The following is a 288,358-nucleotide window of genomic DNA, read 5'->3' as shown; positions in this document are numbered from 1 at the left end:
TATGTTGTTTGGTCACCTGTTTGGATGAGAAGTTAGGAACTACAGAAGAACCTCAGACAAATTTGCACAAAATGATCAGCTGGCATTTTACTGTACTTCCCAATGAGGCCTGATCTAGTAGGTAAGGTTTAAGCTAAACTATTGTAACAAAGGGATCCAAAAAAACAGCAGTGGATCCAGCAAGACAGAAATTCACTGCTTTCACACGACCGCCCAGAGGCAAATGGATGATCCAAGATGAACAGGTGACTCTTCAATGACATCCCCCAAGCAGGTAGTTCTTGTTCACATGCTCAACACCGGCTCCCGCCACATCTGCAACCTGGCCCCAAGAAAGGAAAAGAAAGAAAGAGGAGGCAAGTGTTTTCTTTCAAAAAAGTGATGCAGATGTGTTGCACATGTCTTCTTTGTTGTTCATATTCCAGTGGTAAGGAAATCACATGGCCACATCTAGCTCCAAGGAAAACTAGATTTGTCTGAATTTCTACAGGGGGATTCTTATTACAAAAAGGAGGAAAGAATGAGCAGACATTGGAAGACAATTAGCAGTCTCTGCCATCCTTGAAAAAGAAAAGTTTAGTACTGTCATTCTTATCTCGGGATTTAAATAAAACACATACAAAGAGGAAGCTTAAAGCTAAACCTCAAAGAAAGCGTTGTATCATGGCCAACATTTTTATCAAAGAATGCAGAGAAAGCACTCTCAGTGTGGTTATCATTTGTCACATAGTTTATAATCCATAGGAAAGCAATGAAATGTGCCCCAAAATGGAGCTAAGACTTGCCAGCTACACCTTCACTTTTCTAGTGTTTTCTCTAAAATTACCTCTCTACCCCATTTCCTATGCCTTAAGGAGGAGGGAGTTTTACTGAGTACTTCCCCATAATTGGCATCTCATTCCGCCTACTCAGAGACCAGAGACCCTTAGTCAACATCAAGTGAAGCCTCAGCACTTGTGTAAATCAGGATCACTATACAATGGCAAAACGGAAACCTCTGGAGTTCAGGCAGAGAACAGAACAGCAAGCTAAGAGTTGGACAATTTCATTTTCCTTCCTGGTTCTATTACTAAGAAATGTTCTCCATGGACTGACAGTATTAAAATAAGATCAAGAATAATAAAACACTTTTAATTTCCCATATTCTGGGAGCAACCCATCAGTGGCCAAAGATACATTCAGAGGTAACAAATGCCAAGGTCAACAGAGATTTCATAAAAATCTGTTTTGTTCCTGTAGCAAGTTTTGGGAAAGAGTTGATATCTTGGGCTAATTATTCTTGGTTCCCCATCACCTAATTCAGTCTTTGCCCTTTCCATGCTCTAAGGGGCTGTAAGGCCAGTAGCTGCGACAACCATCAGAGCTGCCTGACCCATGCAGGTTCGCATTTGATTCGGACAGAGGGTAATGAAACAATGGAGCCAAGAACTGGTGGCCCATTAGCTTTACTTACCTTACACCCAGCGGGCAAGAAATACACACAGTGGGAAAACACTTCCCTTTCTATTCAGGGCTCCCAAAGCCACTGATTTATCCAAGTTTCCTAGAATCAAAGGTTTCTACCTCACCAGCCTTATTCACTTCTGTTCCCCATCTCCTTCTCTCTGCACAAACTCTGCACAAACTGGCTTCTCCTTCAGCACTCTGCCATCTTGGCTGCTTCTCCTCTCCTCCACGTGGCCTTTCTCTGCTCTCCTCCAGCATGGGCTCCTCTGCCCCATTTTATAGTGTAAAAATCAAAACCTTTAATCCAATGTACAAACAAGGAAGTTTCTGACACAAAGTCACTTATCTGAGGCACAATGGGATTCTTCATGAGCGTGCACCACCGCACATCATGCAGCAGTCAAGGGTGTGAGGAGAAGCTTAGTCTTAAAACTAAGCCTTAGGGCCCTAGCCGGTTGGCTCAGTGGTAGAGCGTCGGCCTGGCGTGCAAGGGGTCCCGGGTTCGATTCCCAGCCAGGGCACACAGGAGAAGCGCTCATCTGCTTCTCCACCCCTCCCCTCTCCTTCCTCTCTGTCTCTCTCTTCCCCTCCTGCAGCCGAGGCTCCATTGGAGCAAAGATGGCCCGGGCGCTGGAGATGGCTCCTTGGCCTCTGCCCCAGGCGCTAGAGTGGCTCTGGTGGCAATAGAGCGACGCCCCGGAGGGGCAGAGCATCGCCCCCTGGTGGGCAGAGCGTCGCCCCCTGGTGGGCGTGCGGGGTGGATCCTGGTCGGGCGCATGCGGGAGTCTGTCTGACTGTCTCTCCCCGTTTCCAGCTTCGGAAAAATACAAAAAGAAGAAAAAAAACAAAAGCTAAGCCTTAGGCTATAACGACCCTGCCTGCTTACAGCCTGTCCCCCACACTCATTGTAAACTATAAGCGAGCAAATATATATATCATATTTACAAACTTATTTGACCAACAGGGGCTGATCTCTACTAACTGCATCAACCATCCCCTCTTGACCTCTGAGTCCAGTTGGATTTGATCAATGAGAGGCATGGTCAAGAGATCAAAATGCAGAAGAGAGAGAAGTTGAGACATTTCTTCCCCCTGGCTTCTTGGCCCCTCAGCCCCATGATTCTGGCAAGAGCTGAGCTCGCCTCCACAGGTCCTACCGAGTCTCTCTTTCACAACTAGCTTTCTCCAGGCTCTGCTCGAACCATTTCCTCTTGCCCTGTTCAGGTCTAAGTGCGGTAATGAGAAATTCCTTCAGCATGGTCTTGGGACCTCTTCTGTTGTAGCTCTGTGCTCTCTCTTCTCTGTGATGCCACCCTGTCCCATAAGGCTAAGTATTGCACAGACACTGGGAGAATCCCACAGTTGTGTCTGCGGTCTCCAGCCCTGCGCTCACCTGCTCCGGGACATGCTCGCTGTCTCACAGGCCCCTGGGCCTGACCTGGACTCATTCTTTCTCCTGCCCTCACATCTGCTCCTCTTCTGGTGTTTCCTGTCTTGGGAAATGGCATCGCCACCCCCACCCCCAGTGGCTCAAACCTGAAAGTTGGGAGTTAGCCACGTTTCCCTCCCTCTTCCTCATTTCTCACATCTAATCAATCACTGAATTTGGGGAGTTACCCAGGTTTCCCCTTTGCATTCTTCCGTGACAATCCAATCAATTGCCAAGTTTTATCAGTTTTGCTTCCAAAATACCTCTCTAGTTTTCTCTTCTCAGTGTCTGTATACACCCCCAGGCCAGGCTAATGTCATCCCTGACCTGTTGTATTGCAAAAGCCTCGTAACTGGCCTCTTGGCCTGTGATTGCTTGTTTGAAGCCGGTCTTATCACAGCACTGTTTAGTTCAGGACAGCAAAGATAAGAGCTGTCTTAGTCACCACTTTATTTATAATTTCTATTAGGCTGCTTGGCATAGCTTATATCCAATAAGTCTTCTATAAAAGTAATGAATATAACACTCCTGAATTCTGATCAATTACTATATCACTTCAAGCAAACACATCTTTTACTCATCCAAAATTCTGAAAGGAAAAATAAAAAAACCTTTCCAGTAGTGATCAAAATAGATGTCACAGATTTAAGTAGCCTGCTCTTCAGCAGTCATAGGAAGGTGTCTTCAGGACAGAGGAGGGGATGGGAAACCATGTGCCTCATCCCCATCACACAGCTGGTTGTTCAAAGAGTAATAACTAGTACTCCGAGCTCCTGGCTCCCATTCAGGTCCCTCTTTCCCACATTGCCACAGACAGGGCCTATTAGTGTAGCATTAGACATAAAATAATCTCATCCTAACAAGTTTATTTACCTATCCCCTGGAAACACTGGGATTCTTTGCAGGCTATAACCACAGTTCACGAGGAGAGCAGATGATGAAAAAGGAGTGGAAGCTAGCACACTGAGAAATAAATATGGCAGAGCCAGCAAACATGTTCACAAACATCCTGGGACAAATAATATCCAATACCTTCCTAATTCATTAAGCAAATGTATTTGGAGCTCCTATGAAATGCCAGGCATTGCTGAAGGTGCTGGAGATACAGTCGTGAATAAAACAGCCAAGTCCCTGCCCTCAAGAAGATGATGCTAGTCAGGGGAAACAGACAACACATGTGCAAACAAATCAATAACACTGGGTAGAAATAAATGTTTTAAATAAATACAAAGTAAGGGAATGGTGCTAGTGGAGCAATTTGAGAAATAATGGCTAGAGAAGGCTCTCTCTGAAGAGGTGACATGTAAACAAGTGAGCAAGCAAACCATGCAAAGATCTGGAGGGAGAGCACGCTGGGCAGAAGAGAGAGCAAGGAGTGTGCTTACTGAATTTAAGAAACAGCCAAGGCCTCACCTGCGGTGGCGCAGTGGATAAAAGCATCGACCTGGAACACTGAGGTCGCCGGTTCCAAACCCTGCACTTGTCTGGTCAAGGCACATATGGGAGTTGGGAGTTGATGCTTCTTGCTCCTCCTCCCCCCTTTCTTTCTCTCTCTCTCTCTCCTCTCTAAAATGAATAATAAAAGAGAGAGAGAGAGAGAGAGAGAACTGTTAAAAAAAGAAAAGAAAAGAACAGCCAAGAAGCCAGTGTGGCTGGAGAGGAGAGAGAGCTGAGGGAAGAGGCAGCCGAATGCTGCCGGGGCAGGATCCCTGGGCCAGGTGAGGACTTTAGATGCTCTTCTCTGCTCTAGGAAGCCACTGGAAGGCTGTGCACAGGGCAAGATATAATCAGGTTCTATTTTGAAAGGCTCACTCTACTGCTGATGGAGTCTAGATCATCACAAGGTGACAGATGTTGAGATCTTGGACTAGAGTGGTACCAGTTGAAGGTGTTGAGAAAGGGTTGGGTTTTGTATATATTTTGAAAGTGGAGTCAAGAGGATCTGTTCATGAACGAGATGTGGAATATGAGTGAAAGAGAGGAACCAAGGCTGACTCGAGAGCTTTGACTTGAGAAACAGAATAAAAGGAAGTGCCATTTATTGACATCTAGAATTCCTGGTAAGAATTAGGTGTGTGAAGGGAGGAAAATCACAAGTTCTGTTTGGAGTATTGATTTCTGTATGCCTAATAGATACTCCAATAGAGATGTCGAGTAGGTTGTTTGGAATTCAGGACTGAACGTATAATATGGGAGTTATAACAACAGTTAGGATATTTTTATGGCTTTAGCCACAGGACTGGGTGAAATGATCTAGAAAAAATGTGTGCATTCCAATATTTAGCCTTTGGAAAGAGGAGGAAGATTCAACAAAGGACAGAGAAAAGGAGAAGCCAGTAAAGTAAGAGGGAAGCCAGGTGAGTGCAGAGTCTTAGAACTCACATGAGGAAGTGTTTTGAGGGAGAGAGAGTGATAAATTGTGTTAAATGCTGCTGATGGGTCAAGTAAAATGAGAACGTGGCTTTAGCTACAGTGTGTAGCTTCAGAATATAAACTTAGAATTGATCTCAGAAGTGAAAGATTTCAGTTCTTGACAGACCTTAGAAATCAACCCTTATAATGTGAGACTCAGATGAGTGATTTGTCCAGGTTTACAGAGTTAGTTATAAGTATATCTCCTGAGCCTGTGCTTCTCTAATGTACCACTTCTCTACCTTCTATCAGGGGTCTCCAAACTTTTTACACAGGGGGCCAGTTCACTGTCCCTCAGACCATTGAAGGGCTGCCAAATACAGTGGTCCTCTCACTGACCACCAATGAAAGAGGTGCCGCTTCCAGAAGTGCAGTAGGGGCTGGATAAATGGCCTCAGGGGGCCGCATTGCGGCCCGCGGGGCCATAGTTTGGGGACGCAGACGCCTGTTAGATATTCAAAATGATTACCCTGAGTCATCCAGGTCAAAGCCAACACAGGTTTGGTTATATTCTGTCTACTCAGCTTAATGAGTCAGAAAATGTAATGACTTTCCTCCATAAGTTTTTTTTTTTTTTTAATTGTTTTGGTTCTTGCTTGCAAAATTTATTTAGGTGGAGCAGCTCATTTTCTGGCAATGCCTGATAAATTATAAATTATAATTTAAAGAAAAAAGTTGCAGATTTGATAAACACATTTAAAGAGTTCTGCCTCTTCCTCTATGTTCCAACTCTGTTTATTTCCATGAAAGTTATGTTTACTACCATAGAATCAGCTTTAAGAATGTTATTACTAAGGCCAAGAATAATTTCCAAACACTAGAGGGCTGTGGAAGATGAAATGATTGCATGTAATTTAAATGTTGAAATCCAAATCAAATCTGTCTTTCAAGATAAAATCAAAGGCCTATGATTTCCTGTGATTTTTGACGATGACTCTGTAACAAATTTTCTAGCTATTATCTAGTGGCTTTTATAAATCATAAGATTGATTGTTGATTTATATTGCAGGTTATCAAAGGTCTTTGGTTTAGATAATAAGATTTATTTTACTTTGCCCCTTTTATATTCAGCATAATATAAAGTCATCATTTCTTGCTGGGACTCAAGTTGGCTTTCCTGAGTATTCAGATAAACTTATGTTAGCAAGAATTAAAATAGAACTGTATTGAAGTCATTATATACCTACAAACTGGGCGACCTCCATTTTATTTGCTGTACTTTGTCATTCTGTTTGAAAGGTGTAGTTGCATCAAGTCTTACAAGAGATGTTCAGATACTTTTGCAATGCCATAAATACTTTACATTAGAGAAACATATTGTTCTTTTTTTTTGACATTTTTAAAATTTAATTAATTGTGTTTACATAGATTTTAGGGTCACCTGAATGCCTCCCCCCTCCCCCCTATTCCCCTCAACATCTTCCTTGTCCCCTCCCTACACCGCCCTCCCCCTTCCCTTCAGGTTTATCCCATCCTCTCATCTCCTTTCCCTCTGTCCACTTTCCCTCTGGTCCCTTTGATCCCTCCTCTGTCTCAATTCTGTTCCTCAGTTCTCATTATTCCTTCGATTCCTCAAATGAGTGAGGTCTTATATTTTTCTTTCTCTGCCTGGCTTATTTCACTCAACATAATAGTTTCCAGGTCCCTCCATATTGTTGCAAAAGGTAATATTTCCTTCTTTTTCATAGCCCTATAGTATTCCATTGTATATATGTACCACTGCTTTTTAATCCACTGGTCCATTGATGGACACTTGGGCTGTTTCCAGATCTTCGCTATTGTGAACAATGCTGCCATAAACATGGGGGTGCATTTCTTTTTTTCAGTCGGTGATATGGTGTCCTTGGGATCTATTCCTATAAGTGGGATGGCTGGATCAAAGGGCAGTTCCATTTCTAATTTTCTGAGGAATCTCCATACTGTTTTCCACAGTGGCGGCACCAGTCTGCATTCCCACCAGCAGTGCAGGAGGGTTCCCTTTCTCCACATCCTCGCCAGCACCTATCATATGTTGTTTTGTCAAAGAGTGCCATTCTGACTGGTGTGAGGTACTATCTCATTGTGGTTTTAATTTGCATTTCTCTAATGATTAGTGATGTTGAACATTTTTTTCATTTGTCTATTGGCCATCTGTATGTCCTCTTTGGAGAAGTGTCTATTCATTTCTTGTGCCCATTTTTTGATTGGATTGTTTGTCTTTCTGTTGTTGAGTTTTACAAGTTCTTTCTAAATTTTGGTTACTAATCCCTTATCAGATTTATTGTCGAATATGTTCTCGCATTGTGTGCTTTGTCTTTTTATTCTGTTCATATTGTCTTTAGCTGTGCAAAAGCTTTTTAGTTTGATATAGTTTCATTTGTTTATCCTGTCTTTTATTTCATTGCCTGTGGAGATAATTCAGCAAAGATATTGCTGCGATAGATGTCGGTGAGCTTACTGCCTATGTTTTCTTCTAGGATACTTATGGTATCACGATTTATATTTAAGTCCTTTATCCATTTTGAGTTTATTTTTGTGCATGGTGTAAGTTGGTGGTCTAGTTTCATTTTTTTGCAGGTAGCTGTCCAGTTTTCCCAACACCATTTGTTAAAGAGACTATCTTTACTCCACTGTATGCTCTTATCTCCTTTGTCAAATATCAGTTGTCCATAAAGATGTGGGTTTATTTCTGTGTTCTCTGTTCTGTTCCATTGATCTATATGTCTGTTTGTATGCCAGTACCAAGCTGTTTTGAGTACATTATTAGCCTTGTAGTATAACTTGATATCAGGAAGTGTGATACCTCCCACTTTATTCTTCCTTTTTAAGATTGCTGAGACTATTCGTGTTCTTTTTTGGTTCCATATAAATATTTAGAATATGTGTTCTATATCTTTGAAGTATGTCATTGGTATTTTAATTGGTATTGCATTGAATTTATAAATTGCTTTGGGTAATATAGACATTTTAATGATGTTTATTCTTCCTAACCATGAGCACAGTATATGCTTCCACTTGTTTGTGTCTTCCTTGATTTCTTTTATCAATGTTTTATAATTTTCCGAGTACAAGTCTTTAACCTCCTTGGTTAAATTTACTCCTAGGTACTTTATTTTTTTGGTTGCAATAGTGAAGGGGATTGCTTCCTTAATTTCTCTTTCTGACGGTTCATTGTACGTGCATAAAAATGCCTCTGATTTCTGTGTATTAATTTTATATCCTGCCACCTTGCTGAATTTGTTTTTTAGGTCCAGTAGTTTTTTGACTAAGACTTTAGGGTTTTCTATATACAGTATCATATCATCTGCAAATAATGATAGTTTTACTCCTTCTTTTCCAATTTGGATGCCTTTTATTTCTTCTTCTTGTCTGATTGCTGTAGTTAGGATTTCCAGAACTATGTTAAATAAGAGTGGTAAAAGGGGGCACCCTTGCCTTGTTCCTGATTTTAGGGGAATTACTTTTTATTTTTGTCCATTAATTATAATGTTGGCTGTGGGTTTGTCATAGATGGCCTTTATCATGTTGAGGTATGTTCCCTGAATTCCCACTTTGCTAAGAGTTTTGATCATAAATGGGTGCTGGATTTTATCAAATGCTTTTTCTGTATCTATGGAAATTCTCATGTGGTTTTTCTCCTTCCTTTGTTTATGTGGTGAATCACATTAATTGATTTATGAATGTTGTACCATCCTTGACTCCCCAGAATAAATCCCACTTGATCATGATGTATGATTTCTTTCATGTATTGCTGGATCTGGTTTGCTAATATTTTGTTGAGGATTTTAGCATCTAAATTCATCAGGGATATTGGCCTATAATTTTCTTTCTTTGTGTTGTCTGTGCCTGATTTTGGAATCAGAATTATGCTCGCCTCATAAAAGGAACTTGGAAGTGTTCCTTCCTCCTGAATTTTTTGAAATAGCTTGAGAAGGATAAGAGTTAGTTCTTCTTTGAATGTTTGGTAGAATTCACCAGTGAAGCTGTCGGGCCCGGGAGTTTTGTTTTTTGGGAGCTTTTTGATGACTGTTTCAATCTCTTTTGTTGTAATCGGTCTGTTTAGGCTTTCTGTTTCTTCCAGATTGATTTTTGGAAAATGGTATGTTTCAAGAAATTTATCCATTTCACCTAGGTTGTTTAATTTTTTGGCGTACAGTTCTTCATAGTATTCTCTTACAATATTTTGTATTTCTGTTGTGTCGGTTATTATTTCTCCAATCTTATTTCTAATTTTATTTATTTGAATTCTCTCTTTTCTTTTCTTGGTGAGTCTTGTTAAAGGTTCATCAATCTTGTTTACCCTTTCAAAGAACCAGCTCTTGGTTTCATTGATCCTCCATATTGTTTCCTTAGCTCAGCGGTTCTCACCCTGTGGGCCGCGACCCATGCGGGAGTCAAACAACCAAAACACAGGTGTTGCCTAAAGGGGTCGGAAATACATATTTTATTTTAAAATGTATTGTATAATAAATATGTATTTTCCAATGGCTTTAGGCGACCCCTGTGTTTTGGTTGTTCGACCCCCACTGGGTTCGCGACCCACAGGTTGAGAACCGCTGCTTTAGCTTCTATGTCATTTATTTACACTAAGATCTTTATTATTTCCTTCCTTCTACTACCTCTGGGCCTTACTTGCTGTTCTTTTTCTAGTTCTTTTAGATGAAGGGTTAGGTTGTTTTTTTGAGCTTTTTCAAGCTTCTTAAGGAATGCCTGTAGTGCTATGAACTTCCCTCTCAGAATTGCTTTTGTTGTGTCCCATAAATTTTGAGTTGTTGTTTGCTCATTATCATTTGTTTCTAGGAATTTTTTTATTTCTTCTTTGATTTCATTGTTCACCCATTCGTTATTTAATAACATGCTATTTAGTTTCCATGTGTTTGAATATTTTTCAGTTTTGGTTGATTTCTAGTTTCATGCCATTGTGATCAGAGAAAGTGCTCGATATGATTTCAATCTTCTTAAATTTGTTGAGATTGCCTTTGTGTCCTAACATGTGGTCTATCTTAGAGAATGTACCATAAGCAATTGAAAAGAATGTATATTCTGCTGCTTTAGGGTGAAAGGTTATAAAGATATTTATTAAATCAAGTTGATCATGTGTGTCCTTTAAGTCTGCTGTTTCTTTGTTAATTTTTTTTTTGAGGATCTATCTAGTGATGTTAGTGGGGTATTGAAATCTCCTACTATTATAGTATTGCTGTTGATCTTGCCCTTTATATCCAACAAAGTCTGCTTTATATATTTACATGCTCCTATATTAGGTGCGTAGATATTTATAACGGTTATATCTTTCTGTTGGATTTCTCCCTTTATCGTTATGTAGTGACCTTCTTTATCTCTTATGATAGTCTTTGTTTTAAAGTCCATTTTGTCTGATATAGGGTTTACTACCCCAGCTTTTTTTTCATTTCTATTTGCGTGAAATATTTTTTTTCATCCTTTTACCTTCAGTCTATGTGCATCTTTTGTTTTAAGGTGTGTCTCTTGAAGACAGCATATGTATGGGTCCTGTTTTCTTATCCAAGCTGCTACCCTATGTCTTTTGATTGGATCATTTAATCCATTTACATTTAAGGTTATTATTGATATGTAGTTGTTTCTTGCCATTTTATTCTTTAAAGCTGTATTCCTCTTTTGGTATATTTTTTTCCCACTTTGATCTGTTTACAACAGGCCCCTTAACATTTCCTGCAGCATTAGTTTGGTTGTAATAAATTCCTTGAGTTTTTTTTTTTTTTTGTCTGGATACGTTTTTATTTCTCCTTTAATTTTAAATGATAGCCTTGCTGGATAAAGTAGTCTTGGTTGTAGGTTCTTTTTCTGCATTACTCTGAATATTTCTTGCCATTCCTTTCTGGCCTCAAGTGTGCCTGTTGAGAAGTCAGATATCATCCTTATGTGGGCTCCTTTGTAGGTGATAGCCTTCTTTTCTCTAGCAGCTTTTAATATTTTCTCTTTATCACTTAGCTTTGGTATTTTAATTATGATGTGTCTTGGTGTAGGTCTTTTTGGGTTTTTCTTTAATGAAGTTCTCTGTGCTTCTTGAAATTGTGAGATCCTTCCTTGCATCAATTTAGGGAAGTTTTCAGCTATGATTTGATTGAATAAAGTCTCTATCCCTTGTTCTTTCTCTTCTTCTTCAGGAACCCAAATGATGCAGATGTTATTTCTCTTCATGTTGTCACAGAGCTCTCTAAGAGTTTCCTAAGACTTTTTGAGTCTCTTTTCTTTTTTCTGCTCTGCTTTTGTGCCTTTGTTCATCTTGTCATCCAACTTGCTGATTTGGTCCTCAGCTTCATCCATCTTGCTTTTAATTCCTTCCATTGTGGTCTTCATTTCTGATATTGTATTTGTCATCTCTGACTGATTCTTTTTTAATATTTCAATGTCCTTTTTTATACTTGCTATTTCTTTATTTAGGTGTTCATAATGACCATCCATTGTTGTTCTAAGATCACTAAGCATCCTAACAATCATTATTCTAAACTCTGCATCCGGCAGTTTGGTTATTTCCATATCACTCAGTTCCTTTTCTGGAGATTTCTCTTGTGGTTCATTTGGATTGCACTTCTCTGTCTTCTCATTATGTCTGTGTGTTTGGCTGTGTTGTTTGTACAGCTGGTTGAGTCTTGGTTTGGTGTTGTCTGCCTCCAATTTTCAGTTGTGTTATTTCTAGGTCTTCTTGGGTTGGCATCAGCTGTTATTTGTAATCCACTTTTGGATTTGGGCTGCTTTGAAGTCTTGATTTGTTTGTTTTCTTCTCACTTGTAGTCTTGTTTAATGATCTCAGCAGGGGGCTTATTTGAAACTATATCCAAGAATGCGATGGGTGTAACCTGAGACTCTGAAGGCCTTATCAGCCAGTTACTCTCTCTGGGCGCAAGGTGACTTCTCAGCTTCAGCAGGGGGAGGTGTATCTCAGATCTCCATGGAGACCTGAGTTACTGCTCCTCCTCCCCACTTCTCGTTTTCAGCTGTATCTTGTTGCACTGATTGGAGCTGGAGAGATGTCAGGCTCAGTGTGGCTTCTTCTTTGCTCCTTGGTTTTTGAGAGCTGGTCTTGTGGTCCAGAGTTGGTTTTTCATGCTGATTGTTCCTAAATTATTTTGTAATCCAGTTTGGTGGTGTGAGCTGGGAGTCTGTGCATCTGCCTACTCCACTAACATCTTCAGGTCGCTCTGAAACATATTGTTCCTTTAAAAAATGTTCTTTATCATAAATAAATGTCCTCTACCACCTCTCTTTGCATCAGAGAAAGTTACCCTATCATGTTCACTTCATTAATCATGAAGAAGAGGCTGGTAATTAGGTCAGCACATTGGTGGTTGAAGAGCACATGAATTGCTACCTTAGGTTGAGCAACTACTATGTGCTTGCTACTCACTGAAGCAAGTACTTTATACTCATGCTTCTCATTGCCCCTTATATTTCTGCAGACAGCTGTTTTTATCTCCATTGTATAAACAAAAGCAATTTGCTCAAGCACACAATGGTAAGAAGTGGCAGAGCTGGGATTTAAATCCAGGTGTCTGTGCCCTGAAGTCCATTATATTTCTATTGTTTAGCATGCTTCTCTTAAGAACTACTCTGCTTATATTAATATTGGGAAAGAATGTTTAAATGAAACTGAAAGAAACTTTTCAAGTAAATGGAATATATCTACCTTTGAAATGAAGGAAAATTCAATTCTCTGGTTCTCTTTATTGATCCTGAATGTACCGCATCTTTCCTTCAGGTGACCCGATTCCGAGCTCTGCTCAGCCTTTCTCTTCTGTCTCCACATGTGGGATCAGTTCCACTTTCTGTCTCGGCAGAGTTCTAGTTGGTTTTCTGTCACAAAGTTAATCTGAGAGGGGCATCTTAAGGCATTCTGTATTACCATGGGGACATAAAACATGCATATGTGTCCATGGCCCTTATACAAAGGGGGCAGAAATCCTAGACCACTGAAGTCTGGAGAATAAATGGTAGTGACTGGAGATATTTAAAAGAAGAAGTTAGATATTGCATCTTTTCTGTGGAATTTTAAAAATATTGACTCAATTAGACAACTCATACAATTTGTGGGGACATTACAAGGTTATTACTGACATATTTGTGCTGGCCTGTGCCACTCACTTAATTCTATTCAGGATCATCCAGCCAGTCTGGCATCAGCCTGTCCTAACTGGGTTGCTCCCCTCTCTCCATTCTTAGCATTACCAAATAGTCATTTCTTGGGAAACTGTATCTCCTCCAGTTCTTTCCAGGATATAATGTTACACTTACAAGGAGAGAGGTAACTGGTTCAGCCGGGCCATAATGAAAGTCTAGGAAAAGCAAGATGAAAAAGAAAGAGAAAACATCCCAGCAGAGAGATGCTAGTAAAAACAAAAAAACAGTTTTCATCACTGGCCAATAATTTAATTTGGGAGAAATTTTGCCACAAGTATTTGCTAACTACTGAATTTAATTAAAATAACCTTGGTGACCAAAACTACACTCCAGTAATAAAAATTTGTGTGTAAAATACTGGAAAGAAGAGCAATATTTTGTAATAATGTGACAAGCTTTTTTTTTTTTTTTTTTTTTTTTTTTTTTTTACAGAGACAGAGAAAGAGTCAGAGAGAGAGAGAGAGAGACAAATAGGGACAGACAGACAGGAAGGGACAGAGATGAGAAGCATCTATTCTTCTTTGCAGCACCTTCATTGTTCATTGATAGCTATCTCATATGTGCCTTGACCAGAGGGCTACAACAGAGTGAGTGATCCCTTGTTCAAGCCAGTGACGTTGGGCTTCAAGCAAGCGACCTTGGACTCAAGCCAGCAACCTTAGGCTTCAAACCAGTGACCTTTAGGCTCAAGCTAGCAACCATGGGGGTCAAGTCTATGATCCTACACTTAAGCCAGCCACCCAGCGCTCAAACCAGTGATACCGCGCTCAAGCCAGATGAGCCTGTGCTCAAGTCAGCAACCTTGAGGCTTTAAACCTGGGTCCTCCATGTCCTAGTTTGATGCTTTTCCATTGTGCCACCACCTGGTCAGGCATGACAAGCTTTTTAAAGAAAAAAAATTATAACTGTGTTCATGGGAAAAGGGTGGCTGCCGCCATCTTTGCCAGAGTGAGGTTCATCAACTTTCTCTGCCAAAGCAATTTACTTCTTCAATTAGAACTGAAAACTTCATTTGGTCTTCTACCAATGCAACTACATGTTAACCATTCAAAGATATTACTATTTACCTCTTACACTAGATTCTGGGTAGTTAAGACACGTACACAAATAATTATAGTGCAGGATAAAGTGTGATTAAGTGCCCCCAGAACAATGTAAACTTTCCTCAATACCAAAGAATTCACAAGGATCTCAGTGGAGAAGAGCCCCCATTGGCTGGCTGCCAGATGGACACCATGCCATGGGGCAGGGGGTGGGAGCAAGGCTAATGGCATAGCTCAGGGCACAGACTGGAGAACCAAGCACCAACCTGTCTTCTCCATTAGTCAGCTGCATTACCTGGGACAGGTTTCTTGTTTTCTCAAAGAAACAATTTCTTCATGCATAAAAGGGAGGGAAAATACTACTTACTTGAGAGGGTGATCATGAAGATTAACTAAAATAATCCAGGTGGAGAGTCTTGCACAGTACCTGATCCATAGCAAGTGCTGAAGAAATGTTTCTACTAGTATTATTGTGCTTGATGTATCTTGTTAGGATTATCAGGTTTAAATAGTAAAGGCTGACTTTGGCTAATATAAGCAAGTAAATAAAAAGGGACATATTGATAATTTAAGGAGATAGATTATAGACTCAAAAAACAAGAAGAGTTAAAGCATTAAGTCACAGAAGGGGCAGGTTTCTAATTCAAGATTGAATCAGGGATCTGCATAACAGATAAGAATGAAGAGTCTTTTTAGGAGACTCAAGGCAGCATTTTTCAATCCTGTTATCACTTGGCTCAGATCTATAGTCCAGGGAGAAAGTGTAAGAGTGGTTTTAAAAAAAAAAAGAGCATTTTATATCTTGGGCACATGATGGCCACACCTACCTCTTGGACAGAGGAAGGAACCAGCAAAGAATAAGAGAAGTTATCTTTGAAGCTGTGGTGTTTTTTGGTCAAGAAGAAGGGATAATCACAGTGAGAAGTCTAAGGCTGAGAAAGCAAAACTGAAGAGGCAGCATCACTGCTAGTAGGAGGGCGAGAGCTGCCTGGTAATCTGGTCAGGGAGAATGAGGATTGTGGTGAAGGGGTAGGTAGGGCCAGATTTCCCCCGGGTACCTAGACAGCCAACAAGAGGAGTTCAGAGTTAGTGTAATAGGCGCAGAAGCCACTGTAGGAATTGGAGGAATATTAAACAGAGACAAATATACATTTCACATATAGAGTCTGGCAAGGCTGGGCAGTGTGATTTGAAAAAGGGAGCAATAAAAGTTTAGACTCCAGAATTCTGCATGAGGTGATAAAGTGCCAGACGAGGGTGGTGACATTGGGAAAGAACAAAAAGGTCTAGGTAAGGGACATGTTGACTTTTTTTAGAGAAAAATAATTTTTTAAATATTTTTTAATAGATTTTAAATTTTATTAATTTTTAAAGAAAGAGAGAGAAGGGGGAGGAGTGGAAAGCATCAAATGTAGTTGTTTCTCCCATGTGCCTTGACAGAGCAGGCTGGGGGCCTTGAACCGGCGACCTCAGCATTCCAGGTCAACGCTTTATCCACTGCACCACTACAGGTCAGGCCTTTTTTTTTTTTTTTTTTTTTTAATGTTTATTGTATTGATTTCAGAAAGAGAGGAAAGGACAAGGAGAGAGAAACAGGAACATCAATCTGTTCCTGCATGTGCCCTGATTGGGGGTTGAACTGGCAACCTCTGTGCTCCAGGACGATGCTTCAACTAACTGGGCTATCTGGCCAGGGTGAGAAAGACTTTTTAAAAAGTCAACAGGATAGCTGGAACAAAAATGTCAGACAATAACAAGTGCTGGTAAAGATGTAGAAAAAATGGAACCCTCATACACTGCTGGTGGGAATAGAAAATGGTATATCTGCTTTGGAAAACAGTCCTGCAGTTGCTGAGATGATTAAACATATAGTTACTATGTCACCCAGCAATGTGCCTAAGAAAAATGAAAATGTATGTCCACACAAACACTTGCATCTGAATGTTTATAATGGCATTATTCATGAGAGCCAAAAAGGAGAAACAACCCAAATGTCCATCAACTAATGAGTGGATAAACAAAATGTGGTATACTATTTGGCCACGGAAAGGAATGAAGTACTGACCCATACTACAACATGAGTGAACCTTGAAAACATTAAGTTAATTGAAAGAAGCCAGACACAAAAACCACACGTTGCATTATTTTATTCACTTGAAAGTCCAGAATAAGCAACTCTGAGACACAGAGCTGAGTAGCGTTTGTTAAGGAATGGAGGGTAGGTGGGGTGAGGGGGTGGGTGGATGGGAGAGTACCGGGGTAATAGCTAGAAAGGAACCTTCTTTTTTAAGGTGATGAAAATGTTCTAAAATTGGCTGTTGGTGATGGTTGCACATATCTGTGGTAATCCTAAAAACCATTGAGTTGTACCCTTAAATAGGCAAACTGCATGATATGGGACTTATATCTCAATATCTCTGTGTTTTGTTTTTAAGTTAACAGGATGTGGCAATTTAATATAATGGGGAACAAAGTGGAGAAATGAGTCCAAAATTGTGCTAAACAACCTACTTGGGTCAGAAGAGAAGGTAGCATGATGACAAAAGAGAAAGAAGACAGGAGGAGGAACCTGGTTGGGCAGCAGAAGGAAATACTCCATTGCCTGCTCTGTGTGTCAAGCCTGCAGTGACTGTGAAAGAGCCATGTAGGTAAAGGAACCAAAAACCAAAGGATGTGAGAATGCTCTTGGGCCAACTAAGGTCCTTCACTTGGTCTTGTTTTAGAATGATAGAGGAGGTCTTGGCCAGTTTTCACAGTGGATAGAGCATTGGTCTGGTGTGCAGACATCCTGGGTTCGATTCCTGGTCAGGGCACACATAAAAAGCGGCCATCTGCTTCTGACCCTTTCTCTCTCTTTCCGTCTTGCAACCAGTGGCTCGATTGGTTTGAGTGTTGGCCCCAGGCACTGAAGATAGCTTGATTGATTCTAGCATTGGCCCCAGACAGGTGTTGCCAGGTGAATCCCAGTCAGTGTGAATGCAGGAGTCTGTTTCTCGATCTCCCCTCCTCTCACTTAAAAAAAAAACAAAAAACTCCCAACTCATACAAGTTTAGAAGTAGAGGGAAAACTTTCATTTTCCTTACAAGGCTAGAAGGCAAGTTATCCATATTATAATGTTGCTTTTATTACAAGACTTCCTTGAATTCTGTCTATTGATTGCAGGTCCTGGCTGGCTCATCTCAATGTCTGCATTCCCCACCCTAGCTAGCTCACTGTCCTGCACTTGAGGGCTGCTCAACAATTCTTATAATAATATCAAATTTAGATTTTAACTTTTACTAGTCTTCCAAATGTTTGAAATACAAAGACAGTCCATACCACCAGACCCCCCCCCACTAGCTCCATCTGTGTCCCCCTACAACTCTGCCCAGATATCTCAGTTGCCTTTTTGTGTTTTTTTTTTTCATCCTCTATATTATTGTTCTTGTTATTCTGAGATATTTGTATTTGTGAAACAACATCACATGTTTTGGATGACTTTATCCCCTGTGTTTGTGGCATTTTTGGCCTCCTTATTTCTGGTTTGTCTTTTTTGTGACAAAAATCCAAAGGAAACCTATAATTGATGATAATTTAAGAGAAAGGTGGTAAGCCCAACCTGATAATCTGAAGATGTTTGTTACACCAGATTACTGTACCAATCTCTACACACTGTGTAAAACTTGGAAGCATACACCTATGTCAGATTGGCTCTGACACAGGAAATGCTATGTTCATTTTTCTTGTTACAGTGACAAAAATTCACTTTTTCCTCTTTTGAGAAACAAATAAATCTGCAGAGTAATGAATGTTTCAAGGTCTGAATCTGGCTATTTATGTACATTCTCTTATTTAATGCTCATACTGAGGAGGACATGGGCCCAGAATGGCAAAGGTGTTTGCTCAAGATTACTTAGCTAGGATTTGAAAACAGACTTTTTTTTTGTCTGTTTACAAAGATTGGATTGGTATCTGATAGATTATAATGGCTTCAAGTCTTTATCTTTCATTAGTGTTATGCCCTGTGCTTATGAACCACATATTTAGGAGTATAAAATGCATCTGAGTGATGAGCTATCACTAAATAACGCCTTTGGACAGTGACAGTCTTCTAACCTGTGCCAGTAGTTGCATCACATCTGGGGAGAGGCCTCAAAAGAACTGTGACAGCAGATCCTTGCTACTCAAGGATGGAAAATCCTGAAAATAGTCCTGGTTCTCTGCCTTACCTTTCAGATTCTTTAATTCTGACCACCTCTAAACTGGATATTGCCAACTAATTCATTTACTCCCTTCATTTTGAAGACCATGTTCATTTAAAGGGAAATGTAACCCATGTTTCTGGTTCCTTTACAATTAAATCACCAACAATCCATTCTTTTGCAATAGCTACTAGATATCCAAATGTCTCCAGGACATTTTTTTCCCATGAGGGCAGGAAGCTGCATTTGGACAAGAAGATTTAGGTTCACAACTTGAAAACTCAATCCCATAAGGTTTAAATTGTCAACTTTCCCACTCCTTATTCTAAAAGGTCCCCAAAGAACAATAATAACAAGGATCTGGCAAGTAGTAGTAATACATGAACAGCTGGAAAAGGGGGGTGGGGTAGAATGAGAGAAGACAATGACCAGTGTGGATGCCATCAGGAAGACAGGCCAGGGCAGGGTCCCTTGATAAATCCAGGAGACACAGTGTCCTTGGAATCCTGATGTTCTTGTTGTGAAGTTAGCAATGGCAGTCGCAGCCAGAAGAACACACCAGAAACCATGAAGGAATTCATGGTTGTAAACAGAGCCAGGATTAGATCCATATTTTATATAAAACTAAAAATCCATGGCTGGTCCCAGAGGTTCCTGTTTGTTCAAACATCATATGAAAATGTCTCTACTTCTGCTGGGCAGTGGCAGAATCTCAGAGAGTATAGAAAGTTGACTTTTCTTATCTTGGATTAATCTCTTGATGAGACAGTCATTTTCTTGATGAGACTTACATTAGGTAGTATTTTATTACATGTTTATTTTTATCTTGATTTAGAGAGGACTAAGGATTTTCTCAGTTGGAAATAAACATCAAAAAATAAAATTTAATATCTTGAGAAAACGAGAAATTTATTCTTAAACTTATTGAAACATAAATATTTTCTATAATTAATTAGAAAACAGTATTGCAGTAAATCTGACTAGGTGGGCATTCTCTTGGAGAAAAATTAAATTACATGATTTCTAGTTAAAGGACTAATTGTGAAGGTAACAATTAAAAAAAGACAGAATGTGGTTCCCCTGTGACATTATAGGCCTCACAGAGACACAAACAACATAGAACGTGAAATTATTGTCTCATAGACAAATTCTATATACATTGGTTGGTATGTCTCTGAGTCTCATATTATTCACACATATATCTCTATCAACTGCTCCTGCTAGCGTTTTTACCTAGGAAAAATGTAAGGAATGGAGGCAGGAGGGAGGGAGACCAGAAAGCCCAAGGAGACTAAGAACCAAGGAACACAGGAAGAAAAAAGATGTCTGTTGTGGCTTGAGTGGTGTTTATCCATTTTGTTACTTCACCATTTGGAAGCTGTGGTCTTCAAGGTCTTCACGTTCACTGGAGTAGAAGGAAGAGATTATGGTGGAGGTCTATCAGCTCTTAACTATCTCAACCCAGAAGTGCCATATATACCTTCTGCCTATAGTCTATTGGGCAGAACTAGTCATATGACCTGACTTGTCTGCAAGGAAAACTAGGAAATGTAGAGAAGTACATGGGAAGTTGGTGAACTCCAATGGTTTCTGTCATAAGCACCTAACTTATCTGTGCCTGTAATTTGACTTTGATTTGCTTTATGTATCTTTGGCCTAGTTTCTTGTTAATTCACTCAGTTAAGTTGGCAATCTCCCAACAATTTCCATCTTCAAAAAGTGAATCAATAGTTAGGGCCAGGCCTGACCAAGTGGTAGTTCAGTGGATAAAGCATCGGACTGGGATGTGGAGGACCCAGCTTCAAAACTTGTGGTCACTGCCTTGAGCACAGGCTCACTAGTGAGCGTGGGGTTGCTGGCTTGAGCATGGGATCATAGATGTGACCTCATGGTCGCTGGCTTGAGCCCAAGGTCACTGGCTTGAGCATGGGGTTACTCACTCTGCTGTAGCCACCTGGTCAAGGCACATATGAGAAAGCCATCAATGAACAACTAAGCTGCTGGAATGAAGAATTGATGCTTCTCATCTCTCTCCCTTCTTCTCTGTCCCTCTCTCTCTCTCTCTCTCTCTCTCTCTCTCTGTCACAAAACAAAACAGGGATGAACATGGAAGGAAATTCTGATACTGGGAATAGATACCTCAATACCTCACATCAACTATAATATGAATCAAACAGGGAGCTTCCTGTCAGTGTCTCTGCATCATTTACACTATGTCTGAATTGAGTAACATGGAAATTGTGAAGAGATGGTTCTCACATATGCCCAACTGTCAACTACCTTTTCCATTTTTTTAAATCTTATTTTTTATTAATTTTAATGCAGTGGCATTGATAAATCAGGGTACATATGTTCTGAGAAAACATCTCCAGATTATTTTGACCTTTGATTATGCTGCATACCCCTCACTCAAAGTCAAATCGTCCTCCGTCACCTTCTATCTGGTTTTCTTTGTGTCCCTCCCCTCCCCCCACACCCTCTCTCTCCTTCCTCACCCCCTCCCCACCCCTCCACCCCACTTCCTGTTACCATCACATTCTTGTCCATGTCTCTGAGTCTCATTTTTATGTCCCATCTATGCATGGGTTCATATAGAATATATTACTATTAAAATATTATTATATAGTATATTATATTATTATCTTAATACATTACAATTATAATATTGAGAGAGAAGACTGACATAGAAACTTCCAGTACACATTGATGGAAGGGAGGATAACCTTCCCAAGTAGGGTGTGAGGGAGTGAATGGGTGCAAGAGCACATAAGCATGTCCTACATGTTCTGTGTGAGTTTTGTTCATGAAGGAGGTAGACTGTGATGCTGCACAAATCTGCCCCTAGGTGCCGCCCAACAGTGTCTAATATGAGCAAACAGAACAATGGATCATAGGGACAAACATTCTATTACTGCCTATCACCTCCATCTCCACCACAAAAGCTCCCCACTACTCCTTCTGCCACTGTAATGCTAAATGGGGCCACCCTGAAAGAGCAGAGAGGGGACAGAAAAGGATATGGGGCTCTCTACCTCTTACTTGATCTGATAAATATGGGAATGAGGACAGTGGTAAACAACCTAGAGAGGAAAAATGAGTGTATGGTAATGCCTCAAAGACACTGTTTTGTGTATTCCATAGCAAAAATTTCTGTCCAGGAGTCCTCTGGCCCCACATATCTTCATGTGGTAGTACCAGTGTGAGTCAGAAATGTACATCTGTCACTGACACCACTGCTCCTGGAATAGATTCAGGACTAGTTCCCTTGAGGCTAGTGAGGGCCAGGGGTTGGATGTAGAAGCCAAGTTGTAGATTCTTGAATGGCTAACTTTTCAACTCATTATATAAATCTGACACATTCTGGGCATGAAATACTGTTAGCTGATTGTGGCATGGTGGGTTCTCCAGAAGCAGATGCTGAGATAAAGTTTGGGGCACAAGATGTTTATTAAAAATCAACACCTGTGATGGAAAGAAGGGGTGAAGGAGGATTGGCAGAGAGAGAAGTCAAACTGCAACAGAGGCCTACCCAGTGGGGAGCTCTGGGGTAAACAGCGCCCTTCAGAGCTGTCCCAAAACAGCCGTCCGGGACTTCATCTCCCTGAAATAAATCGCCAGCCCATGTTCAGTCACTAGATGTAGATGTCCCCGAGACGGGCATGGCTTTGGGCAAAGAGACTGCAGCTGCAGCAGAACCTAAAGGAGCTGACAGCTGGAGGCAGGCCATCTACTGATTGCACTTCCTACAGCTGGTCAGCAAATCTCTCGTCGACGAGGGACCTCTGTGGTGCATATCCGTGTCGACTGCATTGGTGGGTTAGGCCAACCCAGGGAGGAGGAAAAAGAGATGAGAAGATAAAAAGATGTGAATGGGCAAGGAGTGAACAAGCTGGAGCCACCTAGAGTTGAGGTCAAATCCCACTCTCAGTCTTGGGCCTGGGAGGACACTGAAGTCAGCAGTCCCTTCCAGCCTCTACTACTATGGCCAACTCCATGGAGTCCCCAACTACTTGACAGGCCTCACCTCTTTCAATGTGACTCCTCTTGGCCTGGTCCTCAACTTCTTCAATGTTGATGGGGCATGGGGCCACTCAGTGTCTACATCTACACTTGTATAATCCAGAATGTGGAGGCTAATGGGGTGGGCAGTTAATGTCTTATTTGATGACCCATTGACCAAAGAACATACATTTTGCCTTTCTCTTAGAAGACAGTCCTGTGAGACTGAGCAATCAGTTGTGTTCGGCACCGGCTGTGGAGCAGGTGATGCACTGTCATGTTGGCTCCCCTTCCTCCCCATCGCAGCCCTTTCCCCAACTCTCCCTGGGCTCACTCTCCCTAATGAAGCTGTAGCACATACACTTCCGCCTCAGGCTCTGCTCTGAAGAACCCAGGCCAACTTGGTTTGTTTCTTAGGTTAGGGCAAAATGTTTCAGGATCACAATTTCCCACTCAGCAAAACAGCCAGTCATGTGCAGATGGGTGAGTGGTTCAGGACTGTACGACTGTTGCTGTGTGGAAAGAAACTCCCAACCAACACCCCAACCATCAAAGGGAAAATCTAGATTCTGTTCTTTCCCCTCCCCCTCTTGCACTTGTAATCAGAGCTTTAATGCATGCCAACTGCCCCAATCCCTTGCCTTTCACTATGACCAACAAATTAAAAATTCAGTACTTAATGTCATTTTTTTCTCCCAATTCAGAATGCTGGAACTATTAAGTGTGCTTGGGTTTCTTCTTTTATAAGATGGGGAACTGAAGAACATAGCATAAAATGTTTCCACATCATGAACCTTCATCTGGTATCTGGTATTCAACATAGAAACATTGCTTCCATTGTTCAGTCAAATGTCCGGCCTCTGACACACCTACAAGAGCGCTTTCAGATGTTCCTTTATGAAGAATTCCTTGGGGCCGTGGTGGAACTGGCCCAAATGAAAACTGAAGTCTATTATATCATGCAGTATGTCTTACAGTTCCAAATAGATTATTCCCAGACCAATGTGATGCACCAAATGGAGCCTCCTGGCAATGGGGTCTATCTGCAAGTGTCACTCATTGTTCAGCAGTTGAGTTTCACATAAATGTACCATAACATAGCTGAATCACCTGCTAAAGATGAAGTGTATATTTTTTTCCCTCTTTAGAACACTGAAAGCCATTCCATCTGAAGGGAAAGTGTTTGGATGGCTACCCTTGGAATAGGGCTGGAGTCCCACTGAGGGAAAAGAGAGCAGGATCAGCCTTTTAGTGTCCAAGGTTGTTTGTTATACTCCCACAACACCTCAGACCACCTCAGGATAACATGAGCCCTTGAGGCACATGGACATCTTGGTATTGTTTAGAACCTGATGTTACTCTCAGGCAAAAAGTGGGATAAGCTGGGACCCAGGAGATTGAGGGCAGGACTGACCAGGACAGCCTAAAATTATCAAAGCCTTACACTGTTACCTCCTCATCTCCTGCTCCTTTCCCCCCAGTCTCCAACATTAGAGAAACAGATGCTTCCCCACATAATTCAGCATGTGGTTCAGAGGAAATAGTAAGAGATCAAGAGAGTTTGTCAAAGCTTCACACTGTCATTGCACTGAGGCAGAGGCCTGAGACAGCTGTCCAGATGTTTGCACTTAGATGTCTCCTCACTTTAGGCTCCATGGGCCCTCTCCTTCTGTCGGCACAGCTCCTTTTAGTAGTATGGGAACAAGGATCTTTCCAAATGGATGGGAGAAATAAAACAAGAGCATCAGAGCCATTTGAATTCATTGTGAGGGGCCGGAGGTAAAGACACAGAGCTGTGGAAGTGAGAGCATTGCTTTGAGAGGGATCCAGTCGCTGCGTGAACCCATCACAGCTCCTAAAGGGGCACATCTGTGAGATCCTCCGCAAGGCCCCAGCCTTTCAGGGCAGCAGCGTTCTTGTCGCCAAGGAGGAGGTGTTAGCCTGTATCAGAGATTTTCAAACTTCTTCTGAAGAATAACAATAGTCAAAACAGAGTATTTAAAAAAACCTGATCATGTTAAACTTAGAACAATTGAAAACATCGGCAAAGGATTGGAGTCCCCGGCTGAAAAAGCCCTCTCTTATGCGCTGCACCCTCCGGCGAAACAGATGATGCCTTGTCCTTCAGATACATGCCCCACAGATCCAACCCTACTGAATGTTAACGTTGCAAACCGATATTCAAATATCAAAGCTGTTATTCTTTTCTGGCAGGAAAGGAGAAAGATAAAAAAAATTATTTGTACCACCCTGGGTGACAGTTAATTACAAATGTAGCCACAATAGGAATAATCCTTGAGAAAGAGCAGAAAATGTATTGAGAAATTTTGTCCTTGTTGGTACATCTTGAATTTGCACAGGGGGAAACAGGAACCTTATATAAGGCTCTATAATTGAGAGCCTTAGTTTGCTGAAGGTTTAGAGGGTTACAAAGGTCTCCTACTCTGTAATATAAGTTCCCTGGTCCCTTGCAGGTCTTCTTTCTACTATTAAAAGACACATCCATTCCACCATCCCAACAGAGCAAGAATTCAGAGACTCCCATGGATGGATGTCTAAAGTCCCTGGCCTTTAGCAGGCTGCCATTAGCTTCTGGATTTCCTCAGACACTTGTGAGGAGGGGGGTTAGGCAGATCATTTGGTGAAATATAAAGGTGAAATTGTAAGCAGGTGGCTGGCTCAGAGCCTCTATTATACTAACCTGGAGTATTCCTAGTGTTGTCCAAGTGTGGAACAAAAAGGTTATACTTCTTGTGAAATCAGTGTATCAGCACTGAAAGAACTTCTCGGAAACAAGGTATTAGTCAAAATATTTACCAAGTACTATATCATGTGAATGCACAAATGAGAATGGATGAGGAACTGGAGTGAATTCTAGAGATATGTTGTGCCAAGTGTTGACTTTTAGTTGACAGATGAAGTTATAGGTTGAATTGTGTCTACCCCACCCCACCCCCACCCTTAAATTTATCTATTCAAGTCCTAACTCCCAGTATCTTAGAATGTCACTTGATTTGTAAATAGGTCTCTGCAGATATAATTAGTTAAGAGATCATTCTGGAGTAGGGTGGACCCCTAATCCAATATAATTGGTATGCTTATAAAAAGGGGAAATTTGGACACAGACACGCAGACAGAGAGAGCACCACGTTAACATAACAGCAGAGATCAGAGTGATGATGCCTACAAGTCAAGGAACACCAGAGATTGCCAGCAAAACACCAGGAGCTGGAGATAGGCCTTAGATCCTTCGCTAAGTACCTCAAGGGGAGCACAATGCTGTTAGCACCCTGATCGCAGACTTCTAGCTTTCAGAACTGTAAGACAATACATTTCTGAGGTATAAGCCCCCCAGTTTGTGCTACTTAGCTATAACAGGTATGAAAACATTTCTGTATTTTACCAGTCACTTTGGCCATCCCATTGCATACAAGCTGACTATCAGGCCTGATTGGAAGATCTTGGGGTACTCAGAGTTACTCATTCCCAGGAAAGTATAAGAAGTGGGGAGAGAAATATCTTTTCTGGAGACTTAAAGAATACACTGGATTCAACTGGGGATTGGAGAAGAATATTTTTATTTAGGGCTATTTCAGTTCTGTGACTAACTGTATTTTTCACTGACTACTAGTTGGTTAAGTGGCTTCAGACAGCACTGACAGAGGAGACAGGAGTCTAAGACTCAATCTCTGATCTCCAACAACTTAACAGTCTAATTGGAAAGACAAGATCATGTCACTTGAAAGAGAAGCTTAGATAAAGCAAAAAAACTTAAGCACAATATGCTTCATATAAATTGCCGTTGTTATTATTTTAAGAACCAGCTCAGATGACTGAACTTAAACTAAAGATTCCTACCAGCCGAGAAGCTCTTCTGTGAGATGAATGGCCGGGAAACACTCAGGCTGGACATTCACATCTCCTCCTGCCCCCGCCCTCCAGCGTGCAAGTTGCTCAGAACATTTGGATTGAGTGTCTCTCTCAGATTGTGGGCTCTTTCTAAAGAATTGGAACAGATCCCTTTCCACATATGATGTCAATGTTCTTGCAATTTTTTTTTAAGTCTCGAGCTTGACATTTTAATTCATTTTACATTTGGTTTCTGTAAGTCCCTTCCTGGTTGTGAAATGTTAGGGTGGTTAGTTTGTGTTTCATTATCTTCCCCTCAAGCCTGTCAAGATTTCTAGTTTCCTTAGAGTATGTGGATGGGGGCCAGACCCATAAATGTTGGCTGTGCACTGGTCCCTTCTAGCAAAAGCCAAGGGGCAGTTCTCTGCACGGTGAGGAAAGCGGGTCTGAATGACAGGAAGAGGGAGGCACGGGCAAGGCGGACACAGAAGCGGCAACAGGTCTTCCCAGAAGTGGCTGAATTTGCCAAGGGACATACTGGGACATGGCCTGCCAGGAACACGGTGCAATTTTTAGCCCTGTTTACAAGAGAAGACAACAGCCTCACCATTATCACTTCTGAATGAGAATGTTCATAAATTTGAAAGGACATGGACAAATTTCGATCTCTCAGAGAATTACATTGGGGACTCTAAGGGATAGAAGTCTGGCCACACAATCCCGGAAGAAGCTCCAACATCTGTTCCTGCTGTCTCTGGGCTCGGCCCGGGATCCCATGAAGCCAACTGGCAAATGTGCTATTTCCTCTCGTCAGAAACAGAGCATTTTGAGAAATCTAAATTCACCTTAACTTTACCCCCTTTCATAAGTTGTTTTGTTATTGGGCTTTGTTTTCCTTCTCCTCAGATTTTCTTCATAATTACTTCAGACCTTAACCTTGAACCACACACTCAGAAAGGAGAGCATGCCACTGCAGGTTCTGTGAGCCTAGAGGACAGGCGCTTCGGAAAGAGAACTGGAAACAAGTTCTGAACATCAATTATTTAGAAATGGATCTTGGTGTTTTATATACGTTTGAATTTAATCTCTATGAACCTCCGTTGGATCTGTCTGGATCCTTTGGTTACCATAATTGCTTCAGGGGTAACTCTGGTATGTGATCAGTGACACTTCACTTTTATCCTTTCTACCCCAATTATCAACCTTCTACAAATAATTGTGACTTCCACACAACTGCTTTACTGATATAAATAAAGGACTATATTATGTTTCCTTTTCATTTTATTCCTAGTCCTAGAGTAGAGCTATTGGTTTTACAAATTCTCCAAGAACTCTGACCTCCTGTAATTGTCTATAACCAAATACCTCCAGGGTGGAGCCTTTGGAAGAGTGTGCTGATGATACTTAGGCTTTAACATCCCCCTTGCTAGTAAAATCTTAACATACTCCTTCTAAGAAGATGAAAGTGTCTGATTTCCTAAAACCTATCAAGCTAGTAATATGGTGAATTAAAGCATTAAAACACATACTCACCATAAAACAGAAATCCAAAATGAAGGTCAATTGAAAAGTAAAAGATTTAGAAGAATTTTAATATATTCTTCTTTCTAGTTCATTTCCGTTTTTGGTTGGCTCGTTTTCTTGGAAATCTACATATGTGAACACTTGACTTGTTTTATTCAGATGTTTTTGGGCTTTTGGCCTGGTACACAGAATAGCAATGATGGGAAGACAAATGGGAAGGAAGATGAAGGTACCAGGAAGTGGGAATGACACTCAGACCATAGTTTTTGTTGCTTGTCACTGGACTCTGATAATTTCTGAAAACTGTTACAGCCTGTTTTATATGTTTATAGAGGAATGTCAGTTCCCAGGATAAATGAAATTTTCTTTAAGGTCACATGTTACTTCACAGCAGAGCTGAGGTCCATTTCTACTTGCACACAGAAGACATTCCAAGAATGTGTAGTTGCTAAATTTAGATGAATTCCTAAAGGTTGTGTGTGACTTTCTTCTTATAAGTTGAATTATACTTTAAAAACATATGGAGAGCACATTTAAAGGAATAGTGCATTGAGTCATTTTGTGAAATTAATACCCATCTCCCAATATATCTGTTTTATAAGCAGAATTGGGTTCACCAGGTTTTCTTAAAACTGAGCACATAGATCCTCTGTTCTTAATCTGTAACATGAGGGGAATGGACTTGGTGATTTTGCATACTTCTTTTTTTCTTTAAGTGAGAGGAGGTGAGATAGAGAGACAGACTTCCACATGTGTCCCGACCGGGATCCACCTAGCAACCCCCCCGTCTGGGGCCGATGCTCTAATCAACCGAGCTATCTTCAGCGCCTGAGGCCTATGTTTGGACCAATCGAACTATCCTTGGCGCCCAGGGCCAATGCTTAAACCAACTGAGCCACTGGCTGCAGCAGGGGAAGAGGGGGAGAAGGGGGAGAGGGTAGGGGAGAGAAACAGATGGTTGCTTCTCTTGTGTGCCCTGACCAGAATTAAAGCCTGGATGTCCATGCACTGGGCCAATCCTCTATCTATTCACTGAACCAACTGGCCAGAGTCTGGATATTTTTTCTAATATTAAAATTATAAGGTTTTAGCCCTGGCCGGTTGGCTCAGCGGTAGAGCGTCGGCCTGGCGTGCGGGGGACCTGGGTTCGATTCCCGGCCAGGGCACATAGGAGAAGCGCCCATTTGCTTCTCCACCCCCCCTCCTTCCTCTCTGTCTCTCTCTTCCCCTCCCGCAGCCAAGGCTCCATTGGAGCAAAGATGGCCCGGGCTGTGGGGATGGCTCCTTGGCCTCTGCCCCAGGCGCTAGAGTGGCTCTGGTCGCTCGCGGCAGAGCATCGCCCTCTGGTGGGCAGAGCATCGCCCCTGGTGGGCGTGCCGGGTGGATCCCGGTCGGGCGCATGCGGGAGTCTGTCTGATTGTCTCTCCCCGTTTCCAGCTCAGCTTTAGAAAGAAAAAAAAAATACAAAAAAAAAAAAATTATAAGGTTTTATTCTTTTTTTTATTTTATTTATAGCAGTGATTTTCAACTTTGTTTCTTATGCATTCATAAACTAATTACTAAAGAAAAAGGGGCCCTGATCTCTTCTTCCTTAGTAACTAATTCATGCCATGAGATGAAAACGGTTGTATTTAGTCAGGGGCACTGACCTTAGTAATTAGTGTGTGTTTGTGCCATGAAAAAAAAGGTTGAAAAATCACTGCTTTACAGAGACAGAGCCAGAAAGAGGGATAGACAGGGACAGACAGACAGGAACGGAGAGATGAGAAGCATCAGTCATTAGTTTTTCGTTGTGCGTTGCAACACCTTAGTTGTTCATTGATTGCTTTCTCATATGTGCCTTGACCACGGGCCTTCAGCAGACCGAGTAACTCCTTGCTTGAGCTAGTGACCTTGGGCTCAAGCTAGTGAGCTTTTTTGCTCAAACCAGATGAGCCTGCACTCAAGCTGGCGACCTCAGGGTCTCGAACCTGGGTCTTCCGCATCCCAGTCCAATGCTCTATCCACTGCGCCACAGCCTGGTCAGGCTAAAATGATAAGGTTTTAGAAGCAACCTCCAACTAATACTGAATTTTAGAAATTGAGAGATTTGTTTACCTTTTCTGCTTTGAGGGATAGGGAGAAAAAGAATAGTCAGTCTTCTTTTATTCTGTCTTTTTTTCTTTTACTCATAACTCACCCCTTATTGCAATTATATTCACCTGAAATAATAATTATTCGATTTAAGCCAGAGCCCTGTCTCACATTAGGCAGAGCTCTACTGTGGATTAACTGCATCGTTTGCTTTTAGATATGCTCCACTTCTTGGCTAGAACAGAGCTCTGCTGAGCTGGGCAGGAACACTTGAGCATTTCTCCTCCCTGCAGTGGCTAACTATAAAAGATGTGTGCATCTTAGCAGCAAAATCACACAGCCAAGGTCCTTTTCTCTCTTTTTTTCTTCTTTTTTTTGTGGGAGTGCCCGTAGGAAAAAGTTAAGAACAGCTTTTTGTTTGTTTGTTTTGGTTATCTAATTAATTGTATTTAAATGTACTGATGGATTGACCAGTGGTGGCGCAGTGGGTAAAAGCATCTACCCAGAATGCTAAGGTTGCCGGTTCGAAACCCTGGGCTTGCCTGGTCCAGTCACATAATAGAAGCAACAACTTTGAGTTGATGCTTCTCACTACTCCCCCCACTTTCTCTCTCTCCTCTCTCTAAACTCAATAAATAAATCTTTTTTAAAAATTCAGATTTATAAAAAAATAAATGTACTGATGGATTATGGTAATTTCACAAACACTCTCTTGGACCAAACTATTCCAGAAATTCTTACAAAATGAAACAGTATGTTGGCTCCTATCATAACTAGAATATTATCAAGATAAAAAGCTGTTGACAGCACCTTTCTCTCCAAATTTAAGTAAAAATCATAGTGACTTTAACACTTTGATAGAAAAAACATTATTAAAAATAATGCAAGCAGTTTAGAAAATCGTAACAAATTCCACTAGTCCAGCGGTGGTTCTCAACCTGTGGGTCGCGACCCACAGGTTGAGAACCGCTGCACTAGTCAAATACAGTAGTCTTTAAAATGTGGTGAACAGCATTATAGGCATCTTTCTATGCCTATATAGAGAGAATTGATGGGAGAACAGATGGATGGATGGATGGATGGATGGATGGATGGATGGATGGAAAGAAAGGAAGGAAGGAAGGAAGGAAGGAAGGAAGGAAGGAAGGAAGGAAGGAAGGAAGGAAGAAAGAAAGAAAGAAAAGAAAGAAAGAAAGAAAGAAAGAAAGAAAGAAAGAAAGAAAGAAAGAAAGAAAGAAAGAAAGGTAGGATGAAAGGAGAGAAGGAAAGAAATAAAATCATATATGCTTTTGGATTTTTAAAATGTGCTTTAGAATATTTTTAAATTTTAGAATAAATTTATATTTACAGAAAAATTGCAAGAGTAGTACAGGGGCTTCCCTGACACCCACTGCCCAGTTGTCCCCACTGTTAATCTTACATCAGTATGCTAAATTGTGAAAACAAAAGAACCAATACATTATTATTAACTAAAGTCCATACTTTATTTGACTTTCCTTAATGTTGTTCTGCTGTCCTTTTTCTTCCCAGGATCTCACCCAAGATACCACATTACATTGTCATCATTTCTCCTTAGGTTCATCTGGACTCGGACAGTTTCTCAGATTTTTCTCACTTTTGATGACTGGCAGTTTTGAGCACATGTCAGGAAACTTTGTAGACTGGCCCTCAATTTGGGTTTATCTGGGGTTTTTTTTCTTCTCATGATTGGGGTTATGGTTCTTGGGAGAAAAATCACAAAGGTGCTGTGCCATTCTAACCACAGCACATCCAGGGTTCATGCTATTGCCCTGACTTATCCCTGATGTTAAGCTTGATTACACAGCTGAGGCAGTGTTTGTCACATTTCTTCTCTCTTGTCCTTCTTTTCACACAGTACTGTTTGGATGCAAGTGGCCACACACAGAGATACTTAAAGGATAGAGTGTTATGCTCTATCAGTGTGAGAATATAGTAGCTACATAAATTATCTGAAATTCTTTTGTACAGATATGGCTATAATTTATTTATTTACCCACTCATTAATTTGTATCAGTATGGAGTCAAAGATATATACTTCATACTTTGGGTTATAATCCAATACTATGTTACTTATTTTGTTGCTCAAATTATTTTAGCTGTGGCCATTGAGAGCTCTTTCAGTTGGCTCTTGGGTCTTTAGGACATATACCCATTGTCTTGTTTTTTGAGTACTTCCTTTCTTCCTGGCACCAAAAGTGCTCCAGGCTCATCTAGTATGTGATAGGGTTGCAGGTGAGGGCATGACCCCCTCCTCCCTTAAGTGGATGAAGGGACATTGATAAACTAGATGTTCCAGATCACCTTCCCCCAGGCATCCGGGTCCCCTAGCTTAGTTACAGTTACTCCTACATAAATCGCTGAAAGATACATTTTTCCTTAAGACCACCAGCCCCCACCCTCAAATCCCCTATTTAACCCTACCTGTTAGAGAACTGGGGACTGCTCTCCCTTACGAGACAGCCCGGCAGGTTTCCTTTCATTAAAGCCTGTTACCCTGGGCTTTCAGACTCCGATTGATTCTATCAGTATGTTCCCTGCCCTCTCCCTAGAATCAGATGTTTCTCCTGTTTCCCTTTACTGTAGAATGGTATTCAGGATCCAGTATCTGGGTGCCGAGTGTGCTCATTGCCCCTACGGTGTGGCACTTCTTTCCTTTTTGCTTCTAGACCCTCTGGTGAAAGAGTAAAGAAATATGAGTGTATGCTAACCACCATGTATATATATATTTATAAATATTTCTATATGCATACATTAGCATCTATATAAAGCTAAATATGACTTCATAGAAATGTCTCCAATTCTAATGCGTTACCACACATTTTGTAGATATTACAACTGTGAAGATGTATAAGTCAACCTGATTTTCCCTTCATCTATATAACTCACTTTTCCTAGCCATTTTGCTTATCTTTGAAATTCAGTAACTTCACCAGGCATATATTGGAGTTAATAATTGGACCCTGACTCAATGAGAGGAACAGAAGTGTTCATTCAGAAAGACAAGACTAGGAAGCTACCTTCTCCACAATTCCCAGGCTAAGGCCAATGGTGGTGGCCCAATTTTGGGACACAAAGTTCCCTTCTGCCTCTCCTATTGTCTGGATGGAGGGGGAAATGCATCAGGGCAAGGAACTCCAAGTAAGATTTTTATAATTTTATTAAAATCACTTAATTTTTAAATTCATGTTTAAATTTACACGGAGTAAAAGTCACTGTCTAGGATGTACAGTTCCATGTCTTTTGACAAATGGATGGAGACGCATGTCTTACTTAGTTTACTTACTCCCCCCACCTTCCCTCCTGTGCCCTTGGTAGTCAACCCCTCCCCTAACTCTAATCTTGACTAGGAAAAGTGGCTAGGAAAAGTGACCTCTAATCCACTGACCTATTCCTCATCCCTATAGTTTGGCCTTCTCCAAAATGTCATATAAATGAAATCAAATGATAAGTAGCCTTTTGGGTCTAGCTTATTTCACTTAGCAAAAATGCATTTGAGATTCTTCCACATTATTGCATAAAATCACTCAATTTTAATATTAACATCACTATACTAAATCAGCATAGTTTAGATTTTTTCCTCTAGTCATTCCCGTGAATGCCTGTATTAGTTTTCTATTGTAGCATAACAAATTACCATAATCTTAAGAATTTAAAACAGCACTCACTTATTACCTCACAGTTTCCAGGGTCTGGAGTCCAGGCTCCACTTGGCTGAGACCTCTGTTCTGGATCTCACGAGGCTTCAGTCAACATGTCAACCTGGACTGTGTTCTCATCTGAGATTCATGATCCTCTTCTAAGTCACTATTGTTGTTGGCAGAAATCAGTTTCTTGCAGCTATAGGACTGAGGTCCTTGTCCTACCAACACTTTGACTTTTGTACAGTGAAACAGATTTTGGATTCTTTACCTCCAGAACTGTAAGAGAATAAACTGGCATGCTTTCAGTTTAAAGCTACTGAGTTTGTGGTAATTTGTTACAGCAGCGATGAGAAACTAATACATTGCACATAAGGAGAGAAGTGTATATCCAGGGGATATGTTAAAATACAACAGGGATTTTCAAACCCTTTTAATTGCCAACTCTTGGTAAGTAACACATTAAATCCAAGATGAACAAGCATGCACAGTTATACACACACATAGTCAAAAGTTTCTCAAGTCCATATTTATTTTACAAAGTATACTGATATTTTCTGTACTTTATCTTTTTTTTAACTTAATTATTTCATTTTTTAGAAAGTGCTGGTTAGGATCCACTAAACTGATTTTATTATCTCCCAAGTACCTTGAAAAACAATGATTTGAGGAAAGAAACTAGGTTCTAAGAAAGATGGATTGAAATCAACTGAGATAAACTTTAAATGTCAACTTCTTGACAGCATATGATAAATGCTTCTTAGTAGCTCATAGATGGTGTCACTGCCATCAGGGGCCTAAACAAAATACTGTATAGACAATGAAAAGTTTTTCCCTAGAACTCTGAATTCTCTATTTCTATGGTTCTCAGCTGGGGGTAATTTTGCAGCCCAGGGGTCATTGGCCAATGCCTAGAAACATTTTTGTGATATAACTGGGAGAAAGGCCACTACTGGCAGCAAGTGTGTAGATTGCCAACAATTCTACAAAGCACAGGATAGCCTCTAACAATGAGTTATCCAGCCCCAGATGTCAGCAGGGCCACGGTTGAGAAACCTAGCTCTAGCTACCTTTTCTCTTGGTCTGCTGTGTTCAGGCTGACTATGTTAATCTCTTTTCAAGTCCGTCTCCAGGCTTGTCCTCCTTTATGATGTCATATGGTCCAAAATGCTGCCTTTCCTACCCAGCATAAAATAGTCACACTGAATTAGGTCCATTTGGGCTGCTATTACAAATATACAGACTGGGTAGCTTATAAACAACAAAAATAGATTTCTTACAGTTCTGAAGGCTAGAACTGCAAATCAGGGTACCAGCATGGTTGGGAGCGGGCCTTCTTCCAGGTTGCAGACTTCTTGTTGTATCCTCACGTGGTGGAAGAGAAGAGCAGCCTCTGGGGAGCCTCTTTAATACAGGCCCTGGATCCAGGCTTGAGGGCTCCACCCTCATGACCAAATCACCTCTTAAAGGTCCCAACTCTTAATAACATTACCTTGGCAGTTAGATTTTTAATTCATGAATTTTGGAGGGACACAAACATTCAGACCATAGAAGCTTGTGATAAGTGACAACTGCATTAAAAAAATGTTTATAGTAAATCTAAAAGCAGTAACTGGTGAAATGTGCAAGAGATCTCCCCGGCACATAGTGGCTTAGTTTAGGCTGCTATTCTCAGTGAACTGAACCATCACATCTGCAAATTGTTTCAGACTTCCAGACTACAACTTATGTAGCTCATCTACTCATCTAAAATCGGCTGCTTTAGGTCGTCAGATTTTACTACTGGGAGAGTTAAAGTACATTTGAAAATCATTTGGGTGGGACACAAGTAGCACTGGCCCGTTGAAAACTGAAAAAATAATGACTTCCACATTGTAAAGCTATTTAGAAGGTTTTTTTTTCACTCCAAACTTAATTTTACCAATCCCTAATTCTACACATTCCATTGCAAGGCACTAGAAAACAGTTTAAGGATAGAAGGAATAGTTAGTAATCAGCTTTTGTTGTTTCTACAAATAACATACAAAATATACCATATGTTTAGGAAATGACATCTCATTAAAGCAAACATGGAACAACTCTCTAAGGAAGCCCAGGCCACAGTCACAGGGCCAGCTCACTGGGGTAGGGGTGGGCGGTGGTTCACAAGTGAGTGGTGGTACTTAGTGACATGGTGGATTGTGAAAATAATCTATTTTATCTTTCATTTGGGGGGGCATCTTTTGAAAAAAATATCACATGTACTGTTAATTCCAGAATGAATGGTTTTGTGGTTTGGGTATTATTGTCTCTTCTAGTTTCACAGGCACATGAAAGCACCCATAAAAATAAACTCCAGGAAGTGAAAGCTACATTACAAAGAAGGTTTTAAACATAATAATTAGAATTCCTGCCTTCTGAAACTAAGATGGCTTTGCTGTGGGAAATACTCTGATCTTAATTTCTGTGTTGCAATATGTGCCCACAACCCCTGGAGAGGTAGAGTCCTGGTGAGGAGAGGTCTTAGGAAACCAAATTTCAGGAGCTTGAATAGTTAAGGAAGGTGTCTGAAAAAGAAGTTTCCAGAAGGGCATTGTTCCAAGAAGTACAAACCCTTGCAAGTGAAAACTATTCTTTTTTTTTTATTATTGATTTTAATTTATTGTGTTTACATAGATTCTAGTGTTGCTCCGAATGCATCCCCCCTCCCCCATATTCCCCTCAACATCTCTCTTGCCCCTCTCCCCATAACGCCCTCCTCTCTTCCCTTCAGGATTATTCCATCCTATCATGCCCTTTGCCTCTGTACTCTTTTCCTCTGGTTTCTTTGATCTCTCCTCTGTCTCATTTCCGTTCCCCAGTTCACATTGTTCATTGGATTCCTCAAATGAGTGAGGTTATGTGATATTTTTCTTTTTCTGCCTGGCTTATTTCACTTAACATAATAGTATGCAGGTCCATGTTGTTGCAAAAGGTAAGATTTCCTTCTTTTTCATGGCCCCATAGTATTCCATTGTGTATATGTACAACTGCTTTTATTTACTTATTTATTTATTTATTTATTTATTTGTATTTTTCTGAAGCTGGAAATGGGGATAGACAGTCAGACAGACTCCTGCATGCGCCCGACCGGGATCCACCTGGCACGCCCACCAGGGGCGACGCTCTGCCCACCAGGGGGCAATGCTCTGCCCCTCCGGGGCGTCGCTCTGCCGTGACCAGAGCCACTCTAGCGCCTGGGGCAGAGGCCAAGGAGCCATCCCCAGCGCCTGGGGCAGAGGCCAAGGAGCCATCCCCAGCGCCTGCGCCATCTTTGCTCCAATGGAGCCTTGGCTGCAGGAGGGGAAGAGAGAGACAGAGAGGAAGGAGGGGGTGGGGGTGGAGAAGCAAATGGGCGCTTCTCCTATGTGCCCTGGCTGGGAATTGAACCCGGGTCCCCCGCACACCAGGCCGACGCTCTACCGCTGAGCCAACCGGCCAGGGCTGTACCACTGCTTCTTAATCCACTTGTCCACTGACGGACACTTGAGCTGTTTCCAGATCTTCACTATTGTGAACAATGCTGCCATAAACATGGGGGTGCATTTCTCCTTTTGAAACAGTATTATGGTGTTCTTGGGGTGTATTCCTAAAAGTGGGATAGCTGGGTCAAAAGGCAGTTCAATTTTTAATTATTTGAGGAATCTCCATACTGTTTTCCACAGTGGCTGCACCAGTCTGCATTCCCACCAGCAGTGCAGGAGGGTTCCCTTTTCTCAACATCCTCGCCAGCACTTGTTCTGTGTTGTTTTGTTGATGAGCGCCATTCTGACTGGTGTGAGGTGATATCTCATTGTGGTTTTAATTTGCATTTCTCTAATGATTAGTGATGTTGAGCATTTTTTCATATGCCTATTGGCCATCTGTATGTCCTCTTTGGAGAAGTGTCTATTCATTTCTTTTGCCCATTTTTTAAAATAAATTTTTATTCATTTTAATGGGGTGACATTAATAAATTCTTCTGCCCATTTTTGATTGAATTGTTTATCTTCCTAGTGTTGAGTTTTACAAGTTCTTTATAAATTTTGGTTATTAACCCTTTATCAGACATATTGTCGAATATGTTCTCCCATTGTGTAGTTTGTCTTTTTATTCTGTTCTTATTGTCTATAGCTGTGCCAAAGCTTTTTAGTTTGATATAGTCCTATTTGTTTATCCTGTCTTTTATTTCACTTGCTCGTGGAGATAAATCGGCAAATATATCGCTGCAAGATATGTCGGAGAGCTTACTGCCTATGTTTTCTTCTAAGATGCTATGGTTTCATGGCTTACATTTAAGTCTTTTATCCATTTTGAGTTCACTTTTGTGAATGGTGTACATTGGTGGTCTAGTTTCAGTTTTTTGCAGGTAGCTGTCCAATTTTCCCAACACCATTTGTTGAAGAATCTGTCTTTACTCCATTGTATGCTCTTACCTCCTTTGTCAAATATCAGTTGTCCATAAAGGTGTGGGTTTATTTCTGGGTTCTCTGTTATGTTCTATTGATCTGTATGCTTGTTCTTATGCCAGTACCAAGCTGTTTTGAGTACAATGGCCTTGTAGTATAACTTGATATCAGGAAGTGTGATGCCTCCCACTTTATTCTTCCTTTTCAAGATAGCTGAGGCATTTCGTGTTCTTTTTCGGTTCCATATAAATTTTTGGAATATGTGTTCTATATCTTTGAAGTATGTCATTGGTATTTTAATTGCTATTGCATTGGGTTTATAAATTGCTTTGGGTAATATAGACATTTTAATGATGTTTATTCTCCCTAACTATGAGTACAATATATGCTTCCACTTGTTTGTATCTTCCTTGATTTCATATCAATGTTTTATACTTTTCCAAGTACAAGTCTTTAACCTCCTTGGTTAAATGTACTCCTAGGTACTTTATTTTTATTGTTGCAATAGTGAAAGGGGTTGTTTACTTAATTTCTCTTTCTGAAAGTTTATTGTTGATGTATAAAAATGCCTCTGATTTCTGAGTATTACTTTTATATCCTGCCACCTTGCTGAATTCATTTATCAGGTTCAGTAGTTTTTTTATTTTTATTTTTGACTGAGACTTTAGGCTTTTCTATATTATCTGAAAATAATGATAGTTTTACTTCTTCTTTTCCAATCTGGATGCCTTTTATTTCTTCTTCTTGTCTGATTGCTGTGATTAGGACTTCCAGAACTATGTTGAATAAGAGTGGTGAAAGGGGGCACCCCTGCCTTGTTCCTGATCTTGTGAGGATTCCTTTTAATTTTTGCCCATTCAGTATGATGTTGGCTGTAGGTCTTTCATATATGGCCTTTATCATGTTGAGATATGATCCCTCTATTCCCACTTTGCTGAGAGTTTTTATCAGAAATGGGTGCTGGATTTTGTCAAATGCTTTTTCTGCATCTATTGAAATTATTATGTGGTTTTTATCTTTCATTTTGTTTATGTGATGATTGATTTGCGAATATTGTACCAGCCTTGCCTCCCCAGAATAAATCCCACTTGATCATGTTTTATGATTTTTTCATATATTGCTGAATCCAGTTTGCTAATATTTTGTTGAGGATTTTAGCATCTAAATTCATCAGGGATATTGGCCTATAGCTTTCTTTCTTTGTGTTGTCTTTGCCTGGTTTTAGAATCAGAAGTATGCTCGCCTCATAAAAGGAGCTTGGAAGTCTTCCTTCCTCTTGAATTTTTTGAAATAGCTTGAGAAAGATAGGAGTTAGTTCTTCTTTGAATATTTGGAAAAATTCACTTGTGAAGCCATTGGGTCCCAGGCTTTTATTTGTTGGGAGTTTTTTTGATAACTGTTTTGATCTCATTTGTTGTAATTGGTCTGCTTAGGTCAGGGGTCCCCAAACTTTTTACACAGTGGGCCAGTTCACTGTCCCTCAGACCGTTGGAGGGCCAGACTATAAAAATAACTATGAACAGACTTCTCCCGGGAGTGGTGGCCACCATGGGTGACTGGGAATAGATGCGCTGCCCCAATGTGAAGAGGAACTCAGACACGCTGCTGCACACAGGCCTCAGAGCCCCTCAGACTGCTTTCATGGGTCACCGTCGGCAGGTCACCAGACACCCGGTGGAGGACACAGAGGACTTGGATGAAGAATGGACTCCTAGACAGCAAGGTAAGATGAGGGGAGATAGTGACGCTGACTCCCATATGCACCCTCACCAGGATCTATCCGGCAACCCCAATTCTCAAGTACTGAACTGCTTTTTAGCACCTCAGGATGATGTGCTCTGGCTAACCAAGCCATCCTCAGCACCCAGGGCCAATGTTTGAACCAACTGAGCAACTTGCTGCAGGAAAGGAAGAGGGAGAGAAGAGGAAGAGGGAGGGGTGGAAAAGGAAATGATCGCTTCTTTTATGTACAATGACCAAAATCAAACCCAGGACATACACTGGGGCAATGCTCTATCCACTGAGCCACTGGCTATGGCTTAAATTCAATGTAAAGGAACGAACACATACAAGTTGTTCAATAAATACATCTCTGATAATAGAAAAAAAAAAAAAGAAAAGAAAAAATCCCTATGCACACTGCACATATCTTATTTTAAAGTAAAAAAAAAAAAAAAAAAAACCAGGAACAAATACAATATTTAAAATAAAAAACAAGTAAATTTAAATCAACAAACTGACCAGTATTTCAATGGGAACTATGTTCCTCTCACTGACCACCAATGAAAGAGGTGCTCTTTCCGGAAGTGCGGCAGGGGCCGGATAAATAGCCTCAGGGTGCTGTAGTTTGGGGACCCCTGGTTTAGGTTTTCTGATTCTTCCTGATTTTTTTTTCTTTTTTTCTTTTCTGTATTGTTCTGAAGCTGGAAACAGGGAGAGACAGTCAGACAGACTTCCGCATGTGCCAGACCGGGATCCACCTGGCACGCCCACCAGGGGGCGACGCTCTGCCCCTCCAGGGGGTCGCTCTGCCATGACCAGAGCCACTCTAGTGCCTGGGGCAGAGGACAAGGAGCCATCCCCAGCGCCCGGGCCATCTTTGCTCCAATGGAGCCTTGGCTGCAGGAGGGGAAGAGAGAGAGAGGAAGGGGAGGGATGGAGAAGCAAATGGGCGCTTCTCCTATGTGCCCTGGCCGGGAATCGAACCCGGGTCCCCCGCACGCCAGGCCGACGCTCTACCGCTGAGCCAACCGGCCAGGGCTGATTCTTCCTGATTTTTAAAAGAGTATATGTTGCAAGAAATTTTTCCATTTCATCTAGGTTGTCTAATATTTTGGCGTACAGCTCTTTATAGTATTTTCTTACAATCCTTTGTATTTCTGTTGTGTCAGTTGTTATTTCTTCATTCTCGTTTCTAATTTTATTTATTTGAGTCCTCTCTCTTTTTTTCTTGGTGAGTCTGGCTAAAGGTTCATTGATCTTATTTAGCTTTTCAAAGAACTAGTTCTTGGTTTCATTGATCCTCTGTATTGTTTCTTTAGCTTCTATGTCATTTATTTCCCCTCTGATCTTTATTATTTCCTTCCTTCTACTACCTCTGGGCTTTACTTGCTGTTCTTTTTCTAGTTCTTTTAGATGGAGGATTGTTTATTTGAGCTTTTTCAAGCTTCTTAAGGTATGCCTGTAATGCTATGAACTTCCCTCCCAGTACTGCTTTTTCTGTGTCCCAAAAATTTTGAGTTGTTGTATGCTCATTATCATTCGTTTCTAGAAAATTTTAAATTCCTTCTTTGATCTCATTGTTAATGCATTTGTTATTTAAAAACATGCTATTTAATTTTCAAGTGTTTGAGTATTTTTCAGTTTTTCTGTTGTGGTTGTTTTCGTGCCATTGTGATCAGAGAAAATGCTTCATATGATTTCAATCTTCTTCAATTTGTTGAGACTGTTTTTGTGCCCTAACATGTGGTCTATCCTAGAGAATGTACCATGGGCACTTGAAAAGAATGTATATTCTGCTGCTTTAGGGTGAAAGGTTCTGAAGATAATCTATTGAATCCAGTTGATCTATTGTGTCCTTTAAGTCTGCTGTTTCTTTGTTAATTTTCTTTCTTGAGGATCCATCTAGTGATGTTATGGGGTATTGAAATATCCTACTATTATTATATTGCTGTTGATCTTGCCCTTTATATCCAACAAAGTCTGCTTTATATATTTAGGTGCTCCTATATTAGGTGCACAGATATTTATTTATTTATTATTATTTTTTTAATAATTTTATTTTTTAATGGGGTGACATCAATAAATCAGGATACATATATTCAAAGATAACATGTCCAGGTTATCTTGTCATTCAATTATGTTGCATACCCATCACCCAAAGTCAGATTGTCCTCTGTCACCTTCTATATAGTATTCTTTGTGCCCCTCCCCATCCCCCTTTCCCTCTCCCTCTCCCCCCTCCCTGCGTAACCACCACACTCTTATCAATGTCTCTTAGTTTCACTTTTATGTCCCACCTATGTATGGAATAATGCAGTTCCTGTTTTTTTCTGATTTACTTATTTCACTTCGTATAATGTTATCAAGATCCCACCATTTTGCTGTAAATGATCTGATGTCATCATTTCTTATGGCTGAGTAGTATTCCATAGTGTATATATGCCACATCTTCTTTATCCAGTCTTCTATTGATGGGCTTTTTGGTTGTTTCCATGTCCTGGCCACTGTGAACAATGCTGCAATAAACATGGGGCTGCATGTGTCTTTATGTATCAATATTTCTGAGTTTTGGGGGTATATAACCAGTAGAGGGATTGCTGGGTCATAAGGTAATTCTATTTTCAGTTTTTTGAGGGACCACCTCAAAAAATACTTTCTTCCATAATGGTTGTACTACTTTACATTCCCACCAACAGTGTATGAGGGTTCCTCTTTCTCCACAGCCTCTCCAACATTTGCTATTACCTGTCTTGTTAATAATAGCTAATCTAACAGGTGTGAGGTGGTATCTCATTGCCGTTTTGATTTGCATTTCTCTAATAACTAACGAAGATGAGCATCTTTTCATATATCTGTTGGTCATTTGTATTTCTTCCTGGGAGAAGTGTCTGTTCATGTCCTCTTCCCATTTTTTTATTGGATTGTTTGTTTGTTTGTTGTTGAGTTTTATGAGTTCTTTGTATATTTTGGATATTAGGCCCTTATCTGAGCTGTTGTTTGAAAATATCATTTCCCATTTAGTTGGCTTTCTGTTTATTTTGTTATCAGTTTCTCTTGTTGAGCAAAAACTTCTTAGTCTGATGTAGTCCCATTCATTAATTTTTGCCTTCACTTCTCTTGCCTTTGGAGTCAAATTCATAAAATGCTCTTTAAAACCCAGGTCCATGAGTTGAGTACCTATGTCTTTTTCTATGTACTTAATTGTTTCAGGTCTTATGTTTAGATCTTTGATCCATTTTGAGTTAATTTTAGTACAGGGGGACAAATTATAGTCTAGTTTCATTCTTTTGCATGTGGCTTTCCAGTTTTCCCAGCACCATTTATTGAAGAGGCTTTCTTTTCTCCATTGTGTGTTGTTGGCCCCTTTATCAAAAATTATTTGACTATATATATGTGGTTTTATTTCTGGGTTTTCTATTCTGTTCCATTGGTCTGAGTGTCTATTTTTCTGCCAATACCATGCTGTTTTGATTGTCGTGGCCCTATAATATAGTTTAAAGTCAGGTATTGTAATGCCCCCAGGTTCATTCTTTTTCTTTAGGATTGCTTCAGCTATTCAGAGTTTTTTATAATTCCATATAAATCTGATAATTTTTTGCTCCATTTCTTTAAAAAATGTCATTGGAATTTTGATGGGAATTGCATTAAATTTGTATATTGCTTTGGGTAATATGGCCATCTTGATTATATTTATTCTTCCTAACCAAGAACAAGGAATATTCTTCATCTCATTATATCTTTTTCGATTTCCCTTAACAATGATTTATAGTTTTCATTATATAAGTCCTTTACATTCTTTGTTATGTTTATTCCTAGGTATTTTTTGTTGTTGTTGTTGCAATCGTGAAGGGGATTATTCTTTTGAGTTCGTCTCAAATGTTTCATTGTTGGCATATAGAAAGGCTATTGCCTTCTGTATGTTAATTTTGTAACCTGCGACCTTACTGTATTGGCTTATTGTTTCTAGTAGTCTTTTTGTGGATTCTTTGGGGTTTTTGATGTATAGTGATACCTTTACTTCTTCTTTTCCGATATGAATGCCTTTTATTTCTTTGTCTTGTCTGATTGCTCTGGCTAGAACCTCTAGTACCACATTAAATAAGAGTGGAGAGAGTGGACAACCCTGTCTTGTTCCTGATTTAAGGGGGAAAGCCTTCAGTTTAGTGCCATTTAATATGATGTTAGCTGATGGTTTATCATATATGGCCTTTATCATGTTGAGATATTTTCCTTCTATACCCATTTTGTTGAGAGTCTTAAACATAAAATTGTGTTGTATTTTATCGAAAGCCCTTTCTGCATCTATTGATAAGATCATGTGGTTTTTGTTCTTTGTTTCATTGATATGGTGTATTACGTTAACCGTTTTACGTATGTTGAACCATCCTTGAGATTCTGGGATGAATCCCACTTGATCATGATGTATTATTTTTTTAATATGTTGTTGTATTCGATTTGCTAGTATTTTGTTTATTATTTTAGCATCTGTATTCATTAGAGATATTGGTCTGTAGTTTTCTTTTTTTGTGCCATCCTTGCCTGGTTTTGGTATGAGGGTTATGTTGGTCTCATAAAATTTGTTTGGTAGTAATGCTTCTTCTTCAATTTTTTGGAAGACTTTGAGTAGAATAGGAACCAAGTCTTCTTTAAATGTTTGATAAAATTCGCTGGTATAGCCATCTGGGCCTGGACTTTTATTTTTGGGGAGGTTTTTAATGGTTTTTTCTATTTCTTCTCTACTAATAGGTCTGTTTAGGCTTTCTGCTGCTTCTTGACTCAGTCTAGGAAGGTTGTATTGTTCTAAGAATTTATCCATTTCTTCTAGGTTGTTGAATTTAGTGGCATAAAGTTTTTCATAGTATTCTACAATAATTCTTTGTATATTATGTCCGTGGTGATTTCTCCTCTTTCATTTTGGATTTTGTTTATATGAGTTCTTTCTCTTTTTTCCTTGGTAAGTCTTGCCAAGGGTTTGTCAATTTTGTTGATCTTTTCAAAGAACTAGCTCCTTGTTCTATTAATTTTTTCTATAGTTTTTCTGTTGTCTATTTCATTTATTTCTGCTCTGATTTTTATTATCTCCTTTCTTTGGCTGGTTTTGGGTTGTCTTTGTTCTTCTTTTTCTAGTTCCTTAAGGTGGGAAGTTAAGTGGTTCACTTGGGCTCTCTCTTGTTTGTTCATATATGCCTGAAGTGATATGAACTTCCCTCTTATCACTGCTTTTGCTGCATCCCATAGATTCTGATATGTCGTATTGTCATTTTCATTTGTCTGTATATATCTTTTGATCTCTGCACTTATTTCTTCTTTGACCCATTCATTTTTTAAAAATATGTTGTTTAGTTTCCACATTTTTGTAGGATTTATTTTTGAATTCTAGTTTCAAGGCTTTATGATCAGAAAATATGCTTGGGACAACTTCGATTTTTCTGAATTTGCTGATGTTGTTTTTGTGGCCCAACATATGGTCAATTCTTGAGAATGATCCATGTACACTGGAGAAAAATGTATACTCAGTCACTTTAGGATGAAAGGTCCTGTAGATGTCTATCATATCCAGGTGCTCTAGTGTTTTGTTTAAGGCCACTATATCTTTGTTGATTCTCTGTTTGGATGACCGATCTAGAGCCATCAGCGGTGTATTGAGGTCTCCAAGTATGATTGTATTTTTGTCAGTTTTTGTTTTAAGGTCAATAAGTAGCTGTCTTATATATTTTGGTGCTCCTTGGTTTGGTGCATATATATTAAGAATTGTTATGTCTTCTTGATTCAGTGTCCCCTTAGCCATTATGAAATGGCCATTTTTGTCTCTGAGTACTTTTGCTGTCTTGTAATCAGCATTTTCAGATATGAGTATTGCTACGCCTGCTTTTTTTTGGATGTTATTTGCTTGGAGTATTGTTTTCCAGCCTTTCACTTTGAATTTGTTTTTATCCTTGTTACTTAGATGAGTTTCTTGTAGGCAGCATACAGTTGGATTTTCTTTTTTAATCTATTCTGCTACTCTGTGCCTTTTTATTGTTGAATTTAATCTGTTTACATTTAGTGTAATTATTTACACTTGTGAGTTCCCTTTTGCCATTTTGTAGATTGCTTTCTGTTAGTTTTGTGTCTTATTTGATCCTTCTCTTTCATCTTTCTCTCTTTTGTTTTTATTTGGTTGTATTCCATACATCTTTCCTCTGTTGCTATCGCAGAGATATTTATAATGGTAATATCTTCCTGTTGGATTGCTCCCTTTATCATTATGTAGTGACCTTCTTTATCTCTTACTATAGCCTTTGTTTTAAAGTCCATTTTGTCTGATATAAGTATTGTTACCCCAGCTTTTTTTCATTTCCATTTGCATAAAATATTTTTTTTCCATCCTTTTACCTTCAGTCTATATGCGTCTTTTGTTTTGAGGTGTGTCTCTTGTAGACAGCATATGTATGGGTCCTGTTTTCTTATCCACACAGCTACTCTATGTCTTTTGATTGGATAATTTAATCCATTTACATTTAAGGTTATTACTGATATGTAATTGTTTCTTGCCATTTTATTCTTTAAGACTATATTCCTTTTTTTTTACTATATTCTTTTCCCACTTTGATCTGTTTACAACAGGCCCTTTAACATTTCTTGCACCACTGGTTTGGTTGTAATAAATTCCTTGAGTATTTTTTTTTGTCTGGATACCTTTTTATTTCTCCTTCAATTTTAAACAATAGCCTTGCTGGATAAAGTAGTCTTGGTTGTAGGCTCTAGTTCTGCATTACTTTGAATATTTCTTGCCATTCCCTTCTGGCCTCAATTGTTTCTGTTGAGAAGTCAGATGCCATCCTTATGGGGATTCCTTTGTAGGTAATAGTCTTTTTTTTTCTCTAGCAGCTTTTAATATTTTCTCTTAGCTTTGGTATTTTAATTATGATGTGTCTTGGTGTAGATTTCTTTGGGTTACTCTTTAATGGAATTTTCTGTGCTTCTTGAACTTGTGTGACTTTTTCCTGTATTGATTTAGGGAAGTTTTCAGCTACGATTTGATTGAACAATGTCTCTAGCCCTTGTTCTTTCTCTTCTTCTTCAGGAACTCCTATGATGTAGATGTTATTTCTCTTTATGTTGTCACAGAGCTCTTTTAGAGTTTCCTCAGACTTTTTGAGTCTCTTTTCTTTTTGCTGCTCGCTTCTGTGCTTTCGTTTATCTTGTCCTCTAACTCACTGATTCAATCTTCAGCTTCATCAATCCTGCTGTTAATTTCTTCCAGTGTGGTCTTCATTTCTGATATTGTATTTGTCATTTCTGACTGATTCTTTTTTAGTATTTCAATGTCATTTTTTATACTTGCTGTCTCTTTATTTAGTTGTTCATTATGATCATCTATTGTTGTTCTAAGATCTCTGAGCATCCTAACAATCATTATTTTAAACTCTGCATCCAGTAATTTGGTTATATCTAACTCATTCAATTCCTTTTCTGGTGATTTCTCTTGATTCAATTGGGTTGTATTTCTCTGCCTTCCCATTTTGTCTGTGTATAAGAAGGGTGTGGCCACTGTAGTCCAATGGATGTGGCCTCTGTGTTTCCTAGGTGTGGTCTGTCTGCAGGCCCACCACCCCCTCTGCCACTGCCTCCAGCGTTCAGGTGTTTGGGTATGACCGTTGCTGACTGGCTGTGGATGTTGCTGTGGTTTCTGCCTCTCCTCCATGGGAGGGGCTGTGTTCATGTACCCGGGTCTACAAGACTTGGCTTTCACCATGCCAAGGTGGGTGGGACTGCACACTGTGCCCAGGGCCGCAAGCCTCTGCACCACGGGCAGGGGTGAGCACCTTTGCTCAGCCACGGGTCTCAGCTTATTCCCAGGTTTTCGCCCGCCCCCATAGGCGGAGCTGCATTTGCAAGTTGGGCTGAAAGTCCCAGGCTCTGTGGGTCAGGTGGGGCTGCATGCCTATGCTCAGCCCCAGTTCTCTGTCTGTTCCTGGGCTTTTACCCCACTCCCACAGGTAGAGTTGTTTTTGCACATAGGGATGCAAGCCCCGGCTCCACAGGCCAGGTGTGGCTGCACACCTGCACTCAGCTCCTGGCCTCCACCTGTTCTCTGGCTTTCACCCCACCTCCACAGGCAGAGTTGTGCTCATGCATTGGGCTGCAAGCCCTGGTTCTGCGGGTCGGGTGAGGCTGCTGGCTTGCGCTCTGTCGTGGGTTTCTGTAGATCTTAGGTTTTTGCCTTTCCGCTGTGGGCGGGAATGCAGGCGAGCCTGCAGCTCGCAGGACTTTTGTGTGGCCCTTCTGCCCCCACTGGGCAAGACTGAGCTCATGCAAAGCCTCAGTCAAGGCCCGCTTCCGCCCCCACCGACTGGACTGTGCTTTCATGTCCTGCCGCCACCCGCCCTCCAGCTAGCCCTCAGCAGTGTGGTTGGGGGTACTGTACCTCAGACCCTAGCACTCAATACTGTATTCCTTAAGGCTCCCTCCTTCTAAGTGACTCTGCTCTGAGTGCCGTTGAAGAGCTTGTTTAGCTGGTGTCCTGCTTCCCTTTGCTGGTATTGCTGGTTCCAGGAGAAATATTCTCTTCAGATTTGGGGAGTGACTCAGCCCCTCAAACTGTTTCTACCTGTGCCTCCTAGATTACACTATCTTCCTGCTACTCAGTTCCTCTCCACTCTCCCAGTCTCCCAGAGTCCCGGGTCAATGCTTGTGAAAGAGGTTTTCTGAGTGGTCCCTTTAAGAAGAATCCTGGATTTGAGAAATCTGTCCCTTTCTCACAAACCGTATCCTGACTTGTTTCAGAGCTAAATACTGTCCATACGCTTCTTCTAGGCTCTGGGACTGCCGGCTGGGGCTTTGTTTCTGGGGCCCATGGCCCTCTGCTCTCCGCTAAATTCATTTCCTGCCATGTGAGTGTCTTTGGGATGCTGTTTGCTCCCAGGAGTTGGGCGGCCCTCTCCGTGTTTCTTTCTTTTTTTTTTTTTTAATGTATCTGATATAAAATAATTTTCTTCACTGAATTCCTGAAAATGTTTTCTTGGCTTATATTAATTTTATTTAGTCTATAATCACAATTTTAATAAAAATTAAAATTTCAAACAGTTTATTGCAACAGTCAGTAATCAAAATAATTGTACTTTCACCAGTAATTGAATTGTAAAATAAAACCCTCTCTTTTCTATCCCCTCTACTTATTAAGTTCAACTGCACATACAGATTTTCTTAAATTAATTTTAATGCAGTGACATTGATAAATCAGGGTACATATGTTGCAAGAAAACTTTTCCAGATTATTTTGACAAACTTCTCCAGATTATTATTTGACATTTGGGTATATCCCTCACCCAAAGTCAAATTGTCTTCCATCACCTTCTATCTGGTTTTCTTTGTGCCCCTCCCCTCCCCCCCCCCCCTCTCTCTCCTTCTGCACCCCCTCCCCATCTCCCCATTACCATCACATTCTTGTCCATGTCTCTGAGTCTCATTTTTTTTTTTTTTTTTGTATTTTTCTGAAGCTGGAAACGGGGAGAGACAGTCAGACAGACTCCCGCATGCGCCCGATCGGGATCCAGCCAGCATGCCCACCAGGGGGCGATGCTTTGCCCCTCTGGGGCGTCGCTCTGTCGTGACCAGAGCCATTCTAGCGCCTGGGGCAGAGGCCAAGGAGCCATCTCCAGCGCCTGGGCCATCTTTGCTCCGATGGAGCCTCGCTGTGGGAGGGGAAGAGAGAGACAGAGAGGAAGGAGAGGGTGAGGGGTGGAGAAGCAGATGGGCGCTTCTCCTGTGTGCCCTGGCCGGGAATCGAACCTGGGACTTCTGCAAGCCAGGCTGACGCTCTACCACTGAGCCAACCGGCCAGGGCCTCTGAGTCTCATTTTTATGTCCCATCTATGTATAGGTTCATATAGTTTTTAGTTTTATCTGATTTACTTATTTCGCTCTGTATAATGTTATCAAGGTCCATCCATGTTATTGTAAATGATCCGATGTCATCATTTCTTATGGCTGACTAGTATTCCATAGTATATATGTACCAAAGCTATTTAATCCACTCGTCCTCTGACAGACACTTGGGCTGTTTCCAGATCTTCGCTATTGTGAACAATGCTGCCATAAACATGGGGGTGCATTTCTCCTTCTGAAACAGTTCTATGGTGTTCTTGGGGTATATTCCTAAAAGTGGGATAGCTGGGTCAAAAGGCAGTTCAATTTTCAATTTTTTGAGGAATCTCCATACTGTTTTCCACAGAGGCTGCACCAGTCTGCATTCCCACCAGTAGTGCGGGAAGGGCCCCTTTTCTCCACATCCTCACCAGCACTTGCTCTGTGTTGTTTTGTTGATGAGCGCCATTCTGACTGGTGTGAGGTGATATCTCATTGTGGTTTTAATTTGCATATCTCTAATGATTAGTGATGTTGAGCATTTTTTATATGCCTATTGGCCATCTGTATGTCCTCTTTGGAGATGTGTCTATTCATTTCTTTTGCCCATTTTTGATTGGAATGTTTGTCTTTCTGGTTTTCAGATTTACAAGTTCTTTATAAATTATAAATTTTGGATATTAACCCTTTATCAGACGTACAGTCAAATATGTTCTTCCATTGTGTAGTTTTTCTTTTTATTCTGTTCTTATTGTCTTTAGGTTTTCTGATTCTTCCAGATTGATTTTTGGAAGATTGTATGTTGCAAGGAATTTGTCCATTTCATCTAGGTTGTCTAGTTTTTTGGCAAACAGTTCTTTATAGTATTTTCTTAAAATATTTTGTATTTCTGTTGTGTCAGTTGTTCTTTCTCCACTCTCATTTCTAATTTTATTTACTTGAGTCCTCTCTCTTTTTTCTTGGTGAGTCTAGTAAAAGGTTATCGATCTGGTTTACCTTTTCAAAGAACTGATTCCTAGTTTTATTGATCCTCTGTATTGTTTCTTTAGCCTCTATGTCATTTATTTCTGCTCTGATCTTTATTATTTCCTTCCTTCTACTACCTCTGGGCTTTACTTGCTGTTCTTTTTCTAGTACTTTTAGATACAGGCTTGTTTACTGAGCTTTTTCTAGCTTCTTAAAGTGTGCCTTTAGGGCTATGAACTTCCCTCTCAGTACTGATTTCACTGTGTCCCATAAATTTTGAGTTGTATGCTCATTATCATTCATTTCTAGGAATTTTTTTTATTTCTTCTTTGATCTCATTCTTAATCCATTCGTTATTTAACAACCTGCTATTTAGGTTCCATGTGTTTGAGAATTTTTGAGCTTTTCTGTTGTTGTTGATTTCTAGTTTCATGCCATTGTGATCAGAGAAAGTGCTTGTTATGATTTGAATCTTAAATTTGTTGAGACTGCTTTTGTGCCTTAACATGTGGTCTATCCTAGAGAATGTACCATGAGCATCTGAAAAGGATGTATATTCTGGTGCTTTAGGGTGAAAGGCTCTGAAGATATCTATTAAATCCAGTTTATCTAGTGTGTCCATTAAGTCTGCTGTTGTTTTTTTTTGTTGTTGTTAATTTTCTTTCTTGAGGCTCTATCTAGTGATGTTAGTGGGGTAATTAAAATCCCCTACTATTATAGTGTTGCTGTTGATCTCACCCTTTATATCCATCAAAGTCTGCTTTATATATTTAAGTGCTCCTATATTAGGTGTGTAGATAGTTATAATAGTTATATCTTCCTGTTGGATTGCTCCCTTTATCATTATGTAGTGGCCTTCTTTATCTCTTATTATATTCTTTGTTTTAAAGTCTATTTTGTCTGATATAAGTATTGCTACCCCAGCTTTTTTTTTTCATTTCCATTTGCATGAAATGGTTTTTTACATCCTTTTACCTTCAGTCTATGTGCATCTTTTGTTTTAAGGTGTGTCTCTTGTAGACAGCATATGTATGGGTCCTGTTTTATTATCCACACAGCTACCCTATGTCTTTTGATTGGATCATTTAATCCATTTACATTTAAGGTTATTACTAATATGTACTTGTTTATTGCCATTTTATTGTTTAAAGCTGTATTCCTCTTTTGCTCTATTCTTTTCCCACTTTGATCTGTTTACACCACGCCCCTTAACATTTCCTGCAGCATTAGTTTGGTTGTAATAAATTCCTTGAGTTCTTTTTTTTGTCTGGGAAGCTTTTTATTTCTTCAATTTTAAATGACAGTCTTGCTGGATAACGTAGTCTTGGTTGTAGGTTCTTGTTCTGTATTACTTTGAATATTTCTTGCCATTCCCTTCTGGCCTCAATTGTTTCTGTTGAGAAGTCTGATGTCATCCTTATGGGGGCTCCTTTGTAGGTAATAGCTTTTTTTTCTCTATCAACTTTTAATATTTTCTCTTTATCACTTAGCTTTGGTATTTTAATTATGATATGTCTTTGTGTAGGTTTCTTTGGGTTTTCTTTAATGGCGTTCTCCGTGCTTCTTGAACTTGTGAGAGTTTCTCCTACATTAATTTAGGGAAGGTTTCAGCTATGATATGATTGAACAAAGTCTCTATCCCTTGTTCTTTCTCTTCTTCTTCAGGTACCCCTATGATGCGGATGTTATTTCTCTTTATGTTGTCACAGAGCTCTCTAAGAGTTTCCTCAGACTTTTTGAGTCTCTTTTCTTTTTTCTTCTCTGCTTTCATGCCTTCATTCCAGTTGTCCTCCAACTCGCTGATTCGATCCTCAGCTCCATCCATCCTGTTTTTAACTCCTTCCATTGTGGTCTTCATTTCTGATATTGTATTTGTCATCTCCGACTGATTCTTTTTTAATATTTCAATATCCTCTTTTATACTTGCTATTTCTTTATTTAGGTGTTCGTAATGACCATCCATTGTTGTTCTAAGATCCCTAAGCATCTTTACAATTATTATTTTGAACTCCGCATCTGGAAGGTTGGTTTTTTCCATATCACTCAGTTCATTTCCTGGATGTTTCTCTTGTGGTTTCATTTAGATTGCACTTCTCTGTCTTCTCATTATATCTGTGTGTTAGGGTGTTTTGTTTGTAGAGCTGATTGAATCTAGGCTTGGTGTTGTCTGCCTCCAGTGTTCAATGGTGTTATTTCTAGGTCTTCTTGAGTTAGCATCAGCTAATATTTCTGATCTACTTTCGGATTTGGGCCGCTTTGAAGTCTTGATTTGTTTGTTTTCTTAACAGGTGATTGTCTTGTTTGCTGATCTCAGCATGGGGCTTATTTGAAACTATCCAGGAATGCGGTGGGTGTAACCTGAGACTCTGAAGTCCTCTTCTGCCAATTAATCTCTCTGGGGGCAAGTTGCTTTCTCAGCTTTAGTAGGGGGAGGTGTATCTCAGATCTCTATGGATACCTGAGTTAACTGCCCCTCTTCCCCACTTCTTGTTTTCAGCTATGTCTTGTTGCGCTGATTGGATCTGGAGAGATGTCTGGAGATTGGTGACCTGTAAGCACTTTGACTTTTGTTTTGTGGAAGGATCAGCTCCTCCCTCAGCAATGGCTGCCTCTAGCACTGGATGAGTCAGCTTTTTAGGTCATCCCCTGCATTCCTCTGCCCCTCACTGTCTGTTTCTTTCTCTCTCCCCTTTCTTTTTGGAAGACAAGCTGGTCCTTTCAACACACCTCATTCCCTGGTCGCCAGGCAAGTGGCTGTGAGCAGTATTTACTGCTCTTTTCTTTGGAGTGAGATCCCTTCTGGGCTCTCAGCCTCATCCCCACTCTGTTCCTGTAATAGGGGAGATTCAGGCGCTCCCTACCAGGTTTGTTGTGGTTTCTTCTTTGCTCCTTGGTTTTTTCAGAGCTGTTCTTGTAGTCCAGATTTGGTTTTTCACACCAATTGTTCATAAATTAGTTTGTAATCCAGTTCGGTGGTGTGAGCTGGGAGTCTGTGCGTCTGCCTACTCTGCTGCCATCTTCAGATTCGTCCCTCTCCACATTTCTGCTTTTCCTACCAGTCTCTGTGTGGCTTATTTGGTGTTCCTTCATTCAAAAGTTCTATTAGTTTAGTCCCAAGTTGGTTTTTCCAGATGATGGTTCTTAAAATTAAGTTGTAATCCACTTTGGTTCTGGGAGGTGGAAGTTGGTACGTCTGCCTACTCCATCGCTGTCTTGTCGCCACCTATGTGATCTTCATTACTGACTGACTCTTTTTTATTATTTCAATATCCTTTTTTATACTTGTTATCTCTTTATTTAGGTGTTCGTTATGTCCCTCTATTGTTGTTCTAAGATCTTTGAGCATCCTATCAATCAGTATTTTAAACTCTGCATCTGGTAATTTGGTTATATCTGACTCGTTCAAGTCCTTTTCTGGATATTTCTCTTGATTCACTTGGGTTGCATTTCTCTGGCTTCCCATTCTGTCTGTGTATAAGAAATTTGTGGCTACTGGAGTCCAATGGGTGTGGCCTCTGTATTCCCTAGGTGTCGTCTGTCTGCAGGTCTGCTGTCCCCTCTGCCACTGCCTTGATTGTTCGGGTATGGGCATTGCTGGCAATGGCCTGCTGCAGCAGTTGCTGTGGTTTCCACTTCTACTCCACAGGGAGGAGCTGTGTTCACATGCCCAGTCTACAAGCCGTGGCCAGCCTTGGCCTTCCCCCACCCCTGCTGGGGTTGCAAGCCTCCACACTGCAGGAAGGCCTGTGCACCTATGCTCAGCTGTGGGTCTCTGCCTGTTCCCCGGCTTTTGCCCCACCACTGCGGGCAGAGCTGCGCTCCCACGCAGGCCGCAAGCCTCAGCTGGGGGTCTCTGCAGTTCCCCGGTTTTCACCTTTCTGCTGCGGGTGGGATTGCAGGCAGGACTACTCTTGCTCAACCAATCCACAGCCATGTTGGACCGCTTTCATGCACCCCTTCCACTCTTGCCAGGTGAGACTGAGCTCACACCAGGCCTCAGTTGTGGCCGGCCTTCCTTCTGCCCCCACTGACTGGACCACGCTTCCGCATCCCACCGCCGTCTGCCCTCCGGCAAGCCCGTAGCAGTGTGGGTGGGGCACTGCTGCTCAATCCTCAGCACTCAACACTGTATTCCTTAAGTCTCCCTCTTTCTAAGCGACTCTGCTCCAAGTGCTACAGAGAGCTTGTTTGGCTGATGTCCTGCTTCCCTTTGCTGGTATTGCTGGTACCAGGGGAAATATTTCACTTTAGGTTGGGGGGGGGGGTTAATCAGCCCAGGGGTTAGGGTGGCTGTCCTTCAAAGTGTTTCTGCCTGTGCCTCCTAAAATACACTGTCTTCTTGCTACTCGGGTCCTCTCAACTCTCCCAGTCTCCCAGAGTCCCGGGTTAGTGGTTGTGAAAGAAGTTTTCTGAGAGGTCCCTTTAAGAACAATTCTGGGTCTGAGAAATTTGTCTTTCTCAGAAATCATATCCTGACTTGTTTTGTAGCTAAACACTGTTCATACGCTTTTTCTAGGCTCTGGGGCTGCAGGCTGGAGCTTTGTTCCTGGCGCACAGGGCCCTCCCCTCTCCGCTAAACTTGCTTCCAGCCACGAAAGTCCCTCAGGCTGCTGTTCGCTACTGGGAGCTAGGCAGCCCTCTCCACGTTTCTGCTTTTCCTACCAGTCTCAGTGTGGCTTCTTTGGTGTTCCTTGTTTAAAGAGTCCTCTTGGTTTAGTCCAAAGTTGGTTTTTCCAGATGATGGTTCTTAAAATTAAGTTGTAATCCACTCTGGTTCTGGGAGGTGGAAGTTGGTATGTCTGCCTACTCCATCACCATCTTGCTGCTTCCTGAAAACTATTCTTTACTAAGCAGTCAGGATCCTTCTGTATTTGTATGTACATATTTCCTTCTGCAGCAAAAGCATACACACTTTTTTTAAGTGACCATTTTATTAAATACTGACCTTGTGTTTGGCACTATGCTAGGTACATTATATAGATTAGTTCATGTAATCATCACAGTAATTTTATGAGGTAAGTACGATTTATATTCCCACTTACATATTAGATAACTGAGCCTTAGAGGAATTGAGTATTTGGCTTAACAAGGGACTAAGCTAGGATTAGAAATCAGGCAAATTGCCTCTACAGGTCATTAAATAATCACCATGGAATGTTCAGTGCATGGGATTCTTTCAAGCCCTGTCATAGATTTATTTTGTCATGGATTCAAAGTGAAGTGAGTTGTGAGTTGTTAAGGTATAGATGTTTGAAATAGGAGAGGTCTGTGAGTTTCTTTTTCCATTTTTCAGTCGTATCAATTCCCCTTATTGAAATATATTTGATATATGACATTTTGTAAGTTTAAGGTGTACAACATGTTAATTTGACACATTTATATATTGCAATATGATTGTCATTATAGCTAGCACCTCTATCAGAACATAGTTCTCATTTCATTTTTTGTGGTGGGGATAATTAAGATCCAGTTTTTTAGCAAGTTTGATGTTTATAATACCATATTGTTGTCTACAATTATACCTTGCATTAGATTTCCAGGACTTATTTATCTACTAGTTGCAAATTTGTACATTTAAACAACATTTCTCCTATTCCCCCACTCTTCAGCCACTAGTAACCACTGTTTCACTATCTTTTTTTATGAATTTGGCTTTTTTTAAAGATCCCATATGTAAGTAATATCACACAGTATTTGTCTTCCTCTGTCTGACTTATCACACTTAAAATAATGTCCTCAAAATCCATCCGTGTTGTCACAAATTGCAGGATTTCCTTCTTTCCCATGGCTGGATAATATTTCATTGTGTGTGTGTGTGTGTGTGTGTGTGTGTGTGTGTGTGTGTGTACCACATTTTATTGATTCATTTCTTGATGAACTCTTAGGTTTTTCCCGTATTTTTGCTACTGTGACTAATGCTACAATGACTATGAGTGCATATATCTATTCAACATTATATAGTATTTTTATTTCTTTGGGTATATACCTGAATATGGAATTGATGGATCATATGATAATTCAGCTACCCAGTCAGGGCAGCCACTGAAATTTTGATAGAAATGGTGTTAAATCTATAGATGGCTTTTTGAGGAATCTCTATATTATTTTTCACAGTGGCCAAACCAATTCATACTCCTACCAACAGTTTATAAGTGTTCCCTTTTCTCCACATCCTTGCCAATACATGTTACCTCTTGTCTTCTTGATGACAACCATTCTAACAGGTTTGAGGTGATGTCTCATTATGGTTTTGATTTGCATTTCCCCGATGATTAGTAATATTGAACATTTTTTATGTATCTATTGGGCATTTGGATGTCTTTTTTGGAAAAAATGTCTATTTAGTTGTACTGCCCATTTTTAAATTGGATTGCTTGTTTTTAATTGTTGTCGTTACTGGGTTGTATGAGTTCTTTATATACTTTGGATATGTATTCTCTATACAATATATGGTTTGCAAATCTTTTCTCTCACTCTGTAGACTGTGTTTTCATTTTGCTGTAGAAAAGCTTTTAAGTTTACTGTAGTTCCACTTGTTTTAGTTTTTACTTTTGTTGTTTGTTCTTTAAGTGTTAAATCCAAAAATCTACTGCTAAGACAAATATTGAGGAGCTTCTTCCCAGTGTTTTCTTCTAGGAGTTTTATGCTATCAGGTCTTATGTTTAAGTCTTTGAGCCTTTTTGAGTTAAGTTTTGTGAATGGTGCAATATAGGGGTCCAGTTTCAGTTTTCTGCATGTGTTTATCCAGTTTTCCCAACATCATTTGTTAAAAAGACTATCCTTTCCCCATTAGGTGCCCTTAGCTCCTTTGTCAAATATTAGTTGACTATATCATGTGAGGGGTTAATTCTGGCCTTTTATTCTGTTCCACTGATCAATATGTCTATTTTCAGGCCAGTAGCATACTGTTTTAATTACTATAGCTTTGTAATATAGTTTGAAGTCTGCAAGTGTGATGCCTCTGGCTTTGTTCTTTCTCATGATTGCTTTGGTTATTCAAGGTCATTTTGCATTCCATACAAATTTTAGAATTCTTTTTCTGTAAAAATGCCACTGGAATTTTTCTTGTATGTGCCCTGAGCAGGAATAGAACCCATGACTTTGGCATATTGGGATGATGCTCGAACTAATTCAGCTACCCAGTCAGGGCAGCCACTGAAATTTTGATAAGAAATGGTGTTAAATCTATAGATGGCTTGCAGGGTGGGAGGGGGGTGAGTGATGTCAACACAGAAATTCTGGAGCTGAAAAATTCAATAAATCCATGAAGAATCAGCTTAGGAAATAAAGCAGATGAGATTTAAAAAAGAATTTGTGACCTGGAGATTAGGAATTTAGAAATGATACAGAAGATAACTTAAGATTTTAAAATGCGAAAAAAAAAAACCAGTAAGTGCTATCAGATATGATGAGAAAAGCAAGTATAATAATAATTGGGCCCTGGCCTTGTAGCTCAGTTGGTTAGAGCACTGTCCTGATATACCAAGGTTGCAGGTTTAATCCCCAGTCAGGGCACATACAAGAAACAACTAATGAATGCATAAATAAGTAGAACAACAAATTGATGTTTCTCTCCTTTCCTTTTTCTCTAAAATCAATCAATAATTCTTTTTTAAAAAAAGAATAATTGGTGTACAAGAAGGATAAGAGAAGGAAAAGAAAGCAGAGAGTCTATTTAGAGAAATAATAGCTGAGAACTTCCCAATCTTGGGGAAAAATTTGACATACAAATCCAAGAAGATAATAAGACTATATTATCTCAATGAAAAAAGACCTTGTACAAGACATTATAATGAAACAGTAAAAAATCAGTGATAAAGAAAAAAATTTAAAAACAGCCAGGGAGAAAAGGAAACTAAAAAGAACCCCAATTAGGCTATCAGTGGATTTCTAACCAGCAATGCAACAGGCCATGAAATAATGAGTGGAATGACACATTCAAAATGTTGAAAGATAAAAAGTACCAGGCAAGAACACTGTATCTGGAAAAGTTATCCTTTAGGCATCAGCAGAAATGAGGGCTTTCCCAAACAAAAACTGAGGGTATTCACTACCACTATGCCTAAAATTTCATTCAGATTTTTTGTGCCTTCATTGATTTCTTTCAACAATGTCTTGTAGTTTCATTACATATTTCTTTCACTTCCTTGGTTAAATAATATTCCTAGGTAGTCAGGATCCAAAATGGTGGTGGAGTACGTAGAAATAACACTCACCTCCTTCCAGGACCAAAATGGAATTACAACTAAAATATAGAAAAATCAACCCCAAAAGACAACTGAACAGAAAAGTCTCAAAACAGATTTGCAGAGGAAGCTGCATCAAAACTAGTAGGAAGGGTAGAGACGCAATAAGGGCTGACCTGCTCCCACAGGCTGCAGCTGAGATTCTGGAGGGATATCCCAGCTGCAAAGGTCCCCCCCTAAAGAATGAGGGATCTTAACCCCACACCAGGCTCCACAGCCCACAGCACCAGAGCCAAAAAGAGGTACCCATATAACATCTGGCTGTGAAAACTGGTGGGAATGCTGTCCAGCAGGGAGAGATAAAAGTCTGCTAGAGACCTAGGTGCTTTCTTAAAGGGCAAATGCACAAAATTTTGTTTGCAGCCATTCATCCTGGGCTTCGGCAGAGAGAGGAAAGAGCAGACTTTCCTCTGTGATAAAAGACTGAGGTTGTGGCCCTGGGAAAGGAGTTGAAGGGACAGCCACCAGGATCCCTATGCTGAGTCCCTGTCCTACAGCACAGAGACCATCTTTCTTGAGTGAAGCACTCCAATCCATACAGCATCAGCCTGGGAAAACACAATAGCCCCACCCTGCTGAGCTTGGACAATTCAGGAGGTCAGGGTAGAATCCAGGACAGACAGAGTTGTGTGGCTTTAGGCAAGGGGCCATAACCTCCACCTTCCTGCAGTGCCTACCCCCCACAGAAGATTCACTAGCCCCACCCTTTCAATTACTCATGGCACTGCCCTGCTGAGCTTGAGTCCTCCAGAAAGTCAAGGCAGAATCTGGGACAGACTGAGGTGTGAGGCCATTTTCCCCATACCCACATGGCTGGTGGAGAGCCCTTCCTTCATTTGGTCAAATCTTGTTCTATTTGAGCCTGATAAACACTGCTGGCCTCATTCTAAAGACTCCCTGAGACTCCGCCTTAAAACAAAGGTGTGTGAGCACCCAGCAGGTGGCAACAAGACTTGGTGTACCTTTTGCTGAGTAGCCTCAAACCCAGCACTGACATTGAGTTTGAATGTGTATCAATCTGGTGAACACTGTGGTGCCACAGTAGCTAAAGCGTTGACGTGGAATGCTGAGGTTGCCAGTTCAAAACCCCAAGTTTGCTCAATCAAGGCACATATGAAAAGCAAATACTACAAGTTAATGCTTATTTTTCATTCCCTACTTCTCTATCTCTCTCTTCAGTCAATAAATAAAATCTTAAAAAAAAAAAAGACTAAAAAAAGTCTGATGAACATCATTCACCCCGACCTGGTCACTCACTGAGAACCTACCTCTTGGAACTCAAGTACCACCAAAGCTATTTCAGTAACTGAGCCTAACAGGCAAGCAGCAGATGGAGGGAAGCATGTGGAGATGAATCTCAGGGTACCTTGGGCCTTTTGCTGACCTGCCCCCAGGGCTTGGTGCTGGTGGAAGCCAGTCTTGTTGAGTAGTGTGGTCCTTCCTATGCATACCTAGGCCCAGCAGAGGACACCACAAACTGTGGATTACTTTGAGACTTCAAACAGGTTGCCCAAGGCCAGTTACAGGAGGCATCTACATTGACCTGGAGAATGATCCAAGGGGCCCAGAACCAACATGCCATGTGGCCAACTTCAAACAATGTCAGAACAAGATTCAATTAGCTTCACAAGTGGCATTTCCAAAGGGAGATCTTGGCAGGCACCAGACCCTGCTATGGTGAATTCCACTTTATGTGGTCACACCTGCACAGCAGCTCATATACTGTGGTCAGGGTTGATCCTCACAATCAGCCTGAGAGTTGACCCCATGCACACATGGGCCAATAGCTATCAAGGCTCAGTTACAACAAGAGGGCTCACATGATACACACAGGACATTCCCGGAGCACCCAGCTCAAGTGATCAAGGAGACTGCACCACTGGATCCACAGGACACCTAATACATGAGGGCCACACTATCAAGACTAGAAGACAGCAGATCTACCTAATACACAGAAACAAACAGAAAGAAACAGCTAAGATGGGAATAGAAAAAATATGCCCACTATGAAAGGATAAGAGAATACTCCAGAAAAAGAGCTAAATGAAATAAAGGTAAGCAATCTATGAGATAGAGCAGTGGTCCCCAACCCCTGCGCCGTGGACCGGTACTAGTCTGTGGGCCATTTGGTACTGGTCCGCAGAGAAAGAATAAATAACTTACATTATTTCCATTTTACTTAAATTTAAGTCTGAACGATGTTTTATTTTTAAAAAATGACCAGACTCCCTCTGTTACATCCATCAAAGACTCACTCTTGACGCTTGTCTCGGTCACGTGATACATTTATCCGTCCCACCCTAAAGGCTGGTCTATGAAAATATAAATATTTTCTGACATTAAACCAGTCTGTGGCCCAAAAAAAGTTGGGGACTACTGAGATACAGAGTTAGAAAAATGGTTATAAGGATGCTCAAGGAACTCAGCAAGCACTTCAACAGTATAAAAAAGGATATAGAAACCATACAAATGAATCAATCAGAAATGAAGAATACAATATCTGAAATGAAGAATACACTAGAAGAAATAAATCATGGGTTAGATCAGGGGTAGTCAACCTTTTTATACCTAATGCCCACTTTTGTATCTTTGTTAGTAGTAAAATTTTCTAACCGTCCACCGATTCCACAGTAATGGTGATTTATAAAGTAGGGAAGTAACTTTATTTTATAAAATTTATAAAGCAGAGTTACAGCAAGTTAAAGCATATAATAATAATTACTTACCAAGTACTCTATGTCAGATTTTCGCTAAGTTTGGCAGAATAAATCTTTATAAAACAACTTACTATACTTAAATCTATCTTTTTATTTATACTTTGGTTGCTCCGCTACTGCCCACCATGAAAGCTGGAACGCCCACTAGTGGGTGGTAGGGACCAGGTTGACCACCACTGGGTTAGATGAAACAGAGGACTGAATCAGTAATTTGAAGGACAAGGTAGCAGAAAACAACCAATCAGAGCAGCAATAAGGAAATAATTTTTTTAAATGAGGACATTTCTAGGACCTTTGAGACAACATGAAGTGTAGCAACATGTGCATCATAAGGGTAGCAGAAGGAGAATAGAGTGAGAACAAGAGATTGAGAACCTATTTGAAGAAATAATGACTGAAAACTTCACTAACTTGGTGAAGGAAAAAGAAACACACATCCAGGAAATGCAGATAGTACCAAGGAAAATGAACCCAAAGAGTCCCACACCAAGAGACATCATAATTAAAGTAACAGAGAATCTTAAAAGCAGCAAGAGACCTGGCCCAGTAGCTCAGATGGCTAGAGCATTGTCCCCACATGCCAAGGCTGTGGGTTCAATCCTCAGGGCACATACAAGAACCAATGAATGAATACATAAATAGCTGTAACAAGTCAATGTTTCTCTCTCTCTATTTCTCTTCCTTTCTCTCTAAAAAAGTTAATTTAAAAAAAGTATCAGGAGAAAGACAGTTACTATAAGAGAGCTCCCATAAGACTGTCAGCCAATTTTTCAAAAGAAACATTTCAGAAGAGATATTATCATGAAACATTCAAAGTGATGAAAAGTAAGGACCTACAAGCAAGCTACTCTAGCAAGGCTATCCTATAAAATTGAAAAAGAAATAAAGAGATTCCCACATAAGCTAAAGGAATTCATTATCACCACACTAGTATTACAAGAAATGTTACAGGGTCTTTATAAGAAGAAAGAAAAGAGAAACATAGTTATAAAGGATAAAATAGCAATAAGTAGCCTGACCAGGCAGTTATGCAGTGGATAGAGCATTGGACTGGGATGCCCAGGACCCAGGTTCGAGATCCCAAGGTTGCCAGCCTGAGTGCGGGCTCATCTGGTTTGAGCAAAAGCTCACCAGCTTTGACCCAAGGTCTCTGGCTTGAGCCAGGGGTTACTTGGTCTGCTGAAGGCCCGCGGTCAAGGCACATATGAGAAAGCAATCAATGAACAACTAAGGTGCCGCAATGCACAATGAAAAACTAATGATTGATGCTTCTCATCTCTCCGTTCCTGTCTGTCTGTCCCTATCTATCCCTTTCTCTCTCTCTCTGTAAAAAAAAACATAAAAACAAACAAAAAAACAACCCCCCCCCAAAAAAAACAATAAATACATACCTATCAATAATCACTTTAAATGTAATGGTTTAAATGCACCAATCAAAGACATAGGGTAGCTGAAAGATAAGAAAACAAGACCCATATATATGCTGTCTACAAAACACTCACCTCATAAAGAAAGATACAGACAGACTAAAAGTAAAGGGATGGAAAATGATATTTCATGGAAATGAAAAAACAGCTGAGGTAGCAATATTTATATCAGACAAAATAAAATTTAAAACAAAGGTGGTATCAAAGACAAAGAAGGACACTACATAATGATAAAAGAATTGATCCAATAACAGGATATAAACTTTGTAAACATTTATGTCCTGAATATAGAAGCATCTAAATATATAAAGCAAATCTTAGTGGACATAAATGGAGAGATTGACATAATACAGTCAAAGTAGGGGACAAATCGATGGATAAATCTCCAGACAGAAAATCAACAAGGAAATGGCAGCCTTAAATGATGAACAAGTTCAGATGGATTTAATTATTATCTTCAGAGCATTTCACCCCAAAGCAGCAGAATATACATTCTTTTCAAGTGCACAGGGAACATTTTCTAGGATAGTCTACATGTTAGGACACAAAACAATTTAATAAACTTAAGAAGTTTAAAATCATATCAAGTATCTTCTCTGACCATAATTTATCAAATTACAAATCTATCATAAGAAGAAAACTGAAAACACAACCACATGGAGGTGAAATAACATGTTACTAAAAATGAACAGGTTAACAATGGGATCAAGAAAGAAATCAAGAGATACCTTGAAACAAATGAAAATGATAACACCACAACCCAAAATCTGTGGGACACAGAGAAAGCAGTCCTAGAGGGAAGTTCATAGCATTAAAGGCCTACCTCAAAAAACAAGAAAAATCTCAAACAATCTAACCTTACACCTAAAAAAACTGGGGAAAAAAACAACAAACAAGGCCATAAGTGAGTAGAAGAAAGGAAATAATAAAGATCCGTGCAAATTTACTGAAACAGAGTCTAAAAAATATGTACTAACGCTCAATAAAACTAAGACTTGGTTCTTTGAAAAGATAAACAAGATTGATAAATCTTTAACCAGACTCATCAGGACAAAAAAAAAACAAATAAAAAAATCAGAAATAAAAGAGGTGAAGTTACAACTGACACCACAGAAATAAAAAAGATTATAAGAAAAACTACAAACAACCATACACCAACAAATGGGACAATCTGCAAGAAATGGATAGATTCCTAGAACAGTACAATCTCCCAAAATTGAATCAGGAAAGAACAGCAAAGCAAAACAGACAGATTACAACTAATAAAAGTGAAGCAGTAATCAACATACTTTGAATAAACAAAAGTCCTGGACTGGATGGCTTCACAGGTGAATTTTACCAAATATTCAAGGAAGGACAAACACCTATCCTTCTCAAAATATTTCAAAAAATTGAAGAGGCGGGAAGATTCCCAAAGTCATTTTACAAGGCCAGCATTAACCTAATTTAATTCCAAAACCAGATAAAGAAATTACAAAGAAAGAAGATTATAGGCCAATATCCCTGATGAACATAGTTGCTAAAATCCTTAACAGAATATTAGTAAACTGGATGCAAAATTACGTTAAAAAGATCATACACCATAATCAAATGGGAATTATTCCATGGATGCAAGGTTGGTACAACATCAACAAATCAATTAATTTGATACACCACATAAACAAAATGAAGGATAAAAATAATATAATCATATCAACAGATGCAGGAAAAGCATATGAAAGAATGTCCAACACCCATTTATGATAAAAACTCAGCAAAGTAGGAGTAGAAGGAACATACTTCTTCTCCATAATAAAGGGCATATATGACAAACCCACAGCCAACATCATACTCAATGAGCAAAAACAAAGCATTTCCTCTAAGATCAGGAACAAGACAGGGCCATCCACTTTCAGCACTCTTATTCAACATAGTACTAGAAGTCTTAGCCACAGCAATCAGACAAGAAGAAATAAAGGCATCCAAATTAAAAAAGAAGTAAAACTGTCATTTGCAGATGACATGCTTTTATGTAGACAATCCTAAAGATTCCACCAAAAAACTACTGAAACTGATAAATAAATTCAGTAAAGCAGCAGGATACAAAATTAATATCCAGAAATCAATTGTGTTTTATACACCAATATTGAACTATCAGAAAGGGAAACTAGGAAAACAATCCTATTTACAATTGCATTAAAAAAAAGAATCCTAGGAATAAATTTAACCAAGAGATAAAAGATCTGCACTTGGAAAATTATAACACAGCAAAGAAAGAAGCTGAAAAAGATATAAGTAAATGGAAGCATATATCATGCTCATGGACAGAAAGAATTAACATTGTTAAAATGCCCATACTAACCAAAGAAATCTATAGATTCTATGCAATTCCTATCAAAATACCTACTTACTTCAGAGAATGAGAAGAATTATTCCAAAAAGTAATATGGAACCTAAAAAACCCAGAATAGCCACAGCAATCTTGAGAAAGAACAAACTTGGAGGAATCACACTACTAGATATCAAACTATTCCATAAGGCCATAGTGATCAAAACAGTATACTGTTTTGCATAAAAACAGACATAAGTCAATGGAAAAAAATTGAGAGACCAGAAATCAACCCTTAATTAATATTTGACAAATTCTTCAAAACAGCTAAATTCTTTATCAGCTAGATCACAGTATTCTGTAGCTCTGAGCTGGTTGTTGAATTACATCTTTAGGAGGTGAAATATTTTGATTCACACGTTCCTTATATTTTTACATTACTGTTGTCCCATCTGAAGTAACACACATCTCCTTAAAATCTTTATCCATTGTCTCCTGATAGGGTAAAGATTACTGGCGTTATATCTGAGGCTTCCTCAGCTTTTGAATGGATAAACCTGCTTCACTCTCTTGCTCCCTCTTGTGGTAGACTTCTAAACTTTTACATCTTTTCTAATTCTTAGAATTTACTAGGCTGCCTGCTGGAAACCTTTTTTTTGTTTCCCAGAAGGTGGCGCTATAGCTCTAGTTTGTGATTTCTCCCCTGCTCACCATAGACCCTAGAATCCATTTTTGAGGTTACTAGAACTGCTCTCACTGCTGTAGTTGGGAGCATTCACAAGAATCCTCCAAAAATTTGGGGAAGGTGTGGATTTAGCAACCCCTGGTGACGGGGGAGCCCACAGACCCAGTGGCTTTTGGGTAGATTTCCTGCTTAAATCCTGAAGCAGTATAGCAGGAACTACTTCTTTAATACCCTTTGATATTCTTATCTGCTTCTTTCCCTTTCTTCTCCCTCCCCCAAGTTATGGAGGTTCTAACTCAGTACTCTGGGTGCTGTTGGAGAGAAACAAGTTTCTCTAGCCACAACCCACAAAATTGGGGTAGACATTCACTGACAGCTTTCAACACCACTTCACAGCTTAGCACCAGGCACTGTTACTCCCCTCGGGGTAGGGGTGGTGGTGCTGTGGGGTTTCCCTCTCCACTGTGTACAAACTTCTCTTTTTCACTCCAATAGTATGCTGACATCTTCCCTCAGGTAGGCTGGACTTTTACAAATTCTCTCTTGCATGTATCTAACAATCCCTCTACAGATTTTTCCCCTACTGGGATTTGCATGGATGGGGCAGGTTCACTGACTCTCTTTGATCCTCAGCCCTTACAAGGTCTATTTGTCTGTTTTTGAAAGCACAGGTGGGTGAGTCCTCTCAGGGAGCTGTTGGGTCCCACATCTCCCACTGAGGCACTTTGGTTTGTGGATGGATGTCTAATTACTCATTAAAAAGTGGAAGAGAAAGGAGAAACATCTCACATCGCCATGCTGCTGACATCACTCCCTACCAACTCTTAGGGAGAAATCTATTACAGAAGGTAATTAATTCCACCATAGAAATTATATTCTCCAAATAGTAGTCTAATAGGTATCCTCACCTCTTCACCTGCAATAGGTTATTCTTCAATTCTTCAATTTGACACCTCCCCCCCTCCACATACACAAAATATGGTATTTAAACATCTGGTTTTGAAGTTTGAGTGAGTTAAGGCAGCATCTGGAACCTCAGCAGCAGTGTCCTAATGAAACCTATCTCCAAAATAGCTGACATGATAGCTATTACTTTTGGTGCTCTGAAAGATACTTTTTGGGTCAGACTTCAGTGAACTGTGGAGGAATGAAAGCTGCAGACTTTTCTTTACCAACTGTTTTTTTTTTTTGTTGTTGTTGTTGTTGTTTTTGCTATGAGCTTGAAATGACCAGAGGTAATATGATTAGTGTTGTGACCCTGAAGGAAGCATTTCCTTTCTGAGAACCAAGACCTCTACACCTATAGATTCGAGAGTTGTGAGGACAGGAAGCACAAAATCCCTTAGATGGGTCACTGGAAGTGGTGCAAGTGGAGCTACTCCTACTTCTACCCCTGGGTGCCTAGACCCAGGACTCTACCTGTTGGAAGCAAAGCACAATATAATGGTTGTCAATTTAAAGTATATGCTACAGCCTGGAGAATGTTGCCCCATCTTTCCATAGTAACTATCATCGTCAAGCTGCTGCCTCAGGTGTGACTTTTCAAAAGGCCATTCTGTTGTTCTATCAGTCCAGCAGTTTCTGAGTTTGGCAGCAAATGACAAGATCAGTTGTTATCACTATATGAATTCACTGCTGCACCTTTTTTTGCTAAAGTGTATACATTGGTCCTTTGTGAAGCCATGTAGGATCCCAGGTAGGTCAATCAAACCCTTTATAAGTCCTTGGACAATGATGTTGGCTGTGGCTCTGCAGCCAGGAAAGAAAAGCTCATACCCAAACTGTGTCTAGTCAGAATTATTTCATTACCCTTTTCAAGATGGAAGGGGTCCAATGTTATATGCCACCAAGTGGCTGCCTGGTTTTCTCAAGGGAAGGTACTGTATCAGCAGCTCAAGATTGGTCTCTGTAACTGGTAGGCAGGATACAGGGTAGGGCAAAATAGGTTTATAGTTGTATGTGCAAGTTTATTCTTGTATCATTTATTAATTATTATATTATTTTCCATAGACACAACTGCAAACCTACTTTTGCCCTCCCCCCGTATTTGACACTAAATCATTCTTGGGGAGTAGAAGCCCACGCTGTTGGCCCACGGGTAGCCTCTATCCCTGGCTGCTTCATTCAAGCTCCCATGGTGCCAAACACTGCAGCAGCCAATAAGAAAGGCACACTGACACTCTGTTGAGTCATTCTGTCTTTGCTGATGAGTTAATATATAAAAGTGATTCAAAAACCTTCATATTTTCATGTTTAGGCCTATAAGTCTACCCACACACTTGTTCCCTTAACTTTCTTGTCCCTGATCTTCTAATATTTCTCCTTCTAGGCCTTTGGCTAACCAGCCAAGCCATTAGCTACTGCCTATGAGTCATGCATACCTATTGCCTATGAGTCCTTGGGCTTTTATTTTCACACAAAGTGGATGCCCTGTATATAATTCAAAGCTCTGCCCATTGAAAGACTTTCTCCTCACTATTCTTTCCTTGGAGCTGAAGGAGAGGCACTAGTCAACAGTGGAAAATGATACTAGGGCCAGGACTTGTGCAGCTTATTTGTGCTGTCTGGCTCATTCTCTCCCTTGCACCACTTGCATCTTACCACAGAATGCTGCTGGCTCTACTTACCCTTATGATTTTGTGAGTTTTACATATACCAGTTCAGTTCTGGAGATACAACCATTTCCACGATTAGATGCTTGTCTCAACCATGGCCCAGAAGTACCCATGGAGCTACTTTTCAAATGGTGTATAATTTTCCAATACAGGTCGCATGTTGTGACTGCAGATCCATAGCAGGGTCTAGGCTTTAATTCTCCAAACTGTAGTATGCCATAACTACCACAGGGCACTTCCCCCATCACTGACAGCTCTACTACTGGGTCTGTCAGACTGTGCAGTCCAGGAGGAAAGGTCACTTGCAGTGCAGGCCAACCTGTTGCAGCCTCACTCGAGGTTGCTCAGAACTTCCGCTGTGCACCTCAATCAAAGCTGGAAGCTATTTGTATAAATAGGCTGAAGTAGTTTCCCAGTATGAAATATGCTCCCTCTAGAATCTGAAGAGGACTACCAACCATTGATGCTTGGCTCTGAGTGGGGAAGTTGTGAAATACAGTACTTTGTTCTTTTACTTTGAAAGGGATATCCTGGCTTATACTAAATTATCGAATCCCTAAAAACTTCACTGATATGGCAGGTCCCTGAACCACCCATAGAGAACTTGTTCATCCAGTTCAAGTAATACAGTGTTATCAATATGTGGACCAATGGCCTGACCAGGTGGTGGCGCAGTGGATAGAGCGTCGGACTGGGATGTGGAAGGACCCAGGTTCGAGACCCCGGGGTTGCCAGCTTGAGTGCGGGCTCATCTGGCTTGAGCAAAAAGCTCACTAGCATGGACCCAAGGTCACTGGCTCGAGCAGGGGGTTGCTCAGTCTGCTGAAGGCCCGCAGTCATGGCACATATGAGAAAGCAATCAATGAACAAGTACGGTGTTGCAACGAAAAACTGATGATTGATGCTTCTCATCTCTCTCCGTTCCTGTCTGTCTCTCCCTATCTATCCCTCTATCTGACTCTCTCTCTGTCCCTGTAAATAAAAAAAAAAAAAAATAAAAAAAAATTCTTAAAAAAAAAATATGTGGACCAATGTGGTATATTCTGATGACCTAGATACCTTCTGACTATAGTATGACTGAGGGCAGGAGAGTTAACTGTAATGTATCCAGAACATGAACTTTCTGGTCCTTCCCCTAGTAGGGATGGAAAAGAAGGCATTTCCCAGGTCAATGGCCACATAACCATCAACCTTGCTGATTTCTTTGTTAGAACAAAGATTTGATTTCTTTGTTCTAACAAGGATACCAAGTCTAGCACAGAAGTTAGAGTCAGAGCTACAATTGGGTCAAGTGCAGTAGTCTACCATCATCTTCCAGGATCTATCTGTAGGGAACAGACTGGTCAATTAAATGGATATGTGATAGAGATCTGTTGTTAGATGTTTAAGTATGGCACTAATATCTCTCTACTTCCCAAGATGCCACGTTGCTATTCACCTATTACTGTGGCTGACAGTGTGGGGCCATTTCAAAGCTTCTATTTAGTCTTCCTCTATAAAAACCACTCCAGAATTTTTCCCAAACACTGTGTCTTATATCCATTCAGGGATGAGGACAAGGACTAGCAGGTGGACCTGTGGACCCAGTGGACTTATTATGAGCTAGACGTGGACCAAGACTCAATTTATTACCCAGCTCCCTTATGATCCCCACTGTGATAGGGGTAAACGGGCATGATGATGTTTGGTCCTTAGTTATCAGTGTCAACTTGGAAACTGTGCCCAATAATCCTCAAAATAGTGGGTATTTCCCACTTCCCAGTATACGGTTATCCAAATAAGCCTCTCTGGGGAAGCAGTGGGAAAATTACTGACATGCACTGGCTGTGGTGTGCAGGGTCCTTCCGATTTCTGTCAATCAGTGAGTTCTGGGGCTGAGAACTGGCTCAGAAACAGAAACTGAACAAGAGTTCATAACTTCTTATTGCGGTGGCTACTCTCAGCCTCCTGATCATCCTTTTCTTTTTCCTTTTTGACTGTAAGCCTGGGCAATGCCCTTACTAGCAGATCATCTGTCTTGTACCTACCAGTTCCGTTAACCATCTCTACAGCTCTGCAGATCAGGAACTGGGGCTGCCACCTTGATCCTGCAGTTAGCTCATTAAGATAATTGACCCACTTTGCTCCTGCCAGTTAAGTACCACAACATGGCATCTATTATTTCAGGCTCTCATTCCCATTGTTATCATGGTACCCAGTCTATAACTCCATTTCCTACCATAAATCCTGGTTTTCAGAAGAGAGCCACTACCGAGCTTGTGAAATGCCCAGTGGAGGCTTCAAGCTGGATGAGCCCGCACTCAAGCCGGTGACCTCAAGGTTTGGAACCTGGGTCCTCAGCGTCCCAGGTCGACATTCTATGTACTGTGCCATCGCCAGTCAGGCTTGATCTTTTCTTATCTTCCTAAGTGCCTTAGCCAGGTTTCCCTGAAAGCAGAGCCTGTGCTTATACACAGACACTTCTGAGGGGAATATAGTCATAGAAAGGAGTACAGGATGGGGACTAAATGGAGGAGGGAAAGTTAAATAAAAAAGATGCAGGCAACTGGCTATCTCATGTGACTTTCTGAGAAATCTTTCTGAAATATTCTCAGAACTCTGTCTAAAGTACAAAAAAAGGAGAAGTGCCTATTCCACTCACAGGTCTTAGAGGTGTTAATTTTCCCTCACCTTCCAATTTTGCATACAGGAGCGTCAAGAGGGTTCCTGCAACATTCCAATGGGGGTGGCAGAGAAGTCAACGGCAGGGAGGTTCTAGCTACAGCCAAAAACATGGCAAGGTCCAATTGTAGCTGAGTGAAGCCTGTCTGAATGTCCCTATCTGTCCCTCTGTCACACACACACACACACACACACACACACACACACACACACACACACACACACGACTGAAGAATTAAGTCACTTTGGCAGTGGCTGGACTAAGAATTCTGAAGTACACAAGGGGTGTCTAATATGCTAGGACTAGTAATGACAACTTTTAGTTTTTTAAAGTCTTTCCTACTGAATATTAGTTTTTGTTTGTGCAGGTCTCTACCTTTCACAGTAGCAGTTCTCCTCAAGTATTTGATGACCCGTTGCTGTCCCCTCAAGCAGGCTCTAAAAACCTGACTGAAAGCTGTGTGCAAGGGAGAGGCTTTTCAACAGAAGGGTTTAGTGGAGAATGAGATGGATAGCCCATATCAATGGGGAAATTTAAAACATCATTAACTGTAGGTCTTTTCTCTTGGGACAATCCCCTCTAGAAGAACAGGCTAGAATCTCCTGCTGAGGTCAGGTGAAGCAGGATACAAGCCTAGCCAACAGTCCGGGAGCTCTAGGGAAAAGAGAGCTAAGGTAGCACCCACGAGCATGAATCTTTAGGGTAATCTGGCTCCCTAAACTATGTAGGAACATAGTTCAGTGCCCTAACTGTGCTTGTACTGTAGTCTCCTGCAGGGAAGAATGAGAGACAATGGCAATTGCTAACGTTTGTCATATGGTGAACGAGGTAGACCTCCAAGCAGTTCTATTTTTATCCTCCAATTAGTACCACCAATTCCTAAAATCTCTTGGGGTTCTGCAGTGCAAAGCCACGTGCTTCCATGGCTATTCTACTGCCCATTTAAATTTCAGCTTTCTTGGTTTGCTCAGTTATATACCACTTAGTCATAAGTTTTCCAGCTTCCAAAATTTTATAGTTGTTATCATCTCTCTGATTTTGTCCTTTTGGGTCCATGCCATTTAAAAAAAATTCTTTACTGCTACTTTTGTGTAGTCTGAGAGAACACAAATATAAATGTGTTTAATAATCTATGTTTATCTGGAAGTTTCTGCCTTGGTACTTCCCAAAATAATAAAAAATTTTAAGTTATTTAATATCCCTTATTGTATACCATCCATGAATAAACACTGTAAGTAATATAATAAGGGCCATTAAATAACTCAGTCTCCCTTTTGCCTGTCCTGCTGCTGACTCCTTGCTGGTTTTCAAGCTTAGCAAGCATGCCCTTACATCTCTGGGCCTTGCCACTTGCTACATCCTCTGTCTGGACTACTCTTGCCCTACAAGTCCCCACAGCCTCCTCATTTCTTCCAGGTTTCACTCAGACGTCACTTCCTCAGAGCTGCCTTTCCCTACCCCCTCTCTACAGAACAGCGACGGCCCCACGCACCTCTCCCCTGCTACTCCCTATTCTTTCTCTGAACTTTATGTATCTCCACAGTCCTTATCATCACCTGATATATTATAAATTCATTTGTTGTGGCCATTTAAATGTATGCTTTCATATAAACTATTTGTTTCCTGCTATATCCCAGTACCTAGAACAAGCCTGGCACATAGCTGATGCTCAGTCAGTATTTACTGAAGAAAAAGGAAGGGGAAGGAATGGGTGAGGAGGGCCAGGGAAAAGGAAGGAAAGGATGAACAGTGATTGGTTGTCTGGGCATAACTGTGTTTCACAGAATATAATGGAAACGAAATCTTTTGACTGTTTCTTTAGGTTTAAGTATAATCTGGCGCAGATGATTCCCTAATTTTGACACATCCTAATAAACAAACAAAATAATCTTCCCATAATCCCCCCACCCCAAATAAACAAAGAAAAAAGAGAAAGGAGGGAAATATTTCTAGACACTGTGTGTGGTATTATATATAGCTCCATGAGAACAGGGACTTACTCATCTGGCGCAGTAGGCACTTAAACATTTGTCAAATGACTGAAGACCAGGGATCTTCCTAAATGTTCTGCTTTGTGTAACCTTCTTCTAAGACTTTTACACATCTGTGAAGTGATGGAAATCCCAATAATCACAGACAGAATTTCCTGTTGCCTCAACAGGACGAGGCTGAATCAGATTAATTTTATTTAGAAAAAGTTTTTTCTTATAAAACTTACATCCCAGAGCTCTTGGAGTAAAATTCATACATGCCACAAAATCTAAATAAATATTTCAAAGAGAACATTTGAGGAGGGAAGACTAGAACTGTAAGGAAAACCTCAGTCTAACTAGAAGAGGAACCCCACTCACGGTTCACAAGATCAGACCAAATAAGAAACTGTGAGCCAGGTGAGGAGAAACCAGAAGATGAGTGTTAGGACTTACGAAAACAGTATAGCTTTGATTTTGGAATGGGATACTCAAGTAGAGCCCCAAAGGGTTTTGTATTCAAAAGCAACTAAGCATCCGCTGAAAAAAAAATTAAATATCTGAACAAGAAGGGATCAGATGCAAGGTTTAAACATAAATACATAAAATAGATTCTGCAATTTTTCAAAAAAGATTTGTCATCTCCCACTCTAGAACTCATCCTACACAATGTTATAAGATACACTACACTCTTGATTGTGAAATAACTGAGCTTTAGAATAATTCACTGAGTTTCTGAATATTAAAAACAGAGGTATAAATTAAATAAATCATTAACAGCTGCTTAACACTGATAAAATATACTTTTATTTACTTTGTTGAGTCAGAGGGTCATAAAAAAATTATTGCTAAAGTAGATATCATCAGGCAAACAGAAAGGTGCTTCGAAGTCCAGTTACCTTGGAGTTTATTTAAACTAAGAAGAAAAGGTCATAATGTTTTCATGCAATACATACTTGGTTCTTTAAATAACAATTGTGACAAATAACAGAAAGAATTAAGGAATGCTGCACTTGTGATCCATACAAAACACCAAAATTTTGGGTTGTACATAATTTAAAATGTTTCAAATACTTTTTGAAATACTGTTGTAGCCAATGCTTCGAGGCATGCCTTAGGTGGGCATAGGAATGCAGTTTAGAAAAGAAAGAAAAAAATTACACTGGAACTACTCAATTTCTTCAAAATCACTGAGCAAGAAAAACAACATTGAACCATCATACTGATTTCACACAACTTCTATACAGTACCTTGACTTAAATCCAAGAGCAAAAGTTAAGACTCTCCTCCTCTATTTTTGGTAAACAACTGCATGGTAAACTTAGATGACTTTTCCCCCTGGATTTTTACCTGGGAGTGTCCTTTAAAATTATTTTATTTAAAAGAGGGCAGGTTTGGCACTTTTATACTGATGTCACCAATGTTAATATTTCTTGGGATCTCAGGAAGATTCATATTCTTTACAGCTGATACAGCACGGGCTGGAGCTCCCGCTAAGCCAGCCTGTATATAGAGGCAAATAAAAGAAAAAGAAAACATACAACTCAGGTGCAGCTCATCAAAAACACTAAAAATGGAGGACAATAATAAACAATTTTCATATAACAAGTTTCGAAACCAGATGGTAAGTTTGAATTGATATGGGATGAGTACTTTGAAATACTAATCAATAAAGAGAAAAGTTGACACATTAAAAAATACAGTGAATACATGCAATGATAATAATGTAAAGATTTACATACAAATTAAATTGTACTTAGATATTCATACAACGTTCAAATGACAAAAGCTAGATTTTCACCTATATCTTGATGTAACTGACATGATATAAGCATGAAGTATATTTTACATTAGTTTCCTTATTAAACACCTCTTACAATAATTATGATATATTTTGGGTTTTTGCTTTTAAAATGCCATTTATTATCAAAATATGCTGTGAAGTAAAAACTAAAAGTAATAGATCATGTTTGTTTAATTTCTTTACTCAGGGCTAATGTCTTAAAGCATTTCAAAACAATAAATTATTTTTAAACTTTTTTTTAAAATTATGGAGGCTATTCTAAAATTTTAAAGGAAGTTCTAGAGCATTAAAAAAACAACAATAGGCTTTTAAACTAAAGCCTCAATCCAAAGAGGACAGTTCTGTCTAAAAATGAAACTGCAATAAGAGGATCATTCCAACCTTCGATACATTAGTAAAGATGTAACGATTAAAAATGTTGTCATACCAAGTAGATCCAACAATATATGTGTAGTTTACAAAATACAAATTTAAAGAAGAGCATAATTGCAAAAGATAGATTATATGCATATATAAATAAAGTATATATAAAATATGCAGTACCATTAGGGTACAATGTTTGGCTTTTATCTTAATAGAAAAATTTATTATTTTGTGAAGTAATTTTGAAAAAAAATATGCTTAAAAATAAAAAAAATGAATATACATCACTATTCTCAAATAGCTACAACAGTCTTTATACTTTTAAGGTTTAAGTTAAATACTAATTATATGTCATCAATTTTTATTCAGACTATGTAATAAAGCCAAACACATCTCAATTCAATAGCACATATTGTCTTGCACAAAAGCAGACAATTAGTAACAAAAATAAAAGTCTTCCACTTTGATTAGATAACATGAATATATACAGCAGAGGGCAAACGTAGGTTGATAGTTATTCATATGGAAAATAATACAATAATTAATAAATAATACAAGAATTAAGTCTCTTTCACTTATACCATAAATCTACTTTCATCCTATCCTGTATAAGAAACAGTGGTCATGTAATAGAGACACTAGTTTTAAAGTCCCTTTTTGTAATTTTAGGTTTTATTCTCCTGCCTCTTTTGTTAATTAATAATAGTAATAATAAAGCTGTTACCTGAGAAAAATCTTGACTGATACAAAATAGGCCAGTGTAAACTATTTGATGAATAAAGGATACAAACATTGTTAAGCAATGAAATAAAAGCCATAGATTATCAAGTCAGAATTGGGAGTAATAGAAAAATTAGTAAAGTAGTATTATTATAAAGGCAATGAGAAGGGTAATTTGGATGAAACACTCCACACCCAATTAAAGACTTAATAGGGCTGGGGCTTCAATTTTGTAATTTAATAGGGGTCAGTTGATTTTAATATATAATAACTAAAAATCTAATTGACCTCTATATGTATACCTACCTGAAGTAATGCAGTTTTTGTTATACTTCACTTGCCTCCTACTGCCCCCGAAGGTAAAGATACATATGAATATTACTTAGGGTAGTGTAAATCATATTAAAAGGGATCTTTAAGTAGATCATTTCAAGTTCAATGTCTAGCTACCAAAATTTAAATTGTTAAGGATCAAAGAAGAATTCAATTCAAATAGCTTTACCATCTTGTAGGTTCCTTTTATCAGGAAATATGCTGTCTGCCAAGGGAACAAAATTTATATTACAAAATTACAGATATCCTGGAACTAATATCATTTTTCCAGGTAGAAGAATTTTATGGTTTTTGTAAATAACAAGCCAATTTGCCACTATTTTTACTCTGAAATTTCTATTCAGGGTACAAATGCTAAGGCTATTGAAAAGTACTGATAAGATATGTGAGTATCAATATTTCAAAAGGCATAAATTATTAGAAAATTTTATGAAAGAGAGAGAAAAGATAGATATGTGTGTGTTTTACTGGGTGTTATGATACATATTTATAAATAGTTAAAATGATTGTTTTCAGTATTAAACTAAATGTAACTTTCAAGAAGCCTTCTTTTCCTTAATATCCTATACCATGAACAACAAACTGAACTTAAGCAAAGGAAATGAGAATAAAATGCATCCTGTTATATTTCATTAGATTAAATCACTTCTTTGTGACCAAAGATGGTATTGACTGTTGACTACTAATGAGAATACATAAAGTCAATAGAGCAATTGATTTCAATAGCATTATCTATGCTAAATTCTTATTATGTAAAACCAAAAGAAGTTTCTAAATACAGCAAATTACAATTCTTCTAAACATAAGCAACAAGCCATAGACATGCAAAGAATGGTAATGTAAACTATTCAGAACAGTCAAATGAATGGAGAGAATCAAATTATTTCTCAAGCATGTTCAATACTTTTGTGTAGAACGTCATGAATTTAAATTGTACAAAAATTTTAAATTGCAATGTGTGTGTCAATTTTTAATTAAACATTTTAAGAAATCAGATTCTACAGAATATAAAATGTAGGAAATACAAGGACTATTGATGAGTAAGTAGATGTTTAAATGAGCTACCAATGCTTACATATATAAAAACTCAGTGTTTAAAAGAAAAATTTCATGTTACCAGGCAATTAACACCCAAAATGCTATAAAATCAATTTGACTTTCAGACTTCCAGGAAAGTGAAGTCTGAAACATTTTATTACTGAAATGTAAAAAAGGTGATTTGTCATTAGAAAATCAATTTGCCAACGCAGTTGTAATTTTCCAGATATATTCAAAACAAGATAACTTGTACTAACACTCATATTTATAGAAATTAAGTTTACCTTACCTGTTAGTTTATACAACTTAAAATGTAAAAAAAAAGAAAAAAGATATCTCTGACCGTACAATGTAATTCTTAAAGATTTAAGATTACACTATTGACACAAGCAGAAATAAAATCAAACTCTACTGGAGAAATAACTTGTTTCCATCTATGTTATTTTACTCGAGCACCACCATGGCAGTAAACTGCAGCAACTCCACTAACAAAAACAAATGTATGAATCTAAAGCTGTCAAGAGTATGAATTAGATGAAAGAATGAAGTACAGTATATAAAAGAATGGTCACGTTTTCTCTCCCATGAGATTAAATAAATTAACATAATTAAGAGAAAGAAAACAAAATGAAGTCTGCAAGTATACCAAAATGAGGCCAAACAGATAGAAGACTTATACAGACATACTCTGGGAAATTTCAAGCACTGGAATCACAAAGATAGTAATGGATGGACATGATTTTTTTGATTTTGTTTTTAAATTGCCAGACCCAAAAATAAACAAAATATGTGCAAGCAAAACTGAAAAAGCAGCATTACTAAAATGTATTTCAAAAAATCTGAAAGCTCCCTTTTCCTCATGCAATAGCAATTAACTTTCTCGAAGGGAAAAGGAAAGAATCCAAATAGTTATTTCATCTAAGACATAAAATACCAACCTACCATCTTAAAACATTTTCTCAAGATTGAGATATAGCATAAGATGGCAGTTGGAATAATTTGTACATACTAAAACCTTTACCCACCATTCTTGCTGGAAGTTGGTATATGCACATTCAAAATTTTGACCTAACAGCAAACTGAAAGTACATCAACATTAATAAACAGAGTATAAATGGTTTCAGACTCAAAATCATTAACAAAATAATGGCAGATTTTGAAAGATGTTTTGAATGAAATAGAAAATGTCAATATTTTAATTTCTGACTGTAAGGTAGAAGAACTTTTAATCTGGGACCTTATAATAGGCTTGCTCTTTGCTTTAAAGGCAGTGCTTTAATACTACAATTCTAAACAGATTATAAATACTGATGACAGTCCTCTAGTGAGCAAGAACATAACAGCATTTCATAAAATTTTTTTTATCAACATTAGAATAACAATTTTAAAACCTTTCAAATTGATAATCATTTTATATAATCTTCATTTATAGTTTAATTTCTAGCATAGGATTTGCCTGTGTGAAATAAACACAGCAGACTAATGTCATAAATGGATTTAATATAACTAGTTTTGACCATTACAAGTGACCTCAGGGGCCCTCACCATAATTGTGTAGAACAGAATAACTGTGCATGTCAACAAGGGGGGGGCAGAACCAACTCACAAACTGACTTTCCAACATCTGTCAATTAGGCCCACTTTTCCTATTCTATACTCTTTAAAAACAGATACTTGATTTTAAAAAATAAAGAAAGAAAACTAAGTACTAATTTAATTCTAGGTATAGAAGTTAAAGAGACCCAAGTGTTTTATGGTTCTTGCTAGAAAATAGCAATTTAACATAAATTAAAGACTAAAACATAGAAATTGGCAGTGATCTGGATCCAAGGAGTGAATAAGATCATTATTTATTTTCTTTTGCAGGGATAAAGTGCCGGTAATATGGATCCGGTGACCAAATGTGGTGCCAGCAGCCTCATGCTATGTAGCCCATGATCTTGGAATAAAAAATTACAAAGCCTCCTGTCTATTGCTGCTTCTCAAACACATCCAGAAGGTAGTAACTGAGTGGCTATACACTACGCCAAATCTCATGACATTTTCCTAATTAGTAAAGTAGGTAATCTAACTTATTAAGTTTATAGACTTTTTTTTCCACAGGACTCAATAAAGTATTTTCATTTGAAAATTTTTAAAAGGAGCCCTATACATATTTTCATTTTTTCTGAAACAGCTTTGTACAAAAAAGTTGATCTAGATGGAAATGTTTAAATAGTAATTCACACAGTTAACTTATGGTATAAAAAAATGTACAGAAAATACTAGAGGAAAAATAAGTTTTGTAAAGCTAGGAGCCTATTAAAAATATTTCTAATATTGGCCAATATGTTTTGCAAAAATATTCAGAGTTTATAATATTTTATTAAGTCTTATGACATGTTGGACATCAGAAGATTACTAAGTGGAAATCCATTTTATTGTGGTAAATATATTTAATTCCATTTTCTTGGAGTTTTTAATTCAAAGCTAAAAGATTTCTGATCTTGCTTTTTATTGGCCACTTTTAATATACATCTGTTAGTCAAAACTAGTAAAAGCAATTCTGTTAAGACTTTGGGACTGAAAACCATTGTGGGGGGGAGGGATACTATTCAACAGTTGCTGTTGTTCTAAGCCTTCACTGCTTCCCACGTTGTATACAAAATTTTGAAGGTTCAGCTTTTGGTTTTTAATTTCACAGCTTCCAAAACCTAGCAGTCAATTTTCTGTTAGCATTCTAATTTAGAAAGATGGGAAAAAAAATCTGTGAGAGCTAAAGTGATATTGGTTCTGCCATATGATGCTCAAAATAAACTCTAAAGTTAATATACAAAGTAAATTGTCATTTCCACAAAATATAATTGTTAGTTAAATGACAATGTTTAAAAAAAAAAAAAAAAATTTAAACTTTCCTTTTACAATGCAGGCAGACAAAACAGAACAAATATGACATCAATGATATACCAGTAAAATACACTAAGTTCAATAAAAGATGGAAAAACTACAAGGAGAAACTAGAATGAAAAATAGGTTACAGGGACTATATGGGTTCATTAACACAAAGGATTTTTGAGTCTGGCCTAAATAATTAATTGCCATTGACATCATTTTGCTTTCCCTTTTGTTAAAGTACATTTTTCTCAAAGTCAGCAATACCTTGTCTACCTGTCCTGTCTGGGAGATTGAAAGATAAAGGTCTGTAAGAGAGAAGAATGGAAAGAGCTAGAAAGATCAGGATGTTCGGGGAAAAAAAAGAAGACTGACTTTTAAAAAGTAACGACTAAATTCAGAGCCATTTATTCATCTTAAAAATAACACGAGATACATAAAAACTAACAAGTCTCCCAACCCCACCCATCTACCGCCACCCCCAGGAAGTCCTTTCATTCCTAGGCAGTTTCCTGGGTGCCTCTTAGACTTCCCCAAATCCCACCAACTTCCCAGCTTAAATCCTTCTTTCCCAAGATCCTAATGTTAGAGCAAACCATTTTATCAATACTATCAAAGCAGGACAGATAAAAATACATTGAGAGCATATCTTTACTTCTTTTCTTTTTAAAGATCTGGATGATCTTTGCTCCTACCTGTCTACGTATTGGGAATTAAACTGGCTCACTCCGACTGTCACTGAAAATATACTATCATTAACTCAACATAATAAATCTTCTGTATTTATCAAAGTAAAAAAACCTAGATAGAACCATATTCGATTTTAAAAGCTGTATCTTAACTAAACCTAGGATGATTTTTATAAGATAAATGCTATTCCAAATATTACTTAATTTAAAAAATATGATAACCAGATCTTGTCATCAATCATGATACTCTGGATTTTAATTAAGTCTTTCCTGGTAAGTTTTTATTTATATAACAAATTTTAACTAAAATTTAGTAAGAGTCAGATTAGTAAAAGCTTATTGTTTGCTGTCAAGTAATTTTGGATTATTCAGGAGTCATATGTTTTGTGGATAGCCAGTTTAAGTAACATGGAAATGGAACCAACATGAACATTTCAGTGTGCCTGGAATAAAGCTGGTAGTCTTCAAAACATACTTGAAATATATGAAAATTACTGAAAAATTATATAAAGTCAACATTATTTTTCAACACAATTTCTCAAAATATTATCAGGACTAAATGGCCTCAATTGACTCAAAATCCTAATTTTATGACGAAATAGTGGTATATATCACATGTAGAGAAACACTTAATAAACAAATGTTGTGGTTTATCCTCAATCAGATTTAAAATATGCTTTCTTATAAAGGAGAAAGAGAAAAACTAATCTGGTAGTAGAAAACTGACTATATGTTAAAAAAGGATCAGTGGATGAAAAATGGGGGAGTATTCACTAATATTCAAAACCATTTTAAATAACATTGCTTCTATAAATGGATTTTTAAGTTATAATATTCTTATAACTATTTCCATCAAAAATGTAAATTCTGTGTTTACTGCTCTTTATAGATTAAAAACTGCTCACTAACCAGATAGTCAAAAAAGCAAATATGCATTATGCAATTATTATAGGCCCTTTATGACTTTTGTCAATATTATATACATCACACTAAGGAGAAAAAGAAAAAAGGACACCACCAATGGGAAGGAGTTAACTACCTGGAAATATAAAAATTTCAGACAAGAAGTCAATATATTATAATAAATGATTACACAGAATTTACAAATTACCACATCCATTCATTTTAGTGATTATTAATGGATTGTATCACTGTTTCTTAGAATTTAAAATCTGTATCCACACAGCTTTGTAATGCAGAGTTTAACACATTACATAAATTTCAAATGACCATTTTAAGACTTTAAAAACTACACTTAGAATCTATAGTAAATCTTTTACTATATATTGCAAACTAATCACACTAAATAATATTGAGTCATTTTCCTTGTCCTATTCTAATCCAGTTTATTTTTCCCCTTTCAAAAACCAGTATTTTAAAAATTGACTATAGAAAACACAAAATACGTACAGGTACTTAAGAGTCATAACTTTATGCTCTTCACTATTATAAGCCTCTTTTGAAAAATCAAAAGGGAAAGTAAATGAGTTAAGAAGAAATGCAGGATTATTTTAATTTTAAGTAAAACATTGGAACATTTATACAAAGCTACAACTGTTTCTAACCCTCAGATTTCAGGTTTATCCATCATCCGTGTTTTATTCAATTCCAGTGAGCATAGTATGGTATTAAACTAATCTTTTAACTGTCAACAGTATAATAATTCTTCAGAACTCACCTGTTATAAATTAATACTAGCATATGTTTAATACCTTGCTGCTTTCATAGTAGTAGTTACTTCATATCAACCAAACACCTGAACTTGTATTAATAATTTTTTTGTTTTTTTGGACTAATAATTATAAATATACATTCCTAATCTGAGTTATGACTATAAATACCAAAGGTAAGAGTATCCTCAAACAAATATAGCACTGTATGAGAAATCACTATTATCTCTCTAAACTTCTGCTATAGTAACAATAAAACCAAAATAATGTGAACTTGAGTGGCTTTGCTACTAATAACATTCAGCCTATCTAGTATATGAGGGAAGAGTCATTAAAATTCTAAAGTAGGGTTTATACCAGTGGTCCCCAACCTTTTTTGGGCCACAGACCGGTTTAATATCGGAAAATATTTTCACAGACCGGCCTTTAGGATGGGACGAGACAAGCGTCAAGAGTGAGTCTTAGACAGATGTAACAAGGAATCTGGTCATTTTTTAAAAATAAAATTGTTCAGACTTAAATATAAATAAAACGAAAATAATATAAGTTATTTATTCCTTCTTTGCGGACCTGTATCGGTCCGCGGCCCAGGGGTTGGAGACCACTGGTTTATACCATGCTAAAATGCTGGTTGGGCCTCATTCACCCAATCTAACAGCACAAAGTCAGCATGCATAACTAAACAAATCTTTCTCTTATAGAATGTCATAAAAGGCACAAATACATGTATTAATGAATAAAATATATGACTTAGCAAACTGGTCAGTGACCTCTGAGAAGGATCCAGAATTAAAAGGTTAAGGCATTGAATTTCCTTTTTCAATATGTACTCAGGCTTGCTAAGCACCTATTAAAACTTATTACTTCCTCGTGAGAATTCCATTGTCTTTTCTTTCTTCTTCCAGAAATAGCTTTGTAATGCTAAATTTATATAACTTTAAAGTACAAATTCTAAGATTTCCTTGATAATTACTGACTAAATTTGTTTTGTAAAGTAAATATTTATTCCATTTTCAAATAAATATTTTTTAAGCAAAAAAGAACTTGGAAGTGTGTTAATTACCCAAAGCAGGTATGACCTTGGCTAAAAGAATGATGCATAAAACTATTTGGCGAATAGTAATAACAGAACATTCGGCATATTAAAATTTGTATATTCCATTTTTAAAACAGAATAAGCGTATCAGCTGTACCTAAAGGGTGACACTGAAGGACAAGCAGTGAAAACGACAAGTCACGCACAATTCATGATCATGCGTACTACCTTCACTAACTAGAGCACTTTCCATTCTTACCTCAGATTTCTCCAGTTTATTTTGTGCGTCAATTTGGGTAACAATCTCATTCATGTTGGTCTCTAACACCATTCCCCCCATCACCATTTCTGCAAGAATATTGTGAACCTAAAAGAAAAAAAAAAACCCATAAAAAAACCTCATTACAAAAACATTTCGTATTCCAGTAGTTTTGGTTTACATACTGCTGTGTCTACAAATCTGAGCTGTAAAATAATTTAATTTGGAGTGAAGGCTCATAATCCACATCACTACTGTGAGATTTAGGCAATTATGTAATCTTTTTAAGTCTTAGTTTAATGGGCTATAAAACAGAGACAATAACACTACCTCCTTCAGATTGTTGAAAAGATTAAATGAGATCATCCATGGAAACACCCAAAACAAAGGACCAGTAAACATAAGCTACCATTTTTATCCTATCATGTTTAATGCTAAAAAAATCATTCACAAGGAACTTTTATAGATTCTTAGTTACTAGTTACTAAATTGTTTTATGCTCAAGGTACTTAATGAAGCTATGTGGCATTACTATAAGCTCTACATTGAAAACAATAAAATTTTCTCCTTTCTGTAGGCACTTGAACAATGTTCTAACCCAGGGGTCGGGAACCTATGGCTTGTGAGCCAGATGTGGCTCTTTTGATGGATGCATCTGGCTCGCAGACAAATCTTTAATAAAAAAAAAAAATGTTAAAAATATAAAACATTCTCATGTATTACAATCCATTCATTTCCTACTGCTCATGTTCATGGTTGTGGGTGGCTGGAACCAATCACAGCTGTCCTCTGGGGCAACACCAAATTTTTATTGGATAATGCTTAATGTATATGGGTCGTTGTATGGCTCTCACGGAATTACATTTTAAAATATGTAGTGTTCATGGCTCTCTCAGCCAAAAAGGTTCCCAACCCCTGTTCTAACCCCAAAGCCCTCTCTATATGAAACAATGAAATGTTTTAATCAAATACATCTTAAGACTAAAAATGCTGTTTACCAAGCCCTGTCCTGGTAGCTTAGTTGGTTAAAGTGTAATCCTGGCACACCAAGGTTATGGGTTCAATCCCCAGTCAGGGCACATACAAGAATCAATCAAGAAATGCATAAATATGGGACAACAAATTGATGTTTCTCTCTTTCTCTCTCTCTTCCTTCCTCTCTATCTTTAAAAATAAACAATACAATTTTTAAAATATTGAAAATAAATAAAAACAGTATCTTCCATTGGGGAGAAAAAATTTAGCCTATGCATTTTTCCATAGGGTATTGGATCAAAAAATCCCCAATTCAAAGCTGAATTAAGTTTCACTGAATAGTCTACTCTGTCTGCTATAATTTTAAAAATAATAATGTGGCATTAAGAATGAAGCCTCTCTGCCTGACCTGTGGTAGCACAGTGGGTAAAGCATCAACTTGGAATACTGAGGTCTCTGGTTTGAAACCCTGTGCTTGCCTGGTCAAGGCATATAGGAGAAGCAGCTACTACAAGTTGATGCTTCCTGCTTCTCCCCCTTCTCTCTCTCTCTCCCCCCCCCTCGCTCTACTCTCTCTAAATCAATAAAAAATCTAAAATAATGAAGACACTGAAATTAAAAACAAATTAGATACAAACACTGACTCTACCATTTACATGCCCTTCAGCAGTAATGTGACCTCTCTGAATCTGTTACTTTATCTATAAATTAGAGATAAAAATAGGATAGGCATCTCACAGGATTATCATAAGAATAATTCATGTAAAATGCTTAGCAGAGTATGAATAGGTATTATAGGACAATCTATCTATCTCTATCTCTACTCTTATCTCTATCTAATCTTATCTATCTATCTATCTATCTATCTATCTATCTATCTATCTATCTATCTATCTATCTATCTATCTCTATGTAGTGAGAGGAAGGGTGGCAGAGACAGACTCCCATATGCAATCCACCGGCACACCCACCAGGAAGTGATGCTCTGCCCATCTGGGGCCTTTGCTCTGCTGCAACCAGAGCCATTCTAGTGCCTGAGGTGGAGGCCCTAGAGCCGTCCTCAGTGCCCTGGGCCAACTCACTCAAAATGAGCCATGGCTGCAGAAGAGAGAGAGAGAGAAGAGAGAGAGAGAAGGGAGAGGAGGAGGGGTGGAGAAGCAGATGGGCATTTCTCCTGTGTGCCCTGACCAAGAATCGAGGTAATTTCTTTTTTAAACAAAAACTCTTTTTTGGTTAAATATGTAACTATTATTTCATTTTCATTCCTTTATAAGAGTTTATGCAAATGTATTCATCATTTTAAAAACACTGCCATTATTTACTAATTTTTCATTATGACTAGATCTACAATCTCTGGTATAAATTTTGAAGAAAGAATTATAAAAATTACTTTTCCTAGCAAACAACACAAAAACGAGAAGCCACAAATGTCTTTAAAAATTAGTACCAAGTATCATCATTTCTACTACTATCCTTTCTGCTACTAGATACCTTTTGATGCTGTACATATAGTATCTGATTTAACTCTCATATTAACCTTTGTTAAAGCTGAGAGAATAGACCAGCTTACTCAAGACACATAAACTAATATGTGGCAAACTAAACAATTCAAACCTAAATCTGGGTGAGCCTAATCCAACTCCTTGCTTTCTTCTGTTAACAACAAATGAAACTGATACAGTTAATTAACTTTTAGACATAATCTATGAAAATTGAATTAAAGGCCAAGAAGTGATGATGTGGTAAAATAAAATTATCTTGTTATAGCTAATAGGTACAACATGCAGGAAAAATTGATCAGGAAGAAAGGCCATGACCAGCCAACAGAGACTGATTCATCAACACTTTTGTTTTAGCAGTAGCACTTCCTCTCTCCATTTTAAAACAAATTCTTATCAGAAAGCACAATTTGTTATGTTGACAAAAGTGTAGTAACTTTACAACACCCACTTTGGTCAGGCTTTCTTGTGGGTTCATTATATATACATTGTACTACTGGCTTTCCAGAAACATATGAGAACACAAGCACTAGAGTAGTGGATACTAAAATTTCCGTATTATAGGAACATCTTCCAAGTTTAGAGGTTTCAAAATATAAGTAGTCTGCAAATATGGGTCATACCTAAGAAATTCTAAGAATGTTATGTCAATTTACTAGACAATAACTAGGATGTACACTTGCCTTCAAAGTATAGGAAAATTCCTATAAAAGCAAATTCAGAAATCCAGGAGTAGAAAATAGGTATGAAGTGTGTGCTAAAATCCTTAAAGAAATATAATCTCATTTATTATAAAAATAATAAATGCTTAAAAATTATATTCTTGATGAGGAGTACTTACACATTATGTAGAAATTTAAAAAGATAAACAGTTTGGGAATAAAAATTATTCATTGGAAGGCTACTCCAACAGATCAAAGTTATGGTGTCCAAGGTCAGATATGTCACATGAGATAGGGAAATTTAGACAATGAACATAACATGTCCAGTGACTAAAAATTCATGTTCCAAGAAAGAATTTTTGGTAGATTTAATATGAGAAAGAGGATGATAAAAAGCTCTAAAAATCTAACTCATATGGTTAACAAATTTCCATTATTTTGTTTTATAAATTTTATTTAAAACAGATTTTTATGGAAATAAACTAAAGGGTGACAATATGCTTTTAATACAGTTCAACTGCTAAATTCTTTGATGTTCACTTAAAATAAGAGGTCAATGAATTTTTACCCTCCTTTTTGAATTTTTATAGGCATTTAAGTGTTTTTTAAAAAAGTAAATACCAAAGAAAAAAGAACAACAACAACAAAAAAGAAAAAGTAGCAAATACCACATTAACGATGTACTTTTGCATTTAAAAAATCACATAGTGCCCTGGCCAGTTGGCTCAGTGGTGGTGCGTCCGTCTGGCGTGTGGAAGTCCAGGGTTTGATTCCCGGCCAGGGCACACAGGAGAAGTGCCCATTTGCTTCTCCACCCTTCCTCCCCTCCTTCCTTCCTATCTCTCTCTTCCCCTCCTGCAGCCAAGGCTCCATTGGAGCAAAGTTGGCCTGGGCGCTGAGGATGGCTCCATGGCCTCCGCCTCAGGCACTAGATTGGCTCTGATTGCAACAGAGCAATGCCCCAGAGGGCAGAGCATTGCCTCCTGGTGGGCATGCCGGGTGGATCCCAGCTGGGTGCATGCAGTAGTCTGTCTGTCTGCCCTCCCTTCTCACTTAGAAAAAATACAAAAAATAAAAAAAATCACATAGCTTTTTCTGAACATAAACCAGAACTTCTGAATTTCATTTTTTAAATATCACAATATAGGCAAATAATTAAAAGTTCAAGCCATACACAAACTTATGTATGAAGAATAAGTGTCCACACCTCTGCTTTAGTTATAACTTCTATCCAAAGACAGCCAGATAATTGTATCTTAAATACGTTTTCAGAAAACTTGTTATGCACACACTTATGTGTATATATGTATGTCTAATTTACACAAATGAGATCACATGTATGTATTTAATAATTTTGCAAGAAAATAAAAATATTAAAAGTTAGAGGCAGAAGAGAATGAGGATGTAAAATAATAAAAAATACTGGTGCCTGACCAGTGGCACATTGGGTAGAGCACTGGACTAGACCCAGAGGATCCAGGTTCAAAACCCTGAGGTTTCCAGCTTGAGCCCAAGGTTGCTGGCTTGAGCAAAGGGTCACTCGCTCTGCTGTAGCTCCCAGGCCAAGGCGCATATGAGAAAGCAATCAATGAACAACTAAGGCGCCACAACAAAGAATTGATGCTTCTCATCTCTCTCCCTTCTTGCCTGTATGTGTCCCTTCCTCAGTCTCTCTCACTAAAAAAAAAAAAAAAAAAAAAAAAAAAATACTGGTGCCAGATATATGTACAAGGATAATCAATGACAGTGTTAGTTAAAAGACACAAAAATACAAAACTGTAAAATAATGTATCTTCACTATTACTTATCACACACCTAAATATGAGAAGTCTATAGATTGCTTAGAAATACAGATAGGTTACTAAATGATAAAACGAGTAGGACAGAACATAATATGATCCTATTGAAGTTTACAAAGAAAATTACAAACATCCACATACATACTTGGATATACCCAGAAAATTTCTTAAAAAGCATGCAAATACTTAAAAAAAAATGACTTTAAGAGCAATTTTAGGTTCCAGTTAAATGGAAAGGAAGGTACAGAGACTTCTCATACCCCATCCATACAGCACCTGTCCCGATATGCATACCCTCCCCATTATCAACATCCCATGAGAGTACATTTGTTACAACTGATGAACCTGACACATCATCATCACCAAAAGTCCATAGTTTACATTAGTGTTCTCTTGGTATTGTACAATTTCTATGGGTTTGGATAAATGTATAATGATACAAATACCTCTTTATAGTATCATACTATTTTCACTGCCCTGAAAATCCTCCATGCTTTACCTACTTAATCCCCACCCCACGCCAACCACTCATCTTTATACCGTTTTCATAGTTTTTTGCTTTTTCCAGAATGTCATACAGTCAGAATAACACAGTATGTTGCCTTTTAGATTGTTTTCCTTCAATTAGTGATATGTATTTTAAGGTTCCTCAATGTCTTTTCATGGCTCATTTTTCTCTTCTTTCCTTTTCTTTCCTTCTTTATTTCTAGCACTGAATAATTTTCCATTGTCTGGATGCCACACAATTTGATTACCCATTTACCTACTGAAGGATATCTTGGTTGCTTCCAAGTGTTGACAATTTTGAAAAAAGCTGCTATAAACATCCACGTACAGGTTTTTGTATAGATATGCTTCAACTCCTTTAGGAAAATACCAAGGAGCATGACGGCTGGATTGAGTGATAAAAGTATGTTTAGTTTTGTAAGAAACTGCCTAACCTTCCAAAGTGGCTGAACCATTTTGTATTCCCACCAGCAATGTGTATGCCTGTTGCTCCACATCCTTACTGCATTTGGTGTTGTTACTGTTCTGGACTTGGCCTATTTAAATAGGTATCTTATTACTGATTTAACTTGCGGCAAACGTTTGGTTTTTTTATAGTTTTATTTTGACAATTAATTTTAACAAGGTGACATTGGTCAATTAGAGCAAACATATCCAGATCATTTGACATTCGATTATGTTGTATACCCATCACCCAAAGTCACATCGTCCTCTGTCATCTTCTATCTGGTTTTCTTCATGCCCCTACTCTCCCCCCACTCCTTCCTCTCCCCCTAGTAACCACTGCACTCTTATTTATGTCCATGGGTCTCAATTTTGTGTCCCATCTATGTATGGAATCATACAGTTCTTAGTTTTTTCTGATTTACTTATTTCACTCAGTATTATGTTATCAAGGTCCATCCATGTTGTCATAAAAGATCTGATGTCATCATTTCTTATGGCTGAGTAGTATTCCATAGTATATATGTACCACATCTTCATTATTCAGTCATCTATTGAAGGGCTTTTTGGTTGTTTCCATGTCTTGGCCACCGTAAACAATGCTGCGATGAACATGGGGCTGCATGTGTCTTTACGTACCAATGATTTTGAGTTTTGTGGGTATATACCCAGTAGAGCGATTGATGGGTCATAAGGTAGTTCTATTTTTAATTTTTTGAGGAACCACCACACTCCTTTCCATAATGGTTTTACTACTTTACATTTCCACCAACAGTGAATGAGGGTTCCTTTTTCTCCACAGCCTCTCCAACACTTGTTATTACCTGTCTTGTTGATAATAGCTAATCTAAGAGGTGTGAGGTGATATCTCATTGTAGTTGATTTGCATTTCTGTAATAGCTAGTGAAGCTGGGCATCTTTTCATATATCTGTTGGCCATTTGTATTTCTTCCTGGAAGAAGTGTCTGTTCATGTTCTCTTCCCATTTTTTTATTGGATTGTTTGCTTGTTTGTTGTTGAGTTTTGTGAGTTCTTTATATATTTTAGATATTAGCCCCTTACCTGAGCTGTTGTTCAAAAATAACATCTCCCATTTAGTTGGCTGTCTGTTTATTTTGTTGTCAGTTTCCTTTGCTGTGCAAAAGCTTCTTAGTCTGATGTAGTCTCATTCATTTATCTGTGGCAAACATTTCTTAATAGGTAGTAGTTGCCCAAAGAATGAGACTGGCACACTGAGAAAGAATGGAAATTTACCTTACATTTTATGGTATTTTTATTTTAAAAACCTTTAGCATGTGCATATTTTACTTCATTAAAAAGCTTGCTAAAAATAAAAGGAAGAACAAGCATAATTCAGAGGAATAATATTAAAGGCAATGGCCATGTACATATATAAGTATTTTAACAGGTAGCACAAAGTTGTTGAATATTTATGGTAAGAAAACATAAGCATGCCATTTTTTACATACGTTGAAATGGTAAGAATTCTATCTTATATCTCTCTCAATGCAGAACCTGGAGACTTTTACTTAAAACTACTCTAACATATTTAAGAGTAAACAGTCTCTTTTATTTTTTATAAAATAGTATAATGTATACTGTTGGTATCTAATAAGTAATAAATATGCTTTTTTTCTTTAAAATCATTTATCTCAATTATCTTACAATTCAAAAGTTAAAGAGCAAGGCATTTATTTGTATTGAACAAATTGTCACTGCTCAATCAATACACCTTTATATTTAATGTTTACTGAAAATTAGAGCTTATAGACAGCAGCATCCTGGTTTGAGTAAAGCCTAAATCATCACTGGAGAGTACAGTGACATATTCCACTTTTTTTTTTATGATAGAGACAGAGAAAGACAGAGAGAGGGACAGATAGACAAGAAGGGAGAAAGACAAGAAGCATTAATCCATTGCGGCACCTTAGTTGTTCACATGATTGCTTTCTCATGTGCCTTGACCAGGGGGCTACAGCAGACCAACTGACCCCTTGCTCAAGCCAGCAACCTTGGGCTCAGGCTGGTGACCTTGGGGTTTCGAACCTGGGTCCTATACATCCCAGTCCAAGCTCTATCCACTGCGCCACTACCTGGTCAGGCACATTTCACTTCTTAAGAGTTAAAACACTTCTACTACGCTGAACCAATCATCTAAAAAAAAGGATAAAAAGAAAGAAAAGATGGACAAATTATGTACTTTTTTCCTATGGATTGGCACTTGTTTTCAAAGCATAAAAGCTTCATTGCTATAATTTAGAAATGCTAGAAATGAGGCCATTGCACCAAGCATTTTAAAACTTGAACATATTAATATCTGACTATAGGGGTGGTCAAGCAAAATATGGCATATCATTCTGTTCAATACTTCACTTAAGAATAAAACGAGTGACCAGGTGGTGGCGCAGTGGATAGAGCGTTGGCCTGGGACACTGAGGACTCAGGCTCAAACCCCAAGGTCACTGGCTTGAGCACAGGGTTGCTGGCCTGAGCATGAGATCACAGACCAGATCCCAAGGTTGCTAAGATGCCACAACTATGAGTTGATGCTTCTCATGTCTCTCCTTTCTGTACCTCTTGCTCTCTCTTGCTTAAAAAAAAATAAAAAATAAAAATACATGTAATATATATCGATATAAAAGGATCTAAAGATAGATGAAATCAATAAAGCAAAACAGAGAACATTGTGTGAAATAAAAATACTTACTGAACCAACAGAACTATGCACCTCTTGGAAAATTTGTAGGAAAAAAAAGTTTGAAGCTTATCTAGCCAATCTATTAAGAGAAATTACTTTAGGGACGCAGCATGGAATACAGATGAGTGGGTGGAATAGAGATGAGTGGGTGGAATAGAGATGAGAGGGTATAAGGAAGGGAACAAGGTAAGAGTTCATATGTTTGAAGTGTTAAACAATTTAAAACTTTCACTTGATAATGTTGTTTCCTAAGAAAATAATCAGTTCTACAATAATCTGGTTCATATTATTTTGAGATTGGTTCAGTTGAGCCGACTTTATTGCTAAAGAGTACTATCTCCACACAAACTACTGTTTTTGTTAATATTATATATTGTACTATGAAAGAAAATTTGAAAGTATGACAACTTTGAAAGTGTTGCAATGAATTATGATTTCAAGATAAAAATAGAAAAGTAAAGTATGTAAGTAATATATTAATAATAATGAAGACATTTGCCAATTGCTGACTAATGGAAAGCAACAGGAGTACACTAATTAAAAGTAAATGATAAGAGTAATTCTATTTTGGTATACAATACACTTTATAATTACACTGAATATGCATGTCTCAAAGTCCAAAAATTCAAAACATTCAAGTCTGACTGAAAAGTAGAAAGTCATTCTAATTTCTATTGTGTATCTGGGCTGATCATATAAAAATCTTTTTTAAAAGCTTCTAATTCTAAAAGTCAGAGCTGCTCAGTAAAAAACAGAATATTTCAACTCTGCTTTACACTTCTTGTATCCTCACCCACAAATTTACAACTTTCTTAGCTCTTCTTTCTTCACCGCATTCCTTCTTATAGCTCAGATTTCCTTCTTTGTAGAGGACCCTCTTTAGAATTTCCTTTAGTGAAAGCTTGGTGGTGGCAAATTCTCTCATTATTTATTTGTTTCTCTGACAAGGTCTTTATTTCACCCATACTCTTATTATTATTATTTTTAGATTAAAAAAAAAATTCATTTTAGAGAGGTAAGGAGAGAGAGGGGAGGGGGAGGAGCAGGAAGCATCAACTGCCATAAGTGCCTTGACCAGAAAAGCCCAGGGTCTCTCAGCATTCCAGGTTGATGCTTTCTCCACTGCACCATTATAGGTCAGGCAATCGCGCATATTTTTGAAAGATATTTTTGCTGATTTTAGAATTACAGTTTGACATTTTCTCTCAACACATTGTCTTGTAACTTCCGTGGTTGCTGTTGAGAAATCCGTTTCCAATCTAACTTCCAATTGCTTCTGTGAGGGTACTGTGTCTTATTTCTGAAGGATTTAAGAGCTTTTTCTGCTATTCAATTTTATCATTAATCTAGATGTAGATTTCTTTTTATTTATTCTGTTGTGATTCTTTTATCTGTGTATTTGTATTTTACATGAATTCTGGAATATTCTCAACCATTAGATACCCAGATATTCAATGTGCCAAAATTCTCTATTTTTCTTCTTAAACTAAGAATAAATGTTCATTTGATCTTACTCTACCCTCTCCCAACCTGTAAATGAGCTTTCCTATTTGCAATCTTTGTCTTTTTATGCTTCATTATAGACAATATGTTCTATCTTTTCATTACTCAGATATGTCTAATCTACTTTTAAGCCCACCCACTGAAAATTTTAATTGACATTTTTTCTCTTCTAGAAATTCCATTAAATTCTTTTTCAAATTATACAGGTTTTTTGGAGGGTTGTCTGTTTTTGAGAGAGAAAGGCAGGGAGAATGAGAGAGAGCTGTTCCTTTATGTGCGCCGGCCAGGGATCAAACAGGCAACCTCTGCATTTCTAGGTGATACTCCAACCAACTGAGCTACCTAGCCAGGGCTCATACAGGTTTTTAAAAATAGTTTCCTCACTGTAGCTTTTATCAGGGTTGACTTAACAACTTGCTGAGTAGATACAGTAAGGACTTCTGGGGCCAAGCTTTTGACTAGTGCTGGCAGGGAAGGGTGGCAATTGGCATGTCTGGGGATTAGGATCTGAATGACTTAGCCAGGAGTATGGTTATAAAAAGAAAATATTGAACAAACAAGTAAATGCATCTACTAGAACAATGGGAATGATAGGAATGAAAACAACTGAAATAATCTCTTGTGGTCAGAGAAGCAAATTACAAATATGAAAAAGGAAAAGGCTAGAATAACTTCTATAGCAGTGGTCCCCAACCCCCAGGCCATGGACCAGTACTGGTCCGTGGGCCATTTGGTACCGGTCCGCAGAGAAAGAATAACTTACATTATTTCCGTTTTATTTATATTTAAGTCTGAACGATGTTTTATTTTTAAAAAATGACCAGATTCCCTCTGTTACATCCATCTAAGACTCACTCTTGACGCTTGTCTTGATCACATGATGCATTTATCCGTCCCACCCTAAAGGCCGGTCCGTGAAAATATTTTCTGAGATTAAACCGGTCTGTGGCGCAAAAAAGGTTGGGGACCACTGTTCTATAGTGTTACACTAGACTCTGAGGTATTAGGAGAACTCAATGATTTTTAAAATATAGATAGATATAGAAATAGGTGTGTGTGTGTGTGTGTGTGTGTGTGTGTGTACACAGAGACATCTATTTCCTGGCTTGGTTCATAGAGAACCAGGACTAATATCACAACCCTTCAACAATAAGCATAATGTGGTACTTAAGACTGTATTTCTACACATCGTTGTGCACTGAAAAGAACCAGGGTTACTTGGAGAAAGAGCTGACTCAAGGACTGAGGCAGAATATATAATATGTATAAGATGCACTTTCTATAGAAAAGACCTAGAAACAGTGACCAGTCTCAGAATTCTAAGCACTTCCATAATTCTAAACAGAAACAAAATGGTTTCTGTTTACCATTTTCCACTGAAAGGAATCAGGGCTCCTAGAATGGCTGATAACATGTGTAGGAAATGAGCAAAATACTATGGAGCATCTCGTTGTACCAGAGCACAAAGCAGCTATCAAAGTTCACAAACGGTACAGCCGTATCAAAAGGACTCAGATCACAACCTGAATGGGTTCCCACTGGCCAAAGATGAGGCAATATGAGCATCAAAAAAGAATAATATCTGGAGTGGATAAAAACAAATCGATTTTTTAAAAATTTATTGATTTCAGAGAGAGAAAGACAGGAACATTGATCTGTTCCTGTCCTACCTGGGGATCCAACCGGAAACCTCTGTGCTCAAGCTGGTACTCTAACTGAGCTATCCCGCCAGGGCTAAAACAAATTGATTGGTAAAATTCATAAGTCATTAAGGATATTAAAAAAAATTCAATAATCATTTTTGGTGGGTATTAGGAAATTGTGAAAACTGGTAAATAAAGAAAAATACTCTTGAATTCAATGGACCTTTCCTATATAAACTGTGCCTTTTAAACCCCTCACCTGTCTTTTAATAAATTATTTCATTTAATTCACACCTAGTGTTTTGAATAATATATCTATCTTAAATTGTTATACCCCCCAGTGTTGGATTATTTGCTCAAATTTTATTTATATTATTTTCCCCTCTTTTAAATTAGATTCTGCTTATAATTTTGATCAATAATTACTATCTCTTTCCTTGCTCTTTTAATCAAACAAATATGACTTTATTATTATTTGTAAACTAAGTATCAAGTCTTTCTACTATTGGGATGCCTTGTTTTCCTACTAAATGTTCAAATTATCCCCTATTCCTCAATTATCCTCTTTCCCCTCAAATGAATAAGACAATCAAAATACTTCAATAGTGTCTTATCTTTTCTCTGTTTTCTATCTTTTAAGCTTTCAGCCCTGAGTTTTGAGAGTATTTCCTACACTTATTTTCTACCTATAATTCAACCCTCAACAGTGACCACCCTCCTCTTTTGAATGCTATAGTTTGAAAAACATGTTTTTAAACTCTAGGAAGACTTTTCCAAATTGCATCTCTGTAAGTACTTTCTATTATTCTTAAATTTCAAGTGTTCTTCTATCTCCTCTAGTAGTTCCTTTTATGGAGCATATGCTCTGATCGTTGAAATGATTCCTTTTATATCTTGTTGAGATGGCATTCTTTTTCTCTGTTGGCTTAATGGCACTTAAGTCTGGTTGCTGAGATATTCTTTAAGGCTAGGTTTCTTTAATTGGTGAAAGGAAAAGGAATCTCTTATTCTGTATGCACTGTAGTTTAAGGATAGGCTGTCAAACTTCTGAAGAGGGACTGGGCTAGAGGAAACCACTCTGCTCTTATTCTCCAAGCCTGAAGGATAGGAAAGACACTTAGGCTTCCAATCAAATCTCCCTTACCATGATCAGCTGGGAAAGAGGGACTGTGCAGGGAGGGGTAGACAGAGGTACCACAGTTGTGAATGTCAAAGTCATACATTCTCCAAAACAAGCTCTTCATTCATCTTCAGCTCTTTCACCTTTGCCAAGACGGGATGCTGTATTAGAGCAGTGGCAATCTGGGGCTGCACAATTAAAGCCACAGTGTTTGGGAAATGGGCAGGTAACCCAGTTGAACAAATATTCAGACCTTTCCAGCAAACCCCAAAAGCACATGTAGTATAAGTAAGAAATAAGCCAAGTTACTAGTACTGCATGGGTTATTACCATAGCATAAAGAGTCTGACTTCATTTTTGATGTTTGGCTGTTGACAGTTTTCAATCCCCACCATTCCCCCTCTTCCTCTTCTGTCCCATATCTGGGCAAGCTGATATGAAAGTCCAGGTGCTCCATCCTCTGCAGTGGTGGGAAGTTCAAACCCATCGAGTGAGAGTGTGCAAACAAAACCCATCTCAGCCCCACTCCCTAACCACAGAGAAATCTAAGCTTACTGCTGTTCCTTGTTCTCCCCAGAAAACCTTATTTATGTGAGTAATAAACCTTTTCAGATGAGATCCTTCTGGTTTATGAGTGGCATGCATCTTCAGTCTTTACATTCAAACCACTGCTTCAGGGGGACTACAATATAAGCCTATGTGACAGATACAGAAGTCAGTGTTTAATGATTTGTAATAAAAAATTGGAAAAGATACCACCCTAGGGGTTGGCCAGGAAGCCACATGGAAACTTTCATAGAATGGCTGAAAATAAGGCTAGCATTGTGTTAGAGAATGTAGCGACAGGAAATGTTTATTTGACTGGTCTCTGACTCTTGGTATCCTGACTCTTTTGTCTTATTACATTAAAAAACAAATTAAAACAAGAGCTTAGCTCAGAAAGAGACATAGCTAACTTTGGCATGTTCTAAAGGTGACACACTGATGTGTGAAATGAATAGGCTATGGCTATATACACTACATATTGTATGACCCCATTTTTTAAAGACATATTTCTGTACTTATTTGTACAAAAAAATCTAGAAATATACATACTCGAAAGTGTTAATGCTAGTGTTAATTAAACAACGAGGCCCTTAGACTGAGGTGGTTATAATACCTCAGCAGCCTATGTAAGTCAACCAAAACCTAAGTTTGTAAGTGCCTAAGTTTAAGAAATCGAAACCAAAGGACAACAATCACAAACAGCCAATTCAGCTTTCTCAAATAATACAACTGCTTAAACTACAGGCAATCAGATCATTTCCTTGCTTTGCTTCCGCCTCTTCTCTATAAAAGTCTCCCCGGGCCCTTGTCAGTAGAGTGCTCCTAACTACACTTCTGATTTGATACTATCCAATTTGAATCAATTTTTGTTCAAATAAATTCTTAAAATTTTTAAGATGTCTGTTTCTTTTAACACTAGGCGATCTCTGAAACTGCGGTGGCTTCTATTTTCCTCTCTGTACTTTCTAATTTTTCTAAAATGAATATATATTTATAAAATACAAGTTTAAAAAACACGGTGTGTCACGAATGGAAATAGTATATGAGTAGAGCTTAATCTCCCCATTGAGGTAAACTTTTATCGTATAGTTCAATCGTGAGAACTTGACTCACAGCAACATTTTACCACAGAATTGTCGATTTTTTAAAGAAATTGCTAAATGTATTATATAAGGTAATGATATTTGAGCAGTCATTTTAAAAATAGAGTTTTTAAAGCATTTTAATCATGTACTAAAACATAATTGTGAATATTATGAATCCTATGCCTAAAAATAACGTCTTTATGAATATGAAAAGTATAAGCTGTTTAATTAGAAAACAGCAGCAGAAAACTAAAAATAGTCTTAAATATATAAAGTTTAAGTTCTCTGCCTCAAATGAGTTAATACATGCAATCAAATCACTTAATAAATGAGAACTATGATCTAGAAAATTGGCAAATGATAAATGAATTCTTTTGATGTTCCCAAATAATAAAGTGCATTTCTCGTATTACATCTTGACTATGGTAGTGATTACATAACTATACACACATATGCCAGAACTCAGTTAACTATATGCATATAAATTATACCTCAATAAAGCTGATTTTTATAAATCACGCTTTTTGCGAAATTTTTTGGCATCTTGTTTTAATCAGATTATTTTATTCAATGGCTTAATCATTCAAAACAATCTGTACATTACAAAAATTTAATATAGAAAAAGACCTGTATATAATAAAAGTGGAATGTCTCTCTTCTAAATTCCATTATCAGCAATAACCCAGTAACACTGATTGGAGAACTCAAGTCATTCTTCCTTTCTCTCACCTACAGCTTTCAGTAGGCTATCCGGTCCTGTCAATTCAAATTCTTTCATCCCTACTACGCTGCCTAGTTCATTTCTTTCTGGATACTGCAACAGATTCCTAAACTGATTTTCCTGTCTTTAACTGCCTACCTACCAACTTCCATAAAGTAGAAAAAAATCATCTTGCCCAAAAAATGGTACATAAAAAGCAACAATAATGCAAACAAAAGCTTATTTAAAAAGTAAAAAGGTTAAATTGCTTCAGATTGAAGTTTAAAATCCATGGCACTAAATGTACTTCAAAATTAGGCCTCTTGATCAATAATAATCCTCCTCACAAGAAGCCTGCTTTTTATAACTCTGCCTAGAGAACCATCTCTCCTTTTCTGTCTGTGAAAATATCTACCAGTCCTTAAAAATCCAGTTTAAACGTAATTCCTCCATTCATACAATCCTGGGCAGAGGTATGTAGGTTAGCTGTGTTCCCATTAACACTCAGCATACTGTTACTTGTTAATGCCACTATATGTTCCTCTAGATATGAATGACATAGGACAGGTTCTGAACCTTCTATACTAGGCACAGGGCCTAGCTATGCCAAAAATAATTTAAAATTGATTAACAAAGAAAGAAATAAAAATAGTATTACTCACTAAATCCATTTTTACTTTGGCAAATAAAAATTAACATTTTTCTTAGCTAAAAGCTCAGAAGATTTGACAATATAGAAGTAGTACCTTGTCTACATGGAAAATTAAATCCAATTCACAGACATTTTCAAAACACTTGTCTAATGTTTCCACAAATACCTAAAGAAAAAGAAAAGAGAAAAATGTTAAAAGCTTCTGAGAACTGTGTAAGTCCATTCAAATCTCTTATCTACATGGCAGACAATTCCTAATTGTGAACTAAAACTTTTATAAATCTATTATAACATCTCTTGTTTAATTAAAAATTATATTAAGTGAAAAAGGAGTAATTATAGACTATTCTTCATGCAAAGTACTTTTAATACATTAATATATAAAACAAACTTTGTTGAAAATAACTAAGAACTAGATATTCTCAGCACCATTACTTACAAAAGCACTGAAAATATTCAAATCAAGCTCCCTATCCTCAACTTATTACAAGTATAATATCAGGAGAGCTGGGTATAGTACAAGTCTCTACCACATCTATGTAGCCAATAATTTCTAATTAGCAAATCAATATAAAAGATCACTAAAAATTACTTATGGACAGAACACTGCCTTTGGAATCAGACTTACTGGGTTCAGACTCTGGCTTGACTACTTTGTATGACCTTGTACAGGAAAGTATTAACTCAGCAGACCTGGGTAGCTCAAACCCTACACACTCTCCAAAATGGCCTGTTTTCAGACTAGCCCTTGGCTAGTGCCTAGGAACTGAGCCCTTGGACAGTTCTATCTGATAAGTATGTTTTATATGACTGAGGCCTAGGGCCACAATGTACCAGTATGAGCAGACAATTTATGATACCAATGTGATTATAGTAAACAAATTTTTTTCTGAGGGTCTGGAACTTAAGTAATCAAGGTTAGTCACATAGGTGCTACATACCTATGGATGGACCTCCAATAAAAATTCTGGACACCCAGGCTAGGATGAGCTTCCCTGGTTGGGAAAACTTTGCACAAGTCATAATATATCATTTCTGGGGGAATTAAGCACATTTATGTGACTCCAGGGGTAAGGGACACCTGGAAGCTTGTACTTGGTTTCCTCTAGACTTCCCCTCATGTGCCTTTGAGGATTTTGCTCTATCCTTTCACTATAAACCCTCACGATGAGCACAACAATTTCTGAGTCCTGTGAATCCTAGCACATCATTCAGATGGTCTAGGGGACCTCTGATACAAATGATCAAAACTTAACCTCTAAAATTTCACATTGCATATTTGTCAATATCTATCCTATTTGTATTTCTATTCTCACTACCCTTCTCAATGGTAGCTTTCACAGAGTAGCCATTCAATTTATCATCCAAACTGGGGCGGGGTGGGGTATTAAGTGTAGAAGAGAGCAGCTTATAATAATAAAAGCAATTTTGTCATAATAAAACAATAGCCTGGAACAACAAATGGAAACCAGGACTGTTCCAAGCAAACTGAAATGTATGGTCACCCTATTCATAGGTAATATAATGGGACAAAGAGTAAACTCTAAACAGCAGGTTTCTTGCTATCAGTGCTCTGACCTCAGGCCAATTTACACAGATCTACAATCCAAGGTTCCTTCCTGGCATCAATGAAGATGGATAAGACAGGTGAAACAATATAGATAAGTAACTAGATGGCTATAATCAACATTGTCTTAGACCAGAAGTAGGAAAACTACTCTGCAAAGTGCAGGTGAGGAAATTAGGCTTTATGGGCCATATAGGAAGCACAAAAGCAGTCATGGCTCTGTTCCAACAAAACTTTATTTGCAAAATAAGGTGGCAGGCTGGATTTGATTGCAGGCTGTAGTTGTTGACCCTGGACTTGGAACAAAGTCACTAAGAGAAATAAGAGGTCTGTAATAACCAAGAATATATAGTTTTACTCATAATTTCATTTGTGAGAAAAAGACAGTTATTAGAATGACCAAGTAAAGGGCATACACAGGGCAGCCTCAAATGAGTTTCTAGTTTATTTCAATTTTTTGTGGTAGGTAGAAAATAAATATTGCATATCTATCCAAACTCTCAATTTTATTAATTTCTCCTCAAGGCCTCGGTCACATGGCCCCTGAAATGACTTCACTCTGTTTCCAACTAATTCAGATTCATTTTCCTTTTTGTTATAACAGATTCTTGTTATAAGGACTAAATGAGATAATGCTGCTTGAACACAGAAAAAGCACTTACAAATATTAACTTCTTAGAGAAAGTAAGAATGGGAGCAAACAAGAAAATGTTTCCTATTGATAAAGAGGAAAATATTTACTTTTCAAACAGGGTTTTTAACTTGGAAACAACTGAGTAACAATTTATCATACCATAGTTAAATAAGTTATGGGAAATAAAACCATTTAACTTCCATTCCCCTCAGTAAATGTTTACTGAGGTATAATATACAAACAGAAAAATACACAAATTGTCATAATGTATAACCTGATGAAATTTCACAAAGTAAACATACTTGTGTAACCAACACCCATATCAAGTATTTGACTATTACTCGCCCTTGTAGAAGCCCTCTTATATTCCATCAGTCGCTACTACCATTCAAGCTACCGGTACCTGCTTTCTACCACTATAATGTCTTGCCTGTTTCTGAACTATATTTAAATGGTATGTAATCCTCTGTGATTGGCTTCTTTATCATTATTTTGTGAGATTCATTTAAGTCAAGGGTCGGGAAGCTTTTTGGCTGAGAGAGCCATGAATGCCACATATTTTAAAATGTAATTCCATGAGAGCCATACAATGACCCGTGTACGTTACGCATTATCCAATAAAAATCTAAGTATTGTCCCGGAAGACAGCTGTGATTGGCTCCAGCCACCCGCAACCATGAACATGAGTGATAGGAAATAAATGGATTGTAATACATGAGGATGTTTTATATTTTTAATGTTACTTATTTTTATTAAAGATTTGTCTGCGAACCAGATGCAGCCATCAAAAGAGCTATATCTGGCTCACAAGCCATAGGTTCCTGACTCCTGATTTATGTTATTACATAATACAATAGCTCATTCATTCATGTCCCATTAAGTATACCACTGCAATAATTTACCACAATGTATTTATCCACTCCACTACTGCCAGAAATTTGAGTTGTTTCCAGTATGGGGCCAGTATAATTTAGTATTGCTGAGAACATTCTTGTACATGTCGTTTAGTGAATGTATGTACATATATATACTCAATGTATACCTAGAGTAGAATTGCTGGGTCACAGAGTAGCACATATTCAGCTTTGTAGACAGCCAATAGATTTTCAACACAATTATAATTACATTCCACATAGCAATACATGAGAATTCACACAGTTCCATATCCTTGTCAGAATTTTGTATTGTCAATCTTTTAATTTTAGCCATTCTTATGGGTATGTGGTAGTATGTCTTTATGATATTAATTTGTATTTCCCTGATAGCTAATGAGATTGAGAACAATTTCCTATTAATCAGCCATTTAGATATCCTAGTTCATAACGTCTGTTTAAGACCTGCTTATTTTCTATTGGTATTTTTTTATTGACATATAAACATTTTTTACATTTTCTAGATACAGACCTGTCATACTTACATATTAGAGATATTTTCTCCCACTCTGTTGCTGCCTTTTCATTCTCCTAATAGTGTTCTTAGAACAGAAGTTTTAAATTTCAATAAAGTCCAATTTATCAGCTTTTTTCATTTATAATAAATCTCTGTTATGTCCAGTTTAAGAAGCCTTTGCCTATAGCAAAGTCAAGACATTCTCCCAGAACAAAACAAAAGCATTACTGTTTTATTTTTCATGTTTAGGCTGACCAAACTGATTTTTTGAATGGTGTGGGTGGTCCTCCTAAATTTAAAATCATTATTAGACTTAATCAGAATAAAGTTTCTGATATACGTTTACTTTTTCATGCTTAGTTTTTTCATTTCCAGTGGTTTGACTGCCCATATATCATAGCCATCCGTTTTTAACCATCAGAAGATGCCTATCTTTGTGAAAACGCTGTATAGTTTCCTTTCATTTACTTTTATCTTAAAGATTTAGTTCAATGATTTAGATACAGTACTCAGCACAGTGCCCAAAACACATCTATTAAATAGAAGCCAGTATTATTCATCTGGATGTTCAAAACATGCGATTACAAAGGTAAAAATAGAGAATTCTAATTCTGCTGACAAATACTGATATAAAACCAAGGTAACTACATCTGAGGCTGTCAAGACTTTGTGATCTTAACTTAGAAAGAATAAACGTTGTCAATATTTAAACCTGAATACAACGTATAAAAAATGTAAATACATTAAAATAAAGTACCCTAAAGCAAAATGTCACAATTTCATGTCTTAATTTAGGAAAAGAATCCCTAAGATTTGATATACTCAAATGTAAATTTGGTTAAACAAAAACCAAAACCCTCTTCAAAAAATTTGCTATTACTTTTCTTTAGCTTTAGCAAAATTACTTAATATAATTAGAAATCTAGTGCCCCCAAGATATATGCACACTGTTGATCTGTTACATGAACAAGGCCAACACAAAACTAATAATCTATAAAATGATGTAAAAAATTAGAAAAGACAAATTAATGGACCTTCGGGTTTTAGCCAAACAACGTAAAATAATAAAGTTACTACTGTACTATATTTCAGAGAGAACAAGATTTTTAAAAAGCATAAAACAAGTTAGTAAATAGTAAATAGCACCCTCTTGTGTTTTATTTTTAAAACAATATAAAGTTTAAAGTCAAGTTCAATATAACAGCTATTAAATAGCTATTCATTAATCTTTGACCTCAAAGAATTCAAAGGCCAGTAGGAGAAAAATTGTATTTTAAATTTTCCTTCATTTTAATAATACCTGGTTTTCCAAAATAAATAGCTATTTAACTCTAAGTCTCATTTTCTTCATTTGGGCATAATCACAGCACCTACACCACAGAGTCCTTTTAGTGATTAAATAAGTTATAAAGAGATTAGAACAGTGTTTCACCAAAAAAAGTACTCCATATATATATACTAGCCAGTACTATAATACTATACACATATAGAGAAATAAAAATGTGTGTTAAGTAAAATAAAAGTAGATGCCACAAAACATCCCTAAGCAACATCATTTAGAAGATTCTACATACAACAATTTATTTCTGGGTTTGAGGACTTCTATTAAAGGAAAGGTACAAATTTAAGAACTAATAATATGACAAGTGACCTAAAAAATTTTTTTTCTTAGTCAGCAGCAAGATGTTCTAGAGAGATACATGATTGGTTTCACTCAAACCAAGAATCAAAAACTACCATAGAAAAAGTACCAATAAAGCTAAGGAAGACAGACTGAACTTAAATCAGATACCTCTGAAGAAAATTATGAATGTAGCCTAGGCACACTCTCCAATATACACCACTGAATGATATCACTGAATATAATATTCAGAATCTTTATTTTTTTTTATTTTTATTTTTTGTATTTTTCTGAAGCTGGAAACGGGGAGAGACAGTCAGACAGACTCCCGCATGCGCCTGACCGGGATCCACCCGGCACGCCCACCAGGGGCGACGCTCTGTCCACCAGGGGGAGATGCTCTGCCCCTCCGGGGCGTCACTCTGCCGCGACCAGAGCCACTCTAGCGCCTGGGGCAGAGGCCAAGGAGCCATCCCCAGCGCCCGGGCCATCCCTGCTCCAATGGAGCCTTGGCTTGCTGGAGGGGAAGAGAGAGACAGAGAGGAAGGGGGGGTGGAGAAGCAAATGGGCGCTTCTCCTATGTGCCCTGGCCAGGAATCGAACCCAGATCCCCCGCACGCCAGGCCGATGCTCTACCACTGAGCCAACCGGCCAGGGCCCAGAATCTTTAAAGTATGGTGTTTAAAGTGTGTATATAGCACTCAGCTCACCATATGACTGGAGTCTGGACTGGATTTGCACTAACTTGACCTGGACACTAACGTGCCAATGATTATAATCTTTGTAAAAATAGAGACATTTATTGTGCATTTACTACAAGCACTTTACAGATATTAGACTTTCAATTTCAATGTTATAATTAAGACTTGCCTGGCCAGGCGATGGCACATTGGATAGAGCGTCGACCTGAGATGCTGAGGACCCAGGTTCAAACCCTGAGGTCGCCAGCTTGAGAGTGGGCTCATTCAGTTTGAGTGTGGGATCACAGACATGACCCCATGGATTTTGGCTTGAGCCTGAAAGTCACTGGCTCAGTTGCAGTCCCCCCACCTCCCATCAAGGCACATATGAAAAAGCAATTAATGAACAACTAAAATGTTACAACAACGATTTGATGCTTTTCATCTCTCTCCCTTCCTGTCTGTCACTCTCTCTGGCTAAAAAAAAAATAAAAGAAAAAGAAAAGAAATTAAAGTTGAAGAAAGGACTACCTGTCTTCTTTATTCATGTTAATGACTCTGAAAGAGATCACATCAATGATTCTTTTTGTGATTTATACCTCTTTAAAAAGATTAATGATGATAATAAAGCATTTATTAAATATATACTATTATAGCATTGTATTGTTCCAAATGCTTTAAACCAGGGGTCCCAAAACTACAGCCCGCAGACTGCATGCAGCCCCCTAAGGCCATTTATCTGGCCCCTGCCGCACTTCTGGAAGGGGCACCTCATTCATTGGTGGTCAAGGAGAGGAGCATAGTTCCCATTGAAATACTGGTCAGTTTGTTGATTTAAATTTACTTGTTCTTGACTGACCAGGCGGTGGCAAAGTGGATAGAGTATTGGACTGGGATGCAGAAGAGCCACGTGCGAGACCCCGAGGTCGTCAGCTTGAGCGGAGGCTCGTCTGGTTTGAGCAAAGCTCATCAGCTTGGACCCAAGGACGCTGGCATAAGCAAGGGGTTACTCGGTTTGCTGAAGGCCCGTGGTCAAGGCACATATGAGAAAGCAATCAATGAACAACTAAGGAGTCTCAACGAAAAACTGATGATTGATGCTTCTCAACTCTCTTCATTCCTGCCTGTCTGTCCCTATCTATCCTTCTCTCTGACTCTGTCTCTGTAAAAAAATAAATGAATAAATAAATTAAAATTATAAATTTACCTGTTCTTTATTTTAAATATTGTATTTATTCCCGTTTTGTTTTTTAACTTTAAGATAAGATATGTGCAGTGCGCATAGGGATTTTTTTAATTTATTTTTTTATTAATTTTAATGGGGTGACATTGATAAATCAGGGTACATATGTTCAGAGAAAACATCTCTAGGTTATTTTAACATTTGATTATGCTGCATTCCCATCACTCAAAGTCCAATTATTTTCCGTCACCTTCTAACTGGTTTTCTTTGTGCCCCTCCCCTCCCCCAACTCCCTTCCTCTCCTCTTCCCCACCCTGTAACACCCAAACTCTTGCCCATGTCTCTGAGTCTCATTTTTATGCCCACCTATGTATGGAATCATACAGTCCTTAGTTTTTTCTGATTTACGTATTCTGCTCAGTATAATATTATCAAGATCCATCCATGTTGTTGTAAATAATCTGATGTCATCATTTCTTATGGCTGAGTAGTATTCCATAGTATATATGTACAAAAGCTTTTTAATCCACATATCCACTGACAGACACTTGGGCTGTTTCCAGATCTTCGCTATTGTGAACAATGCTGCCATAAACAGTGGTGCATTCTTCTTTTCAAACAGTGCTAAGGTGTTCTTGAGGTATATTCCTAAAAGTGGGATAATTGGGTCAAAAGGTAGTTCGAATTTTAATTTCTTGAGGAATCTCCATACTGTTTTCCACAGTGGCTGCACTAGTCTGCATTCCCACCAGCAGTGCAGGAGGGTTCCCTTTTCTCCACATCCTCGCCAGCACTTATTCTGTGTTGTTTTGTTGATGAGCACCATTCTGACTGGTGTGAGGTGATATCTCATTGTGGTTTTAATTTGCATTTCTCTAATGAGTAGTGATGTTGAGCATTTTTTATATGCCTATTGGCCATCTGTATGTCCTCTCTGGAGAAGTGTCTATTCATTTGTTTTGCCCATTTTTGGATTGGATTGTTTGTCTTCCTGGAATTGAGTTTTACAAGTTCTTTATAAATTTTGGTTATTAACCCCTTATCAGACGTATTGTCAAATATATTCTCCCATTGTGTAGTTTGCCTTTTATTCTGTTCTTATTGTCTATAGCTGTAAAGAAGCTTTTTAGTTTGATATAGTCCATATGTTAATCCTGTCTTTTATTTCACTTGCTCGTGGAGATAAATCGGCAAATATATTGCTTCGAGAGATGTCAGAGAGCTTACTGCCTATACTTTCTTCTAAGATGCTTATGGTTTTATGACTTACATTTAAGTCTTTTATCTATTTTGAGTTTATTTTTGTGAATGGTGTAAGTTGGTGGTCTAGTTTCATTTTTTTGCAGGTAGCTGTCCAATTTTCCTAACACCATTTGTTGAAGAGGCTGTCTTTACTCCATTGTATGCTCTTACCTCCTTTGTCAAATATCAGTTGACCATAGAGCTGTGGGTTTATTTCTGGGTTCTCCGTTATGTTCCAATGATCTATATGCCTGTTCTTATGCCAGTACCAGGCTGTTTTGAGTACAATGGCCTTATAGTATAACTCAATATCTGGAAGTGTGATACCTCCCACTTTATTCTTCCTTTTCAAGATTTCTGAGGCTATTCGTGTTCTCTTATGGTTCCATATAAATTTTTGGAATATGTATTCTATATCTTTGAAATAAGTCATTGGTATTTTAATTGGTATTGCATTAAATTTATAAATTGCTTGGGGTAATATAGACATTTTAATGATGTTTATTCTTCCTAACCATGAGCACAGTATATGCTTCCACTTGTTTGTATCTTCCCTGATTTCTTTTATCAATGTTTTATAATTTTCTGAGTACAAGTCTTTAATCTCCCTGGCTAAATTTATTCCTAGGTACTTTATTTTTTTGGTTGCAATGGTAAAGAGGATTGCTTCCTTAATTTCTCTTTCTGACAGTTCACTGTTAGTGTATTAAAATGCCTCTGATTTCTGAGTATTAATATTATATCCTGCCACCTTGCTGAATTCATTTATTAAGTCTAGTAGTTTTTTGACTGAGACTTTAGGGTTTTCTATATACAATATCATATCATCTTCAAATAATGATAGTTTTACTTCTTTTCCAATTTGGATGCCTTTTATTTCTTTTTCTTATCTGATTGCTGTGGTTAAGACTTCCAGAACTATGTTGAATGAGAGTGGTGAAAGGGGGCACCCCTCCCCTGTTCCTGATCTTAAGGAGATTGCTTTTCATTTTTTCCCATTGAGTATGATGTTGTCTGTGGGTTTGTCATAGATGGCCTTTATCATGTTGAGGTATATTCCCTGTATTCCCACATTGCTGAGAGTTTTGATCATGAATGGGTGCTGGATTTTATCAAATTCTTTTTCTGCATCTATTGAAATTATCATGTGGTTTTTCTCCTTCCTTTTGTTTATCTGGTGAATCACATTGATTGATTTACGAATATTGTACCAGCCTTGCCTCCCAAGAATAAATCCCACTTGATCATGGTGTATGATTTTTTTTCATATATTGCTGGATCTGGTTTGCTATTATTTTGTTGAGGATTTTAGCATCTAAATTCATCAGGGATATTGGCCTATAGTTTTCTTTCTTTGTGTTCTCTTTGCCTGGTTTTGGAATCAGAATTATACTCGCCTCATAAAAGGAGCTTGGAAGTCTTCCTTCCTCTTGAATTTTTTGAAATAGCTTGAGAAGGATAGGACTTAGTTCTTCTTTGAATATTTGGTAGAATTCACTTCTGAAGCCATCAGGCCCAGGACTTTTCTTTGTTGGGAGTTTTCTGATAACTGTTTCAATCTAATTTGTTGTAATTGGTCTGTTTAGGTTTTTTGATTCTTCCAGATAATTTTTGAAAGATTATATGTTTCAAGAAATTTGTCCATTTCATCTAGGTTGTCTAGTTTTTTGGCATACAGTTCTTAATAGTATTTTCTTCTAATATTTTGTATTTCTGTTATGTCAGTTGTTATTTCTCCACTCTCATTTCTAATTTTATTTATTTGAGTCCTCTCTCTTTTTTTCTTGGTGAGCCTGGTTAAAGGTTCATCGATCTTGTTTACCTTTTCAAAGAACCGGCTCCTGGTTTCATTGATCCTCTGTATTGTTTCTTTAGCCTCTATGTCATTTATTTCTGCTCTGACTTTATTATTTCCTTCCTTCTACTAGCTCTGGGCTTTACTTGCTGTTCTTTTTCTAGTTCTTTAGATGCAGGGTCAAGTTGTTTATTTGAGCTTTTTCTAGCTTCTTGAGGTATGCCTATAATGCTATGAACTTCTCTCTCAGGACTGCTTTTGCTGTGTCCCATAAATTTTGAGGTGATGTATGCTCGTTATCGTTCATTTCTAGGAATTTTTTAAATTTTTTCTTTGATCTCATTGTTAACGCATTTGTTATTTAAGAACATACTGTTTAGTTTCCAAGTGTTTGAGTATTTTTCAGTATTTCTGTTGTGTTTGATTTCTAGTTTCATGCCATTGTGATCAGAGAAAGTGCTCAATATGATTTCAATCTTCTTAAATTTGCTGAGACTGCTTTTGTGCCCTCACATGTGGTCTATCCTAGAGAATGTACCATGAGCACTTGAAAAGAATGTATATTCTGGTGCTTTAGGGTGAAAGGTTCTGAAGATATCTATTAAATTCAGTTGATCTAGTGTGTCCTTTTAAGTCTGCTGTTTCTTTGTTAATTTTCTTTCTTTTTTTTTTTTTAATTTTCTTTATTCATTTTAGAGAGGAGGGGGGGAGAGAGAAAGAAGAGGGAGGAGCAGGAAGCATCAACTCCCATATGTGCCTTGACCAGGCAAGCCAGGGTTTTGAACTGGCAACCTCAGTGTTTCCAGGTTGACGCTTTATCCATTGCACCGCCACAGGTCAGGCCGTTAATTTTCTTTCTTGAGGATCTATCTAGTGATGTTAGTGGGGTATTGAAACCCCCTACTATTATACTATTGCTGTTGATCTCTCCCTTTAAATCCATCAAAGTCTGCTTTATATATTTAGGTGCTCCTATATTAGGTGCGTAGATATATTTATAACAGTTATATCTTCCTGTTGGATTGCTCCCTTTATCATTATGTAGTGACCTTCTTTATCTCTTACTATAGTCTTTGTTTTAAAATCCATTTTGTCTGATATGTTTTGCTACCCCAGCTTTTTTTTCATTTCCATTTGCGTTACATATTTTTTCCATCCTTTTATCTTCAGTCTATGTTCATCTTTTGTTTTCAGGTGTGTCTCTTGTAGGCAGCATATGTATGGGTCCTGTATTTTTATCCACGCAGCTACCCTATGTCTTTTGATCGGATCATTTAATCCATTTACATTTAAGGTTATTATTGACATGTAACTGTTTATTGCCATTTTATTCTTTAAAACTGTATTCCCCTTTTGCTATATTCTTTTTCTCCTTTGATCTGTTTACAACAGGCCCCTTAGCATTTCTTACAGCCTTGGTTTGGTTATAGTGAATTCCTTGAGTTGTTTTTTTTTTTGTCTAGAAAGCTTTTTATTTCTCCTTCAATTTTTAAGGATAGCCTTGCTGGATAAAGTAGTCTTGGTTGTAGGCTCTTGTCCTGCATTACTTTAAATATTTCTTGCCATTTTCTTCTGGCCTCAAGTGTTTCTGTTGAGAAGTTGAAAGTTATCCTTATGGAGGCTCCTTGTAGGTGATAGCCTTTTTTTGTCTAGCAACTTTTAATATTTTCTCTTTAACAATTAGCTTTGGTATTTTAATTATGATGTGTTGTGGTGCAGATTTCTTTAGGTTTCTCTTTAATGGAGTTCTCTGTGCTTCTTGAACTTGTGAGATGTTTTCTTGCCTTGAGGGAAGTTTTCAGCTATAATATGTTTAAACAAAGTCTCTAACCCTTGTTCTTTCTCTTCTTCTTCAGGAACCCCTATGATGAGGATGTTATTTCTCTTCATGTTGTCACAGAGTTCTCTTAGAGTTTCCTCAGACTTTTTAAGTCTCTTTTCTTTTTTCTGCTCTGCTTCCATGCCTTTATCTATCTTGTCCTCTAACTTGCTGATTCGATTCTCAGCTTCATCCATCCTACTTTTAATTCCTTCCATTGTGTTCTTCATTTCTGATATTTTATTTGTCATTTCTGACTGATTCTTTTTTATTATTTCAATGTCCTTTTTTATATTTGCTATCTCTTTATTTAGGTGTTTGTAATGACCATCTATTGTTGTTCTAGTATCTTTGAGCATCCTAACAATTGTTATTTTAAACTCTGCATCTGGTAATTTGGTTATATCTGACTCATTCAGGTCCTTTTCTGGGGATTTCTTGATTCTTTCAGTTGCATTTCTCTGCCTTCTCATTTTGTCTTTGTAAAAGAAGGTTTTGGCCACTGGAGTCCACTGGGTGTGGCTTGTGTTCCCTAGGTGTGGTCTGTCTGAAGACCCTCCACGCCCTTTGCTATTGCTGCCTAGGGCGTTCAGATATGGGCGTTGCCGGTGCCTGCCCACTGGGGCTGTTGCTGTGGTTTCCACCTCTCCTTCACGGGAGTGGCTCAGGTGTACAAGCCTTGGTGGCCTTGGCCTTTGCCCCGCCCCCATGGGTGGCGTTATGCTCAGCCCTGAGGGCAGGGGTGAGCACCTTTGTGGGTCTGCCTGATTCCAGGCTTTCGCCTCGCCCTTGCAGGAGGAGCCCGCTCGTGGAATGGCTGCAAGCCTTGGCTTCACAGGCTGGGCAGGACTGCGTGCCCATGCTCAGTAGCAGGACTCCGCCTGTTCTGGGCTTTTGGCTCTACCCCCACGGGAGAAGCCGGCTCCCAAGTCAGGCCACAAGCCTCGGTTCCGCGGGCGGGGCAAGGCTGTGTTCCTGTACCCTTGCTCAAGGGCAGTTCTCCAACCCTTCCAGGGTTTCTGCCCTTCCCCCTCAGGCTGGATTGCAGGTTGTCCGCAGCTGGGCCTGAATACTTTTGCGTGTCCCCTCCTCCCCAGTCGGACAAGACTGAGCTCACACCTGGACCACAGTGGTGGACAGCCAGGTTCCGCCCTTGCCGACAGAACCGCGCTTCCGCGTCCCACCACCGCCTGCCCTCTGGCGAGCCCTCAGCCGTGTGGGTGGGTGCGCTGCAGCTCAGACCCTAACACTCACTACTGTAGTCCCAAAAGCTCCCTCCTTCTAAATGACTCTGCTCTGAGTGCTGCAGGAGAGCTTGTTTGGCTGGTGTCCTGCTTCCCTTTGCTGGTATTGCTGTTTCCAGGGGAAATATTCACTTCAGATTTGGGGAATGACTCGTCCCAGAGGTTAGGGTGGCTGTCTCTCAAAATGTTTCTCCCTGTGCATCCTAGATTACACTCTTTTCCTGCTACTCTGGACCTCTCCTATCTCCCCATCCCCCGGAGCCCTGGGTGAGTGGTTGTGAGAGAGGTTTTATGCGCGGTTCATTTAAGAAGAATCCTGGATCTGAGAAATCAGTCTCTTTCTCACAAACAGTATCCTATCTTGTTTCCAGCTAAATACTGTCCATACGCCTCTTCTAGGCTCTGGGGCTTCAGTCTGGGGCTTTGTTCCTGGGACTCAGGACCCTCCTCTCTCTATTAAACTCACTTCCCACCATGCGAGCCTCTCCCGGCTGCCATTTGCTCCAGGGAGCTAGGCAGCCCTCTCCTTGTTTCAGCTTTTCCTACCAGTTTCAGTGTGCCTTCTTCAGTGTTCCTTGGTTGAAGAGTCCTATTAGTTTAGTCCAAAGTTGGTTTTTCCAGATGATGGTTCTTAAAATTAGTTTGTAATCCACTTTGGTTCTTGGAGGTGGAAATTGGTATATCCGCCTACTCCACTGCCATCTTGTCTTCCGTGCATAGGGATTTGTTCATAGTTTTTTTTATATAGTCCTGCCCTCCAACGGTGTGAGGAACAGTGAACTGGCCCCCTGTGTAAAAAGTTTGGGGACCCCTGCTTTAAACAGATTATTTTAACCCTTCACAGTAATCCTGTAAGGCCAGTATTTTTAGTAGCAACCATTCACAGGAGTAATCTAAAGCAAAAAGTTAACTATGAATACAATTTTGTAGTCAAGTCCTTATTAAGTTCCAGAAAGTCTCACTGCAGAACCCACAATCTTATTTACTAGATCCTTCCAACAAAAAATATTTTTAAACTGGTAAGAACAGATACTACACTTGATCTTAGCCAAAAGACCGAGAAGTGATGGTACTTTAATGTAGTAAAAAGAATTTAGAAAATTTGGAAAATACAGAAAAGCATAGAGCAAATTTTTAACTTTCCGTACTTCTACCACCCACATTAACACAGTGTTGTGCAAAACAAAATTGCTTATACTATAGGAAATTTAATTACATTGCAGCCCCTCCATTAAAGTGATTTAATATAACTTGTGTGTTGGATTTAGAAATTTAAGGAAGAATAAGGGCTTTGAGTTTATAAGGCTAAGATATAAAATATTAATTTTAGAAATGAAAGTAACCTCTGATTATGTCTTTCTCTACACAGAAGCTAATCGTGAGAACATCTTAAAAACATACTGACAAATTGTTAGAAGTACTATATATATGTTTAAACTTCTTAGCAAAAGTTGACTTTAAAAATGACATTTGGCCTGACTGAGCGGTGGCGCAGTGGATAGAGTGTTGGAATGGGATGTGGAAGACCCAGGTTCGAGACCCTGAGGTCGCCAGCTTGAGTGAGGGCTCATCTGGTTTGAGCAAAAGCTCACCAGCTTGAGCCCAAGGTCGCTGGCTTGAGTAAAGGGTTACTCAGTCTGCTGAAGGCCCACAGTCAAGGCACATGTGAGAAAGCAATCAATAAACAATTAAGATGTTGCAACAAAAAACTAATGATTGATGCTTTTCGTCTCTCTTTTCCTGTCTGTCCCTGTCTATCCCTCTCTCTCTGTAAAAAAATAATAAATAAATAAATAAATAAATAAATAAATAAATAAAATAAAAATGGTATTTGGCCTTGAAAGATACTCTAGCTAAAATTAAACATGGTACACTTGATGTTTTGAGCACTGATTTAAAAAAAAATAAAGTAAATAAAAATCTTAGGAAGTTTTCTCTTACAAAATTTCAACTAATAAATACAGAAGGCATAATGGAAAAATCACACTTGGCAAATACCATAATAACAATTCTTTCAGGCAAGAATGATCAAATAAGTTAAAATTAATGACCAAAAACAGAATTAGAAAAAGGATATTAATATAGTCTCATAATTATTCCTTATAAAATACTTTTAAACACGAAGTATAAATGGAAGTTTACAGTAAACCTGAGAGGCACCATCTAACCAAGGAAATCAGAATAACTCACAAATAATAAGACAAATGACATCATGTACCTCTTAATATGACGCATTAAAATGGAAGTAACTGCTTCTATGGTATTCTTGCCCAAAATGCATAACCTGATTTATTTATTTAAAAAAACCAAACAAATCCAAACTGAGGAATATTCTATAAAATAACTGGCCAGTACTATTCAAAGAATCAAGGTATGAAAGATATGAATAAAAGACAAAAATGAGGAAATACTGCAGTCAAGATGTGGGAGACATAAAAACAATGCAATATATAACCTGAATTGAAATCTGAATGAAAAAAAAAATGACATTAATGGGACAATTGGCAAATTTTGTAGGGTCTGCAGATTAGACAATAGTATTGTATCAATGTTAATTTCCTGATTTTAAACATTATATTGTGGCTATATGGCAGACGTTAAACTTGGGGAATCTGGGTGAAGATAAAATAGGGAAGGATTATTTGTATTGTATACTTGCTGCCATTCTTCTGTAAATCTGAAATAATTTCAACATGAAAAGTTGTTTCTTTTAATTTTAAAGAACCAAAAAAATTTGAATAACCAAGCTCAAAGGGTACTGGAGAGTGCCCAGTAGATCCAATCCCTTTCTGAAAAGCTACCATTCTACATTGGAAAATGAAGAATTCACCTTAAAGAGAAATACCATAAGCTGAGTTGTTTCCTCTCTATCAAACCTACTTTGAAGGGGGAAATTAAATTTTAAGTTGTTTCTAGCTCCAAGTACCTGAGTTCCAAAAGACTTTCTTCAAGTAAATAATAAAAATGTCTAATATATTCTAGGCTCTATGCTGACAGCTTTACATACATTAGTTCTAATTCCTACAACAATACTAGCAAGGTAGGTATAAATATCAGCACCTACAGACAAGTAAATTGAGGATAGATAAGGCTTAGTAATTTGCTCAGTTATATAACTGTTAGATGACAAAGCCAACAGTCATACCATTACCATCTGACTCCAAACACCAATTTGACACTATGATGCCCCCTAAGAGGACTGTTGATGTGTCTACAAAATATGTAAATTATAGTATCACCAAATTTAATACCAGGATTTATCATGAAGAAGTAGCAATATAAATAACTGAAAAGTAAAATTTATATTTCTAATTACTGGAAATTAGAAATCGTAACAAGAAAATAGGGAGAAAATCTTAGGAATGCTGAATGGTTTAGCATTGCCTAATTCAATTATTTACAGAAATATTCTTTGGTTTCCTACAATTATTTACGAAACAAATCTTACTGAAAACAAAGTTTTAATACTTTGGTAATATAGCATAGTGCAGCAAGCAGAATTGTCCTAATCTGATCTTGGGCACTCACTCTGGATTACCTGAAAAATAAGCCAACTGACCAGGGCTGCCAAGAGGAACTGGCCCCAAAACTCATCTTCCCATGGAATCAGGGGTTTATTCTCCTTGCCTCAACCTCCTAATAAGGGAGCTGAAACCTCCCACAGTCCTTAAGTGCTAGTCAGTAAATTCCCCAGATTTTTAAAAACTGGTGGCACCTAAACCTATACAGCCTAAAGCATAAGTAGTGTGGATGTCACCACATTGACAAGGAAGCTTTCAAGCCTAGTTAAAATAAGAGAACAATGATGTGGGGTGAGATGTGATGAGGCCTCCATAGGCACACCATACTATGTTAGGTAGCACCTACCACAGTATAATTTCTTTTTGGTATTTTTCTGAAGTGAGAAGCGGGGAGGCAGAAAGGGTCCCACATGTGCCGGACTGAGATCCACCCGGTATGCCCACCAGAGGGTGATCTGCTCTGCCTGTCTGAGGCATTGCTCTGTTGCAACCAGAGCCATTCTAGCGCCTGAGGCGGAGGCCATGGAGCCATCCTCAGCCCCTGGATAACTTTGCTCCAATAGAGCCTTGGCTGCGGGAGGGGAAGAGAGATAGAGAGAAAGGAGAGGGGGAAGGGTGGAGAAGCAGATGGGCGCTTCTCTGGTGTTCCCTGGCTGGGAATCGAACCCAGGACTTCCACACACCGGGTCAATGCTCCACCACTGAGCAAGCCGGCCAGGGCCCCGTAGCATAATTTCTTATACAATACTGGGAAGATTAGAGGATCTTTCTTCACCTAAGTATTTTTGGCTTACAAGTATCCCCAATTAAGTCTACTTTTTTTTTCTTTTTGCGACAAAGACAGACAGAGAGGGACAGATAGGGACAGCAGACAGACAGGAAGGGAGAGAGATGAGAAACATCAATTCTTCATTGTGGCTCCTTAGTCTCCTTAGTTGTTTACTAATTGCTTTCTCATATGTGCCTTGAGAGAGAGGCTACAGCAGAACAAGTGACTCCTTGCTCAAGCAAGCAACCACCTCCACATCCCAGTCTGACACTCTATCCACTGCATCATCCCGTGGTCAGGCTAAATCTTTTTGATATCACATAAGTCTATCACCACGTAGAATGCGTGCATCCTAAGCCATCACACATACAAAGAATTAAAAAGAGTAACAAATTCTTATAAAAGTGAAAAGGTTAAAAGACTTCTTTATCCAATTCAGTTTGTATACTAATAAATAATATCTTATATCCCTTCCTTATAAATATGTGCTTGCCTGGCCTGTAGTGGTGCAGTGAATAGAACTTCAACCTGGAATGCTGAGGTTGCTGGTTCAAAACCCTGGGCTTGCCTAGTCAAGGCACATATGAGAAGCAACTACTACAAGCTGATGCTTCCCGCTCCTCCTCCCTTTTGCTCTCTTTCTCCTCTCTCTAAAATCAATCAATAAATTTAAAAATTAATATATGCTTTAATGATGTTAGCTAAAAACCACTGACTAGTATATGTCATTTAGCCACAAGTTTTATGTACGGTGGTAGTACCTTGAGATACGAGTTTAATTTGTTCTGTAACCAAGCTCGTAAGTCAGTCAACCTGTATATTAAACAAATTTCTCCCATTTAAAATAACTGAAATAGATTTAATCTGTTCCAGCCCTGTGAAACATCCTCAAACCAGCCTAAAGTATGAAAAGACATGTTTTTAATTAAGAAACACACATGTATACTTTACTAATGCATAACAAAATATATGAAATAAAAGAAAAAAGTTATTTAGTACTGTATTCTTACCTTGGAGACAGACGAGTGTGGCTAATGGAGGTGAACGGCGGAGGAGAGAGGGAGGGAGGGAGGAAGGGATGCAGGTACTGTAGACACGTAAACTTAACTGCACTTTCTTAACACTAAATGTAAACTAAAACTGTATTTTCTTTAAACAAAACTAAAACTGCACTTTCTTTACTTAAAATGAAACCAACAAAAACTTAATTGTAAAACAATGCACTTTCTTAACTTTAAACTTAACCTAAGCTTAACATTATGTATTTTTCATTTAATCATCACCTGTTTTGTCTTTTTGTCTGCACTTTCGACACTTTCACTTGCAGGACTTTTGAATAAAAATCTATCCCAAGAGGTTTGCTTTTGCCTGCCTTTTAAAATATTACAGAAATGTAACAAACAAGTGTCATTAAAAAGTGCTGAAGCAGGCCCTGGCCAGTTGGTTCAGTGGTAGACCATTGGCCTGGCGTGCAGGAGTCCTGGGTTTGATTCCCGGCCAGCGCACACAGGAGACGTGACCATCTGCGTCTCTACCCTCCCCCTCTCCTTCCTCTCTGTCTCTCTCTTCCCCTCCCACAGCCACGGCTCCATTGGAGCAAGGTTGGCCCAGCACTGAGGATGGCTCTATGGCCTCTTCCTCAGGTGCTAGAATGGCTCTGGTTGCAGCAGAGCGATGCCCCAGATGGGCGGAGCATCGCTCCCTGGTGGGCATGCCAGGCGGATCCAGGTCGGGCGCATGCGGGAGTCTGTCTGACTGCCTCCCCATTTCCAACTTCAGAAAAATACAAAAAAAAAAAAAAAGTGCTGAAGCACAACCAGTTGAAACTTTTTCTGGGTGTTTCTTTTCAATGAAACTTGAAAGCTTCTCCCACATTGCCAGCATGTCTTTAATTTCACTTGTAGAAATCACTTCCTCCTCACTACTAATCTCTTGCAGAAGCTCTGTATATTGTAGCATCTGTAGCTCTTTCAACTCCTCAGTTGAGAGTTCCTCCTCATGTTCCTCGACGAGCTCGTTTATGTCACCCTCATCTACCTTCAGACCCATCAACTTTCCGAGGGACACAATCTCCTCCAACGCTTCTTACCTCGGTCTTGGTCTCTGGTTCGAATCCTTCGAAGTCTCTGTCTACAACAACATCAGGCCATAACTTTTTCCATGCCAAGTTCAACGTTCTTCTTGTAACCTCTTGCCATGCCAAGTCAATAATGTGTAAACATATCACGATGTTGTAGTGATCTTTCCAAAACTCTTGAAGGGTTAGATTTGTATTCTCAGTTACCTCAAAGCAGCAGCAGAAAAAGTGCTTTGTATAAAGCTTTTTAAAGTTGGAAATGACCCGCTGATCCATAGGTTGCAAGATTGAAGTCATGTTGGGCGGGAGGAAGAGAACTTTCATGAATTTGAACTCATCAAGAATGTCATCTTCAAGACCAGGTGGGAGGGCTGGAGCATTTTCAAGGATTAGTAATGCTTTCATCGGAAGTTTTTTTTTCTTGAAGATATTTCTTCACTGCAGGACCAAAGACAAGATTGACCCATTCAATAAAAACCTGCTGCGTAACCCATGCCCTAGCATTGGCGCGCCACATAACCTGCAGTTTCTCTTTAAGAATTTTGTGAGTCTTAAAGGCTTAAGGATTTTCCGAACAATACACTAGCAGTGGCTTTACTTTACAGTCACCGCTAGCATTTGCACACAATGCAAGGGTCAGACGGTCCTTCATCCTTCACGGATTTACGGCCTGGCAGCTTCTTCTCCTCTGAAGTGATGAAAAGTCCTCCGGGGCATTTTTTCCAAAACAATCCTGTTTTGTCACATTGAACAATTGTTGGGGGATGTAGCCTTCCTTTGCGATAAGTGCAGCAAAACGTGCGATGTAGCCCTCAGCTGCCTTAACGTCAGCACTCACAGCTTCACCATGCCTCACCACCGAGTGGATGCCAGATCTCTTCTTGAAATTTTCAGACCAGCGGTGACTTGCCTTAAATGTATCTTCTGCTGCCTCTTTTTTGAGGTTGATGGGTCTTTTCTTCTACAAGTCGCTGTAAATAATACGTGCCTTTTTGCATATTACAGTCTCTATCACTGTATCTCCTGTCAGCTCTTTCTCTTTCACCCACACCAGCAGAAGCTTCTCCATTTCTTCATGGATATTTGTACTTAATTGGGACAGAATTGTAGTTCCTTTAGCTGGATTTGCACTTTTGATGGCATCCTTTTGTTTATGGATGGTATAAATTATAGATGTATTGCGGTCGTACAGCCTTGCAGTTCAATCACTCGTACACTACGCTCATGTTTTTCTATTATTTCCTGCTTTACTTCTATCGACATCATTTTCTTCTTCTTCTCACCACTGTCCTTTACACTCACTTTCTTCGGCTCCATGATAGCACACAAAAAAAGTTAGTAAAAAATAAAAAAATAATGCAAAAACGAGTACAGCGCATGAGATTCAACTTGATTCTGTGGGTAACACGTGAGAAAGAACGAGATGCTAGTGTTGTGCTGCCGATACTGGACCCATGCACCAATGTGCCAACTAGCACAGCTTCCCAAATCATGACTAGTATCTTGGAATTTTGCTCAAATCTCAAACAAAAATATGAACCAAGTCACAGCTTGTATCTTAAAAAAAATTGTATGTTGGTCTGCTCGTATCTCAAGGTACCACTGTACAATATCTTTTTTAATAACCACTCCTATCTTAAGAGTGGGTATTATTATTACCCCTATTTTACAGATGAAAAAATTAGAGTCAAAGAGGTTTTAAATAACTTGTCCAAAGTTATACAGCCAATATAAACGGGAGCCTGAATGATTTTAACTGCTATTAGCTTGCTTTTATTCACTGATCTTTCAAACAAGCTCATGAGGGTAGGCAGCATATTGAAACAGGCATACTTTTCAGGTGAAAAACGAAGTTTATAAAGATTAAATGATATACTCAATCTCAAACTAATTTAGCATTAGTAGTCATTAATACAATAATTTCACAAAAGTTAGTCTAATACTCAGTACCATTGTTGTAAGGTACAAAAGGCTACGGAATTAGTATTATTTTAGGAAGCTTAAAGAACATTTTATTAATTTGGGCTAGGCATACAGAGAGATTTTGTAAATGATCTCTGTACTTGTATGATTAGCATAAAACAAAGATGGTCTATGACATTGTGTTGTAAATGCAGAAGAGGAAGGAGACTTGGATTCTCTGACCTTTCCCCATACCTATGGGGGAATGGGTGAATAGCTAGCCAGGTGTAGGGAGAGAAAAGACTACATTAAACCTTTTCTTATACTAATGGACCATTTACAGGCATTTGTCCCCATGGAAACTACCTCTCCCCTCCTGAAAGCATGTAGTTAATGTATGTATCTCTAGACAAAGAAATAGCAAATGAACACTAGAAAATTATAGGAATTGTCTTTTAGTATGTAAAGTGACATTTTTACCATTATGTTGCCTTGTAAGTTTTAATGTAGAAGCATTTTTTATGAATCCTATAAACAATTGTTATAAACTTGCTAATGAAATTGTGTCCCATCCCCCTCCCTTCATCCTTTCCCCAAACCTGTATAGGAGAAAACAAAAGGTATAGGCTTACACTGTAATGTCAGGTTATTTCCCCACCCATGTATAATTAACGGTATATAACCATCCCCTAGAATATTAATGAGACACACGATTTGGGACTGACCCCATGTAAGCTATATGCGGCTGGCATATTTAATAAATTTCCTCCTTTAATAAAACTTTTCAAAAACTTATTTGGACTACGTGCCTCTAGAAAACCTGCGGAATTGTGGATTGGGTACTTTACAATACCATAGTTATGACAAATGCTATATATGGAACTCTAGTTTATATGTATATTCTAACAACATGGCCAAAATATATTTCTATATCAAAAGAAACATTTAGCTGTTAATTATCAATTATTACTAAACTACAAGTGAAAAAGACTAATGGTGATGTAATTGCTACATGTGGTACAGAAAACAATATCAGAATTTGGAATTATCTGGTGAACTTTTATGCCTCCGTTATCAGTTTGGCATAAATTAATTGAGGACACAATGACTGCTTATAAATAACTCAAACAACCAACATGAACATTTAATGAACTTCTATTCTCACTTTGTAAATATTTTAACATTCCCAATGAAGATATCCTACAACAGAAAGGACTCTAAAATAAACTAGCTATCAACTCTGAAATTTGCTTATATGGCAGTCATTATCACACTAAAATAGTACACATCAGAAACAAAAAGGATCAACTTTTTTCCAACTTATAGAGAAAAAAAAGGAAAAAATAAACCAGAAGCTGATTATTCAATTTGGTAACAAAAAATTTACTAACAATGCTTTATCTCAAATTATATACAAGATAGTCAAATCTGGGACAATATGCATATCTTAGAAACATGAAATCGGTGCATAAATATATGCTTCCATGAGGATTTAGTCATTTTTAATATTCAAGATACCAAAAATTAAGCATATATTTAGTAATTATATGTTGAAGTTTGTTACATTTTCTTGATCCATTCTTTAAAGAATATGCAAAACCTAGAGGTTTTGATCTAAACTCTTGGTTTATAATCTTCCACATTTATGTTTTAAACTTGCCTTCCTAAAAACTAGAGGCTAGACAAAGCAAGAAAATCAATTCTAAATAAGCTCTGAAGCTTCCAGAGTCTCGTTTTGACACTGGGTCTTAACGGCATGGGGACAGTGGTGGGAATGAGGCAGAAACAGTAGCTTGAGGCTGTGGTGAGGAAACTTCAAGATAAACGCCAGGGCCAGACCCACTATCTCCTATGCTTCAAGTGTTTTGGAAGAAACATATCCATACTGTTTTCACTTGTTCTGTACAATTCTTGAGTGCATCTCAAACCCAAGCTCAAACTGACACTAAAAATATAGAAACTTCTTAGATGAGAAGAAATTATACACTCCATTTTAAAGAAGCAAAAAATGTGGAAAAGTACAAAGATTCAGAAAGTGTATTGTTGATTACTTGTAAAATAAGAAACAAAACAGTTAAATATCATGGTAAAAGTAGAAGCTATCAACATTGAAGAGCAATCCTACCATCCTGTGAATAAACTTAGTATGAAGATACCAGAAAGACTCTAAGTTCTGTAAACCTAAATAAAAGTATGTCTGGCTCCAAAGACATGTGCCCAGCACTGATTTTCAGAACACCTACATCTGGACAATCAATAGTCATTATTCCTCAAAAAATATACACAGCCTGACCAGGCAATGGCGCAATGGATAGAGTGTCAGACTGGGACGCATAGGACCCAGGTTCGAAACCCTGAGGTCACCAGCTTGAGCGTGGGCCCCTCTGGTTTGAGCAAGGCTCACCAGCTTGAACCCAAGGTAGCTGGCTTGAGCAAGGGGTCACTCGGTCTGCTGTAGCCCCAGGTCAAGACACATATGAGAAAGAAATCAATGAACAACTAAGGAGCCTCAATGAAGAATTGATGCTTCTCATCTCTCTCCCTTCCTGTCTGTCCCTATCTGTCACAATAAGTAAATAAATAAATAAGTAACAAAACAAACACTTCTCTCAACTAAAAATATTGCTTAGAGTGAATCCCAAAAAAATTCAAAAGTGGGCTTCAGAAATTTCCCTTCTTTTTTGTAAAGGATGGACTATAAAAATAAGAAATGTTTAACGCGACTTCTGAAACTAAAGTTAGTCAAAAAAACATTTTTTAAAAAACTTTTATTTATTATTTAAATATATAAAAACTAGGGTCCAAAAGCAAACTTTTCTTGGCATTCTTCAGTGTTTATGAAGAAAATATCTCATTAGAATGAATAACTAAAACCTGCCTACTTCACAGAGTGGTTCTGAGAATCAAAAATATATGAAAGAGGCCCTGGCCGGTTGGCTCAGCGGTAGAGTGTCGGCCTGGCGTGCGGGGGACCCGGGTTCGATTCCCAGCCAGGGCACATAGGAGAAGCGCCCATTTGCTTCTCCACCCCCCCTCCTTCCTCTCTGTCTCTCCCCCCCCCCCCCCCCCCGCAGCCAAGGCTCCATTGGAGCAAAGATGGCCCGGGCGCTGGGGATGGCTCCTTGGCCTCTGCCCTAGGCGCTAGAATGGCTCTGATCGCGGCAGAGCGATGCCCCCTGGTGGGTAGAGCATCGCCCCTGGTGGGCGTGCCGGGTGGATCCCGGTCGGGCGCATGCGGGAGTCTGTCTGAATGTCTCTCCCCGTTTCCAGCTTTTAAAAAAAAAAAAAAAAAAAAAAAAAAAAAAAATATATATATATATATATATATATATATATATATATATGAAAGATTCTTGTAAGTAGTAAAGACATTTATGGACATTGAGTGTTTTCTCCCTTAATTGGCAGCTTTCATTATTTATTATTTTCTTTCATAAGACCTCAATGAGAGGATCCACTCTTTTCTAGGTGTCTATAATGCTAATTTGGAAAAACAATCAACTATGTGTGTCCTTGTTTTCCCACAATCATCTGCATGATTGTATATTAGCAAAATTTAAACATTATTTCTATTTTGCATGCAAAAGTAAATATTCTTCTAGAATGCTGAGGTCGCTGGTTTGAAACCCTAGGCTTACCTGGTCAAGGCACATACAAGAAGCAACTACTATGAATCGGTGCTTCCTGCTCCTGCCCACCCCCTTTCTCTCTCCCTCTAAAATCAATAAATAAAATCTTTAAAAAGTTTTTTTAAAAAGTGAGTATTCTTGGCCCTGGCCAGTTGGCTCAGTGGTAAAGTGTTGGCCTGATGTGTGGATGACTTGGGTTCGATTCCTGGTCAAGGCACATAGGAGAAGCACCTGTCTACTTCTCCACCCCTCCCCTTCTCGCTTCTCTCTCTCTCTTTCTTCCCCTCCTGCAGCCATGGAGCAAGTTGGCCCCAGATATTGACGGTAGCTCTATGGCAGGGGTCGGGAACCTATGGCTCACGAGCCAGATGTGACTCTTTTGATGGCTGCATCTGGCTTGCAGTCAAATCTTTAATAAAAAAAATAATAATGTTAAAAATATAAAACATTCTCGGCCCTGGCCAGTTGGCTCAGCGGTAGAGCGTCGGCCTGGCATGCGGGGGACCCGGGTTCGATTCCCGGCCAGGGCACATAGGAGAAGCGCCCATTTGCTTCTCCACCCCCCCCTCCTTCCTCTCTGTCTCTCTCTTCCCCTCCCGCAGCCGGGGCTCCATTGGAGCAAAGATGGCCCGGGCGCTGGGGATGGCTCCTTGGCCTCTGCCCCAGGCGCTACAGTGGCTCTGGTCGAGGCGGAGAGAGGCCCTGGAGGGGCAGAGCATCGTCCCCTGGTGGGCAGAGCGTTGCCCCTGGTGGGCATGCCGGGTGGATCCCGGTCGGGCGCATGCAGGAGTCTGACTGTCTCTTCCCGTTTCCAGCTTCAGAAAAATACAAAAAAAAAAAAAAACAAAAAAAAAAAAAAAAAAAAAAAAAAAAAAATATATATATATATATATATATATATATATATATATATATATATATATAAAACATTCTCATGTATTACAATCCATTCATTTCCTACTGCTCATGTTCATGGTTGCGGGTGACTGGAGTCAATCACAGCTGTCCTCTGGGACAACACCAAATTTTAATTGGATAATGCGTAATGTACACGGGTCATTGTATGGCTCTCAAGGAATTACATTTTAAAATATGTGGCGTTCATGGCTCTCTCATCCAAAAAGGTTCCCGACCCCTGCTCTATGGTCTACACCAGTGGTCCCCAACCTTTTTTGGGCCACAGACTGGTTTAATATCAGAAAATATTTTCATGGACCAGCCTTTAGGGTAGGATGGATAAATGTATCACGTGACTGAGACAAGTGTCAAGACTGAGTCTTAGACGGATGTAACAGAGGGAATCTGGTCATTTTTTAAAAATAAAACATCATTCAGACTTAAATATAAATAAAATGGAAATAATGTAAGTTATTTATTCTTTCTCTGCGGACCGGTACCAAATGGCCCACGAACTAGTATCGGTCCGCGGCCCAGGGGTTGGGGACCACTGGTCTACACCTCAGACGCTAAAGAGCTCCTTTGCTGAGCAATGGAGCAATGCCTCAGATGGGCAGAGCATTGCTGCCTAGGGGGCTTGCTGGGTAGATCCCAGTCCAGGCGCATGCAGGAGCCTGTCTCTCTGCCTCCCCTCGTCTCACTGAATTAAAAAAAATAAAAGGAAATATTCTTGACTACTTGTAGATGTTCAGTTAGATACCAAATTTTTCATTTTTACAGCTTTCTGTTACTCCTATGGTAATATTCACTGTAAGTGGCCTTTCATTTGCTCTGGTGAAATCTTAAATTTTTTATTATTTCCAGGTCTAAAATTTACACTAGAACATATAACATAGTGACAACTGAGCTGTGATAAATTTTCTATGGAACACAGACACACATTTTTTAAATAATAGGCTAGTATTACATTCAATATGTTTTTCAAACACTTTTTAATAAGTTAGATACTTTAAACTATAAAAATAAATAAATAAGCTAGAACAGTTTATTTTTATGTTTTATGAAAGAAACAGAAACAAGAAGCTACTTCTTTTCATCTTTGTTCACTTAATGTTTTTAAAGTGACTGACTCATGCCTGAGCATTCCTGCATGATAATCTTAACACAATACAATTACTTGTAGCAACTACATTTTTCACTGTGTCAGAGTTCATTTTTAAATTTTAATGGAGTATCACAAACAAAAAGTACAAAAAATTATGTGTATACAGAGCTTAATAATTTTCACCAAATTAAACACATCAATGTAACCAGCATTAAGATTTTTAAAAAATGTTATTATTACATAGCAACCAGTATATTTTATTTCTCTAGCTAACTCAACCTCTGGGTTTTGCTGTCACTTATTTTACAAAGAATGCTAAATACCTGGCATTAAATTCATTCATTCAACAATTATCTTTTGATGACCTACTATGTGCCTGAATCTTTGTACAGACTGGGGATAAATAAGTGAACAAAATAAAGAAAAATCCTGACCCTCATAGAGTTTATATCCTTGTAATGCTAAATGACAATAAATAAGATAAAATCAGTCAAATATATGGTATACTAAATGGTGACAGGTACTAAAAGTAATAATAATAAAAGTACGTAAGGGGTTAGAAAATATCAAAGAGAAGGGCCAGGGAATATTGTATAAGAAGATGACATCTGGGTCAAGACCTGAAAGAATAATGGAACTAGCCATGAAAACATCAACTGGAAGAGCAGTCTAGGTAGAAAGACCAGAAAGTACAAAGGCTCTGAGGTAGAAGCATGCCTACCTAGTAGTATGTTTGAGGAACAGCAAGGACACCAGATCTCAAACGGCTGATAGAACATTTCTTTTGGGCAGTCAATTTAAATAAGATTGGCTTGGTTAAATGAATATGGTCAGGTTTTTGAATTTTGATGGTAATTTTGGTTCTGCAAGTGCTATCACTGTTTTCCCCCTCTAAAAATATAATTAAACTTTATTCATAATGTTCAACTTTTCAGAGTTGGTGAACATCTCAAAACCTGTAGGAGATTGGTTTATATTTAGATTTATATAACTGCTTGCATTAATGTGTTTAAATACTGAAGAAATCCCTTCACTGTCTTTTAGAACAGCAAAACTCACTTGTGTTTGAAGTTGTGCTCATTGGCCTGTTAAAAGGCAAGGGCTAGCAGTGTCCATTTTATCTCTTTGGTCCTAACTATACTAATTTAATTAAAATTTCCTGTATCTAAACTGTTGCTTTTTACTTACGAAAGGCATTTTAGTGTGCTTTATGTATAATATCAAATAAAAATAATTACTACTTCTCACATTTTATAGGTGATTTATAGGGTCAGATGCTTTTAAAATTCAGTGACAAAATATAGAAGCAAACTTTGCTTCTGAATTCTTTAAGTCAGACTAAGCTATAATTCAGGATTGTCATGAAAAGCTATTTAAGAACTATAGAATTACTGTATATATGTGTGATTGGTAATGGTGCTTTTGCCAGCTCACAGAAAGAGTAAAGTAGAGGAGAAAAGATGATCAACACAAACTTGTACATTATCTGGTCACAAGGCTTAAGATAATTAAAAACAAAATTAAGATAAAAAATAAAGAAAAAATAACAGAAGAAAGAGAATTGCTACTGCAATGAGGAGAAAACTCATTGTACATAAGTGGGTGAACTGGCCTTAGCTAGGGGTACAGTGAGTTGATTTCTCATTGGAAAGAGAGAAGAGTCTGTAGAAGTTCTCTAATTTCTTTAGTTTTCTCAGTGAATTAGGAATCAAGATGCTACAAATGCCAGAGGTTTAAGTAGAGAGGAGAATGTATCAGTAGTTGTATAGTGTATGGAACAGTGAATGGACCAGGGAACGGGGTTAGGGATCATTAATGTAAAGTGAAGCCAGTAATTATGATTATGGTGTTTTTCCTCTAATTATATTCATATATATAGATACAGGGAAGGAGTTGAATATGTACAAGGCTATGATTTTTATGACTATCCACAGAATTTAAGCTGGGTAAGGAAAGTAAGATATCAGGAGGATCAAGGATGGTGGAGAAAAATAAAAAGATAGATTTAAGAGAGTTAAGATCCCAATAGGATCAAGGAATTACTGGAGTAACATAAATCATGATACGAAAGATATGAGGTGGCAGAGAGTGCAAACTGTGAAAATGAAATAATGGAGGTACTGAAGTTTCAATAAAGACAAGATTTAAAAATACCATAAGTAGTAGCATAAAGGGTTAGACAGTAGACATATTCCCGATACATGAATCTTACACTCTGTATTGTAGGACTGTTTTTCTTTTTTTTCCCTCTAGGCATAGGGATGCCAGCAAGACTGCTTCCCTAGCTCAGATGTCAGACCTTGAAAACCAGACCAGATGCAGGAGTCCACAGCCCTGACCACAAGAGCATCTGGACCCAATCCAGCTCCTTGAGGAAAGTAACAAAGCTGTAATCCTTATATCCAAGGATGATGAGCATGCCAATGCCTAATGAAGAACAGGATCTGGACCTGAGAAAGGACACATAGCTATATTCCTTTCCCACTCCTAACTAGCCCTGTTCACCCTATAAAAGAGGCCTATAAACTGAAGATGTTAAGGTAGGCTTTGGAGGCACAGTTGTTCCTTGTCTTTTCAGTTGACCAACCATCTGAATAAAGCGCATCATAAGATTCAACTGTTGTCTCTACCTATTGGCTGGTGTGATAGACAACATAAACACGGCTTGTTCTGATTACAATGAGGTGGGGTAGAGGGCAAAATTCATTGGTGAAAAGGAATTCCATGTTTGAAAAAAACAGTATACTGGAAGAATTATTCACATGAACACTGAAATCGCAAGCAGTATTGAAGTGAATGCAGTGAGTAATTCTCCATGAGTCTCCTGTTCCTATATAAAACGTGAGCAGAGTTACTGACTGCCTTTATTTGTGAACTATCTTTTCAAACAAGCTTGTCTAGCAAACAGCTTTGGAAAATAGAGTGTCATGTTCCAAATTAAAGGTTTCCAAGGTTTGCCGTTAGAAAATGTTCTCTTCCTCCATTTCAAGGGCAGACATTCTTAGTGTCTATTACAAAAGATTCCAGCTTCCTAAGCTTGGGGTTCCTCTACTATAATTCAATTGACTGAGTATGTAAGTATCATATGGCCTTTTTTCAAGTCACACTTTGAAAATTGGGACCCAGTGTAAACAAATGCTGTTACTTTGGCTACTGCTTTTGCTGTTAGTAACAGACCTTTGTTTCTGGCCCAGGAATCTCTTGTCTTTTGCCAGCATCCATGAAACTGTGGTAGTTAACTTGTTAGCTTGCAAGTATGATAAAATCTTACATTCTTGAAAGTTTTTCACAGAATCTGAATTGAAGGCAGGAATGAAAAACTACTGCAACAGATGGGTAAAGGTGATATAATTTGATAACATGAGATAAAGTTTGAAGGTATTTTAGAAGAGACAATGGTCTGGAAAAAGCAATGGTAGAAGCAAGGAGAACACCTGCAAGCTCAATGGTATAAAGAAAAAGAAAGCATGAAAGAAAACTGCTACCACTGGAATGCACTGCAGGTAATCTCATCAGGGAAACCAGATTTAATTTAGAGCAATAAGGTGAAGGTAATATTAACAGCAGAGGTTGTAGATAAAGAGGAATTTGCTGATGACTGACCTTGAGCTCCAGCGATAGTATGAAAGATTTTCAGGAGACAGAGAAGAATGGGTTTTGGGGTCAGATCTGGATACACATGGTAAGGAGAACCATGAGTCTTGGGCTTCATGTGGTGACTTACATGAACAAGAAAAAAGGAGTGTGATGGAATTAGTTGTGATTAGTCTTAATCAGATTAAGTTAGTCTATGTGTTTTTACATCCCTCTTCCCTTTTACCCACCCAATATTTACTATGGAACACTTCATTTCTTACCAAACAAAACGTCATTGGAGAAAATTTATAACATACAAGTTTTTAAAAATGTAAATGCCAAAATTGTTATTTAAGATAGAGGCGAATATTAACTTACTTGAATTAGATCTAAAATGCCAAGTTCACTTTCTGAAGAATCCACACAGAAGACAAAATATAACGTTGCATAATGTCTATAAATCAGTTTGTTGTCAGATCCGCCAATTAATCTAAATGGCAAAACAAAACAATAGGAACATTATAAGAATAAAATAAAAAACATTTTCATTAGCTCAAGCAAACTGGTAATTTGCTTAGAAACCTTTTATAAAATGAAAGGTAACATTTAATGTTATAGCCTTCAAGTGAACTTGTATCAGAGACTAAGTAAATTAAAATGGCTGTTTTTTTAAAAAAATGTTGAGTAAGTAATGCTGGTGCTTAATTTTAATTCATTCACTAAACTATCTACTGAGTACCTATTATGTGTCAGACACTGACAGCGGATAAGGAGCAACAAATAAGAAAAAATGATCAGAATGGAAAGCACTACAAAGACAATCAAAATAGGATGATATGATATTGAGGAATTCGTTACTTAAGATTACATGTTAAGAGTGATATTAAATGAGATATAATGATAATGAGCCAGGCATGACAAAATTTAGAGGAGTATTTCAGGTAGAGGTAACAACTAATAATAACATCATTTCACCAAGAACAAAATATGAATGTTTAGGGAAGAAAAAGATGACCTGCAGCAAAGATTAGGAAACAATGAAGTCAGATGGGGGATAGAAATCAGATCATAGGGCATTTGTAAGTGCTTCCTAAATTTAATTCCATAGGTCACAGTAAGTTACACAGACTATAACTGATTAGCAACTAGAAAAACAAAATGACATTTCTTCTTAAGTTTGGACAGATTTCCCAACAAGATCTCCAAAAATATATTTGTTTTTGAAGTGTAAATGCAAAAACAAACAATAAAACAAAACAAAAAAACACCTAAGCCAAGAGATACTCAATTCTTTCATCAAATGTTTTTAATAGATTGAAATTTACAGCATTTAAAAAATAATCTTTCCAAACATCTTATATTTTTCTAAATACAGTTTAGCTATTTCATAGTTAAGTTTATAATAATTAGTTCATTTACCTTCTCAAAAGACCCTCTAAACGTAAGATAAAAATCAAGACTAAATGTAATCAAAGTTCATTGAACACTCAAACAAGACATGGAAAAATGGCATCTATTACTTAGTAAAAGTAACAGTGAATTTACAAATCAAATTCTATAAAAACAATTTCTCTAAGAATACACTATCTTTATGTTCTCTGACAGCAAAATGAAAAATAATCTTTTTTTTCTTTTTTTTTTTTTTTTTTTTTTTTTTCATTTTTCTGAAGCTGGAAACAGGGAGAGACAGTCAGACAGACTCCCGCATGCGCCCTACCGGGATCCACCCGGCACACCCACCAGGGGCGGTGCTCTGCCCCCCAGGGGGCGATGCTCTGCCCATCCTGGGCGTCGCCATATTGCGACCAGAGCCACTCTAGCGCCTGAGGCAGAGGCCACAGAGCCATGCCCAGCGCCCGGGCCATCTTTGCTCCAATGGAGCCTTGGCTGCGGGAGGGGAAGAGAGAGACAGAGAGGAAAGCGCGGCGGAGGGGTGGAGAAGCAAATGGGCGCTTCTCCTATGTGCCCTGGCCGGGAATCGAACCCGGGTCCTCCGCACGAAAAAATAATCTTTGACAAAAGAATTTTTTATGGTGCTAGATGTTTCTAGAAAAGATTCAATTAAAAATATGTATGTGCACTTTAATGATTCTCTGAGATTTTTATAGGTTATAATTGTAATTTTTCCTTGAAAGAGACAAAAAGAACACAAGCAGCAAGCTTTATTTCATCAGGAATCAGTAATTTAGTAATTGCCTTAAACTTTCTTTAGATCAGCTTTAAAAGAACACCAAATTTCTGAAAGTTTCAAAATGGCTATTAATATTATTAAAAGAAAGCAAAGAAATTAATATGGCAAGTATGTATTTTGCCTTTAAAAATATAATTTCATTTTTATATACAGTACAATACTAATAAAGATTAATACAAATTCTTGTATGGAATGCAGTACACCACATAAAACCACAGAATTTTAGAAATCCTTAGTCCAAATACTTCATTTTACACAGGTAAAATGTGAGTTACAAGAATTAAGTTATCTGAGAAAATGAGAGTACTATTAGTAACAAAACTAGAACTAAACCAGATATGCAGCTTCATTTCTGATGTAATATTTGCTTTCTACTTTTTATAAGGTTGGAAAAGAATAATCACAAAGTCAAGTCAGAATTTCTAGTTCAAATAGTATCCTGGTTCGATCAATCATTTCTTGCACATCTACCACATACGGTGAACTATGCTGGGGGATAGGTTTCTTTTGAGATGGGAGATTAAGAGGCTGATATGACAGGAATAGGAATGGCAAAGACAACTAAACTATTAAATTTAAGAGAAATAAAAAAAATACAATTAAAATTAAAAACAGGGCCCTGGCTGGTTGGCTCAGTGGTAGAGCGTCGGCCTGGCGTGCGGGAGTCCCGGGTTCAATTCCCGGCCAGGGCACACAGGAGAAGCGCCCATCTGCTTCTCCACGCCTCTCTCTCTCCTTCCTCTCTGTCTCTCTCTTCCCTTTCCGTAGCTGAGGCTCCACTGGAGCAAAGTTGGCTAGGGCACTGAGGATGGCTCCATGGCCTCTGCCTCAGGCGCTAGAATGGCTCTGGTTGCAACAAAGCAATGCCCCAGATGGGCAGAGCATCGCCCCCTGGTGGGCAGGCTGGGTGGATCCCGGTCGGGCGCATGTGGGAGTCTGTCTGTCTCCCCGTTTCCAGCTTTGGAGGGATACAGAAAAAATAATAATAATAAAAATTAAAATCAGAAAGCAGGTGCACCCATCTAAACTATTAAATTGAAACCTTGAGTGAATAAACTGACAAATACTTGTCAATTTACGTACAGCATATTATAACCTTTTAATAAATGAAAGTAAACTTTCTACATGATAAAAAGTAATTTATATTCAGATAAGGATGACTTCTCTACTATCATATTTTTCATAATATGCATTGTATACCTTAATACACAAATGTGTAGCCTGATCTGCAGTGGCGCAGTGGATAAAGTGTCAACCTGGGATGCAGAGGCTGCCAGTTGGAAACCCTGGGCTTGCCTGGTCAAGGCACATACAGGAAGCAACTACTATGAGTTGATGCTTCCCACTTCTCCCCCCTCTTTCTCCCTCTTTTTTTCTCTCTCCCTTCTTTCTCTAAAAATCAATCAATAAAATCTAAAAAACAAAACAAAAAAAATACAAAAGTGTAAGTTTCTCTGACAAACCTGTGATTATTCATAACGGGGCTCAGTTAGTTTAGTTTTTGAAATTTAAATGAGGAAATACCTTACTAAGAAATTAATTATATAAACATAGGGGAACATTCACAAAACTATTTGAGAGCAAATTCTTTTCATAAAACCCACTAATTTAAAAGTATTTATAAAAGCTGGCAAGTTAATTATGTCATTTTATTTTTTAAATTTACTTTTATTGAAATATATTTGACACATAACTGTAAAAATTATAAGCAATTCTTACTCATTTAAAATACAAAGATATATTAGCTGAATTATAATCTATCTATATACAGTATAGATATTCCTATACATACATATGCATACATATACAATGACATACATTTAAAAAGAAGACCAGTCTTATTTGTAATAATAATGGATGTAAACTAAAATTTAATGAACTGATCTATCACTCAAAAAAAAATAACCTGTAGTCATCATAAAGAATGAGGTTGTTGGCCCTGGCCAGTTGGCTCAGCGGTGGAGCATCGGCCTGGCGTGCAGAAGTCCCGGGTTCGATTCCCGGCTAGGGCACACAGGAGAAGCGCCCATCTGCTTCTCCACCCCTCCCCCTCTCCTTCCTCTCTGTCTCTCTCTTCCCCTCCCGCAGCCAAGGCTCCATTGGAGCAAGGATGGCCAGGGTGCTGAGGATGGCTCTGTGGCCTCTGCCTCAGGCGCTGGAATGGCTCTGGATGCAACAGAGCGATGCCCCAGAGGGGCAGAGCATCGCCCCCTGGTGGGCATGCTGGGTGGATCCCGGTCGGGCGCATGCAGGAGTCTGTCTGACTGCCTCCCCGTTTCCAGCTTCGGAAAAATGAAAAAAAAAAGAATGAGGTTGTTGTAGATGGGCTTACATGCAAACTTTTTAAAAACACTAAGTGAAAACAAGCAATATGCAAACTAGCATACATAGTTTGATCCCACAGGTAAAATATAATATTTTAAGATCATACTTTTATATGTTAGTCAAAGCAAAATTAATTTTCTAGAAGGATACACAAGAAACTGGGGAGAAGTTCTAAAATTGGGAGAAACTCTTGATTTACATTTTATACTACTTCCTTGAAATTTTTTTTTGCCATATGAATATACTGCCTTTATATAAAATACTTTTATAAAATTCTTAAGAAAATAAAGAATAGCATATCTTTAAAAAATTCTTTAAGTTATATTTATAGCTAACATAGATGGCAATTAATTTACCTGATCCAATTAAAGTTAGGAAACTTTTACCATAAGCAGATAAAACAGTATATATTTTAATCATATAGTAAAAGATTAAAATTGTCTATGAAATGCTTTACTTACAATCCTCCTTCTAGGAAATTACAAACATTTTCATCTCTCTTAGATACCAAATGGAAAGTCTCCCTGATGATCTGTTGTTGTGTATCTTCACTCTGAGAAAGAATAATTCATATACATTAGGATCAAATGTACAGGTTTAACTACATAATAAAAATTTTAAAAGAAGCTTCTGATCAAGATGGCAAAGTAAATACTGTGTTCACCTCTTCCCACAACCACATCAAAATTATAACTACAGAACAACCATCATTGAGAACTTTCTAAAGATTAGTTGAACAGAAGTCCTATAACTAAAAATATACTACTCACATAAATTAGGGGATATTTCAAAATGACTATGAAGTGATAAAATATCCCCTAATGTCTGTGAGCAGTATATATTAAAGAAGCCACGTGGAGACAGGTAGGAGAGGCGGAGAATCTGAACTGCTGGTCCCACACCCACATGTAGTGGTTAAAAATATCTCAGGTGCTAAGATCCCCTGGAGGAGTGAGGGGTCCCAGCCCACACCAGACTCCTCAGTCCAGGATTCCAGTGGTGAGAAAAGAAGTCTCCATAACTTCTGGCTGTGAAAACCAGAAGGGATTGTGGCTGAGTGAGATGGAGAGCTGCTGAAGTCCCGGTCATTCCTCTGAAAGGGCCTGCTCATAGATTTACTCGCTGACAGATTCACCTGCACTGGGGAGGCAACTCAAAAAATACCAGGGACATAGAGGGAAGAACTGAATTTTCTGGCTTCAAGAAGAGGACTGGAGGGGCATACAAACAGAAGTGCTGGCAGAGGATATTGTTCCTTTGTTGATCCTTGCTGTTGACCCAGCCTGCTCTCTTGGGTAGATGCCATATCTGAGTTTCCCTCAACCTAGCTAACACAGTTTTCCTCATCCTGGTGATTCCCTGAAACCCTGCCTCACCCACCTTGCAGACCCACCTAAGCTGCTTCCAGTGGCTTTTCCACACAAATGGCCTGTCTTGGCTTATGCCTCAGACTTTCCTAAAACCTCTTATTAAAGATTCACAAACCCCAAACAAGCAGCATCGGCCTTGTTGTGCCCCGTATCTCTTGCTCAGCAGCCCCAAGCCCAGCACAAGTGGTGGCCAGCCTCCATTCAGCTCTCCCAAGCTCCTCCCAGCCCAGCACAAGTGGCAACCATCTGTAGAGCACTTTGTAGCTCATATTAAGCAGCCCTGGACAGAGCACAGGCAATAGCTGACCTCTGCCTGCACCAGAGACCCTCCACAAATGACACACTCAAAGGGCATACTTGGCAGGCACCAACTCACTAAAGAGAATCCTGCTTTGGAGGTTCAACCCAGGTATAGCAGCCCCTCCACTGTAGTCACAGCCAGTCCTCACAATCTATCAGCCTGAGGGTCAATCCCTCCTCCTGATGTGCTAACAGCAATCAAGGCTCAACTACAACAAAAAGGCACACACAACTCACACAAGTGACTCTCCTGGAGCACCCAGCTCAGTTGACCTGGGAGACTGTACCACTGGGCCCCCTATGACACCCAGCGTATAAGGTCACTCATCAAAACCAATAAATATAGCAGCTTTACCTAATACTTAGAAACAAACACAAGGAGAGAGCTAAAATGAAAGACAAAGAAACATGTCCCAAATGAAAGAACAACAAAATTCCATAAGAAGAACTTAAAAAAAAAATGGAGACAATCTATCAGATGCAGAGTTCCAACCACTAGTTATAAAGATGCTCAATGATCTCAGTAAGAAGAACTTCAACAAAAAAGGTGAATAAAACAATAACTGAAATGAAGAATACAGTATGTCCGTAAAGTCATGGTGCACTTTTGACCGGTCAGAGGAAAGCAACAAAAGATGACAGAAATGTGAAATCTGCACCAAATAAAAGGAAAACTCTCCCAGTTTCATACCTATTCAGTACAGGCAGATGTGGGCTCACGTACAGATTTTTTAGGGCTCCTTAGGTAGCTATCCCGTATAGCCTCTACAGCAGGGGTCCCCAAACTACGGCCTGCGGGCCACATGCGGCCCCCTGAGGCCATTTATCCGGCCCCCGCCGCACTTCCGGAAGGGGCACCTCTTTCATTGGTGGTCAGTGAGAGGAGCACATTGACCATCTCATTAGCCAAAAGCAGGCCCATAGTTCCCATTGAAATACTGGTCAGTTTGTTGATTTAAATTTACTTGTTCTTCATTTTAAATATTGTATTTGTTCCCGTTTTGTTTTTTTACTTTAAAATAAGATATGTGCAGTGTGCATAGGGATTTGTTCATAGTTTTTTTTATAGTCCGGCCCTCCAACGGTCTGAGGGACAGTGAACTGGCCCCCTTTGTAAAAAATTTGGGGACCCCTGCTCTACAGACTCGTCACTGACTGATGGCCTACCAGAACAGGGTTTCTCCACCAAACTGCCAGTTTCCTTCAACTGCTTATCCCACTGAGTAATGTTATTCCTATGTGGTGGCGCTTCGTTATAAACGTGCCGATATTCACATTGCACTTTGGTCACGGATTCGAATTTAGTGAGCCACAGAACACACTGAACTTTCCTCTGTACCATCCACATCTCGACTGGCATGGCCGTGGGCTGCTCCGCTGATTACACAATGTTAATGTGATCATCTGTGTATGCACACATGCTGCCACATCATCCCACAGAAACTGGGAGGGTTTCCTTTTTATTTGGTGCAGATTTCACATTTCTATCGTCGTTTGTTGCTTTCCTTTGACCAGTCAAAAGTGCACCATGACTTTATGGACACACTGTACATTAGAGGGAATCAACTGTAGATTAGATGAAACAGAGAATCAAATCAGCAGTTTGGAAGATAAAGTAGCAGAAAACACTATATCAGAACAGCAAAAAGTTTTGAAAAAGAAATCCAAAAGAATGAGTAGTTTCAGGGGCCATTTGAACAACTTCAAGCATACCAAGATTCACATCATAGAGGCACCAGAGGAGAGGAGAGAGAGCAAGGGATTGAAAACCTATTTGAAGAAATAATGACTGGAAACTTCTAACCTGGAAAAAGAAATAGACATAAGCCTAGGAAGTGCAGAGTCCTAAAGAAGATGAACCCGAAGAGGCCCACACCAAGACACGTCATAATTAAAATGCCAAAAATTTAAGCCAGCCTGACATGTGGTAGCGCAGTGGGATAAAGTGTCGACCTGGAACACAAGGTCACCGGTTCAAAACCCTGGACTTGCCTGGTCAAGGCACATATGGGAGTTGATACTTCCTGCTCTTCCTCCTTCTCTTTCTCTACCTCTTTCCTTCTCTCTACCTGTTTCCCTCTCTCTCCTCTCTGTAAATTGAATAAAGTCTTAAAAAAAATTTAAGACAAAGACTCTAAATAGCAGCAAGAGTAAGAGAGATAGTTAGAGAAAGACAGTTATCTACAAGAAAGTTGCCAGAAGACTGTCAGCTGATTTCTCAACAGATACATTTCAGGCCAGAATGGATAGGCATTATGTATTCCAAGTAATGAAAGCAATGGCTTATAACCAATATTACTCTATTCATTAAAGCTATCATTTAGAATTAAAGGCCAGATAAAGAGCTTCTCAGACAAGAAAAAACTGAAGGAGTTCACCACTACCAAACCAGTATTACAAGAAATTTTAAAGGGACTTTAAGAAGGAAAAAAAGAACCAAATTATGAATAATAAAATGGCAATAAATACATATCTATCAACAATTACTTTAAATGTAAATGGAGTAAATGCTCTAATCAAAAAACACAGTGTGGCTAAAATGGGTAAGAAACCAAGATGCTTACATATGCTGCCTAGGAAAAATGCAGTTCCTGAAAATGGAAATTTAAAAAAAAAAAAGCTGCGGTAGCAATATTTATACCAGAAAAAAATAGACTTTAAAACAAAGGTTGTAACAAGAGACAAAAAAAGACCCAGCAATTTCTCTTTTGGTATTTATCCAAAGAAACCCAAGACACTAATTCAAAAAGACATATAAATCCATATGTTCACTGCAGCACTTTTTACAATAGCCAAGATATATTGTAGAAGCAGTTTAAGTGTCCAGTAATAGACACAGCAATATTACTCAGTCATAAAAAGGAATGACATCCTGCCATCTGCAACAACATGGACGGACCTAGAGAGTATTATGTTAAGTGAGATAAGTCAGACACAGAAAGACAAATACCATATGATTTCACTTATATGTGAAATTTAAAAAACAAAGAAAAAAGAAACAAATTCACAGATACAGAGAACGTTTTGATGGTTGCCACATGGGAGAGGGGTTAGGGGGATGGGTGAAAAAGGGGAAGGGATTCAGAAGTACAAACTGTTACAAAACAGTCATGGGGACGTAAAGTATAACACAGGGAATACAGTTGATAATATTGTAATAATTATGTATAATCTCAGATGGGTATCAGATTTATCAGGATGATAGGGTAAGTTATATAAATGTCTAATCACTATGCTGTACATCTGAAACTAATATAATATTAAATGTCAACTGTAACTGAAAATAAAAAATTATTAAAATAAATTTCATCTAAGAGCTCCTTGGAGAACTAACATATCACATCTTACAGAAACAAAACCCAGTATTTTTTTATGAAAAACAAAACAAAAAACAATGCTTTATAGTTTAGCACTACAATATAAGTTATTTCTAAGTTTCAAGATCAACAAGAAAAATATTAAACAGATGAATTACAGACACTTGTAAAAGGGACACTAGGTATTAATTAGTCAAAGCCCATTGTTTTACAAATGAGCAAACTGAAATAGAGAAGTTATAAATAATTCATGTAGCTAATCTTAATGGAAGAAAGTCTGGAGCCTCCAATTAAGTAAGCTTAACTAAATACAAATTGAGGTAAGAGTCCATCTATCTTACTAATCTTAATAGGTTATCAGAAAATGGAAACCAGAATGGTGAATAAACTATGGAAAATGGTCATGTTCTCACAGAAACGAAAGAAATAAAGGCAGAAAAAACAGCCCTGCTAATTAAAATTATAATCATAACATTAAGTACCCATACAATCAATGAAAACATATAAATATGTTTAGTAATATCAAGTATTGTCAAGAATGTGGAAAAACAAAGCACTTATACAATACTAGACAAACTGTAAATTGGTACAACCACTTCTGAAAACAGACCAGCACTACCTAGTAATATTGAATACGTGATTACCCCAGGACAATGCCATTCAACATTAAAAAGATGTTGGCAAGACTACTTGTAGAAACAGTATGCAACAGCAAAAACACAACAATGTAAATGTCCATCAATCCTAGAATGCATAAAGAAATACGGTTTATTTGTGCATGAAATATTACACAGCAATAAAAATGTGATAATAATGCCCATGATGATCCTAGAAATGTTGAATTTTTTTAAAAAAAATCACAGAAAACTTATAAACACTATGATTATATTTTTAAGCTCAAAAACATACAAAACTAAATAAGGTGTTGAAGGACAAATATATGTGGCAAAACAAAACATGATTTAAAAAATTCAAAATGGTGGTTATAGAGAGGAAACAGGATGAAATACAAGAGATATAGAAAGACTTCAAAGATATTGGTAATTTTTCTTTAAAAAGATGGTAGACACATAGTAGTTAGGGCATTATTTATATCTTGCAGATATTTAATATACAAATATTATTTTGCACCTATTCAGTATTTCATTAAAAATTTAAAAGAAGGATGGGGAAGTATTATATAAAACAGCTGCCCTTTTCCTTCCCTGTGTTTGCTTTATTGTCTCCACCACCTCCTTCTGATCTTCATCTAGAGCTAAATTGTGTCCCTTGGATGACCTTACCTACTTTTTCAGTTTCAACCATGTTATTATCCCCCAATCTTTAAATCTCCCATATCTCTATGGGAATATGAAAATAAACAGATCCTTTCTCAGAGCTTAATACAAGAAGTAAAATATGAATGCAACTATTATAAACTTTTATTTAGAGTTCTGTATCTTGCCTTTTTTATATTCCAAAAGAGAAATAGATGTCTTTATAATCAAACTTAGAGGGCAATCCCTGACACATGAATAGTACAAATAATATAAGTAAAAGGGAGAGCAAAGACTTTCAGCAGCAAGATCATCTTCAAAGAAAAGTGACAGATATTTAGGAAGATCCATAAAGAACAGACGGAATTCAGAAAGCCAGGGTATAGACAGGGTAAAGTTGCAAGATACTTGAGACAGAAAGAAAAATATGAGCAAAAGAATGAAATCAGCAAAACAAGGAGCATATGGGATATAATTAGTTGTTTTCGTAATGAAAGGAAAGAAGTCCAAGGACTAAGCTTCAAAGCACTCCAAGTAGCATTCAGGAAAAAGAGAAGGCTCCAGCAAATAAAATTCTGCAAATGTGACTTTTTTTTTTGCCAAGTCTCTCCCAAGTAGTAAGTCTGGCTAGACTTGGTGTATGCGGATGAACCTCACTTCAGCCTGAGTGCATAAAGAACAAGTAATCAGGATGAGGCTACTAAGTCCCTAAAAATGAGGGAAGAGGGCACCTATAACAGAAACTGTATTAGCACTTGCCCACATATTTCATTAAATTTCTTTAAAGAATCTTCTGCTGTTTCCCTCACAGTGTATAAAAATGTATTTTAAATGCTTAGCACCATAAAGAAGGCACTCAATAAATGACAGATATTAACACTCAAAAACTACTATCATACAAAGATGTTTCCCAGTTTCAGGGGCAAAGACCCTATTATTTAAATAAAAAAATAGCTGAGAAGAGGATAAACTGAGTTTGAAGTACTTAAAGAGAGACTCTGAACCATGGTAGCAAATATAAAAGTCTGAGAACTCAAAAACAAGGTAAAATTTAAAAAGTTGGGAGTAAGGTTCTTAAAAATTCAATGGGGAAAGAACAGTCTTTTCAACAAATGGTGCTGGGAAAACTGGAAATCCACGTACACAAGTATGAAATTATATACCTACCTAATATCATACATAAACTAACTTAAAATTGATAACAGACCTCAATGTAAGAACTAAAACTAATAGTCATTCATCTTTATGACCTTGGATTAGACAAAGCTTTCCTAGGTATAACACCAAAAGCACAAGCAAAGAAAAAATAAATTGGATGACATCAAAATTTAAAAGCTTTGTGCTGCAAATGATGAATTTGCATCCAGAATATATATATTTATATAAAGAACTCTTACAACTCAATACAAAAACAAACAAACAAAAAAACCCAGAACTTAAAAATAGGCAAAGGATTTGAATGTACTTTTCTTCAAAGAAGATATGCAGATAACCAATAGTTGCTTAAAAAGATGTTCAACACCATCTGTCAACAAAAAAATACAAATTTCCCTGGCCGAAGAGCTAGGTTGGTTAGAGCCATGGTCAGGACACATACAAGAGTTCGATGGTCCTGTCTCTCTCTCTCTCTCTCTCTCTCTCTCTGTCTCTCTCTCTCTTCACTAAAATCAAGAAATAAAAATTAAAAAGAATACAATCACACACACTAAAAATATACAAATCCAATTCACAATACATATTACATGGCATTCACCAGGATGACTAGAAACGAAAAGACAGACAGTAGCAAGGGTTAATGAGAATATGAAGAAAGTGCAACTTATACATTACAAAAGATAACAAAAATGGTACAGCTGCTTTGAAAAAAAAAGTCTGGCAGGTCTTCAAACAATTAAACATAGTTATCATATGACTTATCAATTCCATTCCTAGATATATACCCAAGAAAAATAAAAACAAATGTCACACAAAAATTTCATATGAATTCACATAAACATCAAGTTAATTATACATAGTAGCCAAAAAGTAGAAACAATTTAAACATCTATTAACTGATAGAGGAATAAACAAAATGTGGTGTGTGTGTGTGTGTGTGTGTGTGTGTGTGTGTGTAAAACACAAAATATTATCTGGCCATAAAAAGAAACAAAGTATTGGTAGATCCAACAACATGGATGTATCCTGAAAGTTATCATACTGGAGTGAAAGAAGCCAGTCACAAAAGACTACATATTTCATTCCATTTATATGAAATGTCTAGAACAAGGGTCCCCAAACTATGGCCAGTGGGCCGCATGCGGCCCCGAGGCCATTTATCCGGCCTCCGCCGCACTTCCAGAAGGGGCACCTCTTTCATTGGTGGTCAGTGAGAGGAGCATAGTTCCCATTGAAATACTGGTCAGTTTTTTTAAATTTAAATTTACTTGTTCTTTATTTTAAATATTGTATTTGTTCCCATTTTATTTTTTTACTTTAAATTAAGATATGTGCAGTGTGCATAGGGATTTGTTCATAGTTTTTTTTATAGTCCAGCCCTCCAATGGTCTGAGGGACAGTGAACTGCCCCCCTGTGTAAAAAGTTTGGGGACCCCTGGTCTAGAAGATGCAAATCTATAGACACAGAAAACAGGTCAGTGGTTGACAGTGACTGGGGGAAGTAGGAATTGGGGATTAACTGTTGATGGGGTTAATGGGTACTAGGTTTCACTTAGTTTGATGAAAAATGTTCTAAACTTAAATTATAATGGTTGCATAACAGTGAATACAATAAAAACCATTAAATTATACAGCCCTAGCCAGTTGGCTCAGCAGTAGAGCACCGGCCCAGTGTGTGGAAGTCCTGTGTTTGATTCCCGGCCAGGGCACACAAGAGAGGCACCCATCTGCTAATTTTTTTTAATTAATTTTAATGGGGTGACATTGATAAATCAGGGTACATATGTTCAGAGAAAACATCTCTAGGTTATTTTGACATTTGATTATGCTGCGTTCCCATCACTCAAAGTCCAATTGTCTTCTCTCACCTTCTAACTGGTTTTCTTTGTGCCCTTCCCCTCCCCCAACTCCCTTCTCTCCTCACCCCCACCCTGTAACACCCAAACGCTTGTCCATGTCTCTGAGTCTCATTTTTATGTCCTACCTATGTATGGAATCATATAGTTCTCAGTTTTTTCTGATTTACTTATTTCACTCAGTATAATGTTATCAAGGTCCATCATCCATGTTATTGTAAATGATCCGATGTCATCATTTCTTATGGCTGTGTAGTATTCCATAGTATATATGTACAAAAGCTTTTTAATCCACTCGTCCACTGATGGACACTTGGGCTGTTTCCAGATCTTCGCTATTGTGAACAATGCTGCCATATACATGGGGGTGCATTTTTTCTTTTCAAACAGTGCTATGGTGTTCTTGGGGTATATTCCTAAAAGTACAATAGCTGGGTCAAAAGGCAGTTCGATTTTTAATTTCTTGAGGAATCTCCATACTGTTTTCCACAGTGGCTGCACCAGTCTGCATTCCCATCAGCAGTGCAGGAGGGTTCCCTTTTCTCCACATCCTCGCCAGCACATATTCTGTTGTTTTGTTGATGAGCGCCATTCTGACTGGTGTGAGGTGATCTCATTGTGGTTTTAATTTGCATTTCTCTAATGATTAGTGATGTTGAGCATTTTTTCATATGCCTATTGGCCATCTGTATGTCTTCTTTGGAGAAGTGTCTATTCATTTCTTTCGCCCATTTTTGATTGGACTGTTTGTCTTCCTGGTATTGAGTTTTACAAGTTCTTTATAAATTTTGGTCATTAACCCCTTATCAGACGTACTGTCAAATATGCTCTCCCATTGTGTAGTTTGTCTTTTTATTCTGTTCTTATTGTCTTTAGCTGTGCAAAAGCTTTTTTTTTTTTTTTTGTATTTTTCTGAAGCTGGAAACGGGGAGAGACAGTCAGACAGACTCCCGCATGCGCCCGACCGGGATCCACCCGGCACGCCCACCAGGGGGTGACGCTCTGCCCACCAGGGGGCAATGCTCTGCCACTCTGGGGAGCCGCTCTGTTGTGACCAGAGCCACTCTAGCGCCTGGGGCAGAGGCCAAGGAGCCATCCCCAGCGCCCGGGCCATCCTTGCTCCAATGGAGCCTCGGCTGCGGGAGGGGAAGAGAGAGACAGAGAGGAAGGAGAGGGGGAGGGGTGGAGAAGCAGATGGGTGCTTCTCCTGTGTGCCCTTGCCAGGAATCGAACCCGGGACTTCTGCACGCCAGGCCAACGCTCTACCACTGAGCCAACCGGCCAGGGCCAAGCTTTTTAGTTTGATATAGTCCCATTTGTTTATCCTGTCTTTTATTTCACTTGCCCGTGGAGATAAATTGGCAAATATATTGTTGAGAGAGATGTCAGAGAGCTTACTGCCGATGTTTTCTTCTAAGATGCTTATGGTTGTACGGCTTACATTTAAGTCTTTTATCCATTTTGAGTTTATTTTTGTGAATGGTGTAAGTTGGTGGTCTAGTTTCCCCACCTGCTTCTTCACCCTTCCCCTTCTTCTTTCTCTTTCTGTTTCTCTTCCTTCCCACAGTCAAAGCTTCACTGGAGCAAGTTGGCCCTGGCGCTGAGGATGGCTCCATGGCTTCTGCCTCAGGTGCTGGAATGGCTCTGGTTGCAATGGAGCAATGCCCCGGATGGGCAGAGCATCGCCCCCTGGTGGGAATGCCGGGTGAATCCCGGTTGGGTGCATGCGGGAGTCTGTCTCTCTGCCTCCCCTCTAGTCACTTCAGAAAAATACAAAAATAAAAATAAAAAATAAAATAAAAATACATTTTCAGTGGGTATATATTACAGTATGTGAATTATATCTTAGTAAAGATTTTTTTTTTAAGGTTAGGTAATTCCTTAAAAAAAAAAAAGCTAGAGCAAGTTCTATAGTTACACTCTTTCCTGGAAAAGTCTCCTTATAGATATATTCTCAGAAAGAATATTGATGATATTGTATTTTGTATAAGAAGGAAGTTCATTTCCAAATAAGGCTTATATAACTTAAACACTGGAGTCTTTGAGAATAAAAATAAAAGAGGCATTTTAGTCTGAGGAAATACAAAGAGCAGTTGAGAACAATCTCTGGAATGTTCTACAGTTCTTTTAGCTCCATAATCTTCCAAATTTTCTACTGGAAAAGGAGAAAAAGTTCTGGAGATCGGTGATGCTGATGTTGCACACAATATGAATGTATTTATTCCTACAGGGCTGTACACTTAAAATGGTAAATTTTGTTATGTATATTTTACTACTGTAAAAATTACTTTAAATAATCACACTAAGATATATTAATGACAGGAAATAACAAGATATATATGTGGTGGGATGAACTAGTAATCTTTCCCACTTAGCACACAGGAACCAAAATAATCAATGGGTCTGGCACACTACCAAAGGGTTCTTTCCTCCTGTGCAACAAAGAAAATAATGACTGATAGCTAGTAATTCTTGTAATTATACCAAATTTCAACCAAGGCATTAAGATGTAAATACTTCTCAACACAATAGAAATGATTTAGTGAGCTTCACAAAAATTTGCACTCCTATAATTAAGACTGTGAGATGTCTGAGAAAAAGAAATGCTTTTCTTCTCAAGCTGTATTACTTCAGAGGTATCTTAGGACATGGGACCAGTTTGATCACTGATGTCATTAGTATAGGCACTGCAGAGAACTGGAGCACGCACTTTACTTTTATTCATTGAGTAAACACTCCTACCTTTCCAGAGCCTAAGATAACTGGGTGGAAAAGAAAATAATTGAACAGATGAGAATATTACTGCCTTTTGTGCAAAATACAAGTAGGATTCAAGGAGCAATGACTCTTCTTGTAGAGAGCATGTTGGGGATAATGTCATCAGATTGAAAAGTTTAAAGAGGATGCTGCATGACTTGGCATGTAGGCCAATCTGGCCCTGTCTTTCTGTCTGACCTCATCTCCTTCTCTTTTCTTCTTTTTAAGTGAGAGGAGGGGAGATAATGAGACAGACTCTTGCACGTGCCCCATCGGGGATCCTCCCAGCAACCCCCTTCTGGGGCAATGCTCAAATCAACTGAGCTATTTTTAGCAACTGGGGCCCAACTGAGCTACTGTAGGAGGCGAAGATGGAAAGAAGGGAAAGAGAAGCAGATAGTCACTTCTCTTTTCTTTTTGGATTTTATTTATTGATTTTTAGATAGAGGAGATAGAGGGGAGAGAGAGGGAGAGAGAGAGAAGTGGGAAGCATCAACTCATACTAGTTGCTTCCTGTATGTGCCTTGACCCAGCAAGGCCAGGGTTTCAAACCTGTGACCTTAGAGTTCCAGGTTGATGTTTTATCCACTGTACCACCATGGTTAGGTGAGCTGGTCACTTCTCTTGTGTGCCCTGACTAGAACTCGAACCAGGAGGGTCCATATGCCACTCCATCCACTAAACCACTGGCCAGGGCCTGACCTCATCTCTTGGCACTCTTCCTTGTAACACTCAACTTGTCTTCTTGCTGTTCCTCAACACACCACGTTTGGTCCCATTTGAGGAATCCTGCACTTCTTTCTGCCCAATATATTCTTTCCTCAAGTGTTCTCATACACTCCCTTACCAAATGCCAGGACCACAAAAAGGCTTTCCCTGGTGATCTTATCTAATATAGCTTTCCCCCCATCATACTTTATCCCTTTACACTGTTTCATTTTTCTTCATAGACTAATCACAATCTTACATAATTTGTTTAATGTCTGTTTCCTATAACTAGAATGTAAACTCACAGGACAGGGATAACATTTATTTTACTCAGCATAATATTACCAGTGCTTAAAACAGGGCCATATAAACACAAATACAGAAAAAATATGGGCAGAGAAAAGAGAGTGTAAAGGTCAGATGACATGCAAAAAGGCTACTTCTCTTCTCAAGGGACTGTCTAGAAGTGCCTCCCCTGACTGTCTCAAGAACTTAACACCTGTTAGTTAGAATGTTGGCCTTTATTCTTCCTACACTGAAATATCCGTTCTGAGAGCTGCCTGATCCTTCAGTAAAGAAAGTTGTTCATCTATTCTGCAGTTCAAAGGATTTGGTATGGGGAAGGCTGAAAGGTCAGAATGGACAAGCAGTGTGAGTTTTATACAACGACTTGCTTGACAGGGACTGGTTCCTTTTGCTGGTCTCCAATTCACAATCACCTTGGCTTATAATCAACACCAGTTAAGAGACCCATAACCCACAAGTACAAAGATGACTCCAAGTGCTAAAGACAAGAATAAATTCTGACTTTCCAACAAAAATTAGCAAATATTTGTCTTCAGGATCAGAAAAGTGAAGGGCCCTGATAGACTCAGTTTACAAATATGAGTTCGATTTTGTAAAAAAAAGATATACACTAAGAAAAAATATATGGAAACTATTAAAGTGCTATTAACACATACTAATGTATTTTTAAGCATTCTAACAATGGAGCAGCCAGATATTAACATGTTTGGTTATCTTAAAGCCACAGATGTTCAATAAATCCACCAACAGCTTTGATGCGTTCAGTTTGTGTTATTAATATCTAAAAAGTGTATACTCTTCATTGCCACATTCTGAAAGGAAATACAAAGACTAGAGAAAACACAACTAAATGTTAATAGTTATCTGTGGATAATGAAATCAAGGATGACCTTAGTGATCTTAATATTTAAATATTTTTCAGGTAATCACAAAAAAGAAACACATTTAAAAATTAAAATAAATAATTTAACAATCAACAATTTTGCTAAAGAAATATACATATAGCTATAGCTACTCAAACAAGGCCTTCCTCTATTTAGAAAGGCAGAGGAATGACCTATAACACTGCCCAATTTATATAACTCTTTCCTAAAGACAAGAATCACTGTAATTCTGAATATTTTATTTCCTCCTTTAATTTTCAACAGGTTTAATCTTATTTTTTTTAAAAAAGCAAGTCTTTGAGCATACTACCTACAAAAACTGTAATCATGGCTGGGGGGGCTGGGTGAAAAAGGTGAAGGGATTAGCAAAAACAAAACAAAACTCAGACACAGACAACACTGTGGTGACTACCAAAGGGAAAGGGGTGGGAAGAAGTAGAAAAGGGTAAAGGGGGATAAATGATGATGGAAGGAGACTTGACTGGAGTGGCAAACACAATACAACATACGAATGATGTATTATAGAACTGTACACTTGAAATGTATATAATTTTAATAACCAATGTCACCCCGATAAGTTCAATAAAAAAATTTTCTAAACCAGAAATAAAATAATTGTGATCATATTAGAATGGAAATTTCCAACGATCCTTTGATATAAAAAATAACTCAAACTAAGATCTTTTGTGTGACATGTTCAGAACTGCATATTTCCAAAAACTATTCCTAATATTAACAACATCAGAAGCAATCTGAAATTACAGAGAAGAAAATATTATCATCTATTCAAAAGAAATACCATGAGCTAATACAGAGGAAATAGTGTGCATTTGTTTGCATCCCCAACTTCTATTGCTCTTCTACCTTTCAAATAGAATACCAATTTTATTCATGTTTCCATCTTCATCCTCAGCTCCAAGGATAGACCCTGATTACTGTAAGTTATTATTGGTCCTGGTAATGATTAATCAGACTGAAGGGAAAGATATACTGTATTCTAGAACTGCAGGAACAGATCACTCCTTATGGATTAAACTGATTACCACTGATTTCAAAGAGAAAAGCAGCCTTTGGATATCAACTTTGTGAAGAGCAAAGTAGAGAAAGAAATTGGATCTATGATGAAGTCACTGCTTTGCTAAATCAAATAATTTTGGAATCCGTCTACTACTCTACATTTCCTATTCTGTATACTAACAGTTCTTTTTAAGCAAAATTTGTATCAGGCTACATAAAACCCAACTTATGCATCCAAAAGCATCCTAACTAATGTGAAAAGAAACCAAATCACTTGGAATTATCTTTTTCATAAAACAGCTCAAATACAATGTGTTAATATAATGTGTTAACATCTTAAAACTTACAACTGCTGACAATTTTATCTTTTTTTTTTTTTTCTGAAGTTGGAAACGGGAGGCAGTCAGACAGACTCCTGCATGCGCCCGACCGGGATCCACCAGGAACGCCCACCAGGGGGCGATGCTCTGCCCATCTGGGCCGTTGCTCTGTTGCAACCAGAGCCATTCTAGCACCTGAGGCAGAGGCCATAGAGCCATCCTCAGCACCCGGGGCCATCCTTGCTCCAATGGAGCCTTGGCTGCGGGAGGGGAAGAGAGAGAAAGAGAGGAAGGAGAGGGGGAGGGGTGGAGAAGCAGATGGGCACTTCTCCTGTGTGCCCTGGCGGGGAATCGAACCTGGGGACTCCTGCATGCCAGGCCGATGCTCTACCACTGAGCCAACTGGCCAATGCAGACAATTTTATCTTGATCACAAAAATAAGCTTAACTACCCCATCTGCCACACTGTCATAACAGTCACTAAACATGGATGCATCTTTCTCTAAAGATTTTTTAAAAGGTTAAAGAAAGTTATACATACTTCCAATACTTTGTATCTGTTATATAAACAAATTCAAAAAAGAAAAGAACAATCTTATAGCTCCTTTTGGGACTTGCATTTGGTTGACAAACAACTTAATAATTAAGTACAGTTTATAAAAAAGTTGAGGCCACTCCTGTACATAATAATTTGAAAACCCTCCTGTTTGCACTTGTGTGTGTAAGCTCACCCCTGAGTATACATATACAATTTTTTAAATCTGTGGAAACAACTAAGATAATTCGTATAAAACCATTTTTAACTTTATTAAAGTGATTCAACAAAGGATATACCATGGTTCATTAATAACACAGAAATCATAACCCAAGGGTTTATTTTTCTTGTTTGATGGCTATGTAAAAATATACCTGGTTTAAGAAATAATAGTCTCATTAGTCATTTGTAGTAATACACAACTATTGCCAGGCAAATATTAGACTCAAGTTTACTATTGTCAAGTCACTGTGGCCAAGTAAGCATCAATTTAAAGAGACAAACCAAGAAAAACACTTGAACTTGTGTAGTCATAGCTCAAGGATATAGAAGGCAAAAACAAAAGAGAATGCATTCTGAGTCTACCTTTGAATTCTGATTCTAGCAGAATGAACCAAAAACTCCAGTTTAGCCAAATGTGTGTGTGACTTCAGGTATCTCATAATAGCAGCTTGAAGGCACTGTCAAATCTAAACATTATAGCAGGAACTAGAAATATGCACTATTTAAGGGTAAAGATGAGCATATAAATTGTTACTATGAAAGAGGATAAATAAGGAATGAAAATCCAATGCAGTAGGTGAAGCTGGCTGGCAAATGGTTAAGCACTTTTTGAACTGCTTAGTCTTGAACCATTATTACTAGACTCAAACGTCAGCATTCTATCAGGATATAAAACTATTAACACAACAACACCCCTAAATATTGCTTAATAAGATAAAATCAAAATTGTCAATCTTAGTGGATATATATATATATATATATATATATATACTTCTTAGAGATTCTGGTCAACTTAAAACAGAAACCGTGGAAATAACAGCTATTCCATTACTTTTATCCTAAAGGCATGGATTCTTCAAACCTCTCATCAATGAAGGACTAAATTTTAAGAACTGGAAGGAAATTTAGGAGGTACAGTAAACTGTTGTACATGGAAATAGAGTCACAAGAAATTCCTGATGGAATTCAGAGCTGGTTATGCTGATGTTTGTGATGACATGACTACAATATATTAATAAATGTTGATTTTTTTGTTCAACAATAAATGTGAATTCTTGTTCATGGAAAAATAAGACATCCCCTAAAAATAAGACCTAGCACGTCTTTAGGAGCAAAAATTAATGTAAGACACTGTCTTATTTTCGGGGAAACACGGTAACTTCTAATCGAAACTCTATGCCAAACTAGAAGACACCAATAAATACAGTTAGCAAAGATTTATTGAGACCTCCCTATATTCAAGACTGCAAGTGACACAAATAGATCTAAGACCTGATACCATCTCTCATGAAATCTAGAGAATGCTCCAAAGGAATTACAGGCTGTGAAACAGAATATTACACTGTTATAAAGATAAAAGTAGTCTGGCCTGATTGCTCAGTTGGTTGAAGAATCATCGTAATACACAAAGATTGTGGTTTGATACCCAGTCAGGGCACATAGAGGAACAGATTGATGTTTTTCACTCTCTCTCTCTCTCTCCCCCCACTTCTTCTCTCTCTAAAATCAATACAGAATTTTTTTGCCTGACTATGCATTGGCGCAGTGGATAGAGTGTTGGCCCGGGACATATAGGACTCAGATTTGAAACCCTGTTGAGTTGTTGGGGTTGCCCGCTTGAGTTGTGGGGTTATTGGCTTGAGCGTGGGATCATAAATATGATCCCACAGTCACTGGCTTGAGCCCAAAGGTCACTGGCTTAAGCAAGGGGTCAATGGCTCCACTGGAGCTCCTCAGTCAAGGCACATATGAGAAAGCAATCAATTAGCAACTAAAATGCCTCAAGGAAGAATTGATGCTTCCCTTCTCTTTCCCTTTCTGTCAGTTCCCATCTCTCTCTCTCTCGCCCCCCTCACTAAAATAAATAAATAATAAAATCAATACATAAATATTTTTTAAAAAGATAAAAGTAAAATCTTATGAGCCAGGAGGAGTCTTTCAGCAAGATCAAAAGGCATTAGGGAATGGTTAAGTGATGTCTGAATTAGGCCTGGAACAGCGGTCAAATCTAGGTGGTTGGCAATGAAAGGAAAGGACATTTCAAGTAGTGAGAATAGAATAAACACGGATGCCCTATACAAACACAACCTATTTCCAACTACTCTTTCTTTTCATATTCTGCTCTTGCCATGCCAGTTTTCTTGGTGTTCCTTCACATTTAGGGCAGATTCTTCAACAGGCTCTGCCTCCTTAGGGTCACTGCATCTCCCGCTCCCTCTGCTTGGAATGATCTTTGCCCCAGATAACTGTAAGGCGGCCTTTCTTACCTCCTTCAAGTTTTTGTTCAAATGTCACCTTCTCAGTGAGAACTTAACTGTCTTATCCTATTTTAAATGATCATCCTTGCACTGTCACCTTTCCCTGCTTGTTTTCCACAGCACTTGTAAATATGACACACTGTATATTCTACTTTTTATTAGCTCTGTGTATACCCCCCCACAGAACAGAAGTTACGTTTGTTCATCTCCAGATTTAAAAATACTGCCTGCATCTGGTAGGCATTTGTTGACCAACTGACTAAAATAAATGAGTGAAAAAGATTTTTGCCCTCAAATAGGTTCCAGTATAGTGAAGGGTACAAATATATAAACAAATAAGTAACCTTACATTATTCCTGAACGACAAAAATATATTTGGCAAAACCCAATGTATAAAAGACTAATGTACAAAAATAGCTCTGGTATCCCTATTTCTACATGGCTAGTGACCACCAGATTCTTCTCTATACATCTCATTGCTCCCTGCCCCCAGTTAACACTGTCACTCACTGGCCAAAAATGACACCAGAGCTGCCACTGCTGCCAGAACTGCTTCTTCCCACATTAACCTTCACACTACCTGCAGAGTAAAGGTAAAACAGAAAGTATTCTGTTCCCATTGTTAAACAAGAGAAAGATGCATTCCTGGATTTTCAGGTTAAATTCATCTTTCTGTATATGGTTAACTTTTAAACTGCAGGAATGTTTACACTGATATTATGGGTTAAGCAAGGAAACTATTTTTAATATTGTTTAATTATCAAGTGTAGACGTAGAAAAGCAAATTTTTGAATTTTATTTCATTACTGGAACATTCTTTCCCATACTGCAAATGGATGGCACAAGCAAAATGGTTAAGAGAAAGTTCCTTCAATAAAGGCTAGTACTATATTTTAGGCAAAAGGATAACAATGTAAAGTTAAAGGCATTTTTTTTTTTTCACTCAGAAGGATCAACTAGAATTTTATCCTGGATTAAGGAATGATGTAGAATTCTTAAACAAGGCATTAGCATTTAAATTACATTATACTCAAGCCAAACAGTAGTAGAAAATATACTTGATTGATAAGCAAAAGCAAAACTACTGCTTAGGGAATGAGGAATAGACTCAAGACTTCTCACTTCAACTAACACCTCCACAGACTGCATTATCACTTCAGGCAAAGTGACATTTTCACATTATTTTTAATGGTAGGAATGCTTTCTTCCTGGGATTAATCTGCATAAAAGTGTTAGTCTTGGCACAACTTAAATATTTAATTGAAAGTTCATTTCCGCCTATAAGCAAAATGCCCCAATACTATGCAATAGTTATATGTCTATACATTAACCTTACCAATGATAGCCCAACTTTGTGTTTTAACTAATGACGAATTTTGCCCTCATTTAAGCACTTAACTCTCCCTTGACTATTACTAAATTACTTATCTTTACTATCTTAAGATATCCTGCATTTTAAAACAATGCTTACACTTCCAAGAGAGTTTTACATATATTACGATTCTTTGTAAGTTAAGGCAAAAACTAAATCACGGCAAATTCCCTTGCGTAGAAAAATGCCAAAGCAGCAGCTAAAATAACTGTCAGGTACAGAATCACAGGTCTAGCCGGTGAACCACAAACGTCGCCAGTTATTACAGGAGTTAAGTAATCTACAGCCAGTATGGAGGGGGGAAAGCCCCCCGTACTTGTGTCTCCTTCTCTAATAGGGAGCACAAGAAAGTCAAACTGGGCAGTCGACCACGGATCGCAACCTGAGAGAGACTGGACAAAGCGTGCAGTTATCAAACGCAGGAAGCTGAAGTTCCTGCGCGATGCGAGGATTACAGTGAAAAACAGGAGCCCATCTGTCCATAGAGGAAGAGGAAGAGGAAGAAGTCCACCGGGAAAGGCTGGGTGTCGAGGAGGGGGAGACCAACCAGCTGGGCACTGTGGCCCTAGAGGCTAACAGAAGTCGCGGGTGGCAGGCGGGCAAGAGCGCCGAAGGGCTGGCGGGCGCAGGTGGGCTGCTGCCGCCGGGCCGGCGAGGGCCCCGCACCGGGCAGTCTCCAGGGCCTCGCCCGCGCAGCCTGGAAGCCACCCAGGCAACAGACGGGCGGAGGAGCCGCCTAGGCAGAGCCCCGGCGGAGGATGCGAGCGCGGTGGGAGTGAGCACCTGGCTCACACCCACCCGGAGGCTGACAGCCCGGGAGCGCGAGAAGGGCCGCGGCGCGCCCGAGGGAGTCGCCCTGAGGGCGCTGCCAGCCGCGCCGACTCCCCCTGGCCCGCATCGGCGGCGGCGGGATACTCACGTAAGGCTGGTAGAACTTAGAGAGCCGCGGCTTCCCGTGGTTGTTGAAGATGAGGATCGCCTTGATCATGGCTGAGCCGGACTGACCCGGTGGGCGCTGGGGGCCAGGGCGGGGGCGGGAGCTCGAGCCTCGCCTCGGGATCTCGCCGGCGATCCTTCCCCACCCGCCCCCTCCCGCACGCGCGCGCGCCCCCGGCCGCGGGGCGGGGCCTGGGCGGGGCGGGACTTTGGGTGGGCGGGGTCCGGGCGGGGCTGACGCGGAGGGAAGCGGAAACACTGCGGGGCACAGCCCACTTGCCAGAGCGGCGTCTGCGCACTCTCCTGTCAGCCGCAAGGTGGGCCGCTGTCACTTTCCCGAGGGGAAACTGTCGTTGCTGTTAATGGTCAGGGGTCTGCGACCGGCTCGACATAGAAGACCAAACTCACTGTTGTTGGGTTTGGTCTGCTAACTCGGGCGCCCGTTTAGCAACTCTCTCGGGCGCAAAGACCGCCCCCTGCACCCCCTGAGCTCCCCACTTCCGCTCTCCGCCCACCCGCAAGATGGCTGAGGAGCCGGAGACTGTGCTGCAGCTCCCTCCCTCAGGTGCGACGGACAGCGAAGGACCTGCAGAAGTCTCTCCGGGAACAGCCACTCCGGAGCCCCCTTCCTCGGCTGCAGTCTCCCCAGGGACAGAGGAACCTGCCGGTGACGCCAAGAAAAAAAGTAATTTTGAGAGTAGTTTGTTTCTGGGCAGAGGCGGGAGGCTTTGATTGCTTCCCTGGCGGGTTTTTGACCAGTCAGGACAGAGGAGGTTTCTTTTCGGCTTCGAAGAGCTTTGAATTGAGTGCTTCTCGGGAAAGCCATAGCCGGACACACCTTGCAGTGGGGTGCTCGCTGCTCGGCCGGCACAGCACTAGGACGCTGCCCTGGACTCTTCCTTGCGGCTGGCCAGACCGCTAACTCTTTAAAGCTGGCAGCAGAGTGGGATCTCGGTAGCTGCAGGTACTTAGTTTTCTGAATATTGATTTAAGATGAGAGTGATAGTGAGTGACAAGTTTGGGTTAGAATCCACGCCTTCTTTTATACCAATTGCGTGTGTGAACGCACTCCTTGAATAAAAAGGCTGCAATTGTACCCAGAATGAAGAATGTTAAGGGAAAACTAAAGGCAAAGACATAGCCATTTATTTATTTATTTATTGATTGATTGATTGATTGATTGATTGATTGTATTTTTCCGAAGCTGGAAATGGGGAGGCAGTCAGACAGACTCCGGCATGCGCCCGACCGGGATCCACCCGGCACGCCCACCAGGGGGCGATGCTCTGCCCACCAGGGGGCGTCGCTCTGTTGCCACCAGAGCCACTCTAGTGCCTGAGGCAGAGGCCACAGAGCCATCCTCAGTGCCCAGGCAAACTTTGCTCCAATGGAGCCTTGGCTGCGGGAGGGGAAGAGAGAGACAGAGGAAGGAGGGGGGAGGCGTGGAGAAGCAGATGGGCGCCTCTCCTGTGTGCCCTGGCTGGGAATCGAACCCAGGAGTCCTGCACGCCAGGCCGACACTCTACCACTGAGCCAACCGGCCAGGGCCAACATAGCCATTTTTTAAAAACCATTTTGGAACCTTTGTGAATCTTTTCATTGCTTGAATCAGCTGTCATCAACTCCTATTGTTTGAGAATTATTGGTGTGAAATACTGTAGACATTCCTAAATTTCCTAAATTTATTTGTCATGTAGCGCTCTGCGTAGGGTTGCTTCTGAGATATGCAGCAAATCAGTACCTACAGTTCAAAGAGGTTGACCCTGAGCCTCAGACAGATTTTCTCAGTCTAGAGTCAGTGTAGGTGTGTTTTCTGTCAACAATCTCAGGGCCTTGGTGGAACTTGTATCTTTTGCTGTCTCTTCTGCCATGGAGGATAATTGTCTCTTCCAGTACTGTCCCCCTTTATTTAGACTGCCTCTACATTTAGAGAAAATCTATTCTGTCATTTCCACATGATGTACTATTAGAGAAACAAACCTTTGATTATTTTTATAGAAAACCACTAGAATTTTCTGAAGAATTTCATGTGTTTTAAGATCTTTTTCCTTTTTTCCTTCCATTGTATTATAAGCAGGAACAGACTTTCAAAGGGGTTGTTTTAAGCTCTAACAATCTTAGTCAAAAGTTACTGCTTGACCCTGATCCGTGGTGGCACAGTGGATAGAGTGTCAACCTGGAATGCTGAGAACCCAAGTTGGAAACCCCAAGGCCCTTGGCTTGAGCCGTGGGATTGCTGGTTTAATCATGGGATCATCAAAATGATCCTATGGTCTTTTCCTTGAGATCCCCCGTCAAGGCACATATGAGAAGCAATCACTGAATAACTAAAGTGACACAACTAGAAGTTGATGCTTCTCATCTCTCTTCCTCTCTGTCTCTCCCCCCAAAAAGTTACTACTTGACCTTGACCATGAAGATAGCTTGGTAAAACAGTGGCTAAAAAATAATGACCCGGAGCTGGGATATGGCCTGAGGTTATATGGCATGTTTTCTTTGGTCTGCACAGTATGTGTGTTTGAGTTTATTGGGGTGATATTGCAGTTTATATTTCTTTAAACCATCATTTAAATTGGTTCTTTTACTGGCTCCTATGAGCATTTGTTCGCCTCTCTGATATAAAACTTAGTTTCTAACTATTGAATTTCTACCCTGAAATTGTCATTCTTTTTTGAGGCCCTCTTCTTCTGATGAAAGAACAAATGCTCCACTTCTGGTTTAATCTATGAAAGAACAAAGATTATTGCAGCAAACCAAGATAATTGGCCAGGCCTCAATTAGGATCACCTGGGGAGCTTCTGAACTTATCTATGCCAAGACCCTACTTCCAAAGATTCTGATATAATTGGTGTGGACACCTGTATTCTTGTAAGTTCAATGTTCCTCCAATCGATTCGAATGCATACTTAAATTTTTTTTAAAAGTAGTTATAATTAAAATAAATGTTTGCAGCCCTAGCTGGATAGCTCCGTTGGTTAGAGAGCATCATCCTAAAGCACAGAGGTTGCTGATTCAATCTCTGGTCAGGGCACATAGAGGAGCACTTGATGCTCCTGTCTCTCTGTCTCCCTGCCCTCCCACCCCCACCCCCTGTCTCTCTCACTGAAATCAATAAAATAACAACCAAAAAATAAATGTTTCCTTCTTTAGCTCCTTGCTCTTCAAATTTTTTTTCTTTAGTAGTACAATTCAATATTTGTACTACTTTAGTAGTACAACTCGGAGTCTGTCTACCTGCCTTCCCACTTCTCACTTAAGAAAAATTTTAATAATAATAATGTGCTTGGCCTGTGGTGGCACACTCAGTTGTTGATAGCCCCAGGGGATTGAGGGGGCATGGAAGGTGAGTTATTCAAAATGCCGGCATTTACCTTCCAATTCATCCCTGTTCCCTGACCTAGATAACTGAAGCTAGAATTAGTAAATGGAGGAAGAAAGATGAACTTGTATCAGAAAGAATACTGTGTGCATTATGTGTTCTCGGTGCCTTCATTTCAAGGGTAAACTTGAATAAATTGATCTCTGACTCTGTTGGGTCCCAATCTTTAATACCAAAGAATGGGAAAAGTGGGATGTTATCGAATAGAATTAACCTTAGGGGGTAACAATGCAGTATTTTGCTTTTAGTGTTGCTTTTATTTGTAGGTAGACTTTTTTTTTTTTAAGCATGGTAACTTTAGGAGTCAGATTCATAGTTAGAGTTTGTATTTTGGCTTATTGAAACCTTTAATTTCTCTAACTGAAACTTTCTGGCCCCTAGTTATTGTATTTTATTTCTAGTAATTATTGTGTTCCTCTATTTAAAAGATTATGTAGAAAACTTGGCAGTAACAAAAAGCACAAAAAAAGCAAATAATAATCACCTGTAAAGTCGCAAATGTATGTGCCATATTTACATGAATATGTGCTTATGATGGTTTTAATGAAATTGAGGTATTATACATGTTTTTTTATATTTAGTATATTTTGATAACTTTCATACTGTTAAATATGCTTTTGTATGTTTTACTTAATGGCAGTTTATAATCTTCAGGTTCGATAAGTATGAGTTTTGAGCTGATACTGGTTTAAATTATTTACATGTATTAACTCATTTAATTCTCAAAACAACCTAATGAGATAGGTACTATCGGACTCATTTTACCAATGGAAGAACTGTGGCACAGAAAGATGAAAGCACTTACCCAGATATATCATATATACTTAGCAAGTGGCAGAGCCAGGAGTTTAGAGTGTGTACTCTACTGAAATATAAATTCTAGTACAGGCATAATATCCTTTATTTAACCAGTCCCCTCTGAATATCCTTGGATATTTAGCTTTATCAGTTTTTTTTCAAATAAAAATAAATGTTTCAACAAATGTGACATCCTTCTAAGTGAATCTTTTTACATTTCATATTTTATTAGACTAGATTCTGAGAGTTGTTATTAATATTACTGAGTCAAACTATAGCTTTAAGTATTTGGTAATGTATTACCATATTCTCTAGAAAGGGTGTACCATTTTGTATTTCCAACAGTAGTATTGTCAATATTATTATTCTTATCTTTACTGATTTGATAGGTGAAAAAGGCCATGACATTTTATATTTTTAAAATATATTTTTAGATATTCTTTGGGGGCTATTATTAAAATGAATTTTAAGGATTCATGAGGAGACCTTTGTGGACTATGGAATTGGGGGAAAAAAATAAATATGACAGAATAAATCTTACCTAACATTTGTACATTTAAGAGATACCTCCAGTATCATAAATATATATGTGTGTAGATTAAAGGTTTATTTTTTTCAAAAATATTTTATATCATAATCACTTTAGAGTGTTTTCATGTAATTGTCAATTTTTTTCCTGTTACAGTTGACATCCTCCTAAAGGCTGTGGGAGACACCCCTATAATGAAAACAAAGAAGTGGGCTGTCGAGAGAACCCGAACCATCCAAGGACTCATTGACTTCATCAAAAAGTTCCTGAAACTTGTGGCTTCAGAACAGTTGGTATGAAACCAATGGTGAATATTTCCCTATAATAATTCATAGCAGTTACTAGACAACAATGAATAACAGTTGTATATACGTAGAAATAGAGAGAGAGCCACATATGTTACTTCAGTAATGTTCTTTTATTTTTTGGTGAAATTTCTGTACTTTATTCTCTGGGGAACCCTGAAGTGAAATGAATTTTAAATTTACTTTTATAATGTGAACTGATTGTTTTTACGTACTGTGTTGATTGTTTTTCTCAAAAAGTCACTGAATGCGCATGTAGAGAGGTCTGTCATAAGAACATCAATATGGAAATTTTTAGGCTTTAAAATGTATTTTGATATCAGTGTTGCTTCTCTCCCATTCTTGAGGTAAGCAGTATATCTTTTCCATATGTTGTAGAAAAAACTGAGAAATATTCTTATTTCATATTATAGTACATGTTAAGCACTTCATGGTAGCAGTTGTAAAGATTAATATTTTAAATGCCTCTAGTTTTTAACTTGCTATTTACAGAAATATAAACATCTACATGTATTTGGAATGTTGTTGCGTGTTAGGATATCAGACACCTTTATCTACAAATCACATCTTGGCCAATATTAATACTGATCTAAGAGTTTGCCACTAAGTGGCTCTCATAAAAGGAACATGGGCACAAGAATAAGTACAAGATAGGTCAATCACTAGAAGTTATTTGAGGTAAGAATAGCATAGAGCCAGGGATTTCTCCAAAGGAATTTGTTTAGAAAAAGTATTGGGAATATTTGATCAGTCCCTCTATGACTGATCAGAGTAAGAAAAGCATCTGTTTTATAGGAGAGCCATATAGAATTTAATTATATGTCAATTCCTGACTGGATAGCTCAGTTGGTTAGAGCATCATCCTGATGCGCAAAGGTTGCCAATTTGATTCCTGGCCAGGGCATGTACAGAAACAGATTGAAGTTTCTGTCCATCTGTTTCTCGCTCCCTTCCTTTCTCTCTAAAATCAATCAATCAATCAACTTTAAAAAAAATTAATTCAGAAAGGGTCAAGGAGATTATAGTGCCATCCACATGCATATGGTAGCTAAAACCTCAGGAGCAGAGGACCTTTCGTTGAGTCCAAGTCTAAATGGAAAAGTCAGGGAAACGAGGACATACACTTGAGAGAAATGAGCAGAGGCTATATCTCTGAGTGAAGAGTTGGAGAGGTAGGAAACCAGAGGAATACCAAGTAATTAAGACATTACTTTTATAAACTTATAGATAGAAGAAAAGATGATGCTATGTTCTGTTAATGTTAGAGTCCTGGCATTTTGTATTGCTTATATCCAGTAGTCTGAAAGGACTAGATTAATAGCTACATGGATTAGGTTGAACTATGTAAAATTGTCATTACAGCCATTTTAAACTATGAAAACAGCAGTTTCATGTGGTTCAACCGTAAACCTCTATAGTGAATCTAATTTTCCCTTTCCATTTATGCAATAAGAAACATGAACAGCCTGACCAGGTGGTGGCGCAGTGGATAGAGCGTCAGACTGGGATGCTGAGGACCCAGGTTCGAGACCCCGAGGTCGCCAGCTTGAACGCGGGCTCATCTGGTTTGAGCAAAAGCTCACCAGCTTGGACCCAAGGTCGCTGGCTCCAGCAAGGGGTTACTCGGTCTGCTGAAGGCCTGCGGTCAAGGCACATATGAGAAAGCAATCAATAAACAACTAAGGTGTTGCAACGCGCAACGAAAAACTAATGATTGATGCTTCTCATCTCTCACCGTTCCTGTCTGTCTGTCCCTGTCTATCCCTCTCTCTGACTCTCTCTGTCTCTGTAAAAAAATAAATAAATAAAAATTAAAAAACAAAACAAAACAAGAGCTTAAAAAAAAAAAAAAGAAACATGAACAAAAGTAATGTTTTTGTTACTTTTGTGGATTAAACTAGCACTTACATCTTCTGGCTTTTATCTAGCTGTACCCTACATTATTTTTGCAAAATGGATGTTAAAGGAAAAATAATAGTGGCCCTGGCCAGTTGTCTCAGTGGTAGAGTGTCAGCCTGGCATGTGGATGTTCCAGGTTCAATTCCCAGTCAGGGCACTTAGGAGAAGGAACCATCTGCTTCTCCACCCCTTCACTTCCCCTTTCTCTCTATCTCTCTCTTCTCCTACAGCTATGGCTCAGTTGTAGCAAGTTGGCCCCCAGTGCTGAGGATGGCTCCATGGCCTCTCCTCAGTGCTAAAATAGCTTGGTTGCCAAGCAATGGCCCTAGATGGGCAGAGCATCTCTGGTATGGGGCTTGCCAGGTGGATCCTGATTGGATCTGCATGTGGAGTCTGTCTGTCTGCCTCCCCACTCTCACTTAAGAAAAATTTAAATAATGATAACAGTGATGATGTGTCTGGCCTGTGGCACACTGAATAAAGTGTCAATCTGGAATGCTGAGGTTGCTGGTTCAAAACCCTGGGTTTGTTTGGTCAAGGCACATACGGCAATCAATCAGTGAACAACTAAAGTGAAACAGCTATGAATTGATACTCCCCCCTTTCTCTCTCTGTAAAACCAATAAATAAAATTAAAAATAATAATAGGGATTTGGGGAAGACAGAAGCGGTGTTAGAAGGCGTAATCTTTAGCTTCCCACAAAAACATAGTCAATTAGATAGCAAAGCCAAAAACCCATGATCAGTATTTATAACAAAACTAGGTAACAAAGTAACTCATGAACCTTAAAACCCAAATTTGTGAGGACAAACCACCAACAGCTGCAGGATTTGCATGGCATCAGCTAACGTGTTGAAAGAAGGTAGTGAGCAACAGGATTGGCACCTGACAACGCCAAGAAAGGAAGAACCTGGAAATAGCTAACCAGGTATTCACTGAAAAGTACAATGGTCAGGTTTTTTTGTTTGTTTGTTTTGTGACAGAGACAGAGAAGGACAGATAGGAACGGAGATGAGAAGCATCAATTCTTTGTTTATGGCACTATAAGTGTTCATTAACTGCTTTCTCATATGTGCCTTGACCTGAGGGCTACAGCAGAGCGAGTGACCTCTTGCTCAAGCCAGTGACCTTGGGCTTCAAGCCAGTGACCACGGGGTCATATCTATGATACCATGCTCAAGCCACCAACCCTGTGCTCAAGCTGATGACCTCAGGGTTTTGAACCTGGGTCCTCCACATCCCAGTAAAAAAAGTTCTATCCATTGTGCCACTGCCTGGTCAGGCTGCAGTAGTCAGTTTTAAGAACAGTAGTTAAGAGGGTTCTCTCCAATAGCAAGTGATTACCACATATCTTCCCTATGGAGGGCTGAAGGGACTGGACCAGTCTAGTCTGGAAGAGCACTCAAAAAAGATTCAGTAAGGTTCCTTCCCTTCCAGAACAAGACCCCACACCGAGGAAGAGCATCTAGAAGTGAAACAATTGAACAAGGTAGGAGGAACATGAGAGAGGAAGGAAAAGACAAAGACCAGGTCAAACTGGAGGAGAACAGAACCAGGAGTCTCAGAAAGCAGGCTTCCATATTGTTGGACACTGTACACCCCCCCCCCCAAAAAAAAAACAGAAGAGGGAGTTCTGTGGAGTTAGAAAAACTATACTAACCGCATTCTAAAAGTTGAAGAGAACTTACTCATATAAAAACAACAGAAAAATATCAAGGTCAAATTTCATACAATGTTATTGAAAAAAGAAAAGTAATAACATTGCTAAAGATGGTAAAAGCATGCTAGAAAAATGTGCCTACAATATGGGTCAATAATTGTAACTTACCATATTTTCCCATGTATAAGACACTCCCATGTACTGATATAAGACTCACCTTAATTTTGAGGCCCAAAATTTGAAAAAAAATGTATTACATAAAGTTATTGAACTCAAGTAGTTTTATTCATCATAAAATTCATACAACTCCTCATCACTGTCAAAACTGCCATCATTAGCTTGTCCTCATCTGTGTCTTATGACGAATCACTGTCTTCAACAATGAGCGCAAAAGCAAGCATGAAAAAGCAGGAAATGCAAGTAAAAAAATCTATAACCACTGTATAAGAGGCACCCAGTTTATAGACCCCAAATTTTTCCAAAAATGGTGCGTCTTATACATGGAGAAATACGGTATTATTTCAAAACAAGCTAAAATATTAAGAAAATTAGGCAGGACATGAAAGAACAACATAAATCAGCATTTGTAAAATTCAAAGTGACAGAACTCAGCAAAAGAATTATAAATTATTTCAGAAATAAATGAACATTAAACTAGAAGGAGCAAGAGCAAATAAACAATAAATAATGTATTAAAAAATAGAATGCAAAAGAGAATTTTTTAAATTTAAAAAAAGGAAAGGTAAAAATGATTTGAGAAAATGGGACATATTGAGTATTAAGAAAGAAGAGTGAAGACATGGATAACAGAAGTCCCTGAAGAAAAAAACCAAAGCAAAGGAACAAAACAAATATAATATTTAAAACTATATTCAAAGAAAATTTTTTAAAAAGATTTGAGACTACATTTTAAAAATATACCATATTTTTTGCTCCATAAGTTGTACTTTTTCCCCCCAAAAGTCTTGAGCGAAAAATATGGTATTTTATTAAATATTTTAACACTCCATTTGGTTCGGAATATTTTTTTTTCTTATTTTCCTCCTTAAAACCCTAGCCGTCTCTTATGGTCAGGTATGTCTTATGGAGCAAAAAATACGGTACTCAGGAATATCAACCCAGAATAACAAACATCAAGACACATTCTGGTAAAATTATTGGACTTGAAATAAAAAAACAAACAATTCTTTGGACATCTAAGGAAAAAAAGAGGACATGACTTAGAAAGAAAATTAGGCTGTCATCAAACTTTGACAGCAAAGATACAAAGGAAGAAAGTGCGAAATAAGAATTTTATATACAACAAAAGTGACTTTTAATCAGGGCACTAACTATTAGTAATGTACCAGACTGAGGGAATACTATTCCCATGAACCCTTCTGAAGAATTTACTAGAGAAAGAACTTTATAACAACCAAACTATATAGAGGGACATCAACATAAAGACTATGATTTAAAAACAAAGTCATGGCCTGGCCAAATAGCTTGGTTGGTGAAAGAATTGTCCCAAAGCTCAGAGGTTGCCGGTTCAGTGCCCAGGCAGAGCACATACAGGAGCAGATGTTTCTGTCTCTCCCTCCCTCCCTTTCTCACTAAAGTCAATAAATAAAAGTTTTTTCAAAAGTCACTATTCTTTAAAACTAAAATAATTTTATCTTCCCAAGTTCTAGCATTTAGCAAAATAGATTTGCATTTTGAAATTGTAACTTCTGTAGGATTTTAAACTAGCTGAATTGCTTTTATTTAATTAAAGGCACTTTCAGTTCCTGACTCCTGTTTCAAATCACAATGAGTTCCTGTAGTTCTGCATTTACTCTACTGTCCTCTTAACATTAAAACCATCTTGGCCCTGGCCGGTTGGCTCAGTGATAGAACGTCGGCCTGGTGTGCAGGAGTCCCGGGTTCGATTCCTGGCCAGGGCACACAGGAGAGGCGCCCATCTGCTTCTCCACCCCTCCCCCTCTCCTTCCTCTCTGTCTCTCTCTTCCCCTCCCGCAGCCAAGGCTCCATTGGAGCAAAGTTGGCCCCAGCACTGAGGATGGCTCTATGGCCTTTGCCTCAGGCGCTAGAATGGCTCTGGTTGCAACAGAGCAACGCCCCAGATGGGCAGAGCATTGTCCCCTGGTGAGCATGCCGGATGGATCCCGGTCGGGCACATGCGGGAGTCTGTCTGACTGCCTCCTCGTTTCCAGCTTCGGAAGAATACCAAAAAAAAAAAAAAAAAATTAATAAATAAATAATGAAACCATCTTTTGCTGCTTTTGCCTACAAAATCCTAATTACTCTTTTTACCTAGTTAAACCCTATTTATTGTTTCTTCCAGGCTTTCCCTGACCTTTTTGCTGTGCTAAACTAATGTCACATCTCTGTGTACTATACACCTTGTCAGATGCACTTTTGTCATCTATGCTCTTAGCTGCATGTGTCTGCCTCTCCATTAGATTGAAAACTCATTAATGGAAGATACATTAATCTTTGTAGCTCCACTCCTTGGGCAACTCCTACCAGGTAATAGACATTCAGTGAACGTTTCCTAAAATGAAAACTCATTGGGAGCCCATCTAATATAAAATGTATCATAAAGGTAAAAATCTATGTTCACTTGTAGTTAAACTGCCAAGAGCTAAAGACTAATTCTTATATCAGTATTACAGATACTCATATTTTAAAAAAATTATTGATTGATTTTGCAGAGAGGAAGAGAAACATTGATTTGATGCTCCACTTATTTATGCATTCATTGGTTGATTCTTGTATGTGCACAGACTGGTGATCATACCCACAACCTTGGCATATGGGGACAGTGCTCTGATGGAGCTACCCAGCCAGGGCCAGAAATTGACATTTAAATACATATTGATCTCTGTTCAGTTTCTGAAATTTTTGTTAGAATATTACTCAGCCATAAATAGGAATTAATATTTATGCATGAACTATTTTTAAATAATGTAATAAGACTAACATGTATTGTGTACATATACCAAGCACTGACACTACCTCATTTTTTTTTATCTATTTTTTTAATTATTTTTATTTATTTATTCATTTTAGAGGAGAGAGAGAGAGAGAGAGAGAGAGAGAGGAAGAGGGAGAGAGAGAAGTGGGGGAGGAGCAGAAAGCATCAACTCCCATATGTGCCTTGACCGGGCAAGCCCAGGGTTTCGAACCGGCGACCTCAGCAGTCCAGGTCAACGTTTTATCCACTGCGCCACCACAGGTCAGGCGACACTACCTCATTTTATCTTTCCCAGCAGCCACAGAAGTATGGGCACTATTCTTTTCTATATATAAATAAGGAAATGAGATAAGAAAATTTATTCATATTTAAAGCCAAAATTCAAACCTAGAACTGTCTCAGTAGAGCCTTTATTTTTAATTACCACACTGTATTGCCTAAGGAAGAAATGTAAGCAATATTTGTTTTTGTTATAGGTGGTTACCTAAATAGTATCTACCAGCCAACTATTTTAATGTTATTGGGTTTAAATACTATGTTAAACCCAGGACATTTTAGTCTTAGAATTTGACTATAGACAAAGGAAAAGTGAGCATGTTACCTGAAAATAATGTTTTGTTTTCTAAAAATAAAATTATCAAAAGCTACTTTGATACTGCGACTTTTTATTTCAGTATTTTTGGGAAGTTTTAAAGTATAGATTTCTCCTACTATCTGAAAGAATAGTATTTCTTTAAAATTTTTTATTTATTGATTGATTTTAGCGAGAGAGGAAGGGGGAGAGAGAGGCGAACAGGATCATAGATCTGTTCCTGTATGTCCCCTGACCGGGGATTGAACCAGCAACCTCTGGGCTTCAGGACGATGGTCTAACCAACCAAGCTATTCAGCCAGGGCTGAGAAAAGAGTATTTCTGTGAAACCTTCCCTAAGCCAAAATGGCATAAAGCAAAGAAGCCAATTACCATTAATTTTTATGGAAAAATTTTGAGCATACCCAGATCCCCCAAAATAATCTACCAAATCATACTAAATACACTTAATTATATCCAGTGTTATGCTAAGCATAACACACTAATGAGCTCTCAGGCTATCTCATATCTTTAGGATACATCTTGCTAACAGATACACAAAATAAATCAAGATAAAGCATAGATGCTCACAGACACATTCCAGAGCTATGGTGGCTTGATACTCAGTGTAGTTCCTGGTGAATGAAAGAGCTTGGCAGAGCCAGTCTCACTGCTTTTATAATGGCTCACTACAAAACATGTTGAATGTTATTTTCGCTTTCTCAGAAAAGCAAAAATCCTCTTTGGATTTCTTCAGTTAGTGAAAACATGTACTAATGTAGGTGTTTCATAATATGAACTTTCAAAAAGCAGAGGATGCCTATACTAGAATGTTTTAATAACAGAGACTAAACTGAAACATTGAACAGCGAATTCTTTAAAGAGCAAAGTTATAAGGACATTAGGTTTCAATTATGTTACATTTTTCTATCTTATTTGACTACAAGTGATAGTCTGTGTTTAGTACCTTTAAGAGTTTTCAATGCTGGTAAAGGTTAAAAAAAAAATGCAGCCATGTATGTCATTTACCCAAGAAAAACAGTATCACAAATAATAGATTTTCTGATTTTAGGCTGTGTTTGTGAAATTTTATTAGGAAAAATTCTGTCTTTACTTGAAATGAGTAATTGGGAAACATAGTTTTGTGTGTGTTTTTTTTTTAATTTATTAACTATTAAAATACAGGAGAGAGAGAAAGAGGAGGGAGAAGCAGGAAACATCAACTCATAATAGTTGCTTCCTATATATGCTTTGACCAGACAAGCCCAGGGTTTTGAACCGGTGACCTCAGTGTTCCAGGTAGACGCTTTATCCACTGTGCCACAACAGGTCAGACATGTAATTGGGAAAAATAATAATTTTTGATAATTTCTTGAATAAACCTTCAAAAACTATTTGTAAAAACAATATTTAAAAGATTCTTAGTTATAATAAGTGGGAACCACTATTCTAAGAGCAAAAATTCTTTTTTATTCCTTCAGGAAAGAGTTATGATATAAAGATCTCATTAGTTGACTTAATTTATGAGAATTAGTCAAGGGAATTTAGGAAAACTTTCTTGAATTACAAAGATGAAAAATATGAAATAGCTGGCTGATTGGACCCTAGAAAATGCAAATTAGCCTGACCTGTGGTGGCGCAGTGGATAAAGCGTCCACCTGGAAATGCTTAGGTCGCCGGTTCGAAACCCTGGGCTTGCCTGGTCAAGGCACATATGGGAGTTGATGCTTCCAGCTCCCCCCCCCCCCCGTCTCTCTCTTTCTCTCTCTCTCTGTCTCTCTCCCTCTCTCTCTCCTCTCTAAAATGAATAAATAAAAAAAACAAATTAAAAAAAAAACACGCCCTTTAAAAAAAAAAGAAAATGCAAATTAATCAGGATACCATTAAAACTGAGTCGCCATTTTTTTTTCTTGCAGTTTATTTATGTGAATCAGTCCTTTGCCCCTTCTCCTGACCAAGATGTTGGAACCCTCTATGAGGTAAAACATAACCGCTTAATGGAAGATGCATCTGTGAAGAGTATGATTATTAATTCATATTATTGTTTTCAGACATGTATTCTTAATTGCCTCTCAGGAAAAGAGAGATTACTATTTTGTTTTCTGTTATATCTCTGACACTTTGCACATAGCTGGATCTCAAATTATATGGTGATTAAAGAATTAAGGAATGAACAATACAAACAGAAGATGATTTTGATGTATGCCCAGAAAGTAAGGTCTTCTTTTTGGCCTAATTTGTTTCTTCTACATTGTTTATATAATCAGTAATCCAGATTTACCTCTAAAAAATTTTAAAGGAGACTACGTAAAAATGACTTCATTCGACATTCTTACAGATTCGTGCTAATAATAAAGTATTCACATTAGCACCACTGGTAGAGAACAGTACTATATACTGTACATTACAATAAAGATGTAGAGAAAGGACATTAAAATATGTATGCCCATCTATGCCTATGATGTTTAAAGGACAGGTTTTATTAAACATGATTACTGATACGTGTCTGATAGCAACTTGCATCTCTTGAAAGAAATAGCATTATAGGTAATTTACACATACATGTATGAGGACACTTTTGATACATATAACACTTTTTTCTTAGTTTTATTTCAGAACAACAAAAATTAAGTTTCTTTTATTTCCTTTTTTTCTTTCTGTAGTGTTTTGGCAGTGATGGTAAACTGGTACTACACTACTGCAAATCTCAGGCATGGGGATGAACTACAAAGAAAAAGATCTTGATAACTAAAATGAATCTTCACAAAGAAAACAGCACTGAAAAATTTGATACTTGTGGCAAGAGACTTGTGGACATGATCTACTCCGCATGTTATCTGCTGTGACCCATGTTTATGCATTTAAAAAATCCTAGATTAGACAGACAAAAATGTAATTTGCATTAACACAGAAGTCATCATAAAAAATTGACATTAGAGTATACCTAGTACTACAAGTATTGCTCCAGCTATGCCTCCAAGATATTGAAAAGGAGACTCAGATTGTAAAGCTTTTTTGCCAGTTCTCAAAATGACTGAAATTGTCACTTGTAGAATTAGTGCTTTGCTGATTGTTTTTATACTGTAAAACTCAATATAATTTACTAAAGGATTCTTTGTGCTTTTTCTGGGAAGTTCAATTTGTTTGAGGTATGGGATATGCCTATTCTCATTTACACTTATACCTACCTACACTATTATCTTATTAAATAAAATTTCATTGATGGCCTGGCTTTATACCTCACCTAGTCCAGTAGAGGGCAGCCCAGCACACAGAAAGAGGCAGTTTGATTTTACATCTTTGCCATATGATAATGGTGAAAAAGTTGTTCCTTTCATTTCTAGCAAACATCTAGCCAAGAGAGCATGTATGTTGATACACTGGAATACTGCTTTAGAGAATATGCATGGTTTAGATTTAATTATTTTATTGGGAAACTAAAGGAATTTCATAAATTTTGGACAAATGAGTCATTATAGCTCTTTCAGTCCTATCGTTTGATGATTCTTAAGTCCCAGTGATTATAGCTGTGGTGGTATTCTGTCTCTTATTTGTACAGTATTAAAAGCATTCAAGTGAACATGGCAACATCTTTGAATTTTTTATAATGCATTATTCAACTTGAAGATGCTCAAAGAATAACAGGGAAAAAAAAGCCTTAGTTCTTACATTATTTCATGCTGTAACTAAACGTACCTTTTTTCTATTGTTATAGACTGGTAATTGAAGTAAGATTTAACTTTTTGTTCATTCTGTATTAGTAATGCAGCATTAAAAAAGCATTCCAATAAATTGGAATGTCTAAACAGGATCTAAGGTGTGTACAAGAATACTAAGTGTTTATTTTTAAAGGTAATGGACATGGTATGATATTTCCAACGGACTAAGAATTACACTTACGTCCCTTAAGTCCTAAAATATACCTTTGCTTAATGATCTGCCATGCATTAGCATTAGGGGATGCTAAGGAACAATTCAGTTTACAGTGATGAAATCGCTATTCAGTTCTCATTTTCTGTCCAAGGATGACGTCTTAAGTCCCCTTACCCTAATATTCCTGTGTAATAAATTAATACAGCTAGTAGTTAGCACTGGAATAATACAGGTTGAATTGTGCATGTTAATCTTGTAAGACTGGGTAAGAAATTTGTATATATGTTAAAAACTGGAAAGTGTTTTCAAGTCAGATAGGTTGGAAATGGGAAAAATTTGTTCTCTTGCTCTGTCCACTTACAGTTTACTGAAGGATGAATATATTTATATGCATATATATTGAACAAATAGCAAAAAATGTGTTTAACTTAATTTGCCACCTGACCAGGCGGTGTTGCAATGCAGGCGTCCCCAAACTACGGCCCGCAATGCGGCCCCCTGAGGCCATTAATCCAGCCCCCACTGCACTTCTGGAAGGGGCACCTCTTTGGTGGTCAGTGAGAGGACCACTGTATTTGGCAGCCCTCCAATGGTCTGAGGGACAGTGAACTGGCCCCCTGTGTAAAAAGTTTGGAGACCCCTGGCATCGGACTGGGACATGGAGGACCCAGGTTCGAAACCCCAAGGTCGCTGGCTTGAGCACAGGCTCATCTGGTTTGAGCAAAGCTCACCAGCTTGGACCCAAGGTCGCTGGCTTAAGCAAGGTGTCACTTGGTCTGCTGTAGCCCCCCAGTCAAGGCACATATGAGAAAGCAATCAATGAACAACTAAGGTGCCACAACAAAGAATTGATGGTTCTCATCTCTCCTTTCCTGTCTGTCTGTCCCTCTCTCTGTCTCTGTCTCTGTCAAAAAACAAAACAAAAAAACAACTTGCCACTGAGATTTCAGGTAATGAAATGTTTACTGTCTCAATAATCAAAACTACTTGAGTTTGAATTTATGACATCAATTTAATTGTTCATTTCTGATTTAAAGAACTTATTAGTTGATTAAATCTAAGGTTAGCTAAATATGCATATACCTTACTTTGTTTTTTTTCCTCATAACCTTGAAGAATATTTTATAGGGCATTACACTGTTTCAACCCATATTTACAGTATTATCTCTTCAGCCTTACCCAAAGAATTCATCATTGTATTCTAACTTTGCAACATTTAGTTGTAAGCCTAGACTCCCTAAGTTATTGGTTGGCTGGAACCTAATATATAATTCACAAATATTTTTGCAGATGTCTGGTTTGAAATGTTAACTGCAGTTGAAGTTGGTGCGGGAGGAGCGTGAAAACAACCCTCAGGTTCTAGTTTGTTTTCTGTGTTTATGAGAAAATTGATGTCAGTAATGTCGTGCTTTACCTTACTGTGCAAAGATGATCCACAGCACAGAGTGTATGTAATTATTAGAATATTGTCCTTCCATTTTTTAAGGTTTCTGTGCCAAGGACTTCATAACGAGTTCCTCATATTTAGCATATAAGGTAAGCTAAGAATTTTTGTAATCAAGATAAGATTGGATACTTTTTGGAATATGATTTTCTAGAAGTTTTAACCCTGAAGGGGCCTTAAACATTGTCTCTCTAATCAGACTAGAAACCTGAGAAAAGTGCAGGCTATGCCTTCAATGTATATAGTATTAATCAAGTTTCGTTGTATGTAACCCAGTGGAAAGTGCGATGTTCAAGGCGTATGAAAATCACCTTTTGTGCTGCTTCTACCTCATTTCCAAGGATTATACTGGGTAGGCTGGCACCAGGAAAGTCAATTACAGGCCACATAAAGTATTCAGAAAGCAGTACAGCAGGTTTAGTCTTAGAAGTACTATTTCCCTACATTATTCAATCCGCACTGGATTATTCACCGTTCCCTGAAGGTGCCTTATTTTTTCTGTTCTTACATCTGCTTATGTAATTCAGTTATGGAAGTGCACTTACCTACACCCCTTAAAATCATGCTTTTAATTCAGATTTTAACTCTTCCTATAGCTTATCTGAATCAGTCCAGGGAGAGGTACTCTCTCCTTCACAGGAACAGTTACAGCAAACTACCACTATTATAGCACTGTTGCATACGATCTTATAAGCATTGTGTCTAATACCCTTCATGATTATATTTCTGAAAATAGGACTTTTCTGTTTTTTTATCAGGTGCCCACACACATAATGGTACATTTCCTTACACATATTTAACCAGTAATTGATCATATATTGAGTGAATGAAATGAAGTGTGGCTTTTAAAGTATGATTTAATTTTGAAAACAGTAAAGGAAATTTGCATACAGTAGTCTCCCCTTACCCATGACCTAGGGCAGTGTGGTCTTCAACCTTTTTTGGGCTACGGACTGGTTTAATGTCAGAAAATATTTTCATGAACCGGCCTTTAGGGTGGTACAGATAAATGAATCACGTGACCGAGACAAGCGTCAAGAGTGAGTCAGACGGATGTAACAGAGGGAATTTGGTCATTTTTTATTTATTTATTTTAAAAAAAAAATTTTATTTTATTTATTCATTTTAGAAAGGAGAGAGAGAGAGACAGGGAGAGAGAAGGGGGGGAGGAGCAGGAAGCATCAACTCCCATATGTGCCTTGACCAGGCAAGCCCAGGATTTCAAACCTGCGACCTCAGCATTTCCAGGTCGACGCTCTATCCACTGCGCCACCACAGGTCAGACATCGAGCTGGTTCGAAACCCTGGGCTTGCCTGGTCAAGGCACATATGGGAGTTGATGCTTCCTGCTCCTCCCCCCCCCCTTCTCTCTCCCTGTGTTTCTCTCTCTTCTCTCTCTGTCTCTCCCCCTCTTCTCTAAAATGAATAATAAAAAAATAAATAAAATAAAACATCGTTCAGACTTAAATATAAATAAAACGGAAAATTATTCTTTCTCTGCGGACTGGTACCAAATGGCCCACGGACCAGTATCGGTCCGCGGCCCGGGGGTTGGGGACCACTGACCTAGGCCAATTCCTGAAACCGTGGATAGTACTGAATCCTATAGATACTATGTTTTTTCCATTACACATACCTACAATAAAGTTTCCTTAATACATATTTATAAATTAGATATAGTAAGAGACTTAACAACAATAAAATAGAACTATTTTAACAATATTCTATAATAAAAGTTATGGTGTCTCAGACATTTTTCACCCTTGTGATGATGTGAAATGATAAAAAAAAAATGCTACATGATGAGATAGCCTCCCATATCAGCTAAAGCTGAAGACCTTACAAGGTCCTCTGTGATTGGCAGTCCCCACTTAAACACCCTGCATCTAGATCCATATTCATTTATGTTATTACTCAAAAACTAAGTTTGCTACCATCTTAGGACTGTACTTACTGTTTCCTCCACTTGGAAACTTTCCCAGAAAACTACGTCTCACACGCTTCAGTCCCTATTCAAATATCACACCATACAGAGTGTTCCCCGGAACTAAAATAACACTGTCAACCCTCCTTCCCCGCCCCCGCTTTAGTTTATCTCCATTGTAAATTTTATACAGTATTTGTGTGTCCACCACGTGTGCTGTATGTAATACATATTTCTTGGTGGGTCTACCTGCCCCCCCCCCATTAAAACATAAGCCCTCTGAGGGCAGAGACTTAGTTTTGTGAGCAGAGCCTGGCATGTAGTACATGATTTTTAAAATGTATTGAATGGATAGATACATATTTCCAGATCGCTGATTGCCTTCTGTGGATCCCCATGTCAATGACTGTCTTCAGATGTATAAATCATTGCCCCCAGGCAATGCAGAATACGGTGGAACTATCTCTCTGGATCTATGTATTCCACTTATGTTGCTGAGCCTCTCTTTGCAACACATCACAAAAGGCATGTTTTCTACCCAAAGCCTTTTCCGAGCAGTGCTGATTGTACTTCCTCAGAACATTGTTAGCACAAGTACATTTATACAGTATATAAACACAGACATAAAGGGTTGGGCAAAAGTAGGTTAAATTACCAGCCATCATCACCTGAGAGATAAATCATAAGGATACAAAATACGACAAATAATACAATAATTGTAATACAAGAATAAACTTTTGTGTACTCGCTACTGTATATAATACATTGAAAGTCTAGAAAAACCAGACTAGTCTTCCAGGAGTCTAGATGGCTAATAACCTTGAGTCCAAATTATTCCCTGGGTCCATTCATGAGAAAGAGGTATCTACTGATATATTGCATTTCTTTTGTCCTCACATTTTTATTTTCAATCATAATTAATTTTCATTGTTCTCTAAGTACGCGAAGTGCTATTCAGAACATAGAAATGCGTTTCCTTCCAAGTATTACCAGTAGGCTCCTTCAACCACTTGCCTAGATATGAAGGATTTAAAGTGTTTAATTAGAACCCTTTAAATGACTGCATTGGGAAGAAAAACATAGCATTTCCAATCACCATGAATTAAAACATCAGGTCTTTGCAGGGAATCTTTTTTAGGTAACGTTTGATTTTGAAATCTAAGAGGCTTCCCATGGTTTTACTAGTTTTGCTCGACTGCCAACTCTCCTTTATCAAAATGTACTTTCAGTACAGTACACTTAAAATTTTTTAAAGAAAAACTTAGACTTATTTTTATGTAGCCTGGAGCATATTATCTATAGTTTCAGTCGACAAAAACAGATCTCCATCTTGAGAGTGGAATCCATCCTCAACCTTCGCAAGCTCTTCACAATTCCTCAACTCTGAAAAGAAGGGCCCCCTTCACTCCTCAGCATCCACCCCCAGCCGTCTTCTCCCAATCCCCGATCCCCGAGGTCTGCATCCCTGGTCACGAACCCCAGCGGCTGAAAGGGGAGCCTCAGAGAACCTCAACGGAAGGGCTCAGAGAGAGGGATGGGGGTGGGCGGCCAAAACGCGCCCGGTTAGGTGGGGGAGAGATTGGGCGCAGCACCCCGCGAATGCTAGGATTCCGGGGCGAAGTCTCCTGGGAGGGCTGGACTACTCAGAGGGCTTACGCTAAGTGCGCGAGCCTTGCGCGCACGCTCTCGCTGCCTCCACCACCTACCTCAGGTCGCACCCGGCCTCTCCCCACCCTCCGAGGGCCATTGGTACATTCCTGCTGACTCCGAGAGCTTAAAAAGGGCCCGGGAGGCTAAACCCTGCAGATTTGGTGCCGATTTGTTTCGTCTCCTGGCAAGCCCAGATTCTCTGCGGCCCCCTAGTGTGGGGTGCCTCTCGATAATCTTGGCCAGGGACTCTTGAAGCTGTGGCTCTCAAGGGTCTGGGGGTTTTGTGTGTGTAGCTGGCTGGCTGGCAGCTAGAGTTCCCCGTGCCCGATTCCTAGGCTTGCTCAGCTCCCTCGCCGAAGCCCAGCAGTGAGAAAGGCGCGCCGCCACCTATGCAGACGATGGAGCAGACCGAGGTGCTAAAGCCACGGACGCTAGCCGATCTGATCCACATCCTGCACCAGCTCTTCGCGGGCGAGGAAGTCAATGTGGAGGAGGTGCAGGCCGTCATGGAAGCCTACGAGAGTGACCCCACCGAGTGGGCAGAGTATGCCAAATACGACCAGTACAGGTGAGCCCGCCCCAGCCCTGCCCGCTGAGGGTCTCGGCGCGGCCCTCAAAGCCTGGTGGCGCCGACTTTCGGAGCCCGCGGAGGAGCGGGCGTGGGGGGGAAGCGCGTCTTGCTGGGGAAAGTGCGGGCCGCATCGCGCCCACGCTCCCCGCCCCGCAGGCCAGTTGCCGCACCCCAGCCCTGCGCTGCCTTCACCGCGGGCTGCCCCGCTCCACCTCCCCTCCGCGCTTTTGGCTGAAGGTTGATCTTGCAAGGTTCGGCCTAGGGAGGGGAGCCCACCGTGCATCCAGTTTTCTATTCTCTTCTCACGTGTCAGTTTCTCAGCTTCCAAACTGCCACTCCTCCTCCCGGCCTCGGGAGCAGTGCCCCGGGGAACCGCCTGGCGGGACTAACGGAGGGTGCTGCTCCTAGCACATTAGCTATCCAGAGAAAGGGGTAACGGCGAGGACACAGTCCCCCGACATCAGTTCTCCATCGGTCATCCTCGCTCGTCTGCAACCAGACACCTACCAACTGGCATTTTTGCGTCTTGGGAGTTGTCATCTGCTCTTTTTCAATTTGTGGCGCACCCTTTCCCAAACTAGTTCAACTTCCCGGACTTCGGTTTTATTTAAACACATTGTCGGGTTCTCAAAGTAAACGACTGTCTCTCTTTCACTCCCACCCCTCCCCCCAAGCCATATGCTTTCTCTTACACTACTTACTTCTGAGGGTCTGGCATGCAAATTGAAGACCTCTACTTCCCAGCTAGACTGGAGATGCCTGGGGAGGCCTGGTTCTTTCCAGCGCTGGCTTGGTGATTGAGTAAAAATGAATCGCTGAGAATCCTCTTGGGGCCAGAAATAAATTTAATCATTCCAAAGAGTAGCTAGCACTAAAGTCTTTATAGTTAGTTGGGTTAGGGGGACAGTTGAAAGAGAAGAATAGGTAAAGATTTAAGCTTTTCTTGGAAGCAGTTTCTCTGTTATTTCGCTAAACATACTTAGGGCGTTCAGTAGAGTTTTGTTGGAAGGAACTGTTTAAACTGTATTTTAGGATTTGAAATAAAGTGAAATCTATCTAGGATCCCATTTTCCACTTGCAAGTGGCTCTAGGAAATTCCTTTGGTTCCTGTCAGTTCAGTTCATGGTAAGGTCCTTCTGTGGCTGCCAGAAATTACCAGAATCTAGTTTTTGATTTAACCAATAGCTCCAAGTAATTGAGGCCTTTGTTATGGGGCAGGTTCTCTTCCAGTCACTTTACACGTTACTCATTTACCTTGACAGCCTTATGAGATTGGTACCATTCTTACCCCTATTTTACAGGTGAGAGATGTTAGGCAATAAAAAGTTTGAATTACTGGCCCTGGCCGGTTGGCTCAATGGTAGAGCGTCGGCGTGGCGTGCGGAAGTCCCGGGTTCGATTCCCGGCCAGGGCACACAGGAGAAGCGCCCATCTGCTTCTTCACCCCTCCCCCTCTCCTTCCTCTCTGTCTCTCTCTTCCCCTCCCACAGCCAAGGCTCCATTGGAGCAAAGATGGCCCGGGCGCTGGGGATGGCTCCTTGGCCTCTGCCTCAGGCGCTAGAGTGGCTCTGGTCGCAATATGGCGACACCCAGGATGGGCAGAGCATCGCCCCCTGGTGGGCGTGCCGGGTGGATCCCGGTCGGGCGCATGCGGTAATCTGTCTGACTGCCTCCCCGTTTCCAGCTTCGGAAAAATACAAAAAAAAAAAAAATGGTTTGAATTACTTCCTGACCGGTGGTCAAGTGGTGTAGTGGATAGAGCATGGACCCAGAACACTGAGGTCCCTGGTTGGAAACCCGGAAATGACAGGCTTGAGTGTCTGATCATCCACATGATCCCAAGGTCATTGGCTTGAGCCCAAAGGTCATTGGCTTGAGCAAGGGGTCACTAGCTCTGATTGACACACACACACACCCACTTTCTGTCAAGGCACTTAGGATAATCAATCAATGAGCAACTAAAGTGAAACAACTTCAGTTGATGTTTCTCATGCTCTCTCCTCCCTCTCTCGCTTTCTAAAATCAACAAATTAAAAAATTTTTTTTAAGTTTGGATTAACAGCACAAGATCATACTTCTTTCAAGAAGTAGCACCAGGATTCAAATTAGGATTATTGTTCCAGAGCCCACACTCTAAACCATATTAAACTTTTTGTAGACATATGGTGACATAATAGTTTTCTTCTGCCTAGTGATATTGATCAAGTGAAATTAATCTTTAGAACAGGACATTTATAGAGGCCTTGAATTTATCTTGGCTGACAAGCTCTAAACCATTTGAAATGCAGCCACTTGGATTTATCTATTCCACAGGTATCTGAGATATAGTTCATTAAGATAATAGGTGCAATCCTGGGTGGGTGTTTGGGGGAGGAGAGAGGGAGGGAGAAGGAAGAGTAGAAATCAGTTTGAAAGCATTTTTTGTGTATAATAAGTGCTCAAGCACTGTGAAAGATTCTGATCTCTGACCTCAGGAAGGCCATTGCATAAGAACCAAACAGAATGCGTTCCAGTGTGGGCCAAACAGTGAATTCTCGGAAAGAAGCCCCAGAGAAGCAAGAGGGACTGCCCTAAGACTGGTGGGAGTAGAATTAGAATGCTGGTATGGGAACCAGATTTACTGTGAATTAAAGGCCACATGCACAACCTCTTGCTAGGTCAACAGGGCTACAAAGTGAGGATGACTGACTAGATCTGAAGAGCATTTACTAAACACCTCTGTCAGTGATCTGCCAGCACCTGGCCTTCAGCCAGAGAGAGAAATGGACGTGTAGGATGTAAGTGAACAGGTAACCATAAGCACAAACACTGCCCCAGAAATGGGGTCAAGGTTGCTTCCTTTAAAAGTGACAGTCTAAATGAATGTCATAATTATCAAACTTTGCTAATTAGATGACATCATTAGTACCTGTTGTTGGACCAATAGAAACTTCAAAGTTGTTTTGTTTTGTTTTTTTCTGATGGTGTGGTTGTTTTGATTCAGGATTTATTTTAGTTTAGTTTAACTTATTACTGTTTTATCATCATTGTAAAATGTTTAGAGTGTTAGTAACTTTCCTAATGTAGTCTCCTATGTTCTTGTAGTTAGATCAACCCCCACCCTCTTTATAGAGGACTTTTCTTTAGGGATGCTTTTGCATGTGGTTTGTATCTGGGCAATAGTAAAACTAAGAATTCTAGAACAGCTATTTAATAAAACCTTGTTTCCCAAGTTCAGGTTTAGCCTACCTGAGGGAAAAGACGGAACAAACAATAGCAACAATCTTGCCTAGAGCACTAATGCACTTTGCAAATACTTCTGTGAGAAACTTTTGTTTATTTATTTATTTTTATCAGTTTGATGCAAACACATGGAGAATAATGAAATTTACTTTTCATTTTCCTGTTAATTTTTTAATGCCATTAATTTAAATGCAACAGCTGTAAAAGCAGTGATTGATAATAGTAAAATGTGCAAAATGAACTTAGAAAAATATTTTTCTTTTGTGCTGGATTTCTAATTAGAAAACCACATTCGGAGTTGCTTAGAGGTAGAAATGGTAAATCTGTAAATGAATGATACTTTGTGATACATTTATTTTTCCTAGTGCTTATTTCATCAACCAGATTTAAACTTCTAAATACATTCTTTTTAGGTACACCCGAAATCTTGTTGATCAAGGAAATGGAAAATTCAATCTAATGATTCTATGTTGGGGTGAAGGACATGGCAGGTAATACAGCTCTTCATTTGCAGATATTTATTAGAGTATCTGTTCCAGTGTATGAAATATATGGTGCTGGCTGGCCACAAGTCTTGAAAGCAGTAACCTCATTTTATAATTATTTGTCCCCTAATCCCAACTGAAAATATCACGATAATTAGCATGAAGTGTTTAGACATACACCATGCATATCAAAACCAGCCTCCAAATGAATCATCCATCAAATAGGTGCTAACTAGTTTAACATATTCTCTCTCCATACTTTTATGATAATGTGCTAAAACTTGATTTTTGTGGTATTTTGAAGTGTGTAAATAATCGTGGGACCATAGACTCAAATTCCAGATTTGGAGTTAGAAAAACAGTTCACAAAAACAGAAAATTTCTTTCTACTTCAAGTTTATTATTTACTTTGTTTATAATAAAGTAATTATAAACAACTTAACTAATACCAATTCTTTGAAACTTGGTTCCTTAAATGTCCTTAAACATTTGCCAGTGTTGTTTCCAATTGAGTATTATCTCTTTCAACAGATTATTCTCAATCTTTTGAGAATAGTGAAGACAATAATCCAGACCTTTTTTTTTTTTTTTTTTGGCTTTTCCTAAAGTGAGAAGCGGGGAGGCAGAGAGACAGACTCCTGCATGCACCCGACCAGGATCCACCCTGCATGCCCACTAGGGGGCGATGCTGTGCCCATCTGGGCCATTGCTCCGATGCAACCGGAGCCATTCTAGCACCTGAGGCGAAGGCCATGGAGCCATCGTCAGCACCCAGGCCAACTTTGCTTCAGTGGAACCTTGGCTGCGGGAGGGGAAGAGAGAGACATAGAGAAAGGAGAGGGAGAAGGGTGGAGAAGCAGATGGGTGCTTCTCCTGTGTGCCCTGACTGGGAATCAAACCCAGGACGTCCACATACCCTGCCAATGTTCTACCACTGAGCCCAGACCCATTTTTGATGGGAGAAAGGAAACGTAAAGTTACAAGACTTTGGCAAATTAGGACCAAAGAATATGTACTCATATATGTACTCATGGAGTGGAATAGTTTTCACACATTCTCTCAATATTTTTTCAAAGTAGATTATGTATCAAGAGTAAAACTATGTTCTGTGGATTTAGGAAACAAGTTTTTTCTGTGGTACATATGTGGGCTAATAGAATTCAACATATGAAATAAATGCCAAAAATATATGTAGTTCATATGTATGGCTCACAAAAATTAGGGAATATTTCAAAACAAATATGAAGCAATAAAAAGCATTTGATTTCTTTTATTTATTTATTTATTTATTTTTATTATTTATTTTTTTTTTTTCTGAAGCTGGAAACAGGGAGAGACAGTCAGACAGACTCCCGCATGCGCCCGACCGGGATCCACCCGGCACGCCCACCAGGGGCAACGCTCTGCCCACCAGGGGGCGATGCTCTGCCCATCCTGGGCGTCGCCATGTTGCGACCAGAGCCACTCTAGCGCCTGAGGCAGAGGCCACAGAGCCATCCCCAGCGCCCGGGCCATCTTTGCTCCAATGGAGCCTTGGCTGCGGGAGGGGAAGAGAGAGACAGAGAGGAAAGCGCGGCAGAGGGGTGGAGAAGCAAATGGGCGCTTCTCCTGTGTGCCCTGGCCGGGAATCGAACCCGGGTCCTCCGCACGCTAGGCCGACGCTCTACCACTGAGCCAACCGGCCAGGGCTGATTTCTTTTATTAAACAAGAACATCAGAAAAGCAAACAAGTCAAAGAAAGTTGTTTGATTTTGCAAATGAGATGCAAAATCAACTTTTATTTCATTGGTGAAAATGCACTGTACAAAAGGCTGAAAGTGCTAGAATATCTACATGTTCCCTGATCCCCTAATTTTTGTGAGCTGTGTATTTTAACCCATACATAGGTAGTCCTACTCAATAAACTAAAATACTATTTAAGATTATATGAATAAATTCTTTCCCCAGATCAAATTTACTTTTTTTCCCCATGAATATTGGGATGTAATCACAAGTAGGATACTCAAAACTAGTGGTAGTCAACCTGGTCCCTACCGCCCACTAGTGGGCGTTCCAGCTTTCATGATGGGTGGTAGCGGAGCAACCAAAGTATCAATAGAAAGATAGATTAACTATAGTAAGTTGTTTTATAAAGATTTGTTCTGCCAAACTTAGCGAAAATCCGACATAAAGTACTTGGTAAGTAATTATTATTATATGCTTTAACTTGCTGTAACTCTGCTTTATAAATTTTATAAAGTAAAGTTACTTCCCTACTTTATAAATCACCATTACTGTGGAACCGGTGGGCGGTTAGAAAATTTTACTACTAACAGAGATACAAAAGTGGGCAGTAGGTATAAAAAGGTTGACTACCCCTGCTCTAAGCCTACAAAATATTAGCATTCTATATACATTACAGTATAATTTTAAGGTGGTGGTAATAGCTACATATACCTTTGTCCCCGAAAGAAAGGATAACAAAGAAAATTCCTGGGGAAAATCATTAAATGTTAAATGATCATCTCAGTGTGATGCAATGATTATTTTTGTCCTTTCTAAAATTTCTTCAGTGTAATTTTATAATCTAGTTTTAGCCTAGCTTCACTGAGTTGTTTAAAGCTCTATCTTGAAGAAGATAAAAGGTTTCTGGTTTTGTGTTTCTCTGATGAAATAGCATTACAACAAGGTTTGAAAAAAATGAACTGTTCTTTAGGAGAGAGTATGCATGAAAACTGTATCCCTTCTATGCATTGATATGGAAGACATTTTATTTATCTTGAACAATGTTAAATTATAAATTGGTGACATTTAAAGATGCAGCTGAATTGGATTTTATCCTGGGAGATGTCCTAGTGACGATGTGCAGCTGTAAGCTCTGGGCGAACGGTTACTGTAGGTCTGGGTACTGGACCATAGACTGAGTTCCGTTGTTATTTTGTGTGTATATAGCAGTATCCATGATCACACCAACTCCCACTGCTTTCTGAAGATGCTGCAGGGAAATCTAAAGGAGACTTTATTTGCCTGGCCTGACAAGAAGTCTGATGAGATGATCAAGAAGTCTGAAAGAATCTTGAGGGAAAACCAGTGTGCCTACATCAATGGTAACATCCAGTACCTTTTTCTAAGAGCAAGTGGGAAAAACCTTGAGCTCTCATCTGAAATACTGATTTCTTACAAATGTGAAATGGAAGTTGGATCATAGAGTCATGATGTCAAATACCTGGGAAAGAACCTGAAAGCAGTGGGCTCTGCTTTTTAAAGTTGTGCATCTGGATTGGAATCACTTACTAGAAACACATAGTGCACATTAGTGCTGGCTGAAAAGTCATTTACCTGCCAAGTCTTAGGACAGTTAGAATCAAATATGGATTTATGTATGTAGAGTCTTTTAATAAAGGTAGAAATACTAGTCTTTGTGTCAGAAAATGTAAAGAAATGTTCTGGGAGTAGTTGTGAATGCTAGCTAGTCCCTGTTTTTCTAGAACACATATCACATACGTAGAAGAGCATTCTCAAGGGGAACTTTACAAAGCATATTATTTAGCAGTGATTTATAGATCTTTCACCAAGAATTTACTCTTTCCCTAAATGTGTTATGGGAAAGCCATATAATTTTTAGGAGAGGCAGTGATGATCATTTGTATTCTTAAAGGGGATAGTAACTTTCCAGAAAGCTTGTTAAGTTTATATGAGATAATTTTTTCCCCAATTTTAGATGAGATTCCAACACAGAGGAAGATTAAATAACTTATTCAAGTAATTCAACTTTTAAGTGGCAGCCAGGATTTGAACTTAAAACAATTTGTTTCCAAAGGCCATACTCTGAATTGGTAGCCACCCCACTCACGTACAATAGAATATTAGATTTTTTTCTGGCAAAGCAGGCTCTTCTTTAAAGTCAAGTATTGGTCTTGATACTTGACCTAAATTTGTTCATTAGTTTCAGAATGTACTTAGAAAGGTCAGATTATACAGTAGTCCTTTGTTATCTATGGAGGAATACATTCATAGACTCCCAGTGGATACCCGAAACTGGTCAGTATTGAACCCAATATATACTATGTTTTTTTCCTATGCATACATACCTATGATAAAGTTTAACTGAGAAATAAGGCATAGTAAGAGAGTTAAAAACAATGATTAGTGATAAAATATAATAGTACATTATAATAAAAGTTATGTAAATGAGTTTTCTCTCAATATCTGATAACTGATCTGATAACTGAGATGCCTACCAAGTGACCAAAGGGCAGAGAGTCTCTACAGCAGGTTGGATGAAGGGTGATTCCCGTCTGGTTGGGATAGAGTGGGAGATTTTATCACGCTACTCAGAACAGCACATAATTTAAAGCATGAATTATTTATTTTGGGAATTTTCCACTTAAGATAGTCAAGCCATGGCCGACTGTAGGTAACTGAAACAGCAGACAAAGAGGAGGTACTGTATGGGAAATTTGTCCTTCTATGCGCAAATCACAAGGTGTAAGTTTCTTATATAGCGGGAAACTCTTATTTGAGGGTTGCTATATATATGTGTATATGAGGCACACCAGATTTTCAAGTACAAATTTGTTGTCCATATAACTCACAATAAAGCAAAAAGCCTTTTAGAGTAATTACCTTCAGCTAGTCACAGGTCCTTGTGAAAGTAGATTAGATCTTGATGAATAGGTGAAGAGTCTACTATGTGAAGAGTCTAGAGCCAGGCAAAGAAGGTCAGTGAGTGCTGCAGCCTGGAAATAAGGCTGTGGGAACTGATGTGTGCAAGCCAGGGGGCACAGCGGGCACCAGCTCCAGCAAGATCATTCTGACTTCTTTTTTCCACAGAGGTGGGAAAGTGATTTTTGTGGGAAATTTTGCCAATTGATAAAATATTGGGGGGGGGGGGGGGTAAGCTAAAGATTTGTGTAGACTAATTACCCATATGGTCGAAAATCACAAATTTACAACCTTTGATTTTTACAGATGCAGGAGTAGGAGTGCCAATAGATAACTAGTCAGAGGGAAGGATGTTTTAAATACAGGGAAGAGAATGAGTTAAGGCACAGTCATTGCAAAACATAAAAACTAGTCAGGAATGGTCCCCTGGAGGGAAGAAGGAAAAACAGGTTTGGACACGACTGGTGGAAGAGCAAGGGAGATCAGTCCCAGGACTCCAAGACCAGCTTAAAGTAAGATCGTGCTTTGGTCAGCAGAACTTTATTTGGGACTATCTTGATCCATATGGTAGCAGTATGCAGTATTGGATGGCGGAAAGGGAGAACTGGGACAAGAAGACAGACCATTGTAGTAGGCGAAAGGGGGACATGGCCAGGATCAAACTGGTGTCCGTAAGTATCACCAAGTTCAGAATTACTGTGACAGAGATTACACCATGGGGATAAAGGAAAAGAGGTAAAGACCAATAATAATGTTAGCATTATTAACAATTGAGATCAGGCATGAGCCTTGAGTTTCTCTAAAGGACAAGTAACTAGTGTATGCAGGGCCTTTGCTTCCATTATTGTCTAGCATGCAGTGGCTGGTGTATGTACTTGTAATTGGAGAAACAAATAATTAATTTGTATAAGGGCAGTCAGTTCTTAAGAATGTTGAACTTTTGTACAGAATTGTGCTTAAGCCAGTATATTATGAAAGCAGTAAGTTACAGAATTAAAGAGTTTACAGACCTGAGAATTAGGCCCCATTTTTAGGAGTGAGGAAAACAGGATTCTAGAAGTTGGGAGTTGTTTAAAGGTGGTCTTGCTGGGAGCAGAGCCTAAGTCCTCTGTTTCTAGGTTTTGCTCTTTATCATGCAAGCTCATGGAGCTAGATCTCAAAGCATAAGGCCAAAGTACACCAATTATACTGCATTCCTTCCTTGATTAGTCTTCATATTCTCTCCTAACTACAAATTTCTCAGCATATTTTTTAAAAATCATGTACTTTGTCATTATTTCTTTACTTTAATCTTCTTTGAGACATCTCGCCAGGGCCTTTAGACCGGCTCGAGTGGGGGTTGGGTGATCTCTAGGCCAGCGCTCAGCTGTCATCCGGGGGTCCCCTCACATCACCCAGGCTTTCCCTTTACCATCTTCTTTTGCTAATCCCCTTGTTTCCAGTTTTCATGTCTGCTTCGTTCTTGGTCCAGGCTTCTGTTTTAGAGGAGCATATCCTCCAGGGACTCTATGAGAAAGGATATGTGGAAACAAAGTTTTTGAGATCTATATCTAAAAATCTCTTTATTCAACCCTTGTAACATGATTGATAATTTAGCTGGATATGGAATTATGACTTGACAATCATATTCTCTCAGAACTATGAAGAAGGTAATGCCTTGTCTTAGTTCTCAGTCTTGATGAAAGCCTGGTGTCATTCTGATTCTCAGGTCTTTCTATGAAGCCGTTTTTTCTTTCTAGAAACTTTTGAGATCTCTTTCATATTTTCTCTGTCCCCAGTATGATAGACATGTACTGTGTTTCATAACCCTCATTCATTGTGCTGGGTACCCACTCAGTGCGTTCTTTCATCTGGAAATTAATGTTCTTCCATTCAAGAAAATGTTGTCAGGTTATTTGATTTCAAACTGCCTCTGATTTATTTTTTTTCTTTTTTATTTTCTACCTTTGTTCTTTTTTTTTTTTTTTTTTTTTTCATTTTTCTGAAGCTGGAAACGGGGAGAGACAGTCAGACAGACTCCCGCATGCGCCCGACCGGGATCCACCCGGCACGCCCACCAGGGGCGACGCTCTGCCCACCAGGGGCGATGCTCTGCCCATCCTGGGCGTCGCCATGTTGCGACCAGAGCCACTCCAGCGCCTGGGGCAGAGGCCACAGAGGCGTCCCCAGCGCCCGGGCCATCTTTGCTCCAATGGAGCCTTGGCTGCGGGAGGGGAAGAGAGAGACAGAGAGGAAAGCGCGGCGGAGGGGTGGAGAAGCAAATGGGCGCTTCTCCTGTGTGCCCTGGCTGGGAATCGAACCTGGGTCCTCCGCACGCTAGGCCGACGCTCTACCGCTGAGCCAACCGGCCAGGGCCCTACCTTTGTTCTTTTGTTCTTTGAGTCTTCCTCAGCGTCCTCAGTTTTTCTTCCAGCCTTTCTATTCATGTTTTTATTTCTACAATCTCTGGTCCTTTTATAATTTTTTTTTCTTATCTCTGAGGATATTAGATACATTTGTTTTTTAAATCTTCTCCTGAATTGTTTCTGTTTCTAGTTGCTTTTTGTTAGGTTGCCCTGGCCTCTATGTTTGTACTAGAGGATTTACTCAAATGTCTGGTGACCTTGGCTGTGTGCTAATATTTAAAAACCAGGGACCAAAAAAAAAAAAAATAAGCTGGTAGCTCTTAACACTGGACTTCACCCTAGAATAATCTGGCAGAGCTCTTTCCTTGAGGAACAACCAATGGCAGTGTCCTTCGGGCTTTGTTCTGAGCCAGTCAGATACCCTGAGAAGCTGTTTCCTATCTCCTGCTGGAGAAAAAAAAAATCCTGTCTGGCAGCATTCTGGCAGCTAGGTGGTGAAGAAAGAGGGGCTCTTCCCATTCAATATGTAAATTTTCACTTCAGTCACCTGATTTTCACCTGTCCTGAGTTCATCTATTACCTTCTTTCTAGAGAATAGATCTCAGATCTCTACCAGGGAGAAGGAGAGGGAGAAGTGGTGAAAGGGATGTGAGACTCCACTGAAATAGGCTTTCACCAGTTCTTGTACTTTTAGCCCCATTGTCATCCTCATTTCCAGAAATACCCATGCTGCTAATTTCTGAGCTGTTTGGGAGGTTCACAATATAAATCAGGTTATTTCTTGGCCATCCCCATGTGTAGATGAGTATTTAGCTTTCTCTCTTCTGCAAAGCCATCCATCTACAGTACAGGTTGAACTACATGGGTCCACACTTACACAGATTTTTTTTTCAATAAATAATGCTTTCAATCTGAGGTTGGAAGTTCACTGAGGTTGGAAGTTCACGGATGTAGAGTCTTGACTGTATGCATTGGTGTATGCTATTTTATACAGGGGACTTGAGCTTCCTCAGATTTTTGTATCCACAGGGGGTCCTGTAACCAATTCTCCCACAGATACTGTGGGACAACGAGTTTTGGGGGGTCAAAACTTATATGTGAATTTTTGACTGTGGGGAGTGGGAGTCAGCACCCCTAATGTCCATGTTGTTCAAGAGTCAGTTGTACATTCAAGCTTTTAAATTTTTATTAAAATGTTTTTCTTTTTCCATTTTCTTTGAATTTTGATGCCTTTGTTATTCTTTTACTGAAGCTGTAGGAGGTTTTGAAAAAAAATATAGTGCATATGGCTTTTTTAATGAGAAGTTCCATTATGTACCCAATTGATTTATGATGTTTGATGATTGACAAAATATTTACCTACACCTACCATTTAAAGTCCTCATCTATTCTTTCTGGATGTTGTTTAGATTCCATTGGCTTACATCGAGTAGAAAATACCAGCCATACAGAACCTGCTGTGAGCCTTCACTTGTACAGCCCACCTTTTGATACATGTCATGCCTTTGACCAAAGAACAGGACATAAAAACAAAGTCACCATGACATTCTATAGCAAATTTGGAATCAGGACTCCATTTGTAAGTATAATTTCTCTCTCTTAGATTTAAGAGCTTTGTGGGTTAGCAACATTATACTGTATGCATTGCTTTTTGTTTGTTTTAGGTATTATTTGATTATTTTATGAATTGAAGTTTAGATAAACCTTAACTTAGGGGACAGTCCCCTTATGTCCTAATTCTTTTCTTTAACTTTAGAGGCTCTATTTTCTTTTTTTAAAATGTTATTTATTGATTTTGGAGATAGGAGAGAGAAAGAAATGGGGGAGAGAGAGGAGCAGGAAACATCAACTTGTAGTAGTTGCTTCTCATATGTGCTTTGACCAGGCAAACCCGGGGTTTCAAACCGGCAACCTCAGTGTTCAAAGTTCATGCTTTATCCACTATGCCACCACAGGTCAGGCAAAACTGTATTTTCAATTTATAAATAAACTTAAATTGGAAGCAAAGAATTATTGAGAATGTTTCCAGTGTGTGTTGAAAATATATGCTCATTTCTAAATTATTGGTTTTATTTATTAGGGAAATAAGAGTAGAACTTATTTGATATAACTTCTGCTATGACTTGATATTTATAGGTCTAATTTACTGGAACAACACAAATAACTTGCAGAGTTAACCTTCGCAAAGTTTGAGATCCTATTCCAATGGTAGAAATAAAGAAACTTGCCTGTTTCCATTGCCAGATTGCTTTGTGTGTGTGTGTGTGAGTGTGTATGTGACAGAAACAGATAGGGATCGACAGAGAGGAAGGGAGAGAGATAAAAAACATCAATTCTTTGTTGCAGCACCTTAGTTGTTCATTGATTGCTTTCTCATATGGGCCTTGATGAGGGGACTACAGCAGAGTGAGTGACCCCTTGCTCAAGCCAGTGACCTGGGGCTCAAGCCAGCCCAAGGTCATGTCTATGATCCCACGCTCAAGCCAGTGACCTCACACCCAAGCTGGTGAGCCGGTGCTTGAACCTGAGTCCTCAGCATTCTAATCCCACACTCTATCCACTGCACCACCACATCGTCAGGCCCAAGTTGCTTTTTTTTGGAGAAGTCATGCTATTCAGACTACAAATAAATGAGAATAGACTGTGATAATATGTTTCCCTTGAGGAGCAAGTGTTTCCACCTAAAGATAATAAGGCAACCAGTAGTAATGTAGTACGGCAGTCTTCTAGCCGAGGTGAAGTACATTGGCATTTAGGGGAATGTAAAGACAAAAGGATTCTCATAAATCTGATGCAAGTACAGCCTTTGAGGGAAGATAGGGCAGAATCTTCTCCAGTGATTGTCCTGCTTTGTTTTCTGCTTTTTGATCCCCAAGAGCTACTTTTATGGCAGAAATAAAACAAGAGGACTCCATTGCCATAGCTGAGTTTTCACACACTGATAAGAAAGCAGGACTATTTAGAACAAGCTGAAATGTCTAATATGAAGAATCTTACACAACCTTCTTTTTATCTTTCTTACAGATAACTCCAGGATCACTGGAGAATAACTAAGGAGCACCAAACTCTCTAAGGTCTGCCGAAAGTTTTGCCTTGGACAGGAAGCCTCCCACCATTTGCTGTTCAGTAATACACTTTACAAAGCCAATACTTAGATCTCCTGTAAGGCAGATGCTAATTACAGGGCACTAAGTAAACAAATAGTGCCCTGAGCTACTACAGAGGAAAAATCCCAGTAAAGAAGAAAAAGACGTGATTTTAAAGGCCAAATTAGGTGCTCTCCTGGTTTTAGTTTCTAAATCCATCGGGACCCTTCCGGGAATGTCAGTGAAGGTTTTTTATAGCTTTGGGAAATACTTTGGTCTCTGAACTGTAGTTAGCAATAAATAAAAACAAGAAATTACAAACATCAAATGCCTACCTTATGACTTGGATGACTAAATGTAGATGTTTTTAGTATACTTTGTATGTTCTTAATATTTGAAGAGAATTTTTTGAATCTGCACTTTATTTTTTCAATCATGTTTTACAAATTCTTATTCTATAAATACCATATTTTCCCATGTATAAGATGGGCCCCATTTTGAAAAATTTGGGGTTTAAAAACTGGGTGCATGGTAGCATTTCAAATGCCATAGATGGAACTGAGGACGAGGCGATATATGAAGACAGTGACTCATCGTCAGACACAGATGAGGACAAGCTAATGGATGGGAGTTTTGACAGTGATAAGGAGTTGTATAAGTTTTATGATGAATAAAACTTCAGTTCAATAACTTTATGTAATTTTTTTTTTCAAGTTTCAGGCCCCAAAATTAAGGTGCATCTTATACATAGCATGGGGAAATACGGTAATAGTGTGTTGTAGATAAAAAAATTTAAGGTACTTTGGCATTTGCTAATGGAATGAAGGGCAGAGGATTTAGAAAAGTACATGTACCCTAACCCACAACAAACCAAAAACAAACTCATGTCTGGTGTGTCAAGTGGTCAGAGTCAGAGATTTTTGTACTGCTCTGAAATGCCCAAATGATTTTAATAAAACTGAACTTTAACACAATTTAAAGTTTTGTGTTTTGTTTAACTTCATAAGAATTTCATAAAATTCAGTTCCTTAGATTTGGGTAGACTACCAAAAATAGTGAAAAATATGATTTTATGATGTAAAAATAGCCACAAGATGCATAAAATGTAGCTTAACTTTTGGGGCTTTACATGTGTTCACTAATGGGCTGGAGCTATGGACCTATGGACCTGAGGTGTTAAATGGAAACATACCCACTTTTGCCTAAAAATTGTGTGTGGTTCTGTACAGACATACGTCATTTTATTGTACTTGGCCTTCTCGCACTTCGCAGATGTTAACGTTTATTACAAATTGAAGGCAGGACCTCCGCCAGCAAAAAGATACAGCTCACTTTATAGCGGTAGTCTGGAACCGAACCTGCAATATCTCTGAGTATGCCTGTCTGTTTTTAAATGTGAATTGTTTTTCAACATTTAAAAGCTGGAGATAAAAAAAGAAGATATATTTCTGCTTCCTGAAAATTTAAAGAATCTAGCAACACTGGACCTGCATTGCATTTTCATTGACATCAGTCAGTGAGGCGAGGGTCCGTCTGTCCCTTAGATGGGGCCATTCCATCCGCGCCAGCCCCCAACTTGCCTATTTCCCATACGTATGTTACCAGCAAAGCCTACATATGTATTTGAGTTTGCTACCCCTGCCTACTTTAGGCAATTTTCTTCAGAATGTCTGTCATAATCTTGGAATTTATTATCTCTAGAAACAATTAGAAAGTAAAGGCCTTTAAAGATAGTTCTACATCGGTCATTGGCTGCATTATATCATGTCAGAATTATTTACATCTTTGCTTCCTCTCATCTTTGAGAAGGATATTAACATTTATTGAGTGTTTACTATATATGAGGTACTGTTCTAAGTTGTTTAGGTGCACTAACAAAATTTTGTTAATAGAACAAACCTCCTTATGACTTAGGTACTGTATTGGTTTCCTACTGCTGCTCTAATACATCATCAAAAACTTAGTGGCTTAAAGCAATGCAAATTTCCCTGTAGCTCCATAGGTCAGATGTTGAATAATTTTACAGTACTAAAATCAAGATGTCAGAGGCCTACATTTCTTTCTGTGCATTCTGGGTAGGATCTATTATATTGGGTTTTCCTTCTAGAAACAGCCATGGCCTCATATCCCCTTCTTGCATCTTCAAAGCCAGCAATGGCAGCTCTGGCTGGATAGCTTGGTTGGTTAGAGCATTGTCCCAATATACAAGGTTGCAGATTTGATCCTCGTTCACAGCACATAGAGGAAGAGATTGATGTTTCTGTCTTTCTCCGTCTCTGAAATCAGTTTTAAAAAAAAGCCAGCAATGGCACTTAGTTCTTCTATATCTTAGCATTCTGACCTATTCTCTACTCTTGTCCTTGGAAGAACTCAAGTATTAGATAACATCTCCATCTCTAGGTCATGCCCCTAATCATTTCTGTGAAGTCTCTTTTGCCATGTGACCTAATATATTCATAGGTTCTAGGGATTAGGATGTGGGCCTCTGAGACCTCTGCCAGCCACAGTTAGCTGTCCTGCTCCCAGTGATCCATGCCAATCCCCATGCAGAGTAGACTACTCACCCCCCCCCCCCCCCCCAGGATTTTCAAAGTCTCATCCCATCACAATGTCAACTGAAACTCCAAAAACCTTCTAAATTAGATCTCATTTAAAGTTAGTACAGGTAAGGCTTCATTATAATCCATCCTGGGACACAATTCTTCCCCCATATTTAGAAACTTACCAAAAGTTATCCAGCCGAGAAATTACAGAGCAAGGATTTGATTCCAAGTAACCTTCCTTTAAAACTCGTTCTCTTTATACTCAAGCCTTTCAGGGTAAGAGAAACCTTAACCACTTTCAGTTTTTGTTTCCTACTTTTAAACAATAAAATTGTGGCATATTTATATGTTTTATATGTGTGGTGTATTTAAATGTTTAACATACTGCACTTTCAACACACACAAATGTGGAAATACCTGTGTGTGACAAGTAGTGGCTAAATCTGAATTTGAAGATCCTTGTGCATGTGGCTCAACCTAACTGGAGGTCCTGGCCGTGCTGGCCACCCTGACCTCTGCAATTGGCCCTGTTCCTACTGCCCAGATAATCACAGAGAAGCAGGCACGATTCTCGAGTAGCGCAGCACACAGTTGGATGGATGAGGTGCACACACACAGCAAGGCAGTGAAGCCATCAAAGGTGCAAAGCGATTACCGGTATGTAGGAGGGGAAGGAACATCAAGGGCTGGAATCATGCTGGCTGCCAAAGGTGACTAGGGTATAAAAGGAAAAGAAGGTAAGAAGCTGTGTCAAGAAGAAGAGGAATGAGCACTGCGTGAGCAGACGGTGGAGGGCTGGTGGTGAGCCCATGAGCCGCCTTAGCACTCAGTACCTCCCATCTTACCTACAGCTCAAGCTTCAGCACTTGCTCTTCCCTCTGCCCAGTCTGTCCTGGAAGCTCTTTCCATGGCGGGCTCTCCTTGCCCTTCAGATATCAGCTCAAGTGCCATCTCTCTAGAAGGAGACTTCCCCAACCACCCTGTCTGAATGTAAAATCTCCAAGCACTCTTCATCCAATTTCGCTAGCACACTATGGTTATCTGAAAACTGTCATTTCTTTTTTCACGTCTTTATCATCTGCAGTCTACCAATAGGGTGCAGGCCTCACTGGGTAGAGAAAGTGTTTCATTCACTGCTATATGTTTCCTGAGCACTTAGAACATATTTGACACAAAGGAGTGGTACTCAATAAATACTTATGAACTGAATGGAGATACCCTCAATGTTATTACATAAGAATTTTATTAAACCCTAATGCTATAGTGTCTTCTATATGCCACTAAATTGTGTGCCATGTTATTTTTATTAAGTATAGAAATTTTGGCCTGACCAGTGGTGGCATAGTGGATAGAGCATCGACCTGGGATGCTGAGGACCCAGGTTTGAAACCCTGAGGTCTCCAGCTTGAGCATGGGATCATCTGGCTTGAGCATGGGATCACTGATTGATTCCATGGTTGCTGGCTTGAGCCCAAGTTTGCTGGCTTGAGCCCAAGGTTTCTGGCATGAGCAAGGGGTCACTGGCTCAGCTGGAGTCCGCCAGTCAAGGGACATATGAGAAGCAATCAATGAACAACTAAGGTGCTGCATCTACTGTGGATGCTTCTCATCTCTCTCCCTTCCTGTCTTTCTCTAAAAAAAAAAAAAGGTATAGAAATTCTAAGGATCATTTTTTTATGATACAGACTTCTTTCTTCTGTAGCCCATGTCAGAAGCTTATATTTTGGTGGCGGTTCATTAATCATGTACTTAGACAAACTAGTTGATGAATAAAGGGTTTTTCTGTGTGTTTCATGGGAAGAGATGGCATTAATTACCCCATTTAGCAATGGTGCTTAGCCTTTTTTTTTTTTTTTTTTTTTTGACTCACAGACCACTTTGAAATTCTCTGAATGCTAAAGAAGTTCTCTCCAGAAAGGCCAGCACACAACAAATATGCATACAATTTCAGGAAAGATTTCTGGACTCTCTGAAGTCGAGCCCTGGTTAAAGAACCCTATCGTATGTGAGTCAAGGAATATGGGAAGCAGTTGGTAGCTATTTGGGGCATTAGCAAGCTGGGCAACCAGTTAGCTTTTTACAAGTTACAACAGGGTTTTTAGGAAACACTGGAGTCTGGCGCTACTTTGTCTGAGAAACGTCAACACATTTCACAAGATCTGGGGTTTTTTTCTAAAAGCATTTCAGATATTTCAGGAAAAAAATGTTTACAATGTTATTTATCTAGTTGGTAGATGCTTTCTTTAAAAAGTATGTGTGGGATAGTGAAGTAAGCCAGACACAGAGGACACTTATACGAGGTACCTAGAATAGGTCAGATCATAGAAACAGAAGACCAGAAGTCTGGGTGGTGGGGATGAGGTTACAGTTTAATGGGTGCAGAGGTTTCTTTGGAGATGATGAAAATAATTTGGGTATAGATAGTGATAATGGGTCCACAGCATTTAAAGGTATTTGATATTACTGAACTGTACATTTATGAATGGTTAAAATGATAAATATTATGTATATTTTCCCATCATAAAAATAAGTTATTTCTAAAAAAAAGGCTAATGTGGGAGAAAATGTATGTGTGTGTGGTGGGGGTGTATGTTGCAGTAGGTAAGACCTACTGTCATAGAAAATGTAGATGATATGAAAGGCATATGTAAAAAGCTTCCCTTCCTTTCCGGCTCTCAGTTTCCCTCTCCAGAGGTAACTGATGTTAGCAGTTTCCTGTGTTTCCTCATTTGTTTTTCCCATGGCTTATTCATAGGGTAGCATCCTAAGGTCCATGTTGTGCACTTACAAGGAGACCTTTCTATATCAAAATATAAATAGTTCTGCCTGACCAAGCATGGTGCAGTGGATAGAGCATTGACCTGGGACGCTGAGGACCAAGGTTCAAAACCCCGAGGTTGCTAGACTCATAGACATGATCACAGTATTGCTGGCTTGACACCAGAAGTCACTGGCTTGAGCAAGGGGTAACTGGCTCAGCTGGAACCCCCTTGTCAAGGCACATATGAGAAAGCAATCAATGAACAACTAAAGTATTGCAACTAAGAGTTGATGCTTCTCATCTTTCCCCATTCCTGTCTGTCTCTCTCCCTTCTTCCTTCACTAAAAAAACAACAACAACAACAAAAACAATTCCTGCATTCTTTTGTATGCTGGCTGCATGGTATTCCACTGTATGAACATACCATAGTTTAGTTCACCAGTCCTCTATTGATTGACTTGAATGTGATTTCTAAACTTTTACAATTATAATTCTGTAATAATCATACATAATGTCATTTCACAAATATCACTTGAATATTTTTTTTCCAAATTCTTATTTATTGACTGATCTTAAAGAGAGAGAGAAAGGGAGAGGAAGAGACAGAGAAAAAGAAGCATCAATTTGTTGCTCCACTTATTTATGCATTTATTGGTTGATTCTTGTATGTGCCCTGACAGGGGATCATACCCACAACCTTGGCATACAGGGACAATGTTCTAACCATTTGAGCTACACAGCCAGGATGATTATTTGCTTATTATGAAGCAACCAAGATAACTCAGCTCCAGGAAATGAGGTAGCAGGGGAAGGTCATGGCAAGCTGCCCTTGCTGAAGCGTACCCCTTCTGTGCAGAATCTATCACCTCATGTCATCCCTGTTCAGTTCAGCCACTTCCACTCTGCTCATGGTCAAGTGTGTTCATGTGAACCCTTCCTCGCTGTCCAAAGCTTAACACTCACAGAGGTTATTTATCACTACTAAGAAAGCCCTTGTGCTTGTGAGAAAACTAATGATCTAGTCATGGTCAGTTTGCAATTCTGCCCAAGCTCAGTAAAAAAGTTGATGCATTCCTGTTTGGTTTTTTAGGGGTTTTTTTGTTTTGTTTTGTTTTGTTTGTTTGATCACTGAGCTTTTTGAGTAGTTGAAGATGATGTGATAGATAACTTTGCGTGTTATTTGAAGACATTCCTCATAGGTTGCTTACAAGAGGCATTTTGCTTATTTTTTGAGTAATTCACAAAGAAACATAAAGGAGCTGTGAGACACTGAGATCTACTGAATATGGCTCTGAGCACTGATTTAAACCTTTATCAGTCTAAGAGACATCCACATACAAGCTCAAGAAAATGGTCATCTGCTTAAAATATTTATATCTATATACTATAGTGATATGTATAATATTTACCTAAAAGCACAACCAGAAAAATTCCTTGCACACAAGTGTAAAAATATTATAGAAATAGAAAGTAACCTAATGCAACTGAAGATCGATTAATCCTCAGTGCCAACAGCCCTCCAGGCATGACAGAGCAAGAAGTGTCGTTGCAATGATAAGTCACTGTGATGTACCTTTCCATGAAAACTATATGATTATCATGAGTTTGTGCAGGATTCATCTAAGTAATAAATATAATCATATTATGGACTCATGAAGATAAAATGTACTTGAGGGAGCATTTAGCCAAACAAGCCTTTTGATAAATGAAGAAACTGAGGCAGGTGAGGTTAAGGATAACCAACATACCTGAGCAGTGTGCTAGTGCAGGTTCATCTAGACCCATGGGAGGTGATATTTAGGAATTTTGCAAGCTGACCAGTAGGTTAAAATTGGCCAGAGGGAGTACCTACACAGTGAACTCTGTCAATGCTACAAATCAGCATGATTTTCTTCCCCTAGGGAGCCTGTTGTTAAACATTTGCCAGCATACCATTTTATCTAAGGCTATTCAACCAATTCAAAATAAAGATGAGGCTTGCCTGGACTATTTAAGTATACCCTTTTATCTTTTAATTTTTACTGGAATTCTAAATTTTTAAATCCTTTTGCATATATATTATTGTCACTTCAGAGAAATCCTTGAAGGTGAGACAGGGGTATTATTTCTCCCAGCCTCATTTCAAAGATGAGGACATTCAGGCACATGTAGATGAAATATTTTACCCACAGACACACAAGTAGGTAATGGAAAAACCAAAATAGATGTTGATTCTTCCCAGGACACATTGTACATTTGGCAAAAGTGAAAAACTATTAAGCAGGGACAGAAAGTCAACACTGTGGCCAATGCAATGGCGACTTTGTGGCTTTTCTGTCTGAAATCTGTCATTTGGTTCTTGACTTTAGAGTTAGAAGAAAGAAGAAAAAACAAACACTCATAAGTTACTCAGGCTGGATGGGATAGTGAAGAGTCTTATTTTTCCTGAGTGGATCCAATTGATTATGTCATAGCAGAGCTAGAATCACTCAAGTGTAAGTAACAAAATGTGATCCAAACTGACTTGACCAAAACAAGTTTGTGTAACCATAAAGTTCAGGGGATACCCAGGCAAGGTTGGATGAGAGGTTCAAACATCTTTTTAGAACTCTATCTTGCTCTCCACCTTTAATTTTTTTTAATATATTGATTGATTTGAGAGAGAAAGAGAGGAAACAAGAGATAGAAAGAGAAAATCAATTTGTTGTTCCACTTATCTATGTATTCACTGGTTGATTTTTGTATGTGCCCTGACAAGGGATCAAACCTGTGATGTTGGCATATCAGAATACTGCTCTAACCAACTGAGCTACCCAGCCAGGGCTCTCTAGCTTTCTTTCTTTTTTTTTAATTTAGAAATTAAATTTAACGGGGTGACATTGGTCAATAATAATACATAGGTTTCAGGTAAACATCTCTATAGCATTTGAACTGTTGATTGTGTTGTGTGCCCATTACCCAAGGTCAAATCATTTTCTGTCACCATATATTTGTCCCTCTTTACTCACCTCTGCACCACCCCTTTCTCTTTGGTAACCACTATTTTTGCCTATGTCCATGAGTCTCGTTTTTATTTCTCACCTATGTGTGAAATCATATAGTTCTTAGCTTTTTCTGATTTACTTATTCACTTAGCATAACGTTCTCAAGGTCCATCCTTGTTGTCGTGAATGGTAATATATCATCATTTCATACGGCCGAGTATATATGTTCCATTGTATATATGTACTACATCTTCTTTAACCAGTCCTCTATCAAGGAACACTTTGGTTGTTTCTATGTCTTAGCTACTGTGAATAATGCTACAAAAAACATGGGGGATGCATGTGTCTTTGAGTACCAATGTTTTCAAGTTTTCCTGGCAGATACCCAGTAGAGGGATTGCTGTGCCATATGGTAGCTCAATTCTTAATATTTTGAGGAACCACCATACTGTCTTCCATAACAACTGTACCGGTTTACATTCCCGCCAGCAGTGAACAAGGGTTCCTTTTTCTCTACAACCTCTCCAACACTTGTTATTACCTGTCTTGTTGATAACAGCCAGTCTCTATCTTTCTTGACTCTAGAGTTTACCCTGTGGTATTAAGATGACTCCCAATATCTCCAGGCTTATAGCTTCAATTTAAATTTTTGCACGATAAGAGGCTATTCATAGTTTTTTCACAGAAGTTAAGGAATTTAGCGATGAGGGCTCTGATTGCATCACATGCCTGTCCTTGATGTGCTCACTATGGCAACAGGGTATGATCTCTGCTCTGGCCTGAGTCATGTGTTTACCTCTGGAGTCAGGACTGGAGTTAGTTCCACCAAATCAAATGGATTGGTTTGGAGGATAAAATCAACAAGGAATATCAAAATTCTCTTATGAGAAGAAATAGGGAGAGATAGACGATGCTAGGCAGACAAAATCAATAAATTTCTACTACATAGGAACTCAATAGCTCAATAGATATATGTTAAATTAATGAATAAATAAATGCATCAAAGATTATATAGCAACTAAACAACCATCACCTTTTCATTCCTGCTAACACTGATTCAAACAATTCAAGGGTATTTGCTTTTCTTTCTCTTACTGGTAAACTTATAAAACACACTATCAGTCCAACAACAGAGGACTTTACAGATAGACTCATAGGTGTGCCCCAAGGAAACCACCAGTGTCTAAGTATTCTCCATTAGTTCTAACCCAAGTCAAAATTCTGCCACTAGAATTATAGCTCTGTGTCATAGGAGGCCAGTCGGCTTTTCCCATTGTTCCAGAATCTAGCTAAATCATAAGGTTAAAAATAGAAGATGTCAGATATGCTCATATTCTAAAGAGAACAAGTAAAAGGTTGGAGTAGGAATTTCCCCTCAGGGTTTATTAGGAGCGGGTAGACCTGTTGTTCTAGCAGCAACCCTATCCCATTACCCCTCCCCAACCTGTATAAAATAAGGCTGAGAAGTGGGAGTTTGCATTGCCGTTGGGAGTTACTCAGATCCCTCTCCTAATTCGTGAATCTGTATGACTGCATTAAGCCTGGTGGAACCACATTCCAGCTCCAGCTATGACCACACCTCCTATTTTTCCTGCTAACTCCCACCTCCTACTTCAATCCCTTTACCCCTCCCCTCCTGAGTGAGATTTTCCATTCAGATCTTATGCCTTCCTGTGCTTTGGCCAAATACCACTTTCCTACTTCACTGGCTTTGTTCTCCTGTTTAAAATACACTCTGTGCCAGTACCCTGCCTTCTGAGAGTAATAGCAACTCCTCTCCCAGGCCCAACTCAAATGTCATTTTTTTCTGAAGTTTTCCGATTATGGGGGAATCGTGTCATTTTTGAGTTTCCTTTTATTGTTTTTTTGGTTTTTGTTGTTGTTTGTTTGTTTGGACAGACAGGAAGGAAGGGAGAGAGATGAGAAAAGTGTCAACTTGTAATTGTAGCATTTTAGTTGTTCACTGATTGCTTCTCATATGTGCCTTGACTGGGGGCAGGGGCGGGGGGCTCCAGCTGAGCCAGTGACCCCTTGCTCAAGCCAGCAGCCTTGGGCTCAAGCTAATGACTTTTGGACTTAAGCCAACAACCCTACATTCAAGTTGGTGAGCTTGTGTTCAAGCTGGTGACCTTGGGGTTTTGAATCTGGGACCTGCCCCAGGCCGACACTCTATCCACTGTACAACCACCAGTCAGGTTGGGCTTCCATAGAATTTAACTTGTACTTGCCACATTCTGTTCTAGGTTACCAAAATGTGTGCCTGATCTGCCACCGTCCAACAGATGCCTCACATGCTGGACAGCCCCTAAGTCAGAGCCATTCAGTGGGCCACCGCTAATTCTTGTTGTATTGAGTTGTAGCAAGGCAGTTTTATTTTAAGAATACTAATTTGTAAGGTTTTTTGTTTGGTTGGTTTTTTTTGGATTTTAAAAAAAATTTTATTTGTTTATTTATTTATTTTGTTATTTTAGAGAAATCAGAAGAAATAGTGACCACTAAGCTTTTTTTTTTTTTTTTTTTTTTTCTGATTATCTTTACCTCTCTAATTTCAGGGGCTAAAGTGGCTTCAGGACAACCTCTGCTACCTCTCCCCTCCCCCTTGTTTTCTTCTAAAGCTTAAACTGAAGAGATTATAGGGGGCATTTAGGGTTTGGGTGGGGTGGGAGGCAGACTCCTGGAAGCCTTTGTGGAGAGTAGCTGGAGGAGAAGGACTGGAGGTCTTTAAGGAGGGCTTGTGCCCTGTTTCCTGGAAGTATTTTGAAAAGAGTGGACTTGTGGTTCACCCCAGAAGGCTGGACTCTGAGAGGTGGTGCCTCCCAACCTCGGCACAAAGCCGGATCCTTCCAAGGATCATGTAAATTTAAGCAATAAGCTTATCAGCGGCTACAAGCGGACTTGAAGCCTAGAAGTGTTGACTTTCCCAGCATCGCAAAAGCTTCTTGGATTGCTGTGTAATCCTGAGAGGGGAAGAAATTCCCTCCAATAAAAACTAAAATTGAATTTCTCATCAGCCTGAGAAGATATTGGCCAAGAGTTAGAATTAATCTGATCCACAGAGAAATAAAACAAGACAGCTTCCAATCTTGGATAAGATCCTAGCTGTTGTGAACTGAATGTTGATTCAAAAGGGATTTTCTTTCAAGCTCAGTTCTGGTTCATAGACTTGTACTCCACTGAACCACAGAGCAAGAACCTGCTGGACGCACCTGGGTTTCTGACTCAAAAAAGGTTCAAATCATGAGCAAGAGCACAGACAAATAGTGTAACAACAGAGGATTACATCATCCAGAAACCAGTTAAGTCCCTGCAGGTACTTTGTCTTGCCTCCTTCAGAAAAAGTACACCTTTGTGTTTTGGCAGCATATAAAATCATCATTCCTGGCCTTTGGCAGGTAATTGACGCTTACCAGAGGTTCAAAATTTACATCATCATCAACAAATACAGTAGTTAAATACCTCCTATAGACATGATTTAAACATAGAAACCTTCAAATTTTTGTCAGATAGAAGATGAATAGGTGTTATGAGATGCCTTGGTATTTTTTAAAAATTTTGATGGCACTAAAATACTGAGAAAACAATATGATTTAAAAATCACAGGCACTGCCCTTGCTGGGTGGCTCAGTATATAAAGCATTGACCCAGTGTGCCAGACATCACAGTTCTACCCCCAGTCAGGGCACATATGAGAAGCAATGGAGTACATAACTAAGTGAAACAACAAGTTGATGTTTCTCTCTCTCCCTCCCCACTTTCCTCTCCCATGCTCAAATCAATGGAAAAAAAAACAAAACCCAAAACCCAAAACTTGCAGGCTGTCAGTCAAATAAGTTTGTAAATATGATATATATGTTTGCTTGCTTATAGTTTGCATTGAGTGTGGGGGACAGGCTGTAAGCAAGCAAGGTCATTATAGCCTAAGGCTTGGTTTTAAGACTAAGCTTTTCCCTCCCTTCTAATACTAAGATCTTCTCAAAACTAAGCTTTTTCCCATAGCATTGACTGTTGCAAGATGTGGGGTGGTGTACTCTTATGAGGAATCCCATTTATGCCTCAGATAAGTGGCTTTGTATCAGAGACTTCCTTATTTGTATACTGGCTTAAAGGCTTTAATTTCTACACTATAACATAAGGCAGATTGGGCTCTCTCTCAGTTCCTGCCATCAGAATTGCAGAGGAGAGGCATCCAAGATGGCGAAGCGCTGAAGGAGAAGTCAGTTTGTGCAGAGTATGTGCAGGAGAAGGAGATGGGGAACAGAGGTGAATAAGACTGGTGAGGAAGAAACCTTTGATTCTAGGAATATTCGATGAGTCAGTGGCTTTGGGAGCCCTGAATGGAAAGGGAAGTGTTTTCTCGCCCTCCAGGTGCGAGCTAGGATTAAAGATAATGGCCCACCAGTTCTTGGATCCGTTGTTTCATTACCATCTGTCCAAATCAAATGCAAACCTGCACGGGCCTGGCAGTTATGATGGTGGCCACGACTACTGGCCCTACACAAGCATTTTGTGAATTTACTTTTGCTAAAAACTAACCCTGTTTTAGGAAAATATTTTCAGACAGTCTTTCAATAACATGAGTAACATTCAGGGGACCCCTAACCCTTTGCTTTTGGAAAAACTGGGGCACTATCATTTATCTATGTACAGATGAATGAAAGGTAGACACTGTGGGCCAAACTAAAAACACAGGGTGGTGTGTTTCAAAAGGAAAATTTATTTTAAAGATGCCTGGGTGCAGGTGGGCTGAGACCAGCCAAGGGTGTCAGCCCTGAGGGAAGGATGGGGCAGGGGTGATATGAATTCGTCAAAGGGCCTTGGGCAAAGGTGACGTGTAGAAAATAAAGGCTCTTAACATGAATAATTTTTGGCAAAATTTACTTTCTCTAAAACAAGGAGACTTTTAGCAGAACTTACTTTTTCTGAAAAGACTTCCTATTCCTGGCCTGGAGGCTGGTTTCCCAGACTGTGGCCTTGGACTAGCTTTGCAAAGTTGCAGGTGTTCTCAGAATATTTCTCCCTGAATTAACCCTATAGATAAACATTGTAAGAAGGCTTGTTTCATTGCTTTGTTTTACTGCTATGCTTCCTCTCCTCCCCACTCCTCAGTCAGTATATAATTTTCCTTTTGAAAGCTAGCCCCAAGCTGTGTTCCCCTGGCCACATTGATTTTAAGGGCTTCGGCCTCTTTGTGGTCTGCGCACATAGCTAGCTAATAAAGGCTCCCTAATTACTTAATTTTAAGGTGACCAACTTTTTTACAATAAAAAGGACAAAAATAAATGGAAGGAAACAGTATCATAAAAAAAGAATCATTTTATTCATTCCAACAAGATACTATAATATGATAAATGCATAATAAAAAACATTTATAATATTTTATATTGTAATTATACTTACATGCCTATTAATTTTTAATAATAACTGTAAGAAAAAAGTACTCATTTAGATACAAATACTTCCCATCACATTCAATGGATCAACTCTGAATCGATCAAATACGGACATTAACAGATTAGTCTTCCAATATCAAAAAGGAGGACGTGTAGAAGGACACTTTTCGAGGGAGGATGGAACTTACAAAAGGACTGTCCTCCCTAAAGGAGGATGATTGTTCACCTTACTAACTTGTCTTTGTGATTATGTGGCAAGACATTTGTTTCTTGCTGTTCCAATACAACAAAGGTAGCTGCAAGATTGCTTCTTCTGTTTGTGGTTGAGAGTGGCCCCATAGTTCCTCAAAACTGTCTGCACTCTATTCCAATCATCTCGTATTAGCATCCAGCTACAAGGGAGGTCTGAGCCGAATTACTGAGTAGGCAAGTCCTTCTTTCTCCTTTAGGCCTGCATTGTTCTTAAGATGGTGGCTGAGTAGCCATTTTATGTATCAATGTTGAGATAAATAAGCTAAATGCTCTGGGTGATCATATGAACTGAATTTCTGTGTCTACAGATGTTGATGTTACTTTGGAATAAATGGATCTGCTCTCTATATTAACAGTGTGCATGGTCAAGCTGGAACCCATAGGAGACTAGTTGCAGAGACGTAAAGATATGGGAGAGACAAGACAGCCTCAGAGTTACCTCACTGCAGGAAAAAATGATGGTCGGACTTGAAACAACCCTGTAGGCATTCCTCTCTCCGTGTTGTTCCAGACAGAATATGCCAAACTTCTGGTAACGCTGTTGGACAGTATTCTGCTGTGAGTTTTGTGAGTGTCCTGCTGAAGCTAGAGGACCAGATCACATCAGGAGATGGAGGTAGGGGAGGGGTGGGGCAGGCTTTCCCTGAAGGGAGTGTGTGTTCTTCCCAATCATTCTGGGAAGAGGCAGATTCTGGCTGAGGGAAAGACAGGGTGGACCACAGACTAGAAGGGGGTGAAAATTTTCTTCCCCTTCTCCAGCAGAATTTGTAAACTGTAGAGTGAGTTTGAGTGTTTTTGTAGGAGAGTAGGGCTGCTTCCTCCAGGTGAGCCCTTAAAGAAGCCTCAGAGCAGGTCTGAATTGTGGGTCTCAGAGAAGTCACATGTAGCAGTTCTGTGAGGCTCTGTACTCTATATAGTTCATTTCATTGTGTCCAAAATTTCATGTTTATTTCAACTTAGTCTTTGCAGGACTATGAAGGATGAAAGGAAGGTTTGGGCAGTGGTGGGATTCAGCCAGTTCGCACAGGTTTTGCAGAACTGATAGCTAATTTTTTGTGGAGTTTGGTGAACCGGTTGTTAAAATGGCACTAGTAATCAGGGTTCTCTCTAAGGCAGGTGCCTGGGCAGCTGCCCAATGTGGAAATCACAAATTTACATTCCTTACTCATTTTTAACATTCATCTGCACCACCGCGTATTCTAAGCACCATAGTAATGTTCATTCCATCCATGAGTGGAAAAAATTGCAAGTGAAGATGCCAATCAAGAAGCAATATAAATATCTTAAATAACAGTTTTTTTGTTTCTTGTCGGGTATTATTTCATTAATATTTTAAAACTCTTTTTTATAACAATCTAATTTTGTGTATCTCTTTTATTGCTCATATTTACACTGCTCCAAAAATTAAGGGATACTTCAAAATGAATATGAAGCAATAAAGAAAGCATTTGATTTTTTTATTAAACAAGAACATCAGAAAAGCAAATGAAAGTAAAAAAAAGTTATTCAGTTATGCAAATAAGATGCAAAACCAACCTTTATTTCATTGGTGAAAATGCACTATACAAAAACCGAAAGTATTGGAGTATATGCACATTCACTGATCTTGAAAGTGCATTTTGAAATATCCCCTAATTTTTGTGAGCAGTATAAGTATTAAATGCATGAAATAATACACTACCTTTCGGTATATTGTTTTTTATACTTAAAATGATCATTAGGGCAGAGAAGTGGTTGTTAAATTATTTGAATCCCACCACTGAGTTTGGGACTGTGGTGTCCTCTCCCTGAGGCCAGAGTTGGGTGATAGGGTTGCAGATGGGGGCCATTAACCCCTCCTCCTTTAAGTGGATGAAGGGACATTGACAAACTAGACATTCTAATTGACTCACCCAGGTGTGGAAGGTCTCCTAGCTTACTTACGGTTAATCCTTCCTTCCTCCCCCCCTTAACGAATACTAGCCCCACACACCCTCAAATCCCCTATTTAATCCAACCTTTAGAGAACTAGTTGCTGACCTCCACTTTAGGAGTCAGCCCGGCAGATGACTCCCTAATAAACTTTTCTCACCAGAACTCAGCTGTCCTCCTTTGGCCTACCTTACACTGGGGACACAGTGATAAGGTCAAGGACCAGTAATCTCCAAGAATCACTGGCAACAGCATTATGCTGGGCAGCAAAGAAGAACAAAGGGGACTTGTTGCACACCCATGAGACAGAATCTGCATGTTCTCAAAAATACTTATGGGTTTCTTTGCAAGGACAGAGGTCTGAAACCATACTAGAGGTTCTGGAAACTTGATCATTAGGGGATTTAATAGAAATGTGATGATCTAAGGTTACAGTTGCAGGCTGGGGAGAAGTTATTTGGACTTATTATATGGGCAGTATCTGCAGGGGAGATGGCAGCCCACCATGCCAAGCTGCACTCATTCTGTGCCGCCAAGACCCACCTTTCCCGTGGGACCCTTCCACTCCACTCCCTGCTGCCATCGCCCAGTCTGAGCCCGGCAAGTGCTGCTCCCTCTTCAATACTTTGGCCTAAGCAACTATAAAGCTGCTCACCTTAAATCTTTTGAGCATAAGTGTTATCTCAATACTAAAAAAAGTTAACTCATACTAAAATAAATACATTTTATACTTTACCTCAAAAAAGATCTTGTAAGAAAATACTTAATTCTAATCATAAACAGGCTGAATTGTTTCAGGTTATATGTTTGTAATTTTTCATAATAAAAGATTGGCAAAGACACCTTATTAAAAACTTTATGGACAACACAAAGGTTTTCAGTATGCAGATACAGACTCTATAGAACTTCACTCCAGTGCTAGAGCAATGTCACTGCCATCTCTGAATTCCTTTCGCTATGCTCCAGCCTGTCTCCATGGGCTAAGTGCCATCATAATCTCTATTGCACATCCAAATGGGTTTGCTAATATCTCACTCTCCTCAGTTACACATAGTCACTCACTTCGGCACTGGCTCAGCTGGATGACTTTAGGACTCCTCCTCAACCCTACTTCTCACCCTTTCCCCAGGAGTAAGACCCTTGCTACAGGGTGGGGAATGGGCTCTAACCCTGAGGAAGGAGCTAAGTGAGCATGCCCAGTTTCTTTTCCCAGTCTCACTAATCAGATCATTGCCCCTACCTTTCCCCCCCAGTTTTTGAATATTTATATGATTCACACATCTATTTGGGTTTAAAAACCTTTCGACGGCATCTCAAGGGCATAGAGAAGAAAAGTAGGGCTAGGTGAGAGAATTGGGGTCTGGAATCAACAGGCTGGGGCCAGGGCTTACCGCTGCTTGCCTCTCGCTGAGCCTCAGTTTTCCTGCTGGGTTGGCAGCTGTGTGAATAGAGGCCATTGTGTTTATAGACATGGCCGGCATTGCTTTTCCCCCCTGGGGGCTCAGATGCCCTGCAGCCTGGGGCCCAGCTCAGGGCTGCCACTGAGTTGCTGCTCTCAGCCTTAGCCCCCAGCCCTGCCCCATTCTGGAGTCCATGGGGGCCTTCCTCAACAGCACAACAACAAGTGAGTGAGGAGGTTACAGCGGTCCCTCATCTATTATAGGGGTTAGGTCCCAGAACCCCCCGCAATAGGCAAAAATCCGCGAAGTAGCGACCTTATATTTATTTTATTATTTATATATTTTTAAGGCTTTATAAACCTTCCCCACACTCTTTTTTTTTATAATAATTTTATTTTTTTAATGGGGTGACATCAATAAATCAGGATACATATATTCAAAGATAACAAGTCCAGGTTATCTTGTCGTTCAATTATGTTGCATACCCATCACCCAAAGTCAGATTGTCCTCTGTCACCTTCTATCTAGTTTTCTTTGTGCCCCTCCCCCTCCCCTTTCCCTCTCCCTTTCCCCCCTCCCCCCCATAACCACCACACTCTTATCAATGTCTCTTAGTTTCACTTTTATGTCCCACCTACGTATGGAATAATGCAGTTCCTGGTTTTTTCTGATTTACTTATTTCGCTTCATATCATGTTATCAAGATCCCACCATTTTGCTGTAAATGATCCAATGTCATCATTTCTTATGGCTGAGTAGTATTCCATAGTGTATATGTGCCACATCTTCTTTATCCAGTCATCTATTGACGGGCTTTTTGGTTGTTTCCATGTCCTGGCCACTGTGAACAATGCTGCAATAAACATGTCCCCACACTCTTATAAACACTTCCTATGCTCTTAAACACTTTCTACACTCTTAAACCTATGTAATTTTAACAACATATAAAATTTTATATGGGTACCTACCAATGAATATACTACAACTTGAATGATGATGTTTTAATTAATATTTTTTATATTTTCTTACATTGTTTTTAATTTTTTAGGCTAGAAAATGTTTATTTTACCACAAAAGTAATTAAAATAATATATAAAAATACCTATATACTGCAAAATCCCACAATATAGCGAAAAATCTGTGATACAAAATTAGATATATACAGTTTAAAAATCTACGATAGAGTGAGACCGTGAAAAGCGAACTGTGATATGGCGAAGGAGGACTATACATTCTTCCCGCTTCATCCTGCAGAAGAGGCCCAGAGAGCTTGAGCAACTACTTCAGGGTTGGATAGCAAGCACTCTCTTAGACCAGGCCCAGGCTCCTTTCTGGGACATCTGAGCTCTAACCTGGACCATCTGGCTTTAGAGCCCACTGTGCCCCCCCTTCCTGGCCTTAGTTTCCCCCTTGTGCAATGGCCCTAGCAGGCTGGCTTGCAACTCTGACTTGGGCAGGTTTGTTGGTGAGCTTGCCTTCTGCACCCTGTTGGTTGGCCCCTCCTTTATGCTAAGGCAGGGGTCCCCAAACTACAGCCCGTGGGCCACATGCGGCCCCTGAGGCCATTTATCCAGCCCCCACCATACTTCCAGAAAGGGCACCTCTTTCATTGGTGGTCAGTGAGAGAAGCATAGTTCTTACTGAAATACTGGTCAGTTTGTTGATTTAGATTTACTTGTTCTTTATTTTAAATATTGTATTTGTTCCCATTTTGTTTTTTTACTTTAAAATAAGATATGAGCAGTGTGCATAGGGATTTGTTCATAGTTTTTTTTATAGTCCGGCCCTCCAATGGTCTGAGGGACAGTGAACTGGCCCCCTGTGTAAAAAGTTTGGGGACCCCTGTGCTAAGGATTGGTGGCCTCCAGAGCACAGAGTCCAGCCATTGGGGGTTCCTGCCCTGAATGGTGAGCTGTAGGATCGGCATGTGGTTGCTCACTCTGGGTCACTGCCAGCACCCACTTATCAGCCCCATCACCTCCCCCGGCCCCGCCCTGTGGCTCCTGTGGGCCAGCTGGCCCTGGCTTTGTTGGGGAGCAACCCTATCTCAGGAATCATGCAGTTTGCCTTTGATAAAAGTCATAAAAAAGAGAAAGAAAAAGGAGCAAGAAGGAAAGAAGGAGGGAGAAAGAGAGAGAAAGACAATTCCAGGGTGAGCAGACCACCTACCACCATGGCAGGGTTCTAAAAGTTTTCCTGGGTGTACATCCAGAGTGAGACTGACTTGAAGTCTGTGTAGCTTCTGTGAGTGTGCGTTTCCAACACATCCTGTACCAACGTGGAAGCCAGGCTCAGAGAGGGCAAGCAGCTCTATTAAGGTCTGAGCAGATCATGGCTGGCCCCTCTGTTGGCTGGCACAAGCTCTCCTGCAACGGTGTGACCTGGAGATCTGTTCACTCACACACCTGCCAGGTCCTCTAATAACATTTTTCCTTCAATGTCATTTCCTTATAATGTTGATGAGATGCCATGGGCGTCCCCAAACTTTTTACACAGGGGGCCAGTTCACTGTTCCTCAGATCATTGGACTATAAAAAAATTATGAACAAATCCCTATGCACACTGCACATATCTTATTTTAAAGTAAAAAACAAAACGGGAACAAATATAATATTTAAAATAAAGAACAAGTAAATTTAGATCAACAAACTGAGCAGTATTTCAATGGGAACTATGGGCTTGCTTTTGGCTAATGAGATGGTCAATGTCCAGTTCCATATTTGTCACTGCTAGCCGTAACAAGTGATATGACGCGCTTCCAGAGCCGTGACAAGAGCATCCAACGTCACCGGAAGTAGTACTGTACCTGAGTGATGCCGCGCTTTGCGGCGCCCGCTGCCACATACAGTACTCCAGGAGCACAGGATGCGGATGCATCCTGACCACCAATGAAAGAGGTGCGCCTTCCAGAAGTGCGGTTGGGACCAGAGATGTGCCTTCCAGAAGTGCGGTTGGGACCAGATAAATGGCCTCAGGGGGTGTTTATATCAATTAGTTTACAGTAAAATTGGTTCATTACACATTTTTTCACTTGAAGTCACAGAATCTTTGATGACACTGAGGACTTGCTATAGTTAATATGATGAGAGCTGAGCATTAGGAAATTTTATCTTGGTTCTTGGTGTGAGTTTGGTTGGGGGAAGAAGTGAGACAAGAAGGTTATTTCAGAATCCCAAGGGAATTGACAGGGAGATAAGGACTAAGAGCTGGCAGTCAAAATGGACAGGGGGTGAAGGACAGAGAAGCTATTATTAAGGCTGAATCCACAGGATTTGGTCATGGATTGACCGGAGGAAACAAGTTATCAAAGATAACTTGGACATCTCCACTAGGCTCTAAGAGAAGGGATCTGATGTATTTAACACAGCCAGGAAGAAACCTATCTAGGGAAGATAAAATTAAGTTTGATTTTAGGTGGTTTCATAGGGCAATAGAATCTACAAACTGCTTTATATTAATTCTCTCTTTTCAAATTTTTATTCATTGAATTTAGAAAGAGAAGGGAAAGGGAAGAGAGAAACATTAACATGTTGTTTTATTTATTTATGCATCCAATAGTTGACTCTTGTATGTTCTCTGACCAAGAATTGAACCTACAACCTTAGCATATTGGGACAACGCTCTAACCAACTGAGCTACCTGGCCAGAGCCATAGTTATTCTCTTATCAAACTATATTGCACTGCTATCAGTAGAATACAGCCTGGACGGAAATGTGAGTGATGTGGGGTGAGGAAAAAATATGCTGTCAATGAAGGGATGGAATATGCTTTACAGGGATGGCCTGTTCTGTGTGAATTACCCAGATAAAGAATCACAGATTCATTTAATTTATTTTTCTATTCTATTAGTTCTTAGGTTTAGGTTCAGTCAGGGCTGCAGGAGGAGAAGAGAGAGAGAGAGAGAGAGAAATGAGAGGGGGAGGAGTGGAGGGCACTTCTCCTGTGTGCCCTGACTGGGAATTGAACCTGGGACATCCACATGCACGGCTGATGCTCTACCACTGAGCAAACCAACTAGGTCAGAAACCTTTAAATTAAAAGGAAATTATTTTTGCTTGGCCTTGTGATGCAGTGGATAAAGTGTCAATGTGGACTTGCCCAGTTAAGGCAAGCAATCAATGAACAACTGAAATGAAGCACCTATGAGTTGATACTTCTCACTGCCCCCATCCCCCAGCCTCCTCTCTCTATAAAATCAATAAATAAAGTCTTTTTTTAAAAAAGCAATTTATTTTCTCCCAGTTGAGATCACTGCAAATTTCTGCCAATATCTGGTATGGGTAAAGAAAGAAATCATCAGACTCAAAAGTAGATTTAAAAAAAAAACCTTGATTTTTTTTGGCTTGATATTTTTTTGGGTTGACTCAGTGATAGAGCATCAGCCTAGCATGTGGATGTTCCAGGTTCAATTCCTGGTCAGGGCACATAGGAGAAGCGTCCATCTGCTTCTCATCCCTTCCCCCTCTCCTTCCTCTCTGTCTCTCTCTTCCCCTCCAGCAGCCAAGGCTCCATTGGAGCAAAGTTGGCCCTGGCACTGAGGATGGCTCCATGGCCTCTGCCTCAGGTGCTAGCATGGCTCCTGTTGCAATGGAGCAACATCCCAGATGGGCAGGGCATTGCCCCCTGGTGGACATGCTGGGTGGATCCCAGTCAGGTGCATGCGGGTGTCTGTCTCTCTGCCTCCCTACTTCTCACTTCAGAAAAATAAAATAAAAAATAATAAATAAATAAATAAACGATATTTTTTTTGCAAACCAGGGCTGAAATAACATATGCTGACAAGTTTATATCTTGGAGAAAGACAAATCATAGCAAAATAAGTAGAACTAGATTTTCAGGTAGCATTAAAACCATCTTTAATGATTTATATGAGGATTTTTTTTTCTGAGAAAAAAGTAATGTGACAGTTCTGCCTATCATGTGCCTGAGAATTAAACTCTATTATGTATTACTTTATAAAAAATCTACTTACTCAAGTAAATTAAGTAAATGTACTTAATCTATTTACCTAAATAAATTAAGTAAATTTACTTCTATCTGGTATTCAAAAAATTTTGAATGCATTGAAACAAAAAGAAGAACGGTATTGCCGGAGGCTGAAGACGGGGAATAGGACGGGAGTGTTTAAAGGGTACACACACACTTTCAGGTACAGGATGAATAAGGTCTGAGGAGCTAATGTGCAGCATGGTGACTACACAGTTCATGATACTGGATTGTATCACTGACGTTTGCTAAGAGAGTAGATCTTAAATGTTCTCACCACCATGTCCCCCAAAGATAAATATATGAGTTGATGGATAGGAATTCTTTCACAGTGTAAATATCAAATTACCACACTGCACACTTCAAATATGGTAGAATTTTATTAGTCAGTAAAGTTGAAAAGAGTTACTAATGAAAAGATGTGACTGGGAAGGAGGAAAAGCCTATTTTCAGTCTCCCTTGGCAACTGGCAGGTCGGTATAAACCCCTGAAGTAGGTTAGACCTGGAGGGACTCCAGTTGGACTGCCTTACCCTGCACGGGAGAGCTGACAGGCTAAGCCCCCTGCACCCAATGGAAGGTGGCCCTGGGAAAGGGGGGAAGCCTCTTTTAGCTTCTCTTGGCAACTGGCAGGTCAATATAAACCCCCCACCCCCAGTAGGTCAGACCTGGAGAGAACTCCAACTAGACTGCCTTATCCTGTACTGGAAAGCTGACACGTTAAACCCCTTCCCGGGTCTATGGGTGGACACTGGGGAGAGCAGAACCGAAAACACAAGGCTGGTATGTTGCAAAAGGGAAATTTGTTTAAAATGTCTGGGTACAGCCTGGCCGAGACAGACTAAGCTGGGTGGGCCCCGAGGGAGGGATGGAGCAAAGGTTATATGGGTTAGTCAGGGGTCTTGGAAAAAGCGGCTGATGTGGCTGCCTCTATAGGTACAAGGTAATATTTATTCATATGTGTATTGGAGTGGCACCACAGCTTTATCCACTGTGCCACCACAGGTCAGGCCAAAGGTTTCACTTTTAGACTGGGAAGGTTCAAACCCAACTTCAATTTTTTGAACTTCAAAATCCAAACTGGTTGGAAATTAAGAACATTTTTACTTTACAATTTTCACAAATTTTTCCAGAATAGTCATAAGACAATCTCTTTTTGCTTCCTTTACTCTCTCTTCACAAAATGCAAACAAAAAAAACTAATGAATAAAGTTATCAAAGGATACTTCAAAGATTCAAGTGAATAGAGGTCCAAGAAGCCAATCCAGGCTACTTTCCAGGCAGGAGGTAAAATTCTAGGAAAGTGTCAGCATAGAAACTTGGTTTTGGAAATGCGGAGCAGTCATATAGGGAAGAGCTGAGATGGAGGTCGGAGCAGGGAAACCGAAACCCCTGGCTAACCAGCTGGGCCCAGCAGGCCCCTGGGCTCCAGAGTTTCTGTGCAATCTGCGGTAATTCCAAGAAATAATAAACACAATAATAAAAGTAAAAATTGCTCCCGTAGCCCAGCTACTTATGCCAGGCATGGCACTGCATATTCATGTATTACTTCACCCCATTTCACAACCTTGTAAGGGTGTGTTTTTATCCTCGTTTTACAGATAAAGATATCAAAGCCCCAAAGCAATCTGCAAAGTGGCAGACTGCTGACTGGGATCAAGTTCTGTCTGACTCCAAAGTTTGTGCTCCATGTGCACTGCCGCTCTGTCCCTCCAGCAGGTTTTTCTCACACTTGAGCAGGAGATCAGATAAGAACCCCGGCTTCAGAATGAGCTGTTAAGATGCTGAGAGCCAGCCAGCACACTGAGCCCTGCAGGATAAAACTAAGACTCCAAATTCCCCTGGCTAATGACTTCTATATTAGAAGTTCTTACTTTTCCATTCTACTGGAGGTTATTTTCTAATTTCTCCTACTTGTAATAAAATAGATATTTTTGCATCATAATTTAAAAACAAGATACTAAGGGGTACTATTGCCCATCTACTCAACCTAAATGAGAGCTTGAGAATGTGATTACTTTTCTTATCTCCCACCCTCTCCCAATTCCCATTTATTGAGAGATATTTTGGTACTCTTAGTTCTAAACTATTTCCTATTGCCATATATGCTTTCAAATCCTTCAGTTCTTAAGACTTCTTATTACAAACTCCCAATCTTCCTAGTTTAAAAAGTATGTGCTTCAAAATGTGTGTGTGTGTGTGTGTGTGTGTGTGTATGTGTGTGTGTGTGTGTGTGTGTATGTGTGTTTATGACAGAGACAGAGAGAGGGACAGGTAGGGAAGACAGACAGGAAGGGAGAAAGATGAGGAGCATCAATTCTTTGTTGTGACACCTTAGTTGTTCATGGATTGCTTTCTCATATGTGCCTTGACCAGGGGGCTGCAGCAAACCGAGTGACCCCTTGCTCGAGCCAGTGACCTTGGGCTCAAGCTGGTGAGCCTTGCTCAAACCAGATGAGTCTGCCCTCAAGCTGGTGACCTCGGAGTTTCAAACCTGGGTGCTCTCCGTCCCAGTTCGACACTCTATCCACTGCACCAGCACCTGGTCAGGCTGTGCTTCAAAGTTTACTGCTCATCACTCTTCCATCTTCTCTTAACTTCCCTTATTTAAAAAAAAAAATAATTTTTTTTCAATTACAGTTGACATTTATTATTATATTAATTTTAAGTTCTTAGCCTGACCTGTGGTGGCACAGTGAATAAATTATCAACCTGGAATGCTGAGATCCCCCGTTTGAAATCCTGGGCTTGCCTGGTCAAGGCACATATGAGAAGCAACTACTAGGAGTTGATGCTTCCTGCTCCTCCCTCCTCCTTTCTCTTTCTCTCTTTTCTCTAAAATCAATAAATAAAATCTTAAAAAAAAAAATATAATAGTTTTTATGTTCTTAAGCTTTCTTTAGCTCAAAATGTTCTTAATATTTTCCTCAGTGGGGATATATGTGATATATATAATCTAAATCATCACATATTCATCGGTGGGTTTCTTTTTACGCTGGACAGTGAATGGCATCTTGGCTGAGTAAGTTTTCCTTTCTTTCAATGCCCTAAAAGCATTATTCCATTGTCTTCTGGCTTTCCCGCTGCAATTTAGTTAATACCAATATGATATTTGTCTTTTGTCTAGAAGCATGAAAGATCTCTCTCTATTCTTGCAATTCAGAACACTTGCCAGGATATATCTACGAATAAACATATTATTACTTATTTTTCTAATCTGGCTTGGAATTCAGTAACCTTTTCAAGGTAATGACTTCAGTCTTTATTAAAACCAGAACTGTTTTAAAACTGAATGCTTACTTAACACAATATATACAATTAATTCAAAATGGATGAAAAACCTAAATGTAAGAGCTGAAACTATAAAATTCTCAGAAGAAAACATAGGAGTAAATCTGTAGTTCCTTGGATTTGGCAATGGATTATTAAATATGATACTAAAAGCACATGTAGCAAATGAAAAATACATAAATTGGCTTTAACCAAAATTAAAAACTTTTATAATGCTAGGGACACTATCAAGAAAGTGAAAAGACAGCACACAGAGGGAATTAAAATACACTGCTCACAAAAATTAGGGGATCAGGGAACGTGCAGATAGTCCAGTACTTTCAGCCTTTTGTATAGTGCATTTTCACCAATGAAATAAAAGTTGGTTTTGCATCTCATTTGCATAATCGAACAACTTTCTTTGACTTGTCATTTGCTTTTCTGATATTCTTGTTTAATAAAAAAAAATCAGCCTGACTAGGCGGTGGGGCAGTAGATAGAGCGTCGGACTAGGATGCGAAAGACCCAGGTTCGAGACCCCAAGGTTACCAGCTTGAGCACAGGCTCATCTAGCTTGAGCACAGCTCACCAGCTTGAACCCAAGGTTGCTGGCTGGAGCAAGGGGTTACTGGGTCTGCTGAAGGCCCACGGTTAAGGCACATATGAGAAAGCAATCAATGAACAACTAAGGTGTTGCAACAAAAAACTGATGATTGATGCTTTTCGTCTCTCTTCATTCCTGTCTGTCTGTCCCTGTCTATCCCTCTCTCTGACTCTCTGTGTGTCTGTAAATAAATAAATAAATAAATAAAATTCTTCTTTTTTTTATCACTTCATATTCATTTTGAAATATCCTCTAACTTTTGTAAGCAGTATATTTGCAAAGCATGTATTTAAAGGACTTAAATCTGGGACATACAAGGGTGGGCAAAAGTAGGTTTAAAGTTGTGAATACACGAAACAGTTTATTCTTGTTTTACTATTTGTTAATTATTTTATTATTTATTTGTATCTATCTTTGCCCAACCCTGCATAAAGCACTCTTCCCACTCAATAATAAAAAAGACAAATACCACAATGTCTTTAAAAAGATTTTATTTACTGATTTTAGAGAGAGGAAAGAGAGAGAAAGGCATGGGGTAAGGGAGTGGAGGAGAGGGAAACATCAACTTGTAGTTCCTTCTTGTATGTGCCTTGACTGGGCAAGCCTAGGATTTCAAACCAGCAACCCCAGCATTCCAGGTTGGCACATTTCCCACTGCACTACCACAGGTCAGGCTACAATTAAAAAAGAAAAAAAAGAGTAAGTATCTGAATAGACATTTCTCCAATGAAGATATATAAATGACCAATAAACATGAAAAGATGCCGGACATTATTAGTCATCAGCAAATGCAAATCAGAACCACATGGGATACCATTTCACGTCCACCAGGATGGTTCGAGTCAAAACATCAGATTGTAAGTGCTGATGAGGATGTGGATAAATCAGAATCCTTATACTCTGCTGGTAGGAATGCAAAATGGAATGGGTGCTTTGGAAAGCAGTCTGGTACTTTTTCAAACAATTAAATTTAGAGTTTCCATTTGACCCAGCAATTTTACTCTTAAGTAACAACCGAAATGGAAACAACCCACATATCCATCAACTGATGAATGGATAAACAAAATATGGTATTTCTGTACAATGGAACATTATTTGACCATAAAAAGGAATGAAAGGCTATAGTTGCTACAACATAAATGACCTCAAATATATTATGCTCTGTGAAAGAGTCCAATTACCAAAGACCAGATATTATATAATTTCATTTATGTGAAATGTCCAGGATTGGCAAATCTAAAGAGACAGAAAGTAATTAAGTGATGCTTAGGTCTGGGTGGTTGTGGGGGTGGGGGAGAGAAGAGGGAGAATGAGAGAAAAACAAGTAGCTGAAGGCTATGGGTTTGGTTTTTTTTGAGGTGGTGAAAAAGTTTTAAAATTGAGTGTGGTCGTGGTTGCACATATTTCTGAATACTGTAAAAATCAAGTGTACACTTTACATGGGCAGAGTATATGATACGTGAATTTTCTCTATGTGAATAAATCTGTAATAAAAATATGCAATTATGAAAACAAAGAATAATATTTCGGCCCATAGGTGTGGGCCCAGCGTGTAGACATCTCAGGTTTGATCCCTCGTCAGGGCACACATGAGAAGCGACCATCTGCTTCTCTTCCCCTCTCCCTCCTTTCTCTCCCTCTTTTCCTCTCACAGTCAGTGGCTCAATTGTTTTGAGTGTCATCCCAGGCACTGAGGATAGCTCAATTGATTCGAGCATCAGCCCAAGATGGGGGGTGCTGGATGGATCCTGGTCTGGGCACATGCAGGAGTCTGTCTCTATCTCCCCTCCTCTCACTTAAAAAAAATATATATTGCTAATGAGATCTCAAAGAAAAAAGGATTAAAATAACCCCAAGCTGTGGTAACCAATAAAAAAGATAAGCAATGCTCCACAGTTTTATAAAATGGGCAAAATTATAAGATACACATTGATATACAAAATACCACAATTTATTATAAACTATAAATATAACATATAAAAATAAAACTCTAATAAAACTTAAATTTGACCTAAATATAGGTTTGCAGATTTAGCAAATAAAAACACAGAGTGCCTAGTTAAATTAAAAACAATTTTTTATTCATTGATTTTAGAAAGAGAGGAAGGAAGAGAGTGGGAGAGAGAGACAGAAACATTGATCGTTCCTGTATGTGCCCTGACTGAGGATCCAGCTAGCAATCTCTGTGCTTCGGGATGATGCTACCAACTGATCTACGTGGCTGGGGCAGATTTGATTTATTTCTAATTGCTTATGCATATACACATTGAGATAAACAAACAATACTGCAACGGACATACTTTACTATAAAAAGTATTTGTTATTTATCTGAAATATATTATAATCATCTGATTTACATACTCCTTTTTAAAATTTTATTTCCCTGATGACTTAGGTTTCCTTAACAGTTTTGTTTTGCAGAATTTGTTTATAAAATTCCTTGTGGTTACAGTCTATATTTTATTTACATTGTATGAATGGTCACATTCAACTTATTTTATTCTTTTGTCTATTTAACATTTATCAATGAGAAAATATGCTCAATATGAGCATTAAAAACCAGTATACAAAACATATACTGGCATTAATCTTAAATTCTGATAATTGCTCTTCAAATTTCATTTGTTAAAGCACACATCATCTTTCATGGCCCAATTTGCTTTTCTGTTCTTGAAGATGATGTTTCATATCTTCATCAATATCATTTAAAATAAAAAAATTTTAATTATAGTTGAAATTCAATATTCTATTAGTTTCAGGTGTACAGCATAGTGATTAAACATTTATATAACTTAAAAAGTGATCCGCTTGACAGATCTCGTACTCACTGACACCATATACAGCTATTATAATATTACTGACTGTATTTCTTATGCTGTACTTTATATTCCCATGACTATTTTGTAACTACTAATTTGTACATCTTAACCATCCCCCCTCCCACTTGCCAACCTTCATTTTGTTCTCTGTATCTATGAATTTGTTTCTGTTTTGTTTATTTATTTTGTTTTAGGTTTCACATGTAAGTCAAATCATATGGTATTTGTCTTTCTGTGTCTGACTTATTTCACTTAACATAATACCCTCTAGGTCCAACTATGTTGTCACAAATGGTAGGATTTCATTTCTCTTTATGCCTTAGTAATATTACATTGTATATATGTACCCCCTCTTTTTTATCTACTCATGTATCACTGGACACTTAGGTTGTTTCCATATCTTGATTATTGTAATAATGCTGCTGTAAACATAAAGATGCATATATGTTTTCAAATTAGTGTTTTGTATTTCTTTAGATAAATACTCAGAAGTAAGATCGCTGGGTCATATGGTAGTTCTATTTTTAATTTGATCAATAACTTTAAAAAATATTGTCCAATATCATAAAAGAGAATTGTTGTCTATATTTTCTTCTTCTTCATCAATACACATAATTCTACTTTTCCCAAGCTGGAAGAATATTTAATAATATCCAATAAGAGAATCAAATTTTTCAAAGGATAATATTGGCTTCAAAACATAGTTATAACAAGTCTCATAATAATTATCTACTTCAAATTGGAATATGTTTTCTTATTCAAAAGTATGATTGCCCCTCTTAAAGAACAACCTCATAATAAAAGGGATAAATTCTTCATCAATTTTTTTCTTTAATGAATTCAATAGGTTCTTATAAACAATGAGGTATTTCAAAATCATTATTTGTTCTTCTTACAGTTTGTATAATCCTTTGCTTAGGTGATTAAAAACTATGAACAAGAAATAAGTAGCCTTTACTTAATAAAATATTAAAACTCAACCAGAATTTTGGGTCCTTTTCTTCATAATTAAAGCACGATTTTAAACTTTAAGTGATAAACTGAGAATTTCTTTAAATGTAATTGTTAAAGAGAGCCAGCAGGTTTTTTTTTTTTAATTTTTTTTCTTTATTCATTTTTAGAGAGGAGAGAGAGAGGGAGAGAGAGAGAGACAGAGAGAGAGAAGGGGGGAGGAGCTGGAAGCATCAACTCCCATATGTGCCTTGACCAGGCAAGCCCAGGGTTTCGAACCGGCGACCTCAGCATTTCCAGGTCGATGCGTTATCCACTGCGCCACCACAGGTCAGGCCGAGAGCCAGCAGGTTGTTAAGAGAATTGAATAATGCCAGAAAAATTACAAAAAAATTTAATAGCTCAGTACAAACAGTATAACTGTTACTGAGTATAAATACTGAAGTAAGAGAACAATTTATAACAATCTCATGCCAGTGTCAACAACAAAAGAAAGCCAGATGCTATTTGGGTGGCACATAGTGAATATGGGCAGGACGGCAAACACTATATGGAAGCATTCACGCTTTGCTTCAACTTTGAATAGACTTTTTTTGTATCTATACATAAACATCTGCATGGTCAAAGTCAAAAGCAACACAATTTACCTCATTAACTCCTAGGTGAAAAACAGTGTTTTCTAAAATTTGCGAAAGCAGTGGTCCTCAACCCCCGGGTCTCAGACTGGTACCGGTCCGTGGCCCATTTGGTACCGGTCCACAGAGAAAGAATAAATAACTTGCATTATTTCTGTTTTATTTATATTTAAGTTTGAACGATGTTTTATTTTTAAAAAAGGACCAGATTCCCTCTGTTACATCCGTCTAAGACTCACTCTTGACGCTTTTCTCGGTCATGTGATACATTTATCCGTCCCACCCTAAAGGCCGGTCCGTGAAAATATTTTCTGACATTAAACCAGTCTGTGGCCCAAAAAAGGTTGGGGACCACTGTGTTCAAGTATGTTAAAATCTCATCTCAAAGGTATTTTACTCATAATGGCCTTGTTAGCAAGCTTTTTACAACACACACAAATATTACAAAGCAAAAGGGAAATAGTTTTTCTGATTCGAAATATCTGCATCTGTATTTATGCTGAAAAACAGTTGTGGGAGGGCATTTAGATCTTTGATAACCTGTAACAGGGAATGCAACTATTACACTTTCTATTATTGCTGTAGATTCATCCAGGTACTTGAATGTTTGCTTGCAGTTTAGAAATCAGAAAATACTTCTGGTAGCAGTACATTTAAACAGTTATTTGAGCTGAAAGGTTGATGATGATACATACCGTGGAAGGCCATTACAACTTCTGCTCTAATGATTTTAATCTTTGTCTGCATTTCTCTTAATCAGAAAAATTGTTACTGAATCACTGTCTTTGCTACCACCATGACCTCCAAGAGCATGACTACTAGATTGGGGTACTTGTCGACTGGCCATTGTCTAGAAGCATGGGCTGTCACAGATTGCTGACCCTCAAGACTAGAGGATTATCACTGATTGGCTTTCAAAAGCTCGGGGCTCCCTTCAGTCACTTTTAGAAGCTTAGCGTGAGGCTGTTGACTGGCTGGTTTCCAGCAAAAGAGCCACAGGAGTGAGGCTATAGCTGTTTGGCTGATTTTCAGAGCATACATATTTACAAATTTATTTTGGATTAACAAAATGTACTTGTTCACAACTTGAGAATTTATCCAAACAATAGTCTTTTCCTTTCTTGAGTATGAAAAATAAATACTTTTAATTTTCAGTTCCCCTTTTTTTGTCTCCTCTCAGCAAATCTGCAAGAGAGACGATTAGAGATCGTCCAGATGTCTGTTTGTGGGGGTATGGTTTTCAGCTGGATGTGCCATTTAAGTAACTTAAGCACCATTCACTGTGACAGAAAAACAGCTCTAACTAATGAGTTTTTGTAATGTCTTAAAGAAAGCTGAATACAGGGCATTTAAGGTGTCTTGATAAAGTAAAAACAGAACATAGGACAGCATAATTAAAATCAGGGTGTGTCATGTATACACAGGCTGTCTTCCAACCCTACCTAAATACGATATTCTTGCTATAACAAGCATTAAACATTTGCATAATAGTAAAACAATTTGCTTTCTAAAATTTTTAAAGAGGTATTCGAATAACTTGGGTTTCTTTAAAAACATCAAATTAAATTGAATCATTCCTTTTTGTTCTCTCTCGTTTCATCTCTCCAAACAATACAGATATTTAAGATTTACTCTGTTAAAAGATGTGCTTTCTTTTGTTGATGACAGTAATAATTTCCCACTAAAAATTCATTAAGCCTGACCAGGTGGTGGCACAGTGGATAGTGCATTGGACTGGGATGCAGAGGACCCAGATTAAAAACCCTGAGGTCGCTGGCTTGAGCACAGATTTACCAGCTTGAGTGCTGGGTCGCTGGCTTGAGCATGGGATCATATATATGAGCCCATGGCTGCTGGCTTGAGCCCAAAAGACACTGGCTTGAAGCCCAAGGTCACTGGCTTGAGCCCACCCAGGGTCACCGGCTGAGCAAGGGGTCACTGGCTCGCCTGGAGCCCCCTGGTCTAGGCATGTATGAGAAAGCAATCAATGAACAACTAAGGTGCTGCAACTATTAGTTGATGCTTCTCATCTCTCTCCCTTCCTGTCTGTATGTCCCTGTTTGTCCCCCACCTCCTTAGAAAAAAAAAAGTTTTTTACATAGGTCAGAGTTTGCATTAACCATTTTGCTTTTGCTTATCTCTTTGCTTTATTCAAAGCTGCTATGATTTCACCTTCTTTCTATGAGATAAATTAATATCACCAAGAAAGTCATTGATGATTGGTGTCATTTTAAAGAGGCAAATCAAGAAGTTCATATTTCTTTACAAGTCTCTTAAAATGATTTATGCAGATCACAAAGAGAAAGATTTAAACATTTTAAATTTAACTTTAGAGAGAGAGAGGAAGAGAGAGAGAGAGAGAGAAACATCAATTTGTTGTTCCACTTATTTATGCATTCATTGGTTGATTCTTATATGTGCCTAACCGAGGCTCAGACCTGCAACCTTGGGCATATCAGGACAACACTCTTACCAAATGAGTTACCTGGCCAAGGCAGAACGGCATTTTTAAAGGGGTTTCAAGAAATCTTTTATAGATCTCTTAGTAGAGATCAAATCATAATAACAACACTGATATAAATGCTTTATTTTATGCTATATATAAATTCTATTATAAGTAAGTTTGTGAAACTTAACTGTATTTCCAGGAACCTGCAAGCCCATTCAACAGATGCAATGGTGCAGAGGGAGGCTACAGTTATTAATTAGAGAATCCTGTGCAGAGCATCTGGACAGGTCAACTCCTTCCTTTTTTCTTAGTGCACAGAGCAGTGTCAGCAGCTCTTTTGACATCCACATGTACTCTGGGAATGAAATGACACAGCAGTGCCCCACATAGCTGTTAAATTGTGAGAGGGATAGGAGAACTCTCATGCAGAAAACACCTATTAGAATACTTCCTCCCAGCCACATATCCTGCCCTTCCCCACAATCTCTGGAGGCGAGTTATGGTAAATAGAAGCCAAAAACACAGACATGTATATACAGAGTCACAGATACAAAGATAAGCATAAAACTAAGAGTCACTATTTGAGGAATACTGTGAAAGAGCAGCACCAACCTCAACAACAACAGCAAAATCTTGAACACTTGAAGAAACAGAGTTAATAAAACAAATAGAAAAGACCCCAAAATAGTTATAATTAATTTTCTTGTGTGATAAAAGAGAAATATGTATTTATATATAACAATATATAGAGAACCCTAAAGACTTCCCCTCAAAACTACTAGAACTGATAAATGAATTCAGTAATGTAGCTGAATACAAAATTAATATTCAGAAATCAATATCTACAGTGTGTTCGTAAAGTCATGGTACACTTTTGACCGGTCAAAGGAAAGCAACAAAAGATGCTAGAAATGTGAAATCTGCACCAAATTAAAGGAAAACTCTCCCAGTTTCTGTAGGATGATTGGCAGCATGTGCGCATGCACAGATGATGATGTAACACCGTGTATACAGTGGAGCAGTCCACGGACATGCCAGTCGAGATGTGGATGGTACAGAGGAAAGTTCAGTGTGTTCTGTGGCTCACTAAATTTGAATCCATGACCAAAGTGCAATGTGAATATCAGCGCTTTTATAACGAAGCACCACCACATAGGAATAACATTACTCGGTGGGATAAGCAGTTGAAGGAAACCGGCAGTTTGGTGGAGAAGCCCCGTTCTGGTAGGCCATCAGTCAGTGATGAGTCTGTAGAGGCTATATGGGATAGCTACCTAAGGAGCCCTAAAACATCTGTGTGTGAGCCCACATCGAACTGCACTGAATAGGTATGAAACTGGGAGAGTTTTCCTTTTATTTGGTGCAGACTTCACATTTCTATTGTCTTTTGTTGCTTTCCTGTGACCAGTCAAAAGTGCACCATGACTTTATGGACACACTGTATATACCAACAATGAATTATCAAAAAGAAAAATCACCCTGACCTTTGGTGGCACAGTGGATAAAGCATTGACCTGGAATGCTAAGGTCGCTGGTTTGAAATTCTGGGCTTGCTCCAGTCAAGGCACATATGAGAAGCAACTATTACATGTTGATGCTTCCTGCTCCTCCTTCTGCCTTTCTCTATATATATTCTCTCCCTAAATTCAATAAATAAAATCTTCAAAAAAAGAAATAAAAATTAAAAATCAATCCCATTTACAATTGCATCAGAACAATAAAATACTTCAGACTAAATTTAACCAAGGAGGTAAAAGACTTGCTCTTGGAAGATCATAAGATATTGAAGAAAGAAACTGAAAAAGATGCAAACAAATGGAAGCATATACTGTGCTCATGGATAGGAAGAATTAACATTGTTAAAATGTCCGTACTACCCAAAGCAACTGATAAAGTCAATGAAATTCCTTTCAAAATATCAACAACATATTTCACAGAACTAGAACAAATAATCCAAAATTTTATATGAGACCATATAAGACACAGAATAGCCACAGCAATCTTGAGAAAGAAGAACAAACTTCTCAGAATTACACTACCAGTGATCAAACTATACTACAAGGTTACAATAAATCAAAACAGCATGGTACTGGCATTAAAATAGACACATAGTCAGTACAGAGTCTTAAAATAAACCCACACCTATATGGTCAATATATGACAAAGGAGGCAAGAACATACAATGGGATAAATGATGTTGGGAAAATCAGACAGATACATGCAAAAGAAAATGAAACCAGACCACCTTCTTAGACAATAAACAAGAAAAAACTCAAAATGAATTAAAGACTTACATGTAAGACTCAAAACCATAAAATCTTAGAAAAAAACATAGGCAATAAACTCTCTGACATATTTTTATATGTAATATAATGTTATTAATATTTTAGTAATATTTTTAACTCTTGGTAATATTTTTTTTCTGATACATCATTTTGGGCAAGGAAAACAAAAGAAAAAAAATAAATTGAACTAATTCAAACAAAAAGTTTTTGCACAACAAAAAAAACATCAACAAAATGAAAAGACATCCTGCTCAATGGGAGAAGATATTTGCCAATGATGCATTTCATAAGGGGTAATATCCAAAATCTATAAAGAACTCATACAACTTAATACCAAAAAACAAAACAAAAAAACTAGCCAATTAAAAAATAGGCAGAGGACCTGAATAGATATTTCTCCAAAGAGAACAAACAGATGGCCAGTATCCAAATAAAAAGGTGCTTAATGTCATTAATCTTCAGAGAAACACAAATTAAAACCACAATGAGATATCACCTCACATCTATTGGAATGACTTTCATCCATAAACCAACAAACAAGTTTGGCAAGGATGTGAAAAAAGAGAACATTTATGCACTGTTGATGGGAACGCAGACTGGTGTAGCAACTATGAAAAACAATTGGAGGGTCCTCAAAAAATTAAAAAATATACCTTATGACCTAGCAATTCCATTTCTAGATATATATTTGAAGAAACCCAAAATACTAATTTGAAACTACACACACACACACACACACACACACACACACACACACACACACACACACACACACATGTTTATTGCAGCTTTATTTACAATAGAAACAACCCAAGTGCCCATCAATAGATCAGAGGATAAAGAAGAGTGTCTACATATATAAAAGGGATATTACTCAGCCATAAAAAGAAATCTTCACAAATCTTACCATTTGTGAAAACATGGATGGACCTAGATGGTATTGTGCTAAGTAAAATAAATCATACAGAGAAAGACAAGTACCATATGATTTCAGTTATATCTAATCTGAAAACAAAATGAAAGAACAACAACAAAAAACACCCAGCCTGACTAGGCCATGGCACAGTGGATAGAACATCAGACTGGGATGTGAAGGACCCAGTTTTAAAACCCTGAGGTTGCTGGCATGAGCGCAGGCTCATCTGGCTTGAGCATGGGCTCACCAGCTAGAGCATGAGGTTGCTGGCTTGAGCGTGGGATCATAGAAATTACCCATGGTCACTGGCTTAAGCCAAAAGGTCGCTGGCTTGAAGCCCAAGGTTGCTGGCTTGAGCAAAGGGTCACTTGCTCTGCTGTAGCCCCCAGTCAAAGCACATATGAGAAAGCAACCAATGAACAACCAAGATGCCGCAACAAAGAATTGATGTTTCTCATCTCTCTCCCTTCCTGTCTGTCTGTCCCTCTCTCTGACTCTCTCTGTCTCTGTCAACCTCACCCCCCCAAAAAACAAGCACTCAGAAACAAACTCATAGAAAAAGATAACAAACTGAGTGTTGTTAGATGGCATGGAGGTTGGGGCTGGGTGTAAAAGGTGAAGGGATTAGAAGTACAAATTGGTAGTTACAGAACAGTCACAGAGATATAAAGTATAGCATAGGGAATATATTCAATAATATTGTAATAACTATACATGGTGCCAGGTAGGTACTAGAATTAACAGAAAGATCACTTCATAAATAATATAATTATCTAACCATTATGCTGTACACCTGAAACAAATACAAAATAATATTGAATGTAGTTTAAAAATAAAGAAAAAACAATATAGGTAGTGATGAAAAAATTCTTAGAGATTAAAAATATAAGCATAGAAAAATTAAAATCTCAGTAAATAAGCTTAATAGAAGAATGGACAATATTAAAATTAAATATTCTAAGATCTAAAAGAATTTGCTTATAACCCAGCACAGTTTAGAAGTTTTGATGTTCACCTCAGAGGAAGGACAGAGGAAGGAAGAGAGGGGGACAGTAAGAAAGAGAGGGAGGCTCTAAAATACAAAGTCTTTAAAAAAAGATTTAAGTAAAGAATTGATTAAAATAAAATAATGAAATAACAGGTCTTCAGAAGGGATTAGTAAATATGAACATTTTATGTACTTATTCATAGACTTCATTAACACAACATACTTTTCTTCTTAGTTAAATAGACAAATAAGTCAAATGACCAGATTTACGTGGGATTAACATATATTTATCTTTCAAAAAGCATTTTGGATATGTATGAGCAATTCTGTCGAATTGTGCTTCTATACTTGTTAATAGATATTGACAACTAATGTACGTAGGAAATGCTTTATCTGAATGGCGAAAATATACAGATGAGATGAAGTGAGAGGTTGGTGTTATGAGAGAATAGATCCAAGAGCCTTGAGTGCTTACAGATGAAACAGTCCTTTCCTAAGCTTTTCCCTTTTATGTTGATTATCTGCATCCTGTACTTCCATTTGATGAGTATATTCTTCTCCTTTCTAATGTGTTTTTCTCTTTCTTCAGGAGTCCCTTGCCCACCTGTATTTCATTTCAATCTTATCATCTACAACTAGACCTTCCCTCTAATATTTCATTATCATTTGTTCTACAATTTCTCACTGTTCTTTCCAATGGTTTAGTCACTTTTGATACATTAAAACTTTTAGGTCTATGATTAGGTAAAACTATTAGAAAAATACAGTTTTATAAACATTTTAATATATTGAATTTAGTTCAGTATATAGGTAATGAGTTTAATAGTATTATGTACTTCAGAAACTCAAAGTTTAATTTATTAAATATTAAGAATATAAATGATCATAAATCTTATAATCCTTATACAAATATAGACCATCACCTCCCAGTGACAACACTTATAAGTTAACAGGCATAGTTTTCATATTATTGGTGATATATTCACATTTTTTAATGTTTATTTATTGATTGATTTTTTGAGAGAGAGAGAAACATCGATTTGTTGTTTCACTTAGTTGTGCATTCATTGGTTGCTTCTTTTGTGTGCCCTGACTGGGGATCAAATCTGCAACCTTGGCATATTGAGACAACATTAATCAAATGAGTTACCTGGCCAGGGAACACTCACAATTATTGTATAAAGTAATCTGATGAGACCAGGCCCAGCTGTGCCATGGAGAAAGATAGCAAATGTTTTATTTTTACTTTTTAATAGGCAAGTGAATGAGGAGAGTGAGGGAAAAAAAAAAACTAATAAAGAATCCAACTTGAAATGGCTGATAGAGCAAAAGAAAATATATAGAAATAAGGTATTGGACTCTTAACTATATATGTGATTATGAGTGTAATATATGTAATTTAATGACATTAACTTTTAAAATATAGTGTTTCTTTACAGAAAACAGTAGAAATGGCCTGACAAGGTGGTGGCACAGTAGATAGAGTGTAGGCTTGGGATGCTGGGAACCCAGGTTCGAAACCCCAATGTCGCCAGCTTGAGCGTGGGCTCATCCAGCTTGAGTGCGGGTTCACCAGCTTGAGCGCGGGTTCACCAGCTTGAGCGTGGGATTGCTGGTTAGAACATGGGATCATAGACAGGATCTCATGGTCAATGGCTTGAGCCCAAGATCACTGGCTTGAGCAAGGTGTCACTGGCTCAGCTAGAGCTCCCCGGTCAAGGCACATAAGAGAAAGCAATCAATGAACAACTAAAGTGCCGCAACTACAAGTTGATGCTTCTCATCTCTCTCCCTTCCTATCTGTCTGTCTCTGTCTGTCCTTCCCTCTCTCTCTTCCTCTCTCTCTCTCTCTCTCACTAAAAAGAAAAGAAAACAATAGAAATTGTAGAAAAATAGAAAAGTTTGAATAGACCAGTAGCTGTAAGAAAATAGAAAAAATAGCCAAACATTTTCTCACAAAAGTGTCACAAAGCCACATTACTCTGTGAGCAAATTATCACAAACATTCAAGAAACAGATAATTCAGGCTATGTTGGAGTGAGAGGTATTCTCTTATCCTTTTGGAGAGAGTTCAACTTTATTCAGTCTTTGTGTTTCAGGGTTTTTGTTTTGTTTTGGTTTTTTTAGGGCAATTTGGCTGAAGCTATTAGTATGGTTGGGAGATGAGAAGGGGGGTATAAAGGAAGTGAAGAAATGGAGTGACTCACAGGTTTCTATCCTGAGCAACTAGGTAGATGATGGTGCCAGTGACAGAAATAGGAAAGCTGATAAAATAAATATATTGATATTTCCAGAACCTAGCATGAAAGCTTGATGATTATTTGATAAATGAATGAATAAAATGGTGCATTTAATTGTCTTCACTGTTTATCAAAAAGCAGTTGCTTTAATGTACACTGATTTTCCAAGTCCTTATTTTAAAATGTTTACTTTTTCTTAATTTTTTTAATGGAACATGTTATAAAAGAAGTTAGTTAAAAAGCACAAAGTGCATGTCATGATTGGACTCCTCAGATTCTTCTTTCTTTGCTTCCACTTTCTTCTTCTCAGCTGAGGCAGCTATGTCTCCCGATGTTGACACTGGCCAGAACCTTTGCAAACAAGCTGGTCAGAAAGACTCAATACACACACCGGCTACTTCAATGAGGGCATTGATCTTACTCTGCCTCACCATCATCTGTCACCTCATCCTCCTGAAGGATAAGAACCAAATAGACGCATGCGAGCTCCTCGGAGACAAAGGCCATTGTGTGGGTGAGTGCTACTGGACACTACAGTGGGATACCAGACCCTGGATGAAGTGAGGCCCTCACCCCAACGTGTCCTCAGTTTTCTTGGAAGGGTGGAGCACCTTACTGGCAGCTGAGGAAAGGGCTTAATGTTTCTTTCCATAAGCTATTATATAATATTACTAGCTAGTATATTAATAGCTCCTTCTAGAATTTTTTTTTTTTTTACTTTCATAGCATAAAGTAAATGTATTACTAGTGAGTTGAAGAACTGTGTTTGGATGACTTTCAGGGAGTTTTAGATATCCAGTAGTTCCCTCTTATTGTGGTTTCACTTTCCAATGTTTCAGTTACTGTGGTCAACCCAGGTCTGAAAATATTAAATGGAAAACACCAGAAATAATTCATAAGTTTAAATTGTGCACCGATCTTGAGAAGCATGATGATATCTCACACAGTCTCACTCTGTCCTGCCCTGGATGTGAATTTTCCCTTTGTCTGGGGTCCTCACACTATATAAGCTCCCTGCCATATTGGTTATCAGATTCACTAGAAGGGTATTGCAGTAATTGTGTTTAATTTTACTTAATAATGGCCCCAAAGCACAAGAATAGTGATGCTGGCGATTTGGATATGCTAAAGAGCAGCCATAAAGTGCTTCCTCCAAGTGAAAAGGTGGAAGTTCTCAACTAAATAAGGAGATAAAGAAATTATACGCTGAGGTTGCTAAGATCCAGGTACAGTAAGAATGAATGGTCTGCCTGACCAGGCAGTGGTGCAGTGGATAGAGCATCGGCCTTGGATCCTAAGGACTAAGGTTTGAATCCCTCAGGTCACAGGCTTGAGTGTGGGTTCATCCACCTTGAGTGCAGGATCACTGGCTTAAGCATGGGATCATCTCACATCATCACAAAAAGAAGAAAGTACAGTAAAATAAAATTTTGAGCAAGAGAGAGAGAGGGGCCACATTGTCCTAACTTTTATTACAGTATATTGTTATGATTGTTTTATTTTATTATAAACTGTTGTTAACCTCTTACTGTACCTAATTTTTAAGTTAACCTTTATCATAAGCCGACATGTATAGGAAAAAAAGAGTAGTATTTAATAAGGTTTGGTATTATCTGTGGTTCTAGGCATCCATTGGAGATATTAATGGAATATATCCCCCATGGATATGGGGGGACTACTTTAGTGAAATTCTGCAGAAGGAAATATTCCACGTGCTACATGTTACTAAAACTACACATTCTTGGTGCAGTAACCACAGAAGGAGCCCGGATGCATTGCAAGAAGAGGGTCCCCCTTCTCCTGGCCTCTCCCTCTGTATTAGGTCAGATATTTGCTTCTACTTCAAATTTCAGAATTTCATCTCATTGAAATGTGTTTCAGTTTTTCAAATTACCAAGCAATTTTCTTTTTTTCTCTAGAGCATTTTTTCCCAACCAATTTACCATGGATTATTATTTTAGGGGGGCAGAGGAACTGGAGTCAGGACTTGTTAAAAAGTACATATTCCTAAGTCTTAGTTGAAATTTAGTGCATCAAACTTTGGGGATGGGAGCCCAGAATCAGTATCTTAAACATGCCTTCTAAATTATGCACTAAAAGTTGAGCACTACTGCTATAGAAATATGAAAATACATACATTTTTAGAATAAAAACTCTAAACATAGCTTGATTTAATTTCCTTTTTTTAAAATACACATTTATGGCTTTTGAAACTAGCAGTTTTCAAAGTTCTTAAGACCTTTTCGTGGAGTTCAAAAGTCAAAACTACTTTTTAAAATAATACTGAATGTCATTTGACTTTTCAATGCTCATTCTCTCACAAATAGGCAGTGGAGTTTTCCAAAGGCTAAAGAATGAGTGATAGCACAGCAAAAGGAATGAGAAGCAGATAAGAGGGTCTAGCTTTCTTTTATTAAGCTAGATATTAAAGAGATTCTAAAAAATGTAAAACAATGCCACTCCTCTCATTATATATAGTCTGTTTTGAAAAATATAGTAATTTGCCCTGGCCAGTTGGCTCAGTGGTAGAGCATCGGCCCAGTATGAGGAAGTCCCAGGTTTGATTCCCGGTCAGGGCACACAGGAGAAGTGCCCATCTGCTTCTGCACCCTCCCCCTCTCCTTCCTCTCTGTCTCTCTTTTCCCCTCCCGCAGCCAAGGCTCCATTGGAGCTAAGTTGGCCTGGGTGCTGAGGATGGCTCCATGGTCTCCACCTCAGGTGCTAGAATGGCTCTAGTTGCATCGGAGCAATGGCCCAGATGGGCAGAGCATCGTTCCCTGGTGGGCATACCAGGTGGATCCCAGCCGGGTGCATGCAGGAGTCTGTCTCTCTGCCTCCCTGCTTCTCACTTCAGAAAAAAAAGAAATAGTAATTTTTTTATAGAAAGGATATTTATGTTAACATGTAATAAATAATGTCATCCCATCAACATTAATAAAAATTTATAAAAAAAAATAAAATAAATCTTTTATTGTTATTTTAAAGTAATTATTATTACTATGTTTTTTAAATTACTTAGTTTTAATTTCCAATATCAATAAATATAATTCACATATCAAAGGTATAATTCATACAAACAAAAGCTGTTTGGGTTGTTCAACAAATTGTAAGGTGATAAAATTGTCCTGAGACAAAAAGTTTGAGAACTGTTGTACTCAAATTTACTTTTTCTCTGTAAAAGAATTCTAGAAGATTACAATAAAAACTCTTTTTCCTCATCCTGAGTCACTGTGCATTCTGAATCCTTGTGATTTATGACCTACCAAATTCCTGACCAGGTGAACAAACATACCATTGAGGCTTGGTGAAGCCCTTTATCTACAAGAGCAAACAGTGATCATTTCCATGAAGACCAAGTAAAGAACTAGAAAAACAAGCTCTCAGAATTTTGTTCAAATAGCCAAGGTTAGTTAACGCTGAAAAAAGAACAGATGGGACATTATTAAAATAAAGATGTTTTAGGCATGCATAATATTGAGGCAGGATAGTAAGAAGCTAGGGAAATTTCTTGACAAGGGGAACAAGGGAAACTGCGACAAAATAATTAAAGCCAAACAATTTTGGCAGTGTACAGCTGAATGAATCACAAGGTTTTATCTTCCCTAACCAAGGACACTTAAGAGCAAATAGTTTGCACACTACAGGCCAAACTGGAACAGACCGGCCTCAGTCCTGGTTCTTCTTCCATGACGTTCTTTAAAAATAAAATTAATCAGAAAATAACCCTGACCCCTTTTTACACACATTTTGATGAATGTATTGAATGACACACCTAGAAAGCTAGTGAATAGTCTATTAAGACCCTCCCCTAAGTGTCCTCCCCTTTGGTGATTCAACCTCCAGCCCCAGTTCCCTCTGGGGAGTGGAGGGTGGAACTGAGAGTTCAAACCCTCTAGTCTCAGGTTGGTTTCCCTGGCAACAAGTCCCCATCTAGGGGCTTTCCAAAATCCACCTTATTAATGTAGGCCTCAGGTGTGGTTGAAAGGGGCTCTTTATGAATAGCAAAAGACGGTCTTTTCACTTCTGGAGTTATATCAGGACCCAGGCCACAAGAACAAAAGATGTTCCCATTTCTTCTATTGCTCCGGAAATGGCAAATGGTTTTAGGAACTGTATATGGGGGAAGAAGACCAAATTCATGTCTTATTATAAATCACAATATCACAGCCATTATCTAAAAATGTTGATGATGGTATTATTATGATCATGGTTAATGTATACTGAGCTCTTAGTAAGTGAAAAGCACTATCAGTCAATTTTGATTGAGAACTGAAAGGCAAGCAAAAGCTTTGTTTTTTGTTTGTTTGTTTGTTTTTTAATTGAAAATTTGGGAGACACATCTAGAGACTTTTTGGTAGAAACCTAACTATATTCCAAGTGCCGGGGTCCAGCCCCGGGGGGAATCCAGGGGTCCCACAGGAAGAGACGGTGTCGGCACGAATCGAGTGAGAGAGCCGAATTCTTTCCTTTCTCTTTATTCTCCAGTTAGCATTTACTGCCAGGCATCTCTCTCAATTGCTGGTCTAGCTTTCCTTTTATGCACACACACTAAGTTACAATCACATGGTATTCAGAATACATTGATTAATCATTGTTTTTGTTTCACTATGGTTACATTTTAGGTAACAGTTAATTCATTTCTATGAACTGTAAGTCATTCAAAGTACAATTATACAATAACTTGAACAGCAATAACAATATTGATACAAACTTCCAAAAGGTCAGTACTGATTAATAACTCTACCTTGTCTAGGATATTATTGTCTAGTCAAATTTTATTTATTACTATATTCATACACTAATTAAGTTCTAACTTTACTTTTCTCAGAGTGTTCCACCACCTGCAGGTCAGGTATGCAAGAAGAATGGAAAGTTTCTTTACTCTACCACATGAGAAGGCTAGGGAGGAAAAGTGATGAATTAAGTGAAGGCTGAAAGGTGCTCTGTGTATAGTTACTGTTTCCTACCTATTCATAAGTCACAATCTATTCTTTCTAACATGACTAATAAGAAGAAGTTCTCCTACCAACTTAACCCTTTATGAGGGATATCATAGCCAGCCTCTTATGTCTATGAGCCCAGTTCAAGGGGCTTACAGGCTTTTCTGTGGAACTCACACCCTCTGTCTCATTTCCAAAGAAATTACTATGAATCTACAGGGAAAGTACGGTACTATTATCCCTGTGCCATAAATGATAGCACACACCCAGAAAGGGGGGATATAAGGCCAGATTAATTCAAAAAGGTCAAAAGGGGGAAGTATCGTTGTGCCTTTCCTTTGCGGTGACTTTGTCAACCCGCAGCTGTTAGTCTTCACTGCGGTGACTTTATTAACCAGCAGCCATTGGTTTTCTTCTGCTGTGACTCTGTCAACCAGCAGTTGTGGATCTTCTTCTGCTGTGACCTTGTTAGCCAGCACTAGTGGATCGGCTCCCGACATCCAAGGGAGGAAAAAAGGGGACCGAGATTATAAAGACAGAAAGAGAGTCTTCCAAAGAAATTATGTAAGTTGCTTTGAAAGAGCTGTATTTGGTGCTGGCAAGCAGACTTACATTATGCTATACATGATTAATTATGTCTTTTGCTAGGTAAAATTTTATTTTTGATAGTGAGCTCAGTGATGCAGAGCCAGGTCCAGGAACAGTGTAAGGATGTAACCATTTGGTTTAGGCCAGTTCAAAAGTTCAGTTTCATAGGGAGAGCAGTGAGTTAGCTCACCTTCCCAGAGGGTTCCCAGCTCCTTTATATACATATATATTGCACTCTTGACAATACCAACTCCATTCATCTGTTTTTCTTCCATAGCATTTAACATATCTTATCTCATCTTCAAATAACTTCATAAGTTAGAGAATATTAATTCCTATTTTATAGAGAAGGACACTGGTGCTCAGAGGGGTAATGGGGCTTTCCCAAAGTAAGTAGCAGAGTAGTTTAACAGGATCTCCAGGTGGTTAGTATGCACATTAAAGTTTGGGATGCACTGGTCTGCAGAAGTGACTCATAATTATACACTAGAATCATCTGTTTTTCAAAATACATTGGGGAGGAAAAAGGGACCATATACTAAGCCTGACAAGCTCAGTTTTCATGGCAGCCTTACAAACTCGAGAGAACAAAAGTAACCACATAGGATGGTCTGAGATAAAAACCTTCCAATTAAAAACGAGTCCTGGCAAATGCTTCTGTCCTAGGCTTTGTATCTTCCTTGACCAGAGGTCAATCTTGACCTTAACTGAGAGAGACTGTCTGTTGTATTTTTGCATCTACAATAACATATCTTTAGAATGTCAGGGTGATTTCTTTTTTCCCAGACCCCTCAGGGTACAATCACTGCACCAGAGCAGAGACCACAGCACAAAAGAAGTATGTGTCTACTCCTTTTGTTTTCTCCAATCCCAGAGATTTCCTCACTTTGCTTTCTCCAACCTCTCTCTTCTATCACCAGTGGATTTCATGTAACCCCGTATGCCTTCTCCCTTGATTCTAACGTGTAAAATGAGACGTAAAATTGCCACTTCCCAGATCTTTTTTCAATTTGTTGAGATTTTACTTACAAGCAATTGTTAGTATGGTTCATATAAATGGAAAAATTCTCTACAGATTTGGATATTTGTTATGTTGACAGCATAATTTTTACTTCCATGTAAGCTGCTTGTAATTATTGGAGAGGAAAAAACTTTCTTCCACACTCAATGTCTTTTTTTTTTTTTTTTTTTTGCTGGTCTAATAATCTTATAGACATGAGACAGATTAACAAGAGAAAATAACCAATTTTAATACATACATCTGTATGGAAACTACGCACTCATGGGAGAGTGAGAGACGCCCACATACACGAAAGGTTCCGAGACAGGAAGGGAGAACAGGTCTAGAAGACATCCTGAGCTAGGGATGAGGTAAGGTGTGTTGGGGGCTTCAAAGGTCATTGGAGAATGATTTAAAGAGCCAATCTTTAATAAATAGAAGTTTGTGCTGTTCTACAGACAGGTCAAAAGAGGTTATTTTTGATCATCTTTACTGGCAAGGCATCTAATTCAAGTTCTTCCAGGTAGTCAAGGAAGGGGCAGAAGTATCTCTTGAACTCAAAACTATCTGCATACCGAAGAGGCACACTTTGGGGTGACTTGCTCTAAACCCCCACTCAATATAGCATGCTTTGAGCCTCCGTATGAAGCTATGGCAGACACTGCTCATTGCTCTCCCAATAGCTACTATTCTTTACCTTAACTATGGGAACTCCAGTTTTGTTTGAGTGGAACACTGTGCCCAGTTAGAAACACTCAGCTTCTCAGACTGCCTTGCAGCTAGACCACAAAACACAGTTCAGCTTCTGAGCAATGAGAGGGAAGCAGGAATTGCTGGGCGAGAGCTTTAGGAAAAATTCTTCATTAAAGGGGAACTTGGCTTCCATGCTCTTTCTTGACTTCTGCTTTTGGGTCCTAACCTTGTAACTTCTTCCAGGAATGTGGACAAGAAGCTGAGGAGTGTAGCTGTCATCTAGTAACAGAAGGACTAAAACTACACAGTGAGAATGGTGAAGGCAAAGGGAAAAGAAGCTGGTGTTCCTAATGGGGCTTGTGCGCGAACCGCATGCTGCGCGAGAAGTGTCTTTTCTGACTGAGCTATTGTAGTCTTGCTTCTATTACATGCAGCTGAACATAATCCCAAAGCAAGCCACAAACACACATTCACGTAACCGCAGGCCAACACTGTTTTACATTCCTTCTGTAGGTGTGTATTTCCCTGATTAACAAAATTTAACCACTTACTGTACTGCTTTTAAAAGTAATTTTTGAAAGGCTCGTTTACAACAATGTTTAATCACAACTATGTGATCATATACCCAGGAATAATGACAAAATCTATGTTATTTATTTTTCTCCTTTGTTTTTACTTAAGTCCATCAGGTGACTTCTATAAGCAGCCAAAATTAGTACTGATAAGAGTGCTTCACCAAACAGTACTTTGTTTTCAAAAATGAAGTAATTGAGATAGAACCTTACGATAGAAACACTTGGTAAAATCTCCAATGTCAGGTAATTTTCTCCTTTCTGATACTCCTTAATTTTTATTTAGGCATGTATAGGCATAAGAATAAATCTGCGTATCCAGCATTTTGAATCTAGGTACAGAGTCGATAATAAGCAGGCTGGCCTGAGAGGGCTTCTCTCCTTCCGGGCAGAGTGATTTAGGGTCAGGAATTAAAGGAAGAGGAAGGAATAGAAAGACACCCTTGGAGTTTGGGATAAGATCCCAATGCAGAGGCAGTTTTGTAGAGAGCAGCAGAAGTCACTTAAAGGGCACAGCAGCCCTGTAGTGTGCTTTGGGGAATGATGGAGAAGAGGCTGTATCCACATTGTGGCACAAAGAGAATTGGACAGAAAACTACTAAAGGAAAGGGAGTTTTCTCCCAGAAACTCTGGGTTTGGGCCTTCCAGAGTAATATGAGATGGGACTATAGTTTTTATTTGGCTGGTTTTTTTAAAATTTTTAAAATTTTTATTTTTTTTAACATGTTTAATTATTATTTTTTATTTATTTATTTTAGAGAAGACAGAGAGAGTTAGAGAGAGAGAGAGAGAGAGAGAGAGAAAGAGAGAGAGAGAAGGGGGGAGGAGCAGGAAGCATCAACTCCCATATGTGCCTTGACCAGTCAAGCCCAGGGTTTTGAACCGGCGACCTCAGCGTTCCAGGTCGAGGCTTGATCCACTGTGCCACCACAGGTCAGGCTATTTGGCTGTTAATAAACAGTTTAACCCTAAGATACTGGAGGATTTTGGAGGGGCTGGGGTTTAAAAGCACATGTGTCTAGCATGCGATAGATATCCACTACAGGCTTGTCAAATTTGAATATGTTCATTTGGTCTATGTCCAAGGTAAGCGAAAGTATAAATATAATACAAAAGCTTATTGAGAATATAAATCAAAACACTAGTTTGTCAAGCCAGATTGTTAGAATGAAAGATTCAGAATGAACAAACACGTATGGAGCATCTGCTTTGTGCCGTGCACTGTGCTATGCACTTTTACATGCATTTTCACCTGTGCCTTGCAACAGTCCTTTCCATAGAGGTTAACTTGGCTCACCTGGCCAAACTAGACAGCCCACTGCTGCTCCTGCCGATTGTGCCTAGTGTGTTCTACCCCTGGAGGAGCCAAAGGAGCGGACCAGCTGGCTCTGAGCTTGAGTTTTATTGTTGAGCTCTCGCCCCCACAAGGCTCCTGGGTAAGAATAATTGTTTTTTTATCTGTGTAATGTTTTGCATTCCTACTCAAGAGCTATATTTATACCTAAAATATTTAATGCCCTCCGTTAAGTCTGTATCTTTCCACTTGAAAGAGCTGTAGCATATTTATTCCACCTGTTTTGACATCGCATTTAAGGGAATTGATGGGAGGAAGTCATGCAACAGAGAAACTGAGGTAAAGAGGGACTAGGCGTTGTAGTTTTCTTTTACCCTTAAAAGTTTTTTTTTTTATTGATTCCATTGATTTAAAAAAAGGGAGGGGAAGAGAGAGAGAGAGAGAAAAAGGAAAGGAGAGAGAAAAGCATCAACTCATTGTTCCACTTAGTGGTTCCATTTAGTTGTGTACTCATTGGTTGCTTCTAATATGTGCCCTGACAGGGGTCAAAACCTGTGACCTCAGCATGCCGGGATGATGCTCTGTTCACAGGACAACCTGGCCAGGGCCCAAGTGCTGTTGTTTTTCTTTCAATTACAGTTGGCCTATATTAGTTTCAAGTGTATAATATAGTGATTAGACATGATATAACTTTTAAAGTGATCACTCCAATAATTCTAGTATCCCTCTGACACCATAGTAAGTATTATATTATACTTTTAGTTTTTTTTAATATACCAGACCCATGTTTCTCAAATTTAAGAACTCTATTAACCTTTTCAAGAGAAAAAAATTCATCAAGTCCCAGGAATATGTCCATTACTTCAGTGGGAGACACACTACTTTCAGAAATAAAAGTCTTATTTTTACAAAAAATCTTTTCAGATGTGAATTATACCATTGTTAAAATGAAAATTCAACATTTAAAATTCCTCAAAAAACTTTGAAGCGTCTAAGTATGTAGCAGGTTTCTCTCATCTCCTGCCCAGTTTGAGAAAACCTATACAAGCCACAATTTTATTTCTTTTTTTAAAAAAGATTTTATTTATTGATTTTACAGAGTGGAGCGGGTAGAATGTGAAGTATCAAGTCATAGTTACTTCACTTTAGTTGTTCGTTGATTGCTGGTTGTATGTGCTTTGACCGGGCAAGCCAGGGTTTTGAACTGGTAACCTCAGTATTCTAGGTCCATAATTTATTCACTGCGCTACCACAGGTCAGCCACAATTTTATTTCTATAAAAAACAATTTCCAATCACACATGGTGTATTTCAAGGCCCTGACAATGTAAAGCACTACCCTATTTCCTTCTGTATGTGTTTAAGGGGGAAAAAATTCCCAGTGTAATGCTTTCAATTTGTTCCTGAAAAATATAGTTAATCTTCATTCCATTTGTCTGGGTTTGCTGGGTGTGTGAATGGCTGATGTCATAGCCACAAGCAAGGTGTTCAATTTTGTTTTCCACAAGCTTTTAAGCCTCATTTGCATTCTCTAGTGCCAGACATTTTCTGGGCTGGGTTCTCTGACCTGGAGATGCCCATTCCAACCAGTTACTGGTGTTGCAAGGGCTCCATGGCCTTAGAAAAGCTTTGTCCTTTGTGGCTGTGCAGAAACTTGAGTCATGCTTCTGTGATGACATCTGGTTGCTTGCCATATGGCGTCTCAAGGGGTCTGGGGTCATTTTCAGTAAGAATTCAGCAGGATCATGTTACAGTGTCCAGGGTCTAAGAGTGGCTCTTGGCATTGACCTGAGAAACTCACTACTGGGTGACTTTAAGTACCATTATGGAAATGGAGCAAACCATAGGAAGCCTTCGATTAACCCCTTATGGGGCAAAGCAAGGAGAGGATTGGCTAGGACTCCAACAAAAACTTTGTAAATCCAAAGACTCACAGTAGAACTGTCATAAAATGTTGAATAAAAGTTTCAGGGTGATATTTATTAATAGTTCCATTTGGTTTTTGTAAAAACCATTGCTTCAAAACTATTGATCATTAAAAATCTCAAATAAAATTTTGATGTTCTTCAGTGGTAGGATAAGTGACTTTTTCCTACTTCGGTGTAATTCTGTAATTTCCAAATGAGCAATAATGACGCAAGGGTAGGGATTTAAATTCAGACTGATTGGCTCCACTATTTAACACCTAAGTGGCCTTGGGTGAGTACTAATTTCACTCTACTTCTGTTTCCTTCTATAAAATGGAGAGAATAATATTAATAATATCTGCCTTCTTGAGGCTCTTGTGAGGATTAAATTAGACCATTCAAATAAAGAGCTTACAGTGCTTGACACACAGTAAGTATCCCCAAAGTTTAGCTATTATTACTGTTACTACTATACTTTATTAATTCTAAGGCACACTGTTTTTAAACTTCTTTCTAATGGTGATATATCTTACATTAGATGGTAGACATGACTTAATGGTGAGCCCTTTTTTCTATCTTGGTAGTACATGAAACAGAAATGCTTGTTAAGCCAACAGTATTACTTTGTGTTGGGTGAACAGTTATCTCCCACTCATATTTACTGTGGAGGATGTGAAGTGATAGCTTTTAGGCCTGATGCTTCTGGCCTCTTTCTACCTCTCTATTATCCTCCCATTCAGAGAAGTGCCTTCCCAACTGAAGAGCATGGCAGGTGCTGGGCTGCAGAGACTCACACCTTCCTTGCTTGATCCTCATGGGACTTCAGTATGGAGGCAATGAGTTAAAAGCAGGGAAATGCCCTAAGCAGGGCATTAGGGCATTTGCAGCCAACCAGGAGAAACAAATAAGGAGTAGAATTAATTTGGGTACCAAAATGGCAGTCTCAAATGGAGCTTTAGGTGGGGCCAGGTCACCTAGATTTTTAACTGTGGATGTTTGATGCAGTCAGTCTAAACAGCTGTACAATGACCTTTTCGCTGCTGCAGCCTAGACCGGAGTTTCCTTTCGGTCATGTGGTACTGAGCTTGCTGGTTACTGCTATTTATAAGGCTCTCTGTTCATAGCCCAGTGGCTGTCTTTTATGGAGGAGGACCCAGAAAATGTATGGGGTCCATAGTTGGTCTCAGTAGAGAGCCATGAGGGGGCTGGTGAGCAAGCAGACATAGGCCTTGCTGTCTTTAGAAAGGTACTGTCGCCAACAAAGTGGTGGCTTTGTTGTGCAGGCTGCAGCTTGTCCTTAGACTATGCAGGCAAGCAGGCTGCAGCTTGTCCTTAGACTACGCAAGCAAGCAGGCTCTGGCCTCCTGGGCTTCTTGCAATACCAGCAGGCCTCCGAAGGATTAATAGCTGGAGAAGCTGAGGTGGTTACCCAGTTTTAGGGAAAAGAGATATTTTTGAGACATACTTTTAAAGCAGCGTTCTTTTACTGCCTTTATAGTGCAATACAGCTGAGGTATGTGTGTGTGTATGTGCTACAGAGTGTTTCAATTATGAACGCCAGACCTTGGTGGGGCACACTAGCTGACTTGCTCCCAGGATGAAGGAGTAAACTGCGAATGCTTTAACCTTGGATTCACAGGGCTTTTGCAGAGTCAAGAATCACTCCACCATGTAATCTTAATATGACTCATATTAGAAGGCAGGGTTCTGCCTGACCTGTGGTGGCACAGTGGATAAAGCATCAACTTGGAATGCTGAAGTTGTCGGTTCAAAACCCTGGGTTTGTCTGGTCAAGGCACATATGGGAATTGATGCTTCCTGCTCCTCCTCCCCCTTCTCTCTCTCTCTCTCTCTCTCTCTCTCTCTCTGCTCTCCTCTATCTCTAAAAATGAGTAAATAAAATCTAAAAAAAAAAAAGTTGGAAGGCAGGGTTTTTAGGACTAGTGAACTAGCAGCAAGAGGTAGTAAAAACAGCCTGTCTGGGCAAAGACAGAGAAGGCCTGCTCACATAAGAATGGGAATGCTGTGTAACTAACTGGGGCCTACATCCAATTCAATATTGGGGTGCTAGTGAGGGAAAATAAAATGTGTGCTCCTATGGAAAACTGGGTAACTATGTCACATCTAGATTAGCACACACCCTCTTCATTATCCGATTCTGCTTCTATCGGAGCTATTTTACAACTCTGTAGGGTGAAAATAACTGATAGCAATTCAAAATAATTCTTGTTTATAGACATGGAAATAATTCCTTCCCTGGAGGGGCAACTCCTATACCACTATACTGGCAAAGGCCAATTTTGTATTTATTTGCACAATCATTTCAGCATTCCTTACTCCATAAAAATATGTGGTACTTTCTTCTTTGAACCAAGTACCTGGTTCTTTCATTTAATCAATTAGTTAAATAAAATCTGTAACACGTGTTTATTTTATATATGTGTGAGAGTCATGATTCCCCCCCCCCTTTTTTTTTTAGTGAGAGAGAGAGAGAGAGAGACAGACAGACAGGAAGAGGGAGAGTTGAGAAGCATCAATTCGTCATTGGGGCACTTTAGTTGTTCATTGATTGCTTCTCACACCTGCTTTGATGGGGGAGGGGGCTCCAGCTCAACCAGTGACCTCTTGCTCAAGCCAGTGACCTTGGGCTCAAGCCAGCAACCATGGGGTCATGTTTATGATCCCACGCTCAATCCGGTGACCTCAAGGTTTCGAACTGAGTCCTCAGTATTCCAGGTCGACACTCTATCCACTGAACTACCACCTGGTCAGGCTGATTTTACGACTTTTGAAAATATTTTTTAACACTGGAAACATGGAATTCAAAAAGGAAATGGAAATTTAGAAGGTTTTTAATATATTAGACAGGAAAAAAAGCTGTCTATATATTAGACACCTCAAGACTGAGATAGCACCAGATCAAATCTCTAGACTGTGTTCAAGCAGCGATATCTTTTTGTAGTTTTTACAAATGCATTAGATTTTAATCTTTAATAGCTAACATTATTGTTTTAGGAATTTTTTTCCTGAAGAAGGAATAGAATGCTAATTACATAAAAATATACATATAAAAAAGTAGTTCTCCATTTTCCTGGGAAGAATACAATAACTTCTAAAATATTTAAGGGTTTCATTTTAATTATAATTAAAGTCTTGGTCATCTCATTAATTAGCTCTGTAACTTATATCTAAACGTTATTAGACAACCATTACAACTTATAAATGTAAGGTGGCATTATTGAATAAACAGATTCCATGAGGAATGTGTCCCTTCTCCCACCTGCTGATGAAGAAGAAGCATGGTTAGTGCAGTTTTATGAGGAAATAAGCCATTGCTCCAAATGCTAATTCTCCTCTCCACCTTGTATGTATTTGTGAGTTGGTTAAAAGACTCAGGCAGCCTTTTTAATGATCAAGAGCAAGGAGAGCTAAGCTTGGGCTTTTGGTGCAGATGACCACGTCTGTCTGAATCAGGTGGTCTGACCTATCCTTGGTAAGTATCTCTTCCAACTGCTTTCTCAAAGGTCACTGTGCCATTTGTGGCATCTTTTGCACTTGTTTCAAAGTACAGGCAGTCCCCAGATTACAAATGAGATCGGTTCTGTAGGTTTTTTCTTAAGTTGCATTTGTATGCAAGTTGTAACAGGGATATTTACCCATTAGATGCAACTTAGATGTTGGTCTCAATATAGTATTTATTTTTACCTTTCTGTAAAAATACTTAAACATTTTCAAATCTACAGAACCTATCTCGTTTGTAACCTGGGGATGGCCGGTAAAAGTAGTTGCCATTGTCCCCGCACCAGGCTTGGGCTTCCTCTGCAGACACTTGCTGATCACTTATGTCAATCTTGTTACCCAAAATCACAAAAGGAAAGCTTTCAGGCTCTTTCACATCTGCATAATATAATAATTCTTTCTTCCAGTTACTAAAGTTCTGGAAGTTTTGAGAATCATCCCAAATCTGCATGGTAACAAAATATCCATCTAACTCCAAACCTTTATTTATTTACTTATTTATTTTATTTTATTTTTTGTATTTTTCTGAAGTTGGAAATGGGGAGGCAGTCAGACAGACTTCCGCATGCACCTGACCAGAATCCTCCTAGCATGCCCACCAGGGGGCGATGCTCTGCCCATCTGGGGTGCCACTCTGTTGCAACCAAAGCCATTCTAGCGCCTGAGGCAGAGGCCATAGAGCCATCCTCAGCACCCAGGCCAATTTTGCTCCAATGGAGCTTTGGCTGCGGCGGGGGGAGGGGGGGGAAGAGAGAGACAGAGAGGAAGGAGAAGGGGAAGGGTGGAGAAGCAGATGGGCGCTTCTCCTGTGTGCCCTGGCCGGGAATCAAACCCGGGACTCCTGCACGCCAGGCCGATGCTCTACCACTGAGCCAACCGGCCAGGGCCAAACCTTTATTTAAAAATTCCATACCTATTGTATAGAAGAGCTGGGTATCAAACTATTTAGTCACATGTCTGCTCACTAGAGAACTCTTCCCAATTACACCATATCCAAGGAGCATTACTGTAAAAAATGATGATTTTCCTAGCATTATTAATCTCAAGATCTTTGACTTTGGAACATTTAATTATTCAGTTCAAGCATCATCATTATTTCTTGGGCTCTTAGGAAGATTTACCCAGACACAGGGAGAAAGAGGTTCACCATTATGCCACTCTCACTATAGGAGTGCAGGAAGTTTCTCTCAGCCATACAGAGGATGTCTTGAAGTTCCCAGCTGACCTGTCCAGGTGCAATGAGGAAAGTGAGACAATTGGGGGCCTGGCTGACTGAACAAGGTGGTAGCACTGCCTGGGTCCAAACTCCCACCCAATGCCCAGGGAACAACAGCAAACAACAATATCTTAAATGCCCTTCCCTGAGAAGAGACAGTATGCATGGGTGGATTCCTCTCCTAATCTAGAAAATTCATAGTTCCAAAAAAATATCTTTCCAAGAGCTATTTTCCAGTTGATTCAAAGTTCACAGGTCATGGCCCCTGAACCACTGGCATACACTCTGGCATACTGATACAGCTCAAACCAAGCAGGTACCCTCCTTTTCTCAGTGCCACTGAGTCTCTGCAGTGGTCTTTGCCAAGTCTTTTTGATTTAGACTAAGTACCAAATTCTAGGGATATAATTTTGTTCTGGGCTAACTGCCCTAGGGACTGAGTTGAGTAATTTTCTAAATTTTGTAGCTGTGAAGCCAGTGCTATGATAATCTTGTATGTCCTACTAATAATTAATTATGAACATTTTCAAGGGTGTTTTGTGAAAGAGTTACCATTAAGTAATACCACTACAAACTATGTAATTTATGGTATGAGACTACCTAAGCAACAGCTGCTGAAAGAATCACAACTTTACCCAAGATGGAGAATCTCTAAATGAAAACTCAACAAGATAAAAAATGGGGGGGCCCTGGCCAGTGGCTCAGTGGATAGAGCATCAGCCTGGCATATGGATGTCCCAGGTTTGATTCCCAGTCAGGGCACACAGGAGAAGCGACCATCTGCTTCTCCCCATCCCTCTCCCCCTTCTCTCCCTCTTTCCCTCGGGAGGCCAGTGGCTCCATTGGTTGGAGCATAGCCCTGGGCACTGAGGATAGTTTGTAACTTGAGCATCAGCCCCAGATGGGGTTGCCTGGTGGATTCCAGGCAGGGTGCATGTGAGAGTCTGCCTCACTATTTCCCCTCCTCACACCTAAAAAAAGAAAGAAGGAAAGAAGGAAAGAAGGAAAGAAAGAAAGAAGGAAAGAAGGAAAGAAAGAAAGAAAGAAAGAAAGAAAGAAAGAAAGAAAGAAAGAAAGAAAGAAAGAAAGAAAGAAAGAAAGAAAGAAAGAAAGAAAGAAAAGGGAGGGAGGGAGGAAGGGAGGGAGGGAGGGAGGAAGGAAGGAAGGAAGGAAAGAAAGGAAGGGGGGAAGGGTATCCCTGGCCAGTGGTGCAGTGGATAGAGAGTCATCCCTAAGCACTGAGGTTGTGTGCTCACTTCCAAGGTTGCCAGTTCCATCTTGGAGTCACTGGTTCCATCTGGAGTCACTGATCCTGGGGAGCACTGGTTTAAGCCCTGATCAGGGCACATATGAGAAGCAATCAGTGACATGACTAAGTAGAACAACAAGTTGATACTTCTCTCTCTCTTTCTAACTTTCTCTCTCTCCCTTCCTCTCTCTCAAAGAAAAAAAAATGGGAAGGATAAATTTTGAACATTAATGGCTTTGCACTTTAATACTGAAAGGTAAGGGAAATTGATTCTGAACTTTTCACTTCTTTGAGCCAAATGGCTTTAGATTCATTTTGTAAGCAGCTTTTAGTTTACGGACCTCAGCAGCTCTTTGAGAACTGTTAATGGAAGAGAGTTTATATTCATATTTCTATGTTAAACATTCTCTGTTGGACTATCTTAATGTTGTCATTTGCTGTCATTGTTAACTCCTAACAAACTATATTGGACAATAAGGCTGCTCAGGATTTGTGACGGGAAACAAAATAGTCAATTTTTAAAGTGTATAGAAAGTAGTCTTGGCCTTAATTTACCTAATATATTGTTCTGGTACATTTATGAACCTTATAGAGGCAAAATAAAAACTACTCACCAGTGGTTCCAGGATGCTATTCAATGAGGAAGACAGTGGTATTAGGAAGCATTCATGATGGGGGATCACAGGATTGCTGATACTTTCCCCCAAGGGAGTGGCTGCACCCCAGGATTAATGATTAGTTTATAGAACACAAAACTAAAGAATATGTCTGGGAAATTCTCCTGATGCTTCGTTCTATGTGAAGGACATTCATTAACACTTTTTCCACTCCCTGACTTATCAGACCCATGAGTTTAGAAGGAACAAATGGGCACGGAAAGCATAGACTCTTTCTTTTCCCTTCTGAGAATAAGCTGTTCAAAAAATAACATGGCCTTCCTCCTCCACAGGGGATGACCCTGTCCAGTGATGTTGGGGGAGAGAGACTGTCTACTTCTGGTTCAAATATTAGGAAGCTTGCTTGTCAACAGATACAAACCCCCTTCTCCAGCATTAAGTTTTATCAGTAATAAAGGTGATAGTTGGATTTCGTATCACATGTCTTTATAAATCTTACTTTAAAACTCAAGGAGGAGAGTATCATTTCTGGATTGTCATCAAATCCCAATAGTGCACATTACTATTTTTAATGGTAAATGTATTTTATTTTGTTTAGATTTGCTGATTTTTATTTTTTATTTTTTTTATTTTTTTTATTTTTTTTCATTTTTTTTTTTTCTGAAGCTGGAAACAGGGAGAGACAGTCAGACAGACTCCCGCATGCGCCCGACCGGGATCCACCCGGCACGCCCACCATGGGGCAACGCTCTGCCCACCAGGGGGCGATGCTCTGCCCATCCTGGGCGTCGCCATATTGTGACCAGAGCCACTCTAGCACCTGGGGCAGAGGCCACAGAGCCATCCCCAGCGCCCAGGCCATCTTTGCTCCAATGGAGCCTTGGCTGCGGGAGGGGAAGAGAGAGACAGAGAGGAAAGCGCGGCGGAGGGGTGGAGAAGCAAATGGGCACTTCTCCTGTGTGCCCTGGCCGGGAATCGAACCCAGGTCCTCCGCACGCTAGGCCGACGCTCTACCGCTGCTGATTTTTATTTTTAATTTATTAAAATTAAATTTATTAAAAAAAATTTAAATTTATTGGGGTGACATTGGTTCACAAAACTATACAGGTTTCAAGTGCACAACTCAATAAAACATCATCTGCACACTGGATTGTGTGCCTACCACATGTATTTTATTTTAAATTATCTCTTAATTATTCAGAATAATCAGTCACATTCTAAATAAGTCTCATATCTAAAATTAATCCCAGAACGAGCATGTGTTCATATATAAATACACATATACCCCCTACACTCGTTTCCAATATTTGAATGAGAGCTAATTTACCTAAGGAGATACAGGTATTTCTAATTCATTCAAGAAAGATCACAGCTGTGTAGAAAAATAAACCTATCTAACATCCTAGGATAATGATTTAAGCAAAATTTATCTACATTATAACAATATTGTTAGAGTCTCAGTCTCCAAAGACATTATCCACCAAATAATTTTCCTTATAGTGAGGTGCAAAAAATAAAACATGTAGATACAATCATGCAAATGAGTGTATAAAGAAATTCAGTTATAGAACTCTATAACCAGTTTTTCAGGCCCCATTATCTCTATAATTTTTGTTTCTTTCAGCTGTTTGCTCTACTTTTATCATCCTACATTTCCCCATATTACTTGAAGAATAAATACACTTTCTGCACACATGTAGACATGTTTCTTGCCAAATTTGGGAAAAATTTTCAGCCATTATTTCTTCAAATGCTGCTTTTTGGGGGGGGGGTTATTTTATTTTATTTGTTTTCATCCTCTATCTCCCTGGACCTTCCAGGACTCCCTGTTAAAAATGTTAGAAATTTTGTTATGGTCCCATTGGTCCCTGAGACTGTGTCCGTGTTTTTTTGTTTTCCAGTCTATTTTCTCTATGTAGATCACATATAATTCTGTTGTTCTACCTTCAAGTTCACTGAATCTTTCCTCTTTCTTCTTCGTTGTGCTGTTGAGCCCATCTACTGTGGTTTTATTTTGGTTACTGTATATTTCAATTCTAAAATTTCCTTTGAGTTATTTTTCATATCTTCTTTTTTCCCCTTCATTTGTTTCAAGTATGTTTGTAAATCTCATCAAATCAATTTTATGAGAGCTGTTTTAAAATTCTCGTCTGATAATTCTCACATTTGGCATCTCGTATTGTCATCTATTTATTGCCTTTTCTCATTTAGTTGTGATTTCTTCTGGTTTTTGTTAGAAAGAGTAATTTTTTTTATTGTATCTGGACATTTTCAGTACCATGTTATAATACTCTGGATCTTATTTAAATCTTCTGTTTGGACAGGCCTCCCCTAAAATCATACCAGCAGGGGAAGATGAATGCGTCCCTTATACTGCCAGGTGGGGTTAGAGATCTAGGTTCCCAATCCAGCCTTTTCTGATCCTCCCAGGAGGGGCACCTTATTACAGCCCATGAGGGCAGAAGTCTAGGCTCCCCACCCAGGCTTTGCTGACAGGAGTGTCTGATCTTCCCAGGAGGAGCACCTTATTACAGCCCATCAGGGTAGAAGTCTAGGCTCCCCACCCAGGCTTTGCTGACAGGAGTGAAAGTGGGGCTACAGTTTTTTCTATTGTGTGTGCCTGAAGTTGAGGGAAGTTATTGTCAAAAATTTTCTATCTTGCTAGGTTGACCATTTCTTGTTTCATTTTCTAGAGAAAAAAGCCCTTTTTTAGGGCTTTTTCTGATTTGCCTATTGATATTTCTGGTTTTTATGCTCTTACAGCACCCAGTCCAGAATATACAAAGCAAAAGAAATTCCAGAGAAGTCACTACCATGTTGTTTCTAAGGTTCCCAGGTCCCTAGCTGGTCTGTCTTCTCTCAACCTTTCACGGTGTTTTTATGTTTGTTTTATATATAATATACAGGGATTTGGCTATACCTAAAGGAAGGAATAGGGAGAAATGTGTCTATTCTATCTTCTAGTCATACTTTAACCAGTGGAGGGATTCAATCGGTTCACACTGGTTTGACAGAAACAATACCTAACTTTTTGTTGAGTTTGGCAAACTGGTTGTTAAAATGATTCTTGTAATCAGGGTTCTCTCTCAGGTAAGTGCCTGGGCAGCTGCCCAATGTGGATATCATAAATTTACATTCCATAATCTTTTTAGAACAGTATATTCTAAGCACCCATAGTAATGTTCATTCCATCCATGGGTGAAAAAAATTACAAGTGAGGACACCAATCAAGAAGCAATATGGAAATATCTTTTTTATTTTAACAGAGACAGAGAGAGAATCAGAGAGAGAGGGACAGATAAAGACAGACAGATAGGAAGGGAGAGAGATGAGAAGCATCAGTTCTTCATTGTGGAACCTTAGTTGTTCAATGATTGCTTTCTCATATGTGCCTTGACTGGGGGACTACAGCAAAGTGAGTGATCCCTTGCTCCAGTGACCTTGGACTTCAATCCAGCAACCTTTGGGCTCATACCAGCGACTAAGGGGTCATGTCTATGATCCCACGTTCAAGCCAGTGACCCTACACTTAAGCCGGTGAGCCTGTCCTCAAACCGAGTGAGCCCACGCTCAAGCCAGGGACCTCAAGGTTTCAAAACTGGGTCCTCCGCATTCCACTCCAATGCTCTATCCACTGTGCCACTGCCTGGTCAGGCTGGAAATATCTTAAATAATAGTTTTATTGTTTTGTCAGGCATTATTTAATATTTTTTATTAATATTTTATAACTTTCTTATAACATAATATAGTTTTGTGTACTTCTCTTATTGTTCTTATTTAAGTATTAAATACATGAAATAATAAACTACCTTTTGCTATATCTTTTTTTTAAACTTAAAATGGTCATTAGGGAAGAGTAGCTGTTGTTAAATTATTTGAATCCCACCACTGACTTTAACCCTTTAAAAACACCCTCAGTGTCCAAATATTTTGAAAAACTGAGCTCCAGAAAGTTCTATACCCAAGGTGAATATGTGGATTTCTGTGTTAGTTGGTTCACATATATTTGAGTTGTCATGTTTATATTGACTGACTTACCTTACTCTAATTTGCTTTTATAAATTGCAGTTTGCCAGATTACTTTTAGCCTAGTTTCTTTCTTTTCCAAAAATGTATGTAACTCTTCAGGCAAAATTCCTGGTCTTTAACCTCCTCAGTAAATACTAACTTATCCCCTAATGGTGAAATAATTTTAGGAAAGTTTGTTTTGGGTTTAGAAGTGCAACTGCTTCATCTAATCTCAAATCTCATTTCAAATATGGGCTCGATTTATAAAGTTTACCAGTGAGGTGTGGTTGCTGAGTACATTTTAGGGTATTACAAGTTCCTTTTACAGAGATCATAAATCTTGCTATCAATGATATGGGTTCTGAAATAAGGCAGCTCCAGGTTGAATACCTAGAGTATGTGCATGAGTGAGGTCCACAGATGATAGCTTTGGCAAAGGAGATTGGAGAAGACCCCAGGTGAAGAGGGTGCTAGCAGATAACAAAGAAAGGGAGAAAAAGTCGTGCTAGAAAGGGTCACAGAGCAGAGTGATGTGGTCCAAACCCCAAAAGCTAGAGAAAGGAGGCAACCAAAAGTGGCATATTTCTGAACTTTAGTCAATGTGACTGACTTTGTCTAGCAGGATAGAAAAAGCCAGATATTTTGTCCTTTATTAAGATATTCTGATGAACTATGGCTGCAAAGTCTGATATCTACAGGGACCAGGGTGATGACATAGTTATAAAAAATATTTATTTGGCTCTCAACCAGATTAAGTTTTGACTGAAGTTACTAGGCATATATATGTGTTTACTTTCTCACCCCTTCCGGTAGGTGGTCCAAAACAAAACATATCTGCAAGCCAGATTCAGACTATGGCCAACCAGTTTTTCATAGATCCCGAGACTCTGTTTTTCTCTTTGGAAACAGTGTGGTTCTTTGGCTAGATTGGTCCTTTGAGATTTGACACCAGATTTTTTGTATTCACTATCCTGAGATTGTGGAGATGATGATTAGAGGCCATAATTTGTCTGACCTGTGGTGGCACAGTGGGTAAAAACTTGACCTGGAATGCTGAGATGACCAGTTTGAAACCCTGGGCTTGCCTGATCAATGCAACTAAAAATTGATGCTTCCCACTCCTCCCCCCTACTCATCCTTCTCTCTCTCACCTCTAATATCAATAAATAAAATCTTAAAAAAAAAAAGCCAACATTTATGGCCTTGGTCGTGCTCCTCTGCCCAGAATCCTCTGCAGGGGTTGACCATTCGATAGGGGTGGTGAAAAGGTATATTGGCACATCTTCTCCAATGAACTGGAACTGGCAGTATGTTGTTACAGTCTACTTAAATGCTTGCTTGGGGTATTTCTGTCTGGTTCCCTGCCACTCTACCGAACAAGCAGACTGGGAGTCAGACAGGCTTCTGTCGTTTCTGTGGGTGGTCCGGCCAGCCTCTTAGCTGCTCGGGGCAGCCTCCCTGCAGGGCCCTGCAGTGATAGCTCCAGAGAGGCAGGAACACAGGGATCCTTTGTTCTCTTTGACCTGAGATGGAGGGGAAACTGCAGACTAGTTTGGACATTAAGCCTTGTTTGTTACTTATTTTTCCTTTTTATCAAAGGTAGAGAAAGGGGAAAAGAAGTTACTACCGGCTCTGAAAAGTAGTAGTGTACTCTGCGGTAGTTGCAAAAGGGAAAGTCAATAAAAGAAGGTCAATTTGGGCAAAGATAAGGGATAGTGGCCTTAGGAGACCTTCAGTCCCTTGGCTGAGATGCTGGCGGGCATCTACCAGAGGTAGTGCAGGGATCTTTGAAGACTATGTGAGGAGGGATGCCCTTAAACAGACTGGCAGGGGATGTCACTGCAGAGGAGGCAGTGAATGGGGGACTAACGTGGTAGCCAAGGCAGCTGGTTTGGGGGTACATGTGGAACACCCTCTGCAGCTCCTCGGACAATTTAGGGTGAATCTGAAGACATTGGGCTTCGGCAGAGCTGGTATAGACAGATCCAGAGAAGCACTACTTTGTCATCAGTACTATGCCTCTATCTTTAAAATTGAATTAACTGGATTTTGTCTTATAATAGTAGTACACGCTTGTAGAAATTTCAGAAAATTTAGAAAAGTTTGAAGAAAATGTAAAAGTCATTTGAGCTTATGGTATGCACCGATAGCCATTATTAAATCTTGAATAATATTTTCTTAGATTTTCAAATATCCAGGGAGCCAGGGGATATTACAAACACACACACACATGCACACACTCACATTACTATATATACACACATATTCATGTACATGTATATATACTTATGTAATATATACATATATAATGATAAAGATAAAATCTTATTCTATTACCTCTCTTGGAGCCAGATGTTAGCTGGCACCAAAGCTTCCCAGAATCAGGTAGGATAGTCTGAAGAGCTATTGAGCTAGGAGTCTAAGTAATCACTAACATGTTTCTTAAACCTCAGCAAAGGCAGCAAAATTTCACAAAAGGCTTATAGGGAATGGACTTATTGTGAAAGAACTCAGGTTTACATCTGAGTTTTCTGATGTTAAAAAAAAACCTGTGCTCTTGGGTATAGAAGTACAGAGGCAGATGAACATATGAAGAAGTAAACCTCAGGAGACGGCACTGAATTCTCAAAGGCCTTAGAGATTATGTTAATCTAATCTAGGTCTCACCAGATCTAAAACCAGTTTAACCCCAATATTAATATATATTAGTATGTATTTATATGTGTATATAAATATAGATACATATAACTACACATATAAAAGCCATTAAACACATTGTGTTGTATAATGTGTTTTTAGAAAAAGAAATTATACAAGTTGTTATGTAATGGGTTTTTTTTCTTAATAGATTTTCTTTTTCTTTTTCTCAAATGAGAGACAGGGAGGCAGAGAGACAGACTCCTGCACGCATCCTGACTGGTATCCACCCAGCAACCCACATCTGGGGCTGCTGCTCCATTGCTCAGCAACAGAGCTACTTTAGTGCCTGAGGCATGGCCATGGAGCCATCTTCAGTGCCCGGGGCCAACTTGCTCATTTAAGCCATGGCTGCAGAGGTGGAAGAGATGGGGATGGGAGGGGGATGGAGAAGCAGATGGTCACTTCTCCTGATGCACTGACTGGGAATTGAACCAGGGACTTCCACATGCTAGGCCAACACTCTACGACTGAGCCAACTGGCCAGGGCCCACTTAATAATATGCTTTCAATAACTTTCTATGTCAACAAAAACATACACAAAACTCAATTTTTTAATAGCAGCATGATTTTCTACTATATGATTAGATCATAATATAAGTAACTTCCATGCTTGAACACTTAGATTATTTCATATTTTTACTATTATAAACAATGTTTTACATATCTATTAATTTATATTTTTCTAGTAATTGCTGGGTCATAGACTATGTCCATTTTGAAACTTTTGTGGTATATTTTAATGAAATATCCCACTTAATAACGGTAGCAAATATTCTTCCTCTTATCCTGTAGGATAGCTCATTTTCCTATATGCTTACTGTCAAGGGATATGATGATTCTTATGTACTTTTAGCAATCCATTGCTGAAAAATTGTAGGTCTTTTAAAAACTTTTTAAATTTATATATGGTGAAGCTATATTTTTTCTTTTGAATCAAACAACTATAGAAATGTGAATTCTTTATCACACATATTTTAAATGTATATTTTTAGTTTTTAATTATTTTATTTATTTATTTAGTATTTTTCTGAAGTGAGAAGTGGGGAGGCAGAGAGACAGATTCCCACATGCAACTGACCAGGATCCACCTGGTATGCCTACCAGGGAGTGATGCTCTGCCCATCTGTGCCATTGCTCCGTTGCAACTGGAGCCATTCTAGCACCTGAGGTGGAGGCCATGGAACCATCCTCAGCGCCCGGGCCAACCCATGAAGCCTTGGCTGCAGGATGGGAAGACAGAGATAGAAAGGAGAGGGGGAAGGGTGGAGAAACAGATAGGCACTTCTCCTGTGTGCCCTGGCCAGGAATTGAATTCAGGACTTCCAAATGCTGGGCTGATGCTCTACTGCTGAGCCAACCAGCCAGGGTCAGTTTTTAAATTTTAATTCTGATGTTACTTTGTTGTATTTTTCAATATATAAGATTTTCTTTTCTTTTTGAACATATTTACATATAATCTTGGTGTCATGCCAAAGGCCTTTATTTACCCTAAGAGTATAAAATTATTCACTTGTCTCACATTTTTCTTGTACCTTTTTAAAAAAATTTTTTTTATTATTATTTTTACAGAGACAGAGAGAGAGTCAGAGAGAGGGCTAGATAGAGACAGACAGACAGGAACGGAGAGAGACGAGAAGCATCAATCATTAGTTTTTCGTTGCGACACCTTAGTTCACTGGTTGCTTTCTCATATGTGCCTTGACCGTGGGGCTACAGCAAACTGAGTAATCCCGTGTTCAAACCAGCGACCTTGGGTCCGAGCTAGTGAGCTTTGCTCAAATCAGATGAGCCTGTGCTCAAGCTGGCAACCTCGGGTCTCAAACCTGGGTCCTCTGCATCCCAGTCCAATGCTCTATCCACTGCGCCACCTCCTGGTCAGGCTCTTGTACCTTTATAGTTTAATATTTTACTTATATTTTAAAACATACCAAATACATTTTTTTCATAGTAGGTTAAGGCAATGATTGAACTGTTTTTGTTTGTTTGCTTTTTGGAAATAGCTAGTTTTCCCCAATACTATTATTTCATCTAATTTGAAATGGCTGACTTATGACAATCTTGTTTTGACTCCAGGCTCAGGGAAACTAAGAAATACAGTTGTTCCTCGCCATATTGCAGTTCACTTTTCGCAGATTTTTTTACTGTATTGCAGATTTTTTACTGTATTGCAAGTTTTTAAATTGTATATATCAAATTTTATATCATGGATTTTTCACTATATTGCGGGATTTCAGTATATAGGTATTTTTATATATTTATTATTTTAATTAGTTTTGCAGTAAAATAAGCATTTTCTAGCCTAAAAATTGAAAACAATATAAAAAATATTAAAACATATTAGTATTCACTGGTGTTAAAATTACATAGGTTTAATAGTGTAGAAAGTGTTTAAGAGCATAGGAAGTATTTATAAGAGTGTGAGAAAGGTTAATAACAGTGTGGGAAAAGTTTATAAGAATGTGGGGAGGGTTTATAAAGCCTTAAAATATATATAAATAATAAAATAAATATAAAGTTGCTACTTCACAGATTTTCACCTATTGCAGGGGGTTCTGGAACCTAACCCCCACAATAGATGAGGGACCACTGTATAAGAAACACACATGGAACCTGACCAGGCAGTGGCACAGTGGATAGAGTATCAGACTGGGATGTGTAAAACCCAGGTTTGAAACCCCAAGGTCTCTGGCCTGAGCACGGGCTCATCTGGCTTGAGTGCTAGCTCACCAGCTTAAGCGCGGGGTCACTGGCTTGAGTGTGGGTTCATAGCCATGGCCCCAATGTCGCTGGCTTAAAGCCCAAGGTCACTGGCTTGAAGCCCAAGGTCGCTGGCTTGAGCAAGGGGTCACACACTCTGCTGTAGCCCCCTGGTCAAGGCATGTAAGACAGAGCAATCAGTGAACAACTAAGGTGCCACAACAAAAAATTGATGCTTCTCATCTCTTTCTTCCTGTCTGTTCCTATCTGTCCCTCTCTCTGTCTTTTTTGAAAGAAAGAAAGAAAGAAAGAGAGAGAGAGAGAGAGAGAGAGAGGAAGGAAGGAAGGAAGAAAGGAAGGAAGGAAGGAAGGAAGGAAGGAAGGAAGGAAGGAAGGAAGGAAGGAAAGAAAGAAAGAAAGAAAGAAAGAAAGAAAGAAAAGAAAGAAAGAAAGAAAGAAAGAAAGAAAGAAAGAAAGAAAGAAAGAAAGAAAGAAAGAAAGAAAGAAAGAGAAAGAAGAAAGACATGGAACTCACCTGTCCATGACTAATTATACCTTTATCTTATTAAAGTTTTGCATTTCAGGAGCTGCACTAACCCCACTATAATACTTGTTATGTTTTTTGCTATATCCTAGTAGCCTTGCATAATTTTCAGCATACTACCCATGTAGTCTGCTCATTAAGCAGCCAGAAGTTCATGCTCTTTTTTCTTCTGAAGACCAAACAGTTCCATGATAAACAGTTTGAAAATGAAAAGTTACAAGAGGCACCTACACCATTTGTCCACTCTAAGCTTAAAACAAAACAAAACAATTCATTTTTCAGTTTTTTCTGAGCCATAGAGAAGTTTTTATTTTGTTTTTGTTGTGTGTGTGTGTGTGTGTGTGTGTGTGTGTGTGTGTGTGTGTGTGTGTGTGTGTGTGTTTTGTTTTTTGCACCAACTTCTAAAGACAATATGCTGGCATAGTACCTTTTAATAACACTGTTTCTGGTCTCTCCAGCCAGCAGTTAAAAATAGCTTCTAAGCACCTTGAATCTGATTTTAGGCTGGGAACCATACTGGAATCTCCATTTACCTGGGCTTCTGGGTCTGACATCTGATGAGAGTCTTCTTTCCTTGGATTTCAAACCTCTTGTTCTTAGTAATGTCAACCATAGGGCTCCAGGAAAAGAGAGCCTTCCATCTCAGCACTGTTTATTCACTTGTTTTATTCTACCACACACTAAAATTACTTACCCAGAAGCTAAGTACTGAACAAATCCTTTTAGAAGATGTGAAGTCATGATTATACCCTACTTTATATCACAGCTGTTTGTGTAGTTAGCTTCCTTATTAAATTACTCCTTGAGGGCAGAGCCTTTGTCTTGTACATATTTGTTTCCTCCTGGTGCACCTAGTGCAGATCTGGGGACACAGAAAAGCAGTCTCCTTAACACAGGCTTTAGCTTTAGACAGAATGGACAAAGAAACCTGACTCCATCTCTAATTAACTGTATGACTATAGTCAAGTTGCTGAACTTGCTAGAGCCTTAGTTACTTATCTGCAAGATGAGAACTGTTTTCTCTCTCTTCCTCTTTCCTTTCCTTCCTTCCTTTCTTCCTTTAACAATCATTTATTGAGAACCTGGCCAATGCCTCATGCCAAGGGATACAAGATAAAATAAAAAAATAACAGAGGAATTATCTTTATTCACCTGGAACTGTTTTAAGATTAAGGATGACAAGAATGAGTATTGTGATGAAATATAATGTCACATAGGTAGATAAGAGATGGAAAAGACCGAGTAGAATAGATATTGTTAAATAAATGAGTTGCTAGTAGGGAGAGGCAAAGGGAATGTAATTTTTTTTTAAAAGTATGATTGACTACTAATGAAAGAGAAAGAAAATCAAAGAAAGAAGATAAGGAAGGAAGTAAAAGGAAAAGGGGATGAGGATGCAAAAATGAAAATTAAAAGATAGAAGAAAAGAGGGAGGTAAAGAAAGGCAGGACTTTAAGTTAGTAGGTTAGTTGAGGTATATCTAGAAATCATCAGAACATAGAAGTGTCACTAAATTGTAGCTTAAAATACAGTTAGCAATTCTCACAGTGTTTTCACTGTACTCATTGCTGGATCCTAAGAGCCACTGTAATGCTGGTGGTTGAGGCCGGGCAGGTTCCCATTGAATTCAGGCAGATGGTAGAGGAACTGCGAAGCTGGAAAGCATTGGACCATACCCATCTATTAAAGGCTCACAAAGACAAGCAAGCAAATAAACAACAAAAGGAAAAGGGCTAATAAAGGAAAATCTGCTTTACACAGTGAAAGGCAAGGGAGCAGGGAAAACTGCATCTCACAGTGGCAGGAAAGCGAGCTGGGAGAATCGCCGCCCAGGCAAAGCACCCGCAGCCTTACACAGACCACACACACGTGGTGGTGCCACACACCCACGCACCAATCAGGCAAAGTGCTTGCACCCAGTAACCTGTGAGCAAGCCTAATATAGCCATTTCCCACAGCCACCCATGAAGGGACAGAGAAACCAAGGATAACTCAGAGGCTGAAAGCTCGTGTGACTGGAGTAATGATGACACCATTTGTACAAATAGAAAAGTTAGGCATAGAAATTAGTTAGGTCTCAAGTTTGGAATAAAACTTAGGTTTCAGGTATAAGAAACTAGTCCAGGTGGAGATAACTAACTGCTAGTTGGAAGTTGGAATGTAATTTGGGGAAAGGGTCCCTTTGGAAATACATATTTGAGTAATGCTCATTGAAACCATGAAAATGGAAAATTCCTCAGGAAAAGGACAGAGACAAGGATAAACCAAAATGTAAAACTGAACCTGAGTGGAATTAGGTTCCTTCAGGTGGCAAGAGGAGGAAGAGCTACAATCAAAGGAAACTGGAGTTGTCTGTGGAGAAGAGTCAAAGAATGTAGTGTCAGAACCGTTGCAGAGATGTCAATTACAGCACAGGAAACAACATTGTAATAACTGTGGATGGGGCCAGATGGGTATTAAAATATTGGGGGTACTACTCTGTAAAGTACATGACTGCCTAACCACTATGCTGTACATCTGAAACTAACACAGAATAAATAATATTTCATATAAACTGCAGTTGAAAAGAAAAAAGAAATGAAGAGTAAAGAAGTATGCTGTCAGCTAACCCAAGAGAAGAAAGTTTCCAAGAAAAGGGTGGTTGGTGTCTGATGATGAGAAATGGTACTGAGGACAGATTAAAGATGAGGACAAAGACAAGAGGCATTGTTGTTAATATTCAGGGTTTCTTGAAGAGGAGCCACAAAGGAATGAGGCAGCAACAACAATACTGCAAGTGGAGGACCTCAATCTCTCCAGGATGAGGTGCCTGGGAGAGATCAGCTATCCAATTTATTAAGCAGAAATATGTCATCTTGTGTAAGAAACTAACAAGCAGAATACAGTGTACAGTTTTATTACTTAGTTTTGCAAAACTGACTAGATTTCTCTTCTCCTTTCTGAGACTTAACACCATCTGCTGTCTGATTCCTGACCTGCAGAAAGCTCTGGTTGGGCTAAACACCCACATCCTTGGGCCTTACCTGGATGTGACTGCTTTCAGACATGAGTGCTTGGCCTCGACCTTTACTTCCTCAGGATGGGAACAGAAAGTCACTCGGTGCTTTGCCTTTCCTCCAACATTTCCCCCTTTTTTGTTTAACTCATTCTGCAATATTATGGTATACAAGGAGGCTCATACTTCAGAACAACGCAAGTCGCTTCTGCTCCTTCTCCAGACTAAGCAAATGTAAAAATATAAAACAGCAATGAAAATTAATGCGCTTATTGTAGAAGCTTCTAATTGTAAATGTTTAAGAGGATTTAGTTCAGATAATACACCATCACTTCTACTTAATAAACGTGCACCAGAAAGCAATTCTAATTTTTCTCTGAAAGTGTCATATACATCTTGTTGCAATTGTTGAATTTCCATAGATATATTACCTTGATTAAGCAAATGTCTTCTAAGTTTATCCCAAGGAAAACTAGTCTCATTATATGGATGCGGGGTTACACAAAAGGTAGTAATGTTCCAATCACATTTCAGATTTATTTGATGTTGTAAGCTTACCAATTGATCTCCCAATAGTACTTCTGCCTATTGTAAATCCATTATTTGACTCTCAATATGACTATCAATCAATCTTTGGCTATTCCATAATTTTCAGAGTGTTCATGTCATTTTTGCACAAACTCTGTGTTTTGTATAGATTGATGAAAAGCAACTCCTGCTGCTGCCACAGTGGCTATGATAGCTATAATTCTAATAATAGCAGTGATTAACATACCTCTAAAACATTTTTCTTTGTGTAATATTTTTTTAGAGCCTCACTATTAAATATATTTCAGGTGAGTTTTGCCATTGTCTTTGCATCTGAACAGGGATCTAGACTCCTGTTCTAGCTTTAAGTATATACACAGAATCAACAGATTGATTATAATTAATAGAGGAATTGAATTAAAACATGTATAAAAAGAACAATTCACACAGGTAATGAGATTGATTCATTCCATAACACAGGATCAATTATGAACATATAAGGTAGACATACACAAGCCTGTATATTTTGGGATTCATTGCATGTAAATGTCAATGAATAGTTTCCTGATTGATAAATATATAATATGAACCTTTCCATGCACTCATATGATGTAAACCTTTTCCAATTTTCCATAAATCTGTATGTGTAGGTCCTCCTATAAAGTAAGGAGCCACGGGAGACATTCCTCCACCATGCCATACAATAGGCTATCCAGTGCTATTGGTAAATATGGTGTTACTCCCTCTTTTCTATGTTAACATATGTAAAGAATATTTGGTCCAAGCAGAGCCAACTGGGGCCCAATCAATGATGTTTCCATGGGAAGTATTAAGACATACTATTCCATTTTCTCCTGTTCATGTTTCCCACATTATCCAACTATCTATACCAGGGGTCCCCAAACTTTTTACACAAGGGGCCAGTTCACTGTCCCTCAGACCATTGGAGGGCCACCACATACAGTGCTCCTCTCATTGACCACCAGTGAAAGAGGTGCCCCTTCCGGAAGTGCGGCAGGGACCGGATAAATGGCCTCAGGGGGCCTCATGAGGCCCTCTGGCTGTAGTTTGGGGATGCCTGATCTATACCATTAGCATGCCTTTGTTGAGAATTAGGAAGATTGAGAGTCACTATTAGTGGTGCCATTAGATGACTCATTCTGAAAGGTTTACCCTTGTAATATATAAAGAATAAGGTGATGTGACCCATTTAGTATAGTAGATAACCAACCCTGTGATTTTATCTGTAAGCACTGATCTCCTGCCCTGTACAAATGGGTAATCCATCTGAGCCCACAGTATAATTTGATATAACCTGTCCCTCCTCTTCAGGCCTTAAGGGTCTACAGCTGTCAAATGGTCCTGAAAGCCAAACAGAATCATTAACATATACAAAAAAGGGGTGTCTTCCCAATTAACAGGTCTATTTAAAGGAGGATTAGGAATATAAATCAATTAAGAATAGTTAGTTCTCCTTACTGTTACAGACACAACAGCCAACATTACCAGAAACAGCCTCGAGGATGTTTTTGGAGTCTTAGTCCTGATTAAAACATTTTCTGCCTCCTGGGGAAGTTTCTTCAGTTGCCCCCAAGTAGGTGATTCAAGATATCAAATCTCCCTCTCTTCCACCTCCAACTCATGCCAAGGCTTCAGTCTTCTGGAAGATATCCACTGGTCTCCTGTATCTATGAGGATAAGAGCAAATCCTTGACCCCATATTTTGACTAATCCCTTTTTCCATTGCCCATTATTATCTTTCCAATAAATTGGCTTTGATATTATAGTTAAAGGCTGTTTCAGGTGGTATCTTTCAGTAGCTGTATCAGTGGCATCATTTCTGATGTCTAAAATTTTTTAAATAAAAAGAGCTCTGGCTAATTGTATCCTAGGGGGTTCTCCCTTACTCCCCCTTTTTTGTTTGAGTAACATGGCTTTCAATGTACAATGAGCTCTTTCAACAATGGCTTGCCCTTGAGAGTTATAAGGGATGCCTGGTGTATGTTTAATTTGCCACTGTTGATAAAACTGAGGAAACACAGAGGAAGTGTATGCAGGACCATTGTCAGTTTTAATGCCCATGACAGCAAATGTTTTTAAAAAGTGTTGGATAACATGACATGTTTGTTCTCCAGTAGCAGGTGTGGCTCATAAAAATCCTGAGAAAGTGTCAATGGAAACATGAACATAGAAGAGTTTTTCCAAATGAAGGAACATAGGTCACATTTGTTTGCCAAACCTGACTAGGATGCAAGCCACAAGGATTAACTCCTCCTGAAAAAGGTATAATGGTAAAAGGACTACAGGTGGGGCAATGGTTCACAATCTTTCAGGCCTGTTGTCTAGTAAGAGAAAACCTTTTGCAGAGGCCAGAAGAATTAAGATGAGTAAGTGCATGGTAATCTATAACTGAGGAGAAATTACTTATAAGCAATTGATCAACAATTTGGTTACCTGCAGCCAAAGAACCTGGTAAATTAGAATGAGAACAAATATGAACAATATATATAGGATTAGAATGAGTGTGAATAATATTTTATAAGTCAGAGAAAAGAAAAAAGTGAACGTAAGGCCAGTAGTCATGGCCATCACAGCCATGCAGGTGCAGGTTCCCATTGAATTTGGACAAATGAAAATGAAACTACAGAGCCAAAAACTGGTGAGCCATTCCTTTATTCTAGCCTCATACCTGGCCAGCGAGTAAAAACACACAGGGACCAAAACCCAATCACACATTCTCTGGTTCCACAACCAGGAGAATATTTTCTGTTTTCCTAGAATCAAAGGCCCCCACTAGTGTAAGTCATCTCTGGTTCCCCATCTGCCAACATGGCTTCTTATTCTGCAAAACTGGCTTCTCTCTCCTTCCCCTCCATCTTGGCTGCTCCTTCCCTCTCCTCTCTGCACAAACTGGCTTCTCCTTCAGTACCCTCCATCTTGGCTTCTTCCTCTTCTCCTTCTTTCTTCTTCTTAAAAACTTTTTGGCACAAAACCCCTCCTCCAGTACACATTAGCATAACAAAGCCCCTTCCCAAGCAGGAAGGTAATTAGCAGTTTCACCTGGTAGCACCATTCACGTGGGCAGCAGCCATTTTTAACAATAAAAGTGAGCAAACCCAGAAAATACAGATTTTACAAACTCATTTCACCAACATTCCACCCCTTTTGCTCACATTGCAACCCACAATCCACACCACAGGCATTCCTGTGCAAGGAATTAGGCACATTACACAAACAAATTACAGCAACAGCACAAGTCATACAATTTCAACAATTACAAAGAAGCCCTTCACCAGAGCTGTCCCCTCATCAGGGTCTCTCACATTGTCCAAAAGCCTCAAGTCCATCCAACATGGGAGCTGGTTCCCCCTCTGGTCACAGACCAGAAATCAGTCCATGCACATGGGGCCTCAGGCCTCCCCCCTCATCCCTGCCATTCTGGCAGCTCTTAAGACGCTGTCCCAAGGAGGAGCATGTAGCAATGGTAGCCAACATTTTCACCTCTGCTCCAGAAAGTACCCCTATATCCCCTATGTCCCAAAATTGCCATCCATCCCTAGTTCCCAAAATTGCAGCAAACCTACTAGGGGCATAGTAGGAACTCCTTGCTGCTGGGCTATTACCTTCTGGAGTCCACAGACAGCAACTCCAGCCTTCTTATCCTCAGAAGAGAAGCTGGAAACATCTTCTCCCACCAGCTCAGATCCACTCCACTAGCACGGCTCCATCTTAGGCTCTTGCAGCTGCCGGCTCTCGGCAGCTTCCAGGGCAAACTGCAACTTCATCTTCTGTGGCTGCCGGCTCTTAGCAACTTCCAGAAATTCCAAGGCAAACTGCAACTCATGAACCTGTACGGTCTTCTCCAGAGACTATTCCATTTCCAGGTGCAACTCACAAACCTGGTTCCCCTCCTACTCCAGCACTTGCTCCAGTTCCAGGGTCTGCATCTTTTTCTCCCATGGCAATTCCAATTCCTGCCACTCTTCAGTTTGCAGGCCTCGGGCAGCCTCTTGCAGGGCTGTAAAAATCAGCCAGCCCACGGTCCCCAAAAGGACAGCCACGGGGAACCATAACAACAGCCAGTCCTCTACCCCACCACTCAAGGGTGGTGACAGCTGCATACCAATCTGATCCTAATCCTGCTATAAACTACGCCAAATGAGGCCCAGTAGTCACGGCCACCACTGCCACCAGGCTGGTGCAGGTTCCCATTAGATTTGAATAGATGGCAAAGAAACAACAGAGCCAAAAATTGGTAGGCCATTCCTTTATTCTAGCTTTGCACCCAGCTGGCGAGAAACACGCAGAGGGAAAACACTTCCCTTACCATTCAACATCTGAGTTTTCCTAGAATCATCGGCCCCCACTAGTTTAAGTCACTTCTGGATCCCCATCTACCAACATGGCTTCCTATTCTGCAAAACTGGCTTCTCTCTCCTTCCCCTCCATCTTGGCTGCTCCTTCCCTCTCCTCTCTGCACAAACTGGCTTCTCCTTTAGCACCTTCTATCTTGGCTTCTTCCTCTTTTCCTTCTTTCTTCTTCTTAAAACCTTTAGGGCTGAAACCCCTCCTCCAGCACACATTAGCATAACAAAGCCCCTTCCCAAGTAGGAAGGTAATTAGCAGTTTCACCTGGCACTGCCATTTATGTAGGCAGTGGCCATTTTTAACAATAAAAGTGAGCAAACCCAAAAAATACAGATTTTACAAACTTATTTGACCGACAGTGTATCATTAGCAGAGGATCTAGATAAGGTAACAGTTTCAAGAAATTTAACAGCATTGGTAGAGTACTGAGAATCAGAAACTATAGTAATAGTATCTGCTACATCTGACAATAACATAAGGATGGCAGACAATTCAGCCTTCTGGACAGATTTATAACCTGAGAAACAATGTCACTGTTGTGGGCCAAATAAGCTGAAAAACCATCCTTATTAGCATCAGTGAAATAAATGTCACCTTAAACTGGAAAATCTTTAACAATTTTTGGTAGAATAAAAGCAGTTCTCTTAAGAAAATCAATGAGTTTAGATTTGGGATAATAATTGTCAATTTGTCCCACAAAATCAGCAACACCCAATTGCCATTGAAGGTTCTGTTCAAAAGACATCTTAACTTGGTCTTTGATCCATAAGGACTAACTTCCTTAATTGTTGCAGCCAAAAGATTCATGTTATATACAGGGTTGTGCCAATATTAGCACAAGCCTTAACATAATTTGCTATATTAACACCATTGGTACAAATGGGACATAAGGCCCTCTGACATTCAGCATTAGCATTGTCAAAAGCAACTACTGGAAGTAACATGTCTCTGAGTCCCACTTGTGGGTTTGTTTTAGTTAACACATCATGGAGTTTTGTGAGAAAATCAACATAAGGCTCAGAGACTCCTTGTTTAACATTAACAAAGGAAGGTGTCACCTCCCCTGGGGTAGCTATTCTTTGCCAAGCATTTTTACAGCATAATTTAACTTGTTCCAAAATACAATCACTCATCCTACATTGCTGTTGTAAATCAGCAAACTGTCCCTGTCCATAAAGCTCATCTTGTGTAATATTAACAGGAGGGTTAGCGTTAGCATTCCGATTAGCTTGAATACAAGTCTGATCCTCCCACCAAGTCATAAATTGTAAATATTCAACTCTTGAAAGAACAGTCCAAGCTAACATCTCCAAATCTTTTGGCATCAAACACTCAGAGTCTGCAAAGGAGGATGGCAATCCCTGCATATAAGGAGAGTTAGTTCCATACTGGAAGCAAGCCATTTTTAACTCTTTAAGAGCTTTGACAGGGATTTGGTCATACTGAGCATAAAAAACATCCTTGGGGAAATTGTGGATTAGGCCCAAATGGAGTGAGTATGACTGGAAAAGCTTCTAATGACAGACTTATGAATTCTAAATCCCCTTTTTGTCTAACCTGCATTATCCCTCTCATAAGAGGTTTAAGAATAGGTTCCTTAGCTTGTTTTTCAGGTACAAGAATAGGTACTGAATCTGCAAACCAGTAGCAGAAGGGGCTTCTGTGGGTAGGACTGGATACAAGGAAAATGGTGGTGGAGCAGAGGGAGCAACAAGAGGAGGAGGCGGAGGCCAATTATCTTGGTCAGTTTTGAAAGGGTTAATACTATGTTGAACTTCCGTGTCAGAAAGTTGAGACTGTAATTCAAAATATCACTCCTTTAATTGTTTAGAAGACAAATGTTCTTCTTCATCAGAGGCCAAATGACCCTTGTCATCCAACAAAGGTCTTGGCATTTCACAAGAATTTAAAGGATTTTCATCTTCTCCTGAATCTGACTGTAAAGGTTTCAGGGCCATTTCAATTCAAGTACATAAGGACCAGACTTTTCTAACTGGTTTTCTTTGTGCCCCTCCCCTCCCCCAAACCCTTCCCTTCCTCCCCCCACCCCGTAACAGAGACATGGACAAGAGTGTGGTGGTTACGGGGTGGGGAGGACCAGACTTTTAAAGGAATGGTTATTCCACTCAAGTCTCTGGAGAGATTTCCTTACTAATCTCCACTGTAATAAGTTAATTTTTTCCTGTGGGAGTAAATCAATAACAATGCTTTCTAACTAAAAACCATAGTTTGTTTAAAGTTCCTCTTTTAACTTTGACTCTGGAATTAGGTAACAATATCTTAAGCAACTGTGAATAAGTTTCGTAGTCGCTTGATGGGGAATTTCCCATTGCTCCTCTATCCCAAAATAGGGACTTACTCATCCACATGAATCCCTCTGGTTCCTCGGACTGAAAATTGAAAGCAGTCTTGAAGACTTATTTCCTCTTCATGTCCCTGTTCAAGCACCACTTGTTGTTAATGTTCAGGGTCTCATAAAGCGGAGCCACAAAGGAATGAGGCAGCAACAACAATACTGCAAGTGGAGGACCTCAATCTCTCCAGGATGAGGTGCCTGGGAGAGATCAGTTATCCAATTTATTAAGCAGAAATATGTCTTCTTGTGTAAGAAACTAACAAGCAGAATACAGTGTACAGTTTTATTACTTAGTTTTGCAAAACTGATTAGATTTTCTCCTGCTCTTTCTGAGACTTAACACCATCTGCTGTCTGATTCCTGACCTGTGGAAAGCTCCGGTTGGGCTAAACACCCACATCCTTGGGCCTTACCTGGATGTAACAGCTTTTAGTCATGAGTGCTTGGCCTCCATCTTCACTTCCTCAGGATGGGAACAGAAAGTCACTCAGTGCTTTGCCTGTCCTCTAACAAGGCATTGGATTTGAGGATGCAGAGATCAATGATGATGTTTAGGAACCATTTCAGTGAGGAATGGACATCAGCTGGTGGGGGGTGAGTGAACAATCAAATGTAGAAGTAAAGGTACTGACCCCAGAGTTCTCTAGCATGGTGTCACCTGGGTGCTCATCAGAAAGGCAGAATCCCAGGCCCTTACTGAATTGACCTGTGTGCTAGCACTGTTCCCCAGCTGGTCACATACACAATAATGTTTGAGAAGCTGTAGAGTACTGGTTCAGGGTGATCAGTAGAGAAAGAATTGGCTGTAGTGTCTCGAGGTGAGAGCACAGTGTAGAGCAGTTTATAGAATTGGGCAGATGTGCACAGGTGTTTCATCAGAAAGAAAGGGACAGGAGGAAGGGAATATGTGCAGAAAGAAAGTAGATGCAACCAGGAGTCAGAAGAGAGAAGCTTCTCCCTCTGCAGGAAGGAAGGGCGGTGCAGGAAGTGGAGAGTGGAGAAACGGTGGTTGTCCTCTTATGTGATGCATGGCCTTGAGGACAGTGGCTGGCTCAGACTGTCTATTTTTGGACCATCCTGAGACATTGCTGCTCCTTAGTAATGCTTCATGGAAGGAAAACAGGTGAAGAGGGTGAACCACAGCAAAAGTGGAATTAACCATTGCTGTGGCTGTGATTTCTGGGGCACTGGAAAAGACTCTTATCCCAAGTTATTTCCTCAATCTTTAAAAAAAATTTTTTCTTGTTAAGTAGCTTTATTGCATCTTAAGTCATACTTTTATTTTTATTTTTTAAGTAATATTTTTAAATAACATCTTTCTCAGCCCTGACTGGATAGCTCAGTTGGTTAGAGCATCATCCTGATAAGCAAAGGTTGCAGGTTCGATTACCAGTCAGGGCACATACAGAAACAGATCAGTGTTTCTGTCTCTCTCTCTATCTCTCTCCCATCCTCTCTCTCTAGAATCAATAAATAAAAATTAAAAAAAACTCTCTCTCACATGTGGGTTTCTTAAAATGGAAGGTCATACTAAAATCAAGTTTTCCTGCAATTAATATAAATTTAGTATTCAAGCTATGTGCATGGGCCAATTGTTATTTGTAAACTTGTTTTACAGGTAAAACAAAAAAAGGATGAAAAGGGATACTAGCTAAAATAGAACTCTGAAGATTTTTTTAGTGGGAAAATTAAAAGTTTCTTTAGTATTTCCTTTTGCTAGACCCAGGTTTACTACATAATTAAAGTATATGTTCATTTAGGACATCATCAAAAAACATTCACAAAGCACCTCTACTGATGCAGTGGATGTAACAAGGATTTATGAGAGTTGACAGAACAATCTGCAGGCCAGATGCTGCTGCTTAATGTTTGATTTCCAAATGAAAACCACAAAAATCTTTTATTGTAAAAATGACTGGCATCTAAAGAGGGACAAATATTCAGTGACAGAAAAGGGTTTGACTTTGGGTGATGAGCTCATAACACAATCAACAGTTCAAATGCTATAGAGATGTTTACTTGAAACCTATGTACTCTTATTGATCAATATCACTCCATTAAATTTAATTTCTAAATTAAAAAGGAATTACTGGCATCTTTTGAAAAATTTGCTCAAGAAAGAAGCATATCTTACAAGAATTTATAGAGGAAACAAAATCTTTCTTCCTTTGACCTTCTTCCCTTCATGCCCTTAAAATAAGAAGCAGTCTTTTGAATTAGAGCTCTTTTTTCCTTCTTCTTCCTCTTTTCCAAGTTAGAGGAAGGGAAATAGAGACAAACTCCCGCATGTGCCCCAACCAGGATCCACCTGGCAACCTCCATCTGGGATCATGCTCATAACAGTACCTTTAGTGCCTGAAGCATAGGCTCTACAGAGCTATTCTCAGCACCTGCAACAGATGTGCTCATGGCTTCAGGAGAGGAAGAGAGAGAGAGAGAGAGAGAGAGAGAGAGAGAGAGAAGAGGGAAGGGTGGAGAAGCAAATGGTGACTTCTCCTGTGTGCCCTGACTGGGAATCTAACCTGGGACATGCACACGCCAGGCCGATGCTCTACCACTGAGCAACTGGCCAGGGATAGGGCATTTTTATAAAACACTTCTGTTATTATTTTTTGTTTATTTACTTTGGAGAGAGAGAAAGGGAGAGAGAGAGAGAAAGAAAGAAACATCAGTCTGTTTCTCCAGGTGCCCTGACCAGGAATCAAACAGGCAACCTCTTGTATCAGGATGACATTCCAACCAGCTGAGCTATTTTGGCTGGGGACTGAATTAGAGCTTTTAAAATAGGGTTTAAAACATGTTTCTTATACCTTTTCTTTGGCCCATATTTTGATGCAGGGAGGCAGGCAAAAGTGAGAGAGAGATCATGACTTTGGAGTGAGCAGAGAGAGAAGAACCTGCTAAAAATGAAGGTAAAGTACAAAAAAAAAAGAGTTTCTGTCTACCAAAGAGAGAGTTCTGTTTCACAAATTCTCGGTGTCACCCTAGACACTTTCCTCAATTCATGTGAATTTAGTATTGATATATGTGAGTGGCCAAGTAGTTATTTGCAAACTCGTTTTAAAAATAGTTCCATTTTGGCCCTGGCCGGTTGGCTCAGCGGTAGAGCGTCGGCCTGGCGTGCGGGGGACCCGGGTTCGGTTCCCGGCCAGGGCACATAGGAGAAGCGCCCATTTGCTTCTCCACCCCCCCCCCTCCTTCCTCTCTGTCTCTCTCTTCCCCTCCCACAGCCAAGGCTCCATTGGAGCAAAGATGGCCCGGGCGCTGGGGATGGCTCCTTGGCCTCTGCCCCAGGCGCTAGAGTGGCTCTGGTCGTGGCAGAGCGACCCCCCAGAGGGGCAGAGCATCGCCCCCTGGTGGGCAGAGCGTAGCCCCTGGTGGGCGTACCGGGTGGATCCCGGTCGGGCGCATGCGGGAGTCTGTCTGACTGTCTCTCCCCGTTTCCAGCTTCAGAAAAATAAAAAAAAAAAAAAAAAAAAAAAAAAAAAAAGAAAAAAAAATAGTTCCATTTTTCTTTTTTAAAAAAAAAATTTTTTTATTTATTCATTTTAAAGAGGAGAGAGAGAGAGAGAGAGAGAGAGAGAGAAAGGGGGGAGGAGCAGAAAGCATCAACTCCCATGTGTGCCTTGACCAGACAAGTGCAGGTTTTGAACCGGCGACCAAAGCACTCCAGGTCTATGCTTTATCCACTGCGCCACCACAGGTCAGGCAGTTCCATTTTTCTTAATCCTTGATTTTCATTATTACTAACATGAAAGTTAAACTTTCCAATACCCCACTTGAAGTTAAGATTGAAAATATGCTCCCTTCCCTTCCCTTCCCTTTTCTCTTTTTTCTTTCTTTCTTCCTTCCTCCCTCCCTCCCTCCCTCCCTCCCTCCCTCCCTCCCTCCCTCTCTCTCTCTCTCTCTCTCTCTCTTTCTTTCTTTCTTTCTTTCTTTCTTTCTTTCTTTCTTTCTTTCTTTCTTTCTTTCTTTCTTTCTTTCTTTCTTTCTTTCTTTCTTTCTTTCTTTTTAAAGTGATTGTGAAATAAAGCAGACAAAATGTACTCTGTGTACCCTAGGCAGAGTCTGAGGTTTTTTTCTTTCTGTGCAAATATAGTGAGTTGGCTGAAATATATCCCAAGTCTCTTTCACCATTTGTCAAACACTTAATGCCATGTCTGCTTCACAGTCATAATACTCCCAGCAATTTTCATTTTCAACAGAATGGCATTCATGTAATTACACAGTGGAGATTTTAACAGACGGTGAAGTTGAGAAATCTTAACTCATTCTCATCTACTTGGCTGCAGTTTAAAATCTTCTTAAAACTTAGGCAGATAGTTGCAGAAATAAAAATCCACCTAAGCATGAAAAGTGTAGCTGACCATTGCTATGGCAATGTGCCTTTGCCTCTCCAGGCTGTAGTGGGAATGACTCTGTCATACTGAAGTCTCTGCCTGTGCTATCTCCCAGCACCGATCTCTTCCTAAAAGTAGTTCCCATGAGCAGTATGGGCATTTCACCCAAGTGGAAAATTCCTGTCCTTGATTTGTGCCAACAGGTAGGTGGGGTTCCAAAGGCCTGTGGCTGCTCGTTGCGTTCAAATTCTGCTAAGACAAAAAATCATGTCTTGCACACATCAAAATTTATCTATTTATTTGTTTTTGTTCTGCTCCAAGAAAACACTAGTTGAAAGTTATAATGTGTAGACTAAAATAGCAAGCAGGATTTTAACAAAGTTCTGGTAATGTCAGTCTCTGTGCAGGAGAACAGCCCAATGATATCAATCCTTTAGCTTCAAGCAACTAAGTAAATACCACTCATCTCTGGAGTCCAGAGTCCAGGCCTTCCTTGCCTTACTAGTGGAGTGACTTCACTGTGCTCTGGTGAGCAGACCAGCTCATTGCAATAGCCACTAAGCCTCTGAGTTACCTCTTGGAGGGAGGGTGGTATATTTGAGGTCTCTCTTAAAGCCTCTAGCCAATGTTTGCAAAATTAAGTGCCTACAGGGGACAGATAGGTGATGTAATTGAACAAGGCAGGCGGGTGGGAGCTCTTGCCCAATATAAAGGCCCTGGCTTGGTTTAAGTGGCCAGCCCTCCTCGGCAACATGTAGTTGTTGTCCTACAGGACTCTGGCTCCATGTTGCCAGACCTTTGGATTTGTCTACATAAGCTAACTGTATATATAAAATCTATTCATTACAAATATTGGCAACAAATTTATAAAATATTTTAAATCCTTTGTCAAGTATTCAAAAACATTGAACACCCTTCAATTCTTTGCTCAAATGTCATCTTCTCAGTAAGAATATATCCCTAACCACCCTATTTGAAATGGCACCCTCTTTCCTACCCTGGCACTTCCTTATGCCTTTTCTCTGATTTCACTTTCTCAATAGCACTTATTGCTACCCAATGCTGAAGTCAGAAACTTTTATTCGATTGCTCCTCTTCTGCACATCCAGCATCAAGAACAGTGTCTGACTCATGTAAGGTACTTGGGAATATTAGCAAATAAATGACAGTATGATACCCAGAGACAGAACTAAGGTAAGGTAAGGGAGGCTCCTAGGGTGCAAAGTTAAAAAGGCACTGAACTTGCATGCCCACAGGAGTGAGCACCTCCTTAAATTTTGTATCCTTACCCTAGTCACTGCCATGCTGGTGCAGTTGTAGTAATGGTCTCTGATGTAATTCCATGGGTGAGGCAAGAGAGAGTAGAAAGGGGTAGCCATTTAAAAATTAACATGCTACTGTTATTTATAACTCCAATGGATCTCTAACAGGCTCATCAACAGCTCAAATGATATTGACAAAGAATGGTGCAGTGATCTTGAGTTAGAAAGCCAATATTCTGGGGAATGGGAATCTGAGTTTATGCTCTCCTCTGCATTTTCACATAGGAAAACCTAAAACATGATGAACTCATATGAAAATGTTCCACAAGCAAGAAGAGACAGAATTAATTTTAAATCTAGGCACATGATGACCAGAGTTGAGAGTGTCATTTACTGAAAGCCACCAAAGTGTGAAAAAAAAATAATTGAAAAGGGAGTTTGTGTCGGTAGAGGTGGTATTATAACCCATTCTCAAATTTAAGTCAAAACAAAACTTTGAATGAAAAGTAATAAATAGAATTTTCAGGTACTATAACAAGGGCCAGCCAACATTTTCATATATAGCTTTACTGGCTTGAAAGGAATGTTATTTTGCGCTCATAGCCACCAAAGGGACAATGAGCCATAATATGTAGGCTTGATATAATGGCAAATGTTAAAGATTGTAAGTAGAAAATCTGTCTAAGGCTCTGAGACATGATAGCTATCAATACCAAAGAGGGTAATGAGGTAGGTTACAATGCAAATTGTTAAAAGAACTGCTGGAGAACTGGTTTCTCAAGTGGAGTTGCAGTGGGAGGGGCCCATCAAGGGAACTTGTAAAGAATCCACAGTAGTGCTTTCCGGGAAAATCAGCTTTAAGTATCTGCCATGCCAGATAGTGCAAAGCCCCTTAGAATGACACTAGTCAAGGAATGACTTCTGTAGTCAAGGAATAACTTCCATACTCCATTTCCGACTCCCTTCCAACCTCAGGGGCCTAAGAGGTTGAGAGGGGGAAAAATGGCACCACCACTCTTCCTTGAAGCGTCCTAGCTAGGAGAGGGAAAAGATTTAACACTGAGTCAGAGAAGGAGTTCTGCATATCATGTGGGACTGAGCATTCTCATATTGAATGAAGACTGAAAGTGACCTAGGATGATCTATCTCCTCAGAGTGAGCAGAAAAGTCATGGAATGTGCTGGATTTCATTCAGAAGAAGAGGAAACGAAATCATTATTATTATTTTTTTTTTGTATTTTTCTGAAGCTGGAAACGGGGAGAGATAGTCAGACAGACTCCTGCATGCGCCTGACCGGGATCCACCCAGCATGCCCACCAGAGGCGACGCTGTGCCCACCAGGGGGCGATGCTCTGCCCCTCCAGGCCTCGCTCTGTCGCGACCAGAGCCACTCTAGCGCCTGGGGCAGAGGCCAAGGAGCCATCCCCAGCGCCCGGGCCATCCTTGCTCCAATGGAACCTCCGCTGCGGGAGGGGAAGAGAGAGACAGAGAGGAAGGAGAGGGGGAGGGGTGGAGAAGCAGATGGGCGCTTCTCCTGTGTGCCCTGGCCAGGAATCGAACCCGGGTTCCCCCGCACACCAGGCTGACGCTCTACCGCTGAGCCAACTGGCCAGGGCCGAAACTAAATCATTTTTTTAAATTTATTTTTTAAATTTATTTTTTACTTAGCAGTTGATTGATAATATTATGTTAGTCTCAGGTGTACAGTACAGTGATTAGATATTTATATAACTTATAAAGAGATCACTCTGATAAATCTAGTACCCATCTGCCACCACATATAGTTATTACAGTATTATTGACTATATTCCCTATGCTGTCCTTTACATCCCCATGACTGTTTTTATAGCTGAAAATCTTTACTTTTTCATTGCTTTCACTTTTTTTTACCCATCCTTCCACAATCCTCACATCAGGCAACACTATCAATATGAATACTGTATTGGTGGGCTTGGAATCTGAACAAATTTTGAACAGACAGGGAGACAAAGCTCAAGTTTTCTATCAATCACATCTCGTAAATATGCTTATTCGGTGTACTAATTACGGAGAGTTAAGACAGACCTTGCATTAATCCTATGACCAGTCTCTGCAATTATTATTAAAGTATCTAGAAAATGTGTTCTTATGAAGAATAACATAAGAATAGGTTAATAATAGTGAAAAGACAAAATGATCAGGTTGCTGTTAGGTGCATTAGCATGGTTATGTAATAACTGGGAATTAAAGAAGTTTCTTAGTTCAGACTGTTTCTTAGTTCAAACATTTATTTCTCACAGTTATGGAGGCTGGGAAGTCCCAGACTAAGGCAGTCCCCATGTGATACCTGGTGAGGGCATTCTTTCTGGTTTGCAAATGGCTGTTTGTTAATTGTATCCTCACATGGCAGAAAGAACAGAGAATAAGCAAGCTCTGGTCTGCCTCTTCATAAAAGGGCAGTAATCCCATCATTAAGTTCCACCCTCACGATCTAATTACCTACTAAAGGCCTCATCTCTGAATACCATTACATTGGGGATTAGGGTTTCAACATATAGGGCAGTGGTCTCCAACCCCCAGGCTGCGGACCGGTACTGGTCCGTGGGCCATTTGGTACTGGTCTGCAGAGGAAGAATAAATAACATGAAATGTTGTCAGGATAACAAATTTTAATACAGCCTGAATAATGAGGACATGCTCGTTCCTCCTTTAACTTAGCCCAATAAATATCGTAAGTTCGGACAATTATATTTAAAAATACCACAGTTTTTACACAGGTCGCATAATTTTATTTTGTGCATTTATCTGTCCCACCCTAAAGGCCGGTCCGTGAAAATATTTTCTGACATTAAACCGGTCCGTGGCCCAAAAAAGATTGGAGACCACTGATATAGGGTATGGGGGTGGGGAGGACACAAACATTCAGTCTATAGTAAGAATTGAAGGCGCTCAGAGTAAAGGTTTTAAAAGGAGGAATGAAGCCAACTAGTACTGGAGAGCTGGATGGAGGGGGTATATTCCCTTTCTGAGAAATTACCCCTCTCCAGTTACAAAAGATAAGATTCTCACTTGAAAAATAGAATCCATCACTCTTAGTTCATACATTTTAATCCATATGTTGTAAAAGGAAGTACTGAAACACAACAAGTTCTAATAAGTGAATAACTTGTAATACATTGCTGAATAAGGGAAGGAGGTAAAAGAAAAATAATCTTTTTATTTTATTTATTTATTTTTTAGGTAGAGAGAGAGGCAGACAGACAGATAGGAAAGGAAAGAGATGAGAAGCATCAACTCATAGTTGTGGCACCTTAGTTGTTCATTGGTTGCGTTCTCATATGTACCTTGACTGGGGGCCTCCAGCTGAGCCAGTGACCCCTTGCTTAAGCCAGCAACTTTGTACTTAGCTACCATGGGCTTCAAGCCAGTGACCTTTGGGCTCAAGTCACCGACCATGGGGTCAGGTCTATGATCCCATGCACAAGCCAGCAACCCCATGTTCAAGTCCAATGAGCCCACATTCAAACCGGCGATCTCGATTTTGAACCTGGGTCCGCAGTGTGCTAGGCTGACACTCTATCTACCTGCTGCACCACCTGTGGGCAGGAAGAAGGAATGCAATCTTGAAAGAGAGGCAGATCTGCCACTTGTGCCTTTGTACATCTCAATTTCTTCATTTGTAAAAATAAATTTGCATATTAATACCACTTTTAGGATTGTTGGGTAGATTAAATGAGAAAATATATATAAATAAAGTGTCTTATAAAATTTTGGGCCACAGCCAACATTCAATAAATGAGAGCCATTATTGTTTTGTTTTTTTTTCTTAATATTTTAATAAATAAATTTTTATTAATTTTAATGAGGTGACATCAGTAAATCAGGGTACATATATTCAAAGAAAACATGTCCAGGTTATCTTGTCATTCAATTGTGTTGCATACCCATCACCCAAAGTCAGATTGTCCTCTGTCACCTTCTATCTAGTTTTCTTTGTGCCCCTCCCCCCCCTCCCCCTCTCCCTCCTCCCCCCCCCCCCATTATCACCACACTCTTGTCCATGTCTCTTGGTCTCATTTTTATGTCCCACCAATGTATGGAATCATGCAGTTCTTGGGAGAGCCATTATTGTTAAAGTAAATGCTGGAAAGCTCATCATCAGTGGTGGGATTCAGCTAGTTCGCACCAGTTTCGCAGAACCAATACCTAATTTTTTTTGTTAAGTTCAGCGAACCGGTTGTTAACAAAATGGCACTTGTAGTCAGAGTTCTCTCTCAGGTGGGTGCCTGGGCAGCCACCCAGTGTGGAAATCACACAGCTGATGATGCTTAGATAAAAGTGAAGAAAATTGCAAGTGAGGACACCAATCAAGAAGCAATATGAAAATATCTTAAATAACAGTTTTATTATTTTTTGTCAGGTATTATTTAATATTTTTTCATTAATATTTTAAAACTCATAATATGATCTAGTTTTGTGTACCTCTTTTATTGTTATTATTGTATTTAAGTATTAAATGCATGAAATAACAAACTACCTTTCAGTATATCTGTTTTTCTTACTTAAAACAGTCATTAGGGCAGAGAAGTGGTTGTTAAATTATTTGAATCCCACCACTGGGCATCATCTACATTAGAAAAAAAATTAATTGTATCATAATATTTCTTATTTCTGTTGTCATTTTATGCAATGACAGGCTTATAAACATTTTGCAGAAAATTTATGTTGGACCAAATATATATATATTTATTTTGTGTAGTTTGCTTACCTAACATGAATAACACAGGAAGCACATGACAGAAGACTTGTATGATAATCAAAGAAAGACCTCCACATATACCCTCCTAGAAAATTACCTCTTTTTAATTTTATTTCACACCCCCAAAATGTTTGGAGAGTTCAATAATAACTTCAAAATTCCTTAAGAAGATTAAAAGAGCTGTTTTACAGTGAATAATTTTTTTCCCTAGCTTCTCTGTCTTTAAAAGGGAAAGGCTAATTTATTTTAGAGTGCTGGAGATCCACCTTAATGCAGCTAAAGTAACAACTAATGCAAACAGCTTTGTGACTTTTTCTACTTGTATGCCATCTTGGTAAAAATATAGGTAGGACCTGAGAAACCAAATTGGGCTGACTGCTCTAAGTCCCAGAGGGTAATGGGTGACTTTTTTTTTTTTTTAATAAATGTCTGTAGTTGTTAAAAATCTCAACAACATATAGGTTAAGTTGTGGCTAATATAAAATAGGTATCAGCATGCATGTGCCAATATGTTTAGGAGAATCAGATGCTATCAACAGATAAGAATGAATGACCAGATTCTGTCTCTTTCTTAAACAGGAAACAGTTGTGGTCTTGATTGTGGTTACATAAATTATTACATAGGTAAATATTTGAAGATTGCCATTAGACTGTTCATGCATGTATCACACTTGTACTTAAGTCCATGATTTTCAATATGCCATCCCTTTGTCTATCTGGACGGCTCTGGTGACTGTTCTCCCCCGCCCCCCAGTGAAATGCTGCTGCACTTGTGAGCTCAGAGTGGGAATCCTGGAAGGATGGAGGAGCAGGATGGACAATTTGGGAGTTTTACTTTCTACCTAAATTGCATGTTACTTGAAGTGGTAGTTCATATGTATATGTGTACATTTGTTAAAACTTACTGAACTTTACACTTATACAGGGTGTGTGTAATTATAACTATACCTTTAATTTAATTACACCACAATAAAATGATTAAAAGTAATTTGATCCAATCAGATTATTAAAAACTAATAATTAACGTGTAAAAATACCCCAAACAAAGAAAAATAAAACCTTCAGTGACTTCCCTTTGCCTACAGGATTAAATTCACACTGTTGAAGAAGATATTCAAAGCTTTCTGCTATGTGGTGCCTACCTACCTTTGGCAAAGATTTATAACCTATTTTGTATCATGGACCATTTTGATCTGGTGAAAACTACTGATTCCTTCTCAGAGGAATGTGTTTAACTGCAGATAATAAAACACATAAGAGTACAAAAAAAACAAATTATATTGAAATTATGTTAAAATTTGTGTTACTGTAGTATATATATACTTCTTTTTCTTTTTAAAGGTTTTATTTATTGATTTTATGGGATGGGGCAAGGGGACAGGGGGAAGCAAGAAGTATCAACCCATAGTTGCTTCACTTTAGTTGTTCATTGATTACTTGTTGTATATGCCTTGACCAGGCAAGCCCAGGGCTTGGAATCAGCAACCTCAGCATTCCAGGTCAACATTTTATCCACTGCATCACCACTGGCTAGGCTATATATGTATTTCTTTATTAACTCATTACATAACAAAAGCTAGCATAAGTCTTCTAACTATAATACTTTCAAAGTATCGATGGGTAGAAACAGTAGTTTAAGATATCTGCAACAACCATAATGTGGAATAAAATGATCTGTCAGTTGAATTGGTGACAGTCACATAAGCTGCTAATACTATTGCAATTTTTTGCTCACATTTGAAATGGAAGGAAATGCTAAATTTCAGTTAGAGTTTAGTGAAAATAAAGGTGCAACTGTCCCCCAACCTCCAACTTCAAATTCAACTTTCCTCCACATACACACTCCTTGCCTCCTTTAATTCCTGGCTGAGAACTCCTGCCTATTCCCTAGTTCTCAACAAGCCCCAAGATAGTACAGGGGTCACCCATCCTAAACCCAGCAAAGACAGCAGGTATTGTAAATATATATATGGATGGGCGGGTAAATCAAACAGTGATGAATGATCACAGATACAAAACCCATGTCTTTCCTCAGGGCATTCAAATACAACCTTTGTTTTTTACAAAAAAAAAAATTAATAATCTACAGCTAAATAAAGATTAGCCCAGAGTTGGCCAGTGTGCAACCACTGTTTAATCAACCAGAGTGAACTGCCAGTTCCCCTCCTGTCCTCCTCCACCACATCTCTAGAGAGTTTCACTTACGCAGAAAATCTGTCCTCACCAATATCCATTAATCAAAACGCAGCTTATTCAGAGGTTGGCACTTCCTGCTTTGTGTCGCTGGAAGTCTTCTGGCTCCTCTGTGCTTCCAGAAAAGTTGGTTCAAATCTTTCTGGGGGTATTTTGTTGTTTTTTTTTAAACACAGGTCACATTTTGCCTTGTCTTATGTTTGTTAATGTACATTTCACCTTCTCTGGTCCATCATGAGCTCTTTCAGAGCAAGATGCTGCCACATTTCTCTTTGCATCTCCAAAAATACCTGCTCTCCAGTGTACACAGGGCGAAGGGGACACGGTGCAGTCAGACTGACCATGTTGGGCCAGACTCTGCCTCCTGCCTCCCTCTATCTCATGTCTTTGTCTCTTTAACTATGGGTTCCGATTCTTCAACCACTAGAAATAAATTAATGTAATTTTTCTTTCATACCAAAACTTACAATGTAGCCACAAACTTCACAGCCAGAAAAGTAGTGATGTCACTTAAAGTCTTCTTCCAAGAATGAACATCCATTCAATCATTCATTCATTCCTGCAATCTTTCATCCTCCTTAAAAACCAGGTGAGAGCTTACTGTATGAAATACACCAGGTTGGGACTGGCAGGAGGGACACACTGTGACACATGTTTGTGAACTGTCTCTTAGTAGCCTGGAGACCAGGAGATTAATGCCTCTTTTGAAGGGCACTCAATCCTCCTCATATGCAGGGAGTTGCCCAAGTAGCGTTCTATTAATACCATCTGTCAGCAGTGTCCAAGGATCCACTGAATACACATAGCTCTGGACTCCATAAAGTTACATTTAAAGACATGAAAAAAATGACAAAATCTTAGTTTGTATCCTAGTTTTCAAAATTCTTTGCAGTGTGACCTTGAGTAAGTTACTAAAGATCTCTGAACCTCAGTTTGTTATCTGTAAAATGTGGATGCTAATTACATCTACCCTCTTCATGTTTAATTAAATTAATACCTGTACAGCACTTAGAACAGTGCCTGGTGCATGATAAGTGCTCCATGAATGTCACAAGTATCAGCTATTGATATAACAAAATGACTCCCAAATCCAGTACCTAGTTCTTATTAGGCACTTGTTATGGGCTAGGCACAGGGTTAGGCATCAGAGACATAAAGCTGAACAAAACACAGCTTTTTCCTCAAGAAGCTCATAACAATGTAATGCTTTAACTTGATATAGACTGAAGATTCCTTGGTAAGACTTTTTCTAAGAATCTATTTTTTCGGGCCCTGGCCGGTTGGCTCAGCGGTAGAGCGTCGGCCTAGCGTGCGGAAGACCCGGGTTCGATTCCCGGCCAGGGCACATAGGAGAAGCGCCCATTTGCTTCTCCACCCCTCCGCCGCGCTTTCCTCTCTGTCTCTCTCTTCCCCTCCCGCAGCCAAGGCTCCATTGGAGCAAAGATGGCCCGGGCGCTGAGCATGGCTCTGTAGCCTCTGCCTCAGGCGCTAGAGTGGCTCTGGTTGCAATATGGCGACGCCCAGGATGGGCAGAGCATCGCCCCCTGGGGGGGCAGAGCACCGCCCCTGGTGGGCGTGCCGGGTGGATCCCGGTCGGGCGCATGCGGGAGTCTGTCTGACTGTCTCTCCCTGTTTCCAGCTTCAGAAAAATGAAAAAAAAAAAAAAAAAAAGAATCTATTTTTTCATCAGACTGAATAAATAATCTGCCTCAAACATATTATATGCTTTATTTTTTAAACATATGTAGTTGCTTGGGATTAAAATACAATGGTACCTTGAGATACAAATTTCATTCATTCTGTAACCGAGCTCGTAAGTCAGTCAACTCCTATATCAAACTGCCGATACTGGACCCGTGCACCAACGCGCCAACTAGCGGCAGCTTCCCTAATCATGACTCGTATCTCGGAATTTCGATAGGATCTCAAACAAAAATATGGACCGAGTTGCAGCTCGTATCTTAAAAAAATTGTATGTTGGTCTGTTCGTATCTCAAGGTACCACTGTATGCCAAAATCATTTGTAATGACTCTCTATTTCCTATTTTTTGTGATTACATATCATCTCAACCAATATTATAGAAATAAATGTAATCACATGATGGTCCCCAACATTTTTTTGGAGGATATTCAAAATAGCCTCTGTTCAGGAGCAAACTGTACTGCTGTTTTTCTGATCTCATCGAAGAGGGAAAAGGTCTCTAAGTTTCGCAAGATCAGAGGAGGCCAGTTTGTGGTTGCTATTGCTGAACTTCTGTGACCTTGTGGGTGTAGCCGCTGAGGGAGCTCCCACCCAATGGGCAAGGTCGCTGAGAAGCATTCGATTCCCTTGTCTCTGCTGCTGTTTGGGCTCTACAGAAATTATTAACTTATTCATCCTCATGTGGTCAGTGGCTAAGAAGCAGGGATAGGTTCTGAGAACTCCTCTTTTTGCATGTATGTAATAGATGTCAGGATGTGTGTGGGGAGGAGAGCATGAGTGCGTTGGATTTGGTTTCTGTCATAGTTTTAATTTTCTGTCTTGGCAGTCCTCCTAGATAAAGTCTTTAAAAGACTGCAATGACTTTTCTGGCAAAATGACTGGGGACTATTGCCAACACTAAGAAACTCATACTAAGTAGAGAACCTCCTACCTTTAAAGTCCCATGCCTTAAAATAGTTACGGCACAATGTTCTTGTAGAGAGATCATTAATATTTGCTTTCTGGTCCAGAACAGAAGGCTACTATAGTTCTCTGCAGACAGTTTCTGTGATCCTTTGATTGTTTAATCATTCTCAAATCACTTAATGATCTCCGTGGAAAAAAATAAGTCTCCCAGTTTTTGCGTTTAGTTTTGCTTTGTTTGATATTTGTTTTTCTTCTCTGGGAACTAATGTCTTTGGTTACTCCCAGAGAAATCATAACCAAGTTTATTGTACCAAGTTTATTGGCTGGCAGGTTGCAGACACTTCATACAAGTTTATTGACTAAGGAAATGATTATTCACAAACCAGTCAACCCCCAAGCCTTCCTTAGTCATATTTCCCATACCCGAGGTGTTTTCTTTTAAGCATTTACCTTCTTTCACTCAAAAAGCTCTTGTGGACTTTATAAACAAGTGGTGGTGTTTAGTAGTTCAGAGCATAAACTTTGCAGTCAAAAACATCTGCATGTGCACTTTGGCTGTGTAACTAACTACGTGGTTGATCTTGAACAACAAACTTTTTGCATCTCAGCTTCTTCTTTATTAAAATGTGCCAAATAAGACCTATCTTATAAGATGCTGAAAGAATTAAATGGAATAAAGCAGATTTACCCAAATTTCAATCATTTGTAATTTGCCTGCAAAGTTTTATCCATATTTAGTATCACCTGTGCTATTATTCCTTTACTATTTTCTTTAGTTAACTCTATTTTTTTTTTTTAAATAAATTTTTATTAATGGTAATGGGATGACATTAATAAATCAGGGTACATATATTCAAAGAAAACATGTCTAGGTTATTTTGTCATTAAATTATGTTGCATACCCCTCGCCCAAAGTCAGATTGTCCTTCGCCACCCTCTATCTAGTTCTCTGTGCCCCTCCCCCTCCCCCTAACTCTCCCCCTGTCCTCCCTCCCCCCACCCCTGGTAACCACCACACTCTTGTCCATGTCTCTTAGTCTCATTTTTATGTTCCACCAATGTATGGAATCATGTAGTTCTTGTTTTTTTCTGATTTACTTATTTCACTCCTTATAATGTTATCAAGATCCCACCATTTTGCTGTAAATGATCTGATGTCATCGTTTCTTATGGCTGAGTAGTATTCCATAGTGTATATGTGCCACATCTTCTTTATCCAGTCTTCTATTGAAGGGCTTTTTGGTTGTTTCCATGTCTTGGCCACTGTGAACAGTGCTGCAATGAACATGGGGCTACATGTGTCTTCACGTATCAATGTTTCTGAGTTTTGGGGGTATATACCCAGTAGAGGGATTGCTGGGTCATAAGGTAGTTCTATTTGCAGTTTTTTGAGGAACCACCATACTTTCCTCCATAATGGTTGTACTACCTTACAGTCCCACCAACAGTGAATGAGGGTTCCTTTTTCTCCACAGCCTCTCCAACATTTGCTATTACCCGTCTTGTTGATCATAGCTAATCTAACAGGTGTGAGGTGGTATCTCATTGTAGTTTTGATTTGCATTTCCCTAATAACTAATGAAGCTGAGCATTTTTTCATATATCTGTTGGCCATTTGTATCTCTTCCTGGGAGAAGTGTCTATTCATGTCTTCTTCCCATTTTTTTATTGGATTGTTTGTTTGTTTGTTGTTGAGTTTTATGAGTTCTTTGTAAATTTTGGAAATTAGGCCCTTATCTGAGCTGTTGTTTGAAAATATCATTTCCCATTTAGTTGGCTGTCTGTTTATTTTTATATCAGTTTCTCTTGCTGAGCAAAAACTTTTTATTCTGATGTAGTCCCATTCATTTATCTTTGCCTTCACTTCTCTTGCCATTGGAGTCAAGTTCATAAAATGTTCTTTAAAACCTAGGTCCATGAGTTTAGTACCTATGTCTTCTTCTATGTACTTTATTGTTTCAGGTCTTATATTTAGGTCTTTGATCCATTTTGAATTAATTTTAGTACACGGGGACAGGCTGTAGTCGAGTTTCATTCTTTTGCATGTGGCTTTCCAGTTTTCCCAACACCATTTGTTGAAGAGGCTTTCTTTTCTCCATTGTGTGTTGTTGGCCCCTTTATCAAAGATTATTTGACCATATATATGTGGTTTTATTTCTGGGCTTTCTATTCTGTTCCATTGGTCTGAGTGTCTATTTTTCTGCCAATACCATGCTGTTTTGATTATTGTGGCCCTATAATATAGTTTAAAGTCAGGTATTGTAATGCCCCCAGCTTCATTCTTTTTCCTTAGGATTGTTTTGGCTATTCGGGGTTTTTTATAGTTCCATATAAATCTGATGATTTTTTGTTCCATTTCTTTAAAAAATCTCATAGGAATTTTGATGGGAATTGCATTAAATTTGTATATTGCTTTGGGTAATATGGCCATTTTGATTATATTTATTCTTCCTATCCAAGAGCAAGGAATATTTTTCCATCTCATTGTATCTTTTTCGATTTCCCTTAACAATGCTTTGTAATTTTCATTATATAGGTCCTTTACATTCTTTGTTATGTTTATTCCTAGGTATTTTATTTTTTTTGTTGCAATCGTGAAGGGGATTATTTTTTTGAGTTCGTTTTCTAATATTTCATTGTTGGCATAGAGAAAGGCTATGGACTTCTGTATGTTAATTTTGTATCCTGCGACCTTACTGTATTGGTTTATTGTTTCTAATAATCTTTTTGTGGAGTCCTTCGGGTTTTCGATGTATAGGATCATATCATCAGCAAAAAGTGATACCTTTACTTCTTCTTTTCCAATATGGATGCCTTTTATTTCTTTGTCTTGTCTGATTGCTCTGGCCAGAACTTCTAGCACCACGTTAAATAAGAGTGGAGAGAGTGGACAACCCTGTCTTGTTCCTGATTTAAGGGGGAAAGCCTTCAGTTTAGTGCCATTTAATATGATGTTAGCTGATGGTTTATCATATATGGCCTTTATCATGTTGAGATATTTTCCTTCTATACCCATTTTGTTGAGAGTCTTAAACATAAAATTGTGTTGTATTTTATCAAAAGCCTTTTCTGCATCTATTGATAAGATCATGTGGTTTTTGTTCTTTGTTTTGTTGATATGGTGTATTACGTTAACCGTTTTGCGTATGTTGAACCATCCTTGAGATTCTGGGATGAATCCCACTTGATCATGATGTATTATTTTTTTAATATGTTGTTGTATTCGGTTTGCCAGTATTTTGTTTAGAATTTTAGCATCTGTATTCATTAGAGATATTGGTCTGTAGTTTTCTTTTTTTGTGCCATCCTTGCCAGGTTTTGGTATGAGGGTTATGTTGGCCTCATAAAATGTGTTCGGAAGTATTGCTTCTTCTTCAATTTTTTGGAAGACTTTGAGTAGAATAGGAACCAAGTCTTCTTTGAATGTTTGATAGAATTCACTAGTATAACCGTCTGGGCCTGGACTTTTATTTTTGGGGAGGTTTTTAATAGTTTTTTCTATTTCCTCCCTGCTGATTGGTCTGTTTAGGCTTTCTGCTTCTTCATGACTCAGTCTAGGAAGGTTGTATTGTTCTAGGAATTTATCCATTTCTTCTAGATTGTTGTATTTGGTGGCATATAATTTTTCATAGTATTCTACAATAATTCTTTGTATATCTATGATGTCTGTGGTGATCTCTCCTCTTTCATTTTGGATTTTATTTATTTGAGTCCTGTGCCTTTTTTCCTTGGTGAGTCTTGCCAAGGGTTTGTCAATTTTGTTGACCTTTTCAAAGAACCAGCTCCTTGTTTTATTGATTTTTTCTATAGTTTTTCTGTTCTCTATTTCATTTATTTCTGCTCTGATTTTTATTATCTCCTTTCTTCGGCTGGTTTTGGGTTGTCTTTGTTCTTCTTTTTCTAGTTCCTTAAGGTGTGAAGTTAAGTGGTTTACTTCGGCTCTCTCTTGTTTGTTCATATAGGCCTGAAGTGATATGAACTTTCCTCTTATTACTGCTTTTGCTGCATCCCAGAGATTCTGATATGTCGTATTTTCATTTTCATTTGTCTGTATGTATCTTTTGATCTCTGCGCTTATTTCTTCTTTGACCCATTCATTTTTTAGAAGTATGTTGTTTAGTTTCCACATTTTTGTGGGTTTTTCCCCCTCTTTTTTGCAGTTGAATTCTAGTTTCAAGGCTTTATGATCAGAAAATATGCTTGGTACAATTTCAATTTTTCTAAATTTGCTGATATTGTCTTTGTGGCCCAACATATGGTCAATTCTTGAGAATGTTCCATGTACACTAGAGAAAAATGTATACTCTGTCGCTTTGGGATGAAGTGTCCTGTAGATGTCTATCATATCCAGGTGTTCTAGTATTTCGTTCAAGGCCACTATATCTTTATTGATTCTCTGTTTGGATGACCGATCTAGAGCCGTCAGCGGAGTATTGAGGTCTCCAAATATGATTGTATTTTTGTTAGTTTTTGTTTTAAGGTCAATAAGTAGCTGTCTTATATATTTTGGTGCTCCTTGGTTTGGTGCATATATATTAAGGATTGTTATGTCTTCTTGATTCAGTGTCCCCTTAATCATTATGAAGTGACCATTTTTGTCTCTGAGTACTTTTTCTGTCTTGTAGTCAGCATTATCAGATATGAGTATTGCTACACCTGCTTTTTTTTGGGTGTTGTTTGCTTGGAGTATTGTTTTCCAGCCTTTCACTTTGAATTTGTTTTTATCCTTGTTGCTTAGATGTGTTTCTTGTAGGCAGCATATAGTTGGATTTTCTTTTTTAATCCATTCTGCTACTCTGTGTCTTTTTATTGGTAAGTTTAATCCATTTACATTTAGTGTAATTATTGACACTTGTGGGTTCCCTACTACCATTTTATAAATTGCTTTCTGTTAGTTTTGTATCTAGTTTGATTCTTCTCTTTTGTTTTTCTATCATTTGTTTCTGTTTGTTTGTGTTCCATACTTCTTTCCTCTGTTGCTACCTTTTTTAAGTCATGTGTTTTTGTGGTGGTTTTTTCAAGGGTGGTTACCATTAAGTAATGAAAAG

The 288,358-nt window shown here is 39.0% G+C and overlaps 3 protein-coding genes, 1 non-coding gene and 3 pseudogenes across 7 annotated transcripts; 4 read left to right on the top strand and 3 right to left on the bottom strand.

Annotated features, from left to right (window-relative positions):
• Positions 1 to 74,106: 74,106 nt before the first annotated feature.
• AP3S1 (adaptor related protein complex 3 subunit sigma 1) lies at positions 74,107 to 155,789 on the bottom strand. 4 transcript variants are annotated; one of them, XM_066382068.1, is made up of 7 exons: positions 155,657 to 155,789; positions 135,566 to 135,657; positions 130,967 to 131,078; positions 100,033 to 100,104; positions 84,106 to 84,213; positions 80,719 to 80,759; positions 76,231 to 76,254 (listed from the first exon to the last, which is right to left on the bottom strand). In XM_066382068.1, exons 1-6 carry the CDS (start codon positions 155,723 to 155,725, stop codon positions 80,724 to 80,726), a joined length of 489 nt encoding a protein of 162 aa, XP_066238165.1. In that variant the 5' UTR covers positions 155,726 to 155,789; the 3' UTR covers positions 76,231 to 76,254; positions 80,719 to 80,723. The 4 variants fall into 4 exon arrangements, with proteins under 4 accessions (XP_066238163.1, XP_066238164.1, XP_066238165.1 ...); XM_066382066.1 differs by lacking the exons at positions 76,231 to 76,254; positions 80,719 to 80,759 and adding an exon at positions 74,107 to 74,825; XM_066382067.1 differs by lacking the exons at positions 76,231 to 76,254; positions 80,719 to 80,759; positions 100,033 to 100,104 and adding an exon at positions 74,107 to 74,825.
• Positions 100,767 to 124,068, top strand: LOC136403342 (UPF0711 protein C18orf21 homolog; annotated as a pseudogene).
• On the bottom strand, positions 114,034 to 114,180 carry LOC136404531 (U2 spliceosomal RNA; annotated as a pseudogene).
• On the top strand, positions 155,313 to 171,003 carry ATG12 (autophagy related 12). Its single transcript, XM_066382070.1, has 5 exons — positions 155,313 to 155,656; positions 156,196 to 156,358; positions 160,536 to 160,672; positions 169,688 to 169,750; positions 170,435 to 171,003. The coding sequence occupies exons 2-5, from the start codon at positions 156,196 to 156,198 to the stop codon at positions 170,492 to 170,494; spliced, it is 423 nt and encodes a 140-aa protein (XP_066238167.1). The 5' UTR covers positions 155,313 to 155,656; the 3' UTR covers positions 170,495 to 171,003.
• Positions 171,004 to 176,797: 5,794 nt separating this feature from the next.
• On the top strand, positions 176,798 to 191,989 carry CDO1 (cysteine dioxygenase type 1). Its single transcript, XM_066382061.1, has 5 exons — positions 176,798 to 177,230; positions 180,869 to 180,946; positions 183,872 to 184,026; positions 189,339 to 189,508; positions 190,954 to 191,989. Exons 1-5 carry the CDS (start codon positions 177,052 to 177,054, stop codon positions 190,981 to 190,983), a joined length of 612 nt encoding a protein of 203 aa, XP_066238158.1. The 5' UTR covers positions 176,798 to 177,051; the 3' UTR covers positions 190,984 to 191,989.
• A 52,794-nt stretch (positions 191,990 to 244,783) lies between these two features.
• On the bottom strand, positions 244,784 to 245,924 carry LOC136404282 (ras-related protein Rab-9A-like; annotated as a pseudogene).
• Positions 245,925 to 281,971: 36,047 nt separating this feature from the next.
• TRNAA-AGC (transfer RNA alanine (anticodon AGC)) lies at positions 281,972 to 282,047 on the top strand. The gene has a single exon. It is a non-coding gene; the product is annotated as a tRNA-Ala (tRNA).
• The last annotated feature ends 6,311 nt before the right edge of the window (positions 282,048 to 288,358 follow it).

This window comes from Saccopteryx leptura, chromosome 4 (assembly GCF_036850995.1).
Source record: "Saccopteryx leptura isolate mSacLep1 chromosome 4, mSacLep1_pri_phased_curated, whole genome shotgun sequence".
Classification (NCBI taxonomy): Eukaryota; Metazoa; Chordata; class Mammalia; order Chiroptera; family Emballonuridae; genus Saccopteryx; species Saccopteryx leptura.
Note: the sequence above shows the minus strand (reverse complement) of the source record. Positions and strands in the feature narration are given on the sequence as shown.

Excerpts from the sequence above, each read along its gene's own strand:
- AP3S1 (XM_066382066.1), bottom strand. The coding sequence starts at position 155,725 with ATGATCAAGGCGATCCTCATCTTCAACAACCACGGGAAGCCGCGGCTC. Across the intron at positions 131,079-135,565 it reads AATTTCCTAGAAGGAGGATT|ATTAATTGGCGGATCTGACA; the intron begins GTAAGTAAAGCA and ends TTTGCCATTTAG. Across the intron at positions 100,105-130,966 it reads GCATTTTAGATCTAATTCAA|GTATTTGTGGAAACATTAGA; the intron begins GTAAGTTAATAT and ends CTTTTTCTTTAG.
- ATG12 (XM_066382070.1), top strand. The coding sequence starts at position 156,196 with ATGGCTGAGGAGCCGGAGACTGTGCTGCAGCTCCCTCCCTCAGGTGCG. Across the intron at positions 160,673-169,687 it reads TTGTGGCTTCAGAACAGTTG|TTTATTTATGTGAATCAGTC; the intron begins GTATGAAACCAA and ends TTTTTCTTGCAG. Across the intron at positions 169,751-170,434 it reads ATGTTGGAACCCTCTATGAG|TGTTTTGGCAGTGATGGTAA; the intron begins GTAAAACATAAC and ends TTCTTTCTGTAG.
- CDO1 (XM_066382061.1), top strand. The coding sequence starts at position 177,052 with ATGCAGACGATGGAGCAGACCGAGGTGCTAAAGCCACGGACGCTAGCC. Across the intron at positions 184,027-189,338 it reads CCAGTGTGCCTACATCAATG|ATTCCATTGGCTTACATCGA; the intron begins GTAACATCCAGT and ends GATGTTGTTTAG. Across the intron at positions 189,509-190,953 it reads TTGGAATCAGGACTCCATTT|ATAACTCCAGGATCACTGGA; the intron begins GTAAGTATAATT and ends TCTTTCTTACAG.